Source organism: Lynx canadensis, chromosome B2, assembly GCF_007474595.2.
Source record: "Lynx canadensis isolate LIC74 chromosome B2, mLynCan4.pri.v2, whole genome shotgun sequence".
NCBI lineage: Eukaryota > Metazoa > Chordata > Mammalia > Carnivora > Felidae > Lynx > Lynx canadensis.
Window position 1 is genome coordinate 53,608,427 of NC_044307.1, and position 257,596 is coordinate 53,866,022.

The 257,596-nt window shown below is 36.6% G+C and overlaps 1 protein-coding gene across 1 annotated transcript; it reads right to left on the minus strand.

The window, feature by feature from the left end:
- Positions 1 to 68,994: 68,994 nt before the first annotated feature.
- On the minus strand, positions 68,995 to 243,294 carry COL21A1 (collagen type XXI alpha 1 chain). Its single transcript, XM_030315738.1, has 30 exons — positions 243,134 to 243,294; positions 194,169 to 194,294; positions 190,300 to 190,851; positions 174,081 to 174,249; positions 173,753 to 173,969; positions 171,032 to 171,205; positions 169,906 to 169,983; positions 168,095 to 168,103; positions 167,707 to 167,790; positions 159,814 to 159,876; positions 144,998 to 145,051; positions 144,854 to 144,907; positions 128,506 to 128,559; positions 127,343 to 127,396; positions 126,008 to 126,061; positions 125,837 to 125,890; positions 109,468 to 109,521; positions 90,146 to 90,190; positions 88,053 to 88,106; positions 86,792 to 86,845; positions 83,877 to 83,930; positions 82,205 to 82,276; positions 80,265 to 80,300; positions 77,357 to 77,401; positions 74,451 to 74,483; positions 73,727 to 73,873; positions 73,582 to 73,636; positions 72,887 to 73,087; positions 71,593 to 71,670; positions 68,995 to 70,272 (listed from the first exon to the last, which is right to left on the minus strand). Exons 2-30 carry the CDS (start codon positions 194,254 to 194,256, stop codon positions 70,085 to 70,087), a joined length of 2,874 nt encoding a protein of 957 aa, XP_030171598.1. The 5' UTR covers positions 194,257 to 194,294; positions 243,134 to 243,294; the 3' UTR covers positions 68,995 to 70,084.
- Positions 243,295 to 257,596: the final 14,302 nt, after the last annotated feature.

Below are 257,596 nucleotides of genomic sequence, written 5' to 3' on the forward strand. Positions count from 1 at the left end.
ATCCAAGTTGTATAAATTGCTGACCTAGTTACTACCTTGGACATAAGGCTGTGAAACATTACTTTAAAAATAGAAAGTAATTAAAATGGATAGCCTCCCTAAGTGGTTGATGCAAGTATTTATATTCAATAAAATTGTACAAATTATGGCTAAGCATATGTTATTAATAGCTTCTCGGTCTTAGATAGATGGGTTTGAATTTATCAGTATGTACATCGGCCTTTATTTTCAGTTTTCTGATGACATTTTTATTGATTAACTCTGTCCTGATTTAAATTATGGTATTTTAAACATTTCTTCTTCTAGAAGAGAAAGAACAAATTCCACTCTGATCGAGTGATAGTTAGCTCTTTAATAATGAAGTGGAAACATTAACTAGACCATTTGGTTTCTAGCTATGAAAATGACAGATGAGCCAAAGGCCTGGAGAAAGCTTTGCTAACCAAAAGACTGGTTCAATGAAGGCAGAGTAGAATGAGGGATAAGGGATAAAGTGGATAGCTTTATTCTTTATTTTTCTTGTAAAATAGTGTAATGGCAGGGGGCAAGCACATGAGGAAATACATTAAAATTAAAGTTTTATTCCTTTAGGACTCCCCATTGCTCACTTTTACCAGTATGTTAGTTTATCTGATTTAACCTTCAAAAAATAAATATTTTGATTGTGGTATGTCTTTGTTTTTATTTTAATCACTTTTTAAATTTCGTCTATTAGTTTTAGATATAGTAAAATTTGATTGCAGCTCTGGGGCAAATAGTAAGAATAACTTTTACATGATCCATGTTTTTCCTATCACTGTTGTGGTAGGAAGTGCTGTTTGTGATGGCAAGAAAGACTCACTTCATGTTATTGTGTCCTGTAAACACAATTTTCCACACACTAAACCAAAATCTGAGTTAAAACACACACAGAACTTGTATGGGGCTGCAGCAGAGTGAGAAATGACAGGAGGACCTAGAGAAAAAACCAGCTGGGAGCTGACACAGACCTGTGATCAAATCAAGCCTTGATTCTACCTGTTCTCCTGTTTTCCAATTGACTTTGGGCAAGATAGTTCATGTCCATGAACCTCACATTCCTGATCTCTAAGGTGGAATAATATCTATCCAACAGGGTCACTGTAGGGCTAAGCACTTAACCTGGTGCATACAAAAAGTTTCATAAGCATTAGAATACTCCTTGTTCAAGGGGTGCCTGCGTGGCTCAGTCAGTTCTGACCAGCTCAGGTCATGATATCAAGGTTCGTAGGTTCAAGCCCTGAGTCAGGCTCTGTGCTGACAGCTCAGAACCTGGAGACTGCTTTGGATTCTCTGTCTCCCTCTCTGCCCCTCCCCAGCTCGTGCTCTGTCTCTCCCTCTCTCTCAAAAATAAAAAAAAAAAAAGAATACTCCTTATTCCCTTTCCCTCCAAAATATTTGTTATTAACAAGGACACTTTCGGTAAACTATTGGCACCAGCAAAGACAAAAACGTAAGGTACAGAGGACTGCAAGCATTCTTTCTAGATAACTTATTTTAAAATAAGAAGCAAATGGCTATTATATACAAACCAAAGTCAGTTTTTGCCTGTTTTTTTTTCCCCATCTGAGAAAACATATCTCATAACACTTTACTTCATTAACCAACTTAACAGTATATCGCTTCCCTAATCCTCCTGTGCACTGTGATTATTAAAATTCTTGGCAGCTTGATGTGCTGGAGATGAGAAAACATTAACTCGATTATAACCAGTGAGGCATGCTTTATTAGAATACTACCTTGCCTCTTATTACTTGGGCTTAGCTTGTCAAAAGTAACAAATGAAAGACTTAACTTCCCATAACTTTTTCTTCCCACTCCATCTATTATATCTTTCAATATCCTCCAAAGTGCTTTTTATACTCCAAAGAAAACCAGATTTGGATATTCTTTGAATTTGAATGTTGAAATGTCCATAATATATTAACTTTGTCAAACAAGGTTTGAGCTAAATATTTAATTTTTTGTTAGCTTTCTATCAGAGGCAAGTTCTGCTCAACGATTTTTATTATTTTTATATATATATAAAGCTGTTCTATGAGCAACATTTGACTCTTTCCCACCAACTGAGGAGACACAAAGTCAAGTCTAGTGCCTAACCAACTGCCTTGGTGTTCCTTCTTAAAACTTCACATAATACAGAACTTCTTTGGATCTGGTATTTAGAATTCACTGATTTCTAAATTCCAATTTAATTCTAAAATTCTATGTAACTATGAGCAGTGTAAGCATTTACTAGGTATCCTCATGGTTTGCCCCATGAAGCACAAAATACATGCAAAATAAAATCTTATCTTAAAATCCAAGTGTCCCTTCAATCTTAGTCCTTAACTAGTAATATGTGGGTTCACTTGTTCAAAGAAATAAGGTAAGTGAATTCTCATTTGGGTTTTTAGTTTAATATGTATATTACGGACCAGCAACTGAGTTTGCAAGACAAACAGAATATGATGGTCTCTATTGTATCAGAATTTAAAGTCTAGAGTGGGTGTCTTATTCTGTTCAGGCAGGTAAAATAGTACACCACAGTCAGAATAGCTTATAAACAATAGAAATGTATTTCTCACAGGTATAGAAACCGTCGTGCCAGCATCGTCAGGTTCTAAGGAGGACCATCTTCTGAGTTGCCATTTTCTCATCATATACTCACTTGGTGAGGAGGAGGAGAGAGCTCACTGGGGTCTCTTTTATAAGAGCCCCAATCTCAACCATAAAGGCTCCATTCTCATTACCTAATCTCCTTCCAAAAATCCCAGCTCCTAATACTATCATATTGGGGGTTAGGATTTCATTTTATGAATTTTGGAGGGATACAAACATTTGTCCATAGTAGAGACAGGCAGATAATTAAAGACACCATATTGGCCTTGATGGCACAAGCCTATAGATATTTCTGGTTTCTGGCCTGAACAACTAAATGAATGCTAACTGTTGTCAATCCTTAGAGAGAGCACACTGTACTTCATGAGATTAGAAGAAGCAGCATTCATTTGGGTCCAAGGCTATAACGTAGATACTCAGCAGTGCTGAGAGAGCAAATTAAAGAACTTTTTTGATTAGGTTGGAAATAAGGGCTCTCAAAAAGAGAGTAAAAATAGACATTGCTGAACAAAATGAGCCCAAATTTCAGAGAAGGGATTTTGTTCATCATCTAAAATTCAAGTTGAATTAACACAGTAAAAGTTAAGGATATTGTATTTCATTGATTTTAAGTTCAAATTCCTTCATGATAAAATGGTAAATGATCTCTGAAATCAGTATTTTTATTAGTCATCTTAAAGTTGCTGTCATTCTTGTGGCACTAGCAATGTAACTTATGCCTAAGCGTGCACAGACTTTGAGGTACCTATTTGTTTCGGCATAATTTTAACAACTCTGTGCACTTTGAGTATGCATGTTGTGTTAAACTGCCACAAAACACCCTCAAAAAGATTGTGGTCTGACTCAGCACTGAATAAAAAGTTACCATATTCCCAAAAAAGCACGTAAATGGAGAAGTGTAATATAATATAAACACCTATATCTAATAATTACAAAAGACCCTTTTCAATAATTATAAAATAAATTATTTTGGGGTGAGAAACTTAAGTTCTACTTTCAGCAAATTTCAGTTATATAATATCATGTTATCAACTATAGTCACCATGTTATATACTAGAGCTGAACAAAAAAAAAAAAAGAAAGAAATGGATATAATTCTATTGGGGGGGGGGGACACCTTTCACAGTATACATATATCAAATTGTCACAATGTACTGTTTACATATCTTTCAATTTTATTTGTCAATTATACCTCAATAAAGCTGAAAACAATTCTAAATGATAAGAAAGCATTATAGTATTGTTTAATTGACAATATCTTTTCCTTCTTAGAGGTACAGAAAAGACTGGTGCCAGCTAAAATCAAAGGCATCTTATACTCAAAATGAAGTGAGCAAGGGGCATCTGCGTGGCTCAGCCAGTTATGCATTGGACTCTAGCTCAGGTCATGATCTTACAGTTGGCGAGTTCGAGCCCCATATCAGGCTTCACACTAGTGGTGAAGAGTCTGCTTAGGATCCTTGCTCTCTCTCTGCCATTCCCCCACTCGTGCTTTCTCTCTCTCTCTCAAAATACATAAAACTTAAAAAAAAATGCGGTGAGCAAATCCCAAAGTTGTTCATGGTCTTTTCAAATACCTTTTCAAATACCTTTGCATGTGTTTACTGTTATTTATGCTTAGTTGATAATTTTAGGTTATTTTGAAAACTAGAGTCTGGATCTCAAGGAAAACTGTTTTTTCTTTTTTTAAGGTATTGCATTTGTTAGTGCTACCTGATGGCAGGAAATTCTAATTATTGGAAAGGTATTTAAAAGGGAAAACAATATCTAAAGTGCTGAAACTTTACATTTGAAGGCAATACATTCTGGCAAATGTCCCAGACACTTTTATGGAGCCAGAAGAATAGTTGCACTGGACTGTATAAAGGAAGTGACATGGTAGATTTAGATTCTGATTAACTTTTCCCAGGGATTTCAGAGAAACATTCTCCAAGTCAAAGTTTTTCATTGAGAGGGGATGTTAATTTCAGCAGTTCGAGTTTCCTGGATTGGTAGCAGATCATTTATGCGTGCCATAAATGCTGAGCACCTGTTTGTACAAGAACTGCACAGGATTCTATGGCAAATGCAAGAATAAATAGGCAGAGCCCCTGTTATCAATAACCTTATAGTCTGCACAAGGAGCTAAAATGTATATATAAATAATTATAACTCAAAATGATAAAGAGCTTCCAAAGAGATGTGAGCTGAGGACCCCAGCAACAAAAGAATCTATTACTTCTATTTTGAGTGAAAATGGGAGGGGGTCTGGAGATCAATTAGAGTTGGGTGACATCAACTACTCTAATGAGCTACCCTTAAAAATGTAAAGTTGGATCTAATATTCTTCAAAGTCAACTTAAGTATCTGTTCACTTTAAAATGGTTGTTTTAAATTCTGGGGGAGTAAAAGGGAAAATAGAAAGTATTAACATTGCTTTTCTTTGTGATGCCACAGTACTGGATTTTAAAAATATATTTTAAATTTGTGTCATTTTTAATGAGATATATTTTCTTTTTACACAGTATTTTAAAATCCAAGTTGAGGTAGTTTACAATTTTATACTTTTTTATCAGTGACTTCAATGCCTGGTTTATAAGATTGTCTTTTTAGAAAGATCATGAGTATTTGAAGGCAGGGTCAATATCCTACTCACTTTCCCTCCTACATCACCTAGTAGAATGCCAGAAAATTAGAATAACTCAATAAATATATAATGAATGAGTGCATGCAGGAAATATGGCTATAACAATTAAAATAAATTTTAAAATATAAAAAAGCATATTAAAAATATTTTGGTTCTTATGCTATATATGTCACGTTTCAATTCCAGAGGACTATTTTAATTTATATCAAATATTTTTAATTTTGTAAAATACCATTACCTCTTCAAATGTAACAGTTTATCGTTACATAGAAAACCACTAAGCAGAGAGGATGGTATATGCATTACCGTCGACTTTTGAACAACATGAGTTTGAACTACTCAGGTTCACTTACACACAATTTTTTTTTCAATACAATACAGTACTGCAAATGTACTGTCTCTTCCTTATGATTTTCTTAATAACATTTTTTCTCGAACATACTTTATTATATTGTATGTTATTATAACATACAAAATTTGTGTTAGTGGACTGTTTATGTTATCAGTAAGGCTTCCTATTAACAATAGGGTATTGACAGTTAAGTCTTGGGGGAGTCAAAAGTTATATGAGGAATTTTGATTGAGCCAGAGTCAATGCCCCTAACCCCAAACATCCCTGTTGTTCAAGGGCTAACTGTATTTGCAATTACTCTGACTAAAGTGAACTCAGAACTACAAACTGTTAATTATTTTGCCAATGACCTACTGAAAAAGAGTTATGAATAACACCCAAGTACTCTTACTGCAAATTAAGCAAATAAAGTTCATTTGTTTCTCTTACCTCAGAACTCTTGCTGTTGCTATCAAAAACCAATTATTGGTTTGTTATACTGATAAATATTTACATAAATAACTATTAGATAAATAACTGATAATTCATCCTAAAGAATGGTGAGGCAGCTGGAATGTTAAAGGAATAGGAAATAGTGATAATAAAGGGATCTAGACGTAAATTCAGCATGCCACAGTTTTGTTTGGTATAACCACAGAAACATCCAAAAGACCATTGTAGTTCCACAATGTAGATCCACAAAAATGGATCTGAGGTTTATTTTATTTAACATCATAAGGAAAAATATTTTAAATTGCAATATGTAAAAAATATACCACTTTCCCTCTTGCCACCAAATAACATTAATGATCAGAAATACTGATTATTTTTAAAAAGGAACAGTGTTCAGATTATAAATATGTCTTTGTTTTTACAGTTATACACGAACTAGATGCAGGTCTTTAAAATCCTGTCCTATAATGTTTATCTCCAGGACCTCTTTTATTTGTCATTTAATTGACAAACGAATGAACAGATCTATTACTAACAAGAGCTGCAATCTTGATACATTACAGCAATTCATTATTTTGTTCTTTCTGTTTTTCTCTCTTTTTCTTTCTTCATTTGTAATGGATTCATTTCTATTTTTTAAGAAAAACACATTAAATCAATTTGTGTATTACAACCTATGTAAATGAATCAGAACTGAATAAAGTAGGATATGAATACTTGTTTCTCAACCTTTCTTCCTCCCTCCCCTGGGAAAAACCATTAACAGTTTACTGAATGTTTGTGACCCCATATTTTTCCATGCTTATTTAAATACATATACATATATTTAAGTAAAATAGATAGAGGTATTTAAGCACCTAGATATATATGTGCTGTTAAACAGAACTAGAATCTTATTATACATGTTTTTGTAACCACTTTACTGAGAGGAAATTTACATACCTTGACACAGTATGCGGTCTTCTGTGTCTGACTTCTTTCATTCAGAATAATGTTTTGGAAATGTATCCACATTGCTACATGTATCAATATGTGGACCCTTTTTGTTGACCAATAGTATTCCATTGTATGGATTTAACATATTTTGTTTATCCATTCATCAATGGATGCATATTTCGGTTGTTCCACTTTTTGTCTCTTATGAATAATATTACTCTGCGCATTCATGTACAAGTCTTTGGTAAACATGTTTTCATTTTTCCTGGGTAGATACCTAGAGGCAGAATTGCTGGACCCTGTGGTAATTCTATGTTTAACATTTTGATAAACTGCCCAAGTATTTGCCAAAGGGGCTGCCCCCTCTTACATTCCCACCAGAAATATACGAGAGTTCTAATTCCCTATTCTTATCTGTACTTGCTATTGCCTTTTTGACTGTAGACTTTATAGTACTCATGAAGTAGTATTTCATTGTGGTTTTGATGTACCTTTTCCCTAATGACTCATGTTGTTACACATACATCCCTGTGCATGTTAATCATTCTTCTATCATCTTTGGAGAAATTTCTATTCAAGTCCTTTGACAATTTTAATTGGGTTGTTTTCTTGTTGCAAGAATTCTTCATATATACAAGTCTCTTATTCAATATATGATTTGCAAATATTTTCTCCCCATCTGTAAGTTGTCTTTTCACTTCATAGAGGGTACTATTTGAAGCAAAAGTTTTTAATTCTGACATCCAACATTTGTTTTTCTTTTATGGCTTGTGCTTTTTTGGTTTTATCTAAGACATCATTGACCAACCCAAAATCATAACGATTTGTTCTTGTATTATCTTCTAAGATTTCATGTTTTAGCTCTTGCGCTTTGTTCATTCATCCATCTTGAGCTTAAATTTCACAAATGGAGTGAGAATAGGGCCCAAACTCATTCTTTTGAATGTGGGTATCTAGTTGTCCAGCACCATTTGCGGAAAAGAGTCTTTTCCCCCGTTGAATTGTGTTGGCACCTTGTTGAAAATCAATTGACTATGAAGGTAAGGGTTTATTCCTCAGCTCTCAATTATATTCTGTTGATCTAGATGTTTGTTTTACAATACTACACTGTCTTGATTGTTGCAGCTCTGTAGTAAGTTTTGAAATCAGAAAGTGTGAGTTCTCCAGCTTTATTCCTTTGTGAACATTTTTTGGCTAGCCTGGGTTCCTTATATTTCTGTATGAATTTTAGGTTCAGTTTGCCAATTTCTGCAAAGAAAAAAAAGGCATCAATGGGGATTTTGATAGGAATTTTATTGAATCTGTAGATCAGTTTGAGAAATACTGATATTTTATCAATATTAAGTCTTCCAATCTATGAACATGATGCTTTTCCACTTACTTAGATATTCTTTAACTTTTTTTTTTTTAATTTTTTTTTCAACGTTTTTATTTATTTTTGGGACAGAGAGAGACAGAGCATGAACGGGGGAGGGGCAGAGAGAGAGGGAGACACAGAATCGGAAACAGGCTCCAGGCTCTGAGCCATCAGCCCAGAGCCTGATGCGGGGCTCGAACTCACGGACCGCGAGATCGTGACCTGGCTGAAGTCGGACGCTTAACCGACTGCGCCACCCAGGCGCCCCGATATTCTTTAACTTTTTAAAGCTATATTGTGTAGTTTTTAGTGTAGTTCAAGTGTAGCCTTGTTTTTTTTTTTTTTTTTTTTTTGCTTTGTTTTGTTTTTGCTAAACTTATTCCCAAGTAGCTTTATTTTCTTGGATTCTATTGTAAGTTGAATTGCTTTCTTAATTTAATTCCCAGATTTTTCATCAATAACGTACAGAAATGCAATTGATTTTTATATACTGATCTTATATCCTGCGATCTTGCTGAACTCATTTATTAGGTTCTTATTTACAAGGTAAACCTTATTTACAAGGTTTTCAGTGGATACATATTTTTAAAATCTCCCTCTTCACTTCACAACCTATGAGTATGGATAGCTTTTCAGGTCAGTTAAAAATACCTCTTTAATTCCCATTGTAAGAGTACATGGTATTCCAATATAATAAAATTTATTTATTTATCCTCCTATCGATAGGCATTTATATTGATTTGTCTTTTTATTTTGCTATCACAAAAATACCAAAATGAAAATCCTTAATCATATGTCTAACTATTCCCACATGTTCATATTTTTACAGGTCAGAATCCTAAAAACAGAATGGACCAGTCATAACATATACTTATTTAAAATTTTAGCAAATATTGGAAAATTCTCCCTCAAAGGGAGTCCAAATTTTTCTGTCATTAAAAGAATAGTTAGATTTATTAAGGATGACTCTCAAAACAACTAACAGTTCCTGATAATAGTCCTTTCACTTGGCTAGAAAGAATTCCTCTCCAGTAAAGCAGCAAGATTCTTCCTGTGATAGTCAAATTTAACCAGAAATAACAGAGAGGAACTAAGAGGATTTACTGTGGTTCAATCGATCAATCATATATGCTGTGAAGCTTTCTGACATTTTTGCTTACCGATTCCCAGAGGATCATGTTTCACTAGGTCTCAGAATAGGAAGCACATGTTTGGAATGCAGATACATATGCAGACCTGGTATAGCTATATAGTCAGTCAGCCAGCACTTCTCCAAATCAATGATTGCTCAAGTTTGTATATACCTACACAGTGATACACTCACACACACACACACACACACACGCACACACACATACATTAGCATGAAATGTTTAATCAGGAACCCCCTTGCTGCTGCCTCAGGGGCATATTATAATAATCTTCCAAAGGAAGTGGGATGGTGGTTCTCCCTACCAAGAAATCTTTCTCAGGTTACATCCCAACTTCTAAAGAGAGTTTTTGTGGGGTTTTATGTTCATTTATCTTATTTGAGAGAGACAGAGAGAGAGAGACAGAGAGAGAGTTAGAGAATGAGCAGGGGAGGGGCAGAGAGAGAAGGGGACAGAGGATCTGAAGGGGGCCCTGCACTGACAACAGCAAGCCTGATGCAGGGCTTGAACTCACGAAGCATGAGATCATGACCTGAGCCGAAGTCAGATGCTCAGCCCTGAGCCACCCAGGCGCCTTAAAGGGTGTTTTAAAGTATTCCTCCATTGTCTCTAAGTGCAGGGCCCATTGACTATAAATGAAAAGGTAAAGACCATAGGCCAAATGCCCATACCTTGGAACACCACATATTCTCTTTACGTTGTAAAACTGTCATGGAGCATTCTGAACATAAAACAGAATGGAAGGAAAATCTTCAACAGAAGTGACTTAGCAAAAACGATTCTCTAAGTGAACATCAGCAAAGACTAAAATCTTTCTACCTGTTCTCAGAAGCAAGAAGTCCATTGAGTATGATGTGATCCCTGTGTAAGATGACCGACAGAACGTGCAAAACGAAAAAGGTGGGCTATCCGAGACCATAAATTATAAACTTGCCCACGAGATTAATGTTTACTAATGGTTTTTTACAGAGAAAGAATCCAGGGTATAGAATTTCTAGTTGATAGGTATGTGTTTGGAGCTAAGATAACACTTAGAGTAAAATCTGAATTATTATTTGTCACGATTCCTTTGTTCTTAAATCAAAAATTTTTTTTCAGTTTTGTCTCATCCCCAAAACACATATCTACTAAGAAATTCCTATGTGAAAACTCTGGGTAAAGTAGTGACAGTGATTAATGCCTTAAAGGAGAGAAATAGGCATCCATATACATAATCATAACACAAAATCCTATAAAGCCTACTGATAATGGTTTGCAGAGACTTTTCATGCTTTGTAACTTTAATAATGTCAATATTCTACAAACAACATAAAGATGTAATTAACCCTTTAAAGCTATTTCCAAAGTAAGTTTAAGTAATTATATTGCTTTTTTCTAATTTTTTTAAGTTTTATTTATTTAAGTAATGTGTGCTCCCAATGTGGGGCTTGAGCTCACAACACCAAGATTAAGAGTCGCATGCTGTACTGACTGAGACATCCGTGGTTCTCCTATTCTAATTTTTTAAAACATTTATTTACTTAGAGAGAGAGAGGGAGGGAGAGAGAGAGAGAGAGAAAGTAGGGGAAGGGAAGAGAGACAGGGAGAGAGAGAATCCCAAACAGGCTCTGTCCTCTCAAAGCAGAACATGGGTCTCAATCCCACAACAGTGAGATCATAACCTGAGCTAAAATCAAGAGTCAAAACACTTAACTGACTGAGCCATCCAGGCACCTCCCTATTGTAATTTTTAAAGTGATAAAGAAAAACCCTCCAAATGCAGAGGCTGTGTCTGTCTTGTGCATTGTATCCCTAGCATTTATCACAATTCTTGATAAATAGTAGACACTCAGTAAAGATTAGTTGAATTAATATAGGAATTCAGATTAATGCATAAAAACCTAAAAAAAAAAGAAAAGAAAAATATAATTTGGCCAATTTTATAAACACCACCAAAGTATATATTTTTGCTCAGTAATGTGACTGTCTTCTTAGAAAATTGCTATAATTAGAATTGTGTTTAAATTATGTTCATGTTTTACATTGTAATGTACAATGACTTACCATCTGCCACAAAGTTTACATTATTTTATACTTCATCACTGGGATATTGGTATGTGACAAATAAACTCCCAGTGCTATTTTTCATTTGTATTGTTTTAATTACAAAATAGAAAGGACATTTTTTGTTCATTGACCTTTAATTGTTCTTTATGAGTTGGCTTTGTTTCCTTCTCCAACGTTTTATGAAATTGGAAGGTCTTTACATAACACTGTTATATAGTACCTTTATCTACCATATATTGCCTTTTTTTTCCATCTTTATGTTTGTTTGTTAATGTCATCTACTCTAACCAAACCTACAAAAATTTCTCTTTAGATTTCTGACTTTGGTGTCACACCAGAGGCCGTTAGCGACCTAAGATCATGTAATTATCTGCCTGTACTTTTCCTAGTTGCATTTTCCCACTTTAATTTCAATACGTCAAGAAAGTATTTGCATCTAAACTGTGAGGTATAAATTTAAATTTGGTTTTCCAATGAGCTAATTGTTCTAATATCATTCGATATGTAGACCAATAGCTTTGAAATGCTACATTTGTAATACAAAAAAATTATTATGATTATCTCTCGATTTTTTTGGCTCTATATCATTTATGTATTTTAATGGTAGTACCACCTTCTTAGAAGTATACAGGTGTACAGTATACTTCTTTAAGGAGTATCGTTAAGTATCTTTAAGGAGATTAAAGTATCTCTTCAATACCTTTTGTATTATAATACTCTTTGTGTTTATATCTTATCAAGAAGTTCCCCTTTTTAGGTGGATTATTCCAGTTTCTGCACCATTCTTTAATGTTATTTTTTTTCTGATAAATTTTAAACTCCTTTAATCAGGCTTTTTTCCCAATATCTCATTGGAATCGGTTCTGGGATTCTCAGAGTATTGTTTGAAACTCTCCACAAGGTAGTTATTTTGTGTAATTTTAACACAGTTTCAAAAATAATAGAATCTTTTCAAGAAAACAGTAAGAAATGAAAAATACAGCTGATGGTTACCAGAATGGAAGTGGGTGGGGGGATGGGCTAAATAGGTGATGGGGATGAAGGAGGGCACTTGTGATGAACACTGCAAGTTGTATGGACGTATTGAATCACTATATTGTACACCTGAAACTGATATTACCTGGTATGTGAACTAACTGGAATTTAAATAACTTTAAATAAGCAAGTAGTAAATAAATAAGTCTTAATGAGAAAATTAAGAATGTCAAAAATCTCATGGTAAAGAAAAGACTCATGGGTCTTTCCAGGGAAACTCTGGTAAACTGAAAAATAAATAAATAAATAAATAAACTGTAGTTTAACCACCAGAGGGCAGTACAATCTAAATAATGGACTTCAGTGGTCTCCAAAGCCGTTTCACTTGAAGATCAAATTTATCTAAGAATAACAATAGAATAGGGGTGCCTGGGTAGTTCAGTTAGTTAAGTGGCCCACTTCAGCTTAGGTCATGATCATGCAATTAGTGAGTTCAAGCACCACATTGGTCTCTGTGCTGACAGCTCAGAGCCTGGAGCCTGCTTGAGGTTCTGTGTTTCCCTTGTTCTCTGCCCCTTGCCCATGTACTCTGTCTCTGTCAAAAAATGAATAAAAATTTTTAAAAAATTAAAAAAAGAGTAACAATAGACTATAAGTTTACTTTAACCTCTATAATTACAAAATTTTATTCTGATATTAGCAATATGGCATGTATTTAGAATATTTCTAGAAATAGTCACCACTAAATTATAAATATTAATTAATATGTAAGTTTCTGCCTACACAGCCCCACTGCAGAAGACCTACATGAAAATAGATGGTACCCTCTATGAATGAGAACTCCCTGAAGGCAGGAACCGCGTCTTGTTAACCAGTTGTTTCTTCAGTACATGTATAGGATCCAGTTAATAGTAACAATTCAAATATTTCATGAAGAAATTAAATGATCTGTAGTCTCAGCCTTGCCCAATTTCTGAATTAATTCACATGAAACCTGATACTACCCTAGGAACTAGTACTGCCCTTAAGCAAGAGGTTCCCCTGTCTCAGGACCTGCACTTTTGCAGGCTCCACTTGCCCTCCTCAAGCTGCACCCCCTCTCCACCAGGCTAGAATACCCTCTCTTCTTCCTTCAGTGGTCAACACAACATGGCCACCTAAAGTCTATGATCACCCTTTTGCATCATGCTTTGGATAACTCAGACACAGAATTAACTGGAATCCACATTCTGAGGCTGTGTGGTCTGCTTCTCTGAGCACATCTTACCTGAGCAGATTGTGCTGTGAGTGTGGATACCTTTAGACCCAAAGGCTAGCTGATGGGAAGCTATTTCTTTAGAATGTAGACAGAGTTTCATTATGCAAGCTCAGATTTATGGATAAGAGAAATGGAAGGGGAATTTTATCTTTCTACTCCTTATACTTCCAAGTTGCATCATTTTGAATAATAATTATGTATTAATTATAGAATTTTTAAAATACAGAGGAAAAGATACAGGAAGTAGAATCAATGTGATTTGGTGACAGATTAGATGTAGAAGGTGAAAGGGAATGAATGTTCTGTCTCTACCTTGTTGGCTTAGGGACTAGTTGAATAATAGTATCAGCAAATGAAATTAGAAATTTAAGAAGGGGAATAATTTGAGGATGTGGTATAAGGATGATAAATTCTATGAAGAATGAGTTGTGTTGAGGACCTATGTAGCATTCATATGTAAATATCTCAAAAGCAGTCAGAAATTCCAGTGGAGCTCTCAAGAGGCAGGTTCAGACTAGATCATGCATTTAGAGGCATCTATGGATAGCTGAGAATTTAAGCAAAGAGGCCAAGAACGGTATATAGAGTACAAAGAGAATAAGGCCAAAGTCAGCACCTTGAGAAACAACAACATTTTAGCCTAAGAGGAAAGAAGGTGACTGAGAAAGACTGATCACACAGGCAGGAGAAGAATACAGAATGCAGGGCCCAAGTCAGGAGAACCTCTCTCTACAGAGATGGTGTCTACATGTTCACACTTCATGGAGAAGATAAGGAGAAAAAGAGTGCAGTTACTTTGGGGCTGGATGGGACAGGTTAATTCTAAGAAAAGCTATAGCTTCATAAGAGAAATCTGAAAATATATCCTCTGGAAGACTAACCTCATTGAAACCCCAAACGTGACCTCTACCTCTGGTCTTTTCCTGTTTCTTCTTGACTCCCAACTAGCAAGATCCATCTTTGAATGGTGCCAATTAGAAGCCAAACACTACACAAATGGACAATTTCCTGCCCATTGGTGCAGGTTCTCTTCTACAAAGATTAATGTTAAAGTACTGCTTTTACTCATCAGTGTTGATCATTTTCCTGGAATGTATATTCCAGGAAATGAAGTCTCAATTTAGACAACTTCATGTTCTAAGTAGTAAGTAGTACGTTGATATGTAAATTCGGTAATGCATAGTTGAAAGCCAATGTAAGAATCCTTATAGAAGTCAAAAAAAGAATATAGGCTGCCCAAAGTTTCTTAATTTCATTTGGCATGTTCATCTTGGCTTTCATTTCTATTCTTATGTAAAATGATAAAGGACGAAAGTTTAGTACTGATTTATGCCAATTTGGACTTTAACAGATTCATTATTATTTAATGCAAACATCATTCCCACCTCTTTGCAGAGTTACCTTCCATGGGCACCTACTGCAAACTCCCTTGCCCTGCTCCTCATTGCTCTCTTCTTTCCCACACCCACCTCCAGCCATGAGCCATTGTCAGTTGAGCGGCTCACAGCCTGCCACACTCCAAAGTCCCCTAAGTAAGCACTGCTATCTTCTTGTGGGTTCCAGAGAAAACAATGCAAACTACATTCACTTTTAAATTCTCCCCTGGCCCAAGGGGAGAACTCTAAAAAATTAGGCCCTACCCTCTGTCTCCTTTTTTGTGCACTCTCCAAAATAACTCTTGGCTCCCCTATGACTCTCTCCATTCCCCCATGAGACTCTCCATTCTATTTTTAGAAACACTCAATTTCCTATTCACAATATCCAACCACCTTCCCTACCCATTCTCAACCTACCAGCACAGTACCATAAACCGGATTCATTCTATCTGTATAATATTCAAGGAAGGGGAGGGGGCTTCGGCTTCAGCAACATAGTTGATGAGAAGCACAGCCCTCCTTTCCTAAACATGGCTCTTGTGTGAGTTGAGGACAAAAGCCAGCTGGTGGCCCAAGTCCCATAGGGCCCTTATGACCCAGGCAGACTGGTGGACAAAGGACACTTCTCTCCAGGGCAAAGACAAATTATCAGACTTTTGTCAGATAGCTTGAATTCATAAAGTAGCACAAAAGTTTCCCAACTGCCTCCTGGCTGCTTTGTAATTTGGGTGGTACCTCTGCCTCCTCTGATATAGTGAGTCACATCATTAAATAGAGCAGCAACTGTACTTCTCAAGGGTGGATCCCTTCAAAAAAAAAAAAAAAAAAGGAGTTTGGAGATAATTATCCAAGTCCACAATAAACTTTGCCAAATACCCTTGTTCTCAATTTCCATCTGGGGGGAGAGGAAGAGGGTGGTTTACTCTCCAGCTTATTTCATTTTGGAAGAAGACTAAAAGCCATTGTAATACCAACTCCAGGATATCAATTGATCCATTCGATAACCTCACAGAGCTATTGATTTTTATAACCAAAATTGCCTCATCACAGCATCTCAAGATGAACAAGAGATGTTTTTTTAGAAGTTATTCCTGGGTATTTCTGTAGCATTGTGATTCAAGGTAGCCTAAAAGAATTAGCAGCTTTTATTCAGGGGTTCATTCAGCAAACTCTTCTAGAATGTCTTGAGTTAGGTGAAAGCATCGTGATGGACATTGAGTATAGAAACATAAATATGAACCCCTGTGCTGAAGGAGCTTACAGACAGTAAGTTATTAGCCCCAGGGTAATGTGATGAGTGATGTAATCCATGAGGCGCAAGTTGCTATGAGGGAATAGGGAGCCCACTCCAGTCTGAGGAAATCACAGATGGCCTCCCAGAGAAAGCAACACAAAAGCTGAACCTTGAAGGATGAGTAGGAGTTACTGTGGCCCAGAAAAGACAGAAATATGTTCTGGTAGAGGGAAGAACTGAGGAGAATAAATGTCTGAGATAGCCCGACTTGAGAGAACTGAAAATGGCTTACCATGAGTAGAACACAAAATTTAAAGTAAGAAATTTTAGTTGAGTTAATCAAGATGTGTAGCAAAGATGTTAGTTTGTTCACATCTTCACATTAATATAAATACATTTGTTATAATTAATGAACCAGTACTGATACATTATTATGAACTAAAGTCTATACTTTATTCACATTTCCTTAGTTTGTACCTAACGTTCTTTTTCTGTTCCAGAATCCCACCAGGATACCATTTGACATTTATTTGTTATATCCCCTCAGACTCCTCCTGGCTCTGTCAGTTTCTCAGACTTCCCTTGTTTTCGATGACACGTGATGGGCACAGTTGTGATGGGTCACAGTTATGAATAATACTTGTTAGTTATTTTTAGCATGTACTCAATTTGGGTTTGTCTGATGTTTTTTTTATCATGATTAGACCCCGTGTATGAAAGTTTTAATAGAATATCTAATGGACATCAGGGCAAGGCTGACCTCAAATAAAATTCCCTACTATATCCACACACATGTCCACCCCATGTCCCCAGGCCCAGCACTCAGTGATGTCTCTCATCCATTTCTCTGAGCCTCTCAGGTTCTTATTGACAGGAAGCTTCCTCTTCCTTTCTCTCTTGAACCTATCTGCTCACTTTGCAATCCTAGTTCGTGCCTCCATCACTCCTCAAAGCTACTGCACATATCAGTCTCGGCCTGGAAATTTCTCCACACCTCCCACAGCCCTTGATGCCCACCTTACCCCATTCCACACCCCATCTACTCAGTACCTCCCATCTGCACTTATGGGTCTCAGACAAATGTCAACTTCCTCAGCAAGTACATCTGCTACCATTGGCCAGCCCCTGCCTCTCAGAACAAAGAGCAGCTTGAACTGTTCCTTCACAGCATATGTCCTCCACTGTGGTTGGATATTCATGTGCTCCTGTGAGAAATGCCTACTTCCTCCTATTATCTATAAGCTACATGAGAGCAGAAAATACTTCTATTTTTTCTCACCCAATATTGTCAGTGCATGGCACAAGACCTGATAGCCAGTGGATACAGAAGAAGTCTCCAGGCCAACATCCTCTCGAAAATCAAACACTGTTAATTACCTACCAGTGTTCATGGAAACCAAAATAGATTAAATATATTAAAGATGCCTATACACATGTATTGGGGGTAGGGTACAGGGGTATTTTTGAGGAAGACAATAGCTGCAGGAACCAGCATGAAAGCCTCTTTTAAAATCTAAAAGGATATAAGTTGGGGCGCCTAGGTGGCTCAGTTGGTTAAGTGTCCGACTTCGGCTCAGGTCATGATCTCATGGTTCATGGGTTCGAGCCCCGCGTCCAGCTCTGTGCTCACGGCTCGGAGCCTGGAGCCTGCTTCTGATTCTGTGTCTCCCTCTCTCTCTGCCCCTCCCTTGCTCACACTCTGACTCTATGTCTCAAAAAATCAATAAATGTTAAAAAAATTAAAATCTAAAAGTATATAAGTAAACAATTAAATAGTAGGGATTAGAATTCAGTTTTAATATTAAAATGTTAACAATCCATAGAACATAAACAAGATTTCCCAGAAAGGAATAGCATCCAAATGAAAAGTATATTTTAGCTGAAACACTACAATCACATATTCCATTATGGCTGCTATCAAGAACACGTGCTAATGAAAGGACCACATCATTCTGTTTATATTTTTATATTTTTGGAACAAAATGCCTGAGCTGACCACCAAATCCACAGCCTCAAAAGCACACACTTTTTCCTTACATGTGCAAACCCCCTAATTGCTGATTGACAAAGAGTGTTTCCTGGAACTGAATCACTTAGCAATTCCTTGTTTGTTCACAACTGATACAAATTTGGAAAATGTGAGTGTTTTCCAAGAAGGGAAGCTCATTAATTAGCCATAAGGTACCAATTTAGGTCATTCCAGATATGTCATGAAAAAAAATCTAGTAGGCAAGAGTCTCCGTTAAATACATGTTTTAAAGTCGTATTTTCTCTCCCTTTTCTCCTCCCAACTTCAGCGGAATGTTAAACTGGCATCATTTTATCCTTCATTTTTCAGTCAGCAAACATTTGTTGAGAGCTTGTTAGGTCCCCCTCACTATACTAGCACCAAAGAGTAAAATACAGACACGTTTCCTGCTCTCAGGGAGCTTACACTTTAAAGGCATAAGATGGACAAAGAGAAAATAAATGTAAAAATATACACCACAAAAATTTCAAACAGGAAGGACCTCTTTAAGCTGGAAGTGATCTTCAGTAATAATAAGAAGAAAAAAATCCAGCCTTGAAATAGTCTAAGGGGAACATATTCCAGGGGAGAAAATAGCAAGGACAAGAGGCCCTAAGGTTGCACAAAGCGAAGCTTGTTCAAGAAACAAACCAAAAGCCAGTGCAGCTTCCCTCCTGAGTGAAGGGAAGAATAATGGGAGATTATTAGGAGGAAGTCAGGACTCAGCTCTTACAGCGATTTTCAGACAGCAAAAAGGAAATCAGATTTTATTCTAAGGGAGGTGAGAAGCCATTGGAAATTTTTAAGTAAAATAATTTTTAAGTAAAAAATTTTAAGTTAAAAAATCAAGCTGTGATTTACATTTTTTTAAATAGTACCTGAGTACAATGTGGTGAATGGATTATAAGAGTAAAATTAGAATCAGAAAGGACAATGAGGAAGCTGTTGCAGTAATCCAAATAAGAGGTGAAAATCACGTGAACTGGGATGTTAATAGTGGAAGCAAAGAAATTGATAAATTTGAGGTCTCTTGGGAAAGTCAGCTGTGGGTGGGGGGTGGACAAGGTGACGGGCCACATGCGGAGGATGAGGAAGACAGGAATGAGTGCATGACACCTACAGGGCTTCCAGAGGATTGAAGGTGATACTGTTCTCTAAGAGGCAACAGCTGGGAGCACAAGGAAGAGGAGGGAGAAGGAATCGAATATTCCTAGTTCAGCATGTTACGTTTGGAATGCCTAATCCAGTGAGAGTTTACACACAAGGAACCCAAAGTCGATATTTAAGTAAGTTGCCCACAATCATACACAGCGGGTACATGTTCTAGTATTTGAAATTCAGCCCTTCTTATTCCAAAGCAAATGCAAATTTGGAGGGGACCTCCGAAATAATGGTACTCATCTTGTACCCACAACTTAGAATCAGCCTATTTATTAGCCAAATACGAGTCAGTCTTCTCTGTATCATTTGAGATACTCGCTGACTGTTATTACAGACAAGACAATAAAAACAAAAATAATGAATGTATTATCATAGGAAGTTCTTTCTCAAATTAGCTTAATGTTAAAAATCACTTAGCACTTTGTATGTTTACGATGGACTTAGGCAAATGAAATTCTATTGCAAGAATTTGAAGACCTTCAGAGAGAAATTCACTAACAAGGATAAATGTTCTAAATATAACTTTGATTGGATCGTGGAACAGAAAAACAACATTAATGGAAAAAACTGTTGAAACCCAAAAAGAGTCTGTAATTTAGTTAATAGTACTGTACCAATGTTTATTTCTTAGTTCTGACAAATGCAGCATGATTTTGTGAGATGTTGATGTCAGGGAAAGAAGACTGAAGAGCATATGGGAACCCTCTGCAGTATCTTTGCAATTTTTGTGCAAATCTAAAATTATTCCAAAATAAAGGATTAAAATAAACAAAAGGATATTGATGTATCTCATGGAACCTAAGTGTTTGGAATGCCTTACAAGGAATTAGAACCATACAAGAATTAAATAGTGCTAATGATCATAAGCAAAATATTCGACTTCACTAGCAGTTGTATAAAACACAAAACATTGTGAAATATAATGTGCTTCCTATGAAATCAGCCAATATATAATGACAACCAATACTGAGTAGATTTGGGGAAAATTATCTCTTTTTATGCTGTGAGGAATTATCATTGTATCAGGATATTTATATTATAGCAAATAGCAAACTTACCTCATAGTGAGAAAAGAGGAAATTTTTCAGTTCAGGTACTAAAAATTTCCAAGTTAGGTCAAGCTTCAAGTGAGAACTAGCCCCAGTGCACAAAAATCCAGATGCTTTCTGCCATGTCTTTGCTTCAGTAGTGTTTACCCTAAAGTTAACCCCAATACACAATAATTCTCATAGCTGTATTCTTTCTCCTTTCCACAAAGGAGCCAAGAAATTATTTTCCCAATAGTCAATATTTCTCACCTCAACAGCTGGAATTAAATTATGTATCCATTCCTGAGTCATGGCCCATTCACTGTGGCCCAGAGAATGGCTTCAGAGATGGGGCCAATCCCTCTAATACCTTCTGGATGAGAATATCAGAGGGAGGGTCCATCAAAGGAAATAGAAAATACTATTTCCATGAAGGAGGCGTAGGAGTCAATTTTTTATAGAAGCTTTTTTAACATGGAGAATTTCAAATAATTCTAGTTCTTTAAATTTGTTTCAAATAATCAAAGTTGTACAGAAAAAGGAATCATGAACAAAAGGTGTCCTGGAATTTTATGCATCAAAAATTGGAAAAAAATCTAAATTCCCAGCAGTAGTATGTTTACTATTTAAGCTATAATGCACTGCCATACAGCCATTAAGTATAATATATTCAAAAAATACTTACTGATACACGAATGAAAGTCATACTGTACCAGTGAGTTCAATAAATAATTGTTGATGGTTACTATGTATCAGGCACTAGGATACATCAGTGAATAAAGCAAAGACAGCTTATCTCCTGGAATTAAATGAAAAAATAATATTACAAAAAGAGTATGAATCAATTTTTTAAATAGCAACACTCTCAAAAGCATGCATACACAAATATCTGCAAAGTACCAATGTTTTCATATGCTTATACACACAAATGTCTATAAAGTGATACATCACTATGTTAATAGTAGTTTCCTCTAACTGGTAGTTTAAATGGGATATTTTTGTTCTTTCTTGGTTTTTTAGTTGTCTGCCATATGATAAATATATTCTTCCTGTTAAACCAGAAAATAAGTAACAAATTTGCTATTTTTTAAAAGAGTGAATACTGGCTTCTGTTGATGTTTGGCATTTGCAAAACACCTGTTAAAGGTTTAATTCATTTCTTTTAACTCTGACATAGTTGAGGGTTGGGTAGTGAAAAAGAAATAAAAAGGAAAATATTGAACTTATTTTTCTACACTGACATCTAATTCCACCTAACTTGCTTCAATTGAACCCTTCTTGTATCACATCTCATTCGTTTTATTTATTTATTTTATATTTTATTTATATTTGAGAGAAAGAGAGAGAGAGAGCATGAGCAGGGCAGGGACAGAGAGAGAGGGAGTCACAGAATCTGAAGCAGGCTCCAGGCTCTGAGCTGTCAGCACAGAGCCCAATGCGGGGCTCAAACCCAAAAACCATGAGATCTTGACCTCAGCTGAAGTTGGATGCTTACCCGACTGAGCCATCCAGGTGCCCCAAATCTCATTCATTTTAGTAAATGTTGATGCTGAATTTCTATTTTCCAAGAGAGAATTGCTATTTTTAGATTTGTGAAAAATCAAGATTGGATACAAGGAGTGGACATTACCTATTTTTATTATCTAAGATATGATTGCAGACAGAATTATTATTTCACATTTCAGAATTCTCACAGCATGACTTCTGTCATGTGTTTAAAATAATTATAATACTGGGGTGCCTGGGTGGCTCAGTTGGTTGAGTGTCTGACTTCGGCTCAGGTCATGATCTTGCGGTTTGTGGGTTCGAGCCCCGCATTGGGCTCTGTGCCGACAGCTGGGAGCCTGGAACCTGCTTTGGATTTGGTTTCTCCTCTCTCTGTCTCTCCCCTGCTCATGCTCTGTCTCTCTCTGTCTCTCAATAATAAATAAATGTTAAAAAATTTAAAAACAAATAACTCTAATACTGTCCAAGACATTCTGTATTAACCTTGGTGTGTGAATTCCAAAACCATTCCCAGAGCAGAGATATTTTTAAAGAAGTTTCCCATGAGAAAACATAGCATCTGACTTTTGGTGATATGAACAAAATAAAATGTCCAGTCAACCAACTTTTCTATTTTAACTACCTACGACCATATCAACAGTGGTAACAACATCCTTGGCATGTATGGGCTAAAGGTAAGTACTTTGAGGAAGTCTGTTCTGTAGAACTAATTCCTATATACAGGAAAGTTTTAAAGGAAAGGAAAGTTGTAAAGAGGTCTCATGCATGTGAGTTATTCTCTGAATGCTCACATCCTGGTCTGAAGAAGAAACGATTCCTTCCTAACTCCCAATGAGTCTCTGCAAAACTGATCTAAGATTTATCCCAGAAAGAAACAAGAACAATTTGTTCATTATATCTTGGACACTTGTCCTTTCATTATTTTTTGAACACCATTTAAAGAATCTTGATTCATCAGAAATACTGTATCAGGTATGTCAATTATTTTCATGAATAGGACCCCCAGTGAAGATATACAAGTATCAGATACTTCTCATTTTTAAATATCTTTGTAGATCTTTGGTAAAAATAGATTTTTGATATATAAAATATCTTTAATCACTTAGTATGGATGACTGCTCAAAATACATGCACTGAACCCATCACTTTCCAGAAAATTTATTCATTTATAACAAATCAAGGAAGTCTGATTTTTCTATAAGAGAATTAACTTCTTTTGGAGCAAGGAATTATTAAGTGACAGAAGCCAATGACCGGCCAATATCTGTTCAACAGCTGATATTGTCTGGAAAGAAAAAGAGAAAGAAGGAGGGAGGGAGGAGAAGGAAGGAAGAAGGGGAGGGGAGGGGAGGGGAGGGGAGGGGAGGGAAGGGAAGGGAAGGGAAGGGAGGCAAACAGAAAGAGAGAATGGGAGGGGGGAAGGAAGAAATTAGAAATAATATCAGGCATTAACAGATTAAAATTATTCCTAGCCACATTAATAGTTTATAAATCTTATTAATATATTTTATGACTTTCTCAAAGATTTTAAACTTTTAATAAGCTATAATCTCAAATGAGATCTGGAGAACAAATTTAAACATTCTTGAGCACTTTCCAAAATCAAAGTCCATAGAACAATAGCACTAGAAGTCTTTTTTTATTTGAAAAAAATTTTAACATTTATTCATTTTTGAGAGACAGAGTGCAAGTGGGGTGGGGCAGAAAGAGAGGGAGATACAGAATTCGAAGCATGATCCAGGCTCTGAGCTGTCAGCACAGAGCCCAACGTGGGGGTCCAACTGAGGAGCCATGAGATCATGACCTGAGTGAATTTGGATGCTCAACCGACTGAGCCACCCAGGTGGCCCAGCAGTATAAGTCTTAAATGTAGTTTTTAAATTATTCTGCAGAATATCCTAACAATACTGCTCAACTGTTTATCTACAGGTAAACATAGAAATACATGGTTGACATTTATGGCTCAGTACTAAGTAATTCATTCAGCCGAAAACCATGAAGAGCTTCTAATGCCTATACAAATCACAGTGCACGAATAAGCATTAAAAGTGGAAAAAAACATGGGGTGCCTGGATGGCTCAGTCTGTTAAGCATCTGACTTCGGTTCAGGTCATGATCTTGCGGTTTGTGGGTTCAAGCCCTGCATTGGGCTCTGTGCTGACAGCTCAGAGCCTGGAGGCTGCTTTGGATTCTGTGTCTCCCTCTCTCTTCCCCTTCCCCACTCATGCCTCATGCTCTGTCTCTCTCTGTCTCTCAAAAAATAAATAAAAACATTGATAAATTTTTTTTAACTGGAAAAAAACAGTCTACTCTGGTAGTCAAAAATTCTCCTTTTCCTGCTGTAACAGAGTATGCTACTTGACAGCAAAATGTACAACTGTTTGGCTTCAAGATCAAGAAATCGAATAAATTAATTAAATTAATACTCTTTGGTAAGTAATTGCTAAGTATCCACCAGAACGAGCATTGTTCCTGTCACTGTGAAGAGCCGATTAAACCGTCCTGGCCTTGATCTTCAGGAAATCACACTGTGGGGCAGTTCAAGTTAATCTGGATTTTGCACTGACTGGGAATTATCAAATTCTGCTGTCTATGAAGTCTCCTAACCCAAAAGTATATTTACTCAAACACTAGTAAAACTTGAAGTTCAGGATCTTTCATGTGCATGGGCCTCTTTCAAGGCCCCTGAAGGGGACTCTAGTAATAAATTTACAGGGTATTTGTTTTTGATAATCTAACTGCAACCAGATAAGATCCCTGTTTCATTTCACAGACTCCTTTCCATCATATTTCTCCTCACACCAGGCAGTATAGGAGTGGCCATCGGCATTTTGACCATCTGGCTAGGATTTGCCCTAAGGGATTCCTTTAGTTTTGGCTTGGTGGGCTACGTTCATTTAGTTCGCAGGTACTCTCATGTAGAGGTGAATACTTACTAACCATCTCAGTGTACAAATGATGTGTCCAGGAACTACCTTCCTCCTCCAATTTACCCAACATCAAGGCACAAAGATACGAGACCAAAAGTAATGATACAAAATGTTCTATGGCATCTGGAACTGGAAATATATGAGTTAATGAAGGAGAAACAGAATTATTCCGTTTATCTGTGATCTGATAAGTGGATTTCAGATAAATTCTTGCATATCATCTAATCTAATAAAAATGTCATGTGGTTTTAAATTATTCCTGCAAAAACAATCTTCAAAATATATAATCCTAATAGTGCAAACACAAGAGAATAGGAAAGTTTATGGTTCTGTTCCTAGTATGAACTTCTATTCAGCCACATTAAAAGGTAAAGTAATGATGATCTAACGGTATGTCCCAAGAAGCTATTGTAAGTTGTTTTTACTATACAAGAGGATATTGAAATCTGTGTTTATTAATTCATCTTTAAGGGTATCTTATGCCTTCAGATATTAAATACACTAGTAAGGAGACATTCTCCATAACAAGCAAAACTTTTAAAAGCAAACATGCAGAATAAGAAGATAAAACTCTTTCTAAGAGCATGAATGTTTTATGATATCAGCAAATTTACAAATATTTTAGATTGTCTTGATATCTTATATTACATATTTATAAAACACATAGTATGTTAATATTGGTAGCTAGCATTTACATTATACCAGGCACTGTTCTAAGCACTTTACATATAAAAATAAATTCTCAAAGAAAACCATGGAGTAGTAGTATTATTATCTCATTTTACAGAAGAGGAACCTGAGTAATTTGCCTTGCCCAACATCACCTAGCTTGTACAATATGGACTTGATTTGGAAACAACTCTTTTTCTAACTGGTATTCACCTTCCCCTTCCCTTTCCACCCCTCCTTCCCCATTGCACTCTCACTTTCCAGAATAAGAAATGAAAGTAATAAAGATAAGTCATGAAATCAGTAGAAAGTATTCTGACAATGAAAAGGATAGACATTTTTTAATGAGTCAAACATATTTTATTTCTCAATGCCAATAATAATATAGTCATAGAGATTTAATGTAAAAAACATTTCAATTCATCTTTTTATGAATTTTGTTTTTTATTGAAGAATAATTGATATGTAGTATTGCAAAAAGATAGTTTAAATTAAAAAAAAATAGATCACCCATGGTCTACACTGATATAGACAAACTTCTTTGTCATCTTTCTTCCCCAGTGGATAGATTTCTTCTAGCTTTGACAGGAACTTGGCTTATATTGAGATTTTAGTTTCAGCTCCATACTTGACATGGCCATGATCTCCTATCCCCACACAGATATAATGACTCAAGTTAGGGAATGCCAGAATGGCTAATAGGGAACATAAATTTGAGGAGAGAATACTGGAACACCATTGATTTTAAAATGTTAAAATTGCATTCTTTGTGTTAGAGACTGACTAGATGTTCTCTGATCTGTTACTTCTTCCTAGGCAGTCAGGAAAATGACATTTCCCAGCCATCCTCTGCATCAGGCTGAGACCCTGTGAGTAGCTTCCAGTGAATCAGATGTGGAAAGGGGAGAAGTACACCCCCAGGCCTGGCCCTGAAATCGCCATGGGCCTTTTTTATGTACTCCCTCTCCTCTTCCTCAGAGGCTGGTGGCACTCAATGGAAGAAGGTTGGACTCCTGAATTACTGCCTGAAGGAAACCAACGAAAGTGCTAGTTGACTCTCATGATATTGGATGTCAGCAGGGAATTAACTTTTATTGTGTTACGCTACCAAGTTTTGAGGGTTGCTGGCATTAATTATCCAGACAAATATATTCCCTTTATAGCTATTTGAAACATAAGAGTTTTAAGGGACATGCTCAAATATACAGTAAATCAAAAAAATGACCTTACTAGAGTAAAAATATGTTCATGATTAAGCTGAAAAATCATTTGTAGAGTCTTATTTGTAAGCTTATGTATCAATTTTTAATTACTGATCGTTTACTCTAAGACATCAAAATATTGATTATAATGATTCTGGAAACTGTACATTTATTTGTGCAGTAGCCACCCCCAAAATGTTCACTGATGAAAAATAATGGCTTTTTTGAATCTAAAGTAAATGTGTCAATACTTGAGTCAATACCAGAGAAAGCAGTGAAGTTGAATCCCCACCCATTTCCAAATGGATTTTACACTGGCCAAGGTATGTGGAAATGTGGGCACCTCTCTTTATATTCTTTAGAGAAGAATTAATACAAATGCTGTCAAATGCATACTATTATCTGGTTAAGATTTCTAACTAATGTTTACCATTTGGGAATATACGTATATGTGTGTGTTTCTAACAAAAACAAAATATTTACAACTGAATTCATCCTTCATTAGCATTTTTATACATTATAATATCTAGAATTTATTAGCTCAGGAAATTATTTATTTATTTATTCATTTATTATGTAAATTTATTTAAATTTGAATTCAAAATGAAAACTACAAATTTCTCATTTTGTTTTTCTCACATAACACTATGACAGGGTAATTGTTTGAGAACTGTGAAACATTTTGACATTGTTGGCAGTTATGTTTTATTCTTTGGCATGACTTTCTTAGGTTGTTTCATAATGTTATAGACTTTCCTAATTGGGAGAGGATTAAAAAATTATCATTTTAAGAATGCAGAAACAAAGGCATAGCTAGATTAGTTGCCTTGCTGCAAGCCTTAGAGACACCCGGTGACAAATCTGGGAAGAGAATCCAGTGTCTAGCTTCCCCCCTTTTCTCTCCTCGTTGAAGTATCCTTATAGATAGCTGCTTATTCCAAAAAGAATTTCAAAAAATTTTAAATAATTTTGTATTTGTTTTGAAACTTATATGTAATTGTCATTTTTGAAAGCAACTTTACACATTCAAAGTCTTGCATATTTTCTTCTTTGGGGGATTTTTCTAAATAAAAATGCCCACTAATAATTCCCTTAAGTGTATACTTAAAGCATATAAAGTATAATTTAAGTGTATAAAGCTAGGAGTATCATTTCCTAATAGAATCCCAGAGTCATGAAGTCTTTAATTTCAATGAAAGAGCTCCTAATTGTTCTTGCCCTCTGCACCACAAAAGCGTCATGATTTAATACTGGGATGAAACCTGAGTTTGCAAATGCAACGCTCATTGTAACAAGAAACAACCTGAATTTTGTAAGCCAACTCATGTGGAAGCTCTTTTCCAAGAGTTTCAGGTTAGAATCCTCGAAGATCACTCATACTCAGAAGCTGTTTAATTGTCATCTGAATGTAATTTTTTTCTACAGTTCAACACTCATTTTTTTGGCTGCAGAATGAATGACTTCAGCTATTTTATCATTAAATCAACATATGCTTAAACCACTTTTTAGTTTTTGTTGATGAGGTTACCCAAGGAATGAAAATATCTTCAATATTAAAGAAACAAAGTTAGGGGTTTAAATTTATTATTTCATGGGCTAAACTAACTTGTAACTTTAAATAATAGTAGTTTAATAAACCAGTGGGAGGATTTTTGTCAGGTAAGATGCACCTCATCTGTTTCCTATCTCTTGGGATCACTGTCTTTTGTTGAGTGTTATCTAGGATCTTGAAAAGCTTTGTTTCATAGATTTTGTCTGTATCTGTCTTATTGCTTCAATAAGGTCCCTATTCAGTATGGTCTCTATTACTTTTTCTACACTGGAAGCAAAGTGTGTGAACTGATTTTAACAAGAAAGGATTCGTTAAAAGTTTTTGGAAGAGAGAAAGCGCTGCTGAGGCTATTGTAAATGATGACATACCAGCCATTGTGGAATGGCGTGGAAAATAATAAATGAATATTTCATTGATTTACTTATTTAACCCAAGCACAGGAAAATTAATTTAGTCTACTTAAGAAATTATGTGGTTGGGGCGCCTGGGTGGCGCAGTCGGTTAAGCGTCCGACTTCAGCCAGGTCACGATCTCGCGGTCCGTGAGTTCGAGCCCCGCGTCGGGCTCTGGGCTGAAGGCTCAGAGCCTGGAGCCTGTTTCCGATTCTGTGTCTCCCTCTCTTTCTGCCCCTCCCCCGTTCATGCTCTGTCTCTCTCTGTCCCAAAAACAAATAAACGTTGAAAAAAAAAATTAAAAAAAAAAAAAAGAAATTATGTGGAAATTGACCTCTTATTTTGAGTCAGAATAGGGTGATTTTTCCTGCAGAAACAAAGATACCCCCAAAATTTTATGTACTGCTCCATCAGAGGACCCAGGCTGATGTAACAGCCAGTATCTGGGGTCTCTAGTTTGATAGTCAAGGTTAACCCAAAAAGTGCCAAAACTTCAAAATGTTTTATTTCTTCTTCTCAGATACGGTGCACATCACATTCACCCATATTCTATTGACAAAAACTAGTCACGTGCCTATTATCTGGATATAGGACCCTATAAGCAGGGGCCCTATAATGTAAGTCTCCTGAATGTTTTCAACAATAGAAAAATCGATCATGCTCAATAAAAATTATAAATTAGTGGATGCTCAATAAAAATTAAAAATCAGTGGTTCTTAATCTTTTGAATTCTTAAGAAGTTCTTACAGAAAAGTACAAATATGCAACAAATATGGATATTTTTCATACAGTAATATCCTAGGCATTGTGAACCCCTATGGTTTACCCAAGGACCAAAGGCCATAGACTCTAGATTAAAAACCTCTGATTATATAGCTTTGATGTTCTACATCTTTGGGGCCAGGAGAAATCTCAGGTTATTTTAAATTTTACAGAGTGGAGAGGTCATATTTTGAGAAAAACAGAATGTACTCCAATTTGATTGATTAAAATTCTAATCTGTTTATAAACATATCAACATATCCCATGGAATAAATATAAATATATTCAATATTTGTAATACATGTGAATTAAAAAGTCATTTAATATACCAGGACTTATGCTTTATTTTCAGAAGTATTGGTTGAACCATCTTAACAAAAAAAATTCTTTAAGCTGAAAAAAGTTTGCTAAACTACATTTGAATTTTTAACTCACTCATTTGATTGGACCTGTGAGAATAACAAAACACCTGTTGGTCAAAGAGTGTTACTTCTGTTTCTTTTAAGAAATCTTGCCAGATTTGTCAGACTGTGAGGCTACACATGCTCCATTAAAAGCCAGAGAATACCGTAACAATCCTGAAATAAGAAATGAAAGAAGTATTGTTTCATTTCTGTTTTGAAGAATGGAAAAGAAACTAAATCAAGAATGAGAAATACCAAAAAAACCAAAGAGTAAAATATTTCTGTTTAGGGCACAATTTTATCCATCTTATTTTGTATGTGAGATCTTTATGTTTATACTGTTATCATTATGAAGTTTGAAAATAGGTGAGAATATATTTATTGATCTAAGAAAAGAATATTATTTTTAAATTTATTATATTTACTTAGATTTGGATTCTTTGAAAATTATAATTTTGTATCTAAAAACAGTAAACATGTACCACAAACTGCCTTGGGGTTTTTTAGAACAAAGTCAGGAAGCAAATTAATAAAGAAACCACAGTAGGATGACATGAACACTGTAATAATCAGAGTTCCAATAGTCAAAATAGAAAAATACTAGGCACATTTATTGACGAAGGAACTATTTTCAAAAGCACAGGCAGAGGGTCAGATAAACCACAGTAACGCTGAAGCACTTAGAGTTAGTAACACTAAAGCCTGTTACGCAGAAGCTCAGAAGACAGAGGTGACAGCAGGTGGTGGAACCGACAATCAGAGTCTTGCAGAGAAGTGTGCCTAGAGAAGAGCAATGACTTTTGGTAGAAGGGTGCCACCATCCCAAGATGATCACCCAGGAAGGAAGGAATCAGTGCCAGGGTCTTAGTGACCTTACTTTCCTGCCTCCTTCTGATCTGCTGGGGTTTCCCTTTGGTAAAACCCAGCTGGAAAAGCCAGAAATCAAGGAAATGGATCTTGAAGAGCAACTGGAAGGACTCTGGCCCAAATATTTAGGTAAATAATTGGAGGATTTTATTTTATTATTTTATTTTATTTTATTTTATTTTATTTTTAAATGTTTATTTATTTTTGAGAGAGAGAGAGCACAAGTGGGGTAAGGGCAGAGGGGGGGTGGACAGAGGATCTGAAGCAGGCTCTGCGCTGACAGCAGCAAGCCCAATGTAGGGCTCGAACTCACAAACCATGAGATCATGACCTGAGCCGGTGCCGTATGCTCAACTGACTAGCCACCCAGGCGCCCCAAGAACTGGAGAATTTTGAAAATATGAAATAATATGATCATGAGTGGATTATACTCCAGATCTATGTTTTAACTGCAAAGTAGCATTATATCTTGCCTCATCATTATTTTCCTCTACTCCTCCCATAGGGAAGAAGGAGGGATGAAGAAGCAGAACAAGTCTCCTCAGAGACTTCTAGTCTCAACATCTATAAATTCCTCTCAGCAGGATGCCACACTTATAAATCTTTTTATCCTAAATGCCTAGCATGTATTTAGCACACAATAAATATTTATTGAATTAAGGTAATGAATAAGTGAACGAATCATGTTTAAATGGGAAGGAACTGATGTAAATAAATCCCAACAGTAAAAATGGAAATCTATATAACACAGATTGTTAATCCTAAATGTAACTCCAACTGTGATTTCTCATAAATGTATGTGAAACCCAGATACTTTAATTCTCTAACACCCTGGCCTATGTTTCAAAATTATTCCTTTAGGTAATCTCATGCAAGTCTCTGTATATCTAAACACACAACAGGCCCTATGTTTTCAATTTATTTTATGGTACGATGGTTCTTGAAATATATCATTACTAATTCCTCCAGTTTTCTTTGGGTGTTATATTGTAACATATTAATCTCTAAATGAAAACAGGATGATTTGTTGGAATGAATCGGTACTCACTTAGGCCACCCCAGAGAAATAAATCTCAACACTTTCAGGAGAAGCAGGGGAGACTTGTTCTTTTGGCCTCAGCTTGGCTCACCCAGAGAGTGATCATCTTTAAATAGCATAAAGATCAGAGTCCCTTAGAGACCCAAAACGTGTAGCTAAATCTACTTCCAAGTCAGTTTTCACTTGACTGAAAACACTGCCCCTATGTAATTTACACCCAGAAAGCCTATATCCTCCAGCTAATTATGAAGTCATCCTACTCTGTCCTTGACTTTTCCTTCTCTTTTCTTCTTCTATACCAGGTATAAAACATTCTCAAGTGACATCAACAATTATATGGAAAAAGAAGGAGGGCCAAAGTATATGCATAATCTGCCAATTTCTTTATAGGCTTTATGATAGAAACCAACAGGTTTTTTGTTCAAATTCTATGCATTCTACCTTGAACATGGATATGACAAAAATGTCTCCTGTGTAATAGATGGTGAAGGAAAAATTAAAGGAAAAGGGAAAAGGAAGCAAAGGAGAAAGAAAGAGAGAGAAAGATCATTTTCTTCTGCTTACCCATTTGTAATTCCTGAATCAGATGTTTCAGATCAAAGTAAGTAACAAGGGAAAAAATGGGGGAAAAATGTGTAAGAGAAACAATACATGTCACCTCAAGTCTTCCAGAACCTTAAATAGATCATGGGGTCAGTTTGATGGACGATGCAGAAAGATCTTACTGACTCAGGTGAACTTTAAGACAAAGACAAAGGAATTAGGGGAGAAGATGTAAATTCCATGTAAAGAAAGACCATGAGCTTTTGAGTCAGAATAGGTGGGTTTCAGTGTGGCTATAACTTCAAATGTGTCTTTTGACCAAGAAAAAAAGGATCCTGGTCAGTAAGTGGCCATAAGATGAGCTAAAAACAATTGCTAAGAAGTTTCTCTTAGAGCCAAGAGAACTTCTGCAGTTGCTTGGTAAGAAGGCATTTTTTGATGCAGGAAACAAAAACAGTGAACAATAAATAAATAAGATTGGTGTACATAACCTATAGGGATCCTTCCAACTCTTGCACACTGTCCCAAGGACTCTGAGGTCTAGTTAAGTTACTTCTTTGGATCAAAACATTCATCTATGGAAAGCTGCGTTCAGCAATCAACCAGCGTACAACTAACAGTCCCATAAAGCAAATCAGGGCAGTTCATTATCAAAGGGTACATTTTGACAACTAGTTTATCTTAGTGGTCACAATATGAAATTATATTGTTTAAAGCCAAACATTCTTTGTATGATTGAGGTTTTAATGGTGGGAATTTAATGACATAATTTTTTTTTAGTTTTTTTTTAAATGTTTTCAAAGATACACATGTCCTAGGATTTGTCAGATGCTTAGATGGGTAGAATATAGTGGAAAAGGGGAAGAAACACAAGGTGAAAATGTCAGAGTAGTTGAGGACTAGATAATACAGGCCATGCTGAGGTTTGATAAGAAATTGTATTTTCGTCTCAGAGCAACATGAACCAATTAAAAAGGTTTAAGAAGAGGAATATACAGTCTGAACTATTATTTCTATATAGTTTTGAGTCTATTGAATAATGTGGTGGGCTAGAAATTTTATAAGGGCAATAGCAAGAATCTTGTCCTTTTTTTAAATATAATGCCTTCTGTTAGATATATGTAGATATATGGTACTTGCTGAACTAACTAAAATGTCTTTTTGGTGAATAATAGTGCTTATAGTAGTCATCACCCTTCAGTGGTCCCTCCTAATATAATTCTCTCCTTTGACTGTAGACAGAACCTGTGACTTGTATCTAACCAACAAAATATGCCAAATGTGATGGAATATCATTTCCACGACTAAATTAGATAAGATTATAACTTCCATCTTACTAGCAGCCCGTGTTGCCTTCTGGACTTGTACACTGGGATGAAGCAAATCAATTCTGTCAGTTTTTAAATCTGGATGTAAATCCTCATTCAGTCATACTTTCAGATGAGACTTCAGCCCTGGCTGACATTTTGACTTCACACTCATGAGAGACCCTACGTCAGAGAAGCCAGAGAAGCCATGCCCAGACTCTGACACCACAGAAGTTGTACAATAATAAATATGTTAAGCCACTACTTTTGTAGCAATTTATTACATAGCAATAGATAAATAGTATTATGAAGAGGTACTCAATTCACACTCATTCTTTTCTGAGAATGATTTTTGCATACAAGTGTAGGTGTTTGGGCTAAGAAACCAGGCACTCTGGCCACACTATTAGTTAATTCATGGGTAGTTTTCAGACCTGAACTAGGCCATTTGGAATCTGTCTCCCAAGAATTTAACATTTAGAAAAGAGAGATAATGGAGTGGAGGTAAGTCACATTACTAGTGCTACTCTAGAAAAAAGGTTGAAGAACTCCTAACATTGAGGGTATAATTCGAAAAACCATATTTATGCCAATGGCAGTGGCAAAGTAGGTGGATTTCAAAAACAACTCCTACATATTTAGATTACAAAACTTGAATTTATCCATACAACCTTTAAAATAATAATATAGGTGTGAGAAAATAAGTTCAGAAATTTATAGTCCTATAGCCCTAGCCTTTCATTTTATATTAGGGGAAGAGTTGAGTTAAATTTGTGGCCAACAATTTTTTGTCAACTGTTTTCATCGTGGATCATGAAATTTGGGAATACAGGATATACATACATGTACTAATCATGGCACTTGGTTAAAAAAAGTGATCAGTGAAGGATGCATAGTGACACAGTCAAGTGTTCAACTCTTGATTTCAGCTCAGGTTGTGATCTCACTGTTCATGAGATCCAGCCCCACTTTGAGTGCTGCCCTGACAGCCTAGAATTGAATTAGAATTCTCTCTCTCTCTCTCTCTCTCTTTCTCAAAATAAATAAATAAACGTTAAAAAAGCAATGAATGATAATAATTTGAGCTGTAAGTGGAGAATGATTAAAATTATAATTTTGAGAGGATAATACCCAAAATGCAGAGGCACTTTTTTTTTCTTTCAGAATATGAGAAATAAGGAAAGGATAAGATGTGATAAAAATTCATCTGTATATTTGTAAAATAAATACACTAGACAGAATGTATCCTAACCTCCTTTAAAGTTATAAATTTTATGACCGTACAAAGAACTTATTATGGGGGGGGGGGGGGTAAGGTGAGAAAATTCCATTTACACTACTGCCATTCCAACTACTTCCAGAAGAGGGCAGCACAAAGGAAGAGAAGGAAGACGCAATGCCTTAAGCCTTTTCTTAGTTCTTAGAAACCCAGTTACATTAAATATCACAAATAAACCAAGTTAAAAGAAAGAGATGCTTTGATGCAAGAAAAACTCAGATAAGACATTTATAAATCTGGAGGGGGATTGGTATACACAAAGGTATAAGTTTGAGTTGTTATTTACTATGATTGATAATTAATCCTACATCATCCATCATCACAATTACTAATACACAAAAATCACCAACAATCTAATGGAGACTTAATATCAGGTTCCTTTATAAAAGAAGCGCTATTCTGGGTTCATATTTAGGCATAAAATGATAACTCAAAATGTCAACGTCAATTCAAGGCACCAGGAGGCAACAGTCACTCTGAATCTAGAAATTGTAATCTAATTAGCATGGCATTCCTCATTGGGTGGTGAGTGCATGGAAATTTGAATAGCTACTTTCCTTGTCTTTAAATGTGTATGCATGATCACAAGAGATGGAGAAACTGACTTGTAAAGTTTGAACAAGATGCAAGATTGTTTTTCTGTGTGGTCTCTCTTCTTGAAGTCTAATTTAAACTATTTACAAAATCTACCAAAACATAGCAAGGAACAATGGTGGAACTCTGAATTATTCCAAACCCCTTCTTTTTTCACCACTCAAGCTGTACACAGACATAACCACCAAGAACTAAATTGTGCCCTTTACTGCAGACAGGATGCCTTAGAGAAAGTCTCATGTGTGGATTTATGATAGAATTTGGCCCAATATCCTGTGTTAGGCAGATCCAGTCTTGTTTGTCACATTTATCTGGTTCAATAGCCATTATCTTAACTGTCATTTGTTATTGTGTCTATTAGAATACTCTGAAAAAGACTAAAGTTACACAAAACATTTTGAAAAGAGGAGATATTAAGAATTTATTCAGTTTGGGGATTTTTTTCTATTGGGCATGAGTGTATACGTATTTTAGTCATCAGTATCTCATGTTATGCAAATATATTTTACCTGTAGGTAACTGTTTTACGACATCCACGCATTTAAGGGATCCATTGCTAAAATGACCCAAGAAGAGGAAAAATAATTGAACAAAAGAATGCAACTATAATATAATTCAAATGTAAAAATTGTGAGGCAGAATTCTGAACTTTATGACTACTATTTTATGACTACTACTTATCAATGAAATAACTGTGCCTTGGAAAAATGTGCATGACTGGCTATATGGATATAACAAAAGTAGTTTGATTTATATAAAAAGTTCATTTGGTGGCATCCGGGTGACTCAGTCGGCTAAGCATGCAACTCCTGATTTTGGCTCGGGTCATGATCTCATGGTTTGTGAGTCTGAGTCCCACGGCAGGCTCTGCACTGACAGTGTGAGGCCTGCTTAGGACTCTCTCTCTCTCTCTCTCTCTCTCTCTCTCTCTCTCTCTCTCTCTTTCCCTCCCCAATTCATGCTCTCTCTCTCTCTCTCTTTCTCTTTCAAAATTAATAAACATTTTTTAAAAAGTTCATTTAGTCTGCTCTAAAATAAAATAGCTAAACCATCTGTATAACAGCAAAAATTGCAGAGTGGTAAATATAAAGATACTGGACTAGAATTCAAGAGACAAAGAGTTAGACTAGGGCTGGCAAATACTTTCAACTCGAGTACCAATTCCAAATTATATAGCACCTACTTAAAACACTTTGATGAGAATGAGTTATGGACTACAGCTGGATTCAGCAGGAAACATACTGATTAGCAATTTTTATCCTAGGTAGGTATAGAGGGAAATGTGTTTGGGGATGGAGGTAAGGGTCAAGTGTGGAATCCCTGTCCTCAGCAATATTGCTGAAATAAGGACTCCAATTTAAGCCCTACCCTATTTGTAGAATGCGGATGAAGGGAGGGGTGTGCCTCTATTTTTTATCTCTATTTCTTCCTAGTTCTTTTATCTCTAGTTCTTTTATTTCTGAAAAGAGTATGTGGAAATAACCACATTTTTCAATTTAAAGACTGTTTTATTCAAAAAGGGTTTAAATATTCAGAGGGAGGACCACAAATATTGAAAGAGAAAAATCTGTGCTGCCCAAACCACGCTCAAACTAATTTGTAAACCAGCTGGAATTCTGCTTCGGCAAACCATTGCTTTTATTTAAGCATGGACAGGAACCAGGATTAGTTAGTTGGAGAGAATAGTAATTGAGACGCACTGTTGATGAGTAACCTTTCTCTACTTTGGAGAAGATCTTCACACGTTCTAACAAATACAAAGGAAACAATTTTCTCTCCACTCTCTGTTATGAGAAGACAAGTGAGAACATGTAATTGAAAGGTGAATTCAAGACCAAGCCAAACAAATAACAAAACCCAACAAAAGCAAGCCAAACAGCAGAGAAAGCACTCTGCACAGCAGACACTCAAGTTTACTTGTGGAGAGCTTTGGTCAATAATGGCAGGAGATCCAATGAAGAGATTCATGAAAGCTCTAATCTGTTTCCTTTTTTTTTTTTTTAATCCTTTAATGCTTATTTATTCTTGAGAGAGACAGAGCATTAGCAGGGGAAGGGCAGAGACACACACACACACACACACACAGAATCCGAAGCAGGCTCCAGGCTCTGAGCTGTCAGCACAGAGCTTGATGAAAGGCTTGAACTCACGAACTGTGAGATCATGACCTGAGCCAAAGTTGGACATCAACCAAATGAGCCACCCAGGCGCCCTCTAATCCTTTTCCTTTTAAGTAGATTGTTACTCACACAAAGTCCTTAAACCCACAAAGAGCAAAACAAGGCATATTCTCTGGAGTTGTTCTGGCTCAGATGCAGAATTTTACCTCTAAGGTAAGATTAAGTGGTGACCAATAATATTGGTAGACTTGTGACAGGGAAGAAAATTACACTTAGGTATTTGTGTCTTATTAAAATATTATTTTTTGTACACAGTTTTCCTAAAGTTCCTTTGGAGAAGGCTGCTACTTTTCATCAAAATGCATCCCTCCTTTCTTTCACAGCAAGAAAATTGAAGCTGGGCATATCCTCTGGCTGAAAAGGTACCTCCCAGCCAGGCCTATGGTCTGACCATAGACATCAGTTCTCTGTACCATGAAGATAGCAGAGGTGATGTGAGCCACTTCCTGCTCCTGGCCTTGTTTTAACCTTGGACATTTGTGATCTTCTCTCCCTTCCTATGAGCTGGCATGCACACACACACACCTGTGACCCAGATTTTACCATGAAAATGAGGTTAATGTTCTGGGGGAGGACAGAGCAGTAAGAGAGGAAGGGATTTGAGTCTCTGACAACGTGAAACAGAGATACCCCCAAAACCTGGATTGTTTCCTAAAGATTATTATGTGAGAGAGGAGTAAATGAATGTTTTTCCTTAAGCCATGGTTTTTGGGAAGCTCTATTGTAGCAGGTTAAGTGAGAACTAAAAGATTTTCTCCAGATATTTTTACATTTATTTACATTTACATTTTACATTTACATATTTTATATTATATTTACATTTATGATATTGCATATAGCATTGTAATATCATATATATATACATACACACGTATATGTATGCACACACACTTATAATAAGACGGCGACCATCCCTGTACCCTTCTCTCATGATAAATAAAACATTGCCAATATGATTATGGTCCTGTGTGCTTTTTACCAATCAAGATTCTGTCTTTCCTCAACCTCTGAAGTATATATCAAGTAATTTTGAAGTTGATGCTTAATATTCCTTGTCATGTTTTTATATTTTACTAAGTATGTATGTTTTCTCAAACAATATCTGAATGTTTTATAACATTATAAAAATTTTATCTTTAGCAGCTGAAAATCTTACCTGCAAATACAAAAGAATCTGCTTTGGTTAGTTTAAACAGAAAAGGATTTTATTATAGAATATTAAATAATTCATAGAATCTCCAGGATTCTCAAAAGGCAGTCTAAAACTGCACAGTTTAACCACATCACAAAAGTTTCTCTAATGAAAACATCAAGGCTTCTAATCAGTAACTGTGAAGCTGTGGGATGTAAAGAAAATAACTTTGTGTCTGGGCACTCTGGATGAATTTTGCTGAAAACTTAGGATCCTGGGAGAGTAGTAGATTTCCAGAGATATTTACCTAATTCTGGAGGTATGTGTGTATATTTCAAAAGAAAATAAGGCCCAGGACCTTGGAGACATTTGTAGGTCACAAAAAACTAGAGAGATACATGAGGCTTCTATGACTCCTGGAGACATGTATGTATATTCCAAAAGGCTCAAGTGAGAACCCAGAATCCCTTCCATCCCATCTCCACAGAGCAAAGGTTTTTCTTCTTCCTTCCAGGAGAGGAGAGGGAAGGCAGCTCTCCTGCATAAAAGGAGGGAATCCATTTTCCCTGTGCCTCACCAATGGAATGTCCAGCTACATATGTAGAGAGTTTTTCTATCTGGCTTTCATCACATCACCTCAGGGGTAAGAATTCAGGTGAGGAGGAATCACACACCTATTAATTATAAAGTAATAAATATGAAATCTCCCTGATCAGATCACTTTATGTACACATTCAGAATAAGATTAATAAAGATGAATATTAAACCCCAACAAGTCCCTGGGAGTAGGTACTAGAAAATCCAACACACCACTCCCCCCCCCCAAAACACAGTACATCACCACTGTACTAATCAGATGCCTTGGTCAGGGTATTGGGGGAAAAGGCTCTGAGGCAGAGACTTCTGTGGGGTATATTTATTGGGGATACTCTCAGGAACAGAACCTCTAAGAAAGTGAGGGAAGTAACTTAGAGGGAGAAATTGAACTGTAATAAAATGGTAACAGAGGCCTCAGTCAATGCCTTAGAGAGCTGTGGACATTTAGAATTGTCCTAAATTTAGACTAAGAGTTTATACCCCTAGAACTGACCAGTCATTGTTTACAAGCTGTCTCTGGGGAAGAGCTGCCCTCCAAGAGCAATTCCTGGAGAAAGACTCAGCTGACATCTATCGTTAGCAACATTCTGGCAACTTCAAGATGGCTCCTTAAACTTCAAGGGAAGATCTGAGCAGTGTGCTTCTGCACCTAGCACCAGATCACTTCTTCCAAATGTAGCCATCTCTTCAACTTGCTCATTTCTGAATCCAAGACCTGCATGAATACATCTGATGGGAGGAAACTTTAAGACCTCTGGTGCACAGGAAAGACTTACCTACATCCAAGTGTGTGTTCCATTAAGGACAAAGTGCTTTCCTGTTCGTGACAGAAGGTGTCCATGCCACTCAACTCAACATCAGTTGGCTGCTAGTCCCCTATGGTATGCAACTGCATTCTCACAGGGCAGAGGTGGGGAGCCAGTAAGGGGTGGTGGCAGTTATGTCGGGGTCGGGCGCTGCTGCTAGAAATCTAACATTTAGCAGTAGCCTGGTCACCTTTCATGAAGGGACATCCATGTTGAGCTATGAAACCACCATAATAGCAAATAGTCATTTCGGACATAAACAGACACAAACATGACATAGGTATGTAAAATAAAATTTACTTTTCTAAGTAATGTTTACTTATCTTAGTATAGAAAGAAGTCAGTGCCATCAGAATACTGCAAATTAGAATGTAGCAATCAGAACTGCAACAATCAGCAGCATTATCCATTAATAAATTTTCATATGACTTATGTTCTCCAGAAAAGGGAAAAATTGCAGGTGAAAAATCTTATTGAAAGTTATGTCAATTCTCTGAAAGCTCAAATGCTCTCCTTCTACCCCAATGTCATATACTAAAACCTGAAAAGGTTCTTCAAACAGGCTCATATGGCTATATGCCAAAGGCAATATCATATAAGGTGGGCAGATTTCATCAATCTAGGTGCTATAAAATATAATAATATAGTTCAATCAGAGGATCCATTATTAAGGGTTCATTTATCACCCTTGGCCTCCCTGGTTTAAGTGCTCTTCTCAAATGAGAGCTAAGAAACTGGAGCAATGATTATATCTGGGACTCACGCTAACAGATCCTATTCTTGTTGACCCTGAAGGTGTACTGCCATCTCCACATGGTAAAAGCCAACTCTTTAAGGTACAGTTACTGAAGTGAGAGGGAGAGGGATGTATTTTCCAGATCAATAGCACCACATCAAGTACCAGTGAATTTGCTCTAGTGAAAAACTACATCCTCAATGGAGTCATCACTTTATTAAGCTGACATTCATAACCCTTATTTCCCAAAGCCCAAGTACAACATGTAAGGTAAATGAACCTGTAATAAAGATAATCACACCTGCATCTTTCAAGTTTTGGATAAAGGTAATCTGTATGATTTCTTAGGGATACAGTACTTCTTTGACTTACATTTTGGTAGGGAACTGGTATTCCATGATCTACCACTTGACTCTTCTTCCTTGACAATCTTCATACTATTTTTGAAATTGCTGAGAATGCCTAATTCAATCATATACTTAGGAAATAGAACAAATAATGGGAGGGCTGTGTTTTCCCATCTCATAGGCCCACTATGACATGGTCTTATATCAAAACTCCATGTATCACCTGACCTCAACTCTCCTCAAGCCCATCATGACTAGTAAACCACAAGAATGTTCTGGGTGGTGCTATCAGTTTTCTCTTGGAGATGTGACAAAATACACATATTTAGAAGTTTAAAACAATACCAGTCATTATCTCACAACCAGTAGGTTAGAATTCTAAGGGTCTCACCAGGCTAAAATCAAGATGCTGCTTCAAGGATCAATCCAATGGCTGGCAGAATTTAGTTCCATGTACTTGTTGGACTGAGGTCCCCATTTCTTCACTGGCTTTCATCCAGGGGTTATTTTTGGCTTGTAGATGCCACCTGCATACTCTGGCTCATGACCTCCTTCACCTTCAAAGCCAGCAATGGCTGATGAATTCCTTATGCTTTGAATCACTCTGACCCAACCCCTTTCTGAAATATCTCTCTGTTTTCCTTTTGTGCTGGCATTGCAGTGTTCTTTCTCAAGGATTCCTGATCTTTTTTCATTCAAGATGCTCTGGATTTGTAAACAATGGATTAAGAAATGGTAAGATGACTTCTGTGGCCAAAAAGGAGTTAGACTGTTAGAAAGTGGCTTCACATAAACTTGGATAAAACAAATCTCTAATCCTAATGAAGTTTTCAAATACCAGTTTATTGTAATAAAGTAACATCTCAAATAATATTTATAATTTGAAGTAATTTAATTGCACACTTCAATTGTCTCAAATAGGTATTGTATGGTATTAGAGATAAGACTATAGTCTATATTTTGATGCATATGCGTGTGATAACTCTATGATATGTGTGCGTGAGAAAATATAGAAATAACAAGGTATAGATATGATAGTGGACACAGAAAATGTGTGTGATGTCATATGCAAACTAAATAAAATAATGACCTATATTTAAAATATGCACATGTATTATTGTACTTCATATTAAAAATATTATAATACTAATTTTCTCTTAGTATAATTAGTACATGAATACAAATAATTTTATTTATTTATAATTACTTATAATTTATTTATATTACTTATAATTATTTATTTATAATTACTATTATTTGTATATTATACAAATAATTTGTATATATATACAAATACTTTAGTAGTTTATTTGGTGTTTATTAGATAGAATCTATTTCTAGCTAAGATAGAATCTAGCTCAACTGAGCTAGAAATTTCTCTGTCTCATAACCTAGAAAGAATTTGTTCCACCAAGTCATCTTATCTGATGCCCAGAGCATATTGTCTTTCTCTACATGGTCTGAGGACTTGCTACCATGTCCACTTTCCAAGAGGCAGGATAGAGGAAGGAGACCAGAGAAGACAGTTTCCCTCCTTTTACAGTACAACCCATAAATAGCCCACCTCACTTCTGACTACATCCCTTGGGAAGAACTTAGTCACATGGCCACACAGAGCTGCAAGGCAGATAGAAAATATAATCAACACTGAGATAGATGGCATATATTAAGCACCTACTTAGTTACTATACTAAGCCTTCAATGTTGAAGTTTATTTTCATTTAATATTCAAAACTAACAGCAGGCCTATATTACAATTGACTTGTCTGAAGTCACAAATTTGGAAAATTAGGACCAGAACTCAAGTTTTGCAATGCGTAGCTCTTTTCCCTTTCACTCTATCGTGCATTAGTGACAGACTCATGACTGCATGCTAGGGCAGAAGGGGTTTATGCATGTAATGTGATGTACCCAGAAAGCCAACAAGAAATTGTCTTTTCCATCAAGTGCTTTATGCAAAACACCATGTTAGATGTTTTTAGACTCTTCCTTGGAGAAGAAGAATAAAAATGAAAGGCCTCTCGATGGGAGGCCATCTATAAATTATGCTCAGCCTAAAAATTTTTGCAACTAAATTCCACCCAGAAGAATGAGCATCTCTAAATTTCAAGACCCAATATAGACATGATGTCAACTGCAATTGTGCCTGTTCAGTCTCCAGTGCTTCCTGTCCAGCACAAATCCCTGTGGTCCAACAGGTATCATTTACCCTGACGATTTCCCTCCTCAGTACAAAACAAGCATCCACTTAAATCAGCTCCATTTCAATGGCTTCCTAGTGAGACATTTCAAAACAACAACAAAATGCAAGTATATCATCATACAGAAAGATACATAATTTATGGGAAGAATAGTGTAGCTCAGGAGTTGAAACAGAGATGACAGTTTATAAAAATGATCACAGATTTTAAATACCTAAACCAATACCAAAAAACAAACAAAAAACCCATCCCACCCTTGAAAAAAGAGAAGACAGAAAGGAATAGGAAACAGCTATGCAAGCTGGGACAAATTATACCCATATTATGTCCCACTTTGGTGGCCCTTAACTCTCATGGCAGACAGGAACTTAACTCAAAGCAAAGACCAAATCTCTCCAGCAGTAGTTATTCATAACTCCACTTCATAGGAGCAATTCCTACTTTTACAACACCTTACCCTCAAGTAGTAATTATCAAAAGTGGTGAACGGGGTTAAAAATTCATACCAGCCCCACAAAGGGCTTGATCTGAGCACAAAATCTTTCTGGAATGAAATGGAAGACGGAATATTTCATGCCCCTGGCTTCTCAGAGTTTATTGGCTTTTGTGTAAGAAGGAGAAATCGATTGAAGGGATTTTGTGGTCTCTAACACAAGGTCCAGAAGTATTTTTAAGAGAGAAAGAAAAAATGGATGATTTTGTCATGAGCAGAGCATGCTAGAAATCTTTAATTTTTTTTTCAACGTTTATTTATTTTTGGGACAGAGAGAGACAGAGCATGAACGGGGGAGGGGCAGAGAGAGAGGGAGACACAGAATCGGAAACAGGCTCCAGGCTCTGAGCCATTAGCCCAGAGCCTGACGCGGGGCTCGAACTCACGGACCACGAGATCGTGACCTGGCTGAAGTCAGACGCTTAACCGACTGCGCCACCCAGGCGCCCCTAGAAATCTTTAAATATGCAAATGGATAGTCAAAGCCTTGTATATTATAGTTTTACATTTTGAAGATGAAAATTCATCTTCAGAGGACTGACATAATCTTCATCCCATACAGACTTCCATGCCAAAGGCTCTTTATTGGAGAGCAGCTGTGTGGGCAAATGTTAAAGTGGTAGAAACCAAGATGTTGTGACATTAGCATTACCTTATCTCTATTCCTCCTTTCTTCTGAGGAAATAGGAAACTCGTTTGTCTCCATGAACCATTTCCCCTCTAGGACAAACAGAAGAAAAGGAGATAGGGGTGGGGGGAAAGGGCAGTAGGGTAGTGCCCCAGGGCAAACACACCAATCTAGTCTCTGCAATTTTTCCTAGGTTGGGGTAAAGTGGCCAGTGGGCAGCTAGGGCCAGCCAGCTCCACCTCTTGCCTTGAGGATTCTCCTTACAACCTTTTAAAGCTTAATTTCTTGGTTATTTTGGAGACAATGCTTATGAAGGCTGTAAGGGTACCAATACTCACTTAAAATGAACCATGGTGAGAGACCTCTATAGTGGTTTGCACACCTCTGTCTTCCACTGCTGGAGGTCCTCTTGGCCCTGCCAGCTACACATGCACAGATGAACCTGTTTCTGTTTCAGTTCACACAAGACAATCTCCTGCATCATCATCTCCTTGCATGTAGGAGCTGGTGATCTCCATATTCTATGTAAAGTGTAATGAGCAGGGCTAGCCTCTGGAAATCCATCCATGCATCCATGCATCCACCCATCCATGCTTCCACCTCTCCTAACTTCTATCCTTCCTTCCTCCCCAGCTTCCTTTCATTACTGTCATGGCTGCCCACTACATGAGGTTGGAGCATCTCCAATTAATCTGTGCTTTCAGGGGCACCTGGTTGTCTCGGTCAGTAGAGCATGTGACTCTTGATCTCAAGGTGGTGAGTTTGAGCTCCACATTTGGTGGAGATTACTTAAAAATAAAATCTTTTTTAAAAAGTTACCTTAAAAACAATCATCATCATCATCATCATCATCATCATCATCTGTGTTTTCAAGTTCTTTCTGGCAAACCTGAAATACATATATCTGCATTTAAACTCAAAGCTGTGGTTGTTGAAGAAGCTCCCAATGGCTCCTTGCTGGCCATGGTTGTTGCCAGAGAGAGAGGCTTGGGTCACCCACAGGGCAAATTCTGGTGGTCATGCATCTGTCCCAGATGCCAAGAATGAACAAATTTCCACCTGTCCCATGCGGAAGTTGCTTCCATATGGGCCTCTATCACTGCTGCTGATAATGGGGGTGGAAGAGGAGGCTATAGGGCCACTCTAAGGACTGCAGCACCTCACGGTTTTTGTGTGCCAGTCACAGCCTAGAGGCTTGGCTGGGCCAGTCAGGCTAACTTGGATTCCTGGTGCAGGTGGGCTGGGCCTGGGGGACTGTAGGAGAAACAGAGGCCATAGAGACCTCAGACCCTGGCACAGTCAGGCTCTCTTGCTGAGACTGAGAATGAGAAATTTCTTGAGGTTTTAAGACTCTATGGACGTGTAAAATAGAATACATGCAGTCCTGGCTCATGCAGCTTCTCACAATTCTGTTCAGCAAAATGCAGGGAACTGTTAATCAGTGTATATATGATAACTCCCAAGCAACACATATTTACCAGGGGTACATCCTACTTTTGACTCTGGAAGAGCTCTGGGGAAGCATAGGAGGGTTGCCATGGAAGGTGTTCAGCTTGTTGCCAAAGGTGAATATTTTGCTGAACATAAAGTCTGCAATCTTGATGTTCATGGCAGCATCCAAGAAAAGGTTCTCTGCAGTTAAGTCTCTATGAACAATAAGCTTCTGGTGACAGAACTGTACAGTAGATGTTAGTTCATGGCATTTGGTTCAGATGTCTTTCTTGGCTACTGCCTGCAGCACCAGGGACTCAAATACCTCTCCTCCACTAGTATCCTCTATGGGAAGATAGAGTATTTCTCAGTCTCTATCCCTTCAAATAATTTCACTACATTGGGGTGATTCAATGCCTTCATGAATCTACTTCATGGAATCATTTCTGGAGGCTGAGTTCTGTTGAGTTTTATCAATGATCTTCACATCTATCTCTTTCCCAGTCAAAAGGTGCTGGGTCAGTTTCACCTTGGTGAAGTTATGCTTGGTGAGGTTACCATTGACAATGTTCTTGAAAGACCAGCAGTTGCCAACCTGGGCCTCCTGCTCATCAGACGGGACTAGCTGAGAGGCACTGCAGTGTGTTGGACTTACTGATGGGGTTGGAGTCAAGGTGTCCCAAAGGCAGCTTAAGATTTGGAAAAGCTGGTTTTAGAAACTTGGTCCAAATCACCTTAGAAGAAAAACATTTCCCAAGCATGCCTGATGAGCTGATCTTTATTTATTTTTTTTTTATTTTATTTTTTTTTTTAATTTTTTTTTTCAACGTTTATTTATTTTTGGGACAGAGAGAGACAGAGCATGAATGGGGGAGGGGCAGAGAGAGAGGGAGACACAGAACCGAAAACAGGCTCCAGGCTCTGAGCCATCAGCCCAGAGCCCGACGCGGGGCTCGAACTCACGGACCGCGAGATCGTGACCTGGCTGAAGTCGGACGCTTAACCGACTGCGCCACCCAGGCGCCCCGAGCTGATCTTTATAAAAGAATCAAAACCTAATTGCCAGACAAAAACAAACAAAAAAACAAAAGACCTAGCAAGCTAAATTTTAAAAATAAGAAAATATTTTTATTGTCCATTTCCTTTCTGTAAAGTGTTCAAGTCCTTTGCACATTTTTTCTCTTGGGTTGTCTGCCTTTTTTTCTTTTTGGCTTAAAGGTATTCTAAAAGTAAAGGAAAATTGAGAAAAAGGATAAAGAAAAAAATGAGACACAAATTCAGGAGTAAAAAATATAATAACAACAAACAAAATAGACAAGATACCCACAATGCCAAAGAGCAAACTATCTTTAATCAAAATCCCGTAGGTTACTGAAAATCAACTTCCTAAGCTGGAAGGACCACAAACCTAGGCCCAACCAAGGATTTAAAAGCAGGCTTGGAATTCCATGACAATGAACTAACAATGAGCAAAGAATGGGGATTATCCATAGTGGTTTTCTCATGTTTTTCTGAAGGACCCTTTATTCTGTTAAAAAATTGTTGAAGACCCCATGGAGCACCTGATTGGCTCAGTGGTTAGAGCATGTGACTCTTGATCTCAGAGTTGTGAGTTCAAGCCCCATGTTGGGCCTAGAGCTTACATTAAAAATCAACTTTATCGAAAACCCCAAAGAGCTTTTTGTTTATGTGGGTTACAGCTGTCAATATTTACTTGAGAATCAAAAATTTTAAAATGCTTCTGTGGCATTTTGATGTCTAGTTTAAGAAACTGTAATAATTTTTGATTTTCAAAGAACTCATAACATCTACACTTACATATTCAATTTTTTTTGTAAACTCTTAGTGATTGGACTTAAATGATGCCAAAAGTTGGGGTGCCTGGGTGGCTCAGTGGGTTAAGCATCTGACTTCGGTTCAGGTCATGATCTCACAGTTCATGGGTTCGAGTCCCGTGCCAGGCTCTATGCTGCCAGCTAGGAGCCTGGACCCTGCTTCTGATTCTGTGTCTCCCTTTTTCTCTACCCCTCCCCTGCTCATGCTCTTTTTGTCTCTCTCAAAAATGAATAAATGTAAAAAAAATTTTTTTTAAATGATGCCAAAAGTTAACTGGCATCATGATGCTATACAAAATGTTCTGTTGCATAACACATAGTAAGATATATTATCATTCAAAAAGTTGACACGAATATACCTCTCATCATATTTTCATTTCTTATTTACAGTTTTTCCCAGTTGCTTTGGAACAGATATCTCCTTTCCAAGAGCCAAAGAACTCACTATGTATATATGGTTTATTATCTTTGACTACAGGGGTTACAGCTGCAAGTTGAAAAAGCAAGACTTCCCCTCCTTTTTTTTTTAAACCAACAATCCATCATGTCCCATGTCCTTCTTATTCAGCATGGACAGTGATGCCCACATGCTGGACATGATAAGCTACTCCTACATGATTAAACTATTAATGATATATTATCTAGATACAGAAATGTGCACAAATCATCAGTATACAGCTTGGTGACTGTTCACAAACTAAACTCCCTATTAAACTAACATCCAGACCAAGAAACAGAACATTACCAGCTCCCCACCATCTGCCATCTTCCCTTCTAAGCACTTCCTCCTGAAGAGTAGACACTGCTCTAACAATATAGATTACTGTTGCTTGTTTGTGAACTTCATATAAATAGAATTACAAAGTATTAAGTACTGTGTGTCTGCATCTTGTGTTTAATACATTTGTGAGATTTATCTATACTGTTTACTTTGTTTTTCTAAATGTTGTATAGAATACATTTTGTGACTATAAGACAGTTTGTTGATCTACTTAACTGTTGATGGACATATGGGTAGTTCTGTTTTGGGATGTTAAGAACAGTGCTGCTCTAATCATTCAGTTCTTTCAGTGAACACATATATGCTTTTTTTTGCTGGAGATACACCTAGAAAGAGAATTGATATCTTAGAAGGTATGCATAATTTTCATTTTCAATAGATACTGCAGTTTGTACCATTTTAAACACCAGCATATGAGAGCTCTGTTTCCTCTCAACTACCTGTATTCCCTAGCTTTTACATTTTAACCTTTCTGTGGGTATGTATTGCTGTAGTGTTGTGGTTTTAATTTGTATTTCCCTGATGCCTAATGAAGTAGAGCACCTTTTCATATTCTTATTGTCCATTTCCTTTCTGTAAAGTGTCTGTTCAAGTCTTTTGCCCGCTTTTTATATTAGGTTGTCTGCCTTTTTTTTCTTATTGGCCTAAAGGTATTCTTCATGTATTTTGCGTATTTGCATTTAGGAATTTTCTCTCCTCCCACCCATCCTGTTAACTCTCTGACACCACCTCCTACTATTTATCTATTACTCATTCTTATTTAGCCATTGGATTTCTTGTTCCTTGGATATGACAGATGCACTTCCATCTCAGGATTCTGCACTAGCTCCTACTTCTGCCTGGAACATTCCCAGAGATCCACATACCTTTCCCATTCAAATCTTTACCCTAATGTCTCCTTCTTAGTAAGGCCTCCCCTGATCTCCCTATTTCTCCTGAAACACGTCTTACATATCCACTCTATCGCCTTCATTGTTTTCTATTTTTTAAAAAAGATTTGTAGGGGCGCCTGGGTGGCGCAGTCGGTTAAGCGTCCGACTTCAGCCAGGTCACGATCTCGCGGTCCGTGAGTTCGAGCCCCGCGTCCGGCTCTGGGCTGATGGCTCGGAGCCTGGAGCCTGTTTCCGATTCTGTGTCTCCCTCTCTCTCTGCCCCTCCCCCGTTCATGCTCTGTCTCTCTCTGTCCCAAAATAAATAAAAAAACGTTGAAAAAAAAATTAAAAAAAAAAAAAAAGATTTGTATTATGGAAATTTTAAACACACAAAATTAGAATAGTCTTAAGACTCTCCCTCACATATCTATATCTACCATGAATACTCATCAGTGTTGTTATAATCCATTGTATTTTATCCATAAGTATTTCAGTCTGCATCTTTAAAATACTTTTTTAATGTTTATTTATTTTTTAAATTTTTTTTAACATTTATTCATTTTTGAGAGACAGACGGAGTGCAAGCGCAGGAGGGGCAGAGAGAGAGGGAGACACAGAATCTGAAACAGGCTCCAGGCTCTGAGCTGACAGCACAGAGCCTGACTTGGGGCTCAACTCACAGACTGCGAGATCATGACCTGAGCCAAAGTCTGACGCTTAACCGACTGAGCCACCCAGGTGCCTCAGTCTGCATCTTTAAATAAGTACTTTCTTAAAAACACAGATGCCATACCATCATCAAAATTAACAGTATTATATAATACCAATCCATATTCAAATTTCCCAGTTGCCTCAAAGATATTTTGTTTCAATTGATATGCCTGAACAAAGGGTCCAAACAAGGTTTGAAAAAGTAATAGATTATTATTGTTTTACCTTTTATTCTAGCCTTCAAGCTCTATTCATAGTATCTTTTAATTTTATTTAAAAATCCTATGAATTATAAGAATTTCAGAGGAACTATGAATACATGTGCTATGAAAGCAAAAGCTGGACTAAAATTAGTTCCAAATATGATCTTCTTTCAGTATCGTGATTATTCAGACTATTTACTGGAATGCAGAACTACAGATAATGTGCCAAGATTCTCATATCTTGAAATTCCAAGTAAAAAATATTTGTAATCCTCAGAGTGGAGAACTTCACAGTTCATACAAATGTGCTTCATTATCAAAAATATATCAATAAAAAATAATCAAATATGCTCTAATCCTCATATTATAAAAGAAGGATATAATGAAACTCACAGTTGAGAAACATGATTATTTTAAGAAACCAACTTGCATACCGATCTATTAAAATAAATGATTAAATTCTTATTGTTCAAATCCAGTGTCTACAATATGTACTGCAACCATTCACCGGCTATTAAAAGTAACCTGTTTATTGATATTACTTTGGATTTCAACATCACATGGATTTAATTTAAGCAAGATTTGTTAGTATTTTGCATGGGCACAGAGCCAGGCAGCACAGTTGAGAAGAAAACATACTGCCTTGGGAATTAAGAGATGAAAGTCCTGGTATACTTTGTGTTTTTAACTAGATACTTCATTTTAGGGAAGTCAATAATTATTTGCCTCCATATCTTTCTTTAAAATGAGATGAGGGGCGCCTGGGTGGCGCAGTCGGTTAAGCGTCCGACTTCAGCCAGGTCACGATCTCACGGTCCGTGAGTTCGAGCCCCGCGTCGGGCTCTGGGCTGATGGCTCGGAGCCTGGAGCCTGTTTCCAATTCTGTGTCTCCCTCTCTCTCTGCCCCTCCCCCGTTCATGCTCTGTCTCTCTCTGTCCCAAAAATAAATAAACGTTAAAAAAAAAAAAAAAAAAAAAAAAAATTTAAAAAAAAAATAAAATGAGATGAAAATACTCACTCCACTTAGCTCAGAGGGTTGTGTGAGCTTTCTTTGTGAAGTGAGACTTCTCTAAAGATACCAATAATATTTCCCAAACATACCATCCGTTTGACAGGCTGTTTTAAACAAACGTAATTGTTTTACAACTTACTCTTCTCCTTTCTTTTGCAAAAATTATAGGCATACACATTTCGTTTTGAATTTAAATAAAGTGATTGTATTCTAAAGCTCATATGGTCAAGTTTTCAATACATCATGAGTTTGGTGGCTATAAACATTGAGGGAACCATGGCCTTCTACAATGGACTAAGGTCATTCTTTCCAGTCACAACCACATCCAAGTGGATTTCACCACTCTCTCCACACACTGATTGAAATACAGTGGTACAGTGCTTGCTGCTAATTTAGAGACACCCACTGTCCTCATTCCAAAGTTCAGCCAACTTCTCTGCTCCTTACTGAAGTCCACAAATAGGATGGTACTTAACTTGACTTTTGAAAGTACTTTCACGTAAAGTACTGTTATTCTCTTCCCTTTTTCTTTCACAATCAACTTTATCTTCTTTTCTCTTCTCTTCTCTCTACCCCCTCCATTTTTTCTCAAAATAGCCATAAAAAACCAAACAGCTGGCCCTTCTATAGCTCTCTTAGAAGAGGTCCTGAAGGACATTGTAGGATGAGAAGATAGTATCTGACAATTCCAGTGTCCCTTTACAAATCAATCTTTCTTTGAAATTTTGTTTTAATGATCATCTGGGATAATAACTTTTGTAAATTTATAACCTGCTAAGTAATGTGGCATTGCATTTGCCTTTATTCAGCTCAAAACCACCTCTTTTCAACATAAGATGAGATTTGCTGGAAGTAAACACAGAGGCTATCAGAATGTAGTCAGGCTTTAATTGGGGGAAGCTGAACCAGATGCTGGGCTAGAATAGGATGCAGATTCAGTGGAAGGAAGGCAATTAAAAATTTAGCTTCCACAGCTGTCAAATTTGGTGTGGGACTATAACCTGTCATACAACAAATGCAGGGGTCATTTCAAAAGAAAATCTGAGAGCTTTCTTTCACGTTGTTGAAAAAGTCAGACTCGGTTGAGTCTCTCTGCTAGCTCCTTTTTATTCCTGACTTCCATTTTACAAACATGATCACCAAGGAGTCTTACTGGGTTTGGTTTCATATTTTTCATTTTGATACATATAGGTAAAGTTTTCATGATCCTCATGAAATCTCTTATCTAAGAGAATCTCCTTCCTCTTTCTTTAATTTAGGATTGCAACAGACTTATGCTTTATGGGCTTCTCTAGCTCATGTTAATATAATCTGTTAGTCATTTCAACATTTTTTCATAGCTTTTTCTTTGTTGCTTTGCTATGTATAAGATTTTGAGATCAACTGTGTTTGCTAAATATTCAATAACATATTTTCAAATGGTCAATTAGCTTACTGTAGGTTTTTTTTTTTCAAATATCTACTTTTTAAGTGTGCTGAAATCAAATAACTATAAAATGAATTTGGCCTTTTTTCTTACTTTATTTTTTTAATGTTTTTATTTATTTTTGAGAGAGAGAGACAGAGACAGAGACAGAGCGTGAGTGGGGGAGGGGTAAGAGAGAAGGAGACACAGAATCTGAAGCAGGCTCCAGGCTATGAGCTGTCAGCAAAGAGGCTGACACGGGGCTTGAATTCACAAACTGCAAGATCATGACCTGAGACAAAGTCGGACGCTTAACTGACTGAGGCACTCAGGTGCCCCTTTTCTTACTTTAAATAAGCCAAGAATATCAATTTTTTAAAAGAGGTAATGCATATACAGAACAAATACATTCCTTATGAAGTAAAGATGATATAGAACCTAGGCTTTTCTTTGGCTTAACAAGAGAACTAGAGATAAGCGCGTGTTGTAAACCCTAGAGGTACTACTACAATAATAAAGTATTTAATAAGTATAGCCAGTAACTCAATAATGAAGATACTATGAAACACCAAAATATATTAAATCCATTAGAAGATGAGAATAAAGAAAAATATAATAAAGAATAGATGGAACAGACTGAAAACAAATAGAAAATGGTAGCTATACACCCAACCAGATTAATAATTACTTTAAATTTAAATGGTCGAAATCAGCGGTTAACAAACTAGGACTCGTGTCAAATCCAGCCTGCCATCTATTTTTGTAAACAAAGCTTTATTGCAACACAGCCAGCCTCATGTGTTTATGCATTGTCTATATATTCTTTTGTACTGCCATGAGAAAGCTGAGTAGATGAAAGGAGAGACCCGCAAAGCTTAAAATATTTACTATCTGGTTCCTTATAAAGAAAGTTTGCTGACCTCTGATTTAAACCTTTAGCTGAAAATAGTCAGACTAGATACAAAGCAAGATTCAACTATATACTGCCTACAAGAAATCTTTACACTTGTGATGTAAAGATGTAGATGAGATAAAAATCAAATGAAAAAGGTATTATTATGCAAATTATTTTCCAAAGAATGCTGAGTGTCTATATTAACATCAAAATGTATTTCATAATGAGGACTATTACCATGGATAAAACAGAGAATTTATAAGCAAAAAAGAATCAATTCATCAAGAAAACATAACATCCCTAAATGTGTGTGCACTATGTAAGAGAGCTTTAAAATACATAAAGCAAAAACTGACAGAATTACAAGGAAAGGAAACTCCAAAATTGTTGTTGGAAGTTACCATACTCCTCTTTTAGCACTGAGAGGACAAGCAGACAGAAAATCATGAAGAATAGAGAAAACTTGAAAAATACTATTAACTGATATGGTTTATGCAATACTCCATCTGAGGACAGCAGAATACATGTTCTTTTCAGTATAGATGGTGTATTTCCAGAATAAACCGTATGCTGCTCCATAAAATAAGTCTCATTACATTTAAAAGAATTGATAGAGTTTTTTTTTTTCTGCCAACAAAATTGAATTAGAATTCAGTAACAGAAAGAAATCTGAAAAATACCTGAATACTGGAAATTAAATAATACCATTTTAAATAATCCATCTATCAAAAAAGGAATCACAAGAGGAATTAGAAAATACTTTGAACTTAATGAAAATGAAAAGCAGCATATAAAAATTTTAGGATATGGGTAAGGCAATGCTTAGAGGGAAATTGGTAGCTTTAAATGCTTATATCAGAAAACAAGAAAGGTCTAAAATCAATTAAACAGTATCTACCTTAAGAAACTAGAAAACATAGAGCAAAATGAGTCCAAAATAAGTCAGGGAAAGACACAATAAAGAGCAGAAATTAACGAAGCATAAAATGGAAGAAAATACAGAAAATTTATGTAACCTACCTCTTTTTTTGCAATTCTTACAAATCTACACAAAAGCTATTTGAACTGATAATAAAATGTACATTTAGTAAGGTCCCAGAATAAAAGGTCAATGTACAAAAAAAAAACACAAAAAAAAAAAAACAGTATTTACCTAAACTATATTAGCAAGGAACAAAGAAAATTGAAGTTTAAAATAATGCATTTACAATAGCGTCCCAAAACATAAATTACTTAAGGATAAATTTTTCTAAATAATTTGTACAAGTCCTATATAATGAAAACTATAAAATATCTCTGAGAGAAATAAAATAGAGAGATAAATAAATGGAGCTGAGATGCTCAGGGATGGGAAGATGAAATATTTTTTTAAATGTCAATTTTCCCCCAAATAGTTAATAGATTCATTGCAATCCCCATCAAAAATCCAGTAGGCTGTTTTTGTAAAAATTAACAAATTGTTTCTAAAATATTATGGAAACTGCAAAGGACTTAAAATAGCCCAAATGACTTTGGAAAAGAAGAATGAAGTTGGAAGACTCATACTACCTGATCTCAATCTCAGAGTAATCAAGGTAGTGTGGTATTGGCATAAGGAGAAAAATATACATCAGTGGAACAGAAACATACCATATATTTATAATCAAATGATTTTTGACAAAAGTGCCAAAGTAATTCAATGGGAAAATGACAGTCTTTTCAATAAAGTGCTTTTAGTCCTTTTGGGGGAAAATGTATCTTGAGACTTACTTCCCACTTTATACAAAATTTAACCCAAAAGAGATTGTAGGCCTGCCTAAACACAAAAGCTAAAACCATAAAAATTTCTAGACCTGTGTTGCCCAGTATAATAAGTCACTAGATACATGCGGCTATTTAAATTTAAATAAATTCAAATTAAATTAAAAATTCAGCTCTTCAGCTGTGCTAGTCACATTTCAAATGCCCAATAGCCTTGTGTGGCTAGTGGTGCAGTACAGATATACAAGTTTTCCATCATTGCAGAAATTTTTATCAGACAGAACTATTCTAGCAGAAAACAAAGGAAAAATATCTTCATGATCTCAGGATACACAAAGATTTTTTAGATGAAGCACAAAGAGTACAAGGTATAAAAGCAATAAAAATTGTACATCATAAAAATTTTAAAGGTCTACTCTTAAGAGGATTGTATTAAGAAAATAAAAATGCAAGCCATAGACTTGGAGAAAATATGTGCATTATAGAACAAAGGATTTGTATCCAGAAAATACAGTTGCTTACAAAGTTAAGAGTATACTTACAATACAATTCAGTAACACTATTCCTAACACCCAGGAGAAATGAAAATGTATCTCCGTATAGACTTGTAAATGGGTGTCCATTGAAGCATTACAACTTTCCCACACCAGAAATAACCCAACTTTCCGTAAACATATAAATGAGTAACCAAAATGAAATACAGTCAAATAAAGGAATACTATGCAGCAACAAAAAGGACTAAACTATTGATAGACATAAGAGCATAGATGAATCTCAAAAATATTATGCGGAATTAAAGAAGCCCCACACCAAGCCTTATATCATGTATGATTCCATTTATTCAGAACTCTAGAAAAGAAAATTCTAATCTGAAAGCAGATCAGGAGTTGCCTAGAACTGGAAGAGGGATAAATTATCTGGGGAAAGACACAAGAAAACTTTTCAGGGATAATAGAAATGTTCTATATCTTAACTGTAATGATAGTTTCATGGGCACATACAATTGTTGAAACCTATCAAAATATACACTTAAAAATGGACGCATTAGGGGCGCCTGGGTGGCGCAGTCGGTTAAGCGTCCGACTTCAGCCAGGTCACGATCTCGCGGTCCGGGAGTTCGAGCCCCGCGTCAGGCTCTGGGCTGATGGCTCAGAGCCTGGAGCCTGTTTCCGATTCTGTGTCTCCCTCTCTCTCTGCCCCTCCCCCGTTCATGCTCTGTCTCTCTCTGTCCCAAAAATAAATAAATGTTGAAAAAAAATTTAAAAAAAAAATGGACGCATTATATTGTATGTAATTCACACTTCCATAAAGTGCTCTTTCAGGCTAGCCTTATATTTATTAAACATACACACTAAAGACAAAAATTTAGATTACATTTTGGTCTTTATATCAGCAAAAAGGCAGAAAAGGAGAGAAAATAGAAAAGCAGAACAGGAAAAACAGAATACAGATCAATTTCAGGCAATTTCAAAATTCTGAAATGAGGTGGGGAGTGGTTATTTGATTTGTTTATTTATTTTTATTTGAACTATCTTTTGTGTAATCAGCAATACAAAACCACTGCAATTATTTTTGACCTCAGAATATTCTTTCCCCTGAGTAACATTAGGTACAAATTTCATTTCATAGGCATTTATACAGATTTTCATGTAAATAACATTATTGGGAAAGAATGCTTTCTTGCCAATTTCCAATACAGAAATTAGATAATTCTAGGCATAAAAAGTTATGTGGTGGAACACTTTTCTTTCATTTCCATGCCAAAAGACCAGAATCTCTAATACTCAACAAGCTCTTCTAATTTCATCGGCAGTTAGCCTTATGGAATGCAGAATTTGGCACCCGAAAACCACATTAGTCCACTGACAATTGGACAATGTGGTCATGTCCTTAGAAAGCACCAATATTAAATTGGTGGAAAATCAGAAAAAAAATGAAACTGTGAATTATGATTTTCCTTAGCAACATATGTATTTTTTCCTATTGTCTATTCCCCCATTTTCCCCTCAAACTGAGTGCCTTTTCTATCTAGTGTTCAATATTTTCAAGGCATTAGGTTAGACTTAATGCTTAAAATTCTCGTTAAGCATTCGTTAAAATGCTTAAAAGCCTCGTTTTCCTATTGCTAAAAAACAATATGGGATTTGGGGATGTTAAAAAAGACAACACAGTACATGTTTTCCACATATTTTAAAATGGAAAAAATGTGTCTGAGTACATTACTTGCTATTTAGATACAGTAAATTCCATTCAAATAATACGAATTAGTTTTGCCAGAATCACAGAAGAAAGTAAATACTTACATTTACTTCCAAGGAGTTATTTCATGATTGAATTTAATGAGTGAATAGTGAAACAGGAGCAAACATTTACAAAGTACATCGAAAATCTCCTGAAAATTCACAATTAGTTGCAATTCTCAGCAACAGTGAGGCCTGATTCCACAGTATCTTAGTCAAGTCAGCTGGATTTATTCAGGAAAAAATGTCATCACATATTTCAGGAAGCAGAGGAACTTTGTGACACGGCCTGATGGCACTGTCAATAGCCACCAGAGGGGCCACAATCTGGACTGCAGACTGCCTGTTTCGTTACTGTAAATAGAGGCAGTTCTCTAGCTGAGCTAGGGGACTGGCATTACTGAAGGCATTAAACCAGCGAGGGTGGAAAAATGAATTCTGTTTTACATATTCACAGTTAAGTGATGGTACGATATTCCACTGAAGAGGCTTCACTAATTTTGTTATATAGAAGATCAGAGAAAGAGTCTTGATCAAAGTTCGAGGTAAGATCTGGTAACTGTCTGCATGGGCTAAATTTGTCCTAATACTTGAGTGATTACACACAAGACAAGGTGGTAGCCAGCCTGAGGAAACCAGCCCCACTGGTAATCACAGAAACAGCTCGCCTCGAAGGGGTGCCTACTACATGTCAGACACTGCTCTGCATTTTTAAATTAATTACCACATTTAAAAATAAAACTCTGATGGGGCCCTTGGGTGGTTCAGTTGAGTGTCCGATTCTTGATTTTGGCTCAGGTCATGATCCTAGGGTCATGGGATCGAGCCTCCAAGTTGAGCTCCACACTGAGCATGGGACCTACTTAAGATTTTTCTCCCTCTCTCTCTCTCCCTTTGCCCTCTCTCCCCTTTGCCCTTGCCCGGTTCATGTGTGTGCACACTCTCTCTCTCAGAAAACCAAAACAGAACAAAACTCCTGGAAAAGGGCAATTCTGTCCAAAACCTGTGCTGCTAAAGAACTCCCTGGTTCCCTTGCATTTTTCTTGTCGTCAGTGCAGAAGTTTACAAGAATAATCATCAGATGGCTAGTAGTTATTAAGCACTAACTGTGTCACAGATACTCTTCTAAGAATATTACTCAACTCACCAATATCCTAGGTTTCTGGCACCACCATTACCCCCCCTTATGTGATCTTCATACTAACAAATATGGTTCAAAAACAATTTCAAATCAAGCCTTGGCAAGAGATGTACTTGAAAACATATTTTGAAACAGTGCAGGAAGCTTGCCTTTAACAAGCTCACAGACTCATGGGGGAGGCTAACAAAGAAAAGTAGCAAAACAGGGTTAAAAACAAAAATGCCATCCCAGGGAAATGCACAGAATATTAGTGGGACACTTGGAAGAGGTCCCAAAATTGACCCAGGAGAGTCACTCTGAAAGAAACCTGCAAATAACATTCCAAAGGACAGGACAAAAACAGTGCAACATCCTCCAACTAAACTGGATAAATTTTAAGGCAGTGAAAAACTGTGCCAGACACAGTCGTAGAATGATTGGATGGCCTCCAGTTGCCAACTAAATATTGTATTGCAACATGGACTATATAGAGAACACATTTTAGTGATACTCAGACTGAAAACATGAGCGTTGGAGCCTCGCAGATCTGGATCGAATCTTGGATTCATCACCGTCTAGTCATGTGAAGCTCAGTGTTTTCATTTATAAAATGAAAATCTTATTACCTAGTCCTAAGGAAGCTATAAATACTAAAGAAGGGACGTTTGAAGTCAATGAATCAATAATAGCTGTTGTTATTAATGTCTTTCTTCTGGCTTCCTAATTTAACCGTCCTTGACAGAACCCAAGAACTCAGTAGATCCCTGTTTCTTCCCCTTTTGGCTTTCAGGACTCTAAAACCTGCCTTGGGGCCATTAACATTTCATGGAGACAGACAACAGCATTCATCTCTTACTCTCTGGGTGTTATTGGAGACAGTGATCATTTCTTACGTGAGCTAATGCCTCTAAAATTTTAACTAGTTTGCCTTAAAATGAACAATGGAATCAGGGTATGATGTGGCATAAAACTAATCAGAGCCAACTGTCCTCCCACCTCCCACCTTTTTTCTATGTGGGTGCCACTTATTCCTGTGAAGGCTTAAAAAGATGTTCTCGGTAAGGTGTGAAGGAGTGTTTGTCAGTTAAAATGAAAGCCAGCCAGGACCCCTGCTGACACTTATTTAGGGAAGCTAAAAAGGAAAAGTTTTCTTAAGTGGGGTTAAATACATTATTATGAAAGAGATCCCTGGGCAGGTAGATTAAAGAATCTTAGGTGTTTCTGAAATTTTAAAGAAAATAAATAAAGAAAATGTCTGCTTGGTGCTTAACATTCTTTCCTTTTATCCTCACCAATACCATCTTTAATCATAGACTTTCTTTTTCTTCAGCATTACTCATTTGCATAAACAAAATGCTAATTAACATTAACATTTTGCATCTAAAAATGGTAGGTTAACTCACACGAACTGTGATCAAAGCAATCCTCCAACATTATATTCTGTTCCTTACTCTTCTCTATTCTCTCAATCTTTTTTTAACCAGACCTTTTGTTTCCTTGGGCCCATACAGAAACACAACATGGGGGAATATTAGCTATATTTCAATCTTCTCACTTAATGTGGAAGAAGGGGGTTCATCCTTTGAATACATGTGCGTCCACTGCTATGATGAAAGCCTATTCTCCATGGCAAGACCATCCCAGCCCCAATCACTAACATTCTGTGTCATCACTGTTCCTTTCTGAATAATATTTGAAGTGTACATTTCCCAACTATGATTGATCTTTGCCCAAAGTTACCCTTGGGATTGTGCTCTTTCTACTGAGCCACTTTCCACACTTTCCATATTGCCTCTCACTTGTAAAAGGAACAATCCTATTTTTCCAAAGCACTAAGCAATTCTCAAAGGCTCAACTGTCCAATAAATTCTTTCTAGTACAAAAGTTTAATGAGACTTGAGAAAAAGAAATATGTTCCTGACAGTATTTTTGAATTACATCTAACATTCCTGATTTTCTTAGTTTCTCTCACTTCTTCATTTGTCATTGAGAATGAGTTACTGAATACATTTCTTAATCTCTGGATCTGGAAATATTTGTTTGATTAAATCACCAGAGAAAGAAATTTCCATTAAGAGCCTTACAAGGTAACTACTGTTAAATTAATTAAACAAAGAGACCATTAGACTGAGAAGGCTCTAATGTCTTTGTAGCCTGCACAAGCAAACCAAAACCAAAGACTGAAGTGCCTCAAGATTAAGAAATTGAAACCTAGGGACAAATAGCCAACTAGCCTTTCCCAAATAAGGCACCTGCATAAGCTATCTCCAATCAAATATTCTTCTCGCTTTGCTTCCACCTCTTGTCTATAAGTCTTTCCCCAGCTCCTGTCCAGTGGAATACCAGTAACCACTTCCAGTTTGGTGCTGCCTAATTACAATCGATTTTTTGCTCAAATCTTAAAATTTGTACTATGTTTCAGTTTACCTTTTAACACACCAGTAACTGACATGTGAATTAGACACTGTTGCCTGAGCTGCTCACCTTTTTAATAATTCTTAAGGAAATTTGGAGCTTATTTTTATTTTAAAGATTTCTGTTGGGGCACCTGCGTGGCTCAGTTGGTTAAGCATCCCACCTTTGATTTCGGCTCAGGTCGTCTCAGTTTGTAAGATGGAGCCCTGGGTCCGGCTCTACGCTGACAGCTCTGAGCCTGTTTGGGATCCTCTCTCTCCCTCTCCCTCTGCCCCAAACACACTCACGTGCTTACATGCTCTCTCCCTCTCACAGTAAATAAATAAAAACATTTTTAAAAAGATTTCTGTTATCACTAAATTCATCAGGAGGGGAAATCAGTTAAAATAAACAGGGGAGTAAAACACTTAAAACAACTTATTTAGCTTTTAATTCTCATAGGAGTTAAGACGGAGCATGGCCTCGTCTTTGAAAACAGGATTTAGGTTTCAATCCCTCCTGTTCCCCTAAGTCGTCTATAGCCTTGAAAAATCTGCACCTGAGTTTAGTATGTAAAATGTATAAAATTCATAGTTCATACAGTTAATTCTTAAATTAATAATAGGTATTATTCAAGTTTACAGAATTTAAGTTTATTTCTGGAAAATCCCTAGGAGAGGTCAGAAATGGAAACACACACACACACACACACAGTTTCAAATTGATTTCCCTCTAAATCCAACCCACATGCTCAGATACTCCTCTCTGTCTACCCCCCAATTCCCTTAACCTCACCACTTCAGCCAAAGGCAAGGAAAATCACATCTAAATTAGATTTTGCTTTCCTCCAGGCAATTATTAACAATTGCTGGGATTTGGCTCTAAAAACCTCCATTTCCCATTTCTGGCTTAAGGACTTTTTCCTCTGGAAGGTGTTTCCTCCTAGAATTTAGGCTGACTACGGACGCCTTGGGGAGATGGGAGCACATCCTTTTATCAAATCAGCCAACTTGATTTATTGACCATTTCCAGACAGGATGACACCCATAGACTTTCCGCTCCACAGCAAACAGTCTGTGTTACCTTAGGGTCCACCTGTTTCACTCTGGGGTGGCAAATTCATGCTCAGAGACCAAGTCTGTCTTTGCCAGCAATTTATTTAACACAGGTTCCCTGCAGGAATTTCACAACCCGTAGCATAGAGGATAACGTCACTTCAAAAGCCAATGAAGAAATCACCTACTTTATTGTGATTAACCAACGATAGGGTAGTCACACTATTGTTGCAGGCAAGGGACGAGGAAAAGATTAAAGCCCACATTTAGTTGAGGTGAACCTTTTTACGAGTCGGTGCTTGAGTGAGAAGGCTTGGCCGATTCCGGAATACTTATCTCTGACAACAGATGAGATGAGATGAGGCATCCTGACACTGCTTAATTCACTCTCACATGAAAACTTTCTTCCTAAAAACAACTTCACTTTGCTGGTCTTTGTCCTAAACAAGTGGACTTGAAATCATATCAAACCAATACATACCACGTCATAAAAATAAAAAAGCTTACCCATCACTCTTTACACTCCCGCGGATGACCGGTGCCACAGCACTTACAGCATCGGCTGTTCCGAATGGGTCCCAGCAGGAGTGAAATCGTATTCTCTTGCATCCTGAGGCATCAGAGACAAAAGGAAAACAGATACAATTTACTGTTGTTATCGGCAAAAGACTGGTGTGAATAAGACCTAGGTGTGGAGACTTTGTCACAGTCAGAGCCAGCATCAGAAACCAGCTGGCATGTTTTGCCCCAGTGGAAGCCTGAAATGAATACCTTTCCATGCAATTCCAAACCATGGTTCTCACGCTGACCCTGCCAACATTTTCAGGAGAGGCCCCTAGAAGATGCAGTCCTGAGCCCCGCAAAGCAGCTCTTCCTAGGTCGACATCCAGGTGGAAGCCCAAAATGTTTGGTTCATTTCCTATCTCGTGCTACACCAGCAAGCCCTCACCTTCCTGGTGTCACTGGGGTACATTCTGAAAGTTATCTGTGATTTTAGTAGAATAAATTGATGGCCTTTTATTTTCCCCTCTGCCTCTGTCTTTTCCTCTTTTATCTACACTTCTGTCCTCAGTGCCACTGTAATGAAGTTATTTTAACTATTTTTTTAATTTTTTTTTTTTTAATTTTCAGAGAGAGAGAGAGCGAGCGAGCAGGGAAGGTGCAGGAAGAGAGGAAGAAAGAGAAAATCCTAAGGAGGCTCTGCTCTGACAGCCTAGATGCAGGGCTCGAACTGTGAGATCATGACCCGAGCCCAAATCAAGGGTCAGATGCTTAACTGACAGCCACGTAGGCACCCCTGTAATGAAATTTAATTAGCTTCTCCACTTCCAACTTGCCTGTTTTCATCCACTCACACTGTAGTCAGAGTGATGTATCTGTGAGGCAAATCTCAAAATCCTGGAAGATTTTTTAGTATCTTCTCCTTCCCTTTTTATCCCTTTTTCCTACTCCCACTATTTCCACCCTTATCTTTTGCCACCTCTAGCAGCAGCTTTCTAAAACCTAAAAATAGAGAATTACTTCCACTTCCATTGAGCTGTGTTCTCTGGCCCAAGGCCTTTGTAATAGCTATTGCCTCTGCATGGAAGGCAAATCCATTACACCAGAATCTCGGTAGAGCCGAAACAAGGGAATTTTTTTTAAGCGCTAGGTGATTGTAATGTAACAGCCCAGGTTGAAAAATCACAGTAACTTAAACCTTTTGTTTCAGAGATAAGAAAACAAATTCAGAAAAGTTATCCGAGTCATCCAATATTACATGTCTCAGGGCTCTCTTTACCTTTTTGTTGTTGTTGTCAAAATGATTGATTACTTTTTTTAATGTTTATATTAGAGAGAGAGAGAGACAAAGCATGAGCAGGAGAGGGGCAGAGAGAAAGGGAGACAGAGAATCCGAAGCAGGCTCCAGGCTCTGAGATGTCAGCACAGAGCCTGATGCGGGGCTTGAACTCACAAATAATGAGATCATGACCTGAGCTGAAGTCAGATGCTTAACCGACTGAGCCACCCAGGCTCCCCAAAATGATTTAAGATTTCACTTTGAATGTCATTCTGTAAGAGCTATACACCTCTCAAATTTGATTTCATTTTTATTTTTTGAGACAGTGCATGCAAGTGTATTGCACGCAAGTGGGGGAGGGCAGAGGGAGAGGGAGGGAGAGAATCTTAAGCAAGCTCTACTCTCAGCACAGAGCTGGACTTGGGGCTCAAACTCACAACCGTGAGATCATGACCTGAGCCGAAATCAAGAGTTGAATGCCTAACCAACTGAGCCACCCAGACACCCCTCAAATTTGATCTTTTAATACTATTTTGAAATAGCAACTGAATTGGGGACATGATGGAAAAACTGTCACTGTGTCTCAGTTCTCCCTTATGCAGAATGATACTCCAGTCAGCTATTTCAAATGCTCATTTTCATCTAGTATATCAATATGGGACTTTTAAAATCTATCTATCATGGGGGCCTGGGTGGCTCAGTAAATTAAGTGTCTGACTTGGGCTCAGGTCATGATCTCATGGTTCATGAGTTTGAGCCCGGCATCAGGCTCTATGTTGACAGCTCGGAGCCTGGAGCCTACTTTGGATACTGTGTCTTGCTCTCTATCTGCCCCTCTGCTGCTCATACTCTATCTCTCTCTCCCTCAAAATAAATAGATGTTAAAAATTCACAGATGTTTCCTCTCTGAAAACCTACTTTTGAAAATGCAGAACCCAGAAATAATTTAGTGAGTAGAGACAGCAATGTTCCTTATTTCAAATGTGTTATTTGGAGCAAGATAAAATTTTTCTACGTACCTTTTAAACTAAAGTTTTGTTAAGACATTCCAGAGAAAACTTTACAGCTCAATTTAACTAACTTATGGGCTTATTTCTGGTCTTTTCCCTTAAAATTGCAGAGACTTTTAATCTGAGTTTCCCTCTGTGTCCCCCATCACGCCCCACCCTCCTCAGAGATTAAGCTCTCAAGGCTTTAGTCACAGAGCTGCTAATAATCTCTTGTGCTGGCATTTTATACAATCTATTGTACCAGGACGATAGGATGTCTGGTTTACTCACTTATAAACTCTAGATAGTGATAAGGGCACCTTTCTGCCTGCCACGGGCATAACAAAGCTAAAATACCAGTCAACTGGCCAGATTCGTAACTGAGGAAGAGCAGGAGTGAGTTTCAAATCTCTCCTTTGACAACACAGTTATCAGTTTGAAGATACAATCAAAGCTCCTAGCCATAGCACTTTAACCAGATGAACTGAATCCTACAAAGATAAAGCAGTCAGGCAAGACATCAAAATATAAACAAACCTCATTAACTGTGGCTTAGGTGTGCAACTTACAAAAACCTCGTGAGGTTTTTTTTGTTTTTGTTTTTGTTTTTTTTTTACCTTTGGGATAATAAAGTTTTGAGGATACAAATCTAACCATGCTTGAAAAACTGAGAAAATGTACACATTAAGTATATATACAGTGATAGTTGATATAATTAATAAATACAATGAGAAAAAGATCATCACAGCTTGGTTCCGGATATGAGTGGATATGTGTATTCTGCTGCCCTCTACTGGGCATCAAAGAATGATTTTCGGTTCCATCTCCGTTAAAAATCTTTTCACAATGGAAATTAATTACTTGGTGAAGTTCTAAGAACCAAACATAAAATACAGTTCATAAAAAAAAAATAGTTAACAAAATACAGATAAAATACCACAGACAATAAACCCCAAGGGTTTGATGGGTTTTTTTCCCCTAAATTGTTCCCACTTTACATTTTAGACCAAGATGATCAAAAATCTGGCTGAGCTTTTACTGAGAATTATTTTTATCCTTTTAAAATTTTTTTTAATGTTTATTTTTGAGAGAGAGAGAGAGAGAGAGAATGAGCGCATGAGCAGGGGAGGGGCAGAGAGAGAAGGAGACACAGAATCTGAAGCAGACTTGAGGCTCCGAGCTGTCAGCACAGATTCTGATGTGGGATTCAGACCTATGAACTGCAAGATCATGCCCTGAGCTGAAGTTGGACGCTTAACCAACTTAGCCACCCAGGCACCCCAGAATTATTTTTATCCTAAAGACTGAGAGTTTCATTCTGAATTGAAACAAATCGGATTAATCAGTTTTATCAGTATTAGTTACACAGATATAAAATGTTTTGAATAGTTAAAATTTCATCTCAAGATTTGCTAATGTCACACTGTATGTTTCTGGTAAATTATCTAACTTTATTCCATGAAATAATTTTTTTTGTTTCACCTAATCCTAATACTAATCTTGCTTTTAGGTAAGTACTATTAGTATTTCCTATTCAACATATACAGAAATCTAGGCAAAAAGAAATAAATTTTCTGAAGACTCATAGCAGAAAAACCAAGTGGCGATTTGAACTCAGACAAATTCATTACAGAAGTCATGCTCTTGTGACTATGTTAAAGGGTATACATGTAAAATGGTGATGATGGACATTACAATGCAAAATGTCCTTGCAGGAAAAATTCACTCACCTATTCATTTGTGAAAGTCAGTACACCATGGTTAATTTCAAATTTGTCAAAGGCAGAAATATGTTAGGACATAACATGTACCATGATAAATCACAGAAGTATTTCATCTTGAGATATCAATTTTAAAAGTAGGGATACTAAAAGTAAATATGGTTTATATTCCACAGGTGATGTTCTCAGAATTCTCCCTGCTTTTCTAACTCCCCAGCTTTTGCTCATTTCCATTATCTTGACATGACTTGGTTAGGTTAATGCCTCCTCGCCTTTCAAATGTGTTTATAATCTTTGCTGCAGGGAAGTTTTCACTACTTTCACATCTGTTTTATGAGCTTGTGCAGAAAATAACAAAATAATATTTTATATGGCAGTATTAAGACTGGCTGGCTTAAACAATAGAAATTAATTTTCTCACAACTACAGGCTGGAAATTCAAGATCAAGATGGGCTACCTTCCTGGCTTGTTGACAGTGGCCTTATCAGTACGTGTTCACGGGACCTTTCCTGCATGCCTGTAGAGAGAAAGAGAGAGATTGTCCTCTTTCTTTTCTCATAAGGCCACCAGTCCCATAGGATTCATTACCACCTATAAGCCCTGTCTCCAAATACTGCCACATTGGGGTTGGAGCTTCCACATATGAACTTGGGAGGGACATAGCATCATCCTATACATTTCTATAGCACTTCTCCTTTCTTAGGATGAATGTATTGGAATCACCTGTTTACTTACCTACATCTCATTACACACAAGTAACTGCAGGCTAGACAATGCAACTATTCTGCCACTATATCCTTGGCCACACGGTGAGTGGTGGCTAAATGAATTAATAGGTAACACTAACTACCTGTTCTGCTCCTTTAGCATGTCTTAGAAAATGCCATAATCACCTAGGAGTTAAGCCTAAACAGATACCTAGGGCTTTGATGGAGATTGAATATCCAAATAAGCCTCATGCTATGGCTAGAATAAAAAAGTCAAGAAATAAAAGGTGTTGGCAAAATGTGGAGAAAAAAAGTACCCTACCTGTGGTAGGAATGTATATTGGTGCAACCATTGTACAAACTAGTATGGAGATTCCTAAAAAAATTAAAAATAGAAATACCATATGACCCAGCAATTCCACTATTGGGTATTCACCCAAAGAATAAAACACTAATTCAAAAAGATGTACACACCCCTATGCTTACTGCAGCATTATTTATAGTAGCCAAATTATGCAAGGAGCCCAAATGTCCACAGATAGATGAATGGATAAAGAAAATGTGGTACACATATATACAATGGAATATTACCCAGCCATAAAAAACAATGAAATCTTGCCATTTGCAACAATATGGACAGACCTAGACGATATTACACTGAGTAAAATAAGTCTGAGAAAGACAAATAATACCATATAATTTCACTTATAAGAGGAATCTAAAAAACAAAATGAACAAACAGAAAGCAGAAACACCCCCATAAATATAAAGAACAAACTGATAGTTGCCAGAGAGGAGATGAATGGGAAGACAGGAAAAATAGGTGAAGGGGAGTGGGAGATACAGGCTTCCAGTTATGGAATGACTAAGTCACAGGGATCAATGGCACAGCACAAGGAATACAGTCAATGGCACTGTAATAGCGTCGTATGGTGACAGATGGGAGCTACACGTGTGCTGAGCACAGCATAACGTATACACTTGTTGAATCACTACGTCGCACACCTGAAACTAATGTAGCAGTGGGTCAACTATAGTTCAATTTAAAAAAAAACCAAAAATGACAAAAAATTCTTGTGCGCTAACTCTGCTACTGAATGTTATGACTTGAGTCTCCCCCAACGTCCTCATCAAAGTGGCAGGATGACATGTCAGTTAAACTAAACGCTGATCAACAGTCACTCCAGGAAGCAGGTGCTGCACCCATTTGTGTGCGTAGTATACCAAATGAATTTCTAAGTTCTTATTTCAGATGATTGAGCTTTTCAAGAATAGGGTAAATAATTCAATCAAGTATAACCATTGAAAACAATGACCATGTGATACGGATACTACACTCAACAAAATTATGTATTTTAAAAAAATAAAACACTGCAATCAGGCCTGTACAACACTTTATTGAACTTTGAATAACAAGCATGTAACAAAATTTAGAGCATGATTAGGATAAAATATCTCAAATATGTTCCTTACAAAGGCAGTAAGTACAGTACACAAAGACTGTAATGTTTTAAAGTCTGCTAAAAATATCAAGACATACTAGAATCTGTGGAGTTACCTTTCCTCTCAACTAGAGCATTTATTCCCATTAGCTTTGCTACAATGAAAGTTAACATATAGGACCATACACATGTAATAAATGAAATGGAAAATGAAGGCATCCAACAAACATTCCAATTGCTAAGCAAGTATGAAGAATAAAGTCTTTTATTTCTGAACCATCATTTCCTTTGACAACACCAGGTACAATGAAACTGTTTTCCAAAATGTTTTTAATGTTATATAATTTGGACCATTCCCATTGGAACCAATAGTCTTTCTTAGCATATTCATTAATCAAATTTGAGAATTTGCAAATGTACTTAAGAAACACGTTACTCTCATACAGAGGTGACATTCAAAACACTGAACAACCAGCAGCCCGTTGTCCCTACCCACCAAGCACAGATGCTGGAGTAAATGACTGGCATGGCAATACAGTCTGTCCTAGCTGAATATCAGCCCTGATGTTATTTCCAATGACCAGACACATGTTTTGGCTAATGTACAAGCATGTGCTATGAGATATGAAACATGAAATTCACACAGACATGAAACTGAACTCAAATACTCTGCTGCATGGAGGCTGAATGTGAAATATTTCACAGTGACTGAAATTGACTGGCTAACAGGCAATGGTGTTGTTTTTTTTTTTATATATATAATTCAACTTTGATTAAAATAAATGGACTTATAAGACACCCTTGAGATTTAGTTAATGCTACTAATCCAAAGGCTCTGAATTACTGAGGAGCCTTTAAAATCAGTATATGTGACCTTTCATATATTTTTCCTTAAGAAAAAGTAATAATAAAAACACCGAGGTACTTTAGTTTCTTTTCAAGGGATTATGTTATTATCTTCCTGAGATGCAAAAGACCATAAAAGAAAAGCACCACGCCTAGGTTGCTGAATGAGGCATCAGACACTAATAGTTTGGTCCTTTTCTAAATGGATCTCTTCCAACAATTACACTAAAACATAGCGATGGATCGCAGATTCCAGGGGGGCCTGGTTGTCCTTGGTTTCCAGGTTTTCCATGATCTCCATCTTTGCCTGGGAGACCTGGGTCTCCTGGAGGACCTTCTTTGCTTATTCCAGGAGGACCCTCTGGACCTAAGAAGGGACATGATCAATATATGAACAGAGGAGTTTTGGTTTTTGATGATGATATAGGTGATTCTGTAAGAAATGGAAATGGGAAAAAAAACAAACCCTAAAAGTTTTACATATTTGCACTAATGTGAAAAGAGAAGTACTCTCTTGCTAATTCTATATACCTTCCATTTAGAAGACTATGGAGAAATGATCAGTAATTTTTATAAAACCAGGCTAAGCTATATCAATATAGCAATCACCCTGCTGATTAAGACACTGAGCTAACATTCTAATATTTTAATTGGTGGGTTGTCCAAACTTATTTCTTCCTTCCAGCATATCTTCTGCCAATTATTATAAATTAGCAAGTGAGAGATGAGTAAGCTAAAACTCTACAACTCTAATGAAGTCACTTTTGTGCCATTTTTGCAGTAAAATGATTTTTCATTACACACGTTTTTAGGTTTCCATATTTAAATACAGTGCTATTACCATGGCGTAATTGTGATCATTATACACACAAAGGTGTTACAGCACTAATTTGAGAACCACAGCCTAATTAGCTCAATTAGCATGCTCAAAGGAAGGAGAGTTAACAGGATATTATGTGAAAGGTGATGACTCAAAGTAACAAAAAACATTCAGGGTGTGAAATGGAGCAGCATAGGTTGAGGCACTCTCTACTACTAATAATTCCTGCCGCTACCACTAAGAGACATTTAGTCAGCATTTAACTACAACTGTAGATACTGTTCCAAGCATTTTACATGAAGACTTTTGAATCCTTTCATCCCCGCAAAAGCCTCACGATGTTCTAACATCTAAAATAACAGTAATAGCACCCATTTACTGAAAACACGATTGTTACACACTGTTCCAAAAGCACATATATTAATTCACATCATTTTACAATAATGTCATGATGCAGGCAACATCTCATCACCATTTAACCAATGAGGAAATGGAGGCCCGACGAAGTTAAAATAACACAGCTAGCCAAGGCTGCCCTACGAGTCCACCACTGCAGGTGTTCTGCTTCCCTGAGAATCATAAAGAGTGAACACTGATATACACTAGATAAGCTTGGGTGACTAAAACCATTCCAGAACTATTCTAAGGACTAGTCTTCTAAGGCATCCAAATGATAAACAAGAGAAAATCCGGATGACTGATCAATAAGCTGGAGGAAGAAAATTCTAGTAGAGCTCAATATGTTCAATGTGAATCATTCAAAAAAGGAAACAAATGTCTTGATTTCAAATTTTTTGACATAGATTTATGCAGATTTTCTTAAAGCCAAATGTGCAGCAACACTTAGGAGCATGTACCAGTTCTTACCTGGGGGACCAGGAGGACCTTGTTCTCCAGGGTACCCAAACCCTTGGTTCCCCTTTGCCCCGTTTCTTCCTGGTAGTCCTGCAGAGTGTCAAAGATGGGAATAAGCTTACTTTTCCTATAAAATCACATCCTGCTAGATTGCTTCTTTCAAAGCTGTTAATATACACATTGGAAGAAAAATAAATTTGGGGGCGCCTGAGTAGCTCAGTTGAGCGTCCGACTCCTGATTTCAGCACAGGTTAAGATCTCAAGGTTTATGGGTTCAAGCCCCACATCTGGCTCTGCACTGATGCGTGGAGACTTCTTGGGATTCTCTCTCTCAAAATAAATACAAACTTAATTTTTTTTAACAAAAAAAGAAAAATCTTTTTAAAAAAAGCTTGCCACTTATTTATTATTACTAATGGGAAACAGAATTTTTGAAGCAAAAATTTCTAAGATTATCAGTGATCTAGAAGGATCTAATATTGAAATATTGAAAAGGAAAATGGTTTGGGATTATTAACCCTTGTGTTATTCATAGTTGTTTATTACTTTGATTGAACATCTCAATTGTTCACATAATACTAAATAAAAAGGAAAGAATTATCAACTGACATTTCACATAAACATTCAAAGACAATGATAAGTAAGTTGTGGGCTATTGAGAAGTTTGGTGGCAAAATATAATTTTTCCTATAATAGAAAAATTCTTAAGGTAACAGAAGTTACTGGAGTCAAAATAAAGGAAAGTGTGATTTTCTATTTAAAGACCTTATCAAAGACTCAGGCAAAATCTCTAAGTGCACTATCAATAATTTCTAATTTGTAACTTCACAAGCTTCAAACTTTAATTTTTCTCTACTTAGAATATTGCTTTAAGAAAACAGAATTGCTTTTTAACTAGTTGAAAAATTATTTTATTTTTTTATTTTTTAGAGATAGAGAACAAGCAGGGGAGAGGGGCAGAGGGAGGGGAAGGGAGAGAAAAAGAGATGGAGAGAAAAAGAGACAGAGAGAGAGAGAGAGAGAGAGAGAGAGAGAGAGAAAGAAAGAGGGGGGAGAGAATCTTAAGCAAGACCCATGCTCAGCATGGAGCCTGATGTGGGGCTCAATCCCACAACCCTGGGATCATGACATGAGACAAAAATCAAGAGTCAGACACTCAACTGACTGAGCCACCCAGGCACCCTGACAAATTATTTAAAGACTCAGGGATACAAAAAGATTTTTGGCATCATAAAACCAAAGATAAACCCTTGCCTATTAAATCAATTTTGAAAGTGAATACAAAATATGTACACAAGTTCAGCACCTTTCAATCCTTTGGCACCTGGACGTCCAGGAGCACCCACTAATCCAGGAACACCATCTCTTCCTGGCAAACCAGGAAATCCTCGAGGACCTTCTGGGCCTATGGGACCCGGTGGCCCAGGAATACCAGGAGAACCATGTTGAGACTGGCAATGATCACAACTTTGAATTCTTCCACTCTGAAGTAAGACTGGTAGCTGAGCTTAAAAACAAAGAAGCCCCACCCCTTAAGTTTAAATAGGCATTGGTAAAATCACTAACCATTTTTTTCACAATTTATAGATGCCCATCTCTTGACCAATAACTTCACTTCTAGGAATTTAACTGTGGAAATACTCTGTTCTATGCAATCATTTTATTATTACAATCACTTAAAATGGGGGGGAGTGAAAACACCCCCCAAAAAATAAATTGTGTAAATTATAGACATCCATATTTATGAATTACATTATCAGAATTATGTCAGAAAATTTAATTCATGGTGAAATAATGATAAATTGTTTTATTAAAATGATTACAAAAGAGTACACATTATTTTCATTTTTAAAAAATTACTCATCTAGGGAAAATAACAGGAGTTTATAAATTTCCTTTATTTTCTTCTAATCTTACTTATATATTTTATAATTTCTACCAATAATTAGTATTATTTTACCAATTTTAAAAAAGTTATTAAAATCTCTGTTTGAGACTTACCTCTTAATACATCGGTGCAAACTTGTCGAATAAACTGTTCTGAAAATTCTCTTCCCTGCATCAAATTATTAGTGGGTTATAACATGTACATACCAAGTAAAAAGCAATGAAAACATGAGAAATTGGAAAGAAGCAGAATACATACAGGCTTTCCATCCAATCCTGGAGGTCCTTGAGGACCTGTTTCGCCCGGCTGCCCCTGGGGACCCATAGGCCCCATCAGGCCGTCCACCCCAGACTCTCCTTTTGGTCCAGTGGCACCTCTGATGCCAGGCTCTCCCTTTTCACCTCTCTAAAATCAGAAGAAATCTTCAAAAGTTCTGTTTCAATATTTCAGAAGGTATAACTGCATCATAAAAGTCCTTAAGGATATGAACATATACATACATATATATAAAGTACATTATGTAGAGAACAGCTGTGAAATGCTGTTATTGATCAGAGGGGAATTTTCATATCATATTAAACTGCCATTTATCCATCCATCCACCCATCCATCCAACCCCACAAATCTCCTCAATTTATTCAACATATTGTATAGGCGATACATGTAGCACTAGAGAAACAACAAACGTGCCAGTCTTGTTTCAAAGAGATTACATTCTAGAGAGACAAATACAGAAACACAATATTCTTTGTTAAATTTTTGCACAAAAAAACTTAGCTCCTAATACAGATGAAGAACCAATAATATTCACAAATATGCAACATTTCCCACCTAATTCAACAAATCTACATATTCTGAAAATCACTATTAAAGAACTACTGAAGAATGTGAAAGGCATTTTCTGCCAAAGCTAGATTTATTCAGCACTGAAAACTGAAGCAGTATGGACTGAAGAGAGAGCATAATACATGAAGAAACATACCTCGCCTTTTGCACCATGATGACCTTGAATTCCCTTTGAAAATTAATAGGAGAAAAAAAAACATAATAAATCTGCAAGGTACAGTACTATTAGCATGGTGTGCACCTGTTACCACACATTTAATCAAACTTTACTTTTCAATCTGAAAAGTACTGATACAATTAGTGAAAGAATTACACATGATGCTCTCTCTGCCTTTTTAAAGGAGGCTAATGACTAGGTGATATGCTAACTGGATAATATAAAATTGTTAATTTATGTCATTGTTTCATTCTTAGATATGAATATTTTTATATGCTGCAGGTCAAATATGTAGGTTAGAATGGGATTCTATGTGAATTCTATTTCAGTTCTATTCTGGATTTTAAATATGTTGCTATTTTAATGTAAATTAAACTCAATCAGGTAATATAAGGTATGTTTATTCCTTTATTTGGTGATTAAGATAAGTATTCCATTTTCCCAAGTTTATGTTCTTAAAATTAAATTTCAATTGAGTACTATTTATGAAAGATTGAATAAAGCAAAGATGCCATTAAAGGCGATTAACAGGGAAGAAAATACCCATTTGTCCTATGCCTAAACCACTCACTGCTGGCAATTCAGAGATTAGAAAAGCAGTGTGATGTATAATATGGTATTCTTCCCAAGTGATATTATACACACTGGGGAGCTCACGCATGAAACTCATTCACCGTTAGAATCACTGAATACATCTGGATGGTTCTATTAAATGATTTCCCACTCATCTCTCACATATTCATTACAATGGCAAATTATAGATGATAAGAGTTTTCAGGAAAGGCATGAAAATTTCCCATTTTTCAAATTCATTGTACACTTGGGCTCCAAAATCACCTGATATCAGTTCTGGGAAAGGGTAGAGCTTGCACACACACAGGTAGGATTTCATTATTCAAGTTTCAAATTAAAAGTCAGAGTTCTGCAATTCAATATAAAATTTAGCATATGACATTTCACACAATGAAACTTGAATTTGCATATTTATTTTGCTTTATTTCTAGGTCCCTTAAACATGGATACCCAGATTGGACAAAAGGGAAGACAAATGGGGTAAAATCAGAGTATGGCACAGAAAGAGGCATACTCTCAAATTAAAACAAGAGCATAAAAACACTAAGTTTTCATGTAAAAATATATTAGTGAGTAAAACACTTCAAGATTGTTCTTTAAATATTGAAGTTTCTGCAGAAATGCTGAGGTGTTCCCTCCCAGACATAACCCTACAACTGGAGCTTGTGTAAGAGGAAACACAGAATAGGAAGTTCTCAGGACTAGAACTGAGTTAGAGCTGCGACTGAAAACACCGGTTATCTGAGAATCCACTGGGATGGTTTCATGAGAGGAACCCAACATGAAGGCCAAGAAATCGCACACTTGCAGCCCTTTGTAGGATGACAGGTAACTAATAATGTTTACTTAAACAACTTGGGACAGCTATTCAGCTGCTGAGAAGCAACACTTGCTTTGACCCCCAGGTACTCCATTAGGGCTCAGTTACCGGTGGTGAGAACACCAGCATCCAACAAATCTTGGGCAGAAGTTTTCTAGGAAGCCCAAACCCTGCCCTAGGGTGGCCAACCACTATTTCCCTTGAGAAGTGAGGGGGAAAAAACCAAACATGTTTAGGGAAGTGTGAAGAGAGTGTTATCTGTAAGCCAGTGAGCTAGCTAAGTTGTGAGCTCAGATTCCACAGGAAATAGCCTTCTTCTCAGAAAGTTCCTGTAAGAATTTTTGGTGAAGGGCCTGGGTTGTGGAGATTGAATGGACGAGGAAGTTAAGGTTGTCCTATGAGAAGAGCGGTTTATAGATACTGTGTGATTGACTTAGAGAAACCTAGGGGGTCAGTCTGTGCTGCCAGGGAAGAGAATGGGGTCAATGCTGGTCATGTCATCAAGTGGATCTAAGTGGAGGAGCAATAAAATTAAAAGACACATTTTACTGAGCATAGACGTAGACAGACAAACTTCGTCTTTCTCCTCTTTTGCTCTTGCTGTTGGCTTCTAAATTCTCAACTCTTTTGAATATCTAGCACTCACCTTCCATCCTATCTTACAGACAACCCTGGACCACATGCTTTTACACCTCTCTCCAATGGTCTCCGATATCTCCAGGCGAGGGACATAGAGACCCCTGTCCTTGAAGACATCACTCACAGTTTTATCCGCCTATCTCCAGAACCAGTGTAATTACTGAATCTGTCTTGAATGTCACATTCGAAAGAGGTCTATCCCATGAGGGGATCATATGTACAGTCTGTCCTTTCAGTGTGGACCAAGTTGGATCTGAGCTTAACTACTGGCAGTGCAGCAGCAAACAAGCTACCATTACATACAAATCACTTTTATGCCACTTTTGGTCCAATTTGGCTGTGACTGTACTTACATGCCACATGGCAATCTCACTGAAGATAACATTTGAAAAAGTCTCTAGTGTAGGAAATTGTATCTCTGAACACACAAGAGGGAAACAAGAATATTCTTCCACTACTTATAGGCTTCAACTACTCCCATTTCAAGAAAAAAATAAAGAGTGAATAGTAAATATGGAGATACTATCATTGTATGGCTACCTTTGGCCAATAACTATTGCAGGAAGTAAGTGGAATTGTCTACCTTTAGCCATTTGCTTGAAGAGAAAAAAGCATGGAGAAGCAAGTTTCATAGTCACCAATCAGTATAGGAAAATGAAAACATAAAACATATGATTAAAGCAAACCATTATCACCACCACCATCTGGCATTTTCTTCCTCAGATGCTTAGAATGAGCACTACCATCTATCTACCCTTCTCCCCACTCGTTTCCATTTGCAAATAATCCTCTCCCAACACCATCCAGTTATGTGGTTCATTATTCCATTGTCCATTAAAGAAAACAAAAATACCTGTGACCCTGGAATCCCTTGTCTTCCATTTTCTCCCTTTTGACCCTTTAAAATTTAATAAACATCATTGATTAGCTTGCACACATATAATGCAATCTCATATAAGGCACAAACTATGTATAACACTGGTGTCAAGAAGAAAGGTCACAAAAAGCAGTGATGCAAATATGCAAAATGATGTAAGAGATAAAGAAGTTAGTCTCTTGGAGGAAGAAAAAAAGAGAGTCAACCCTAATATTAACAACGTGAAAAATAATTTAAAAACCCAATGGTTATGGATATGTTATTAATTTCAATGACATAATTATGTTTAGTCTTGATTATGTACATGCAAAGACAAGAAGACATCTTTAAAGGAGTTTTTAAAGATGAAAAATATATTACAAACGTGGAATACTACTCATACACAAAAAATAAAAGGAATCTTGCCTTTTGTAACAACATGGATGGGACTTGAGGGCATTAAGCTAAGTGAAGTGAGTCGGATAGAGAAAGACAAATACCGTATGATTTCACTTACATGCGGAGTGTGACAAAACAAAAACAACCAAACAAGACAAAACAAAAAACTCGAGCTCACAGATACGCAGAACAGAATAATGTTTGCCAGGAGGGAGGGGAGGGTGAGATAGGTGAAAGAGGTCAAAAGATACAAACTTCCTGCTATAAAACAAAGAAGTCATGGGGATGAGTATACAGCATGGTTACTGTAGTTGATAATACCATAATGTGTATGTGAAAGTTGCTAAGATTAATTCTTAAAAATTCTCATCAAAAGAAGAAAAAACGTTGTCACTATGTATGGTGATAGGTGGTAACTAGACACATGATGGTGATCATTTCACAGTGTATACAAATTTGAATCATTATGTTGTACACCTGCAATACAGCTGACCCTTGAACGATGGTAGGGTGACGGGCACCACCTCCCTCAAAGTCAAAAATCTGTGGATAACTTTGACTCCCCCCAAATTTAACTACTAATAGCCCACTGTCGACCAGAAGCCTTACCAATCATATAAATTAACATATATTTTGTATATGTATTATATTCTATATTCTTACAAGTTAGAGAAAAGGGAATGTTAAAATCATAAGGAAGAGAAATACATTTACAATACTGTATTTATCAAAAAAAATCTGCATGTAAGTGGAACTGAGGAGCTCAAACCTGCATTGTTCAAGGGTCAACTATATACTGTTATATGTCAATTATACTTCAATTTAAAAAATACTGCAAAAATATTTTGAATGAAGATCTTTAAATCAGGACAAATAAGAAGAGAGGAAAATTAACAAAGGTATAAACACATTTGTCCATTTAAAACATACTTGTGGATATCCATCATATATAATGCGTGGTACTAACCCCGAAAGTACTACCTCATCCCCATGTGGGACGAGATAATTAGCAGTTTCTGGGAAAACATATACCCAGATAATAAAACAGTGACTTATCTAGTTACCTAAATTTTAAATCACTCTAGCACTGTTGATTTATTCATTTATTTACTTAAATGAATTCCCAATATTTATTGAATGATACCTATTTGCTGGTTCGTAGGGGTACTGAAACAAAAACTGGCATCATCAAGTTGCTTACTGTGTGGTGGTAAAGTTAAGTCATTAAATCAAGAATGATGAAAATGCATAATTAAGCCTCTGGGCTGGGTACTATGGGGACAGAGGAGGGGGCATCTGAGAGAGGTGCGTCCTACAGGGTGGGGAAAACTACTCAACCTTAAGTGTAGGCTTTAGGGATAAGTAAAAGAGAGCCAAAATAGTCAAGTCAGGAAGCACTTCATGGAACAGACTTTATCTTGAAATGTGTGGGGCACCACAGATGGATTTCTAAGCGGATGTGTAGCTTAGTTATTGCACGCTGGTAGGAGCATGAGAGGAAGCGGGGAGGACACTGGTAATCTGAGACCCATGACAAGAAATGATTAGGACAGTGCAGACAGGGAGAAGGGGCCAAGTTCAAGAGAGATTTAGATGTGAAACTACCTGTGAAGAGAGAAGAGACTGAGTTTTAGGATGGCTTTCAAGCCTTTTTCCCTGAGATCATTTCATGGGTCTACCAATTACCATGACCAAGAATAGAGTAGGAGCTGGTTTATGGGGAAAGGTGATAAGCTCTGTTTTGGACCTTTTGATGTGTGCACATGACACATTCAAACTCAGTACCAAGAGGGAAACCGGAATATGTGGGTCTAGAGTTCACAGACACTTGCTTAAAATCTACCTCACTCCTAATTTCCAAATTACAGAAATCATAATAATACTTGAGTATCTTTAGTAAAAGGTACTGAATCAACAGCTAAAAAACAATTGTTGACACTGAGACCTCAGCAGATGTTCACTCTACTATTACTTCAATTTGTAATCTCCTTTTATGCCTCCAGAAATCCTAGGACACTTTGCCCTTGTGGTAACACACCCAAATGAAATATCCTTTCTAAATCACCCTAGATTTCCTCAACCTGATTTAATTTTTTAGTATAATTCTGCTTCCAATGATTAGTTTGAACATGTTTTATATTTGGTGTTAAATATAAAATCTTATCACATTTATTTGTGCCATAAGCCATTCAAATCATTTCTGGAAACATACATAATATAGATATGTAATATTTCAAATAAACATACTAGAAGTATGTAATACAATCTACATATGTTTGGTTGAATCACTTGATTTCCAAGTTTCTACAACAGTGAAATAGAGAATAATCTTAAAAGGAGATCTGATGTTGTCCGAAAAGTTTAGAAGAAGAGAAGAAAGCTGAGACTTAACAATTGGATACTGATGGTGAAGCAGGAAGGAGCCGGAAAAACCACGCTACAACTAAAAAGAACAAAGCCCTGATTTTATTGCCAAGCAAAAATTTTAAAAAAGCCAGCAACATACCTGAATGCCTTTTTCACCTTGACTTCCTTTGTCACCCTGCAAAAAGGCAGTTTAATGTCTATCATAATCTAGGATATTCTGTATCCTTTCAAGTAAACATATTTTTCTGCAGGAAAGAAATATATATGGTCTCCTACAAATTCCACAAGTGCCTTATATGCAGAAGCAGACTCCAAAAGGAGAAAAATCATATTATGTCAAAATGTTCTAAGTGAATACTTTCTTGTGCTCTTACATTTCAAAGGAAAAATTATTATAATTTCTAGTTTACCAGAAATAAGAAAACTTGTCTATATTGATCACAATCTGAGGTTTAGCAAACAAACATGAGAAAACTCATTTCGGCAACTGTTTTACAAAATCAAACTGAAAAATCTTCCATTGAGCTAGTAGTAGCCACAAATTTATAGGAAACAATGAAGCAGAATATAATACTGAAATGGTATTTTTGAAAACATACACTTCAAAAATGAATTTTGGGGGTAAAACCCATATTCCATAATATAAATATTCCTGGCACTTTTCAGCTAGAGTAAACCTTCCAGACCAACTAAGTTCAATGTCCTTGTTCTTAGATCATGAATCTGCAAATTAGGAAAGATAAGCACTTGCCCTCAGATGAACTTGGACACTGTTTCCAAATTTCTTTCCTCCCTCACCATGCTCTCTAAACATTAAGAGTTTTGTGTTACAGCCAACAAAATACAGGTGTTCTTTTAAAGGGCAAGTTTTGAACAAGAAATTTCTCAAAACCTCAACATATAGTCCCAGTAGGTTTATGTAATATTCACCAAGGTTCTGACACTTCATTGCTGCCCTGAGGGTCATCCCTGTCTCAGCAAGTGTTACCTACTGCTCACTGGAACAAAATGGTCAATGATCATACTGGTTATAATAACCTAGGGGCCAAGTGCATGATACATGAGAAACAGAAAAATGAAATGGTAGCAAAACCAAAACAGCAAGGGATATAAAGGTGAAGATGTATCTTTTCCAGAATCAAAGTCAACATATTTACTTTTAGACTGAAATGTATATATTTGCAGTGGCATGAACTTCTTTGGCAAACGGGCTGTCAGTTGTTGCTTAATACCACCAAACAAATACTATTTATACAGATACAGCTTCACGGTTCCTTTTTGAGGAGAGAGAGAGAGAACATGAATCTAAAATGTTGCTCTCTTACCTCACCAAAACATTTTATATCAGAATACATGATGTGTATTTTAAACTCCTTAATTTCAAATGAAATTCTATGCAATATAATCTTTCATAAATAGGAACTGCATGGTCAAGTGTTCTGGGTGTAGTTTTTACTATTTTAGACCTTTGTCCCAGTTTTGATAAGAGTAATATTCACATTTTAGTAAGAGTGCCAGACATTGAATACTTTTCCTAAAATAGTCTTGACTCACTTGGACCGACTGCAAAACAATCTGAATTTACAGGCTTTACTTAATAGAATGTTTATATTTTCTGAGCTGCATGCCTCATCCAAGGCCTTCATCTAGGAGACAATACCCATGCAGGAATGTGAAAGATGAGACACAGCTATGGGCATGCGGTTGATCATATTACACATATACCAAATATAAAGGTCATTAAAAGTACAGTCAGTCCAAATTGTGCTACTTTCACAAAAGGAAGACTTACGTGCTAATAGCTGATTAAAAGTTAATTTTATCCTGGGGCACCTAGGTGGCTCAGTCGGTTAAGCAACCCACTCTTTGTTTCCTCTCGGGTCATGATCTTGAAATTTCATGGGTTCAAGCCCCTTATCGGGCTCTATGCTGACAACACGAAGCCTGCTTGGGATTCTCTCCCTCTTTCTCTCTTCCCCTACCCGACTTGTGCTGTCTCTGTCTCTCTATATAAATAAATAAATAAACTTAAAAAAAAAAAAAGAAAAAAGTTAATTATATCACCTAAACAATGCATACCTTTTTTCCTTGAACTCCCGGCAAACCCAGGTATCCCGGTTCTCCTGGGGGACCTACTGCTCCTTGTTCTCCCTAAGTAACATAGAAATTACATAAAGATTGCAGACCTATTGCTTATGAAAGACACCACTGTTTTTATCTCTACATAAATCCCAAATGTATAACTGATGGTTACAAAGTTTGTTGACCTTTAGTTATTATTGCAGAAATAGTAAAGAATGAAAAGTTTATGGGAGTCCCAACAAAACTTCTTGTACCTTTTCCTATCTTTGTAAGTTAAAATAATTCTGATAGCATAGATTTTAAAATTTTATACATATTTTTCATCTTTATTTTATAGCTTCAACAATAAATAGTAAAGCAGTGATGATAAACATAGGTATCTCGTTTTGTTTGCTAACACTTTCTCTTCCTCCTTGAGACTGCTTATTCTCATGCTGCTACTTTAAAGAACCTATTTTATTGTTAAAAAACTGGTGAGGAAACAGTACTAAAATTGCTGAAAATCTCATTATTCATTGTTTTTATTTTGTTGTATATTTTCTCACAAACACACAATACACAATTTAGTTACTAAGTTTTCTCACTACATAAGGCCTAATTTATATCTTTCACCAAGACATATGAATATTGTGATGTTCTTTATATGCCATTATGTTTTTAAAACATAATTTTAAATTACAGAATAGTACTTAACTGTAGTGATTTATCATCTTTAATAAAATGCCTATTGTTACAATTAGTTTTCACAATGTTTATTTTTATAAACAATATGGGGGTGAATGTCTTTGTAGTTAAATCATATGCACACTTATGTTGGTTCTTCATACACAGGGAAAAGTATTTTCTTAGAAGTAAATTCTTGAGTTGTTTTCAGTACAGGGAATATTCCACGACTTATCCCAATTTTTCTACTCTGCATCATCCCACAGGGATTATTTCCTTCATGGAATAAAGATTCCTTAAAAGTCTTAAGTAAGAACATTTTCTGAAAGTATATAGTGACGAATTATCAATGACATTTAGGTAATGTCTGTAAGACAGGGGACGCAAACCTGAATTTGCCTCATGGTTTTTGGTTTGAGTTTTACCATTAGTCCCAAACTCTATCACATTAACTAAAGCCTACTCTCTTTTGTGGAAACAGTTTTGCCCTCTTTACTTACTAGGCCCACTCCTGAGTATTGATTACTACTCTAGATTGCTAAAGGCTTGAAAAGAATTAAAAATCCTATTGAAATAAACATCAATTATTTGGTTTGGAGGAAACTGGTATTAGCAGCTCTGAGTCCCCACACTGAAGTCCCATCAAGCAGTAAACAAAGGAATAGCATCACTTTTGAAAGTCATACACACTTCCTTTCAGTTACAGAAGACAGGGATATTCTCTGAACCAAAGAGTAGGTTCATATAAGCATAGGGCTTTTACCATTTCTAGGAAAATCAAGCCAAAATATATTTTGTCTTTTTTACCTAAACTGTGAGAAAGTGTCCCCAAAACAAATGAAACCCCCCATTGGCCATTTTCTTTCCTGAATGAGAACTCTGTGATAGAGGTAATCCTTAATTTCATGTAACTTTTCTTGAGGGATACACGTGGTAATCTCATCAAATAATAAAGGGGACTTATAATATTTTGAAAGTATTTCCAAATGTATCAAATGATAATTACCTTTAGCCCAGAAGCCCCAGGCATCCCTTGAAGTCCAGGTTCACCTTTATTTCCCTGTCAATGCATCAAACCATTTGAGTTAAAAAAAAAAGTCATAATATATCTGATATAGACACTTAAAGGAACATCTTTTAAATAATTTTTATATTTCCAACTTTCCACCTGTTTGAAACACAGACTCTGTAGGTTAAGCCTATTTATTAAGAAAAAACTCTTGTAAACAAGGAATGGGTCTGCACATTTATAAAGCTTTCCAAAACTGTGTTTTAAATCTAGAAGCTCCAAGTAAGGGAAGAAATTCAAATCCTCAGGCACCAGTGCTAATTAGCTGGGTCTCCATACCGCACAGGCCAGAGCCATGTATTTTGACAACATCCTATACATTGAGAATCTTCCTCTTTCCCTGTGTCACTTTCTCAGGATGACTCACCTTCGGTGTGCAATTGAAGGAAAGAAAATTAGATTCAAACATACAGTGGCTTTAAAATATATATATATATATACATATATATATATATATATATATATATATATATGTATATATATATATGTGTGTGTGTGTGTGTATGTATTACATATATATGTATAAATGTATGAATTGTGTATACACACACACACACACATGCATGCATATATGAAAAGAAAACTTTGTGTTGTCAGGATTTAAGTGAAGTCCTTTCCAACAAAAGTTTGAAGGACAAGACCAACTTGACAAAGAATACAAAATTATAAAAAGGGTGGGATATACAGAGAGAATATGTCTGCTGGTTAATAAGAGAGACTGTCAAAGGTAGTGTTGGTTTTCATACACATTCTGATGCCTAAAATCCCAACCTGGTTCTGGCAAAAGCCAGAACCAAACTGGGTACACTAATAATTAAGGTAACCAACTGCATTTTCAGCTTTTGAAAAGTTTTCTAGGTAGCTCATGTTGAGAAACATATGAACACAATATGTGGAGTTCATTAAGCATTGAGCACATAACAACGTTATTAAGCCGTGGAGCATTGGTTCCTTAAAATATCTAATTTTACAAGTGATTAGTATGGTTCAGTAGCTATTTTTTAAAAAGGTATTATAAACCAAATTAGAAGTTTTCTAAAGATCTACCACAAAGTTTCAGCCTCATCTTTGCCCTGTTTAATACAGCTTTGTTTTTTTGGTCCCATTCTAGAATTCATAGCAACTGATAAGGCATAGTTCACAAACATATTAGTTGACAAAATAGGCAGGGATAAAGTAACACATAGGTAAGTAACCTACAGTTGATGGGCTGACTCCAGCCTAATGCAGGCTTTTGTAAATAAAGTTTTGCCAGAAACAGGCACATCCCTGTTTGTCCACTGGTGCTTTTGTATTACAACAGCAGAGTTGAGTATTTGCAACAGCAACTATATGGCCCTCAAAGATTCAAATATTTACTATCTGGCCATTTGCAGAACACCTGAGCTAACATACTACATGAGGAGAATTTGAAGTGTTTCACTGAAGAGATTATATTTAAAAGGTAGTATTTTAACACTTCAAATCTATTTTTAACAAAATAATTGCACAAGTACAAGATGAGAGGAAATGAACTTCTTAGTAATTCATGTCAAAATAAACAAAGTGATTCTGGAAACAGCCACTTGCCTTCCCAGCCATATCAGCAGAATCTACTCAAATGGCAGATAACACAAAGTATTGTTATAAAACATTTGACGGAAGTTCCAGTAGATTTAATTGACCTCCTGCTCAGTGTGAGCTAACAATGTGAAGTGGCTGATGAAATCTTAGGTTGAATTCTTAAGAATTAGAGCATCCAGAACACCCTGGGGGATCCATCGTATCCCAGTTACTTAAGAAATATACAACTACTCAGCATCTTCTTAGAAAATGACTTTGAGAAATTATGGAGAATCTCCACTTGGCAGGCCCAGTCACTCAAGGGTTTTATACCAACTCTGTGCACACTTACTACTACCAGGACTCCACACTCCAAAGATTCACGACGGTCTACCATTGGTGAAAGGGCAGATACTTTCCCCATGATGTTTTATCCTATTTCTTTCTCTAAGTAATTTAGAAATTAAAAGTAGAATAGATTAGGCTGTCTACTCATCTACTCATTCTGCATGCCAGGGTCTATTTCCGTGCAACATTGTCTAGTTAGAGGGTCAATGCTTCTAAAACAGCAATTCCATCATTTCCTTTGGAAGGTTGTCCTACATTCTCTAATCATTAAATAGTTGAGAATAGTTTGAGTCTAGCCAGAATGTACTTGATTTGACCCTTCTAGTAAACCAAGAAAAAAAAAAATAGTTCTCTTAGCACAGGATTCTATACACCTAGAAAATGGTCAAACCATGGTATTTGGAGTTGCAATTCTATCTTGAAAATAACCTAACCTGACATCCTGAATACGTATGACAGGTTTGCCTGACATTTTTTAAAGATGAAAGTAAAGATAATACACTATTTTACCCACAGTCCTGAAGGAGAGAATGCCTAATAAAACCCACTAAAAGGCATTTCACAATAAAAACTCCATATACATTCCACTAAATAAAAATATCAAGAAGAGGACTCAGAAATTGGCAAAAGTCATCCTCAATCAAAACCACTAATCCTCTATATTGGTGGGGTTTGACATGAAACTCCACAGAACTCCACATAATCCTCAGTGCCCGTGAGATGACAATAAAGGAGAAGAGGGTCAAGTAGTGAGAGATTCTGGACTTTTTCCAGCTTAAACAAGACCTGCATTACATTAGCCTACTTTATACAATTCATTTTGTCTAAGGTTTCATTCTTACAAATGACTGTTCATAGAATTAAAACCACACTTAAAATCAGTATAATTTAAAGTTTTGCTGAGGCACACAAATGGTAATTTTGCACAAAGTGTTCTGTCTTATTAATTTCATTTTATTTACCTTAGATCCTGGTGTTCCAGGCTGACCTGGTGAGCCATCACGTCCCATCATACCCTATATTTTTAAGTGGAAGTTTCAAGAGTTTTATTTCCTTCAATAAAGTATAATAAAAAATCTAACTATGCAAGATAGCCTGAAGGCCAGCAAAGACCTCTTAACGTGGTTAATCAAATAACCTACAAATAGCAAAAATTGCTGGAGAGCTAGTAAAAGACAAATGTAAAGGAAAGTTCATTTTTTTCTACATTCTTACTTTCTTCCTTATGTCATGATGACTAAGAATTAGGTTTCTTGGGGTGCCTGGGTGGCTCATTTGGTTAAGTATTCAACTTCGGCTCAGGTCATCATCTCAGGGTTCCTGGGTTGGAGCCCCGCATTGAGCTCTGTGCTGACAGCTCAGAACCTGGAGCCTGCTTCAGATTCTGTGTCCCTCTCTCTCTCTGCTCCTCCCCCACTCATGTTGTTTCTCTCTCAAAAATAAATAAATTTAAAAGTAATTAAGAATTACGTTTCTTTATAGATGTTATCCTGGTCAACTTTACTTCCAATTTCTATTTTCTTAAATGATATTCTGAAAGAGTGACAATCTAATAAATTCTCTGAATATAACAATCTCTCTTCAAGTTACAAAATAGTCATATTTTTAACTAGCCATATGACTCAAAACAAAACAACAATAACTAGCAACAAGGAACTGATTTAATTTGGAGTCTACTTTATTTTTTAAGTGTTTATTTAGAGAGAGGAAAACACAAGTAATGAAGGGGGGGAGAGAAAGAGAGAGAGAGAGAGAGAGAGAGAGGGAGGGAGGGAGGGAGGGAGGGAGGGAGAGAGAGAGAGAATGAATCCCAAGCAGGCTCCATGCTTAGTGTGGAGCCTGACACAGAGCTCGATCTCACAACCATGAGACGATGACCTGAGCCAAAATCAAGAGTTGGGATGCTTAACCAGCTGAGCCACCCAGGCACCTCTGGATTCTACCTTAAATACCAAAACATTAAAAAACATTGCTTTCTCTTAAATATAGCCAAGGAAATGTGATGAGCAAAAAATATTCAATTAATATCATCAGGAAACATAATCTCAGTATGGTCATATTGAAAATACCATGTCATCACTATTATGCTTTGCTATCAATTTAGTATATTATTTCACCTGTAAAATGTAAAATACACTAATTCATAGCATAGGGTGCAAAATATTAGAAATGGCACATAATAACTATATTTCATATATCCTGATAATAATGACATTAACCTACAGGAATCCCTGGAGCTCCTTTTTTTCCTAGTGGTCCTTGAGGCCCAATTTCTCCCTAAAAATCAAATACAGATAAAATTTAAAATTGTAAATTATCAGTTCATTTCAATGAATTTCCTACCAAAGCATTATAGAATAAAAATTCAATACCAATCAGCCCAACTGCTTCCCCTTTCTCTACTGTAGAACAGAAGCAACAGAGTGTAAAAAACATGGTACATGGTATCTTAAAGATCTGAGCCAAGGGTCTATGGAATCACTAAGTCAAATATTTTTATTAGAAAATCATGAGTGATACTGTCATTGTTTGAAAGGAAGATCTGGAAGTTCACACAGAGTTGGTGAGGAAAGACAAGAGGGGGTAAAAATCACATGAAAAAATTTCTTATTTATCATAGATTAAGAAGTATGACAGTTAACATAAATTAATAAAAAAATAGGATAGAGAATAATAGCATTTTTACTTCAATTTCTCAGATTTCTATACCCTACAAGCTAACTAGGTACTCCAAGGGAGTCTGAATCTTGAACATAAAAAAACAACAAACAAACAAACAACAACAAAAAACAACAACCAACTCTGGAAAGAACATCTTCTGTGAGGGAGTTCTGGTCTTTAAAGAAGTGGGTGAAGTCTTCAAAGATCCCTTATTTTAATTAAATACACTCTGGGTTGGGGCTATGATTAAGAGGATTAGGAACAATGCAGAAATCTTGCCAGAGGTCAAGATGCAGAAGCCAAGAAAAGGCCAGAGGCATCTAGAATGTATGTTCAGCTCTTGGGAAACTGAATGGTGGGCTAACAGTGGGAAGAGGGCAGGAATCTTTAATACCTATGATGACCCAGGACTCTTAAAGGGGGCTGACATGGTACCCACGGCAACCAACAGGAGGCAGCTCCCCATGCCCCAATTAGGCTGACAGAACCCATGCCAATTAACATGAAGCAATGAGCTCATATTCAACAAGAAAGAGGAAGCAGCAAGCCACAAGACTGAGAGTTAACAGAAATAACAAAGGGCATTTGGTGGAATTGTTAAAACAGAATTAAGAACAATACATGAGATCTTTACTAATTAAATAATGGAATCATGAAAGACTATTAGGACTGCAAATGAAACAAGAGGCTATCAAGAATAAAAAGATGTTATTAAAAATTTAAACTTTTAGAAAAGTATTTTTTTTAATCAACTGCTTAAATAACAGATTAGACACAGTGAAGGAAGAATAATTGGGCAATATATCAAAAAAATTTAACCAGAATGTAAGAATTAAAGATATAAAAATAAGATACTCTTTAGAAACATGGAGGGCAATATGAGAAGGAATAAAATTTCTCTAACTGTAATTCCAGAAGGAAGGAATAAAATTGGAAGAATTGTAATTTGGAGAAAATGGATGATGTTTTCCAGAGTTAATTGAAACAATACCACACAGCCAGGATCAAACTGAATTCTCCCCAGGACGACTAAAGAGGCTGTGTATCTAGATATACTGTAATGAGTTTTAGACCAAAAAAACAAAAAAACAAATAAAATACCTTAAAAGAATCCCAAAGAAAGGGACAGATCACTTACAAAAGAACAATACTTAGAATGAGATCAGATGTTTCATAGTTAATAATGGCAGTTCAGGAGACAATGGAAGAAAATCCTCAACACGTTAAGTGAAGATAATCATCAACTCTGAGTTGTATACCCTACAAAATTATCTCTCAAAAGCAAGAGTAAAATAAACATATTTAGAATTAGATAAATCTGAAAGTTTGTTACCAAGATATCTGTACTCAAAGAAATGCTAAAGAAATAGTTCAGAAAACAGGAAAATTATCCCAAAAGGCTGGTCTAAGAGCACAAGATAGAAAAGTAACCAAGTAAAACAGAAAGCATATGTATAAATCCAAATTAATATTATGCATATAGAACAAAACAAAAACTAATTATAAGGACAATACTTTCTGAAATTATATCATATTTAAACAATTAACTATTGCCACTAATGTGGTAAAAATGCATTCTATGTGAAGATATCAACACTTTGCACTTTTAATAAACAGATCTAGGCCCAAATCTTTCAACTTTCATTAATACTCACCTTTTGTCCCATTAATCCTTGATTTCCAGGAAATCCTGGTAGTCCCTAAAAAGTAATAAAGTAGAATCTTAATTAAAAAACAAAACTACATATATAGAGAGAGAAAGAGAGATTGACTGAGAGAGAGACTGTATCATTAAAGAAGAATAAGTCTTAATCAGATTTTTAACTGGTAAATAATGCATAATTTCAAACCTGTATCACCCACTTACACTATAACACTGCTACTGATAATAATCCAATTTTGGAAAAGAGAATATTTATGAAATTCATTATTATATGAACATCCACTGATATTTAAAGTTTTAAATAAAGGCTTTCAGAAAGAGAAGCTTATGAGGGTATTAATTAACTTGATTTTTCTTTGAGACCAACATAAGTGATAAAATAAGAAGGAGATTTCATTTGAACATATTCCTATATTATTTAAAATGAATAATGCAAGAAAAACTATCACATCATAGGAGTTCAGATTCAGTACAACAGTTCCAAAGGCGCCCATTGTCTCACAACCATAATTAAAAACTAACAAGACTAACCAATATCCTCCAAATTGAGCCCTGAAACACCCAGGAACCTAATTTCTTGTATGAAATACGTCAATCTTTGTCCTAATGATTTCCTTACTGACACAATCATGAAGAATATGCAGATCACATTTGAGAAAGAAATACAGAGAGCTCTTTCACATGTACAATCCACATGTACAAGTTCTAGCAAGTTTCAGAGATTAATGCTCATTGTATACATTTGAAAATAACAGCACATTCGTTAACCGGAAAGCAATTCTACAGTCAATGAATTTACCAAAATAATCTTTCACCACCCAAAGCAAACAGTGATGGTACTAATCAATTTTCATTTTTATTCATTTCTCTTAGCTCCTTTCTTGATTACACTGCAGTTGAAATAAGCAACATTTGTATGTATATATCTATGTAGACAGACTCGGGCAGGAAAAGGAACTTGAAAGACCAGGAAATTGGGCCCCATCCGTATTTCTTTGAAAGCCCTCTGCATCATCAGGGCTTTCGAAGAACAGCAGTACTCCTCAGAAAAGCCAGGCAGGTGGTGGAGAGGCCACTGTCAATGAGATCAAATTATCTTCTATTCCAGGGAGAATCGGCCATTTACTTGATTTTCACATCTTGATTTTATTAGCACAATACTGGTCAATGTGTCAGCCACAATTATAGTGCAAGACACATGCATACAGTTCTAGTTTTAAAATCTGAACTTGAATCATAAATTGGAATTCAATTTGATTCTATTTGGCTCCATTTATTTTGCCACATCACCATACCCTTTGCAGAGAAAAGATGTATCTGAGCAATGACCATCAGCCAAGGGCTTGTAGTCTAGTTGAAAACACAAACCTTTAAAAACATATTAACTAGAAAATGACATAAAACCGCATACATTTTAAAGTGACGTTATAAAATGTGAGCATGGTGTACCCTAAAACATAAAGTAAAATTAAAATATTTGACTTGTATGTATAAAGAACATAAAATGATATGAATTATATCCTTCCAAGGTGGGAAATACATATTCTTAATGTAATCAGTTAAGACTAATATTGTTTCAAATAAAGGCCTCCATTTCAATAGACCATAATTTGGCATGAAACCATCTGTAATCAGCTCCCATTCAAATACACATATACACAAACCCACTATAGGTTTAGACTAATTTCTGAATTTAAATAAAATCTGTAAACTCTTATCAGATACAAGATGGCCATACATTGTTCTATAATGAAAGAGGTGCAGCTGTGGCCATTCAGTGTCCTTTAGCCCCACGAATCCCTAAAGGGGTTGTGCAATTGCTCATGATAATGTCAGACCTGAGGAACTGAATATCTTGCTGCATGGTGCCCTTTATTGTTTAGTTTCATCACTATTCAAGTCTCTATGCCCTCACACAATCAACATCAGTATGAATCAGTTACAGATATCCTACCCCTACTCCTGTTTCTGAAGCCAATTTCAGGGTCAGAAAGGCTACATCCTCACTGTGGAGGAAAATCGGAGTTACACCCAGGAACCCTGGCCTCCACCTCCCAGAAGCCTTGAGAGCCCCCACAATTCATTTTCTGGATCCGATTTGACATCTTATTATCTAAATAATTATAATACTAAACTTGGTCTATATTTGAATAGAGCCTCAAATGTTATTTCAGCATATCAGATATTGAGGGTATTCTGGGGGGATTCCAGATCTGAAAAAAACAATTCTTTTTCTTATTGTCTACTTAATATGTTAGTAAAACATTAAAATATATTTCAGAGATATGAAGTCATGTATTTTATGCCCAACTATGCCAAGAACTCTTATTTTACAAATATCAACCAAAAATATGTAAAACTACATAATATTAAAAAAGAAAATGTAAACCTGATTTATGAAAGCAATTCTTGGCAAAACTAACATAATACCATGAGCATGCCTAGAATAAAGACTGTTGACAGACTAACCAGAACTGAAACCAATCAGAGCTATATTAGTTAATAAAATTCTCCTATATTTTATTTTCCTGGGCTTCCACTTATTGAAATTCACTAAATTTTGCCAATTTTACACTAGCAGAAATATTATTCAAAACCACTTGAAATTTAAGAGTTTGCTGATCCAAAGTATTTAGTAACAATTACTTCATACAATAAATGTTGTCCAAGCAAACTATTTTATGTTTCACTTTTGGCCTGTGTGGTTCTGGATTCAGGCAACTGTGATAATGTGTAAATAAAGACAGAAACAAGCATTTTATTTGGTAAGAGTAAAGGGGCATATTTCCCCCCCCTTCTATGATTTCAGTTTGGGTTTGAGCAAGAGCAGAAAGTCAACTGGAAAATCCTGCATAATGTTGTGGTGAAAAAAAGTAGACATTAAAAAAATGTTCTAAAAGCTTCTCTGTAACCGTTAAACCATTGATGTATAACAAAAAAGTAATTAAGAGTTGAAATACATATTTTAGAATAAAAAGTTAGGCCCTTATTTCCTAAAGACTACTTTACAAAGAAGAAATGTGTCCATGATACATTACTTGGAAAAGATAAAACATCACTTGATACTTTCTCACGTCCCATGAATGCATTTACCTTACCCCTGAAATCAGAGCATCTTGGATCCAACCTGCCTGTAAGTAATGCAATATTTTCAGTGTAGTAAAAACAAATCTAACCTGTTAATGGTGTTTTTCAGAAGTTTTTATTTATTTAGAGAGTGTGCATGCATGCACACATGAGCAGGAGAGGGGCAGACAAAGAGGCAGACAGAGAATCCCAAGAAGGCTCGGAGCTGTCAGCACAGTGTCCAGTGCAGGGCTGGAACTCACAAACTGTGAGATCATGACCTGAGCTGAAATCAAGAGTCAGACGCCTAATTGACTGAGCCATCCAGGCACCCCCATTAATGGTATTTTTCAAAACTTGTACAGTGGTAGAGATATTTAATATACAATTATCAATATATTAGAAGCATGTTATGTTTTCTATTATATCAAGAAGTGATGTGTTTGTTCCTAAAGATTCATGAAGAAAAAGCACCTATGTTGAAAGTATTGTTCTTATTAGCTACAAAAAATCACAATGATTATTAGGATTATTAGTAAAAAGCATAGTGGAAGCAGTTACAAGTTTTGACAATGAAGTCAGCCAGCCCATTATCCGGTAGCTGATGGACTCCAGGCCTGTTATTTAAACTGTGGAATCTTAGTATCCCCATTTTTTATATGATGAAAGTAAAGGGATCTGCATCACAGAGTTGGTACATTATATTAACTCTCACAAGTGCTCAGCTCAATGCTGCACATTAATGAATACATCTTCATGACTGTCTTTTCACAGCTCCTCCCTGACCTTTGAAAGTTGTGAAATAGATGAAGTCAATTCTCTCCCATGTCTCAAACTTTGTCCTCCTTCTCCAATGCAGGATGTTTTGTTTGTTTGTTTGTTGTGTTGTTGGGTTTTTGTTTTGTTTTGTTTTTTTGTCTTTCCACCTTTCTCTACCTTTGTTTCCAAAATCTCCCAGTATACCCATGATTGATTCCAGCAATCTAAGGCTTCCCCTTGGGGGTGCCAAGATGGTATTGCCCCTCATCCATTAACTGTGCCTTTTCCTGTTTGGCTAACTTTAGGACTTTTGCTTTTCAAACATTTATATGTAGTTCATCACAATTGTTTCAGAAAAAAATATAACCAAAAGTTTCAAATATATTTTCAGCTGATCCTCATGGTTTTCAATCCTTTTATAAAATTCCACACTAACTGACAGACCACTATGAATGATGTACGAAAGATTATTCTGTGGTAAGAGAAGTCTAAAGACAAGTAACTCACAAACATAGCTGCCAAACCTAAAAGAAACCAATATATAAATACTTGCAATAAACCCATAATAAGGAAATCACCAGCTTTACTATGTCCCTGAATACTTTAACACAGTTTTACAACTGCCTTTAATCATCAAGGGGAAAAAAGTAATCTGAGTAACATTGGATGAATTTATTCTTCCCTAGTCTACAGATCAGGACCCACATGGGACTGGACCCAAAGTATCCAAAGATAAGTCATTTCAACAGAAAAATGCTTTGGTAAATATTTCTGAGATACTCATGCTTATATACAACAGAAAATGTCACCAGTTTGACATAAAAAGTTAACAGGGGTATTATCAGAAGGAAAAAGTGATCTGGGAGCCCCGTACAAAGTTGCTTAATGTTACAGGCATTTTTCTTTGACATCTAAAAGCATTTCTATGTTTTTTTAAACAGTATATTCATTTTGAGACGCAGAGAGAGAGAGAGAGAGAGAGAGAGAGAGAGAGAGAGAGAGAGAGCGAGCACGCGCGCACACTCAAGCAAGCAGAGAATGAGAAGAGGAAGAGAGGAAAGAATCCTAAGCAGGTTCCATGCTGAGTATAGAGCCTAACTTAGGGCTCGATCCCATTACCGGGAGATCATGACCTGAGCCGATGGACGCTCAACTGACTGAGCCATCTGGGCACCCCTCTACATTTTTTTTTTAAAGGCCAAAAAGATATTCTAAACAACTTTGTTATTGTGCAAGTATCATTTTGAGGGACAACACAAAAAAGAGACAAATGTTTAACAAATTAACATACCTAAAAAGAAGAGAAGGGGGACAGGTTTCAGAGACTCAGGGACGGTCTCTGCACTACCCACATCATGGGAAGGTTACATAACCACCCTGAACCCAGGAATCCAGAAAAATAACCTGTCCCTTCACATTATTAGCAAGTGATATCATGCACGTGAAATATATTAGTGAGTTAAAATGAATGTATACATATAGACACATTCAATTCCATTTGAAAGTAGTTCCAAAACTTTTTTCTGCTTTAGAATTTATGATCCTCTGAGAACGTAAAAAATATAGACCATATTTTTTGGTACATGGAGCTTCACCGTACAACTCAAAGTGTGATGAATTTCTCAGTAAGGAAAAAAAGAAAATGAATTTTTCAAAGACCTTTACAGTCAACTCATTTGCTTAAAATTTATACACTTTTTAGAGAAACTGAATTACTCTTTAAAATTTTTCATATGATAGAAGTCACCAAAAAAAATTTTAACATCAAAGGTGAAACTAGTTTGATGAGGAAAACAAATGAATTTTTAACCTTAATAAAATAAAAACCAATTATATGAAAATTACATCTAATTAGTTGTCCATGTATCTTTTACTTATAACCTATTTTTTAAACATGCATATATTGTTACACCAAATCATATTTATTGTGCAACTCAGCCCACTGTGAATTTTGCTCTGCTTATAAAATGCATGTCCCTATTTTCCTATTGAAAAAGGAGATAGTACACTAAAAAGCATTCACTAAAAGGAAAAAACTTAAAGGAAATTATGTTTTCTATTGACTCATGACAAATTACACACATTTAGTGGCTTAAAAGAACATCAACATATTCTCTTAAGGTTCTGTAGGCCATAAGTAATGCATGGGTCTCACTGGGCTAAATTCAAGGATTTGTCAAGGCTGCACTCCTTTCTGGAATCTGTAGTAAAAAAAATCATTTCCTACTCATTCAGGTTACTGGCACAATTCAATTCCCTGTAGTTCAGGGGGATGGGGGAAACAAACAAATTGTTCTGTTTTCTTGCTAACTATAAACTAAAGACCATTCCCAGCTTCTAGAAGTTACCACAATCCTTGGATCATGGTCCCCTTCCTCCATCTTCAACAGCAGCAACTGGCTGGTCAAGTCCTTCTGGAGTTGAATCTTTTTGACCCGTTTCTCAACCATCTTCTTCCACTTCTAATTATTTGGGATTAGACTGAGCCTACTCAGATAATCCAGGATGATATCTCCATCTCAAGGTCAATGAACTTAAATCACAACTGCAAAGTCCCTTTACAATGTGAGGTAAATGTCCTGGAAACTAGGATGCAGATATCTCTCAGGGGGAGGAAGAGAGTCATTATTTTGCCTACCACAGAAATATTACCTAAAATCCAAGGACCAGATAGTTTCTAATTTATTTAAATGTCTCCAGGGTACTGAAGATGGAGATCATTGAAGTTCAAATTATGAGGCCACCATACCCTAATAACAAATCCAGTCAAGAATAATACCTAAAAAAGAAACCTCCAAGCTCATCTAATTTAATACAAATGCAAATGGATTTACTATAATGTTAGTAAATCAAATATAGCAGTGCATTAGAAAAGCAGAGAATTAACAGGGCTTGTTTCAGGATGGAATGAATGTTCAACATTAAGAACTATACCCATATGATACATTCACGTAAGTTATTAATAGTTTAAAGGAAGAACAATACAAAAATCATCTAAAAAGTACTGAAAGTAAATTTTACACAATTTATCACACATTACTAAAAATTCTTAAGAACCTAAGACTAGAACTTGGTAAACCTAAATCTCAATCCATTGGAAACTGATTGCAAACATCATACTTGGTGAAACACTAGACATTTCTGCTTAAAATCAGTAATAAAGGCATAAGCTATATTTAGAAGTAGGGATTCCACTTACAGGAATGCATCCTTCCCCAAAATATTGCATAGTATATGGGAATATATATAACATCAATAGGAGAAGTTAGATGAAATACATCATCCATGCTATAAACAAGATAGACTTTATATTCTCTAATATCCAGATATGGCAAAACATTTATAATACTGTGAAGTGAAATAAAATTTCAACAGACATGACTTTTTATCTTAAAAATGTGTATGTGTTCTGTTTGTGCATTTGTATACACAAGTTTGGAAAGAATCTTAATAAATGAATAACGATCATTATCTCTGGACATGGGGATGGGATTTGGGTAAATGAAGGCAGATTTTGAAATTTACAACACAACTTCTATATTGTTTTGCCTATTTCAGAGAAGTTAAAGTATATAAAAATGAATAATACATAAATATAAATAAAATAAAATGTACAATAAATAGAGGCATCTAGGTGGCTCAGTCAGTTAAGCATCCAACTCTTGATTTCAGCTCAGGTCATGATCTCATGGTTAGTGAGATTGAGCCCCACATTGGACTCTGCACAGACAGCTCAGAGCCTGCTTGGGATTCTTGCTCTCCTCTCTCTGCCCCTCCTCCTGCTCATACTCTGTAACATTTTTTTAAATGTACAATAAGTAATAAAAGTTTGCCCACAGTTTTACATTTCAAAACTTTCTCAGAAAAAAAAAATATTTCCCCTCACATTTAAGTCGTTCAATAAACGACTGCTAAATATTTATTTTTCAAAATAAAAAAGTAAAGATTCTAATGGTTGTGGCTATTGGGCTAAACACACACACACACACACACACACACACACACACACACACACCCATAGGGGTGCCTGGGTGGTTGAGTCATTTGGGTATCTGACTCTTGATTTCAGCTTAGGACCCAGCCCCACATTGGGCTCTGTCTTGACAGCATGGAGCCTTCTTGAGGTTCTTTCTCCTCTCTCTCTCTCTACCCCTACCCCATGTACTCTGTCTCTCTCCCTCTCAATATAAATAATTAAAAAAAAAAACTAAAATAACAAGAAGTACAGTGCAACCTCAGAGATTGACTCACTGCTGTGACCTGAGAGGGTAACATGTTAGCTTAGTTTTCACACCTTGGTAGGTTATTCGCACAGATAACTTTTCACACATTGCTAAAGACATACTGTTAGACAAAGGCCTCAGTCTTCCCATCTAGGGAAGAATAATAAATACTGTGTTTAAGAAGCAATTTCCTTGAAAAAAATACAGGAATTTGGCATTTCTTCCTCACCATTTCTTCCATTTCTCTGTAACAGAAGTAACAGAACTTTTCTAAATAAAAACGGTAACACATCAGGTCTAAAAATTGTTTTTTTTAAGACTATAAACATCTTCAAAGCAAATATCTAGGATAACTAATAACCCAAAAGTTTCATTCAAGTTATAACAAAATAAATTTAAGTGACCAAATTCCTATCTTTGTGAGGATTTATCTATCTTCATATAAATAACTTTAGTCTTATTCAGTTGCATGTAGATTTATCTCTATTTTCCAAGACAGATTTGCTTCTGAAGTTTTGTCAAAAAGTTATAAATGATTTTAAATACACCAAGAATACTGAATCCATTTGGAAATATAATTTCATATTATTATTCATGGCAATATTGAAATTTATTTAGTCAGAGAAAGATATTAAAGCACATATAACCTTAAAAAATAATGAGGTAGATAATAAGATAATAATTTCATTTTCATTTACTAATGTCACTAAAATTAATTTTTCTCCTGGAATAGGTAACTTTGTCTTTCTACTACCTTCATATTTCTCTATTTTGATTAACCTGTATCATAGTCTTTAATATCACTAGTTTTTTGGTTTTTTTTTTTTTTTTTTTTTTTTTTTTTTATCAGACACACATAAGATAGCCATTAAAAATGCAGTTTCCTTGGTTTCAGTTCCTAATTCTGATACATTAGGACTGGAATGGGCCAAGAAATGGAATTTTAATAACCATCTCTGGAGATTCTGGTTAAGGTACTCTGGATCAGAGCTGGAGAAACACTGCTCTATGTGTACTGGAAAAAAAAAAAAAGACTCTTGAACGTTATTTGCATTGGGGTGTTAAGCTAGAATAGTCATCAAAGAGTTTTTTATTTATGATTATCTACCAATTAAATTATCTACCAATAAATTATGATTATCTACCAATTATAATCCATGTTATGTCTCTCTGGTCAAAAACAACTATAGATCATTTCCCCACCAATTTTTAACCCTTCATCAAAATTCTTAATACTCAGCCTTTCATGATTAACTTCATTTGCCTTTAATGGCATTTAAGACTCTTAACCTACCACAGGCTTTTCATATAAACCTTTGTACAATATGTTTATTGAGTAAATTTTCTATTTCTCCTAACTGGAGAACAATTGTTCCATCTAAAGCCACCGGATACAGTATTGTACATTCTGTGATTGCTAGCAAATATTAACACCTGACTCCACATCTCAATAAGAATATGCAACAATTCAGGGCAACTAGGTGGCTCAGTTGGTTAAGTGTCTGACTCTGGCTCAGGTCATGATATCACGGCTCATGAGTTTGAGCCCCACCATCAGGTTCTGTGCTGACAGCTCAGAGCCTGAAGCCTGCTTAAGATTCTCTCTTATTCTCTCTCTGCCCCTCCCCCACTTGTGCTCTGTCTCTCTCTCTCTCTCTCTCTCTCTCTCTCTCTCTCTCAAAAATAAACACTAAAAATTAAAAAAAAAAAAAGAATCTGCAACAATTCTAAAGTTCTCTAATGGTGTGTGATTAGTCATTTCATTCTTAAAATCCATTGTTCAGAAGTTCTCCATATTCCACCTAAATCCATCAGTTAAGTGCACTCTTTTTATGTAGCCAGCAGAAAGAAAATTCTATCACAACAAAGAAATTATTCATTGTTTTTAAAACTGATAGATCATAAAACTCTTTAGCCCTGATTTTAGTATTAGTTTATCAAATCAGTCTTTATACTTCACCCGCAAGAGATCTTCACTGAAAAATCCTAGTCCCTATGTTCTAATAAAACTATTAAAAGAAATTAATATTCCAATATTATTTGATAATTTACATTGGATTGAACCTTTAGGGTAGTACATGACTTCTAGAATATATTCATAAATACTAGTCTACTCATGATTAATACACTCTTTTGTTAAAACATACCTTGGGTTTTTCCCCTACAACCCCTGAATTATCTATCTATGCCAAAAGCATTTCAAAGCCACACATTTTTAAGGAACCAAAATTAAAACAGCAAAGCAGCTATGACTTAACTAAGCATACATTTCAAACAATAGAACACCTCAGTATTCAAAATTATAGAAATCATTTTTATAAACCATCTAAGTACCTAGAACTATTGGCAATCAATTACTTATTAGGAGCTTACCTCATCATCAAAAATAAAAATGCACATTGGTATAAACAAGTATTTTTAAGTGTTCTTTCCCAGATATTCCCCATATGTATTTTACACACCCTAACATACTGAGAATATAAATGATTTTCTGATGTTCTCAGGGACATCAAACATTTGTCTAGTGCTCAGTGTGGTAACCACACTCAAGCATTTTGAAAATATTTCTTAAAATATAAAAACAAGAGCTGTTTAGAATGAAATAATCTAGTTACCAAAGTGTGCACTCCACATCACATCAACAATGTATTAGTTTCCACACTTGTGAAAATAGAACGAATGGAAAACATTCTCATTTCGTCTGCTTTTAAAATAGCCGCTAATATGGATCATGAATCCAGTATTAAAATAAATATGCCTTGTCTTAAACAACACTGTTAATTCTGTAGTTTCATGCTTTGAAAATGGAGAAAGTATTTGGACTAATTCAAAAGTATCGTATGATACCTTATAACAAGATTAAAAGTATACAAAACAACCCCAGCCCCTGTATGACTAAAGAACATAATTTTAAAGTCAAAGTCTTGAAAGCTTTGAAACCTAGACTAAATATTCTGTACATATGGTGATGTAAGCTTCCTGTCACCCATTCTCCAGAGGTGGATGTAATCAATCCCCATGTCAGTGAGAAGTGAGACTATGTAAGCAACATGAAGATTCTATTTACCCATATTATATGTTAACCATTCTAAGAACTAATCACACGTCATTTCCTAGGTTCAATTACATTCAACGCTCTTGTCATTTCAGAAATCGATAAAGCCTTTTTGAATTATAAGGAAACAAATAAACAAGAGAAAGACTGAAATAAATCCATTTTAATGCTGATCAATAATTTTACAATGAACATATTTAAAAGATTTCTTCAGAACAACAGAAAAATGATCAGTACCATAAACACAGAGCCCCCAAATTTAAAATCCATAAAGTCACTTTATTAAAGTTGTTTGATGGTGGTCTGGTTTACTCTGCCAGTGGAATCATTTATAATGGAAAGAATTAAGTGAATCCTTTGTTAAATCTAGTGGGATTTTATTAACTAATTTATACAGATAATGGGCCATTTGTTTTTTATGTTTAAAGAAACAGATACAATATTTTCATAGTCACTACAAAGCCAAAGGCCTTATTTTGGGAAACCAAAAAATTGCAGATATCACCGAACAAACTCAATCACTCCTGCAGATAAATCAGACTTATACATTATTTAATTTAGATAAAACCAACTTCAAAATTCATTCTAAGGGTTTGCTCTCAATCAGGTTTTAAAACATAACCCACCCTGGAATCAGGAGGGGATTATTACATTAATAAATACAATTCAATTTTTCGAATATTCTAAGTTGTTAAATGCCAGCTGCCTTGATACTAAGAAATGCCATGTGAAATTCTCAGGAAACATCGGGTTAAGCTTGTTTCACTCAACACATAACAAGGATGTGTCCTTCCTGGTGCCTGAAAGAAGAGTGGGAAAAAGATGTTACAAATCTCTACAGAATATTTTAAAAAGCTTGTTACTCAAATGCCAATCAAATAGGAACAAAAACAAAACTTGGGTTTTTCTCTTCCTAATAATTTCTTCCTTCTCAATATAAATTAAAAAATACAGTCAAGTAGGTAAATAAGGATACCTCCACATTGCTAATATAATAAAGTGAATTATTCCACATGGGAAACCACCATAGCCTTTTGACATTAACTTTCTCCCAAGAAGTTTATGGACGTCTTTGGCTTATAAGCAGAAAAATGACAAGTCAAATCACCACACCAGAGAAAAGGCAATTAAACAAAACACCTACTCGTCTCTTAAGTACATGATGACTTGGACCAGTTCAGCAGCTAACATTACACCATACACACAAGCACAACATGGGGGTTTATAAATTTTCTAAAGACATGAGGAAAGGAAACAGAAACCTCTATGAGCCAATGTCCTCGAATATATAGTACAGGGAACACCACATCTTCATTCCTAGAAAAATGATACAGCGAACATTTCCAGAATAAAAAAGGCTTAACACATCCTTATTTTAGAAACGTGTGCTCACCTCCATAGCTCCAGAAAAAGTGCCATCCTTTCTCTCATCCTCATGGAGCTCCAGGGATCTTGGCTCAAAGAGTGGAGTCCAGGCCCTGCTTACACATCTTCGCCATGAGCCACAAGGGGCTGGCTGATCAGGAGAGAAGTAGCGAGCAAACGCCTCAGACCGTCTGAGGAACAATGTTACCCTAAATACAGCATGTCATCAGGATGGAGCAGCAGGACAAGAACAGCTATGACAAAGAAGCAGTGGAAATGTTGACACCACAGATAATTTGGCCAGCAACAATGGGCCATGGGAAAGTAGCTGGTCAACATGATGATTTGCCCTAAAAGTTCATTCGGTCAAATATGGATGTTTCCAGTTTTTGTTTCTCAACTAATTGAATTTGGTGTGTCGGTGCCCTGTCATCCCATCCACTTAACTGCCCAAGATAAAATCGGAGTGATTTGTGAAAACACATGAGGATTCCTTGAAGCAATCTGATTGTTCTCTATTCCTCGGCACAAAAATGAAAATGTCATCTGACAAGCTTAACATATTTAAAAACAGAACAGAAAGGAAACACTGTAAGCCACTCACAATCCAGACCTCAATTTTTTTTATAATGTATTACAAAAACAATGGCATGCTCAGGGGAGAAAATAAAATACAGGTAAATAAATGGAACATAACAGACATCAAAAACCAACCTGGGGAAAAAATAAGCCAAGTAACCAAAACAGGATTAAACTGTATGTTTACCGTGCAGATTATTTTTTATACATACACATTCATATAGTATCAATTTTTTTAAACTATGTTTAAATCCATATACATTTTACAGTTTATATATATAACACATTAAGTATCAGACATTTAAACTGTTCCAACCGTGCAAGACCTATGGGCCAAAAGTTACCAAATCGAATGACACAAAAATAGAAAAATGAGAAGTTGATGCATTAAGGTTTTAAAAACACTTGACAGTTTAGCAAGATTTCTAAATCAGAAGATACCTGTGGCTGGGGAGCCTTGCTTTTAACCAAACTGTCACTGAAACTTGTTTACCTATGTGCTTTAATCCCAAATGGTTTTAATCGATACATGTGCTACTACTAAGTGTGTGATAGGTATCAGTATGTGCTCACATGCCTTTTGATACGGGTCCATTCCACAAATGATTTGATAACAAGCCCCCGTGTACTACTTCCCTGTGGCTGCTGTAAAAAAAAGTCACCACAAACTTGGTCATTTGAAACAAAAGAATTTTATTCTCTCATACTTCTGGAGGCCAGAAGTCTGAAGTCCAGAGCTTAACAGGGTTGTGTTCCCCCCAGAAGCTCTAGGGGAGAATCCATTCTTCATCTCTTCCAACTTCTGGTAGCTGTCAGCATTCGTGACTTGTAGCTGTATCACTCCCACCTCAGCCACCACGTTCTCACCTCTGCCTCTGACTTTAATTCTGCTCTCAGCACCTTTGAACTTGTATCAGCTACCCCTCAGACAATCCAGGATTGTTTCTCCATCACCATATCCTAGTTTAATCACATCTGCAAAGGCCCTTCATTCAATTAAGATAACATTTACCGGTTTCAGGCATTAGAGGGTCTGATTATCTTGGGGGGGGGGGGCATTTTCAACCTAGTACACCCTAGTTATTCACAAAATCCGCCTATAATTTCCTTGAATCTGACCCACTATCTCTTATTGGAATTGTATTAGCCTCCATTTGTACATGTCTATTCTTTTCTCATTACCCAAAGCACAGGACACCTATGTAAATGTCTTTGTGATTATCCAGCAAGTCCCATGTGAAAATATCGTACGATCATCTCCCCCAGTACAAACTACTCTCCCTGCTCTCTTTCCTATTTATTGCTTGGTCTCCCTGTGCTATCAGCCATGCAGAACTTTGAGAGTCATCCTTTTTCATCATTAAGTAACACATGCAATTGATCCTCGAACCCTGCTGGTCCACCTTTCAGTTCATTTCAAACCAGTCCCACCCCACTCCCTCCCACTCTCAATGTTCATGCCCTAGTTGTACTGGGGCACAGCCCAGCTAGACAGCTGCAAGGCTCTGTCCTCTACCTCAGCTCACCTTTATCTATTCTCTTTTCTGCTGTCAGAATCACCTCTCTAAAACTTTCTGAATTTGGGGCACCTGGCTGGCTCAGCTGGTTCAGCGTCTGACTTTGGCTCAGGTTGTGATCTCACAGTTCTCGAGTTCAAGCCCTGCAAAGGGCTCTGTGCTGACAGCTCAGAGCCTGGAGCCTGCCTCAGATTCTGTGTCTACCTCTCTCTCACTCACACTCTCTCTCTCTTTCTCAAAAATAAACATTAAAAAATTTTTAAACTTTCTAACTCTGATCAACTCACTTGCCTACTCAAAACCTTTGAAAAGGTCCCACTGCTGTCAGATTTAAGGGCGAACAGCAGAGACATTTGGGGCCCTTTTGGATTTGGCTGCTACCTACCTCCACAACCTCATCTTCTATTTCTATCCCATCCTTTTCATGTATCCTAAGCAGCCTGAACTAGTGTCAGCTTTTCGTAAAGTATCATGATTTCTTTTGCTTTGACACTGTGGAATATGCTACAGGTTCCTGCCTTGCCAGGCCAAACAACAAGACAACTCCTATTTATCTTCCAGGATTTGGCCAAGAGACTAGCTTGTTTAGGAATGTATCTCTATGTGCTTTAAACAAGTGAATTGTACAGTATGTGAATTATATCTCAATAATGCTATTATTAAAAAGAAAAGAAGAATGAATTGGGCCAAGTGATGATCCCAAACTCATGTAGTGTTATACACATCTTCTTCAACTTTGCAAGACCCCATGTGCCTACCTCCTTAACATTTCTACTAAACTATCTACTGGCTCGTGTGACTGTTTGAGGGCAGGGCCCTCACAAATTAATCTTCACGTTCTCCTGGAATAGTATAATGTCTGGCACAATGAATGATCAGACTATAATCCTTAAACGGAGCATTCCGTGGTTGAAACCACTTATAATATGTCCACCAAGTGTTAGAACTGAGTATCTGGTCACCTGGGTTGAAGTTAAGTACGTATAATTTGGCACTTAGAAAGTAAATCACCTTTGGGACTGGACTATATCACCATTAGAATTGGCCTATACTAGACTTTAAAATTCAAAGTACGGGCATTTGAATGTAATTATACTTTAGACAATATAATCTTTTCCCAATGAAATATAGCCTTTGTCCTCAATTTGAATTCCAGGATTTAGGGTTCATATTTATCAATCTGCTTACAGGGATGAACCATGATCTGGCTGCTACAAGCTGTGTTTAATTAGCTTTAAAGCATTTTTCTAAGAGCTTCTGCCCTTCCAATTTAAGCTCCATTAATTTTTGGCTGCCACATTATAAAACAAAGTGAACATGTCCTTTTTAGCGGGGCTAAATCATTCATCATAAATACAACCCACATCCACATGCAATGGAAGAATATTCATTTGTTTGCATTACCAAATATAAAAACTTTCATTTTCTCCTGTTTTCAAAGCTTTTCCACAAATGGTAAAGATCAATCTTCCCAGGATGTTACTTCTAACAACCACGTTTTCATTAAGGGCCAAAGGAAGTGAATAATTTGTAATTACATTCTTTATTGTAAAATAATACACATCACAAGAATTCTATCCAGATAACGTGGGCCAATTTTAGATGCTTAATCTATTAATTGCTTTCCTACAAGAATATGTCTTCTGGCCTGGGAATCCTGGCTTCTTCTCCAGAGGTTTGCAGGAAAGAGAAAGAGAGGGAGAGGAGGGGTAGGGACCGTTCTTGCCTTCCCTGATCTGGTGGGACAGAACTGGAGAGAGTCCAAAGAGTTACACTTGGTAACTCCCAGTCTTCTATGTCGCTGGTTTAGAAGAGATTACATTCCAGATACTTCCACCGTCCCACTACCATGATTCCCTGCCCCAGCACCTTGATTGCCTTGGAACTTTGTAATTAGCTTTTGTTTCTTTATCCCTTTACTGTCTACCTCCCCTGCTAGTCTGTACGGCTCCATGGACAGTCCTGGTGTTTCTCTCACTAAAACCAATGCCGTATACATTCTGGGAACGCAGTGAAAACAGGAAGGGAGCAAAGAAAGAAAAGGTTTAAATCCGAAGGGCCATGTTGCATGGGATGGAATTTTATCCTAGTGCAAAAGTTCTAGATGAAGGTAAATCTTGAACAAAGTGGGAGCAGGCAGGGCACAAGAAAACACAGATGGGCATCTGCTTCTGGCTGCTGTAAGGAACAGGCATCCTTGGGAGAGGAAAAGAGCCCCTGAGGGCCCCTAATTTCCTATTTATCCTATCTGGTTTAATTAACAGGATCCCAACAGTATTATTTTTAAAGTAAATATATGCTGCTCACACTGCACAATTGCTCACATTTACACTTGGTCAGTCTACCCTTTCTAACATTGTTTCTGTGGGAAGAGTCACAATTCCAAATAACTGACTCAAAGACTTAAAACACACTCGACTCCAATTATAACCTGTTTTTCATTTCAGTTGTCTCTTATTTCCCTCTCCTCTTCCATTTGAACTTTCTCTCTCTCACCTGTCTGTCTTCCCTTAGCCTGCCCGTGTTCATGTACATGCATGCACATGTGCTCACACACGTGCATACATACACACACACACACTTTATATTGTTTGAAATAAGAACAAATAAACATACCCACTCTCATATCCAGTTACCAAGTCCTAGAATTCTTCCTTAATAATAAAAATTATGAGTCAGACATCCGGTGCTCACATTCCATTCCAATTCACACCCTGAGGCCTTATTTTGCCCATGCCCAGTCTGTCAAAATAGTTAGCAAATTGACGTCTTGATTCCAGTCTCTTCTCTTTTCAATCCATCCTGAATCTATCAGGAGCTCATAGTTGCCTCTAAAGCACTATTTTATATCACATTACTCTTGTTTTCTCATGTCACTTCCATGGCAAGTGAAAAAAGTTTACTTCCCGAATTACTTCTCTCCCAAATTGGAGTTGAGGATCTCCATATTATGATTCTATCCAACTTCCCAACTTCACTTCCTACCGCCCAGTAAGGACCTATCAGTGCAGCCTCAGGACCTCATTAAGATCAATTCATCATGGGGCACTGGGTGGCTCAGTCGGCTAAACATCCACTCTTGGTTTCCACTCAGGTCACTATCTCATGGTTCCTGAGATTGAGCCCTGCATCAGGCTCTGCGCTAACATTGTGGAGCCTGCTGGGGATTCTCTTTCTCTCTCTTCTTTTCTCTCAATAAACAGTAAAAAAAAAAAAAAAATCATTTCATCATTTCTTGGGCACACACTTAAACCATCCCAGCCTGTGTGCCTTTACTAATATTCTTTCTCCCTCTTGTCTTCCTTTCTTTCCCAGTCACCCTTTCAAGATAAAATCTAGCCCCAAATCCTTGGTAAATATTTCTCATGATACAAGATTCCCTTTCCATACTGCTTCTGCACTTGAGATAACTCCATGCATTTGTGCAATGTTCTCACATTTTTTTTCATGTTTCCTATGTAAGCCTCCCAACAACACAGCAAAGTAGGTATGGTTAAGTATGCACACTTCACAGATAAGGAGAAAAGTTTTCAAAGAGGCAAACTGATTTAGCCAAGCTTGCACAGCTGGAGTGTGGCAGAAACTATCTTTAAACCCTGGCCTTCAGATTCCATGTTAAATCCCTACTTGGCATTTACTAAAAATTGCCACAGGTTGGCAAGGATTTGCATTTTTTTTTTTTTACTAGATTATAAATTCCTTGAAGGCAGTAGCTGTGTAGAGAACTTGCGCTAATACATTATAATACACAAGATGAGAAGTTAATCAATATCTGATTGCGGCATCCTAAGAGGAGTTCAGTCTGTCCATGTAAGAGACTTTAATGATTCCTCTCTCCCTCTTCTGTCCAGTATTTAGACTCTGAGGGCTCACGTGAACATGCTGTGATAAACTGCAATATATCTTGGCGATTTTTTTAATTTCTTAATCTAGTTATCCCCAAAACAAACTGCAAATTCCCTAACAATAAGTAACTTTGACGAATAAAATGAGACCTGCTGATCTTTAAATGTTGGCCAATGTCGGCCAGGAGTTGTAGGAATAAAAGGCGGGGGAGACTGTAAGTGAAATCGAGTCCCCTGGCGCACTTGCTAACGACACATATATTGAGGATTCAGAATCGGTACGTTCTCCATCATGTTTCTTACCCCAATTCTTTTTTTTTTTATTTTTTTTTAATGTCTATTTATTTTTGAGACAGACAGAGACAGAGCATGAATGGAGGAGGGGCAGAGAGAGAGGGAGACACAGAATCGGAAGCAGGCTCCAGGCTCTGAGCCATCAGCCCAGAGCCGGATGCGGGGCTCGAACTCACGAACCGTGAGATCGTGACCTGAGCTGAAGTTGGACGCCCAACCGACTGAGCCACCCAGGCGCCCCTCTTACCCTAATTCTTATTGAACGCATGATCCCAGAAAGCAGACTACAAAACAGCGAACCAGTGACAAGGTGACGCTGACTAAAGGGTCAGCAACAGACCCTGTTGTTCGTATTAGCCATTTGTTTGCACAGGCGCGAGTCCTTGTGATCATAATTCATACTGCACGGGAACTGTCTGCTGGCAACATTCTTCCTGTTTTGCAAAAAGGACTAAATAGTTCACTCTTTTACAGTGTTCCATAAAGAGACGTTACGACATCTCAGACTGAAAGTTACTGAACAAGAACAGGGCATCTGACAGGAGCACTTAGAGGATTTCACGACAGGAAACGAACCTCATCTTTTGGAACACAATTAAGAAGATACTCACAGGCTCTCCCCGTGATCCATCCTGACCTGGAGCACCCGGAGGTCCCACTTCTCCCTTTTAAAGATAAAAAAAGAAAATAGAGAATTCTATTTGCAGGCATGCTTATAAAACAAATACATACAAGTGAGTATTAAAGCACGTTAGATACAAACATAAAAATTACTTCCAGATTATTAATAACGCTGCATGGTGACAGACAGCAACTGTACTTACAGTGAGTACAGCATAATATACAGAATTGTTGAATCATTATGTTGTATACCTGAAACTGTCTATAACACTGTGTGTCAGCTGTACTTCAAATAAAAAATAAGTTAAATAAAATAGCAAACAAAACTTTGACTAAGAAAAATTCTAACAAGAATACAAGATTTTTTATGTATAATTATAGATCTCTATTAACAAATTAGGTAAAAAGCCTAAATAAAAGGAGATACATATCCTCCTTATGGATAGAAAATCTCTTTCATAGTTTTGAAGCTATAAAGTCTTCATAGCATAAGGATGTCAGATGTCTCCAAATTAATCAAAATTTAGTACAATTTCAATAGAAATTCCAAGGAGATTTTTGTTGTAATTTGGCAAAACAATGATAGGATTTCAATAGAAGAACAAATTACCAAAATATAGACAATCTAGAAAAAGACCAAGAGGGTGAAATGAATCTTTTCATATTTTTATCTTCCTTTTTACTTTAAAAATGATCATTCTGTTGTACTGGACCCAATGAATTGGAACATTCTTTTGGATCTATAAGAATTGATCATTCTAATTTGACCTTGCAAGCAACAGTTGCATTTTAAAAACAAATAAAGCTTTCATTAAATGGATTTATAGGCTATTACTTGAAATTATTTGGCACTTTCATTTAGTATCTACCTATTTAAAAAAAAAAAACTTGTTTAATGTTTGTTTATCTTTGAGAGACACAGAGCATGAGTGGCAGACGGGCAGAGACAGAGGGAGACACAGAATCTGAAGCAGGCTCCAGGCTCTGAGCTGTCAGCACAGAGCCAGACGCGGGGCTCAAACCCACAAACTATGAGATCATGACCTGGGCTGAAGTCAGACACTTAACCAACTGAGCCACCCAGGCGCCCCATAGTATCTACTTATTTAAAATAAACATTTTATATGTTTAAAATGCTTATTTTTAGGTAGCTATAAAAACTATCCTAGTTTTCAGTTTTATGCCTTTAAATTACTATGTTCAAATTATTTAAGCATCTTATTTTACATCCACCTTTTAGCATCCTCAAACTTTTTCCCAAAATGCCAGTGTATAGAAAAGTATCTGACACTCTGCTTATAAATATTAGCTGAATTTATTCATAAAATATGTAACATTTACAGATCAATACAGCTATTAAACTGCCAAGACACAAATAAGGGGTAGTGGGGGAGAAGCCTCCTAAAATACACAGACAGACACACCCTCAAACATTTAGGCTTTCTGAAACCTAACAGTCATTAGGAGCCATATTTTGTTTTCTGTTCAGCCAAATGTTGCATCATAACAAGCAAAGTTCTCTGCAATTATGCCACACTTTCCTTCATACCAGAAAAAAACATTTCATTCTACATGAGAGCAAGAAAGTAAAACAAAAGCATTTTTCTTGTAAATGCTTCAAATGCCTGAGTGGAAACAGATCTAAGGGTAAAGAGTCTCAGAATACACGTACCGATGCATATGCCAGCATTGTTTTCCAGAGTTTCAGATTCTAATGAATTTCCCAAAACTGTAAAAAATGAACCACAAAACGAAGAACCTGGCTAACATAATCAGCACTTAGAAAAAAAACTCAACCGTCTCACTTTATGTAACCAGTGTTCTCCCACTTTTATGAATTCTTGCATTTCATAGGCCCAGTGAAATACCAGCGAAAGCCAAATATTTCATCTGTTCCAATTTTATTTACAAACACCAGCTGACAAGTGATGACAGAGGGAGCAAAGAATGATGTTTCCTGTAAATTAACCACATTGGGAGGGGGAGTGCTGCTGGCCTGATGGTTCTACAGAAAAGCTAATGAAAATATCAGAGAAACAAGGATATATGTAGGATCCACTAAGTTTAAAAGCTATAGGTTACCAAGTCTGAAGAATTAAAGAAAAGGGATTTGTCAGGACTTAATAAAACAGAGAAATCCTACAATGACTACATCTAAACTCAACATTAACAGGACGATTCATTCCCCCACATCAGCCAGCTCAGCCTCACTTCGTGTGGGAACTTCAAAACACAACATTTCAGACCTAACAAATCAGCAGCTCTGGATGGTGGAGCCCAGCAGTCGGTTTTAACACACCCAGCTGACTCTGATGATGTGAGGGACATGGTGTATCTTAGGCCACTTACCTTCCCATACCTCCAGGTACTGTCATATGTGACTTGCTAAGCAAATCTGTAGTTTAGATCTTCTGTATATAAAGGGAGGAGGGCAGTTGTCAAATAGGAGAAACAAGTAATCTGGAATTACATGACTACTTTAGCTGACAAAAAAACTGTCTCCTTTTACTACTCTGAAGATTTCATCTTATTTTTTTATTCTAATTAGCAGAGGGTTTTTTAAAAGCTTACTAATCATCATCAAGGATTATCAATAATTAAGTCCCCAAATTATTTGAGGATTTATTTTCTTTCTATTCCTACTTCTTAAACATAATGATACATCATCATATGAACAAAATATCACTATTTTATTATCTATCACTAGATAATAAATAGTAATAAAATATCACTATTTTATTATCTACAGCGGTGATTTTCATACTAGCTGCAACAGAATCTCCTGGAGAATTTGTTAGACTGAAAATTGTGGACTTCACCCCAGAGTTTCTGATCCAATAGGTGTGGGGTAGATGTCAGGAATTGGCATTTCCAACAAGTTCCCAGAAAGTGCTGGACGGTGGCCACTGGGACCACTGCTCTAGCCCACATCTCAAGAGACTTATACATCCTTGGTTTCGCTTACCAACACCTCTCTGTGTGAACTATAATGACACTGTACAGTTTTACACTTGGCACTGAGTTTTATGATGGCTATGCTGTTCAACAGGTATCTTGTTTATGGAAGTGTTGTTTTCCTGAGTTGTACATTCTTTGAAGGCAAGGAACATATCTACATGAGTGTTTTATCACCTACAATATTTAGAATTGTGCTGAATGAAACGCATGACTACATGTAAAGCTTTATGTCCCCTTCTTTAGAAACAACTAAAGAGCATATGAAGGAAGGAGGACTTGGCTATTTATTCTTACATACTTGATTCCAAGAGGATAAAGGAAATGGGGAGAAACATTTATGCACAGCACTATAGCACTCGCTGTTGTGAAATTACGGAGTTTGGTTATCATAAGACAATGACAAATAATCTTTACCTAGAAGTATGCTCTTGATTCTCTGAATAATGTTTCATTGGGAGATGAAGGATGATTTCTTTGGAGACATTCTCCATAAAATAATTAAATGCAGTACACAACTAACCTGTGAAGTGCAGTATTGTGACGTAACCTGATCATCTGATTGCTTTCATGACCTGGAGAACCTGACACATGCTAATTTGTTTAGCTGGTGGAAAGCAAATGCCCCTAGCTCTAATCTATCATTTTGCATTCTATTATTAGCTTCTTATTTGATATAAAATAACTGAAAAGATGCTATGCTAAACATTATCCCTAAATCCAATTTCTACAGCTAATGTCAACGACGATTTATTCCACAAAAAGCAGCTATTTTTAAGAAGGAAATTTAACCAAAAACAGATACGTAAAACTTGCATTGTTGTGTATTTCCTTTCATGCTGTGGTCACTGGTACTTACCCACAAAAAAAAATTAAAATAATGGAGAATAATTTAGTTTGTGGTCATAGCAACCCTCAAAATCAGGTGTGTGACCACTAAAATATAATTTAATTTTGAGGAAGTTCCTTACTTTGTTACTAAATACTTTGACTTTGATCTTAATTAATGGTTTATTCTCAGTTTGTAAACAAATCTCTACTATACCAAAGGATATACTGAAGATATAAGACTAGGGAAGCTTCTCCCAGGTTACCAAATAAATAGACAAGAAGTTTGGGACCCATCATGCATAGAGGGGAATCACACAAACTAGGCTTGGAATTCTAGCCCTGCCATGTAAATGACCGCACTTCTGGATAAATTAATTAATCTGTATTAATCTGACCATAATGGCTAAGTGGCATTAATACTCCCAACTCCCAAGATTCTTTTATTAAGAAAACAAATTAAGAGGCTTTGTGAAAGTACCTTGCACATCTCAAGACACAGAAGGGAAGATTCATGAAAGTTTGCTACTTTATTGTCATCAAAAAGTTGGGGTTTCAACAATCCTTTACCTTATGATTTGTTTTAGGCTTCACTTTTTTCAAATAATATGGTATTTTCATATTTGTACTGCTATGGCTTAGTATTATCATTTAGAAAACATGAGTATTTTTAAAAAGATGGTCAATATTTTAATCTAGCTAAAATACCACAAAAATAGTAGAGGTCATAGTTCCATCATCATTTCCTATATTGGAGAAAGATTATTTGGCTATAACATGATTTTTCAACAATTTGGTGAAAGACATTTTCAGTGGTTATTAAATTATGGCTACATGATCTAGGACACATTATTAATCTCCTCATTCTTTAGTTGCCTCATCTCTAAGAGGATAATTTCTTTTTTCCACTTGTAGTTCAATGACTTTTGAGTTTAATGGGAGAATGCATATACAATGCTGGGAAAAGAGCCAGGCATGTAGGAAGTATCCATAAATTGTGTCTGTTATCATGTGTCCTGTCCTGTGTTCACTTCTCTCCAGACCCAGTTTCAACGCCATTTTTCAGTATTTCAATTGCTAACTGAGATTCTTATCCCTTTGCCTCACTGTTCAAGCACAGCACTTGCTTATGCAAACCTCAATATTGAGTTAATCAAACAGAAAGCCTCCTCAGACCTACTCTTGGGCTTCTAAGTATAGCAATGGGAGGGGAAATATAGTACCACTGTTGACCAGATGATAACTTCCAGCTTCAACTACACTTCAAAGCAGCTTCTATATTTTCTTAATCTCTTCTGTACCACATTCTCCACAGAGCTAAAAGTTCTTTAATCAACAGAAATTCCCTTTTCCCTGCCTCTCAACAGGTGATAATTTACACTTCCTTAGAGGAAAGAGAAGTTAGACATCTTGCCACCAAACCAACAAACTGTCCTGAATTTACATCCACACATTCTTTTTTTCTTCTTCTTCTTTTCTTCCTCCCCCTCCTTCTTCCATCCTTCATTTCTTCCTTCTTTCCCTCCTTCTTTTTTTTTTTTTTTTTTTTTTTTACAGTGAAAGGGTCTCTTTCCCACAACCTAAGATAGTCCCTTCCAATTCCGTTCACTCTCCCATTCCTTCCCCTCTGCAAATGAGACAGTTATCAGTATTTAACTACTTGCTGGACATGTACTCTTAAATGTGCTACATTATAATTAAATGCACACATTATACTTCTCATTTCTCCACCTTCCCAACCGAAGGCATACTTAACCTATCCCAATAATTAATTCCATTGATTAAATAAACATCGAGGGGCACCTAGGTGGCTCAGTCTCTTGAGCATCCAACTTTGGCTCAGGTCATGATGTCATGGTTTATGAGTTCGAGCCCCACATCAGGCTTGCTGCTGACAGTGCAAAGCCTGCTTCAGATCCTCTGTTCCCCTCTCTCTCTGCCCCTCACTCACGCTCTCTCTCAAAATAAACAACCATTAAAAAAGATTCTCTCTCTCCCTCTGCCCCTGTCCTCCACTCTAACAATTAAGAATAATTAAATAAAAAGTTAACTTCACTATACATAAAAAGGAGATGCTCTAGAATTAAGAAGCCTAGTAAGCTGCTCAAACTTTTACACCCCTATTACTGTAGGTCCAAATACACATAAAACATTTCAAATTGAGAAGAATCTGCAGACAATATTCAAACAAAACTACTAAATGAAAAACAGAAAATAAGAACCCAAACATTTCAGTCAATTTCCCTCATACAAAAATAAACATGAAGCAGAAAAAAAAACTGCAACAAATGCTATAACCTGGATTAATGTTACACAAGCATTTTCAGATGTAAGGAAAAAAAATGACAACACAAAATAATCTCAGATATTACGATTAAATTACCTGAAAACAAGGGAGAATAGATTTAATATTTTTAAAGGTACTGAGGGGGAAAAAAACTAAACGTACCCAATAAAAATGAGTTTTTTAAAAAGATAATAAGGGTCAGAAGGAGAGAACAGAGTCAAAGAAGTCGCAACACATCCAAAATTAGAGTCCTTAAGATATAAATCAAAATAATGTAATAGAACTTCTATTTAAAACTATAATCCAAGAGGCACGCTGGGGTGGCTCAGTCAGTTAAGCGGCCGATTTCGGCTCAGGTCATGATCTCGCGGTTTGTGAGTTTGAGCCCCATGTCAGGCTCTGTGCTGACAGCTCAGAGCCTGGAGCCTGCTTCAGATTCTGTGTCTCCCTCTCTCTGCCCCTCCCCCACTTGTGTTGTGTCTCTTTCTGTCTGAAAAAATGAATAAACATTTTAAAAAATTTAAAAACTACAATCCAAGAGAATACTCCAAAATTAAAAGAAATCCTGGATCTACTTTATTATAAGGATTCTGGGGCAATAAATTCTTAATTCTGGGATAAGCTATGCTATCAGACTTTACACATAAAGGTGTTTTGTTGTTGTTGTTGTTGTTTTGGGTTTTTTTAACCCTCTGGGTTACCATACAAAAAAAACACCTGAAGCCACTTACAAAAGAAATATAATTAGGTTGCTACCAGCAACATACATGACAGCAGTGGAGGAACATCTCAAAGATACTCAAAGAAAAACAGTGAGACAAGAGCTTATAATGTCAGTGCCAAGACAGTGACAGCTAAATTGTCATTCAACTAACAAGAATATAGAAAACATGTTAAGACATAAGAATTCAGGGAACACTGTGTTCACAAGCATTTCCTAAGAAATACACTATAGAAGCAGCTTCTATAAACCACAATGATGACTATAACTGATAAATATACCTGGGGATGAACCCTGAATATATTTAATTGCAGATTTGAAACAAAGGTGGGCAAAGAGTGGAAAATAGCTTATAAATATTAGAGCAGGGGAGGGGCAGAGAGAGAGGAAGAGAATCCCAAGGAGGCTCTATGCTCAGCACAGAGCCTGACACGGGGTTTGATCTGATGACACTGAGATTATGACCTGAGTTGAAATCAAGACCTAAGTGACTCACCCGCCCAGGTGCCCCTCTAAAAGTAGCATTAATGAGAAAACACTGCACATTAATATCAAGGGAATACAATTGAAGCAATAATCAAAAAGAATACGTATAATTTAAATACTGGAAGCAAAAAATAGGAAAAGAATGAAAATAAATGAATTCAATTCCCAATTGTAAAACCTAGAAAAATATAAGAAAAAAGAAAGAAGTTAGGAAGTAGTAAAAATGTAATAACAAAACAAAAAACAAAACAAAAAAAACAAAAACAAAAAACACACAAAAAACCAGAAATGGAAAAATCAGTGAAGTTAATAATTAAATTACAATGTTGGTTCTGTGAAAAAAAAAACACAAATAGAAAAACCACAATCTCATATAATCAAGCAAAAACAAAAAAACAACAAAACAAAAAAAAAAACAGTAGAAAATGAAAGCACAAATATTCAAACAAGTAACAAAGAGAGACAAATTACTGAAACCAAGAACTTTTTAAAAACTATAGAGGAATTTGCACAATTTTATACAAGTCCTTTGAAAAATCTAGATGGAATGGCTCATTTCCTACAAGAATGAAGTTTACTATTATTGACCCTATGAGAGATACAGTGCTCAACTTAACCAGCTTCCATGTAAGAAATAAGAGAAAGTTATCACGAAACGATTCAACACAAAAAGCATCAGGCCAAGATGACAAAGGAGAAAATGAGGAAAAACCCTGTGGTGCATGAATTCAACTGTAACTGTGTTAAGTTATTACAAAATATCAGGAATGAGAGCACATTAAAAAATCCTACATTAAAAGGACAAGAATATGACACCAAAATAGGCACATAGATCAAGGGAACAGAAAACCCAAAAGAAGCCCACATTTACATGGTCAATTGATTTTTGACAAAACAGCAAAGAATACACAATGGGAAAAAGTCTCTTCAGCAACTGATGTTGAGAGAATTGGACAGCAACATGTAAAAGAATGGAACTGGACTGCTGGCTTACACCAAAAACAAAGATGACATCAAAATGGTGGAGTGCCTGGATGACTCAGTTGGTTAAGGGTCTGAATTTGGCTCTGGTCATGATCTCACAGTTCATGGGTTCAAGCCCCACATATTGCTCTAAACTGATTGTGTGAACCCTGCTTCAGATTCTCTCTCTCTCCCTCTTACCTCACTTCCCCTCGCCCACTTTCTCCCATACACATGCGGGTGCACTCACTCTCCCTCTCTCTCAAAAAAATAAACTTTAAAAAAATTCAAAATGGATTTAGTACCTAAAGTTAGATCTGAAATTATAAATATCCTTAAAGAGAACAGAGGCAGTAATTTCTCTGATATCAACCATAGCTACTTTTTTTCTAGATATGTCCTCTGAGGCAAGGGAAACAAAAGCAAAAATAAACTACTGAGAGTACATCAAAATAAAAAGCTTCTCAGGGCACCTGGGTGGCTCAGTTGTTTAAGCATCCGACTTCAGCACAAATCAAAACTACAATAAAATATTACCTCACACCTATCAGAAAGGTTAAAATAGAAAATAAAAGAAACGAGTGTTGGAGAGGATGTAGAGAACAAGAAACGCTTGGGGTGCCAGGGTGGCTCAGTAGGTTGGGCATCTGACTTTGGATCAGGTCATGATCTCATGTATCGTTGAGTTCAAGCCCCACATCAGGCTCTGTGCTGACAGCTCAGAGCCTGGAGCTTGCTTCAAATTCTAGATCTCCCCTCTTTCTGCCCCTCCCCCACTCATGCTCTTTCTTTCTCTAAAAAATAAACAAACATTAAAAAAAATTTTTTTAAAGAAAAAGGAACCCTCATGCAATTTTGGTAGGAGTGTCAACTGATAACACCACTATGGAAAAGAGTGAGGAGGTTCATCAAAAAGTTAAAAATGGAACTACCCTATGATACATAATTGCAATACGCAATAGGATATTTATCTAAAAAGTACAAAAACACTAATTCAAAGGTACACATGCACCCCTAGGTTTACTGCAGCATTATTTACCATAGCCAAATTTTGAACATACCAAGTGTCCATCTATAGATGAATGGATAAAGAAGAGATGGCATATACATACAACAGACTATTATTCAGCCACAAAAAAGAATGAAATCTGCCATTTGCAACAACACGGGTGAAGCCAGAGAGTATAACGCTAAACAAAATGTCAGAGAAAAACAAATACCATATCATTTCACTCATATGTGGAATTTAAGAAACAAATGAGCAAAGGAAAAAAAGAGAGAAACAAACCGAGAAACATCTTTTATTTTAAAGATTTGTGGGATGTCTGGGGAGCATCCAACTCCTGATTTTGGCTCAGGTCACGATCCCACGGTTCCAGGGTTGTGGGATCAACCCCTCTGTTGGGCTCCAAGTTGAGCATGGAGCTTGGTTAAGATTCTCCCTACCAGCCCGCCCTGCCCCTCTCCTATTCTCTCTCTAAAAATAAAGTATTTATTTATTAAAAATTGCTTGCTTGTTATTTATTTATTTATTTATTTATTTATTTATTTATTTTGGAGGGGGAGAGAGAAAGAAAGAGAGAGAGAGAGAGAGAGAGGAGAGTGAATCTTAAGCAAGCTCCATGCTCAGCACGGAGCCTGATAGAGGGGTTGATCGCACAACCCTGGGATCATGACCCGAGCCAAAATTAAGAGTCGGACATTCAAATGACATAGCCACTCAGGCACCCCAAGACTTGTAACTTTTGAGAACTGATGTATTACCCTAGGGGAGGTAGGTGTGGGACTGGATGAAACAGGTAATGGGGATTAAAAAGTATACTTTTCATGATGAGCATTGAGTAATGCATAGATGTGTTGAGTCACTATCTTGTATACCTGAAACTAATGTAACACTGTATGTTAACTATACTGGAATTAAAATTTCAAACTTCATAAAATTAGTTAATTAAACAGACAAGAATAATGCAATATTATAAATAAAATATGCCAACAAATTGAAAATGAAATGAACAAATTCCTTCAAAGACACAAATTAGCAAAACTTACCCAAGAAGGAAGAAAAACACTAAGTATCCCAATATTTAGTAAAAGAATTTAATTAGTAATTAAAATCTTCCTCAAACTTAAAAAGGGTATATAATCAACATACCAACCATCGTATTTTCATGTTAGCAAGAGAAAATTTTTAAAAATCTATTCACAAGAGCATTTAACAAAATAAAATTTTTGCATATGAATTTAACAGAATCACATACAAGATCTGCATGCTGAAAACTACAAAACATTTCTGAGATATATTAAAGAAAGACCATCTAGGTGGAATGATATACCATGTTCATGGACTGGAAGAACTCAATATTGTTACAACCAGAACTCTCCTCTAATAAATGTAAAGATATGTACATACTCTCCCCTCTGTGAGTTGAAATTTTAATCTCAGCCCCTCTGTCCTATCATAAGTAGGAACTGGACATAGTAACTCAATTCCGTAAAGCATGTAAAAGGAAAAAAGCAGTAACTTCACAGTGAAGAAACCTGACAAACACTACCATAACCAAATGATCAAAGTTAATATAATCAATGATTAGTCAAGTGGATAGCATATATACTCTCTGATGAGTAGGACACTTCACCTTTGTGTTATTCTTCCCTTCCCACCAAAACCATAAATAAAAAATAAAAAATAAAATACTTACAGTTACAGCCTAATCATGAAGAAACTATCAGAAAAACCCACATTGAGTGATATTCTACAAAATATGTAATCAAAGCTCTTCAAAATTGTCCAAGTCATGAAAAACGAGAAAAGGCTGATAAATTATCATTGATTAGAAGAGACTAAGGAGACATAACAAAACAATGCAATGTGGAATATCCTCAATTAGATCATGGAATAGAAAAAATACATATGAATAAAATCCAAATAAAGTATGGAGTTTAACTTATAGCAATGTGTCAATACTGATGTCTTACTTTTGACAAATGTACCATAGCAATATGTTAACATCAGGAGAAAATGGACAGAGTGTGTAAGGGAACTCTGTATACTGTTACTTGCAACTTTTGTATAAATCTAGAATTATTCCAAACTAAAAAGTATACTGAAGCTTAGTAGTTTGGTAGTTTCTTAATAAGTTAAACCCAAATATTCATCAACCAATGAGTGAATAAATAGGAAATATCATCAATAAAAATGAATAAAGTACTGTATAGGCCAAAACACAGAAAGAACTTGAAAATGTCTGTTAAGTGTAAGAAGTTAGCCACAAAAGGCCACATACTGCCAAATTCTCTAGCAAATATTCATAACAGGGAAATCCATAGAGACAGAAAGTACATTAGAGGTTGCACAGGGCTGAAAGTAGAGGGGTAGTGGCTGGGAGGAAATTGGAAGAAACCACTAATGAGTATAGGGTTTCTTTTTGAGGTGATTAAAATGTTCTAAAATTAGATTGAAGTGACAATTTAATAACTCTAAGTATACTAAAAACCAATGAATTGTGTGTACAATAAGTTAAATAGGTAAACTATATAATGTGTGGTTTATTTATAAATAAAGCTGTTAAAAACTGAACTATAGTTTACACTTGTGGGTATATGCATGCAATCATGCTACCCAGATGAATATCAAAAAGGGGAATAAACTCAAAAAAAAAAAAAAAAAGAAGCCCAAAGTTAGCTGGAGGAAGGAAATGATTAACATTTGAACAAAAATAAATAAAATATAGAATACAAAAAATAGAAAAAATAGACAAAGCCAGAGTTGATTTTTTAAAAAGATATAAAATATGGACAAATCCTTAGTTATCTAGACAAAGAAAAAAGAGAGAAGACTCAAATAAAGTCAGAAACAAAAGAGGAGACATTACAATTGATGCCACAGAAATGAAAAAGATCACGAGGGACTATTATGAATAATTGTATGCAAAAAAAAATTGGACATACTAAAAGAAATGGATAAATTCCTAGAAACACAAAACCTGCCAAAAGTGATATAAGAAGAAAGAGAAAGACTGAAAAGACCAAAAACAAATGAGGAGACTGAATGAGTAATCAAAAATCTTGCAATAAATAAAGTCCCAGGACCATAGACTTCACAGGTAAATTCTACTAAACATTTAAATATGAATCCTTCTTAAAATGTTCCAAGAAATAGAAGAGAGAACACTTCCAAATCATTTTATGAGGTCCATATTAGCCTGCTACTAAAGCCAGACAAAACACCACAAGGAAAGAAAACCACAATATCCTTGATGAAGGTGCATGCAAAAGTCCCCAACAAATAGTAGCAAACTGAATTCAACAGCACATTGAAAGGATCATACATCATCACTAAGTGAGATTTATCCCTGGGATACAAAGATGGCAGTATATGCAAATCAGTGTGATACACCACATTACCAGAATAAAGATAAAAATCACATGATCAAGAAATGCAGAAAAAACATTTGATAAAATTCAACATCATTTCATCATCAAAACTCTCAACAAACTAGGTACAGAAGGAACTTAATAAAGATCGCATATATGAAAAACCCACAGTGAACATCGTATTTAATGATGAAAAACTGAAAGCTTTTCCTTTATGATCAGGAACAACACAAAGATGCACACTCTTACCACTTCTTTTCAACATAGTACTAGAAGTACTAGTTAGGGAAATTAGGCAAGAAAAAGAAAGAAAAAACATCGAAATTGGAAAAAGAAGTAAAACTGTCTCTGTTTATAGATGACATAATCCTATATAGGAAAACCTAAAGACTCCACAAAAAAACTGTTCAAACTAATAAATTCAATAAGGTTGCAGGATACAAAATCAACATATAAAACTCAATTGCATTTTTATACACTAACAGCAAACTATACAAAAAGAAAATTAAGAAAACATCATATTTGTAACAGCATAAAAATAATAAAATACTTTGAAATAAACTAAACCAAAAAGGAGAAAGACTTATACACTAAAAACTATAAAACATTAATGAAAGAAATTAAGGAATAAACAAATAAATGAAAGTCATCTCTAGTTCATGGACTGGAATATTTTTTATTGTTAAAACATCCATTACCACAAATGATCTACAGATTCAGTTCAATCCCTATCAAAATCCCAATGGAAATTTTTATATAAATAGAAAAAAGAATCCTAAAATGTGTATGTTCGATCCAGGAACCAAAAGCATAGGCAACAAAAGCAAAATTAGTCAAGTGGGATTACATCAAACCAAAAAGCTTCTGCACAAACAAGAAAGTCATCAACAAAATGAAAAGGCAACCCAAAGAATGGGAGTAAACATTTGCAAACCATATATCTGATAAAGGATTAATGTCCAAAATACAGAAGGAACTCCTACAACTCAACAGCGGTAATAACACCCCTATTTAAACATGGGCAAAGGAACTGAAAGGTCATTTCTGTAAAACAACATACAAATGACCAAGTATATGTAAAAGTGCTCAACATCACTAATCAACAGGGAAATGCAAATCAAAACCACAATGAAATATCACTTCAAATCCATTAGGGGCTATTACTAAAAACAACCAAAAAAATTAAAGTAACAAGTCTTAGGAAGGATGTGGAGAAACTGGAAGCCTTGTATACTGTTAGTGGAAATGTAAATTGATGCAGCCACTATGGAAAAAAAAGTATAGAAGTTCCTCAAAAAAGTAAAACGATAACTATCATTTAATATGACAATCTCACTTCTGGGTATATATCCAAAGGAATGGAAATAAGGGTATTGAAGACATATCTATAATGCCATGTCCATTGCAGCATTATTCACAACAATCAAGACATTAAGTAACTTAAATATGCACTAGTTGAATGAATAAAAAACTGTGATATCTAGATAGATACAGATAAGGTATACAGACACAGACATAGAAATATGGTTCATCCTCAAAAAAAGAAGGAACTCTTGTCATTTGTTACAACATGGATGAACCCAGAAGACAATGCTAAGCAAAAGCCAGACACATAGTGACAAATACTATATGATCCCACTTATATGGAGAATCCCAAACAAACTCATAGAAGCAGAAAATAGAATGGTGGTTTCCCAGGGGGAAGAGGAAGAGAGAAGAGGAAGAGAGAGAGAGAAGACTGGTCAAAGGGTACAGAGTTTCAATTACACAAAATGAGTAAGTCCTAGATATCTACTGTACAGCTTAATGCCCAGAGTTAACAATGCTGTATTGTAAACTTTGAAATGAGCTAACAAGGTAGACCTTATATTAAGTGTTGTCATCACAAAAATAATAATAATAATAAATAGGGAGGAAATTTTTGGAGGTGACATATGTTTATGGCATTGACTGTGGTGATGGTTTCATGAGTATATACTTATCTACAAACTCACCAAGTTGTATATATGAAATATGTACAGTTTTTGCATCTCAATCATACCTCAATAAAGTTTTTTTTTTTTTTAGGCTCCAAAAGGGATCTTCATGCAAAGCTCCAATCAAAAAATGTACAAAGAAACTAATTCCTTATTGAATACATTCTCTGACAGGTACTATGCTGGGTGCTCTATCTTTCTCAGTCCCTACACCATACCAACCTATGTAAGTAATATTTATCCCATATTTTAAATGGAGAAAACTGAAGGTCAAAAAATTTGCCAAAAGACATACAGTTGATTAGAAAACGTCACTGAGGGGTAGAAATCCCATTCAGTTCTATTCTCCAGACTTAACTACCCCAGAAAACCATAATCTCATTTCTTGTGGCACATGGGCTTTTGATAACAGAAGACAAAGGAAAATTAAATTAGATGAATGCAAAATTTGAAGTTAAAGAGAAAAATCTGTGTTCTTTAATAGAGACTAGATTATACACTCCACAAAAATAAGGGCTGATATAGTTATGTTCCCTTCTGTACATATAGCACCTAATAAACATCAATAAATATCTGTTTAATTAACAAATGGGAAATAAAATACAGAATCACTGAAATATAATTAACAACACATGACTGAGCCCTTAAAACTAAGCCCCAGGAGCATCTGGGTGGCTCAGTTGATTAAGTGTCTGACTTCACCTCAGGTCATGATCTCATTATTTGTGAGTCTGAGACTCCTGTCGGGCTCTGTGCTGACAGCTCAGAGCTTGGAGCTGCTTCAGATTCTGTGTCTCCCTCTCTTTCTGTCCCTCCCATGCTCATGCTCGGTCTCTGTCTTTCAAAAATAAATAAATGTTAAAAAAATAAATTAAAAAAATGAGCCCCAATATTTTACATTCAGGAAGCACTATTTATAATCTTTAAGAATCATGGATATTTGGGTAACTTACATAATACTTAGGCAAATAAATGAACAGTTTGTCCAAAGGAAAAGAAAACAATGGTGGACAAAGAAAATATGTACTGGATTTCTGAGCAAGTTTGGCCTCATGATTAGGAAACCTGATGACATCTCTAAATCCAATGCTTGACCAAGCAGCCTCATTGGTTGATGGATTACACAAATCCTCTCCTTAAATACTCAAGAAACTTATAGCAGAACAATGATGTGGGCTGTTAGCATATTCCAGATACATGGACTTAAATATACACACATGACTGATATCTTTTCATTTAACAAGCTATAGCACAGAAAGCCCATTCCTATTTGATAATTAACCAATCAACCATTTATGTAAGAGTAAGATGGTGCTAACCCACCATGGTGTTTTTCAGAGCCATTGACTTTTTCAGGGTTGGTGAAGGACTGACTTCCCAGTACTTCTTGCTTTATTTCTCCCATACTGACACCACAGAATTGATAAAGAAGTTGTTAAGGTTAAGGATGAAGTCTTCCTACCTCCCACCCAAAACTTCAATCCTTTGGGAGCTAAGAGCTATGTACCTCTGCCTCTCACCCACCAAACAAATTCAGTTTCAATGGCTTATCAAAGAAGTTCAGCTTTCAAATATCCAAGGATTTTATTTCTAAGACATAAGAATTCACAACAGACTCCCAAGAAACTTACTTCATTTTTCAATTACAGTAAAACAACTTTTAGCTCATTACTTTATACCAATGTCATAATGTAAAAAGTTAAATGTCAGTACATTTTTCAAATGTTCACTCACAAGTTACAGAATGTTTTTTTTTTTAATGTAAATACCTTGTAACCAGGACTACCCATTAGTCCATCCTTTCCATGTCTTCCTGGTTCTCCCTAAAAAATAAATACATGTATTTTAATATATTTTTGCACTAATTTTTATTTCTAAAGAAAGAGAGTATAAGATAATTTTTAAGTAAAATACTCAAGAACTTTTTCTGTCAAACTCACAGCACGTCCAGGAAGGCCAGGAAAACCAGCATTTCCCTTTTCACCTTTTGCACCCTGTATTAAAAATAAATACTTAAAAAAAAAAAAAAAAACAATCCATGCAAAACTTTTATTTTTATTTTTTTGTTCTTATTGCTCAGAAAAGCTTCATTTTGTTTGTTTCTTTAGCTTTCTGACTCTGTGCTTGTGCCTTCAACACTTCCTCAAAGATTTTCTGCTCCTCAATAAAGAAAGCAGGCTTGACTTTGGCATGGGCACATTTAGCACACATGGAACCACCATGGGCCCTTCTAACATGTTTTTTCATTTGAGGCAAGTTCATAAGAACTTTAGGTCTCACAGCACAAACTCTGACGTTTGCCTGGGCACACACACGCAGATATTGGTGCTTTCCCAACTTTGGTGGTAGTAAGGTAAACAATCCTATTACCAGGCATTCTGGACAGCCTCATTTTGCTAGAGGCTGTATTGTAGAATAGCCTATGACGGCAGTTGGACCGCTGTGAATGTCTCTAGACACCACCCTCAGAGGAGGTACAACAATGATTTTTAAATTGCAACTCAAACTTAAGTTAAAAAGTGAGTAAGTGAAACTCTTTATGTAATGACAGAATTCATGGAACTATAGGTTGTGTTGGCTCTATGACTTTTGGCAAAGCATTATTTTACTGGGCCAATGGACACAACATGAAGACATCAAAATTACGGTGAATGCAGGATTATTATAAGCATCTAAATACAGAAACCACATCTCACAAAATTAAAAAGCAGTGTATTTTAAACACAATATGAAGAGAATATAATCTTCCTTCAATGTGAAGAAATCAGAAGGCCCATAACATTGATTCTCCAGGGACATGCTGTTACTACTTCTCCCAAGGAATCGTTCTCCATAAATACTTTAAAAATTCAGAATAATCGGGGCGCCTGGGTGGCGAAGTCGGTTAAGCATCCGACTTCAGCCAGGTCACGATCTCGCGGTCCGGGAGTTCGAGCCCCGCGTCAGGCTCTGGGCTGATGGCTCAGAGCCTGGAGCCTGTTTCCGATTCTGTGTCTCCCTCTCTCTCTGCCCCTCCCCCGTTCATGCTCTGTCTCTCTCTGTCCCAAAAATAAATAAACGTTGAAAAAAAAATTAAAAAAAAAATTCAGAATAATCATTAACACAGTGTACACCTAAACCAGTTATTTTTAGGGCTTTTCATTATTCTAAATAAATCTCCTGAGAAAGATGAACAAAACTAATTGCTGAAATGGTGGCTGGGAAAGATTCAAGTTTTGCATTTCCATGACATTCAAAGTTCCATACAGATATTTTGTTTTACAATCCATACTTCCCTTTTTGCCATAAAATCCAGTTGATCCTTTATCCCCTTTGGGGCCCATTTCACCCTAAAAGGCAAAATATAAATATTGGGTTTTGGTTTTTATTAAATTTTTAATTTTAATTCCAGTATTTGTTATGTCCCTTTTTATGTGATTTAACCAAGTGATTCTTCTGTGGGTACTTGAAGAAAATGTATATTCTATTTTTCTTGGATGGAAAGTGGTTTTATATATATCTTTTCAAACCATGTAATTTGAAGTATGCTTCTAGTAAAAAATGTTCTTGTTGGAAGAAAAATAACTTTAACTGAGGGTCCTCATTTAAAATAAAGTATATCAGACGCCAAGTTGGCCAGAGGCGGGGGCGGATGAGCGAAACAAGTAAAGGGGATTAAGAGTACACTTATTATGATGAACACTGAGTAGTATATTGCATTGCTGAATCACTATATCATACACCTTATACTAATATAACACGGTATGTTAACTAACTGGAATTAAAATAGTGAATTTTTTAAAAGTATGAAAACGTCCCTTACAGATTAAAGAAAAAAAGCAACACCAATTATAAACAAGGTTTAATATGTCAACATAATATAAAATAATTTAAAGTTTACAAAAGCCCTATGTTTAAGGCTTTATTAAAAAAAACAAGGAAAAACAAGGACAGATGGTACCAAAATAGGACCTACAGTTCAGGGCTTATAATTAAAAGAATTTCCATAGAGGGGTGCTGGGGTGGCTCAGTGGGTTAAGCTTCCACCTCTTGGTTTTGGCTCAAGTCATGATCTCACGGTTCAGTTCATGGGTTCGAGCCCCACATCCGGCTCTGCACAGACCCTGCTTGGAGTTCTCTTGCTCTCTACCCCTCCACCCCCCACACCCGTCTCGCACACATGCTCTCTCTCTCCCTGTCTCAAAAATAAATAAACAAACTTAAAAAAAATTCCATATGGTAAACTTTACTCATCAATGTTTAAATACCATAAAATTTGTGTCTGGAAATTGTAAAGAAAATTTGTAAAAGCTTTCTGTACACTATGATAGTAACCCATTTATTTTAATATACTTTCATTTACACATGAGGATTTATTTATAACACATTTGTAGCATAAGTAACTTTAAATTCAAAATAAAATATGATGTGGTGAATATTAAGACTAGATTTTTTCAACCTTTAATCCTGGCATTCCATGAAGCCCAGGAAAACCAGGAAGTCCACGGTCACCCTGAAAATAAAAGTAAAATTAATGAAAGAAAATACATCAGCCTAAAAAATGTCATCATCCATTCTTTAACTTCACCCTGGTCAAAGTCTACTGGAAGAAAAATCTTCCATACGCATACATACGTTAAAACCATATGTCTATGAAAGATCAATCCTCATTTATCAAAGTTTCCTTTATGATCAAATAAGGAAAGTATTTTGAGACTAGGTGAACTTGCTCCGTTCTGTGGGAAATGCTGTTGGTATTTTGATAGGGATTGCACTGAATCTGTTGATTGTTTCGGGTAGTGTGGGAATCTGAACATTAATTCTTCTAATCCTTGAGTATAAAATATCTTTCCATTTGTGTCATTTTCAATTTCTTTCATCAAATGTTTCATAGTTTTCAGAGTAAAGGTCTTTCACCTCCTTGGTTAAATCAAAAAGCATGGAGACAAATGAAAATGTAAACATGATGTTCCAAAATTTGGGGGAAACAGCCAAAATCTATTAGAAGTAATACATGAATTCACTAAAGTTGCAGGATACAAAACTAATACCCAGAAATCAGTAGCATTTCTACACACTAATAATGAAACAGCAGGAAGAGAAATTAGGAATCTCATTCTCAATTGCACCCAAAAAACTGAAATACCTAGGTATAAATGTAACCAAGGAAGTAAAAAACCTATACTCTGAAAACTATAATTCAATTTAATCCCTATCAAAATACCATCAGAACTTTTTATAGAACTAGAAAAAAATAATGCTAAAATTTGCATGGAACCACAAAAGATCCCAAATAGTCAAAGAAATCTTGACAAAGAACAAAGCTGGAGGTATCATAATTCCAAATTTAAAGATCCCCTGCAAAGCTGCAGTAATCAAAACAGTATGGTACTGGCACAAAAACAAACACATAGATCAATACAACAGAATAGAGAGTCCAGAAATAAACCCACACTTGCATGGTCAATTAATCTGTAACAAAGGAAGTAAGACTATACAACAGGGAAAAGACAGTTTGTTCAACTGATGGTGAAAACTGGTCAGTTACATGCAAAAGGATGAAAGTGGAACACTTTCTAACACCATACACAAAAATCAACTCAAAGGGACTTAAGACCTAAATGTGAGACCCAAAACCATAAAAATCCTAGAAGACAACAGGGCAGTATTTTCTCTGATATTGGCCATCACAACATTTTTCTGGATATGTCTGCTAAAGCAAAGGAAATGAAAGCAAAAATTAACTTTTGGGACTACATCAAAATAAACAGCTTTTGCACAGCAAAGGAGATTATCAATAGAACAAGAAGACAACCTACCGAATGGGAGAAGACATTTGTAAATGATATATCCAATAAGGGTTTAATATTTTTAAAATGTAAAGAATTTGGGGCAGCTGGGTGGCTCAGTCAGTTAAGCATCCGACTTCGGCTCAGGTCATGATCTCACGGGTTTGTGAGTTTGAGCCCTGAGTCAGGCTCTGAGCTGTCAGCACAGAGCCTGGAGCCTGTTTGGGATTCTGTGTCTCCCTCTCTCTCTGCTCCTCCCCTGCTTGCACTCCGCCTCTCTCTCTCCCTCTCTCTCTCTCTCTCTCAAAAATAAATAAACATTAAAAAAAAAAAAAAAGATCACTCCATTGAATAAACCCTCGACACGTTGTGTACGGTGTTAGAAAGTGTTCCAGTTTCATCCTTTTGCATGTAACTGACCAGTTTTCACCATCAATTGAACAAACTGTCTTTTCCCTGTTGTATAGCCTTACTTCCTTTGTTATAGATTAATTGACCATGTAAGTGTGGGTTTATTTCTGGACTATTTTGTTGTATTGATCTGTGTGTTTGTTTTTGTGCCAGTACCATACCTGCTTTGGATTCTGTCTCCCTTGCTCTCTGCCCCTCTCCCACTCATGCTTTGTCTGTCTCTCCCAAAAATAAATTAACATTAAAAAATATTTAAAAATAAAATATAAAGAACTTCTACAACCCAACACCAAAAAAACAATCTGATTTTAAAATGGGCAGAGGACCTGAACAGACATTTTTCAAAAGAAGACATACAAAGGGCCAACAGACACATAAAAAGGCACTCAATGTCAGTCATCACCCAAAAAATGCAAATCAAAACCACAATGAAGTATCACCTCACACCTGTCAAAATGGCTAAAATCAAAAAGAAGTAACAAGTATTGACAAAGATGTAGTGAAAAAGAAAACTGGTGCACCCACTGTGGAAAACGGTATGGAGTTTCCTCAAAAATTAAAAATAGAAATACTATATAATCCAAATGCCACTACTAGGTATTTTCACAAAAAATTCCAAAGCACTAATTCAAAGATATATGGCTTCCTACATTTACTGCAGCATTATTTACAATAGCTAAGATATGGAAGCAGCCCAAGTGTCCACTGATAAATGAATAAAGAAATGTGATATGTATATATACTTGCATATATAATGGAATATTATGTAGATGTAAGAAAAATGCTATTTGGACCTTTCAGTAATATGGATGGACCTAGAGGGTGTTATGCTAAGTGAAATAAGTCAAACTGAGAAAGACAAATATCATATGTGGAATCTAAATCCAAAACCAATGAATAAACAAACAAAAAGCAGAATGAGATCTATAAATACAGAGAACAAACTGATAGTTGCCAGAAGGAACAGCAGTGGAGGGAGGGTCAAAATAGGTAAAGGGGAGTAGGACATACAGGTTTCCAGTTATATAATGAATAAGTCAAGCAAATAAAAAGCACTGTACGGGGAATAGAGTCGATAAATTTTGTAATATTGAACTCCAACATTGTAGTATGGCAGATGGTAGCCACCTTTGTGGGGAGTGCAATATAACATAAAGAGACACTGAATCACTATACTGTACGCCTGAAACTAATGCAATGTTGTGTGTCAGCTGCACTTAAATAAAAAAAAAAACACATTTTTGAAACTTAAATCTTAATTTTTAAGAAAATTATTTATTCACATATTTTAAAGAGTAAATTTTAAAGAGTTATTAGAGTGTTTTAAAACCCTCCCAAGGCCGCTCTTTTTTTATTCTAAGCTTCCGTATCTCTATGAGCTCAAATCACGTGGTCACACTGCTACCACAGTTTCAGTTTCCAGGCTTATCTACTGACCTTCCTCTGTGAAAGAAGAGAATCAACCTCTCATACCATCCAACATCCTCTCCCCATCTCCACTTGTAAGAAGCAGAGATCCCCTTAACTTTCTATTAAAGCTTTGGTTAAATCAATAGTCAGTGTTTCTTATATTAAGATTCACAACTAAGCCATCAATATGTTGACTGCTTGCCTTTTCCTGACCAAATGTTTGTTTTACCTACAGTTAACAATAACCTGTTTTGGTAACCTAGTTTCCTATAAACTTTTTGTAATATTGAACTCCAATCTATCTCCAATTGTCAAGTTCACTTCAAAACAGAATCACATACATTGCAAATTTGATATTCTTTGTCCTTCCTCCAGCCTTCTCACTTGTTTCAATATACATTTGCTGTTCTATCTGTATTTATTCCCTTGTTAGGAGAATACATCATCCAACAGCTTCCTCAAAAGGAATTTATGGGAGACAATCTTTTGAAACCTTAAATTTCTGAAAATAACTTTATCATATTCACTTAAGTAATTAATTAATTCACATATAAAAGTATGGTTTAGATTTTTCTTTCAGACGTCTGAAGGCCCTGCTCCATTCGCTTTTTGACATCAGTGTCACCAGTGAGATGTTTGAAGCCATTCTGATTCTGATCATTTGTATATGGCATGTTTTTGGGGGGTGGTTGTAGTGTTTTCCCTCTTGGAATGCTTGTAGGATCTTCCTTTTGGTTAGGGTGTGTTACAATGTAAAACTGTATAATATTAAGCATGGATGTGGTCTATAATCATCCATTATGCTAAGCACTATGGAAGACTTTTCATCCATAATGACCCCATGCTTACACATGTGGACTCAGACCACACACCCAACTCCATCCACATTTCACATATACAACCTTCCCTCGGCCACCTCTAAGCATACTGTGTTAGAAGGCCCTCAGCAAGACAGAGACAAGAAAGAGGCCTGCAGACCGTGGGAATGGGCCTGGGGTGGTCTGTACAAGGAGTGCCAGGACCAAGGATCTGGAATGTGGTGTACAAGTGGATCATGTGCTACAGGACTGTCTCTGTGTTGGCCCTGAAGATGCAGTGTGTCCTATCAAGGAGCTAAGCTGAAGCAGGATCTATCAGGAGTTCTGCATCTCTGAGGGCATTAATGACCATTTTTCCAAGTCTTCTTCACACATCTTTTGTCAGTTTCTTTTTAGACTTTTTGGTGTCTTTAATTTTCCTAAGATATTTTCTGGTTCCTCGTGGTCAGTTCACCTGGAAGCTGATGATAAGCTCTCACTGAGTACTGTTCATTGAGATTCTCTATACATGGTGTGGTTGGGTCATTTCACTAAACAGCTCTGGATATCAGCAGATTCCCCATAGAAAGATCTTCTTTGCCTATAGTTTTGTACATCTCCACCTTTTCTTTCCAGTCTAGAAACCCTCAGTCTTATCCTCCCCAGATAGTAAACTTTCAAGTCCCACTACGGTAGAAGGGAAATTCACTTAACTACACAGAGGTGAGGAAGGGATAGCAGGATCTCACTGTTCTTAAAGGAATATTCAACCATGTTTTCATTTTTAGCTCTACCTTCAATCCACCTCTATTTTCAAGAATACTTTGTATTCCCATTTCCTAAGCTTTTGGGGTACCTGCGTGCATATGTGCACATGTATGTGTGTGCACACACACAAACAGGATTCTCTCTCAAATGAATCGTATCTCTTTCTATTTTAAGATTGAGCTTCCTTGGGTCTTCATGGGAGTTTAAGAAATAGAGAAAATGTGTATGTTCTACCCTTCATCTTCATCAAGAAGCCCTAGTGACTTATTGATACTTCAATAGTAATATCCAGAGCACCTTGCCCTGTAGGAGATAGGTTCACAACAGTCCACTGTTACAGGAGACAGCAGGACAGACACAAAAGAAGGAAGATACAAGTTGAAAAAGTATGTACATGGTATCATTTCCAATTATTCCCATTATTCCCATTCCAATTATTCCCATGGACACTTTCCACCAGGAGGCTTTAAACCTCCTGGACAGGGTTGCTATGACCTCTTGTGTAGGGCCCCAATATTCATTCAGACTTACCCTGTTTTATTCTGAACCAATTTCATTCCTTATCCACTCTGGTTAATTGCAGGAAAATCTGGGAATGTACTTATCTGTCTAGACTAATACAATATTGGCCTTAATTAAAAAAAAAGCAGCCTTAATTTTAACAACAGATCTATTTCCACAGAAATATTCCTTTATTTTCCATTAGTGAAAGAATGAGAGCCATTATAAAATAAATTTTTACAGAGAAGGAGCCAGGGCTGAAAGTCCAGGAATTCCCTTATCGTCTCCCATAATAATTGATGGAAAATAAAAAACAAAAGTTACATTATATTTCAGATCCATCTGTATTACATTTGGATCCTTTACTTTATAAGTGTATCTGATACAAAAAGTATCCTAGCTAATGGTTATATCCAAAAATCTATTCGCCTTAAACTACCAAGAGAAGATTTTTATCTGGGCACATAGCTTCCTAACTAGTGACTATATTTCCCAGTCTTCTTTGCAGTTAGGAATGGCCACATAACTAAGTTCTTGCTAGCAGAATGTGTGGGGGACTATGACATGCAACTTCCACATAATTGATTAAAAATAAAGTTATTGTTATGACTTCTCTTTCTCCCTTCCCATCAGATTACAATGCAGGTAAGACAGTGACCAGTGATACAGCGTTGACTGTGTAGAAGAGAACAACATTCTCAAGGAGACTAGACCAATAAGAAGGAAAAACTGAGTCCTTGAATAAGTACATAAACTGACTACATGAGAAAAATAAACTTCTTTCTCATTTACATCACTGGATTTCAGGGTCTGTTTCTGGTCTAAACAGGAATACTTTTTTTTTGGCTTGTAAAGAAAGTTTTCTCATGGGTAATAGCTTTCCCTTGACTACTTAAATTTCCAGTAAAGATTAAAAACAATCTGAGTGTGTGTGAGAGACAGAGACAGAGTGAGAGAGAGAGAGAGAGACAGAGAGAGAAGATCCACTAAAAGTCCACACATTCCAGAGCTTATTAGTCCTAAAATCCAACAATTTAACCAAGGAATAAAAGAAAAAAATAAATTTAGGGGGAAACCAAGAGAAACAACAAGAAAACTGGGTATTTGGGTATTTCTTTCCCCTACCATATATATGTAGACTCCTAATTCAAGAACCAAAACTACCTTTTGGAAAATTTTTTTTTTTTTTCCTTTATGCTTGGGGCAGGTAGGAGTAGTAACCGTTTCTATAGAGAGAAAAGATTAAAGACTACCTGAGCTAGCTCTTGACTGAGCTGAGACAACTCCTTGATGGTCAGGATAGACTAAGTTACACTCTTGATAAAATGGAATTTAGGGGGATAATAAATACTTGATAAAAATACAGAAGAAAGGGGGAAAATTAGGATTCCCTATTAAGACTGGACAAAGTCCCAACTAAGACTTCCATTCTCTGGTTACAGGTTATAGAAGACATATTCTTCAAACTTTAATTTACCAGAGATAACAAACAAATCTCAGATGAAATGAAAAGACCAGCAGCATGCACCGACATTTGGATGGAAAAATTGAAAATCTGGACAAAGCTACCCTCACATGTACAAGCAAGAGTTTTTAAGTAAAATAAAAAGGCAAAGCATACATGTTAACACATAGCAGTTAAGAGGGGAGAGGAGAGAGAGGAGAGAAATGTAGTGAGGAAATGGTTGAGGAATATTGACACAATCTACAAAATACTGAACACAAAGTGTTACCCATCCACACTGCAGTTAACCTCTGAACAATGCAGAGGCTGGGGGACCAACTCCCATGCGGTTGAAAATCCACACAAAAGTTCTGACTCTGAAAATTTAACTACTAATAGCCTACTGTTAACCAGGAGCCTTACAAATAACATAAACAATCGATTAATGCATATTTTGTATGCGTATTATACACTGAATTCTTAAAATGAAGTAAACTAGAAAAAAGAAACCATGAAGAAAATAAGAGGAAATATGTTTATAATATTATACAATATTTACTGAAAAAGAAATCCATGTTTAAGTGCATACATGCAGTTCAAACCCATATTGTTCACCTAAGTTATACCCATGGTTTAATATAAGTGGTTGCAAAGAAGTGGTAAAGTTAAGCCAAAATATCCACAATGGGCACGTAATGCAAAAGACAAATAAATGCTCTTGTTTGGTCATCTGCTACTGTAATCTAAGCTAATTAATACAAAACTTGGTAGAGTAGGAAAAGGAGTCTGCCAAAACAATATTAAATAATATATATGGCATTGGCTTTGAGTAATGAAAAAAATTAGTTTATGTTTAGAAAATGGCAATTCGTTTAATATAATGGTAAATATTTGATAAAAATGTTGCAATACTTGCAAAGGTAAATAATACATCAAATTAACTTAGAGCTAGAGGCAAAGAATTAAGAAAACAGAATGTTAGTATCATGAAGTGACTGGTATTGGCTATACTTGAAAGACCCTGTAAAAGAAAGAAGCTCAGAAAAGAATCAGCCAATTTGCAAGTAGTAATGAAAAGCAATAGACCAAGTCCAAAAACATGGAGACTGTAAGATACAACTTTGTTCTCATCGCTAATAGGTAAAAATTGAAACTGGAGAGGACCTTTAAAAGAAGTTCAATTAAAATAGCCTCTGTGAAGAATCAAATCAAGGGGGTGGCCATAAACACTACTCTTAAATGCTCTGAATCAGTGAAAGTGGGTCCAATAAATTCCTTCAGGCTGGACAGAATGGCTCAAGAGGAAAAAAAAAAAAAAAAGCCTAAGAGTGTAATGGATGTCTGATAAATTCAACTCATCTATCATTAATTATCAGTAGTTAATTAATTAATGCAGAGAGGGCCATGACTAAAGCAAGGACTGTGGATGCTGCTATTGGCTGGAATCAAAAGCCAAAGATAGAAAATTAGAAATATTCATCTGCTGTTGAGAGAGTTGTACTGCCAAAGAAGCCCTAAACCATAAAAGAAAGACTCCACAACTGTTTGAAACTTTAAGAAAAACAGTCACCCAGCATCACCATTTTTAATATTTTTCTAGCCAGTTGTGACTAGCCACTGAATTTAGACAAAATACAGAACAAAGCGAGATTAAAAACTAGAAGAAAACAAATCATCGTTAGGTATGATTATACATCTAATACACCAATATACCTGATACCCTAAATCACTAATTCAGTTAATTGCTGCTTTAAAAAGGTAATATATAAAAAGGTTTTTATATATAAATACTAACCAAAATGAAAGTATATTAAAGAAAAGGCTCCATTTATAATAGAAACAAAGGACATAACAATTCTAAGATATAAACCTGAATAATGTTTAGGACCACTATAGAAAAACTCTAATATTTTATTAAGTTTCAAGATTGAAAATAAAAAATTAAATAAGTCATAATCTTAAATAGGAAAACTCAATATTGAAATTATGTCAATGATTCTGTAATTAATCTATAAATTCAAAGGAATCCTAATTAAAACATGAATAGGAATTTCTAAAATACTGAAGGAAAGATATTGAGCTTTTCTGGAAAAAATAAGCATGCAAGTATAGCCAGGAAAATTTTGATGAAGAAGAATAATGAGGAAGTACTAGGACTGCCAATATTAAATCATATTATGAAGTGACAACAATTAAGAACAATTTGGTGTTGGAGAGGATGTAGACAGATAAATGGAACAGAATGGAAAGCCAAAAACACCAGACCCAAATGAAAATGGAAATTTAGTAATAATGATGAGTTTTCAAATAAATGGAGAAAAAAGTGATATTCCATAAATGTTGTGGCCATTGGATATCCATTTAGGAAAAGAGAGGGAAAAATATGACTGCTCATCTACCTTTACTCAAAACAACAAAATTTTAAGGACTAAAATATAAATTAACAAGGTCTAAATATATATTCAAAATGTTATAATGTGGAATCCTTCTATATAGACACAAACATAAGGAGAGAAAAAAATACCTCTACCTACATAAATATTTAAATTTTATGTGTGGCTGAGATTCCAAAAGCCAAGTCAAAATACATAATATAAACCAGGAAAAAATATTTTCATACAATTTATGAACTGTAATAACAATCAGCTTTTAAAAAAATCAACAGCCCAGTAGAAAGCAAAAAAAAAAAAAAAAAAAGATATGACTAAAAAGTATATTACAAAGAAGTAACAAAATGTCTATGACAAAGTACTCTACCTTAATTACTAATACAAAAATGCAAATCAGACCAATACCATTTATAACTTGTACTGATGACAATTAACCTTAATGAAATTCAGTTTGAATTTGAAGAGTATGAAGAAAAATGGGGCACCTGGGTGGCTCAGTTCATTAAGTGTCTGACTCTTGATTTCATCCAGATCATGATCTCTCAGCTCCTATACATGTGAGATCCAGCCCCTATACATAAGGCTCTGCACTGACAGCACAGAGCCTGCATGGGATTCTCTCTGTCCCTCTCTCCCATGCATGCGTTTTCTCTAAATAAATAAATTGTGAAAAAGAGTGTGAGGAAACATATTTTCACACACTTGCCTGGAGGTACAAACTTACTACAAGTTAAACAGGCAATTTGTATCAAAGTTTAATTATGCATTTAATCCTTTGATCCTGTAATAAATTCCAGTTCCAGGATGTTTTCCTATGGATATTCTCAGAAAAAAAATACTGAGAAATGAGAAATATATACAAAGATGTTCATTCCAGTAGTGTTAATACATACATACACACACACACACACAAACACACACAGCAACATATTAAGAACCAGAACGTCCCTAATTTAGAGATTTCTTACAGTGGATAAGTACAGCCCGTAAAATATATAGCTGTGATTAACCTTCTGCCTATAGTTTCTTTCATGAATTGTTAACTCCCCTGTAACTTATAGAGATTTTGAGTATGAAACTTTTTTCTTCTTTTTGAGAGAGAAAGAACAAGCACCAGCGGGGGGAAGGGCAGAGGAAAAGGGAGGGAGAGAATCCTAAGTAGGGTTCATGCTGTCAGATCAGAGCTCTACTACTGTATCCTAAGCTGATGCCGTGCTTCTAATTAATGATAATTTGCTGAATATGCAAAATATTTTCATTTTCTAAAATATGGTAAATACTTTTGAGTCTTCCAAAAATATTCTAATAAAATAATTATTTTGAGGAGTCACAGTCCTGATTGCACCCAAGCTTACAAGAGAGTAGATTCTAAGAGTATACCAAGATTTACAGTAAGATGGTTCCAATTCCACAGGTTGCTTCCAAAACTCTCATGATTCATGAACATGGCTTTGATGAGCTTGTCCATCCCATAATCTGATCTAGAATCATATCGTTTTCAAAGTCAAGATTATTTATGTGCATTGTTAAGAGAATATGAAAACTATTATTTTAAAAACCTCATTCTTCAAAAACTTCTCAGTGTATGCATGTGTTTTTAATGCATATAATGCTTTGTTCAGTAGCATAGGTATATAGTTCATAGATGTACATGGAACTACATGCCCAAAAGTCTTTTACTGCAAAGAGCTCACAACTTAAAAGTCTGATAATCTATGATCTAGAGTGAACAATCTCCCTTCACTTGAGAGAGATGGAGAAACAGGAGTCGTCTCTCATGGCACAATCGGTATGATCTAATCTCTTTCATCCAGTTCCCCCGTCCACCTATCTGCATGGCTACTGACAGGCATTCAGGAATTCTCTTCACAGTGCAGGCAACAGGGTGAAAAATGAACAAGTCACATGGTTCAAAACTATTCTGGCCAATGCAAAAAACAAACAATAACAACAAAAAAAAAAAAAACAGACTAAAATCAAGACATTTTATTTCAACCCCCTGATTCTTAAGTAACTTTAGACAAATGATTTAAGTTCTTCATTCTTCAGTCATCCCAGCTGTTAAGTAGGAATCACCTACTTCACAATTAATATAAAATCGGCATAGTACGGCTTACTCTAGTAACTTCATAGGGCTTTTTGGGAGGACTTCATGTGATAAGAAATGCATATGGATAATATCGATACAAAACAGGTCTAAAAATAAAACAGAAAAAGTGTAAACACAACAATGAACACCTTCAAGCACTCAATACATCAGAAGCCTTACATATCTCAGGTTGTTCTTTGTTCTCTCCCATAAAAACAAATGGGAGGCTCAGGCACTAATGATTTACTGGAAATTGTTTAAATCTGCTAAAATGTTTCCTCTCTTTAATACAGCAATGGGCAATCCCCTTGGGTTTGGAGATCATGACTGAACTGGTCAGGCCTAGAAAAAAGGTAGGTTCGTAAGCTCCTACTACAGAGGCACTGCCATAGCTTCTTAGTGACCACAGAGTACACCCAAAGAGAAGATGAGAAATGGCATTTAGAACCAACAAAATATGAAGCACTCTGTAAAAATTAAATGTAAGTTTCAAGTTTCTCAAGGGATGCCAGTAGAGAAAAACAAAATGGGACAGAAAAAGGCATTGCAGCCAACAAATGAGGCGGGACCTGGAATTAATGATTCTTTTTAATAAACTGAGATGCTGAATCCATTACAAAGGCTTAAAAGAAAAGAAGCTGCAAGACCAGAAAACAATCAAGACGTTGTATAAGTATCCACAGAAGTAATAAACACCTGGGCACACACAGGTCAGCACCCTATGTACACAAGAGGCACTTAACAAAACCTGACTTCAGAGCATATTTAAGGAAGGCACAATTAGTGCTGCTTTTTTGGAAGAAAAGCCTCTAAGAAAAGGATGTAGAAGGAAAATGTGGTACCACACCATCCATAAAAAATACAAGTTTTTTCCGAAAATCCCTGGTTTTAACAATTCCAGTTTCTTCATATTCAGATGAAGTAAAGTATTTTATTAGAAAACAGAATGTGTGGGGCACCTGGGTGGCTCAGTCAGTTGAGCATCCATCTTCAGTTCAGGTCATGATCTCACAGTTTGTGAGTTCAAGCCCTATGTCGGGCTCTGTGCTGAAGCCTGGAGCCTATTTCGGATCCTGTGTCTCCCTCTCTCTCTTCCCCTCCCCACTCATGCTCTCTCTCAAAAATAAATAAACATTAAAATTTTTTAAATAAAGAAAAAAAAGAAAACATCATGCGTATGCATGTATATCTAATATTTTTACTTTATTAACTATAACACTGATCACATAAATATATTGCTACTGATATACTTATCACAAATATGTTTATATAGTTAACAAATAAATTTATATTCATTAAGGTTTATATTTAATAATATTACAGTAAATGGACTCATTAAGGAAGGAGAGGAAGGGCATAGGACTGAACTCAGTCGGCAACACTCCAACATTTAGTGAATGAATATAGAAGACAAGTCAACAGTGAAAAGGTAACCAATGAAGGCAAGAGAAAATCTAGGGAAATGTGCTATCTTAGAAGCCAAGAGAACAAATTGTTCCCAGAAGAAGGGAAAAGTCTGTTGTGTCAAATGCTGCTGGGACATATAGCAAGATAAGCAGAGATCATTGGAAAACAATGACCACTGGATTTCAAAGATGGTAGATACTAATCTAAATACACAGCAGAAGTGTGGGGTGGAAATCCTACTAGAGTGAATTAAAGGGAGAAAGGGAAGTAAGAAAGTGCAGAGAGAATAAAGGCAAACTTTTCTAGGGTGTTTCTACTATAATGGAAAGGAGAAATGGGGTGGTAACTAAAGGAGACTATATGGTAGAGGAGGGGGTTCAGTTTGGTTGGTTTTAGATGGGTCAGCCTTTAGGCTATTGGTAAAAAATTAACTAAGAAAGAAAAAACCGTGACATAGCAGAGAAGGGCTAACTAATAACACAAAGTAATGGAGAAAGATAGGATCCAGAACATAAGAGGAGGACTGGACATTATGGACAGTTCATCCATATTAACAGGAAAGAGGGCAAAATTTAGACACATACACAAGTAAGAGGGTAGACAGTCATCGACATCATCTTTATCATCACTAATTTATAGGTGTTTAATTTTGGCCAAGTACATGCATAGCCTATTTAACCTTCACAACAAAACTATGAAGAAATACAATAGCACTCACTTTCCAGATTTTGAAATCCAGGTTTAAATAGATTAAGAAGCATGGCTAGGGAGTTAAGCAGTCTTAATTCAGAGCCCAGTCTATAAACCCATAACTGCTTTAAGCCTCCCACCCTCACCCCCCCTCCAACCTTGGCCATGAGCACACCAGTATTTGGGCCTTGGGTGGTGGTGTTATCAGAAAGCTACACAGTTTGATTACCCTCCTTTTCTGAGAAAGAAGAAAAAAGTGGCAACTTCACTAAGCCAATTCTATTTCTCCCTCTCCTGTCACTCTTGGCTTTGTTTTAATTTTTTAAACATTTTTTTTTTTTTGTCTTCAGACATTGTAAGAAGTAAAACCACTAATATATACTAAGTTGGTCCTTTATTCTGTTCTCTCCACATGTATATAGGCACTCCCTAATTATAATTAACCATATAAATCACTGTAATACCACTTAATCTTTTGACTTTGGAAGTGCAGTCGTGAAAGTAAGGGATTGATTTGAAATAAGGAAATCTTATTCATCACATTATACTCTTGTATGGACACTAAGGACAATGGGAAAGTAAAGTCTTGAAGGGACAATTTCAATGTTAAATGATCTAAAGAGGAAATTAAGCAAAATGTGTAATTCACTCCATAATGAGACCTTAGATATAATTAACTTATTTCTTAAATCCAGAAAAATGAAGTGATGAGTTTGTACCAAGTTTAGATAGGTTAAAAAAAATAAATTACTATCTCCCATGTGTTGAGAATTGAATTTTCCATAGAAAGTTTCATACTCAACTCAAAAACCCATAAATATGTATCATCCCATCAACACAACTTAATATAAGTTTTAACAAAATATATTTCTCCCTATGATTTAAATACATGGGTCTCCTTAAAGTTGAGGAAGTTTTGAAGTACTTTTTCTTAAATTCCAAAGAATAGCTTCAAAACATATTGTAAAATGAGTTACCAATTGAAGACCATTTGGTGAATTAGTGCTCCTTTTTAACTTTATAAATCGGTGGGGGGGGGGAGGGGGGCCTGCAAAATCTATACACACTCCACTGTCTGATATGTGAGCAACCAATGCTAAAGCCAGCAAGAAAGTGCATGTAGTTTTAATTATCTTAAGTGGAAACTCCTACTATGGGAGTTCTCAGAAGAAATCCACAAAATGGAAATGATTCTGGGAAAATATCCTAATGGAGAACAGTGTTGTGTGGAACAATCTCTCAGAGGATGCTAAGTGATCCCTGGAAAAAATGTCCTGTACCACCACAAGTCAAAGTCATCTCAGGGTCTATTTTTCAACCTTCCTATTTCTGAAAATTAAGGAACTATATTCTAGAGGAAGAACCAAGGAAAAGTCTTTAACTTATTCATTTACTGCAACTCTAGATAAAGAACACTCTGAAGCCACAAGGAATGTGAGGAGGAAATTTAGATGGCACAGCACACGGTGATCTCAGGCCCACAGGGACTGTGTCAGATCAGACTTTATACCCAAACAACAAATTTCAGAAAACAAGCAACTCTTGAGTAGAATTATTACTGGACTGAAAACAGAGACCTTCACATCATCTTCATTCATCTTATTTTATTCAAGAGAATGTATGACTTTGTAAAACTCATGCCCATCTATGTTGAAGACAGTACCATGACCCCATCCAACAGAGCAGTTAAAGATGTGACTAATCAAATTATTGCTATTCTTCTACCTTCAAACAGGCACTTTATTTCAATTCTTTTAAGATGAATAAAAAACACCCTCCTTTTTATATCTGGTTTCTAAAACCCAAGGGAAAAATAGACAAATTTATGCATTCATCCATAGATATATTCATTCATATACTCACACTTTCATTACCTCCCTGCCATCCCCAAATCAGACTAATTGTGACAATGTTAAAAAACAGCAGTGATCCTGTAAACCAGAATATAAGTGAGGTGTCTGCCACATGGACTCCTCAGAACAGGTATCTTCATGATCTCAGTGGAATCCCCCATTCACCTGGCAGAGGTCAGGCTATCCCTCTCAACATTGCCACAGCATGAAAGTATAAGACATGCTCCCTATCACCTCTTAATATATACCTCCATTGTTTAAGATAGGCAGAGATTTCTCAGTGGCTAAAAAGATTCATAGAGGCCACATAGAAGACAGGAGGATTTTACACTTCTTCTTCAGGAATTTTATTGACTGCTACTGTTGCGCTCTGTCCTTTAACTCTCCCCAGATTATAAAGCTGCCCTGACCTATTCCATCTTTTCTGGCCACTAAACCTCCTATTTGCCCTTGGGATTGTTTCAACCCATGTTATGCCCATGACATATGCCAACTACCCCATGCTACATCCCATCTGCAACCATGCTACTTGGATGAACAAAACAGAACAGTACAAAAACAACTGTTTATTTAAGCAAGACCCTGTACCAGAGCACCTGGGTGGCTCAGTTGGGTAAGTGTCTGACTCTTGATTTCGTCTCAGGTCATGAGATCAGGTCGTGAGATCGAGCCCCACGTCAGGCTCCTTGGTGAGTGTGAAGCCTACTGAGGATTCTATCTCTCCCTCTCCCCCACTTGTGCAGAGAGAGAGAGAGAGAGAGAGAAAGAGAGAAAGAGAGAAAGGCAGGCAGGCCCTGCACCAGGAAACATACTGAATATTTTTCACACATTATATTGTCTCATTTGATCCTCAATAAACCTATGAAAGAAGCACCAGATAGGTATCTATTAAGGAGAGGGACATACTAGAATTGGGCTATCTGTGGCTAACAGGAACATATTCCATTCACATAGTTCTCTCCCTTCTAAGAAGGTAATCCCCCCCTCAGAGTTTAACCACAAGGAGAGAACATGGAATCAGGGCAATGCCAATGCCTGTTCCATCTGACAGTAGTCATCTAGTTACAACCAATTTCATCTAGTGACAAAAACCTGCTGTGAGCTTTATTAGCCAATGACCACTGACAAATTTCTGAGCCCACATATCTTGCAATTCACCAAGGTGAACACTACTGAATGGGAGTCGTCATAGGTAACATCCTTTGTCTTCCTTGAATGACCAAAGTGACTGGACACATTTTTGTTTGTGTGCATTTACCTTTTCACCATCTCTCCCTGGTTCTCCTTTGTAACCTGGTAGTCCTTGAACTCCCTAAATCAAGCACAAAATAAAATCCGGTTAGTTATGTTTTGGGTTCACTAGAAACGATAATTCTACAATGTGTATCTATGAATCACATACTTGTATGCCAGGGGATCCTGGGACACCTGGTGATCCTGCAATTCCTTGATATCCCTAAAGAAAAGTAAACACAAAATAATTAATATTTCATCATACTCACTAAGAACAGGAATCCAGGATTCACTCTTGTCTGGAATGTCTTACACTTAAGACTTCACTTGGTGACTGTTTAAGAAACAAAAATAACAAAGTTTCAAATGCTGAATAAGGAATTAATATCCTCCAGTCTTTAGGGAAAAGGTCTCAAATATCTCTAGATTAATAAAAATAAACAAAAATGCTTCAGTTAAAAGGAAGCTTTGGATTTGCAAAAACAGAGCCAATGTTCACAGCTCCCCCCCAAAAAAATGTTTTGCACACAGAAACGTATTTAACATATTCGAGAGAAAAACACTTAAGATTGGAGGATTATACAAATGGACTACATTTTGAAACCACCTGATTAATGGTCATTTGAGTTAATCCTTGGAATTAAGACTTGATAAATGTTATTCCTCAGAGTAAGTTTTTAACAGCCTTTGGACTGCTCATTTTAGAAAGCTGCTGATGTTATCCATGAGCATGGCTGTGACATGTCTCCCCCACCTCCCAAGGCTGGGCTGTCTGTTGAGGCAAGGGTCACTTTGGTCTCCACTGCTTCTTACATATCCCTCCAGAAACCGGGCCTTTGGCAAAACAGCACAACTGTTTCAACAAGGCAAACTATTCATTCTTCACTCAGCACATGGCAATTAAACTCCAGAACAAACTTGCAGGCCCTCAACATTTGTCTAGGTTTCCCTAGGTCAATGTCACGTTGACTTAGACCACCTGGCACCTGCAAACACAGTTCACGTTCTTATTCAGATCCCATCTCTCTCGGGTCTTACTGTTTGGATATAGCTTTCTGTTGTCAACAATATTAAAACAGATGTCATTAGTGTTTCCAATTACATCTTCATTGTTAAATCCAAAAGCTTCACTTCCATGTGGCTATTTAAGGCTGCTTTTTGTATTCACCCACTCACTTGTCAGCACATTTTTAGCTATGATTTTAGAGATAGCAAAATTCCCTGCTTTACCACTCCCATTTTCAAATATTCCTTTTACTATTCTTTGCTAGGTCTAACAATACTAATAACAATAATAGTTGTCTCAGCAACATCAGTCTTATTGGTTTTCTCCCTTTACATTCACTCACATTTTTTATTCTGTAAAATGCTCTCACTCTCCAAATGATAGACTATATAATTCCTACCACCAAGCATGATCCTTTCCTTCATACTCTTTCAGTTCTTCAGAGTTTATCAGAGTGTATCATCATGCTTCCTCGAAGATTTCTCAACAAATTCTTCTCTTGAATCCCTGTGCCCAATCCTTAAACATTTTGCTTCACCAGTGAGTGAGTCACTCGTCATTTTGCTTCACCAGTGAGTCTCATAACAAACCTTTCCACGCTCCATATTAAACAACCTGCAGCTTTCAAGCCCAACATATGCTCTCTGGGTGGCCACTGTCTCAAGTGTCATGGGATTATGTGCCCCCTTGATATGGGAAACCCAGTCCAATTCATTTCTTTATTTGCAGCATTGAACAGAGCATTTGGCATTTTGGGTTAATCAAACTTTGGAAGAATTTACCTTCATGTAATCCACACTGCATAAAGTCTGAAAAATCCCTTTCCCGAAGGAACGAGGTTATGTTTGGGCCACTACCGGTAGCAAATTCAAGTTTTAGTCATGCCATGTGGTTCGTGTTCCCAAGAATGGCAGGAAGAAAGAACAAAGTCAATTCACACCGTTTGCTCAGCCTCTTATCTCTACCACTCTAGTGACCACTGAATCTCTTTCCTTCAACCACTTTGCAATCAGATAGGTCTGGAATTAAATTTCAACTCTGTCACTGGTAGCACATGCCCAAGAGAGTTAGGTTACTTATAACTGCTGCCACTTAGGATGCCTCCAGATCCTTCAAAACCCTGTATGCACTTCTCTGGACAGTCTGATAGGATTTACAACAGGCTGCCGTAATCGGGAGAAACAATAATAGCAATGATTTATACAGAATTCACCAGAGTCCAGATTAAGTACTTCACTTAATTCATGTAACCCTCACAATCACCCTTTAATTAATGTAGGTGCTGTATTATCCTTATTTTCAGATGAGGAATCTGAGGCACATAAGATTAAATAACTGGCCGAAAGTTATTCGTTAGTTGACAGAGTCAGTGGGAACACTCTCTTATCAGAAAAAGCTTCATGGTAGATCTGATCTTATGATTCTAGGATAATTAATCAGATTCAAAAAAGCATATTTGCCAGGCTGCTTTTAAATTGTTTAGAATTCTGAGTGCCCAAAGAATATGAATGTTCATAAAATTCCTCAAAAGAAAGTTACCATGGAGATTGGCTATTTATCAAAATGGCCGGTCATCTGCAAAGTTCACTGTAATGAATTATTTTTTTCACATTTTTTCAAAAGTTAAGCCAAATGTCGTATCTGCTTTATTACTTTTTTTACAAAACGAATCTTTTGTAGAAGATCAAAAGCTGTTCTCTTCTTCGAAGAAGTAAATTAATATGATCCATTTGTTAGAGAAGACACATCACATTTTAATGGATTAAAGCAATGTGGAGATGCCCCAGACTGTGTTCCCAGCTCACCTCTGACTCATAATGTGACCTCAGGCCGAGTGATCATATCCCCAAATCCTGGGAGGCAACTCAATAAAGTGGAAAGACAATGAATCTTGAAATTGGAAGACCTTGGGCTGAATTTTTGCTCCTCCCTTTACTTTCTACAGGATTTTGACTAACTTTGCCTAGCTAAGTGTCAGTTTCTTACCACAAACCAGGATAACAGTGCCCAATTCACTTCTGAAAAGAAACAAACGGAGTCACAGGTGAAAATGCCTGGCAGATGCTAAAAACTCAAATGTGAGTTTTTCTTTTTCTGTTCTTCAGATTCAATGGCTATTGTACAAAACCATGAGAACACTTCTGCAAAATGTGTGGCACCACAAGCACATGAGGAATGGCAGATCCAGTCATCATCATGATTTAACCCTTTTGCAACATTCATATAGATCTAATGGTGAACATGTGAACAAGGCTTCAGTGTATTTTATAATGGCCCTGTTTGTTTTGTCTTTTGAAGAATTGCAATACAAAAAATAACAAATGCTTCCCACAATATGAGAACCAAGTTGATGTGGGATTTTTTTTAACTTACGGTGAGAGGCATTCTAGAAAACTTAGTTATATAAAGAAATTCAAAGATTATTTTAAAAGCTAGAGGAAGCATGATTAGTAACAAAATTAAGAAAAATCAAAACCACATCCAAGCTGGGGGATCCCAGGGTAAACCACCAGAAGAAATTGGATGAAATTCAGAAAAATGAAATTTGGACTAAAAATCAGGAAAATAAAGGTTAACAGGGAGGAATATTACAACACACAACAATTTCCAAGAGGAGCAAGAACTAAACACTGGTTGACTCATAGCAGGGTACACTTGAACAAGGAAAATGCCCTGAAACAGAAAAAATGATAAGCTTTCCATATAGCTCGCTGAGTTTTTATTGTTCTGAACACACAGGCTTCTGTGTTTTCAGGTGGGCATGCAAATTTCACATGATCTTTGATCAATACTCTTCGACACTAATTTTGCCATTTTGCAATTATTAGCAGGTCCAAATATCCACCCTACAGCCATGTGCAAGATTTCTGACAGTAAAGTCTTTTCCACGTTCACAGAAAGTCTTTTTGTAAATGAGTCATTTTTTAGGAAAAAAATATTCTCACTGCCAAATTGTAGGGTTGAAGAATACAGAATCAATTTAATTTCCTTCCATGATTCATAGTTATAATGCTCCAGGAAAAATGTATAGCATTGAAATGGAAATTAAGGAAATAAAATCAGCAAATGTGCAAGGGTCACAATCTCTTCTGAGCCCAATTCTGATCAGGCCATAAAATATTCTGCCAATCTAAACATACAGATCTTCTCAAGTAGTGAGGAGGATAGAGTAATCAATTTTCTTTCAGTGCTCTAAACTCTAAAAATGAGAATAAAATACAGAGAAATCATTTTGGATGTCACTCTTCTTTCTGAAATGTAAGAATGTGATTCAAAGTTTATTCTATTACATTAATTTTCTTCAAAGTTTTCCAAAATTCCCACAGATACTCTTAAGTGTACAGCCATGGTAACTAAGTAACCTAAATCAAGTGTATATTTTTAATATCCACTGTGGATTCTTCTTGCCACCAGCACACTTTATAGCTCAACACAACTAAATTCAAAAAATATTCATAAATCTGTCTTTTCATGTGTAGCTAATGTAGAAACTCAACTCATTTGCCACCTAATTGAACTACCAGTCCAGTAGTTTATATGCTTTAACTGACTGCTCAAATTACTTGACCAATACATCTCATTAATATATATAAAATTAAACCCGAGCTAAGATCTAAGAAAGAACTGGAATGCTATGGGAGGTGAAGAGTAGATAGTCAGGGAAGCTTTCTGAAGAGACAAGCTCAAAGGAACACTAAAGGAAGCGCAGTGCAGAAGAGGAAGCCCTTCAAAATGTGCCATGAAGCATGACAAGATGAGACATATCCATGGAGACAAAAGAGACAGCACATGGGGAAGCACGCTGCAAACAAGACTGGACCAGTAGACTGCAGCTTTCATGCACAGCCTGTGGGTCTTATGAAGGATTTTTTTAAATATTTATTTTTGAGAGAGAGAGAGTGTGTGAGCAGGGAAGGGGCAGAAAGAGAGAGAGACACAGAATCCAAAGCAGGCTCCAGCCTCTGAACTGTCAGCACACAGCCCAATGTGGGGCTTGAACCCACGAACCGTGAGATCATGACCTAATCCAAAGTCGGACACTTAACCAACTGAGCCACCCAGGTGCTCCATGAAGGTTTTTGGTCTTTAACCAATCCACTATACCAGAAGGTCAGACTGGAGCTCTGAGAAGCTTGCTTGCTACACTATGGAGATAACAATTCTAAGCGGCAGGGGGAAGCAGAAAGACCAAGTGGGAGGTTCCTGCAGGAGAGAGATAATGGTAGGTAGAACCTGAGTCCATTCAAGGTGTATTTAATTCAACCTGATGATGAGCTACAGGATGTCAGGAATCTGAAGTTATAGTATGATGCTCAGGTTTCTGATTTGTGCAGTGGATGGCAGATAATGTATCACTAACTGGGGGAATCTGGAGTAAAATACTATTATTTGGTTGCCAAATAATAGCACATTTTTTTAATGTATTTTTGTGGACTAACATAAAAAATTTACATTTGACAATGGGAAGCTATAGACTTTTGTTGGGGGACAAAATTTCTACTCAAAGCAGACTACATTTACTATAAATGAAATTTATACCTAATTCTCCCACCCTTAAGTAAGAGTGGATGAGTGATAAATATGGAACACATCACCTGCTTTCCTATGATAGTTTGCCTTGAGCTAAGCACATAAAAGAAAAACACTGCCTACCTTTGACAACCTCTATAGATGCAGCTTGGTTCTCAGATTCACAAAACTTAATTAAGCTTAGGTAAATTGCCTCATTCCCTGAGTATGACTGCACTTGAAGTTATACTAAGCTTATTTCAAAAGGAAAATGTACAGTGTTGCTGGATGGCTCAGTCGGTTGAGGTCTGACTCTTAACTTTGGCTCAGATCATGATTTCACAGTTCATGAGTTCAAGCCCTGAATCGAGCTTGGTGCTGACTGTGGAGTCTGCTTGGGATTCGGTCTCTCCCTCTCTCTCTGCCACTCCCCTGCTCACTCGTGCTCTTGCTCTCTCTCAAAATAAGTAAACATTTAAAAAAACAAAAGGAGAATATGCAACTTTTTAAGGTAACCAATAGCATCTTTAATAGTTCTTAACTTCCTAACCTAAATTTCTAATAGTAACATTTTCTATTCAAAGAGAAGTGACCAATAACTAGCCTCATTCTCTTTCTGTTCTGCTATATTTTTTCCATTGTAATTACCAAAATCTGATATCACTTATTATTATTATTATTATTATTATTATTGTATATTCATTATTGTTGTCCCTCCCTAGCAGAATGTGAGCTTCAAAATGGCGGGTTTTGTCTTTTTTGTTCATTGCATATCTCCTCAAACTATAACAGTGCCAAGAGCAAAGTAAATACCCAATCAATATCAGGTATATGAATGGATGAATGAAAGAATGAATAAGAAAACAAACATATAAATGTTTATGGTGCCCAACCAGTCACTACTACTGATGGCTCTAAAATAATGGCAGAAACAGCCCTGCATTCATACAGATTACAATCAAAACAATACAAAATATAAGCACAAATTTATCTTTAAAATCACACATGCTAGTTGTGTTATCAATCAATTCCTTCAAGAATTTAAACAGACAAGTAATGGGGCGCCTGGGTGGCTCAGTCGGTTAAGCGTCCGACTTCGGCTCAGGTCGTGATTTTGCGGTCCGTGAGTTTGAGCCCCGCGTCAGGCTCTGTGCTGACAGCTCAGAGCCTGGAGCTTCAAATTCTGTGTCTCCCTCTCTCTGACCCTCCCCCGTTCATGCTCTGTCTCTCTGTCTCATAAATAAACATTAAAAAAAAAAATTAAAAAAAACAGACAAGTAACATTTCTATATAATATCTACACACACATCATTATTGTATATACTATCCATAATATAAAAAAAAAAATAAGTAATGTACTTAAGAGGCCCATGAGGAAAACATAGAGAGATCCATACAGGAGATTTACATAAGGGGTGTGTTCGAGAAAAATGAATTAGCTAGTGGACCAAGCTTTGTCTAGGAAAGCTTTACAGAAAAATTTTAAATCACATTTTATTTTACAAAAGGGAGATAAACTGCCCAAGTGGAAGATAGTTCATTTGAGGCAAGTGGTCCAAATTTTAGTTTACCAGTAAGACTCTCACGAGGGGTTTGATCATGCGTGTGCGTGTATTTTATAGTACGGGGAGACAGTGAGACAATAAACCTTTTTGCTAAAGGAATCCAAACTGAGGTGAAGTAAGAGCTCAGGTAGAAATAGTTTTCTCTAGATGTGTATTGTATACACATTTCAGTAAGCCTCTTCTTACAATTCTCTTTTCTAAGCTAAGTAACAGCCATTCCTTTGGCTTGTAACCTCATGTACCCCATTTTCCAGGCCTTAATCTTCATGGCACTCAGCCCCAAATTGCCCACAGCTCTTAAACTGTTGAGTCCACAACTGGCACCATGTTAAGAGTCTGAGGAAAACATAAAAACTTGTCTCATGGGTCTTATTGTTCTACTACTAATTATTCACCTCCTGTCACGCTTACTCTGCAAGCGTAACTGCCAGATTTCTTCCCTTTCCTTCCATTCTCTACCATCATTCTCGACTAATTTTAAAACAGCACCTCTTGTTTGGATTACACCTGAGGTACAGTCAATTCTCCCTGACAGACATTCTTCTGAGTTTTCACTCTCTCCCCATCTCTCTCTTGTAAGTCAAATCCAAATTCTACTATTCCCCATAGTATCCTAAACCAAATCTAACACTTCAAAAGCAGGACTGTCATCTTTCTTAATATAGACATTATATATTTACTAACAATGCCAAGTATTGCATCAGCCTTTCAGGCAACCCCATTACAAATCCCTCTTCACCATGGTTAAATTTAAATAACACATCCCAGACAAGTAAGAGCCATACGTTTATTTGGGTTGAATTTCACTACATTAGAACAGCCATTCTCCAAGTTCGCTAAATCTTTTTGGATCTCCATGTCACCCCAAATGCCAAAATAAATTCCAAAAGTGAAATCAAGAATTAAAAATTCTCAAAAATCATAATACAGTAAATGAATACAGTAATGTTCAAAAAAAAAACACTGGAAAAAATAACAGAACATTTAATTGTGAGAAAATTTTACATTACTAAAAATTAAAACAAAACTATAAACCAAATAAATAATTAAAAGCAACATTTACAACATAGATGCCAAAGAATTGATTCTCTTAGTGTATAGGAAGCTCTTACTAATCAACATGAAACATACTATCACTCCTATAGAAAAGGACAAGAGGAAAATCACTCTGTCAGACTTCTATATTCAACTACCACTTAAAATTTGTACTTGAACAGGGGCAGCTGGCTGGATCAATCAGTTAAGCATGCGACTCTTGACCTTAGGGTTGTGGATTCAAGCCCCAAGCTGGATGTAGAGATTACTTTAAAAAAAATTTTTTTAATCATTTTTTTCCTTCAGGTAGGCTTCACAGCCAGCGCAGAGCCCAACATAGCGCTTGAATGCATGACCCTGAGATCAAGACCTGAGATCAAGAGTTGGATGCTTAATGACTGAGCCAGCCAGGCACCCCAAAAATAATCTTTAAAAAAATTCTACTTGACCATCTGATAAAATTTAATATAACCTAAACCAAACTCTTAATTTCCGTTGCCCTAGTTTCCGTATCCATCCTTCCACATCTCACTGGAGTCTCCTTTGACTTCTCTCCCTCAAACTCAGGCAGGGTACATCATCAAATTCCATCAGCTCTAACTTCAAAATACCCCCAGAAAGTCAGCAGTTCTCTTTGCCTCACTACTTACTATCCTGATGCTAGCTGCCATCATCTTACTCCTGGGTTATTTTAAGAGCCTCCTAACTGATCCTGCTTGTGTCCTCATCTCCCTAAAATCTATTCTCAACTCAGAAGTTAGAGTACTTTTGTTTGTAAGTAAGTTACATCACATCAGTCCTTTACTTAAATCCTCCAGTGGTTCCTCAGTTCACTTCAACTGAAAGCCAAAGTCATCACAATGGCCTGAAGAACCCTATTTGATCTCCCCTCCTTTCTCCCTCCTATGTACACAAATTCATCTCCTACTAACCTGCCCCATCCCTCGTATTTGTAGTTTGATCAAGTCAGGTAACTTTGAAATTCCCCATGTGTGTTGACTACTTCTGTAAAGTTGAACCCTCCATAGACAGCTAGCCACTTTCTGGAACCTCTAGATGACACAGGGGTACAATGAAGGGGTGGCGGTGGGGACAAAGAGGGGTGCTGCATCATGGAGTGTGGCTCATTGACCAATCTATTCTTCTGTCTATTGGTAGCACTGTGCTATCAATATTCCTGAATCACTTAAGCCAATAATACAGAAAACCAACTCCAGATTTTGACAGTTTATTCTAGCTTACCTTTCTCTCTCAGTAAATGTGATGGCCTTCATGGAATCTTAGAAAATCAACACTGGACAGAACATGGGCCTCATCTGGCACCATCTTCTCATTTCCCAGATGAAGAAACTGAGGCCCATGAAACCAAAGCAATTTTTAAAAGCAAAACAGAGGGCAAAACAGCCTCAGATCTATCCAACAGCCAGCAAGGGCTTTGGTTTCATAAAGTACTTTAGTTCATGAAGAGTACTTAATAATGACAGAAAACAGAAACAAACACTACTACAAAATCATAAAACAGTCCTATATATTTTCATAGTAGGCCTTCTTTCAAAAAAAATCAATGTCATAACAGTATAATGTCTTTACTAATAGCACTACTCTGAACTACCTAGCAGGATATAGAAATATTTCCCCTGCTTCTCTCTATATAATGATAGAATAGCAAAATAGTAATATGCTCAGACACTGCTGATAGAAATCGAGAAAGGAGGGGAAGAATTTGAAAATCGCTCTTTCATTTTGTTTGAAGGCATTTTCCTTATGAAAATCAGTATTTCTCCAGAATGGAATAATTCCTATTTAAAGCTTTAGTTGACTTGGCCTGGTTATGTGAAAGAGATTCAAGCTGCTTATTGAAGGGGATTGCACAGAACCAAATCCAAACAAAGCAGAATTCCCTTCGAATTGTTCCATCCAACTCTCCTTGGTCCAGATGGCTTCAATCGCCAGCCAGAGACTCCACCCACACCTTCCCACTCCCGCTGTGCACTGGCCCTGGACACATACTAATGACCTTCAGCTGTTCTGGCTCCCAGACTCACTTTCTCTTCCTGCCCCAACTCCTATCTCCTACAGATTTCCTACAGGGAAAAGGAGAGATTTAGGAAAAGCTGTACCTTTGGGTAAACAGATTAACATTAGAGAAACTGTTTCTTATTGCTGCTGTAACGAATTACCCCAAACATAATGGCTTAAACGAACACACACTTGTAGTTCTGTAGGTCAGAAGCCCAACATGGCTTTAGGGAGCTAAACTCATCATGTCAGCGGGCCTGCATTCCCTCTAAAGGTTCTAGGGGAAAAAGTGTTCTTTCCCTTTACCAGCTTCTGGATGCTACCAACATTCCTTGGACATGGACACCTCACCCTGATCTCTGCTTCTGTCATGACATCTCCTCCCCTGACTCTGACACCCCTACCCCCCTCCTATACAGATCACTGTGATTATACCGGCCACTCAGATAAATTTCCACAGGATATGGGGCGCCTGGGTGGCGCAGTCGGTTAAGCGTCCGACTTCAGCCAGGTCACGATCTCGCGGTCCGTGGGTTCGAGCCCCGCGTCGGGCTCTGGGCTGATGGCTCAGAGCCTGGAGCCTGTTTCCGATTCTGTGTCTCCCTCTCTCTCTGCCCCTCCCCCGTTCATGCTCTGTCTCTCTCTGTCCCAAAAATAAATAAACGTTGAAAAAAAATTTTTTTTAAAAATTTCCACAAGATAATCTTTGCATCTCAAGATCCTTGATTTAATCATGTGTGTGGAGTTCCTAATCAATACATTTACAGGTCTTAGAGATTAGGATGTGGACATTATTCTGTCTTTTCTCTAACATCAGATAGTCTCTAATACCATCTAACCTCTAATATCAGGTACTATGTACCTATCCCTATAATTATACATAAAGTCATATACACATACAAACACATACACATGTACTCAATGAGATGACATAATAAATCCATTATAGCTTAGATAAAAGTCATAAAGCAATATCCATGATTATTATATCAGGCTTATTGCAACTAGTTTCCAGTACTTCATTCTTGACAAAATATTTAATAAGAAAAAAAAAAAGCAAACTAGAGCTGATAGCCTGTGAAAGCTTGCTCAGCACTCACCTCGATATATTGAATAACTTATACTAAATTATTATTATACAATTAATTAATATTAATTCTATAACTAATTTAATATAATTTAATACACTTATATATAGTTATAATTTATATATATTATCTATATTATTGAATTTATATTAACATATATTAATTATATAGTAATATATTAATTATTACAATATATTAACACACATTAATATGTATCCATGTATATTAATATATTACATATACTAACATTACTAATATATTAATATAAGTACTTATATAACTAATATTTATAATTATATAACTAATTAATATTATTATAATTAATTGTTATACTAAATTATTATTACTGAATAATTTAGTAGTGCTCTCAGAGGAGCTCTGTGTCATTACGAGGTGCCAGCAGATGATATTTCAGCATGTCAAGTGTATCTGCTTCGGAGGGGGAAAGCACCACAGCTACCAGTACCCAGACAGAGTAGGGCCCAGGAAAGGGTCTCCAGGGCATCCCACCACCCAGTGTGATTAGGAAAGAGTTCACACAGGGGCTCAGGCAGCACCATTACTGGGACTCAGGAGTCACAGTGAGGAATGCCACCAAGTCACATGACACTTTAAGTTATGAAGTGAGAACAGCTGGGATATAAGAAACTCCAAGGAAAATTTGCCATGTTACAGGAGTTGAGGCTAAAGGCAAAAAGGAGATGTTAGATTAAGAACCTATTTGTTTCATTCAATTCAAATGTCTGATGATACATTTTTCACCTTCTTTCCCACAAATCGCTACCAAGCTACTTCTGTACTTACCAGCTTGGCCTACAACGGCACAGAAAGATTCAAATGCCCATGCTGTATACCAATGTCCTCCCACCTACCTAAGGGTTTTCTTCCTGAAAACATCCATTATCGCCCAAATCACGGATATTTTCCCCCTCTGCCTCATTTTCATCATCATAAAAACATGTTACAACATGTCCCATCTCTTAGTTTTTTTTATTTTGAGAGAGAGACACAGAGACAGAGAACACTCAGGTGCATAAGTTGGGGGAGGGGCATAGAGAGAGGGAGGGAGGGAGAATCCCACAAACTGTGACATTATGACCTGAGGAGAAACCAAGAGTCGCAGGCCTAACTAAGCCACCCAGGCATCTCTCTCCCATCTTTTAAAAAAACCCTCCTTTTATCCCACATCCTAACCATGCAACTGCTCCATTCATCTGTTCCTCATTCTACCCCTCAGAAAAAGCACCTATATTCAGTCATCATTTTACTTCACACTTTCTCTTGAACCCATTTCAATCCAGCTTTTATACCCACCTTCCCTAAACCCCATTTATCAAGGGCCCCAATACCTCCATCTAGCAAATTCAATGGACTACGCATAGAGCTCATTTTTCTTTTTTTTTTTTTTTTTTTTTTTTAATTTTCTTTTTCAACGCTTTTTATTTTTATTTTTGGGACAGAGAGAGACAGAGCATGAACGGGGGAGGGGCAGAGAGAGAGGGAGACACAGAATCGGAAACAGGCTCCAGGCTCTGAGCCATCAGCCCAGAGCCTGACGCGGGGCTCGAACCCACGGACCGCGAGATCGTGACCTGGCTGAAGTCGGATGCTCAACCGACTGCGCCACCCAGGCGCCCCTAGAGCTCATTTTTCAAAACTTCTTAGTAACAATGACCCAACTGAGCACTCCCTTCTCAAAATGTTTTTTTCCCCTGGCTTCTGGGGATGCCACCCCCTGCTGATTCTCCTCCTACTTCATTGGCCTTTCTTTCCCAGTTTCCATGGCTGCATCTTCCTCCCCTTTTTCCTCTAAAGACAGCCCAAGGCTCAGTCCTCTGCCTTCTTCTCTTCTCTAATCTGTGATTACTCTCTAAATGATCGCATCCACTCTGGTGGCTTGATATAGATAAATCTACAAATGAAGGAGTCCCAACTGTGTATTTTCATTCCCTGAACTCACATCCCTGAACTCAAGATTCCTCTAATATCCTAGCAAGCACCATGGGCATCCTAGGAGAAACAAGGCATTCTCTCCCAGGGCTGTCCAGCTCAGTAAGCTGTTCACAAAAGATCCTCGGAGTCTTCCTCGACTCTTTCTCTCATGCCTCACACCTAATTTGACAGCAATTCTGGTCAGCTTTACATTAAAAAAAAATCCAGAATATGACCACTTATCTTCCCTTTCACCACATCAACCCGTCCAAGCCAGTCTTACTTCTCCCTTAGAATCTTGAAATAACCTCCGACACATCTCCTGTTTCCACTCTTGCCCTATATAATCTACTCTCCACATAATATTCATATTTATCTTTCTAAAACATAAGCCAGGTCAAGTTACTTCCTATCTCAAAATTCCCAAATGCATTGTCATCACACTTAGAATGCATCCCAGTGTGTCAGTTGAGCAGCACCACCCCAGCCACCCGGCAGCTCCTCAGCTCTCTACAGCTTTTTGTGACCATTTTGTGACCTCTTCCAACTCCCTTCTCCAACAATCTCTCTCCAGAAAGGCTCACCTGTGTACCATTTTCCCACACAAAACTGGCGTATGAGACCCCAGCACATCACTACTTCTTCAAAAGTTGGCTATATTTTTGTATTGAATTTGTCAGCAAACCTCTCTCAGGAACTAACAAGCTCCTCTATCCTGATGGTTGGGATAGTGATAGTCTAACATCAGGCTGTGGTTCCTTCATTCCTTAAATATTACTGACTCACAATACACACCTTCCCATCTTTCATGCAATAAGTTAATGTTTCATGATAAAGAGATATTTTGGATGACAATTATCTAACATTTAAAAGCAAATTCCTCATGTTTATTTGCTGTTATAAACATGTTGACAGCTGAGCTATCTGAAAATATTTGCCTAGAATGCTTTAAAGTGGATTTGCTTTATGTTTCCTTAATTCAAAAGTCTCCCTACAGTTCTCTTGAAACTTACAAGACACTATTTTTTTAGTCAATATATTCCAGTGCACGTATGTTCTTAGGAAAATATCACTTTTAAAAAGATCTTCAACTTGAAAACTGCCATAGACATGAAGGAAAAAGACAAAAAGATTTCTGAACCTAGCTATGCATCGATACTCACTAGACAACTTTTTAAATGTAACAAAGATGCATGCAATTTGGGGATAATGCACCTAAAAAGTGACTGGAAAGCTGATCCTATTGACCCAACCAGGCTTAATGTTCCCCTCAGCTTAACTAAACTTCAGACAGCCTTCTTCCTGACCCTAGGCTCCTGATCTCCCTCTTCTTAGAGCATTTATACTCTAGAAAATTTGTCACTTTCTCTGACCCTCTGAGTGGCAAACCTTTTCAAAATTTCTTGTCAGTTTTGCAACTAGCAACGAACGTCTTTCTCAAGGACCTAGGAGCCATCCCTTTGAAATACACTCATCAAGAAAGGGAAGTACCCGGATCTTCCAGTCTCTGAGGGAGGGTAGGACCCTAACTTTGAGAAGTGCCAATTACCAAAGACAGTTGCCCTAATCACACAGGAAAACATCTGCCAAACTCAGGATAACTCAATTCCTGCCACCCCATTGATCACCCACCTAAAGTTCTCCAGTACTTTTTCACTAGCTCAGGCCAGCACGCAAGAACCCTTCCTTTGTTTCACTGAATAGAGGTCAATCTCTCTCCCTATTACAACAGTCTTGAATAAAGTCTTCCTTGCCTGTTTAACTTTACCCAGTGCAGTTTTTACTTTGACATAATCCCAGTACTGGAGATGACTAAGCTTTCAGTACTCACAGGCTTACCATCTTGACCAGATTGTCCAGGGTAGCCGGGGTTCCCAGGCTGTCCAGGTTCACCCTAGAAAGGAAAAAAAATCCTCAGTACAAAATGACCAACCATAATGATGCAATCAGACGCCTTCAAGGTTCAAACCAATTCCATTATTTGTACCTCTCTGTATGTTAAAAAACAAAACAAAACAAAAAAAAACATAAGTCCCAAAATAGGGTTAGAAAAATGCCATATTTTAAACACCCACTTTACCAAATAAAGGCTTTTTATTATGCAAAATTTTCAAGGATTTATTTCTGTGAGTATATCAAGTATAACAAGTGAGATACTTTTCACTAATGTAAAATGTCAGTATTTATGGCAGGACATTTTTAGAATTCTAAACAAATTAAGTGTCACAGCTAATATGGTTTCAATAATAGCCATCTTTCATTTGTAAGTCTACAGTCTTTATTCTAAATGTTACACTACAGATATCAATGACCTATAATGTCATAATTCAATTCACAATTTTTTTTTAAGTCCACAGGCTCTATGATCTTACGCATGGGACTCAAGTTTAAAGCTGTATGACACTCATTTCTTTTATTCCAGTCAATGCGTCTCTTTAATAATGTTAAAATTTTTAAATCTGAATATTTACATGAAAGCATGGCCAAGCCAAATAAATCTGCCCAACCCCCACAGTCTTTAACACATTTAATACCTAGAAATGAAGAAATGACCTTTGCCCTCACAATCCAAGGATGTCCCAAGAACACTATTCCCTACAATATGACAATTCACCCAGGCACATTTTATGGAACTCTAGTATGTTGTCCAATGGCATTCAGATGGTCACCACCCATAAAAAAGGGAACGTTTTTTGTGAGATAAGGGAGTTGTATAATTTAATTCTAAGAAATACTTCAAAATTAATGTATTAATCTATTACTGAGTCCATGAGATCCACATGGGGCATCTTGCTTAAAAACATATACTATCAGTAAACTCCTGCCTAGAGGTCAGACAACTGATTTCAGTTCAATAATTAATTATTTAAGAAATCATTCACACAGGACCCCAATAATTGTAAGTTAACTAAACACCAGTACTAAGGGTACTTTCACAGAGCCAGATCTGCTAGTCTGAAATACTACTTCAGGCTACTGGTTAGGGAGATTTGTTCCTGAAAAATGGAACAGGAAAAATGGAAAGAACTATGTGAACTCTATTAAGTGGCCAATGAAGGAGGGATGGGCTTTTCACTTAGGAGCTGCCCACGAGGCATAGCACAAGGAAAGGCTAAGAAAAATGGAAATGTCATTTTTAAAAGAGAGGAAGAGTAGCTATAAATCCAGGGAGAAAAATAATGCTGAAACATGTAATGTCTTTCTGAAGAGACAGAATTTATAATTCTAACCCAAGGACTTCCATTAAGGAGTAACACTCTGGTTCTCTAGGTAGTTAGCGTTTTCTCTTTTTTATTTTTATTTTTTAATTTTAGAGAGAGAGAAAGAGAATGAGTAGGGGAGAGAGGCAGAGGGAGAGAGACAAATAATCTTAAACAGTCTCCATGTTCAGCATGGAGCCCTACATGGGGATAAATCCCATGACCACGAGATCATGCCCTGAGCAGAAAGCAAGAATGCGACTCTTAACTGACTGAGCCACCCAGCCGCCCTGAGTTTTACTGTTCTTATTATGAGAGGATCCACCTTCACCTCTGGCCTCCCTGCCATCTTTTATCCATGTTCAGATTGGACCTGAGGTCTTTCAACACATTCCATTTTTTTTTTCTCTTGGCAAGAAGTTTTCCTTCCTTATCCACTTAAGAATCAATTATTCCTCCCCTGTTCTCTCACTCTCTCTCTCTCCCGAAAATAAACACTAAAAAAAAATTATTTTTAAGGGGCGCCTGGGTGGTTCAGTCGGTTAAGCGTCCAGCTTTGGCTCAGGTCATGATCTCACAGTTCCCAAGTTCAAGTCCCACATCAGGCTCTGTGCTGACAGCTCAGATCCTGGAGCCTGCTTCGGATTCTGTGTCTCCCTCTCTCTCCCTCTGCCTGTCCCTTGCTCTCCTCTCTCTCTTGAAAACATTTTAAAAAAAAAGAATCAATTATTCCTTTTTACTTGATGTCTTTTTCTTTTGAAATGCGATAGCAGCTCTTAACTGTTTCCTTATTCTTAAGTAGATTTCTTTCAGTTTTTCCTTGATTAGTCTGCATTTATCATTTGAACTGAAACTGTGCAAACTCGTCCTTTTTTGGCAGAAGAGGCAGGGGTTGAAAATGCTATTAGGTAGAGATTCAAGAACTATTTGCCAGTTGATTTATTTTAAACTTTTTTTAAGTTTATTTATTTTTGAGAGAGAGAGCACAAACAAGGGAGAGGCAGAAAGAGAAGGAGAGAGAGAGAATCCCAAGCAGGCTCCGCAATGTCAGCTCAGAGCAAGAGGAGGGGCTCAAAACCATGAACTATGTGATCATGACCTGAGCCTAAATCAGACACTTAACCAACTGAGCCACCAACGTGACCCTACCAATTGACTTAAGTCAAATTTCCTGTTAATGACCCTCTTTATTTGCAGCATATTAATCATCAGCAAAATCTAGGATATTAAAAGGATCTTAGAGGGGCGCCTGGGTGGCGCAGTCGGTTACGCGTCCGACTTCAGCCAGGTCACGATCTCGCGGTCTGTGAGTTCGAGCCCCGCGTCGGGCTCTGGGCTGATGGCTCAGAGCCTGGAGCCTGTTTCCGATTCTGTGTCTCCCTCTCTCTCTGCCCCTCCCCCGTTCATGCTCTGTCTCTCTCTGTCCCAAAAATAAATAAAAAACGTTGAAAAAAAAATTAAAAAAAAAAAAGGATCTTAGAGGGTTTATTTTTTATGACAAAGCTGAAATACAGGTTTGGGATAAGAAGAAACGAGATTTGTGGTTTAATGCTGCATAAAAGTACAAAACATACTTAACATTTTAAATAAATAAAAACTAGGTTTCAAGACAAAAAAAAAAATCACTCACAAGATAAATCCAATGTGACTTTGTAAGGACCATAACACTGGTGAACGGGCCCCAAGAGGGAAAATAATCTCTTTTTCAGGTTCTATTATTTCTGGTAGGTTTTACTGGTTATTTTGACTATTGCCCTACTATTTATTTGCAAAAACTCAGGAAGGGTTGGTGTTGTTTCCATAAAATTGGGAGAATAAAGTAAAACACTAATTTTGGAGAGACGAACAATCAGAATAAAAATTCAATTGTATTACTATAATAAAAGCTGATGCTCAACCTTTGTTAATTATATGCTACACACTGCTGTAAGAGATTTACATATGTTAAATTACTTAATCCTTTTAATAATCCCATGACACAAGTAATTTCATTATTCCCATTTTCTGTATAGGACAACTGAGGCCCTGAGGGTTAGGTCACTTGCTTAAGGTCACACAGCAGTAGTGAAGATGTCACTTGAACTCAGCCAATGCAGGCCCAGAGTCCATGCTCCTAAACACCACTGTCCCTGCCCACATTAAAACGCATACACTGATTAGAACCAGACCTGGGGACTGCTAAGAAACTTAACATGGAAAACAATTTCCAAATATATTACTTGAGACGTAGGGCCTATTGTACAACTGTGACTAAATTCCCAATCCAGTTTCTTCTAATTTAGTTGAAACATTTGCACATTTTGAATTTTAGAAACTATGTGTTCAGCTGAAAAGCAATACTTACTTATGTTGAACTGAACTCGTGCCACAGGATTTTTGAGTTGTTGACAGGAGTGGAAATGTCATGGACTAAGCTAAAACATCTCTGCATCTGGCCTCTCAAGTCATGTAAATATGAATAATTAAAGTAAGAAACAGTTGTGCTTGCAGAAGCAAGCTAATAGTTTAAGTTGCTCATCTGAAACAAAGGTCTTTGGAGCCCTTCACCTAGGCCCACATCCCAGGTATTCAAGCCCTTTTCTCAAAAATCCTTGTGCCTTCATGCTCCCCTGAAGACTTGCAGGAGTCCTGACCTACGACCTATTCCCTCTTCCCAAACCAACCTCTTCCCTCCCTCAAAACTCAAACACCCACTCACAGGCTAGAAGGAATCCACTTAGTCTGGGGAAATCTACATAAAAATGTGAATGCCCGGTGGCCCCTGAAATTTTCCAAAGGCTTTTGTATTTTAAACAGAGGATACTTTGATAGCTCAAAGAAATCCCTAATCAGTGGACTGATGAGGGTGAAACAAAGGAAGTCAATAGAGACAGATACAGCTGGAGAGGGGGAGGCAGCAATTTCAGAGGAAAGGATTAGTAAGAAATTGCTCCTTCCTAAAAAGAGGACAAAACGCCTTCTTTCCACTTCTGAACTAATAGCTCTAATATCAAGGTTAGATCAAATGTGGGAGTCTGCCCCCACAAACGTTCCTATGACTATTCAAGTGGAGAGAGAACCTGCCAATCACAAAGGTCTTTTGAAAGGGGGTGTTTGGGGGCGCCTGGGTGGCGCAGTCGGTTAAGCGTCCGACTTCAGCCAGGTCACGATCTCGCGGTCCGTGAGTTCGAGCCCCGCGTCAGGCTCTGGGCTGATAGCTCGGAGCCTGGAGCCTGTTTCCGATTCTGTGTCTCCCTCTCTCTCTGCCCCTCCCCCGTTCATGCTCTGTCTCTCTCTGTCCCAAAATAAATAAAAAACGTTGAAAAAAAAAATTTAAAAAAAAAAAAGAAAGGGGGTGTTTGTAAATTGGGGATTGCCTGGATCTTCCACAGCACAACAAAGGCATTCCATCCCACACAAGTCAACTGGGAAGAGGGGTGAATCTTATTTGTTCAATGATTTCATAATTCATTAAATTAAAAAACTACCATCATTAAGCACTGTTAGACACTGGAATTTCAAAGGAGAATTTAGTTTTTATTAAATGTAAAGTGCTTGCGTAGAAAAATTATTCAAACAGGTTTATTGGATCCTCCCTATATTTGACATTAAGAATGCAAAATGAATTAGCTTTTCTTTAAGGAACTCGCAATCCAGTAACAGACATATATTTCTATGCTTTTTATAGAGTTATAATGCCATGGTAAGTCTAAGTACAGGCTACCACAGTCAATTCGACCTAGTTTTCCAATAGGGTTGTCCTATCTTTTGGAAACTCAGAGAATTCTAAACAGATGACTTTCTTTATCCTAGAATAAGCATTTACCCACCTACCCACACAAGAATTTCACCTCAGTTTCAGTCTCAGGACTCAACTATCAGCTCCCAGAAATCTATTTCTGGTTAGCAGGAATACTAGATCTGTTTTTCACAGGTAACTCTATTTGATGGTTATCTACAAAACTTTCCAGAGAGCATCTAACAAAAATGCCCATTAAGTTTCAGTTCAATCTATAAGTAAAAACACTTCATCTGTTTTAGTTCCAGTTGTGCTGATCTAATTAAAACCCTATTAATTCCCCAAGCCAGAAATTCTCTAAAGGAAATACAACTCAGAGTGTTGCTAGGAATTCTGTTTTTCACATGCAGGTCCCTGATGTGGGCTAGGAACCACCTCCAGGGGAAAGAGCCCTAAAAGGATGGAAGAGCATGTGTGTGTTCCTGTTCTCCTGCCAGATTTTCTGAAGAAAATGGAAAGCAGATCGAGAAGGCACGCCAACTTGAAGATTGGTGGAAAACTGCAATTTCACTTAAAGTAGTAGGTGGCAATAGTGTGAGATTATGACTAAGAAAATGAACATGAGGAACACATGGAACTTGGAAACACTGGATGTCAGAGGCTTTACCAGATAAGACAAAGGGTACTCTGGAACTTTTCTGTAGAAACACATGTGAATAAAAACTGATGTCACTTCAAGACACCTAACAGATCACTAATAAAGATTCAGAAAGCATCAGAGGCATCTGATGTCTCCCCAAAAGAAGACAAACCTTAAGATACCCTAGTGGTGGCCAGAACCTCCCTGGGAGTCAGGAAAGCACTCTGGGCTTTGAGAGGTCAGACATAATGGGACTCTCATTTCCATATTATATATCTTACAGATCAAATAATTCTTATGTATAATATTTCAAATTGAATTTATATATATATGTATGTGTATATGTATACATATATGTATGCATGTATGTATTGTATGTATATGTATGTATATATGTATACATATGTGTATATATGTATGTATATACATATACATATATGTATGTATATACATGTGCATATATGTATGTGTATACATATACATATACATATAAGCCCTGTGTGGGGCTCTGCACCGACAGCACAAAGCCAGCTTGGGATTCTCTCTCTCTGCCCTTCCCCACTCATTCACCCCCCCCAAAATAAATAAATAAACTTTAAAAGGAAGAACACTTAGATTAACTTACCTAAATGCCATTTAAAAATACTTTATAATAATAAATTGATTATGATATACTGAAGTCAAATTCCAAACCAAATAGATTTTCTTTAAATAAAATAATGAATGTGTACTTTTATTTGTTAAATTATATTTGTTTCTTGATTTTAATGCTAGACCTGGAGTGTGTCATGAGCTATCACATAAAAATGGACAGGAGAAACATGCATAAAAGATAGGAAGAATTAAATCAGATGAGCAATTTAAAATCTAAAATTTTCAGTGATGGTGACTAAAACACTTAAGGAAATTCCATCAAAATGAACATCATAATTCATATTTATTGCTTGGTCACCTCAGGCAATAAATGATCAATACACAAAACACTCTTTTTGGCTAGGGAGTCATACCTGCTTCCAAGTTAGACATCATTTTTATTTAAGTGATACTGTAAAATACTATTAAATGAATAAGATTCACATAGAGTAGACAAACCACTTAACGTCTCAGTATCAGGCTGGGTCTAAGTGATGCCACAGTAAGTATTCACTTACACTTAATCATTCATATTTAATAGCATAGAAACATATTCAAAATATTTAGTTATATAAAAAGTAACTAGTTGAGAAATAGTATGCACATCATAGCTCCAATCACATAAAAATGTATAATACACAAATATGTAAATGTTTATATACACATACACACAATTAACATATATACACACAAATCAATATATGCAACTGGAAGATGTGCATATATGAGTATCACTAATAGACCTACTCCCCCAAAGTGATTATCACATAATTAAGTAAAATTAATAAATCTCTATATGCCTGTTTTTTAGAATTAGACATCAAACATAATGTTGAAGTCAATTTTAATATTTCTACTTCATTTTTCTATCTGAAAGTCATTTCTGTTTATTTTTTAAAAAAAGTTTTCTAATGTTTATTTTTGAGAGACACAGAGAGAAAACGTGTGAGTGGGGGAGGGGCAGAAAGAAAGAGAAAGAAAAAGAGAGAGAGAGAGAGAGAGAGAGAGAGAGAGAAAATCTGAAGCAAGCTCCAGGCTCTGAGCTGTCAGCACAGAGCCTGACGTGGGGCTTGAACTCACAAACCGTGAGATCTTGACCTGAGCTGAGGTTGGACATTTAACCAACTGAGCCACTCAGGCACCCCCTATCTGAAAATCATTTTGACAAACTGAGAATTTGGAACACATCTCAACAAATGCCCTTTCTTCATTTTTTATTAGATTGCAACGAGGTATGGTTCTTGGAATCTGGCAGCAGTCTTTAAGGGTGGTGGGAGGGAACCAGATAAACCAGCAAACTAATAAAGTTCCCTCACTTTACTGTGGGCCAGGGGAATCAGTTCTAGGTTCAAAGGCATTTATAGATTAGAATATGCTTTTTTAAAAAAATCACTATAAGTCAGGTTTTAAACTGTTCTAAGACACTAGGTAGAAATTTCAAAAAAGGGTCAGCGGTGCCTAGGAATTTTGCGCATTTGCTCAGCTCTTTTGTTTGTGGGTTTTAACAAGAAAAGCATGTTAGGCAGTACTCACTTTGGGGCCTTGCAGTCCTGGTTTTCCCGGAGGACAAACACAGGGAGCTGGAGTAGAGCCTACATCACTGGGACCGTTGAGGCACTACAAAGACAGAAATGGAAAAAAACAACAAATGTGGGAAGACACATACATATGCATGTGTACACAGGTATGTGTATGCACCTGCATGCGAAATGGTAAAGGTATCTCACACTGACTTTCCAATTTTATTCAGACCAATCCAATACAAAATTCTGAATCACAAAAAGCTATGAAAACGAAATACACTCCAATGACATAAAAAATGAGTTCTATTTGTCTAATATACTCACAGTTGATGGAAGCAAGCTAAACAGTCCCACAGTACAAATACTACCTTAAGGAGAATAATAGTTTCCAGGCCTACCTCACCATTCTGAAAGAAAAGGAAGAACAAATGGGTTTTAAAAGATGCTTTTAATTTTTTCTAAATTTTCTTCCTAATTTACAGATATTTCATCGTCCAGGTTCCAGATACATGAAGTATTGGAACCGGCAAGAGTTAAAACATTTGCTTGCAACTATCCTTAAAAAAAGTACCTATTTATACATGTCATGACAACATTTACAGTAGGATAAAGTAAGGAAACGAACAACAATGACGAGTGAAAGGAGTAAACGAAAATGCCAAAGCAGCTTGGTATAATGGCCACTCAGGAGCAAAAGTACCTCGGTGAGATTTATATGCCCCCTCGAAATTTCTGGAAGTCATTTAAGAACCAGAGGAAAAAGCCAAAACACATCTGAGAGAGTCACAAATTCCACGCATTAAATTTTATGCCTTTTACTTTAGGAGAACTTCTCACTCAACAATCTGTTTCTCAGTGAATAACACATGATTTTAAATAGGTTAATAATCTTTCCAAACAATAATAAATTCAATCAGAAGATAAGAAAGTGGGAATAAGATGCAAAAGGCAAACAAGCTTCATGAACTCACACCTCAGAGGAAGGGAAGAGACATAAAAACACAAAACAGTGGCTGTGAGGACTGAGAATCCACCATTTAATCCTGGGCTTTCATGATGTGGGAGGGTAATGGTAATGGCCATCACATCGATGAAGAAATATCAACAAGTAAGTATATAAGATGGACTCTCAAATGCAATCACTTATTAGTACTTTTAGGAGAGATTAGAGATTCATATTCTAAGCTATAAATATCTAAAATAAAAGTTACAGAAACAACTACCTATCTAAAAGACCAAGAATGAATTATTTCTAAAAGGTTCTATGTTGGATTTTATTATAGATCCTTCATAGCACTGCTCCACATCCTCAAGTTTTCAGAACATGTGGATTTGCAGATTATTCAGTTTGATAGGAAAAAAGGAGATTATGACAGTATGACTTTACAAACTAAAAGAACTATAGCATGAGCTCAAATGTCACTGGAAACTTTTACAATATTCTGCCTTATTTGCATTACAAATACATATATATATGTATATGTATATATATACATATACATATATACATATATACATATATATATATACATACACACACACACACACACACACACACACACACACACACACACACATAGGTCCAAGGAGAGAGGGATTGATTACACACACACATACTAGGAGCAGACATATATAATAAGACTAATATTTTAGCTTATAATTATTTCCTCCTAACACATTAATGAATATAGCTACATAAATAGAAAGTGGCTTATAACCTAGAAACAAGAAAATCTTACTTAGGTAACAACAACAAAAAGAAACCTATATATTCCTTATGGTTTGAGAAAATGTGCTGATGAACAGGAAAATCAATCACTTCCTATTCTTCAGAATTTTGCTGTGTGGGGTATTCTGTCCACACATTTAATGAAATATAGAAATGTATTTACACTCTAGATATTCAGACAAAGAATCCTATGTTTTTCTAGAGCAGGCCCAGTCCTGCTTCACTTGAGTACTGGAAATATCACATGCTGAGATGTGTAAAAAATACTTCCTTGTGCTCTTCCATTCCTATGTGTACAGAGATACATTATAATTTTATTTCAATTATGAAATATGTTTTAATCAATGTAACTTTATTTGCACTGACAATTAACAAACAAATTAACGCTGTATATTTAATTAAGGCTCACACATTATCATTTGTTTATTGCTCTGAAAGTACTGAAGCAACACTCGGGGGAAAACAATCCATCCTACTCACAAATCCAGGAATCTCGCATGCCGTCTCTCTGCTGTTCTGTTCTGGGTCACAGTAGATTCGCAACTTCTGGACATCAAACTAGGAACAAAACCCACTCAAGTTAAAATTGAGGCACAAGCTAATAGCTTAATAAAAGCAACCCAAATACATTAGCTGTTATGTAAGGTTTAGCACTCAGCTAAAACATAAAAACACTAAATCTGAATACCTAAGATACAGTTTAAAGATGTGATGCAACATAATTCATAACGAAAACTCTAGCACTAAAAACAAATCTCTGATGTCCTTCAGGAACCCAGTGGAGCTTTTATTATTATCTCTGTATTAAGAGCTAGTCTAGAGAGCATTTCCTAGGACACTTAAAAGCTTTCCCAGGCTTTCTGTGTTTATCCTAAATCTCTGCAACATTTCTGATTACAATAGAGTCGGCTTAAGAAGTCATCTTTCCATTCAGACACTTAGTTGATGGCATGGAGTGTTATGTGATGAGTAGGCCAAACACCTGTTTCTATTTAAACACTTACTACAATTTGACACGTAACATTAATACAGAGAGACCATGTGCATAATTTGGATGTGACAGTCTTCCCTTAATAGAAACACAGTGGGAAAGACACACCTTTTCAAACAAAGCATTTTTCAAGAAATGGCTATCTTTTTATACACACACTTCTCAAACCAGATAGATACTCCAGCTTCAAAAATATTTCAAAAATATCAAAAATTAGTTTTAAGAAGAAAGAACACCAAGATGCATTCATCTTATTGTATCCTCACAGCTGCAAACAAATTTTATAGCCCCTACTCACAGCTCCAATCTTACATTTTCTTTTCCAAATTCGTTATCTCCTGGGAAATATGAAATTAATGTTTCCTAAGAATGTAGAATTCTACCCTTAACCCAGGGGAACATTTTTCTAAGAATTCCTATAAAATCTATTAAGTCTAACTTTGCATTTTAATACACACTCAAATACAAAATCCCACCAATAAACTGAATACATTTTAAGTGTCTTAAAGGAATTAATAATTAAGTCAAATGCAGTTAAATGTCATAAATACTACCACAAAGGACAGCAAGAGCTCCACTTTATACAATGCAAAAAGCAAATCATTGTTCATCTACCTGAACGGTTTCTTCTTTCCCAGAATACTTTCCAATTTGAGTTTGCCCGCTGATGAAGATCCCTAAAACTGGATGTAAGGGCTTGTTTTCAATCTGTTGATCATCGATATACAGAGTTACATCTTGTTCTGTTACTAAGAGACGAATTTGATGCCAGCCTTCATCAAATAATGTCTATAGGAAGAAAGTATGGAACATTCATGAACAAAATGCTAACCATCTTTCATTTTCTTTGTTCCCATTCCTTCGCTGCCAACCATAAATCCATACCACATAGACGGTCTGTACCATATACTAATTCACCTTGACCCAAGCGGGACCTTAAACGCTACTAATTAATTAATCCCCATTTTCCATTACATATTCATTACATATTAGTAGATGTATCAATTTCCTGAAGCAATTCCTTCCAGGTCACAAAAAAAGTTCCTTATGTCTGAATCCAAATGGCTTCTCCCATTCTTCATCCTATTTACTTCATTGCAACTTTGCACCCTTAACGAGTACATCTTCCTTGATATCCTCATTCAACTTCCATGATTCAAACCATCTTGATCATCTTCGTTTCTTTTTCTCCCTTTGCTTATTCTGTTTCTTCAAAGGCTCCTCTTCCTCACCTGCCCTTTGATGAGGTCATTCTCCACAGGTTTGTCATTGACCTTTTTCATTCTCCCCTTTGATTATCTTACCCACTTCTACAGGACAATTATTACTTCGATGGAATAACTCCCATATCTACATCAACAGCCTGGACCTCATTCCTACATATGGGACCTACAATTCTAATACTGGCTAGTATAATTTTACCAGGATATTTCACAATCAGACTGAGAGAATGTGTAAGCAAAATGAACTTGAACTATCCCCAAAATTTTCTTCCTTTCAGTTTCCCTCAGATAATAATATCTTCAGTTTCTAAACTGCAACAAGTGTCTTTACCTCTTGCTCTCCCCTCAGTTCTAATAATAACCAGACGCAAAGTTCTACCAAATATGTCTTTTGACTCAAATTCACTTCTCCCTTTCCATTCTCATTACCATTGTTTAGGTTCATGGATATCTTGCTTTATCTAAATAATTTTCAAACACATCTCTAATCCTGCTCTCTCTAAGCCATTGTTCATACCTCTACTACCATTAATCTCTCTCACTAGAATTTCATCAAGAGAAGATACCACATCTTATTCATTTCTGGATTCCCAGGACCTATGCCAATTCCAGGAAAGAAATGCAAGTATTCTTTGTGAAAGCAAAAGGAGGAGAGCGAGCTGCTTTGACTAGGGCACACCTATTAAAGACTTTTAGATGGAATCCTGTCATCCACTGAATGAAGTCTAAAACCCTGTGTATGGTTTCCAGGTCCCCATAAATTGAGTTCACACCTTGTTAGCTCTTTCTTTCATGTATCTTATACTCCAAACACAGGGGGCACCACTTTCTACCCTTTAAATAAAAACCCTGCGTTTTATTATACATGATTACTCAATACTGAACCACTGACTTACATATCCTTAGCTCTCTTCATCAAAATCCTATTCGTTCTTCAAAGTCCCATCCAAAAAGCAGCTCATTAATAAGTCTTGTCCACATTTTGTGTTAGAATCTACCTTTCCCTCTACACTCCACTAATACTTAGTACTCCTATTAGATATCAGAGACCTTCAATCTTCCATTATATATAAGTTCCTTCGAGGTATGAAATATGCCTTATTCATTTGTGATTTCTTATAGAACCTAGCAATTTGCCTTTAACAAAAATAAAGTTTTTAAAAATTTCATCTGCTTGCCATATGAAATTGCATAGATGCATAATTTCATATACAACCTTGTACACTTCCTAAATTATACAATGTAGTGTTAGACTACCATAATTATAATAATGACCAAAACATAACTGTTTTTATCACTACATCTGTATTCCGAACATATTTGACTTGAAAATAAACTTTTATTTTTAGTTTATCAATTTTATTAAATACAGCTTCCTTCTGGAGAAACAAAATGTCCTCCCAATAATTGTGAATTCTTTACCCATTATCTACCTGTATTTGATGTTCTAACAAATGTCTTGATCTCAGCATTTTGTAGGACATGGTAATGTAAGAACAACCAACCAGACTTTGAAACTGACAAGACTTAACTTCAATTCCTGATGTCACCACTTACTAGCTGTGTTATTTTGAGGTAGGATTTAATATCCCTGCATTTTTTTTTCTGTCTGTACAATGAGAACAATACCTTCTTCCTTGGGTGGATATTATAATTACGCGTTCAGGGCATCTAGTAGTAGGCACTCAAAAAATGTGAATTAGCCCCACCCCTTAATCCCATTTAAGAAATAATTTTCCTTCAGGGCACCTGGGTGGCTCAGTAGGTTGAGAGTCCAACCTCGGCTCAAGTCATGATCTCACTCCTCATGAGTTCCAGTCCTGATGTCTCACAGCTCAGAGCCCTAGAGCCTGCTTCAGATTCTGTCTCCATCTCTCTGCCCCTTCCCTGCTCACACTCTGTCTCTCTCTCTAATACAAATAAATATTGAAAAATTAAAAAAAAAAAGAAACAAATTTCCTTCATCTGTTGCTTTTATTCAGTAAAGCAACATTAAATTATGAAGTCAGTATCTTTTCAGCCGTGTTAAAATTATGGCTCCCTTCCTCCAAACACACACAAACCTGCTAATACCACCATGAATACCACCATACTCATACCCAGGCATATTTACCTTAACTTGGGAGTCAGCAAAGGTGACCACCTGTGAGCCATTAATTATGCTGGTTGTTGTAAACAGTAATGTTTTATCCACACCATTTAAGGTAACTGCTATTTGTGGCCTTCCGTCAATGGTTAAAATTCTCCATAAATCCCACATTTTCTTGACCTTAAATCTCTGAGTGGAGACAAATACATATGATGGAGGAAGACCTTCTGGGAAAACATTGCTAGAAAAAGAAGAATATGCATAAGCTTAAAGAATTCTCAACATATCTACAGACATACCAAAAAAAAAAAAAAAAAGAAGTCAGATCAACACATAATGTCATAATGTTTACCTTGTGAATTCTGATAAGTCAACTTTAGATGTTACTTCATATCCTTTTATCTTTGTTGGTGAAAGCGGGATTCTTTTCTTAACCTTTTTCTTTACTCCCAAGCCTAAAAGAATATCAAACCCTTTCTCATCGCGAGCTGCCACTGGAATTCGTGTTGGACAAACAGATTCTACAAATCCAAAGCAAAGGCAGTAAACGTTAATTAGTCACAAATTACTTCGACAAAGAAAAAATGTCAAAGGAGAAATATTAGAGAAAATAATAAAATCTGCATATGCACACAAATGGATGTAAATGCATTGTCTGAAAAAATATGCAGGAGTGATTTTGGCATTCGAAGTCTCAAAAGTCTTTTTCCCCCTAAAAAGGGATAAAAGTAAAACAGAAATATAAAAGAAACACTTGCTAATGTACTGTTTTAAGAACACCATGTTGATGTTTTTACTTCACTATTTTGAACACGAAGCAACCTGATACCGGTGGGGTAGGAGAAGACTGGAATGGCATTCACGATTCTCATCCAGTATTTGGTGTTAATTTGTCACATGACCTTGCAGAATTCTAAATTTCTTGGATCTAGGAGATGAACTCTAAGATTCCATTCTTGCATTCACAGCATTTGAGGGGTAAAAAAAAGTAGGTGTCATTCTTGATATTCTTTCCAGTTTAAGCAGTTAATAATTCCACAGTTCAAAGCACATTGTTTCTATTACTCTGGAAAAAACTGTGGGTCTTTTCTGTTCATCAAAGTACTCAAAATGAGGCTATTATCTCATCTATTATTAACTATATTATTACATTAATCATATTTATAAATAAAGACTATTTCCTTAAGAAAAATCATTAATATTTCTATTATACAATTGTCTATATGTTATAAAAATATGGCATGCTTTTTGCTGAGAAACTAGCACCTAAAATTACGTGGAAAATTTTACATGGTTGAATGCAATTAAGCTGTTCTGTAGATATGTTGCAGTATTTTCAGATTCTTCCAAAGTCCTCATATAACATACATATTGAGCATGACTGCTTACATTTTATAGAGCAGCTAACAAAATAAAACAAGAACTCCACTAAACATACTTTAAAACAATCATTCTTACACAACATTAAGAAGAGGGAAAAGTATCATATTTACAATACAATAAAAAGTAATGAGATGGATTTTATGAGCCTAACACATACAGTCATAACTTACACCATAGAATACTGGAAATAAAATAAAGGTTTGATAGAAATAAAATAAAAAGTATTCCTGGAAAAGAAGGGACATTTTTCTCTTCGGGTCTTAAGTTTTGAAGTGACCCAATGAATTACAACCGTCTTTCTCTGGTAAGCTTGGAGCTGACTTATGGGGAGATACAGGAATGAGGCAAACACGTTGATCCAGTGAGCTTCATGAGACTGCACACCATGATTAACCCCCACACCATCCCAGCAACGCAGGGCTCACTTATTCCCTCTCCCACCTCAGAAGCAGGGTCTGCCCATTAAGCTCATACATGGTCTAGAGAGGAAGCCAGAATACACTAGCTCCCCAGGCTCACTGACTCAAGGAGAAGAAAACCGAAGGCACGCTGCCAACCATGACCAGTGACGTTTAACAAACTCACTAATCTGAAAACCCATTTTCTCATTCACCGGTAAGGAGCTAGAAAGGGATGAGAGAGGTCAGAAGAGTCAGTCTAGTTGAAGTTACTCCCAATGAAAACATGAACAGCAGGGAATGTGTTCCTAATAACACTATATTCTAGAGTTTAAATCATAAATCAATCAAATTAAATAATTCCTGTCATGATGCAGGGGTTCTTTTTTGGCAGGCGGTGGGGGGAGGTATGCAGAACAATATATGAAGCCTCATTTCAGACGCATTTGATTTAAAACTACAAAAGAAAGAAGGTCAGCTGGAAAGAAAATGTGTGAAACATTACATCATAAGAATATTTAGATCTGAATTACTCCTTTGATTTGCTTTACAAATGAGAAATTCTAAGATGTTAGATAAAGATCTCAGACTTCAAACAAGAACCTTAGCTTTAGACTTAAGCCTCGCTCTTAACCTCTCCTGAACCTCTGGATTATCATCTGTGAAGTGGGAACAATGATCTCCTTCACAGGGATTGTCTGAGGATCGAATGTGATGTATGTGAAAGTGCTTTGTGACTCCAAAATGGCCCATAAGTGCAGGGGATAAAGCAATTACTGTGTTCATTCTTTTGCTATAACAAAGTCCTTTACACTGTATTGTAATCCCCACAATTTCATGGGGGAACAGTGTAGCATGGCTTGTGAAATCAAGAATGTACCATACAGCCATGTTTTCATTTCTACCTAGCACATCTTATTAGGAAAAATGTATTTAACCAACTATATTTTCTTGAAGGTAATTTTTCTTCCCAATTTGTTCACCTGTAAGGAGAACAGTAAGATATGTTAATACATGGGAACTGAAAAAAAAGGTAGTTGAGATGCTCCGATACCAGTATTATGTTTGTATATACCTAGTTATAGGAAACTGGTAAAAGAAGCTTCCATACATAAAATGCTACGTTTTATAGATGGAACAATTATTTTATGTATGGAACAACCAACAGTTCTTCACAAACTTCAGCGGAAACCTAGGGAAATAATTTCCCCCATTGTGTAGAAAAAAGGAATATATGCATAAGTATATAAACCACATCTAGAGAGAAGTATGGAAACTGGAAATAAGAACTGAAACGTGGAACTTATCATTCTAAATACGAGGCAAGTCAAATGCTAAGAGAGACTCAGTTGGGAGCCTGTTATAACACCCACAATAAGTAATTAGAACAATCTAGACATACCAAGTTATTTTAAAGGAATGCATTCAGGAACAAGGATAAACAAAACAGAAGACCTAACTTCACAAATGATTTCCTATACCAACTACACAGTTTCGATTTCATTTTACACTTATATGTTCAGAGTATTCAGAATAGGAATGCTTTCTGGGATGAGCAAAGATTACTCTATTTATTTTAAACACTAGGGTCCAGCAATGTCTGCTTTTCAGTTTGGATGGCTTATTTTTGCTTTTCTTTCTCTTGTCTTTGGGGATAATTATCTAGAAAAATGTTGCTAGAGCTGATATCAGAGATATCACTGACTATATTCTCTTCTGGCAATTTTGTGGCTTCAAGTCTCACATTTAGAACTTTAATCCACTTTACTTTAGAATGGGAGAAGATATTTGCAAATGATATATACAATAAAAGGGGTTAATATTCAAAATTTACACAGAACTTATAAAACTCAATACCAAAAAACAAACCAATTAAAAAACGGACAAAGGACATGAATGGACATTTTTTTCTAAAGAAGACATACAAAGACATGAAAAGATCACTGATCATCAGGGAAAGACAAATCAAAAGCACAATGAGATATCAACTTACACCTGTCAGAATGGCTAAAATCAAAAAGACAAGAAATAACAAGTGTTGGTAAGGAACAGTGTAGAGGACAAGGTAAACTGGTACAGCCACTATGTCAAACAGTACGGAGGTGACTCAAAAAATTAAAAATCAAAATGCCATATGATCCAATAATTCTGCTACTGGGTAGTTACCCCCCCAAAAAAACAAAAATATGAATTCAAAAAGATTAGATGCATCCCTACGATTGTTGTAGCATTGTTTACAATAGCCAAGATATCAAAGCAACCTAAATGTCCGCTGATAGATGAATGGATAAGGAAAATGTGACACACACACACACACGCACACACACACACACACACACGTGAATATTACAGAGCCATAAGAAAGGATGAGATCATGACATTTGCAACAACATAGATGGACCTAAAGAGTAGTATGCTAAGGGAATTAGGTCAAAGAAAGACAAATGCCATATGATTTCACTTACATGTGGAATCTAAAAAAATTAAGTAAAATAAAATGAAGAAATAGACAAAAGACAGAATCATACCTGTAATTACAGAGGACAAATCGATGATTGCCAGAGTAGAGGGAGGTAGGGAGATGGTCAATACAGGTAAAGGGGAGTGGGAGACATAGCTGATCATGTTTGAATAGTGTCATATAATGGCAGATGGTAGATACACTTGTGGTGAGCATAACATAATGTATAAACTTTTCCAACACTATGTTGTACACCTGGCCTTAAAATTATATTAGAATCAAAAAATTTTTAAATGATCCATAGAACACAGAAAAAAAATTTGCTTTTCTATTAAATCTCAGGGCTTAGTAATATAATACAGTCTTACCAAGGTCATAAAAACACGTTTTATTTAAAATTCTGCCACAGACAAGGACACAAAACCTATGTCTTGAATCTAACTAGAACAAATTCCAGCTATACTTTTCCACCTATAAGTTAACATCATAGGAACACTAATGAAGACATTATTCCAAAATATATCTGGCCTACTTTCTAAGTGCCTATTTAATCTAATTCCACATTGCCACATTATTTATATGTTGCCCCTCTCCAGAAGTCAAATATTTTATTCAGAACAAAGGAATTCTATCAAGATCTGTGGTCAGAAACCAAAAGTAATATTACTGATCCACACCTGATAGTCCAATAAAATAGAGTTGCCTTTGGGGCCTCTGGTGCAGATCTGTGCAAGCCAACTTCTTAAGACTTCCCGGATTGAACTTGGCTTTCATGATAAGGCAAACATGAGTATATGTCCAATTGATACACACCCCTCAATGGTATTCAGAGGCAATTTAATACATTTGCCTTTCTGAATGTCTATTATATCATGTACTTTAATATCATGTACAGGTTCATTAAAAGAAAGTACAGTCACCATTGTTTCAATTTAGTACCAAGGTACTAAATCACATCATATTAAAAATATAATAATATATTTAATATATTAATTATATTATTAATAATTAATTAATATAACATAGTAATATAATAGCAAATAATAATAAATATAAAATCGCAAAATCAAAATAAATTATGGAAGCACAGAGCCTCTTACAAAGATTAGTTAAATAAGAAAGAAGGTAGCCCCATCATCACACAATTTCTTTTCTCATTACAGATTGAATAGTTTCATTCTCCTTCACCATCAAGTAATCCCACTGCCTTGAAATCTAGGTTAATTAGAGTCAACAGTTCTCATCTAAGGAAGATGTCTGCCGGATGCATGGCTGACAGGCAATGCGACACAGTAAGTACAGATTTCAGCGGTAAATCAATGAGAACAAGAGACTCTTATTACTCTTTAGTATAACTTGTGCACCAACCAGACAAGTCAGAATCTTTTGCACCATTCAGTAGCCTCACTGATCATAGAATATATTATTTTTAACAATAAGAAAAATACAAAAAGTAAAAATCATTTTTGGCTTAATAAATAGTTAAGAAAGTACAATTTTAAAGTTTTACAAAATTATACAAATAACTCATCTGGTTTTGCCATTTTTCATTGTAAAAGCACTGATTATGTAATGTAATGAATTTTCTTGGTTATTCCTGCTTGAATACTATAGATGGAGAAAGGGTAATGTGTTTTGCCTTTACACACCCAGACAATAGTATGTGTATAATTCCTTTACCTCATTCTTTACTCCTTGTTTCATTTTTAATTTGGCAGAGCTTTTGTAAGATATTGCAGTTATGTATCATTTTAACATACACACCATTGCTTTTTTTTCCTTAACCATCTTAACATGTCCCTAATGTTCCTCCTATACATGGATATTAATGTTCATAAAACATGACCTTTATCACCAAAGTTAGAGTCGTTACTTAACTCAAGATCACACTTCAAGAAAGTGATGTTGACAAAGTTAGGAATCAAACCTAGACCTGAGTTTGACTCCAGAGACTGGGCTGGAGCACCATATAATCATACAGCCTCAGGTCTATAGAAAAAAAATCAGCAGACAGTGCTTTACTTTAACAGACATTGTATGGAGTTTTTAAAAATGTTTTTATTAAGGTACAATCTACATTCAATAAAATGCCCTAATTTCAACTGCACATCAACCGGCACATATTTACATGCTTATATAACTAGTACCCAGACAAGACAAAGAACACATCTAACACCATCGAAAGTTACCTCAAGTTCCTTCACAGACAATAACCACCACGACCGGAGGCCACCACTGTTAGGATTTCTATCATTGATTAGTTTTGTCCATTCTTGAACTTAATATAAATAAACCATAGAGTATACTCTTTTACTTGGCTTTGCTTGCTCAACAAACATCTGTGGGATTATCCATGTTGTTGCACCTAATGGTGACTTGTTCTTTTTTTGTTGCTGTGTAGTATGCCACTGTATGAATTATAGTGTATTATGATGTATCGATCCACTTTTATGTGGGCGATCATTTGAGTTGTTTACAGTTTTTGACTATTTTTAATAAAGTTGTTATGGACATTCTTGCAGATGCTTTTTGGTAAATATATGAACTTATTTCTCATCGTCATATATCTGGGAGTAGAACTGTTGTTTCATAGGGGATCTACATGCTTTACTCTAGCAGACGATGCCACAAGCTTTTCCCAAGTTGTTGTACCAATTTTTTATCTCTACCAGCATGTCTGCTGCTACTTTAAAAGGAAGGAGGTGTTATGAAAATGAAATACATAATTAGGGGACAGAGATTATACATGATATTTCAAAGAGAGAAAAGAGGGGGAGAATGGGCTATCCATACAAGCTTTAAACACTCCTAATGAAAATTATTCTGAATATTTTGCCTTTCATTCCTTTCCTAGTCAAAATTAACTCATACAACTGCATCTAGATCTAATCATAAACACTAACAACAAGATCTGTATGCCATAATTTGTCAATTTTCTAAATCATGCCATAATCATTCTACTTTTCCAATGAATAATCAAATATCACTTCTCAAGTAAACTATAAGCTTACTGTGTTTCTTTATTTGTAGCAAACATAGCTCTTGCCTCTCCAATTAAATGGAAAATTCTTATTTTGGGATATACCCTAAGTCCCTCACAATGTAAGTTCCCTTCAACTCAGATTAGATTCAAATCCTTTCCATCTACAGATAGAATACAAAGTGATTCCCCTGATGTTTGTTGAGATTTTATGGAATATTATACTCAATCCTTTCCTATCCGTGAAACTTTATCCCACCTCCCCATCCCCCATTTCTTCCTGCCCAACTTGAGTGGTCAGAAATTCATACTATATGTATACCAATAGTAAAGAGGAAGAATGTAAGTCAGTCAGTTTTATAAGAGAGCAGAGAAGTTAATCACATACATGTTATAAAATCGTGAAAGCTAAAATACTGGCCACCTCCAAAATATCTCAGTTGTCCTGGCCATGATTGTTGATATGTGTATCCTTACCCTTTGTGACTTCTAATGAAATACAGGTAGAATTATACAAGTAGGATAAGGCAATGCACTAGGCCACTATTGCAAAGTGCTGTAAGGCTTGAATTAGATCCAACAATCTCTAAGCAAAGAGCAGTTATACAAAGTATGAGCAGCTTTTGATGGGAGGAAAAGAAATTCAGAAGTCCTAAACATCATTCCAAGTTAAACTGCATTATGGTAGAAAGCACTGGCAGGAAAAGAGCCTCTAAGTTTTATCGCATGTAAGATACCAAAGTTCCACTCAAGCAGGCACTCACCCTCTCTTTCTGTCTATCTGTCTCTCTTTCTCACTGACTCACTCAAAGAAGATAAGGCTGAAGATGCATAGTTAATTATCTTCTGACATCTGGCCTTTGGCCCCCATTTGAGCAAGTCAACATAATATACTCTCTTAAAAAATAAATTTCCTGCATCATCCAAAAGACAAGATGGCAGGAAACAGAACAGTAAGAATACACAAGTAGTTTTTGAGAGACTATTCTTTACCTGAACCTGTGCATAGTCAAGCTCAACATACCTAAATTAAAACATGGGTCCTAAAACCAAGTAATTCAACCCACAGGCTGCTGGATGCTCTTAAAGACACATAAGGAACCTGATTTACTCAAAGAAACAGAAGAGTGATGTCAGCAAGATGGAGGAATAGGAAGTCCCAGTCCACATTCCCCCAATGACACACTGATTTAACAATAATATACAGACAAAAATACCTTTATGAAAACTCCATATTTGGGTTGCGAAGTTGAAATATCCCAAGTGAACACAAAGCTAAGAACAGCCTCATTGAAACAAGTAATATGAGTAATTAACTGTACCCACAACATTCCCTCCCCCAAGCCTGTACAAGTAAGTGCCAGGAGAGAAAGCCCTAGCTTATATTGTCCTTGGGTGGAAAAAAGAAGAGTGAAGCATGCTTCCAGGGGGCTTCCCAAGAGACAGGTTTTAGTCTCACCTCATTTAGAGCACTGACGGAAACAGAATCAATTAGATGCCTGGAAACTGCTGAAAACAAAGAAGAGTCAGTTGCAGGTTGGAGGAGGGAGCTTTTTGTGGCTAGCATGGCTCAGCATGATCAAGAGAAACATACAACTGGAATCTTCTCCCTCCGGAGAAAGAGAAAATAGTGGAGCATGTATCCAGCACTCTAGCTTTTCCAAGGGCTACCTGAGGAAATGATACTGCTCTTGCCTAAGCATGATGACAGGGAACCAAAACACTTTGGATGCCTAATGCCCACTGGGAACAAGGTGGGGAAGCTTTTGGTTACAGAACTAGAAAACTTAAAGAGGTACAAACAAATACTAAAGGGAGTGAGAGATTATGAGCTCCTGGGGAAAAAATAACAAGCCTCTCTAATTAAGAAATTGCTCACTGAATCCCAAAGAAATGGCATCCCTCCATAAAAAGGCTTCAGAGATTCCCTCAAACCTCTAGACAAACTAACTGATGAGGGACTTCCCCTGTACAAAGTCAACTGGTAAAGATTGACAGGGATGACTATTTTTTTAAATGTGTGGATCCCAAAACAAAGCTGTAAGATACACAAAGAAACAGGGAAACATGATCCTATCAAAGGAATAGAATAACTCTCCAGAAGCAACCCTAAAGAAACGGAGGTGTATTATCTGACAAAGAATTCAAAACAATCATCATAAAGATGCCCTATGAGCTCAACAAAAATGATGGCATAAACAAAATGAGAATACCAACAGAGATAAAATATAAAGGAGAACCAAAAAGAAATCTTAAAGCTGAAGAATGCAGTAATTGAACAGGGAAAAAAAAAAAAAAAAGAACTGGAGAGGCTCCAAATCAGACTTGACCAAGCAGACAAAAAGAATCGGAAAACTTAAGGATGGGTCATTTGAAACTATTGGGGCAGAGGAACAAAAATTTAAAAGATTGAGAAAGATTGAAGAAAGCCTAAATGACTTCTGGGACACCATTAAATATACCAAATACATGTTATGGGAGTTTCAGGAGAGAAAGAGATAGGATTTAGTTAAAGTAATAACCAAAAACTTCTCAAATATAGGAAATGAAATGTACATCCAAATTTAAGAACTCAAAGAAATCCACATCAAGACATATTATAATCAAATTGTCAAAAGAGAGAGAGAGAGAATTTAGAAAGCAGCATGAGAAGCAACTTGTTATATACAAGGGTAGCCCCCCCACCCCATGACTATTGGCAGATTTGTCAGTAGAAAACTTTCCGGCCACAAAGGAATGGGATGATATACTCAAAGTGTTTGCTTAAAGAAAAATACTGCCAAATGCAAATACTATATCTGGCCAAAATGTTCTTCAAAAACACAAGAGAAATAAACAACTTCCCAGATTAAAAAAAAGCCTGAGGGAGTTCATCACCACCAGATCGACATTATAAGAAATATTAAGAAAGTCCTTTAAGTTGAAATTTAAAAACATTAAACAACACAAAAGCATTGCAAAATATAAAACTCACTGGTTAAAGTAAATATATAGACAAATTCAGAATACCATAATACTGTAACAGTGGTATGTAAGCCTCTTTGAAATAGAAGTTTAAGAAAAGTATAAACAATAACCATAAATGTAAAAATATGCTAATACAGTATACACACACACACACACACACACACACACATCAATATAAGATGTTGTAATTTATAACACCAATGACAAAGTGTGAGGGGGGCAAGGAGAAGCAAAAATGTAGAGTATATGTGAATGAAATTAAGTTAATAAGTTATCAGCTTAAAATAGATTGCTGTAACTACATATTTTACATAAGCCCCATGGTAACCACAAAGGAAATACCTATACAAGATACATTAAAAAAATAAGAAAAACATCAAAACATGTCACTACCAAAAAAAAAAAAAGTCAACGAAAGACAAAGACAGAAAGAAAGAAAAGAAGGTACCAAAAAACATATGACTGAAAACAATTAACAAAATGGTGATATTAAATCTTTCCCTCTTGCTATTTCAGATGTAAATGGATTAAATTCCGAAATAAATTGCTGAATGGAAAAAAACAAGATCCAATTATGTAATGTCTATAAGACATATACTTTAGGACTGTGGAGACACACAAGCTAAAAGTATAGGGATGGAAAAAGATACTCTGTGCAAATAGTAACCAAAATACAGCAAAGGTGGCAATACTTAGACAAAACAGACTTTAAGTCAAAAATTCAAATGACACAAAGAAGGACATGATATAATGATAAAGGAGTCAATTCACCAACAAGACATAACAATTACAAATATATAGGCACCCAGTATCATGCCACCCAAGTATCTAAAGCAAACGCTGGCAGAACTGAAGAGAAAAATAATAGACACAGAAAACACAGTCATAAGGATTTCAATAGGCCACTTCCAATAATAAACACAACATCCAGACAGAAGATTGAAAAGGGAACACAGGACTTGAACAATACTATAGACCAAAAGGAGCTAACAGACATATACAGAACATTCCACCACATATCAGCAGAATATACATTCTTCTCAAGTGCAAATGAAACATTCTCCAAAACAGATCACATGTTAGGTCAAAAAATGTCTTAACAAATTTAAGAAGACCGAAATCATACCAAGTACATCCTCCAATCACAACAATAAAAACTAGAAATTAATGATAGGAGGAAAAATGGAAAATTCACATATACGTGGAAATTAAACAACATGCTGAGTCAAAAAACAAATCAAAAAAGAAATTAGAAAATATCTTGAGACAAACAATAACTAAAATACAACATACCAAAACTTTTGAGATGTGGCAACATCAGTACTAAGAAGGAAATTTATAGTGATAAAAATATACATTAGAAAGGAATAAAGATCTCAAATAAACAACCTAACTTTATTCATCAAAAAACTAGAAGAACTAAGCCCAAAATTAAGAGGAGGAAGGAAATAATCTATTTTAATAATCTTTAAGATAATTAAGATTAGAGCAGAAAAAGACTTGTAACTAGTCAGGATATTGAATTAGTAATCAAAAATCTCCCAACAAAGAAAAGCCCAGGACCAGCTGTCTTCATTGGTGAATTCAAACAAACACTTAAGGAATTAATGCCAATCCCTCTCAAACTCTTAAAAAAACTGAAGAGGAGGAAATACTTCTAAACTTTTTTTTTTTTTTTAATGAGGCCAGCATTGCCCTGATACAAAAGCCAGATAAAGACACTACAAGAAAACTAAAGGTCCATATTCCTCATGAATACAGATGCAAAAATCCTACACAAAATACTAACAAAATGAATTCAACAGCATCCTTGAGATGCAAAAATGATTTAACCTAAGAAATTAATGTGATACACCGCCTTAATAAAGCATAAAAGTTACGTGATCATCTCAATATATGCAGAAAAAACATCTGACAAAATTCACCCTTCTTTCGTGACAAAAACGCTCATCAAATTAAGAAGCAATTTACCGGGGCGCCTGGGTGGCTCAGTCAGTTATGCATCTGACTCTTAGTTTCTGGTCAGGTCATGATCTCACAGTTTGGTGAGATGGAGCCCTGCATCAGGTTCTGTGCTGACAGAGCAGAGTCTGCTTGGGATTCTCTCTCTCTCCCTCTCTCTCTGTCCCTCCCGTGCTCACGCTGTCTCTCTCTCTCTCAAAAATAAAATACAAAATAAAAAAAGAAGGAATTTACCTCAACATAATAAAGGTCATATATGAAAAGCCCACCGTTAACATCATAATCAATGGTGAAAAACTAAAAGTTCTTCCCTTAAGATCAGGAACAAGACAAAAGAGGTTAGAGTGGGCGAGAGCTAAAGCATAAGAGACTCTTAAAAACTGAGAACAAACTAAGGGTTGATGGGGGGTGGGAGGGAGGGGACGGTGGGTGATGGGTATTGAGGAGGGCACCTTTTGGGATGAGCACTGGTGTTGTATGGAAACCAATTGGACAATAAATTTCATATATTGAAAAAAAATAAAATAAATTTCAAATGGAAAAAAAAAATCAGGAACAAGACAAGGATGCCCACTCTTGCCACTTCTATTCAACTTAATATTGAAAGTACTAGCAGAGAAGCAAAAGTAATCAAATACTAATGAATAAACTTAACTAAGGAGGTGAAAGACTTGAATGCTGAAAATGACAAAACACTGCTACAAGAAATTGAAGAAATCACCAACAATAGAAACATCTCACGTTCACAGATTGGAAAACTTAATATTGTAAAAATTTCCCTATCACCCAAAGTGATGCATCTCTATCAAAATCCCAAAAGCCAGACACAGAAGAACAAACACGGAATAATTCCACCTTTATGAAATATCTAAAGGAGTCAAACTCCTTACAACAGAAAGTATAATGGTGGGCTGCCAGAGTGGGAGGAAGAAGGAAATGGGGAGTGGCTGTTCAATGGGCACAAAGTTTCAGTCACGAAATATGAAAAAGTTCTAGACATCTACAGTATGACACTGTGCTTGTAGTTAACAATACTGTAGTATACACTTAAAATGTTAAGAGATTAGATCTTATTGGTTTTTTACAACAATAAAAAAAGAATAGGAAAAAAAGAAAAAAATTAGACTCTCAGACAAAGAAATCATTGCCCATTATAAAAAGATCATCCTGAAATAAGAAATGTATTGCAGAATGCACCTTCAGGGAAATGGTAGTCTATGAAGATGAAATAATCCATGTGAGAACAAAGAGGTGAATAATATTTTGCTCAATGTGGATCAAATCATAGCAAGAGTATAAAGGTGAACAATATTAGGAAATGGTAATCCTATATGATAAGCACCTCAACGTAAAATTTAACCATTTGTCAAAAAAAAGGAAACTGTCAAATGATTCAAATACAAATTACATGATTACAGCAATGCATTAATCATACTTTAATACAGTTATTAAAAAGTCAAGTTCAAAGAAGCTCATATACTGCTCTAAGTACAATTTCAAAAAACCACATTTTCAAAGATGGCTATTGTACAGCATGTTTGTGAACTGAATAGACACAGACATTACTTACATTCTTTCTTTGAGTGTGCATGAAGAGATTTTTGGCAAGATTTCCAATTTAATTTTTTTTTTTTTTACAGACTGGACATTTCCAGTCTGTAAAAAGAATTTTTTACCCCTTTTAAGCACAGCTACTCTTTCATGTGTAATTAGAATTTTTTAAATAGAATACATTTACCAAAATACCTATCTACAAAAAATCTCTGAAGTAGTACAAATACATATTTAATCAAATTTTATTTTAGGATACAAAATAGTAAAATATCACCATGAAAAGTCTATTTTAATAACAATATATACCTAGCTTCAAAACCACAGAATTCTAATTCTAATATGACAAAGCATTTAAACATCTATGTATGTCAAATTATTTCTCAATACAACTGGGAAACAAATCTACACCCCTCTGTTCTGTTCAAGATGACAAAAGTCAACACAGTCTGTTAGAGACATTAAAAAAAAAAACTGTGATGACCTTTTCTACTTGATACAGTACCTTTTTAAAAGTTTGATTAAATAAAATGCTTAATTTCTATACCTTCTTAAATAATATAAAAGAAATGATTAAATGTTTTTCTGTACTATATACCCAAAACAAATTTGAAGAAAAAAGAGAAATGAAACTTTTTCTAAGCCACAATCATTTAGAAATATTTCTAAAATTTTGTTTTAACGTTTATTTATTTTTGAGACAGAGAGAGACAGAGCATGAACGGCGGAGGGTCAGAGAGAGGGAGACACAGAATCTGAAACAGGCTCCAGGCTCTGAGCTGTCAGCACAGAGCCCGACGCGGGGCTCGAACTCACAGACCATGAGATCATGACCTGAGCTGAAGTCAGACGCTTAACCGACCAAGCCACCCAGGCGCCCCTAGAAATATTTCTATGAAATGTTAACCAACCTATTTTTGAAGATTTTGTAGGTAAACTGGGGGCAAAAAAGCCTTTCCATGTTACACAAATATTATTTTTAGGTATATTGTATATTAAATGACTATAATATTAAAAATAAAAGATACAAGAGAGATACAATAAAAGATACTTAGGGAGTAATATGAACAGAAGCATGTGTATATCCTAATAACATTAATGTTTACTAAAAATACAAACTTTTCCATTTCCACGGAGTTATCATAAACACAAAGTTAGATTTCATGGAATGATATAAAAATAACTGACTGATAAGTACTATATTTTCAAATGTTCTCTCACTAACCATAGAAATTTAAGTCTCTCTCAAGTGCAATTTTTAACATTTTTCCAGAGCTTTAATAATATTAGTAATTTGACCTTTGTTTTTGGAAGAAATGAGAGATTCTCATTCAGAATTCTGTACAAGAATATTCACTGTTATTTATAGTAGAAAAACTTAGAAATGAACTAAACACCATCAACTGATGAGTGGATAAAGAAGATGTATCTTCTTTATCCATACACACAGACATATACACATACATACATACAATGGAACATTACTCAGCCATCAGAAAAGAATGAAATCTTGCCATTTGCAACAACACGGATGGAGCTAGAGTATATATGCTAAGTGAAATAAGTCAGAGAAAGACAAATACCATACAATTCCACTCATATGTGGAATTTAACGAAACAGATGAATACAGGAGGAACAGGGAGGCAAACCAAGAAACAGACTCTTAACTGTAGAGAATAAACTGATGGTTACTGGAGGGAGGTGGGTGGGGAGATGAGCTAAATGGGTGATGGGTATTAAGGAGGGCACTTGTTGTGATAAGCACTAGGTATTGTACGTAAGTGGTGAATCACTAAATTGTACACCTGGAACTAATATTACACTGTATGTTAGCTAACTAGAATTTAAATAAAAACTTAAAAAAAAAAACTAAACATGCAAAAATAGAAAAATTATTCAATAAATTATCTTAGGAGACTGAGATTGTCTGCTTTCACATTAATAGAGGATGAAAATTATACACACAGTAATAGAATATAAAATAATAAGAAAATAGAGTATGAAATAATATATACAATATTATTCTCATTTAGGCACATGAATAAATTCTCAGACACGCTGAAATAAAAGAGAAAGACTGGAATGAAAAAGACAAAAACTCATTAACAGGAGTAATAATGATCATGTGTAATTTATACATATTCTTGATCTTTTTTTTTTTTTTTTAGGTTCATTTATTTACTTTGAGAGAGAGAGCTGGGGAGAAGCAGAGAGAGAAAGGGAGAGAATCCCAAGCAGGCTCTGCAGTGTCAGCACACAGCCAGATGCAGATTCCATCTCATGAACCATGAGATCATGACCTGAGCTAAAATCAAGAGTCGGACACTTAACCAACTGAGCCACCCAGGCACCCCACATGGATTCCTATTTTTTTTAGTTTATTTTGAGAGAGAGAGAGAGAGAGAGAGAGAGAGCGAGCGTGAACTGGGGGAGGGGCAGAGAGAGAAGGAGAGAGCGAGAATCCCAGGTAGGCTCCACACTGTCAGTGCAGAGCCTCATGTGGGGCTTGCACCCACAAATCGTGAGATCATGACCTGAGCCTGAGTTGGATGTTTAACAACTGAGCTACCCAGGCACCCCTCTTCATATTGTTTATGTGTCTTTATTTCTACCATCTCTACAACACACATATTGTGATCAAAAAGAAAAAGCAACAAATATAACAAAGTATGACATTTTCCAACTGTAGATTTTTTTCAAGTAATTTTATCCAGAATAAATGAAACACAAAACTAAGTGTTCATTTCAGTTCTAACATCATAGATAATTTGACATTAAATATAACTACACTGGTATAATAAGTACAGGTTACACCAAAATGTTAGAAAATGCAATTATTAATTGTTTCCAGATTCTATTAAGGCTTACCTTCACAAAGTTTCTGCTTCATCACTTCCCTTATTTTGGATATTGCAATATAGTCTTCCACATAAAACACGTAAGTAGATGAAGGCTTATTGGCGATAGCTCTAAGTTCTGCATCCTCTGTTTCTGAGCCAACACCAATAGCAAATAAAGTGATTTTACTGTCTCTTGCTGCTTCTGCTGCATCCTTAACTTCATCTTGAGATTTACCATCCGTAAGTACCACTGCTATCTTAGTCAGAAACCGTGAGGACTTGGCAAAAAGGTAATCAAGAGCAAACTGGATGGCCTTTCCGGTCCTTGTGTTTCCACCCAGGTAGTGTATGGAGTCCATTGCGGCAATCAAGTTCTCTCCTGAATTGTGGCTTCCAAGGGGAATTTCCAATACAGGATAGTCACTATACTGGACCACTCCAACCTGAATAAACTTTGGTCCTATGTCAAAATTTTTTGTGATATTGACAAGCCATTTTTTCACTATTTCAAAGTTTTCTGGACCAACACTGTAAGAGCCATCTAAGATGAAAACTAAATCTGTTGGAGCCGTACGACAACCTAAGTGAAAAAGAAAACCATCAGAGCACATTTGCTGTATAAAAAGAAAAGCATAGGCAGTTTTTACTGCATGATTTTTAAGTAACCAACTGGGGGAGGGAGATCCTTTCACAACATACATGTGTATCAAATCACCATGAGGTACACTTCAAATATCTTACTATTTCCTACGTCCATTATACCTCAATAAAGCTTATTTTTTTTTAAAAGTAACCAGTTCACTGGAGCTATGTGGGATTAAATAAGATATACCACCTAGTTCATGAAAATTCTTTCTGAGGGCTATTATTTTTGTTGACATTTTTAATTCTTTTATCTTAATTTAAGGATTAATGACTGAGCTTTAAAAGTAGGGAATAAAAAAGACATGCTGTATATGACATGATATCTAGATATCTCTTTGTAGGGGCAGGTATTACCATAAAGCACCATTTTATTCTATTTCCCCACCCAATAAATGAAAACACAAAAATAAGCAAATAAATTATTTTCAGCTATACACTAGTAGCATTAAGTTATCAATGAAATATGGTTCGTTTACTGATAACCTGAAGTATTTACAATAATAAAATAAACCAACGAATAAGGGAAAGAAATTTAAAAAGAAACTTTCTGCCAACTTCAGGATTCAACTAGTCAAAAAAGATCCATATTCTTTAATATAGTTAATAAAAGCTTAATGAACTGAGATCACCAATGCAGGTCCAATATCTCATTGTCAGCCAATAATATACTTGTGCTAAGCGAATCTATGTTCAAAAGTATAAAGCTATTTATTTCTCCAGAGCGATAAGGATTCTCGTTTCAAGATGCCAGGAAACACATGTGATCAGCACACCTTACATTTCTATTAAGGAAAATAAAAAACTACCGTTGGTATAAGTTACACTTAGACAAGTTCTAAGCAGTTGTGGGGGAAAAAATCTTACTGGTCTTTTCCACACTGCACAACATGCCTCCAACCCTATTTCATTCTTTCAGTCTATATATATTAAATACCTACTCTGTGCTTGATATCCTGCTAGGTACCAGCTTCAAAGATACATAAGATATCTCAAATAGATATCAAAGTCTAGTAAGACAGACAACTGGCTGCTTAGAGAAAGTACAAAGTATTCTGAGAACATTTAGGAGGGGGTAGCAACCTAACTGTGGAAAACCAGGGTAGATTTTGTGGGAAAGCTGACTGGGAGTCTGAGGTCTGAAAGGAGAGCTGTAGCCAGGTGAAGAGGAGGACCTCCTAGTAAGAGGGGACAGCAAGTGCCAAGGCCCAGAGATAAGAGTCAAACACTGCCCAAAAGACAAACTGGTTCATTTGAGTAATTCCAATAGTTTGAAATGGAAACAGAGCATGCTGAACAGCCATACTTGCTTTCTCTTTCTCTCACTTCTGCAAAGCAACAAAAATACTACTGTTTATGGCCCATATGATAAAGGTCACATATCCCTGGAGATGGTAAGTTGGAAGAGAATGAGATGAGTCAAGGTAATATGACAACAAATTTTGTTGCAAGTCTTGTGTTTTTACTCAAATCAGTGGTCTCCCTTAAGTAGTGATCAGATGCCCAATTTAAAGTTATAATGGTTTATTTTCCATAGACACTGCAAATGAGATATCACAATTGCAAAGGACAGTCGTGAAAGAAAAAGCAATGTTTACTGACAATTAGTATTTGCATTTTCATATCTCCTTAGGAGTAAAGTCAATCAATCAATCAATCAATCTCTCTCTGCTTTCCTTTCCATTCTTTTCCTCATCTTTGTCTACTTCCATATCTAGGATGATGACAGGGCTCACAGGAAGATGCCTCAATTTTAAAATTAACTCACCCAACACAGTAACCAGCAAAAAGAAACACTATTGTCAGGTGAACATGCAGTCAAGAAATTACTTCCCCCCTCCCAAAAACTTTTTTCAATGCCAAAACATAGATTTATCTCAAAACTGTAACCATGATTATGATGCCACTCTTAAGGTGGTGGGGAAGTCCAAAAAAGCCTGAGGGACTCTATTCCAACATCCTCTGCCATGGTGACCACAGCCAGGGTTCAGGTTAGGGACAGCAGAAATGGAATTCTGCCCCAGAGGCGAATTTTCTAACCCAAGGGAATGCAATTCTTCTGGGTTTTTTTGGAAGCTGGACTGGGATTACAGACATCTGCTTTCATTCGAGACACAAAAGGACAGGCAAGTTATGTTTACAGAGTTCTTTAGCGTTGTCCTTCCTCAATGCTATGAGACTCATTGTCTAGACCTGCTAGTGTTTGTGTGCCACTTGATTCAGTGTTTATAAACTCTAACCAGGTTGTTCTTGGCCCTTCATACCCCTTTCCAGAGCCACGGAGCATATATTTCACAACTGCCAGGTGAGCCAAGAACATGGGTACAAAAGCAAGTATTGCCATTTATAAAAGCTAGGCAAAATACCACTCCAAGAGACTTCTTCCTTAGAGAGATGAATTACCAGTGTCACCGGGGGAAAAAAATGGACTAAAGAGCAAAGGCATAGTTCTAATACTAGTTATGGCACTAATCAGCTGTGTGACATTAGGTAAGCCCCTTAAATTTTGCTGAATCTCTTTTCCCACCCAAAAAACCAAAGCATATCTACCTTCTATAGTGCTTGGGTTGATTAACCTATAAAAGTGTTATATAAACATTAAATTTATTATTGTTTTAATAAATTTTTAGCAAGTTGTCAAACCATATGATTTAAGTGTTAGAGAAACCATAATTAATTTACAGTAGGGTGTGTACGAGTTTTCAAATATGATTATAAGTAAAGTTTTTTTTTTAAAAAGCATGATATCTACAAATAATGGCCTGGGTAGCAGAACAGCGATTAATATAACCCTCCTTCTCTAATGCAAGCTCTCCTACAGGCAATCAGAATAATAATCACCATTTACTCAGATGTCACTGTGCTAAGCCATTAAAATGCATTATCCTGTTTATGTGGATTATCTCATTATCTCTATAAGGTAACTTCATAGGATGGTCCTGATAATCATCCTATGAGGTAGATACTTCATCTTCACATCACTAACCTCATAAATGGCTGAGCATGAACTCAATATGAGACCATTTATTCCAAAGCCTGATGGGTAAAATAAACAATTACCACAGAATTTTCTCAAAATTACCTCTGATAGAAGTTTTTCCTCTCAGTTAATACATAACACAGCAATTCATTTTATTTTAGGGCATTACAACATTAAAGACAATAAGAATAAGGTCCTTAAAAGAATTGCTTGAGCTCCACTAATTTGATTTCTACAATCGATTTGTTGATAACAAAAATGCTGATAGTTCTTACTTGATCTTATTTCCCCATCTTCAGCTAATACAGAATTCTGAAGAAGCAGGACCGAAACTATCCAAAGAAACATATTATGGTGAGCCATGTTTCTTCTTTCGTTCTAATATTTTGGTTTTAGGATTCCTAAAAAGAGAGAGAGAGAGAAAAAAGGAAAGTTAACTATATTAGAAAAATAAAGACAAATAGCTAGTCATTATTATAAGTCTAGATTTTTTCATTGTAATATCCAGCTGGAGTACAGTTTTTAGTAGCCTTAGAATAATTTACATGTCCAAAATAGCCATATTTTTTAATGTTTATTTATTTTTTAGAGAGAGAACGTGAGCAGGGAAGGGGCAGAGAGAGAGAGAGGGAGACACAGAATCCGAAGCAGACTCCAGGTTCCAAACTTGCAACACAGAATCTGACGTGGGGCTTGAACTCGTGAAATGCTAGATCATGACCCGAGCTGAAGTCTGACGTTTAACTCACTGAGCCACCCAGGCGCCCCAGAAATAACCATATTCTAAATATGTTATGCAAGAGGACAATGAATAGGAGCTGAGGAAAACTGTAAGTCTTTTAATTCATAACTATCTTGAAAAGATATAAACTTTTCTAAAACTTTGGGCTTTGCTCAAAATATTTACTAGAATTCCTCCTTCCAGCATAGCCTGTAGAGCCTTATCACATTCTTTGTATTATCTCACTGGGAGCAAACATTTTTCTTTTAAAAATGGATTTGCATTTACGAAACACTTAAAGGGCATCTGGTAAAAATATTTACATAATAAAGCGAGCGGATTTTAATTTTTTTGAGCATTAAGAGCTATTTTATTTGATTCATAAACACTCAGTTATATGACCTTAATACGTCTTCTAAGTTAGTCCAAGGACTTCACTTCTGGTTAGAATGTGGAAAGTTGCAAGACACTATCATTCCCACCAACGCCAGATAAACTACACAACTATAGTCTTTTACACCCACTGGGAAAGACAGGATTTAAAGAAACTTAAACGAGTAAAATTTCAAAAGTTAGCAATCCTTTATACGATAGAAGAGATTCTGGGCTGATTTCATCCCTAGCAGAAAGGGAATCCTCTTCAGGAGGGTCCCAGACACAGAAAGAGTATGCCCCTAGTCAGCAATACTTGCCCATGAGTCTTAACAGAGTACATGGAACAGACAAGTACTACAGAGAAAGTTGAGAACAACACGGAACAACAAGAGAGATCTACCTTCCTCTCCCTGTTCAGGTATCCAGGGAATTCCTCAAATGCAAATCTTTGGCATGCTGAAGTGGGGGGGGGGGGTGGGGAGAAGCAACAGAACTCAACAGAAATCCCTTGGAGACATGCCAGTTCTTAACTACAGTGGAGAAAGAAAGAGAATTCAAAAAGCAGAAAGCTGGGGCACCTGGGTGACTCAGTCAGTTAAGTATCTGACTGAGGCTCAGGTCATGATCTCACAGTTCATGGGTTCCAGCCCCACATGGAGTTGTGTGCTGACAGTGCGGAGTCTGCTTGGGATTCTCTTGCTCTCCTGCGCTCTCGCTCTCTCTCTCTCTCTCTCTCTCTCTCTCTCTCTCAAAATAAATAAGCTTAAAAAAAAAAGCAGAAAGCCAAAGAAAGGACAAGAGAGAAAAACAGAACTTTTAAATACAAAAGGCTGGAAATCATACTGACAAGCTGAAAGAAATTTCCCAAGGGTCTCCCAAGATGTGAGAAGAAGCAAGAAAAATCTGATTTTTGATCAGGATTAAAATAGTATAAGCACATCCAGAGATGATGTAAAATGGCTATCATAAATATGTTAAAGGATCTAATGAGTAAGACAAACAACAATGGGCAAAAATATGGGAAATTTCAGAAGAGAGATGGAAACGTTAAAAAAAGATACAAACTGAAATGCTTGCCATGAAAAATATGTCAAAAAATAATTCAGGGGCGCCTGGGTGGCTCAGTCAGTTAAGCGGCCAACTTCGGCTCAGGTCATGATCTTGCAGTCCATGAATTCAAGCCCTGTGTCGGGCTCTGTGTTGACAGCTCAGAGACTGGAACCTGCTTCAGATTCTGTGTCTCCCTCTCTCTCTCTGTCCCTCCCCTGTTCACTCTCATTCTCTCTCAAAAAAAAAATAAACATTAAAAAATTTTTTTAATTCAAATAAAAATGTGACATTTTAATGCTCACATTTCAGTAATCATTGAATTAGACAAAAAAATTAATGATTGTACAGGTTTCAAAAATATCAACCAACTTCACCTCACTGACATTTACAGAACACCTAACAGCAGCATAATATACATTCTTCTCACTTCTTTTCAAAATGTGAATACACTTCTATTCAAAACCGTACAGGAAGTCCTAGCCACTGTCATACTCAAAATGAAAATAAAAGATATAAAGCCTATAAAGAAATAAAACTGTATTTATAGATATGATTTTTCCATAGAAAACTTTTTGAAATCTACCAAGACATTAGTTGACTATGTCAATTTGGCAAGGCCACAAGAAACAAGGGTAGTAGGGTTTTTTTAAGTTTATATACTAGCAATAAAATTGGGGGGAAAGGGGAAATGTAATACTCTATTTAATAGTATCAGAAGCATCCTAAACCTAATGAAAAATGTGAAAGACCTCTACCCTAAAAAATATAATACATTGTTGAAAGCAATTTAAAAAAGCAAATAAAGAATCTATATTCATCAATTAAAAGACTCAGTCTTGGTTACATGTCCATCCTTCCTAAACTGACCTATAAATTCAACACAATCCCAATTAAAATTCCAGCATATTTTTAAAAGAAAGTGATGAACTTATTCTAAAATTATATAAAATTCAAATGATTTTGAATTAGAAAAACCATCTTAAATGAAGAACAATTTTCAACAAAGAACCATCTTGATTAAGAAGAACAAAATTAAGAGAATTTATACTACTTGATTCTGACTTACGATAAAGCTCCAATAATCAAGAAAGTGTGCTCTTGGTATAAGGATAACCATACAGAATGGAACCCAGTAGAGTTCAAAAACAGACCCACACGTCTCAGTTGGTTAAGCGTCTGACTTCAGCTCAGGTCATCTCACAGTTCATGGGTTCAAGCCCCATGTCAGGCTTTGTGCTGACAGTTCAGAGCCTGGATCCTGCTTCTGATTCTGTGTACCCCTCTCTCTCTCTCTCTCTCTCCCGCTCATACTCTGTCTCTCTCAAAAATAAATAAACATTAAAAAAATTACTTAAAAAAAAACAGATCCACACTTACGTGGTCAATTGATTTTCAATAAAAGTGTCAAGGTAAGTGAATAAGAGTCTCTTCACTAAATGGTGCTGGATCAACTGGACAAACACAATAAAATGAACCATCTCATCCTGCATACAAAAATTAGATAAAGCATAGACCTAAATGTAAAAGCTAAAACTATAAAGCTTCTAAAAGAAAACTTAAGAGAATATTTTCATGACCTCAGGATTAGGCAAATTTTCTTAGGACACAAAAACCACTAGCAACTTTAAACATGGATACATTCGATTTCGCCAAAATAAACACTTCTGTTCCTCAAAAAACACCCTTAAGACAATAATCACAATACTCAAGAAAAGTGACCCATATCCAGAATACATATATTTTTTTAAACTTCTACAGTATTACTCAGCCATAAAAAAATAAAATAAAACTTGCCATCTGTGATGACTTGGATGGACCTACAGGGTATTATGCTAGGTGAAATGAGTCAGTCAGAACAAGATAAATACCATATTATTTCCTTCATATGTGGAATATAAGAAACAAAACAAATAAACAAAGAAAACAGAAATAGACTGAGAGACATAGGAAGCAAACTGCTCACAGCCATACAGGGGTGGGGTTGAAGGGCTGGGGTAACAGGAGAAGAGGATTAAGAGGTACAAACTTCCAGTTACAAAATGAGTAAGTCATGAGGATATAACAATACAGGAAATATAGTCAGTAGTACAGTAATAACCATGTCTGGTGACAGATGGTAGCTACACTTATTGTGAGGATCATTTTGTAATGCATAATATTGAATCACTGTGATACACCTAAAATTAACAAGATATTTGTGTCAATCATAGTTCAACAAATAAAAATAAAAATATATTTTAAAAATAAAATAATTTACTGGCAAAAAAAAACCTAAAAATCAACAATAAAAGGGAAAATAATCTGGGGTGCCTGGGTGGCTCAGTCAGTTAAGCATCTGACTGCAGTTCAGGTCATGATCTCACAGTTCTGAGTTCAAGCCCCACATCGATCATCTGTCTCCCTCACTCCCTCACTTTCTGCCCCTCCCCTGCATATTCTCTGTCTCTCTCTCTCTCTCTCTCTCTCTCTCAAAAATAAACATTTTTAAAAAAAGGAAAACAGGGGCGCCTGGGTGGCGCAGTCGGTTGAGCGTCCGACTTCAGCCAGGTCACGATCTCGCGGTCCGGGAGTTCGAGCCCCGCGTCAGGCTCTGGGCTGATGGCTCAGAGCTTGGAGCCTGTTTCTGATTCTGTGTCTCCCTCTCTCTCTCTGCCCCTCCCCCGTTCATGCTCTGTCTCTCTCTGTCCCAAAAATAAATAAAAAACGTTGAAAAAAAAATTAAAAAAAAAAAAAAAGGAAAACAATCCATTTTTTTTAATAACGGGTAAAATTCTTGAACAGATACATTACATAGATACAGAAATGGCCAATAAACCTATTAAATAGAACTCATCATTAGTCATCAGGGAAATAAATGTTAAAAACAATAAAGTAACATTTCACACCCACTAAAATAGCTAAAATTTAAAATTGACAGTATCAAATGTTTTTTTGAGACTATGTGGAAAAATTGGAACTCATACATTGTTGGTGAGAGTGGAAAATGAAATAACCACTTTAGAGAACTGTTAGGTTCAGTCTCTTAGAAAAGTTAAACTATGACCAACAATTCCTCTGCTAGGTATAAAACCTAAAGAAATGAAAACATGTGCCTACAAAAAAACTTTAAGGATGTTTATAGTAGTTTTATTCATAACTGTCCCAAACTAAAAGTAACTCAAGTGCTATCAACATGAGAACAAACAAACAAGTTGTGTGGTATATTCACATAAGGAAATAACACACAGCAATGACAATAAAGTGAACTATTGTTATAACCAACACATGAACAAATTTTAGATTTGTTCTGTGTAATGAAAAAAGTCAAACACAAAAGAATACATAAAGCATGATTCCAGTTATGCGAAGTCCTAAATCACAAAACCTACCCATGGTTCTAGAAATCAGGAAACATTTGACTTAGATGAAAGAATTCAACTGGAGGGGCACCTGGTTGGCTCAGTCGGGTAAGTGTATGACTCTTGATTTTGGCTCAGGTCATGATCTCACGGTTCATGAGATCAAGACCCACACTGGGCTCTGAGTGGTCTTGGAATTCTCTTTGTTCCTTCTCTCTTGAACTCTTTCTCTCTCTCTCTCTCTCAAAAATAAATTCATAAAAACACTTAAAAAAAAGAATTCAATTGGAAAATGGCATAAGTAAACTGACTGGGTCATAGAAACATCTACACTTGCAGTGACGTTATTCTGGTGTATAAATTTATCTAAGCCCATTAAACTTATGGCTTGATAATTATATAATTTGTTGTATATAAATTATACCTCGGTGAGAAACAATCAACATCATCGCTGTCATTTTTCAAATTAGGCTGGCCCCTCTGGACAAAGAGCTATAAAGATCGAAAAATGTCAATGAGAAGCACTTTTGGTGAGTCATCACCAGGATGTACTATTTTATGGTAATAAGTTATGCTAATAAATATTGACTGGCTTCCACCCCAAAAGCATCAAAGTTAAGTTATTCTGCTCCTCTACCAAAATCATCCTTACTATTTTTATGTAGTATCTAATTCCTTCAGAATTCCTGGGCTAAAGTTAATTGTCTAATTTTATTCAATTCTAGATAGACAGCTATTAAATAGCTATCAATTCTAAATAGACAGCTATTAAAGTAGATGATATAAAAAGGGCATTAAATACATGTTACAGTCATATTATTTAGCCTTTGAAACATAACAAACATAACTGGGATGTTTCATAAATATGTTTTATAACTATTTCATTGTACATATGCTTAAGTGCAATGCATATAAACTGAGACATATCCCTGTTAGCATTTATGTCAATCACCTGGGGAGTTTGTTAAACATATGGATGCCCTAGCCCTACCCACTAGCTTCAGACTATAGAGCAAGGGAACAAACATTAAAAATAAAAAGTTTCCCATATCCATACGCTACTGTATACCAATGTTCTAGAAATTCTGATGTAAGGTAATACAAAAAATGATAAATAAGTAACAAAATTTTAAACTCCTACAGTTCCTATTCCCCTGGTAGAGAAGCTAGCAACCCCAAAGTGGAAAGCATTACTCAGAGAATCTCTTCAAGCAAAAATGTCTCAAAATTTGCTACTCAAAGAGTGGTCATATGCCACCCTTAAACATGGAAAATCCTGGAAACAATGTCTTGGAATGTCTTGGAATGTCTTGGAAACATTTAACCTTTTAATGCTATAGGAATAATTCTTGATCCAGCAGAATATAGGAATTAAACTGAGTTCACCTGTTAATGTGGATATGCATTAGGCTAAATGCACACCATGTAATCCAGGGTATAGATTTAACACTGCCACTAACTTTACCTTAATATCTTTCCCATAATGTTCAAAAAAAAAAAAAGGAAATTGATGATCCATAATCTTCCTTTCAACTACAGAAATAATGATCCATATTCTCTGACCTCACATTCTTGTGATAATGAAAATGTGTAGTTTACAATGGTTGAGGCTACAGCACTTCATTTAATCTTGGCAAGTGTTGAAGAAAATAAGGTTTGCTTAGGTACCATGGCTTGCCTGTCACATGAGCTCTAATCAACAACAGACCCAACACTTAAACTCAGGTTCTCTCACCTAGAATTCTTGACTATTTTCATTCAACAATAAACAGTTAATAAGTGCCTATTATGTGACAGATAGGTCTGGGAATTCAGCAGCAACCAAACTAGATAAGGGATCTGTTTTCATGCAGTTCCTGTTCCAGAGGCTAAAGAAGTAACTTAGTGAGATAATTTCACATAACAGTAAATGCTATGAAGAAATACAAATAGTAACATGTAACTTGGGGCCAGGAGAGGAAGGGCTCTTGTAGATTTAGAAATCCAAACAGGCCTCTAGAAAGATGCCATTTGAGCTGACAGCTGAGTAATGTTAAGGAGCCATCCTTGCCCAGAACTGAGGATAAACCTTCCCTTTTGCAGATGGAGAAGTTTGGTTTGTTCTATGAACAGAACAAAGGTCAGTGAAGCATGGAGTGTAAGAGCAAGAGAAAAAATGGCAGGACTAAAATGACGTACCAAGGCCTACATGCAGTATGTTAAATTTAGGACTGTCTTCCCTAAATGCCAAGTGAATCCAATGGAGGGTTTTAAGGATAGGTGCATCATGATCAAGTTTTTGTCACATTTAGTATATCGTCCCACTTCCCAAATCAAAGAGCTTTAAAGCTTATTTATTGAGAAAGCACATGCAGGTGTGTGCACACAAGTGGGAAGAGGGGCAGAGAGAGAATCTCAAACAGGATCCACACTGTCAGCACAGAGCCCAACACAGGGTTTGAACTCGCGAACCTTGAGAGCATGACCTGAGACAAAAATCAAGAGTTGGATGCTTAACCGACTGAGCCACCCAGGCACCCCAAGAGCTCTATAAATTTTAACACTTGATTCTCAGAGAAAGACAAAGATCAACTGATCAATTATTATCCTTTTTTACTTTTCACTTCTCTTCCATTTCTTTACCCTCTGTGTTGTATCACATTTCACTGTCACAGTCCCTAACATTTTATTAAAATCAAAGTAACTACTTGTGAGTAAATTTGTGAGAACAGTGGATACAAATGAAAGCAAATTCTGTGTCTCTTGTCTCCTTGCAGTTAATGTTTCTTGCAGTGGGTCAGTGGTAAAGGCATGGGAATCAGCAGGAGGAGCCATCAGGAATGTAATACAAGCTTTCAAAATAAGGGACTGTCAGGAAAGATGCCATCTCAAAATCTGGTTGCTGTGCTCGGCTATAAAACCTTCACATAAAACTGAAGACTAAAAATAGTCCCCTCCTGGGACACTAACACTCAGGCTTATTTATAGGCTCTGCCTTTAAACTACGTTGTAAAACAGGAAAAGGTGGAGAAACAAATGGCAGTCCTCACACTTTCATGCACACATACACACACACATCTATTGTGTTCTAGATTTCTGACATTATTATAGAAAGAAGCATTAAGTGGGACAGATAGACTTTAAAAGGGCAAAATGCTGGCAAAGCAGAAAACAAATTAAGAAATAATTCACCTATATACATACGGATGTATGTAGAGTTTGGTCTAGAGTCTGAGTTATCATTAAAACAACAGAACTATGGTTATAACATTTGCCATTTCACAGATCCAAGCAAGCCCCCCCAAAATAAATAACTAATCAATGCTACCTTGATTGTGTGTAACAATTTGTGGATATCTAAAAAATGACATTGGTTATATTTCTCTAAACAACAATCTAGTGTGGTAGGGCAGATGGGTAATTATAAATCCCCATTTCACAGATAGACTAACAAATTCAAAGATATTATGTTATACCTTGCAGAGTTTACCTTCCTGCTGCAGAGTGGGTGACTACTTTCACAATTCATTTGTACATTACACAGCATCCATTAAACCCACACAAGACAAAGTGAAGTGCAGTAACTCGGTTGTCTGTGGTTTGGTGGAGTGGTTTAAAACTCCATCTGGCCACAGGAGCTTCTGAATACTCAAGCAACAAAATACACACATCTGTGCAGGCATTCAAATTGAGGCCAGTAAAAGACAGCCAAGGAACATCGAGCAAGTATATTTTATTTGCCTATGCCAGCAAATCCACTGAAATCAGGCCATAGGATTCTGTCGGTAATTTAAGCTATGCTTAAAATGTAGCCCTTTTTTCTATCCCTAAATTCCTCTTATATTAACATATATTAGCCTAATTTTAATTCTTTTAATTCACCTCTAGTTTTTAAAACAAATTATTATAAAGGTAAAGACATCAATTTCCAAAGAGATAACTAAGAAAATTTTTCAACATCTAACTCAGGTCAAATTATTCTCCAGCAACTTAATCTTCCAATTCATCCATGTTACACCAAAAAGAATGCTCGATAACAAGTCATGAGGTGTGAGTTCTAGTCATGCATGTCCCCTGTCTGCCTACTTAGAAAATAAAACATAACCATATGCAAAGTTAAATAGCAATATGGGATAATAAATACAAAATATATGGTATAAACAAAAGAGGAGCCAGGGTAAAGGAAATAGGTGGAAATGAACATTTTATGTTCATCCCAATTATGGTTTCTAAATACCATTTTCCATTAAAAGGAACCAGGGCTCTTTGGGAAAACAGCAGATTCCAGATCTATAACGACAGCAATCTTGTCATTACAACAAGGAAGTCTCAAAAACTACTGGGATTAGATCAAAAGGACCAGAAAACTAAATTGAGGGGCTCCTACTGGGTAGCAATGAAAGCATCTGATCGTTAAAAATAATAATACAGTGGAATGAAGCATAACAATTTGATAAACCTATGAGTTCATAATGAGAAATACAAAAAACACCATGGGTCACCTTTGGAGGTTGCTAGTATACAAGTAAAGAAAGACAAGAATTTTCTTTTCCTACATCTGTGATACTTCAGGGTAATAAAACAGTTGATGAAGCAACAGTTAATAAATGCCAGGAGAATAACAGAATTAGAAAATCACATTTTGCAAGGCACCTGGATGGCTCTGTCAGTTGAGCGACCCACTCTTAATTTTGGCTCAAGTTGTGATCCCAGGGGTGTGGGATCAACCCCCACGCGAGGCTCTGCACTGAGCATGGAGCCTGCTTGAGATTCTCTTTCCCTTTCCCTCTCCCTCTCTGTCTCCCCCACCCCGACCCCTCTCCCTAACTTGTGCATTCTCGTTCTCTCTCTCAAAATAAAAAATAAAAAAAAGAAAATCACATTTTGCAATCTCTCATGAAATAATGGATCTAGGCAAGGATCACTAATGCTGCTAAAGGTCAGACAGGAAATTAGGACACATGTATTAGACCTAACAAGAGAAAACCTGGGTAAAAAGTAAAATTTAGAATCATTGACAAAGAAACAAAATATCGCCAAGAAAAAGGTACCAAAAAACAGGCAAAGGATAGATACAAAGCATCATTATCATCTAATTTAATAATATACTTAAAGTTCTCAGTGATCTTTAAGAATATTTTGTACAGGATGTGAAATGCATGGTTTCCACAGAAAGATGTTTCTGTAATAGCTTAGCGAAGCAGGAGAAAATTATATTCTCAAAAATTATTAGAACTATTTTTATCCATTAATGACGTGTATCTATCTGCTAAAAATCAAGGAATGCAAGCATTATGTGGCTTAGAAAATATTAGACTGGGTTTTGCAAGATTGTATTAGGCCTGATTCTGCTATATCATATGAATTTAAGCAAGAGAGAAAGGAAGAAATCAGCTGGACTGCTTCCTGGGACTTGGTTTTCTTTTCCATGAAAAGAAAAAGGTTGACCAGTCAGTCTGTGATAATCAGCAAAATCAATTTACATGAAGTCTTGATGTTTTGTTTTGTTTTTAACAAAAGTATAATTACACCATTGTGTAACCTGCTTTAAAAAAAAATCATAGGGGCACCTGGTTGGCTTAGTTGGTTAAGCATCTGACTCTTGGTTTCAGCTCAGGTCATGATCTCACAGTTTCTGGGTTCAAGTCCCACATGAGGCTCCACGCTGACAGCACTGGAACCTGTTTGGGATTCTCTCTCTCCCCTCTCCCATCACTCTCTCTGTCTCTCTCTCAAAATAAGTAAACTTAAGGGGCGCCTGGGTGGCTCAGTCGGTTGAGCATCCGACTTCAGCTCAGGTCATGATCTCCCGGTCCGTGAGTTCAAGCCCCGCATCGGGCTCTGTGCTGACAGCTCAGAGCCTGGGGCCTGTTTCAGATTCTGTGTCTCCCTCTCTCTCTCTGACCCTTCCCCGTTCATGCTCTGTCTCTCTCTGTCTCAAAAATAAATAAATGTTAAAAAAAATTATTAAAAAATAATAATAAATAAACTTAAGAAAAATGATTAAAAAAACCAAATCACAGACATTTAAGAAACAAGTTTAAGAGCCAAGACATTTTATTTCACTGGATAAGAAACAAACACATAGTGTTGGTGAGATTTACAGAAGTTCATCATGTAGTACAGAGCGCTTTCATTTATATTATTGATTGTTCTCATCCACATAACTCTTCCTTGTCTAAACTCCTCACAACCAATCACATCAACTACTTCACTAATGGATTTATGTATAGAAGAATGGTCTCCCCAGCAAGTAAGTGTACTTGTCCATGCAAGACAAGGATTCAAACCATGGTCACTAATCGCTGGCAAAGTTCTCAACTCTTGCTGAGCCATAGTTTTTTCATCTGAAAAATGAGTATGATACCACAGCCCTTCTAGGACTCTTATAAAGATTAAACGATATAGCAAAGGTCTGGCTTGTGTGAGGTTAAATAGCAGCAAGGACTTACATTTCATCCTTTACCCTCACTAGATGCCCAGTCACAAACAGGAAAGTATCTTATATATGTCTTTTGAATTCCACAGAGCCCTTAATAATTTTAAGCCCACAGAAGGCAACGAAATATTTGTGGCATCATGGACTCAATACATACTTATTGAGAACCAGTTTGTGTCAGGCTTTGGGGTAGGCATGGAGAGAAAATAAAAATGAAGAAGAATGTCACAGCTCTTTCGCTGAAGATTTTTAAATCAGCTACACACTCAGTAACAAGAATATTAGAAGTATGAAGTAATTTTAACATAACTTGGAATAATTGTGACTGGAGGTTGGCCAAAGTATTTAAAAATAAAAAACAAATATAACAAAAACACATAGTCATTGTCATAACTAAATAGGAAAGATTGTAGTCTGTGACCATTGTTTATCTCCCTAAATGAAAATGTCCCTTGGGGTTAAACTTTAATGGGCAAATGTGAATATTTGTCTAATTGGAAACCTGTTTTCTTTTTCTTGGAGCAGGAAATCACAGGAAAAACATTGTAGAGATTCAAGTTCCATGATAAAGAAGAAAAAACAAAATGGGTTTTCATAGATGGGATGAAATCATGTTTCCATGGAAACCCTGAATTGGTTTGTTGCAGCCCAACTTAAGTTGGCAATTTTGGCTAATTTCAACTATAAAAATAAATTTGGCAACTTGAAAAATTTATCCATACCATCATAAAGTAATTTTCAAATGATAGCTAAATACACGGAAAGGATCTCATTAGATTAAACACATATTTTTAATTTCTTTAATTGTTGCCAACTTCACCTGGCAAAGATATCATTTAAATTGGAAACAAATCCAATGAACTAAGTTGTGCCAGAATAAACAGAATCTAGAATATGGTTGTCTTTTGATTCTAATGTTGGAGCAAGAACAGGGACAAGAACTTCCTCTATTACAGACTAGCAGAGTCTGTGGGTTTAATAGCATTTACTGAATCATGATAACCAAAATAGACCCAACATCCGATTCCAAACAGGCAAGGCTACGTTTGTTTTTGGGGTTTTTTTTAGATTATTTTTTTCCAAACTAAAGATCCAGCTGATTATTGGCATATGGCTGTTAAGCCAAATAAGGCATCAAAGTATTTATGTTTTATAGTAATATCTTTAAAATATTTTTAAACATTTTACATTTAAACATTTAAATTATGTTTTACACTTACTAAAGGTTTTACCCTTCTTTAAGGACCTCACTGTTATACAAGGATTAGCTCTAGCCTTTGAATTTGTTTCATATGGATTTCTTTTGCATGATCTCAAGCCCTTTAGACACAACAAGAGCCAAAAGGCAAGCAAACATATACCTGATCAACTCTGAATTCAAACTGTCCAGTCATACAACCTTGATCAGCTTTTCCCAACATCCAGTAACTATCCCACAATCACATTCAACTAAAGCTTAACCTCCTATGCGTCATTCATATGACAATTCCGCAACTGGGAAACTTACAACTAGTTCTTAACAGATTATGCTTCCCTTGATTCTTTTACTTGCATGTTCCTTTCTCTCCCTGCCTTCATTGCCAAGCTTCATGAGAGAGAGAGGTCTTCATTTTTTTTCCCTCCAATCCCTCACTTCCTGCTAAAGCGTGATCCCACTACAATCCAGTGTCTGACTCAAGCACTCCTGTTTAAGGCACCAGTGATTTCCTAAGGGCCAAATTAAGTCAACTCTTTCTAACCATCTCTCTTAACCTCCCCTGCATTTGGCTTATATAGATGGCTTTTTCTTTTTATTGAAATTTTCTCCTAACTCTTCCTTGACACCACGTTCCCTAGGAGTGACTTATTCTCAGACTTCTCTTAGAGTCCCTCCTATATTAACCTTTATGTGATTAGGTTCCTGGGGTTTAGCCAGAGCCTCTGCTTTTCTAATTCTTCAAACTCTCATTGAAGAACTTCATCCTCCCCTACAGCTTTAGCTTCCACTTTGATATCACCACATCACAAATGTTTATCTCCAGGGCATACTTAACTCTTGCATTCAAGAGTCCATTTCTATTTTTTTTATTTATTTATTTTTGAGAGCGTGGGGGCAGACAAAGAAGTAGACAGAGGATCCAAAGCAGGCTCTGTGCTGACAGCAGAGAGCCCGATGCGGGGCTAGAACCCACAAACCACGAGATCATAAGCTGAGCAGAAGGCAGATGCTTAACCGACTGAGCCACCCAGGTGCCCCAAAAGTCGACTTTTAAATAATTATATTCAAAACTCTGCAGAACATCAACTTTTAAACAACCAACATACATCTCCGTTTCAACAAATCTTAAAGTGAGCTCAAAATCTACTCGTAAAAAATGGCTATTCTCTATTCCCTATTCAAGAAATGACCCTACCATTTACCCAGCTATCCTAAATCAGCATCATGTGTGTCTTGCAAAAGCTGTTTTCCGTCCATCCCCTCTCACAACTAATAACAAAATCCCCAAGGTTCTATCTATTTGCTCTAAACCCACCACCATATTCAGAGGCTGGGGCTTTATGATTCCATACCCATCCAAACTAGTGAAATAGATTCAGAAGAAATATTTGATAATTTCAACACACACTCATTACCTTGAAATACACAATACTATTTACTATATGAAAGTAAAAAGTTTTTTAGTATGATAAAACCAAAAATCTTTGTAAACATAATAATTAATGGTGAAATGTTAGAAGAATTCTCCTTGAATAAAGCCAGAAATAATACAAGGATGCTGCAATCACCACTTTTATTTAGCTCTGTAATAAACACTATCTAAGAAGATGACAAAAATAAGGTATAAGATTGAGAAACGAATAAAATTACCAATATTCTTAGGGAAAATATCTAAATTTAAAAATCTACATTAAAATAATTAACAATAACATATTTTAAGAAAGATGCTGCATATAAAACTACACTTTTAAAAATCAAATACCATTCCATTTACTCTAGCAGCAAAAAATTTCAAAAATTACATTCTGAGATCATTCACAATGGCAGTAAAAATAATGGCATGTCTAGGGAGACTAGAACAAAACTATAATTGAAGGACAAAAAGTTTTAAATATAGGGAAAATAAATGTGTTCATGACAGGACTTAATATCAAAAAGGTAACAGATTTTCCCTCAAATTAATCTAAACATTTAATGTAATTATCATCAAAACCCTGGTGTTTTGTGTTTGATTGTGGGTGTACAAGTTGAAAAGTTGATTAAAAAAATCAAATGGGGGGAAACAGGCCAAAAGTAGCCAATTTGAGAAAGAAAAATACGGAGGAATAGATTTATACTACCAGATATCAAATTTTATTTTAAAACTACAATATTTATAAAGACTCAGTATTGACAAAAGTTTAGTCCAAAACAGTGGGTATCAATAAATTATGGCCCTAGAAACAAATCCACCTACATATAAGAAATTGTTACAAAAGAGAAGTAGCATTACAAATGAGTTCTGAAGAGATGGACTATTGAATAAATGTTCTATGATAACTAGCAATCATATGGGGGAGGGGAATTATAGATAAAATTGTACCCCTAGTGACACCATATACCAAAGCCAAGTACAGATGGATTAAAGACCTAAATGTATAAAGCAAAACTTCAAAACGCTTAGAAGAATATATAGGATACCCTCTTAACAACAGATGAGGAAATTTATATTTTCATAACAAACGACATCATAAAGTTAAAAGACAAACCTAACCTGCAATAAAATATCTGCCAGGTGCACTTCCAACCAAATATTGATGCCTTGGATATTGATGCCTACATTCAGAAGAAAAAATAGAAATAATCCAATAAGACAATAGGTAAAGATTGTGAATGAGACACTCAAGAGGAATCCTAGATGTCTATAATGAAAATATGAGCAATCTTCATAATTGAAAAATACAAAATAGAACAAAATACTATTCACACCCATAAAAATATGTTAACAAAAATTAAAGAGATATAGGAAAATAGCAATTCATACTCCTAAAAATGAGAATACACTAGTACAGCTATTTTGAAGAGCAATTTACCATGCTTAGTAAAGTTGAAAACAGCATATGCTATAATCTCATGATTTTATTTCAAGGAGTACCCTGTGAAAAATATAACTATGTACAAAAGTAGACTTATCAAGGAGACATATATATCACTGCAGCATTATGTGTAACCAAAAAAAAATGGAAACAGCCTAATTGTCCATCAATAAGAGGGTGAACACTTATTTCAAGACAGTAAAAATGGATGTTCTAGGGCTATGTGTGCCAATATAAGTAAAAACAGTAAGTTCCCAGAGGAAATAAACAGTATGATGCCATCTACATAAATGTTAAACTTTACACAATAATAATATATGTTGTTTGGGGGTACATAAGTATAGAGTAAGTACAAATATATACCTGGGAATAACACAGCAACCTTCAAATAGCAATCATTTCTGGGCTTGAAGAAATGAAAGGCATGAAGATAGATCTCTAGCTGTTTATCTGAAAATTTATTACTTAAAAAAATACAGGACTGGGGCACCTGGGTGGCTCAGGTCATGATCTCGCGGTTCATGGGTTCAAGCCATGTCAAGGTCTGTGCTGACAGCTTAGAACCTGGAGCCTGCTTCAGATTCTGTGTCTCCCTCTCTCTCTACCCCTCGCCCATTTGCACTCTGTCCTATCTCAAAAATAAACAAACATTTAAAAAAAATTTTAGGGGCGCCTGGGTGGCGCAGTCGGTTGGGCGTCCGACTTCAGCCAGGTCACGATCTCGCGGTCCGTGGGTTCGAGCCCCGCGTCGGGCTCTGGGCTGATGGCTCGGAGCCTGGAGCCTGTTTCCGATTCTGTGTCCCCCTCTCTCTCTGCCCCTCGCCCGTTCATGCTCTGTCTCTCTCTGTCCCAAAAATAAAATAAACGTAAAAAAAAAAAAAAAAAAAAAAAAATTTTAATACAGAAATATCTGAAACAAATAAACATGAGTGATGGGTTCATTGGTGTTTATATTATCTATGTTTAAAATATTCTCTAATTTTTTAATATTTAATTAAATGTTTAAATTTAACAATATTAAAATCCCTTAATGGCTTCCTATTGCCTTCAGGACTCAGCTCTAACCCTCCTCAAACAAGCCCTTTCATGATTCAGTCCCCACCTAACATTCAAGAATTATCCACTCCTGCTAAACATCACAATCTGTGTGCTACCTTCCATAATGACATCTTTCCCACTCTCAGAGGGATGTAGGATTCTGCCTCACACCAGAACTTCAGAGAACCTTTGATGTAACAACTGCTTATACACATGTCCATCTTCCTCCACCAAAATGTGTTTCAGAGTGCGATCATATATTAGAAACTCATTAAATGGGGGATAGATACCTATATACAGACATCCATTGCTGAATGTCAGCCTTGTTTCCTACCACCTTTCAGTTCACAGAGACATGTTCTTTGCCAGTAAAGAACTGGGCATAAACACTTGTATGACATTAAGTGATTCTAGGAGTTTGGGTGGCCACTATCCCTCCTCCTACATGTTCACTTAACCCAGATTTCTAGTTTTCAAAGAGTGGTGCTGCTACTTAAACTACACCTGTACTCTCTTGGGGCCCCCCATTCCTGTTCCACAACCTCAATGTGCACAAGTGTCCACCATCCTGACCTGGCAGTGCAATTACCTATAGATCAAGATGGAAACATTTCTGAAGATTTGTCCATATCTAGGCATTTCTGTAATTTCCTGCACAGACTGCTAAAAGATCATAGGCTTTTACTTAAACAGATTTAAATCCTTCATCTACCACTTACTTACTTACACTTACTGTGTGACTTAAAACAAGTTTCTTCATCTCTCAGAATCTTACTGTCCTCTTCTTTTAAAGTGAGAAGTCTACCCTATGTACCTTGAAGGGTTATTGTGAATGCTAAATGAAATGGCATAAAAGCACCTTATAAAGTCTCTCACGCATTATAAGAAGTCAAAACTCAGTAATTTTTTTCACTCCTCCTTAAATTTATTTAAAAAAACTATATATAATACATATATATAAAATACATACATATATAATATGTATAATATATATAATATATATATATATATAAAATACAACGCATACATGAGTGGAAAAACAACTGATTGCTCTAGTTGAAAAGAATTCCCCATTCTGTCCTAAATACTATAGATTACATGCAAATTTTAAGCAGGCATCCATCACTTTCCTGTAAGGTAATATACATTCACGTGCAAATGTGTATCTGTTAGTTGCCTGACTAGCCAGTTCCCAGACACAGAGTTTAAAACCACCAATTCCCCCAAGCCACACTATGCTTTACATATTATAGGCAATCAGTTAATTACATTGATGGCTCACCCACCACTGTAAGGTATTTTTTTTTCACAATGATAGAGTGATGCTAATTCATCTGCATTTTCTGAGATGACTTCCTTTGGGGTCACACAACAGTGGAACGATTGGCTAGGACGAAGTGTACAGAATGCCATTGTGGAACACTAAAAGTCAACTGGCACACAGGACCTACTGCTACCCTAGTAGCTATGTTCCAACCAACCAACTAACCAAACCAGTCCAGAGACCATCCAACCCCACACAGAAGACCAACAATATTGTTTTTGGAGAAGAGCTTATTTTTAGAAAATTCATATTTTAGCTTTGAAATTGTGAACCGAGTAGAGCCAAAAGGTGATAGAACCAAAAGGAAAAACAACAAAAAGATATCCATCCCCTATTCGCACACACATAAATTTCTTTTTGGCCAAGGATGTCATTCAAAGCCCAATCCACACTAGGATGACTCAAAGAAATGCTGAGAATCCCGTCCTCTCCCCTGCTCTATTCTGTTATCCAAGTAATACCCATTGGAATCATCAACAGACCTCTTGATTACAGTCAGCCTCACACAGATGTGAGAGCCTCAATAGTTATATACAGCCAATACTATGTCAGCATTATTCAATGCCTCTGACCATGGCAAGATTCCAGTTCAATTCCTGTCCCTAACCACCTGTAGAGTCTTAGAGCTATACTTTTCTTAACATGTGTCTTTTTACTCAGGGCAAAACTTAACACATGAGGAATAAGCTGCATTTTTCTACACATTTATATTTTTTAAAGAAACAATGAAAAAATTCGAGGACCTCTGACTCAACATTCTTCATATTTAAATAACAAGATGAATTAGTCATTTCTTTCTGAAAATCAAGTACATGAGAAAATAAATTTGTATATTTATAAGGTAAGTCCTAATTACATTTTCCAAAGCAACTTCAGTGATATGCATATTCTTCAAATGTGTGAATTCTTATAAAAAAATATGTGGCAAGTCCATATTTTTAAGAAACTTTTTAAGTGTAGAGTTTAGTGGTAATTATAAAATATATCAAGTTTCAAAATAAGAAGAAATATATCAAGTTTCAAAATATTCTCAAATGTGATAGAAGTATGATGTTAGCTTTTTAATTAAAATAAGATTTCTACGAAAGGACATGTTACGAGTTTTGCTGAATGGTATCCTCTGTCTGAATAATTTGGCCAGTAAACAGAAGACATAATTTGGTAGAGTCCCACTATTTGGGCATCTGAAGCCAAACTACCAATTAAGTGAAGCTTTTATCTCAGTTAACTCAATCACCAGATTAGAACAGAAATCCAGCCCAACTGTGGGCTCCATAGCAGTGACAACTAAGGATTGACTTTTCTCTGAGACTCAGTATAGCATGCATTAAACGCCATCAACAAATAAGACAGTTCCTACTAAAAGAAAAATAAAGGGAATGGCCCTTAAGAAAAATGGACTTATTGACTGAAAGGTACCAGAAAGTCCTTCCAACCCTGTTTCACTGTCTGTTCTTACCAACAGATAAGAAGCTGGAGCTCAGTGGGGTACCTGGGTGGCTCAGTCGGTGTTAAGTGTCCAATTTCGGCTTGGGTCATGATCTCATGGCTCGTGATTTCAAGCCCTGCATCGGGCTCTGTGCTGACAGCTCAGAGTCTGGGGCTTGCTTCAGATTCTGTGTCTCCTTCTCTCTTTCTGCCCCTCCCACATTGATGCTCTGTCTCTCTCTCTCTCTCCCTCTTTCAAAAATGAATGAACATTAAAAAATTTTTAAAAATTAAAAAAAAAAAGCTGGAGCTCAGTGAGCTTAAATATTCTAACGAATTTCAAATGCAATGACAGAGCCAATATCAGCACCAAGGTCCAGTGGTTCCCAAAACAATGTTCTCCCCAATCTAACATACTGCCTCCCTTACCTGGGAGAAGGTTTAATGTTATTGCTCTAGAAGCAACCTACAGTTGTCAGCCCATGGCTTAAGCACAAAGAAGGCTTCTATCCACAGATAGAAGATATCCCAGGAACCTCAAAACAGCTCCACCCACTCTTTAACACGTAGTAAGACACAATCCCACTCCAGCCCCAGCTCTGCAAAGCTGCAGATGCACAATTCTCCTCATCACTGGGCCCCTCTGACAGCTGCAGGCCACAACATGTGTACAGAGATCGGAAGCCCACTCTATTAAATATCAATGTCATGAGGACTACATGTGATCATGGAGGCTCAAGCATTTCACATACTGTGACACGTGAAACATGCTATTAAAAATTCTACGTCCCCAACTGAGAAGATAACCCATTCCTTGATCTGTACGATAAAACTATCTGAACACAACTTACTACCTTTTTCTTCAAAGAGGAACGCATTAAAACACTTAACACAACACTAGCTTGATATAAAATATCAGGAAGGTCCTCAAACTTTTCTAAAGTACTTTGCTTTCAAAGTAGAGAAAACATACTTGATGAATATGAACATTCAGGGGTCTTCTACTCCTAACTGGTCTCTAACATTACTCCAAGGCATAAAAGTAGTTCACTTTGTAAAAATAAAGTGTAAGAAAACCATCATGAGTAACTTCATGGAAGTTGTTAACCATATCATTATTTTGTTCTTAATACACTTCCCAACACTTCTTAAAGTCATGGGCTTTTCCTTAACTGCATAATGAGACCACTACGTGGGTTGTCACTGCAGTACATCTACAAGGAACAGCTCCCACTTAGATGGAAATAAAACACGTCCCTCATTCATTTCCATTGCAGAGAAAATACCCAATATACAGTAAGTACTCTGTAGTTCCATCACATGAGCACCACTTTAAAATAGTACCTGTTTACCTTGTGTGAAATGAGGGCCTATTGCATAAATTCTTGAAATGCCTTTTAATTCTTGGAGTAGGTTTTATGTCTCCTCTCTTTGTGTTGAATATATTATAATATATTGAACACATCTGTCTGGGATTTCTCAACTGGTATTTACTACTTCACACTTTTTAAATCTTGGATTCATTTTATATTCGGAAGTAAAACTAAAGGGTGCTGTCTTTATCTCAGACACAATCTTAGTATTTCTCTCTGCCCACAGAAAGCAGGAAGGAAAAAAAGTTTCAACTGATTAGTACGTACGTTAAGTACTCTGAATGACGAAATCGGTGATTAGGTTCACGGAGAAAAATTATTCTAGAGGAAGGAGGCTGTCCCCATTATAATTCTGCACTGAAAATTTGCAAAATTTTCACCAATTTATGTGGGGTGAGTAATGGTAAAACCAAAGTGGTGAAACTTCTTACAAATTCAGATGATTTAAAATTTAAAAACCTGATTTGGTTTACAGAAATGTAATTAGCAAAAATGACATCTACTGTATCTATTGCTTTAGTGAACCGTATCTATCCTTTGTGGTATCATCAAGATAAATTCCATTTAGTTACACAGTTAAAATAGTATTTTGTCAAACAGCTGACTTCTGTTGCGATGAATATTTTGTTTCTCTATTCACTGAATGTGATCCACTGAAATAGTGATTTTTAAGCATTTACTAAGTACCTGATTTATTGAGTGCCTGATAAGCACTGAGGTATTATGAAGATGTAGTCATCAAAGCACTTAACTATGTAGAAGAAGTTTATGATAAATGCATCTTGCTTCTTCAAAAAACTAAGAGCTTTTATGGGGTAGACACTTTTTTTATTTTTAATAACAGTATTACTGCATAATACATAGTAGAAGCTCAAATAATATTGTTTTTTATGGTTAATTATATGTTCATTCATTCACTGATTATTTATTACATGCCTTTCAAATGATATAATACATGCCTAGCACATTGCATGGCACCTGGCATACAGGAGGTGCTTAATAAATGTCATGTTAGATGGAGAGATAAATAGCAAGCCAGCTACGGCTTCTATCAGGAAAAGGGCACACAATATACGTACAAAGAATTTTGATGCTACAGAAACACAGAAAATAGCCTGAATCCAAGCAATTAACTAATACTGGTTAACAGAGGGAACTAAGGGAACATTATGAAAGAAAAGTTAGAGTCAATGCCTCAGTATCAAAACACAAAGCAAATTTAATATCACTGAATGATATCAGTGCTACCTATGCCTATCTGATGTCAACCTTATCTATTTCTTACTCAAGACTCAAGGAAGACCATCAGTCATTTTATGTTTTATTTAGGAATGGTTTTTATAACCAAGAAAGAGAATAACATTTGAACACTTATTATAGAGTCAGATGAAACCCAAAATGTTGTCCACACTCTGCTTGAACTCATCCAAAAACAGAAAATTTGCTATCTCTTAAATGCTACAAGGTTCTTCCTGATAGTATCCTGAATAACAGCTAACTTTTATTGAGATCCTATACGAACCAGGCAATAGATTCAACAATTACATAATTTCATTTAATCCTGTAAGCCCTTGAAGTAGCAACCATACCATTAGCTCTGCTTGACAATAGGGCAGTGAGGCTTAGAGAGATTTAAAGGAAAGTAGTCACATAAAGGCAGAGCAGGAAGTCTTAAGGAAATCCCTCTGAGGTCATATGACCTCTGCTTCCTATTACAATTCAGTGCTAGTCTTGAGGCAAAAACCTCTCTTGTTAAGTGATATTCTGTAGGTCCAGTTCTTCTTTTTGCATTAAATGCACTACTGTGTACTTAGCTCAGGTCTTCTCAACTTACGTTGACATTTCGGACCAGATGACTATCATGGGGTCTATCCTGTGCATTTTAGGATGTTTGCAGAATCCCAGAGCTCCACCCCACAAGATGACAGTAGTACCCTCTTCCAGTTGTAACAATCAAAAATGTTCCCAGACATGACCAGAGAATAAAATCAATGCCATTGAAAATCACAAATTTAGTCAAAAGAGGCTTGCCTCAATGATTGGCAGTTAGAAGACTTAATAAAACTGCTTTTGAACTTGGTTAAGTCTTAGATTTCATAGTAGAAATCAACCACCTTATTTATAGTCCTTCACCCAAAGAATAAGGCATTAAGATAAAAATAAAAGCATCAGTTTACAATATTAAAAAGATTTAAGCTTATTGGATAGCCCTTCAGTTTCAGATGTGACATAAAGTCTATTCTTTTACCATCAGTGTTTCCGTGATTTTGCTTCTAGTTCAGAATCAAGTGTTCTTATAATAGAAGATATTTCTGCCCCCCCCCCAAAAATGATCAGGCAAATAAAGAAACTCACCACACACAATTCATGGCTTGCTTATATTTGCTTTTAACTTTTTTAAATAACCTCTACCCTCAACATGGGGCTCAAACTCACAACCCCAAGATCGAGACTCTCATGCTCTATCAACTGAGCCAGGCACCCCTGCTTTTTACTCTTTGGTCATGAACAAAATTCTTTTAAAATTGGAAGCATTCTCCTACTATTTTATTCTGTGTTCACAGAAAACTAATTGTAAAAGACTATAATGTTCTCTATGAGGATTTTTATTATATTCCACTCACTCACATGATAATGGTGGTTATATTTTTCATGTTTCTCAATCCATACCTCTGCAAAGCTCTAAAATCTCATACCTATAATGAAATTGTTACATAATCTTGAGTCTTTAGTGCATTCAAAGATAAAGAAGTACCGCTTCTCTGGGGAGTAAAGTTTAAGGCATGTAATCCATCTCTATGATGAAATGCAGATTTCCTACTAGAAGACAAATCATTCATTTAAATCAGTTGAGTAGCACAGTACAAAAAGAAAATTCATCTGGTTACATTTAAGGCCCAGAAAAAATCATGTACAAAAAGATTCTTTGGCTTTCAGCCTAGAGGATTTTCATGTGATTGTCAATTGGATATATTTTCATTCAGTTTAAGCTCATATTCTTCAAAACCAGGGGCTCCCCAGGAGGTGTTAAGAGAATTTCAAAGTGGATCACACAGATCAGAACACCCAGATCCCAAAAAACTAAACCTCCTTGATGACTTTGGCAATGGTAGCCAAGTGGATTAATTCTGTGTCCCTTACATTTCTGCTCTCACACCAAAGAGATCACATGTGAATGGTTCATATATTTATGTTCTGTTAAATGCTGAAAAGGTACATATTGGGAAGAGGGAAGAGATATCCTTGGTCTATTCAGAATAAAAAACTTTTGCAGTCCCTGGACAAACTACACGAGGCCACTCACTTCTGAGATATGCAGTAGTCCTACCAATATCACTTTCTATGATTATCAGTCCATGTATTAGCTGTGTTCATCTGAAGAACGGCTGCTAGTGACTGACAATAATATCAATAGAATGGAGGACAGTACCATATTTTTTCCTGTATTCTTTGATTCTTTATTGTCTAGATCATATCTTTTCCTTTCCACTGAAGAGTAAAAGTGTCCTCCATGAAGACAATATGAAGGAAAAGGTCTGTACTCTCTTATCTCACATTTCTATTCACGCTTTATTTTGATGCCTAAGCAATATTCTTCACTCTATACCATGCTTTGCAGAAATACTGAGTTGTTTGCTTTTCCAGGTAAGTAAATCATTACATTTTAAAAATTAAAAATATACGGAATTCTTCTAAAAATGTAGGTATTAGATTTACGTCATTTTCTATATATGGTGGCCAATAAAGTACATTAAAATTTCCTGGAGGCCAGCAGTAAATGGTTTCTGGTGATAAGGAAAGTTATTACATTGGTCTCACACCAGTGAAGGAGTAATTCTAAGTTCAAAAATTATATAAAAATTTTAAACAGTGTAAAACTGTATTTGCACAATGCACTCATGGTAAACTACCCTTAAATCAAAGATGCTCGGGAATGTAATGCCGTTAGCTATTGCCAGAGTAACAAAGTGCACCACACCTCCTCTTGATTAGCTGATATGTAAATAAATATAAAATTTTGCATTTTAATTGATTTTTCTATTGTAAAGCGTTACAAGACAATTCTACATGGTATTTCTGCACCCTCTTGAATCAGCTGTTGTTCTAGACTATTTCCAAAGATTGCAGGAGAAATCCCAAACAGCCTTGGGAGATGGATAGCGTCTCCCTCCTGAGAGGAGGCCAGACTTGTTTCCTGACTGAGTAAAGATGATTTCTCCCTCCAGCACAAATGTTGGACAAGTCTACTAGCACCCTTTTAATAACAGGGATTTCTTAAGTTCAAAATTCCTCAGCTGTGACCTAAACCACTGCGTATTCCAGTATCCACCTGGGTCCCTCCACACTGCTCTCATGGGACTTTCATGGGCAAGAAGAACCCATGTAGACATGAAGCTCGTGCTGTCTGCTGTGTTGTGAGTAATAAAGTCCTTTATCTCTGACCCAAGAGTCTCCACTCTGCCTAAAACTGTGTCAGACTAACTTGTTAGATATCAAGTAGGCTAAAATCTCAGAACCTTCACAGTTCTTTTTATTAAAACGTTTTTTTTTGTTTTTTTGTTTTTTTTTTATTTATTTTTGGGACAGAGCGAGACAGAGCATGAACGGGGGAGGGGCAAAGAGAGAGGGAGACACAGAATCGGAAACAGGCTCCAGGCTCTGGGCCATCAGCCCAGAGCCCGACGCGGGGCTCGAACCCACAGACCGTGAGATCGTGACCTGGCTGAAGTCGGACGCTTAACCGACTGCGCCACCCAGGCGCCCCAACCTTCACAGTTCTTGAAACAAACAAACACAGAAGAGGAACAGGAATTGTAAACGTTAAATGAAGAGGCCAAATCACCATGTATAACTGAACTCCATGATTTATCATGTAGATTTACAATTTTCCTTAGCAAAAGTATATGTTATAGTCTATACTTCATGTTAGACACAAAACAAAAAATACTGATTATTTTAATATTTTCTATTCTGACACCTACCTTCTTCATTTCAATAGGTGACTACTGAAGTCCCAATCTTGGGGTGTCTAGGTGGCTCAGTTGGTTAAGTGTCCAAATCTTGATCTCAGCTCAGGTCATGATCTTAGTTTGTGAGGTAGAGCCCTGCATAGAGCTCTGCATTGACAACACAGAGCCTGCGTGGGATATTCTCTCTCTCTCTCTCTGTCTCTCTCTCTCTCTCTCAAAATAAGTAAATAAACTTAAAAAAAAGGAAAACAGTGACACTATGAGGCTTTTGTTTTCCTGACATTGCTCTATTTTACCCTTACTGCAAAAAAAAAAAAAAATCAATATGAGCCATTTGATGAAAATAATGGTATTAGATTTCACTTGGACAACCATGCTGAAATATTACAGTTGGATAGTATCCGATTCTGTGTAACTGCATTATTTAAACGCAGTTAACAAAAAGTACTGCTTTAACTATCACAGCCAGTGAACCAAATCCCACCAACCACTTTTCCTAGCTTTTTCAATACTGATGATGATGGAGAACAGCGAGCCTCTTGAGTAAGATACCATGCAATATAAATTGTAACATAAAAAAAAAAAACCACTTAAGACAAACAATAAACAGGAAAAGAAAGACAAAATCCCCAAACCTCCAGGAAAAAAAAAATCAGGAAGAGATTTCCCTTTTCTCAAAATTCTAAAAATAAAATCACTCTAACCACTAAATTAATCTAAACACCACTGACTCCTTCGAAGCCACAATTTAAATTTTCTTCCCACAAAACCCTTAAAGTGTTCCATTTTCCTTTCACATTATGCAAGTTACAATAAGGCTTCCATTAAAGCAAACAATTTCCTCTGCATGAAATGGCCATTTCTTTAAGTCATTTTGAGACCCTGAGCTATCAAGAAACAAAGCACTAGACCAACTGATCATCCCTGATTCAGAACACCTGCTGCTGAGTGAGGCAATGACTCAACACTTCTGAGACTCTTTTGTTTCGCTTTTAGTGGTTGCCACTGGTTCATAATAAGTAAACTTGAAAATTTTAAGCAGCTAAGTTCTCTGCTCAAGTACAGAGGGAACCTACATTAATTGGTGGAATGACGGCAACCAACACCTACTCTGACAGCAGTGACCTGGCATTTGACTGCATAAAGGATGCCACTTGAGTAAATTTTCAGCTTCTTCCTGGACAAAGGAGGGACTCAATGAAAATAACCTACATCATAAAAGAATTAGGTCAGGATATTGGCACAAAAATATCATTTTAAAGAAAAGGACTTCAACTGGCAAGGATGTGTCACTGATATGACTCACAGGCAAAATTTTGAAATTTTTAAATATATTATGGCCTTTACATTCTTTTTTTTATTCTCAAGTTAGTTAATGTACAGTGTAGTCTTGGCTTTAGGAGTAGAACCCAGGGATTCATCTCTTACATATGACACCCAGTGCTCATCCCCCAAAAATGCCCTCCTTAATGCCCATCATCCATTTAACCCACCTCTCCATCCACCTACCCCTCCATCAACCCTCAGTTTGTTCTCCATATTTAAGAGTCTTGTATGGTTCTTCTTTCCCTTCCCCTATGTTCATCTGTTGAGTTTCTCAAATTCCACATATGAGTGAAATTATAGATCTGTCCTTCTCTTACTTAATTTCACTTAGCATAATACCCTCCAGTTCCATCCATGTTGTTGGAAATGGCAAGATTTCATCTTTTTCATTAATGAGTAGTATTCCTTTGTATATATATATAACCACATCTTCTTAATCCTTCATCACTTACTGGACTTTTGGACTCTTTCCATAATCTGGCTATTGTTAATAAACATTGGGATGTATGTGCCCCTTTGAATCATCAATTTTGTATCCTTTGGATAAATTCCTGGTAGTGCAATTGGTGGGTTGTAGGGAAGTTCTATTTTTAATTTTTTGAGGAACTTCCATGCTGTTTTCCAAAGTGGCTGCACTCAGGTTGCATTCCCACCAACAGTGCAACAGGGTTCCCCTTTCTCCACAACCTCACCAACATCTGTTGTTTCCTGAGTTGTTCATTTTAGCCATTCTGACAGGTGTAAAGTGGGATCTCATTGCGGTTTTGATTTGTATTTCCCTGATGATAATCGATGTTGAGCATCTTTCCATGTGTCTGTTTATGGCCTTTACTTTTTAAATATATTAATCATTAAGAGAGCATCTTGCCTTTTTTAATCTTAAATCTCTAAAACGTATTTATAGAAGTTACAATGCGATTTTGTGATTTCGTCAGCTTATTTCAAATACTATTCCCAAGAATCAACAAAGTACAAATACTAAATAGAATTTGTTTATAGAGTACAAACACCCAACAAAATTGTTCAAAGAATCCATAGGTCTTGAATTTTACATTTTTAAACCCTACATTAGAAACATTACCAGTGGTTAATGCATTCATGAAACTCTTAGCGATAGTGGATTCCCTAACCTGGTAGCTTTTACAATCAAGAATATATACCAAGGTAAGTCACTTTAATTTCCTCACCTAGAATAACAGGAATGTAATTTATCTTTCTAGGAATTAGAGAAAGGTAATTTCTTACCAAATGCCCCCTATCATTTAATTTACACAGATCAATTAAATGATTCCACTTTTTGAGAGATAAGCCTTTGCCCATCTCGTTCATGATAGTGGAGGGAAATGAAACCACCATCTAATGTTTTTTAAATGCTTTCTGAATTAAAACTATATAAAATGAACTAGTTCTTCAATTATATTAATGTTACCTGGATTTTCAGGACAGAATTCACTGGGGATGTTGACCATATAAATACACCAAAATGTCAGACTTCCAGTCTCACTAGCAAACCTGCTAACTAGCTGATCTGGTTTTAGTCACACTGTATTCAGGAAACCCCATTTTCCTAACTTAGTTTAACTTGAATTGTTTTTGTGATGGTGTTCTTTGGTTTGCTTTGCTTTTATGGGACGATGTACTGCTTAGTAACTCCAGTACTGCAGTTTATATGAAAATCAGATGCTCCTCACTTCCACAAAGAACCAAACAAGGTGACAAAACTAAATTAGGCAAGATTTAAATTAGTTTGAGAATGAAACTTTTGATGAGACTTACCAGACATGAAAATGGGCCATTGAGAAAATACTGTGGAGATTTTTTTTTTTTTTTAAGTAAGGGGAGGCCACCAACAGTTGAATGGACTTGGAATCACCCAAGTGCTTTTTCAAGCCTATAATGGTGACATGGAGGCTCTTCAAAGAAATTAAGAGAACAACTTTTTCTCAAGAACTAAATGCAGAATGCAGTTCCAGACCACCAAAACTCTGTGATGCTGGTTTGTGACCCTGACTCAGAGTCAGTGGGATGCGCTAGGAAACCACAATTCTTGGCAGATGCACATCTTATGTGCAAAGGCTTACCAGATGTGAAGTTCATATGATCCATGCTAAGCAATAGAAACAAAAATGAATTTGCTGTGTAATCTGACATGCCAGTTCATTCTATGAGCCAGCAGGGAATAGGCCTGGTCTAAAGCAAAGCTATGAAGTTTGAACTTGAGCAGAGAAAACTTCTTCAACTCCGCTCCACCTCCAATTAAAACCAATCTCATATGCTTGTTAAACCCGAAATTCCACCAAAATTTATTTCTTTAAATTAAGAATTCCTGAGGTGCCTCAGTGGCTCAGTTTGTTAAGCGTCCTACTCTTGATATCAGCTCAGGTCATGATCTCACAGTTGGTGAAATCGAGCCCAATGTTGGGTTTCTTACTGCCCATGTGGAAACTGCTTGGCCTTCTCTCTTTCTCCCTCTCGCTCTGCCCCTCCCCTGCTCATGTGTGCTTGCTCTCTCTCAATCTTTCTCTCTCTCTCTCAAAATAAATAAATAAACTTTAAAAAAAATTACAAATAAGAAAAAATAATTCCATCCCTGTTAAAATGGAAATTCTCTTGGGAGACATAAACTGTTATCAGTTATTTATACTTCAGTGTAAATGAATTTCGAAGCCTGTCTTGACAGCTGGTTTTGATAAAAAGAATACATGAAGCTTGGTTGTTTAGATTGTAAGAGAGAGAAAAAAATCTTCAAGAGATACAAGTTAATAAATGAATAATTACCACTGTTATCTGTCTATTCACTCAACAATATTTATGAGCACCTACTATTCTTCAGGCAATATGCTAAGTACTGAGGATACAAAGATGAAAAAGCATACATAAAGGCCTCAAAAAGCATAGGGTTTGGTGGAAAGACATCAAACATGCAGTTACCACAGAGAAGCAAAGATGTTAATGAAGGTGCGGGCAAGGTGCAAGAGGAGCTCAGAGAAATCAATACCTAAATCCGCCTGGCAGAGAGGAGACAGGAAAGTTTTCCAAGATGAGGTAGAGTTTGACTTGTACCGTAAGCAGAATCAGGGATTTTATCTTCTTGGGAAGATAAGAAGACAGTACCTGGTTATGCCTGGAAACATCAAAGAGCGAGATGTGCTCAGCAAAACAATATTTCTTAAGTAAAGGTGCCTGGAGTGAAGTACCTGTGGGGTCTGTATGTGAGGCAGTATCTTAGTCAGCTTGGGCTGCCATAACAAAATACCATAGCCCAGGTGGGTTAAACAACAGGCATTCATTCTCTCACAGTTTTGGATATTGGAATCTGGGATCAGAATGCCAGTATATTTGGATTCTGGTGAGACCTCACTATAGGTGGGTGCCATCTTGCTGGCTATGTCTTCACTAGACCTCACCTGTGGGGAGCAGGGGTGGAGGGGAGAGGGAGGAGGGTGAGTTCTCCGGTGTCTCTTCTTATAAGAACACTATTCCTATCATATCAGAGCCCCACCCTTAAGACACATTCAGTTCATAGCAGGTGGTGAGGGAAATGAATGACAAGGATGGGGTGGGTACTTAGGAAACAAATCATGAAGAGCCTTTCGTATCAAGTAAAGAAGGATCCATTTCGTCTGTAAAGCTCATTCTAGGATTCCAGAGGGATTTTGACGCAGGGAGTGACATATTCTGTCTCACATTTTAGAAAGCTCACTGTGGCTTCAAAAGGGAGAATGACGCATGGGAAATCAGATGGGCCACAGAGAGGCAGTGAGGGCCTGATGCACAACAGAGGGAATAAGAATAGAGGTGAGAGATATTCAGGAGCAAAAACAGGCCAAGTTTGACTGATTATATCAGTGTGGAGAGGAGAAATGAGAATGACCCCAGCTCTGGCTTATGCATCTAAAAGATTGCAATGTTCTTTCCTGAAAGAAAGAACTCAAGAAGGAAAACCCAATTTGTTTGCTGGGGGATATAGGAGAGAAAATTAAAACCTTATCAGTTTTCAGGAAAATTAAGTATAAGTTTCATATGTGGTATGTACATATGGAATTGTTTACTTGGCAGCGGAGTATACGAACTCACCATGTCCCAGGAGTAGAGTAATGGGAGATAAAACTGATGCTAAGCAGAGTGAATGGATATGGATCCTACTCTGGCTTACTATCTGCTTTTGAATGCCAAAGGCTGAGATTTTCATCCATTAAAATTCTTTGTATTGAACTAAACTTAAACATGTAACAGTACAAGATTAACTAAATAAATGCTGGTTCATTTATATGATGGAGCATTACAGAGGCATGATATTCATGCATTCCAAGAATAGTTAAGGACATTAAAAAAAAAGAGAGAAAAAGCAAAATACAAAACTATATAGTAAGCTAATTATAAAAATATTTTTCACATAGAACTGTCAAAAATTGTTACCTCCAGGCAGGGGCATTACAAATATGTAATTTTTGCATTGTTTTCTCATGTTTTCCAAATTTTTTATAAAGAACATATTGTTTTAAAACCAGAAATAAACTTGTTTTTAAACTGGTATATGTTTTTAGGCAAAGTTAGTATTTTTTTAAAAAGGCTCTCTCCCACCACTAGCAGAAACATAATTATTCCCTAACAATCAGGAGATGTTAGGCCATGCTAAATAGCAAAGATTTCCAAAACTTGTAGTGCCTTGTAACAACAAAAGTTTACTTTTTGCTCCTATGATATGTCCACCCTGGTCTGGCTAGGGGCTCTGTTCCACATTCCTCATTTTAAGACCCAATCTGAAGCATATGGTCACTTGCCATGGCAGAAGTAAAGAGCTCTAACATGTCTCAAACTGGCAATTATATGTGCCAGTCCAGAAACACTAGTCAATTTCCATCAAACTCACTGGCCAGAATGAACATAGGGCTAGGAGATGTAAACCTACCATGAACCTGAAATCTATTTATTAACAGAGCTAATAATGATCATATACAACTAGAAATTCATCAGCCCCCAAAAAAAACCTATGGATTTTTTTTTGAGAAAGAGAGAGAGAGAGAGAGAGAGAGAGAGAGAGAGAGAGAGAGAATGAATGCATTGCCAGATATGTCACAATGTAAAATATATTCCTGTGGGTCACGTGAAAACATTTTCAAAGTCATCATTCTGTGGGTAGACAGAAACATAACGTAGATAGAAACATAGCCACGTAGACAGAAACATAACAATTTCCATACCAGGCTCTTCTAATCCTATATTCTTGGACTACCATGAATGATTGGGAAAACTTGTTCTTCCTCCATGGTATCCATCTCAAAGAACTAAGTCCAATTTTTACCTTTACTTTGGTATAACGCTCTCTCAGTAATAAATTAAGACAGCATGAAGTAACTTATGTTGTTAGCACCTTCTGAGAGTATTAGTTTCATTACTTTTAATTTCTCCTAAAATAAAGAATTTCAAGTTTCAAAACATTTCCCTTAATTATACAGATCCTCACTTTATTGGTTTGTTAGGAATATACACAATCTTATATTAATTTAAATGGCATTCTTGACCAAGAGAATGGTAATAAAACTTTTTTACTTTGTATGGGTATTAACTTCTAAAACATTATCATGAATGATTATCAGGCTTACTTATGTTTTGATGTTTAAGGGGAGAATCCACATTTCAAAATGGTAAAATACCTATTGTACGCAACTCTGGTCACAGAATTAATATTCCCAATTTTCAATATTCCACTTTTTATCTTCAACTAAGGAGATACAAGTTTGAAATATGCATACTCCATATGTTTGTTTTTGGGGAAAGTACAATGTTTGTCAATTTAATTTCAAATTTCTCATTTCCAAAATGAATCCTTCTATTACTCTTTATTCCATCCATGGGAAATGTTTATTAATGCTTATGTAAATGCATGAGCTTCAACCAGTCATTATTTTCAACCCTTCCCCCCAAATACCCTGCCATACTTTTTCCTACCTCCCCTTCACAGCACTACCAGTTCCAAAGCCATCCTTTTGTTTCTACAGAGAAAATACTGGTTAAACCGCCAAGAATAACGAAATGCCTCATGTAGTACAAGCTTCTTTTACCTCCCAAATGGCTCCACTGCCACTTAATTAGATATGCCAGAGAGGCTTCCTGAGGGAAAAAAAGAGTCAACGGGAGCTAATACAATCTACCGTCCTGACATTCAAGAGAACCAAATAAAACATGACTCAGTGCATTTAAAAGAATGGAAAATGAAAAGACCATCCTCAAAAATAAACTAGTGTGCAATTTTTTACCATATAAAAGGAAGCTCTGGTATGGAAAAATGATGAACATCCTGCATTTGTTAATTGAGGAAGCATTATATTCAGTTTAGTAACAGTAACTTGTTTAAAAATGATGAATCATAATACTCTGTTCCTTCCTGGCCTTATGCAGCTAGGTGTGGGGAAAAGAGGATTGTACTGGCAGCTGGACCCTCCACATCCCAGCAAGGCCTCTAAGACACTACAAGAATCTGAGCAAGAAAGCAAGCTCAGCAGGATGTCAGTAGCTCCTCTTTAAGACCAGGAGGTGAGGACACGAGTGAGGATCTCTTCCACTTTAAATTTTCTGCAGTCCTACTCTCTTAAATAACTTACCTAATTATTTATTCCATTAAATACAAGATTAATAATTAGCTTCTTTAAACCAAAAAAAAAAAAAAAAAAACAAACAAAAAAAAAACAAAAGGTCATCTCTTGCCATTATTCCAAACTGGATCTACTATTATGAATTTTCTATAAATTAACATCTTGTAATCAAAATTACCATACCCATAGCATTTCTTTTACATTCAGAGAGCTCCAAAGACAAGCACAGTATCATTCTGATCATTCTCTTTTTGTGATAGTTACTCTTTTTATGGTTATCAGACAAAAAGCAGCTCCTTGGAAATCCTCCTCCTTTTAAACAAATGAAAAGCACTATACAAATCCAACTAAATGCTTATAGTTTGGTTTTGAACCCTAAATGTATAATTTCTTAAACTATTTTACATTGTTCTCCCCCAACACACACACAACGACAGCAAATACATACTAGTCAAATTTGGATCAAATCTGGATTATCTGACAACTGGGTGGCAAGAAACAAGTAGTACAGATCTTCTTAAATGGTCGAGAGTTTGGGAAAATATACAGTTGGGCATTGGAATGTGTTTTATTCTTCTATTTGAATAAAACAATTCCTGGCACTCTAGAAATTGGCAATAATGTACTTCAAACTGAGTGAATAATGAAACTATCCTAGGAAAAAACCAACCCAAGAGAACTAGAAAACAGTTTAGTTTGTAAATATTTTGGTTCACATCTTGGAATTGAGAAGAGTATGCTTTGTTTAAAACAGTATTTTTAAATCCCTGCTATATAAGACTAGTGTGTTAAAGAGAATGAATTATAGGAGGTGACACTGTCATTAAATATTTATAAAAATTCTTGCAGAAAGGAGCCCTAACAGGGATCACAACACACAAACTCAAGATCGTATTATTACTATATAATTTCCCCCTACAATGCAAGATACTCATGACTTGGGAAACTCTCATAACTCACTGCTCACTCTGAACTTGGTTGGTTCCATTCTCTTATAGAGATTTTCAAATTCAATCGTCTAAAGCAGAAACAGCTGCACTGGACTTTGTTCATGCTGGAAAACTGACATTTCTCTAGCAAGCGCCAAGTGCAGTCTCAGAATTACAGTATGTCAGACTTTATCCAAAAGGAGATGCTCTTATTTTCGTACATCATCCAAATGTTGTTCAGAAGAAACTGCAAACAAGATCCCTGAAGTCATATTAACCAGTGTCCCAAAGGAACAATTATGGCTGTCCACATATTGTTCGGTCCAAAATATTCATTTCATAGCAGAAGTAGTAAAGCAGGTACCAAAATGAGTTCTTCTCCTTTCAACAATTACAGGTGTTTTAGAATATTGTCGGATTAGCACTGAACATGATGTCTTCACAACTCCATGCCCTATACTGCTGCGAAGGTCAGAGGAAACATATTACTCAGAGCTAAAAGAAAAAGTATTCTCAGAGCAAGAGGAGGAAAAGTTCCCAGAAAGAGATAGAGTAGGAAGTGATTTGCACGAATGAGGAAGAACAAATGGCCTGTTGGACATTATTCAACTCTTTTCCATTTGTATCCACAGGAAGCCCTGAGTATGGGCTCTTAGACTGAATTGGCAAAGCAATTTCAGGTAAATTCCCCACTAGCAAAACCAGAGAGAAACAGGAAAAAGCCATGTCCAGAAGAGATTAGAATGCCCAACTCCACAATCATTAGGGGCAAGCTATGGGAAACGGGACAAAAAATCCATATGGTAGTAAATACAAAATCACAAACACAAAGATATGAACAAATATTCAATAAAAACTATCATCATCATAGAGGAAGACACAAAAATAGAAAATATAGTAACTAACACCCATAGAAAGAGTTAATACAGTCAAAAGACAACTGGCTTAAATGTACTTAATATATTCAAAAGTATATGTGAGAATATTTGACTATGGACATTAATATATTGAGAGATACCTGAGATAACTGAAGAGGAAAGGAGTGAAACAGAAAGTCAAGTGAAAGAATTCTACCAAGTTACAATGCAAAAGGACATTAATTTTATAAAATATTAAAAAAGAATTTTCAGAAGGAAAAAAATTAAAAGACATATGAAGAAATAATGGAAGAAAAGCTTTCAGAGCTAAATAAAGACCTGAATCTTCAGACTTAAAGTGTCTCACAAGTTACAAATTGCTTGAATGTGGGGGGAAAAAGACCTCTTTTAGACACATACTGGTGAAATATCATAATTCAAAGGATAAAGAAAAAAATCTTAAGTGTTTTTATGGGGTGGGGGAGAGATGAAATAGAGAGGATACTTATTTGCTCCCTCCAAAAAAAATTACTAGGGGATAAACAAAATTAAGAGCTAGTTGTAAGATGTAATTTTTTTTTCACTTAAAAGGATTTGCCCCCTACCCCTAACATTCCTCCAAGTTAAACTTCTGTCTAAAATTATTACTGAAAAAAAATTAATAATGTGCTAGAAATACAAGCTCTCAAACTGGTAGCTGGTGGGGAGTGGGAGATGGAGGGTGGTCAAGATGATAGAAATCATGTACATAAGATAAGTTATCTGAGGGAGGGGAACAGATACTAACTAGCTATTAGTAGGAAAATATGCTTTAATTTATATAAAGAAATAGAATGATAACTATTATTATATAAACAGGAATATAATTTCCAGAGATAACTGGTAAGGGAAGAAAAGGAAACAAATTTAATTCCAAACAAAGACAGAAAAAATAACAGTAATAATTATAATCAAGAACAAGAAAGCATGATAAAAACAGAAAACAAAGGAAAATGCAAAGAAAGAGAGTCCAAACATTTTAGCAATCATAAAACGTTTAATGGGTTAAATTTAGTATTTAGCATTTAGAGGTTTCAAATTGTAGGTGTTTTTTTTTTTAAGGTCCTCCTGCATGCTGCTTACAAGAAACCCACCTACAACATGTGTTAAGTTCCAAGAACACTTCAAATCAAACTCACCTGTACTTCTTTGATGGGAGTACTAAGGTGACATCAGAAGAATACTGTGCTCAAGAGATTACAAAAATGAAAACAAATTAAATCTAAGCTTAATATAAAACAAAATGGCTCCCCAACAGAGAGTAACACCTAATGCCAACATGGTAGAAGGTTTCTAGTGATGGTGTTTAGAATTCTGCCACTTCCAGTTAATTGGTTACTGTAATTTGGGTAAGAGCACTGATGACCTGCAAATGAAAATTCCAAACAAAGCAGAGCTAAGAAAGACCTCTGGATGAATGAATAAAAGACTTTGGATTTTAAAAGATCACACCTAGATAAATAATGGACCAACTGCCACAAGACAAAATTCAAAAGAAACACAAAAAAATCCTGGGCTCCAAAATCTGGAGTGTAGAAGGCTCAGTAGGAATCTGTTGGCCTCACAGCTGGAGGTCCAAATAGACTAAAAGGTCTTAGCTAATGGTAAACTGAAGTCATTATTGTAAACTGGCTGCCAACAATTAGTTTGCTCTTGGGCTACACCCTTTCTATTCAGCAACCAATGGTCAGACAGAATCAAGCTTCAAATGTGTCTAGAGAAGGCTGAGGAGACTGGAGATGTAACTGCAAACAACTACAAAAAAGAAGCAGTGTCAGAAATCTGATGTTTCACTTTGTTAGAAATAAGCCCGTCAACCCAATCAAAGGAGGGACACAGAGACTTGGAGCACAGCCAAGCCAGGCTTTTATCACCATTGTTGCAAGAGTGGATGTCTGAGGGACAGGCACACTCTGGGCAGTTACAGCAGACAACTTATCTCCCAGCATGCAAGTCCCTCCCCTGATTCCTCATTGACTGAGTACTACAGAGGTCACAGCCTTACCCAGACATGGCCTGTGCCCATATAAGGCAAAAAGTAGTCTGATTGGAACAAGTCTACATTCCCTGAGGTGACACAGACACTTCAGTTCTTTGGCACATGCTCATTGCAAAGCCCATGAAAATAAGCCCGCAAAAGGGAGAGGGGAAGAAGAACCAGAAGCGCAGTATCCAGGGGTTTGGGACGCCAAGGGGTGGGGGGCAATTCATACATATTTCCAATAGGTTGTAAATCTACTGTTAACTAGACGGCTCAGCTTTTATTTGTATTTCTGAAAATGAATCATCTCCCTTACTTCTCATAAGTTGTCTTCAAATACTGGCAAGGCTGCCACGTGGAAAAGAAATTAAGATTCTCCCTGTCACTCCCAGAGTACGGAATTAGGACCAGTGCCTGGAAACTCCAGGAAGGAAGTTTTCAGTTTAATTTTAAAAAGTTTTTAATAGAAAAAAAAATTAAAAAAAAAAAAAAAAAAAAAAAGGGGCGCCTGGGTGGCGCAGTCGGTTAAGCGTCCGACTTCAGCCAGGTCACGATCTCGCGGTCCGTGAGTTCGAGCCCCGCGTCAGGCTCTGGGCTGATGGCTCGGAGCCTGGAGCCTGTTTCCGATTCTGTGTCTCCCTCTCTCTCTGCCCCTCCCCCATTCATGCTCTGTCTCTCTCTGTCCCAAAATAAATAAAAAACGTTGAAAAAAAAAATTTAAAAAAAAAAAAGTTTTTAATAAATGGAGATGTCCCTCAAACTGAAAATTTCCCATCACTAGACGTGTCTGGAATTGGACAATACTCAGTAGGTACGCTACAGGGATAAGCATTACTGGTATCAACAGCATTTATACTGTAAACAATTATTTTTAAGATAATTTCCAAACCTATGATTTATGTTGACTGGGGTGTGTATCTAAACTGAATCATTTATCCAAACTGCACCATGCTTCTAGAAGCAGGTTCTATGAAGCACATCATGACAAAAACAGACCACACCGTCCACGGTGCCTACCACCAGTATTAGACCATTTAGAGCTCCATTACAGTTTTATTTTGCCTCCTAAAAATTATACTTGAAATAGTCCATCTCCAAATGGTATCATAAGCAACCTGGGGTCATGATCAACGTCAATCTATTAGGTGCCCTGGTAGCCACTGAAATTAAACTTGCTGACTCATCACTTCTCTTGTTTTGGGTTGTTGTTGGGTTTTTTTCCTCTTCATATAGCACATAGTCAATGTTTTTATAATCAGCAACATGTCCTTGTTGTGAAAATAATGAAATACACAGGAATGGTTTCCTTGGGAGTTTCTATATCTCCCCTCCCCCTTGATATATCAAAATTGCTGCATTTTTCCATTTAAAACTTCCCAACTCCCTAGTGAGAATCACGGATACAGAAACTGAAACCCATTCTTGTGGATTTTGCAGGTAATAAAATACACCTTGTTCCTTTCTCCTTTTACCTTAGAACATACCGATAGATGGCTCTGAGGAAACAGAAATCCCAGAAGATTTTTAAGAGAGAAAAATCAAAACATATAGTTCTTTAGAGTCTAGAGTAATAAAGATTAGCAAAGTCTTGCACTCAAGAGAAGCAAGGCTACATGTCCTCATCACTAAGGTCTGGAAACAGTACAGTATATAAGTGGATCCCTTAGGATACTGGCTAGACCAGCCTTTCTAAGAATTCGAAGTACAAAAACAATGAAACAGTAAAAACTTTCTCCTACAGTTCACTTGATGATAAATGCTCATCTTTGAAGATAAACTGGAAGACAGGATGAAGTAGAAAGTGTACACACATTTATTTTTTAAGTCATTAGTACTTAAATAATTTTGAAAATGTAAAATTATCTTTGTTTCTCTAGTCTTACTTAGGCTGCTTTAGGCTCAAAGTTCAGAAACATGGCAGGTTACTAGAAGGGAAATTTCAGATTCAGCTTGGCAGCCATATCCAAAATGTTTAAATGCACAAACTGATTGCATTACTCAAACTTAGTATTTAACAATGTAATACGTCTGGCCAAAAATTGTCCAATGTGAAATTACACTACCCAGCTAAAAATTAAAAATATTTAGAGGTATAGTTAAGGAAACACAGATGCACAAAATGGCTTTAACTATTCTATATCGGTAACTGGCCATTCATTTAATTGATTTAAAATGAATTAAAGATCAAAAATATTCACATTTTCAAAAAAAAAAGAGGTTAGAGTGGAAGAGAGCCAAAGCATAAGAGACTCTTCAAAACTGAGAACAAACTGAGGATTGACGGGGGGTGGGAGGGAGGGGTGGGTGGGTGATGGGTATTGAGGAGGGCACCTGTTGGGATGAGCACTGGGTGTTGTATGGAAACAAATTTGACAATAAACTTCATATATTGAAAAAAAAAGATCAAAAATATTCACATTTTCTTCCAGGGTTCTGACATGTATAGCCTAAAAATAATTGATTCTGATCTCCCAGTGCCTCCCTAACTTTCCTCTGTCAGGCCTCAGTCAGTTGAATTCAATTAATCATGGGTTTTTTTTTGTTTTGTTTTCTGGGCTTTTTTTTTTTTTTTGGTTTGGTTTTTCATCTAATAGACTATTAAGTCCAAATACTTTGTAGAAACCTATGTATATCATATATGTAGAACTCACCACGGTTCTGAGAACATAGATCCAACTACAGATGCTAATAGTAAACATTCAGACTAACAGGTCTAGTGGGGGCAATTAATACATGAATGCAAATAAAACAACCTTCTTAAAGGACCCTACTGTAAGCAGCAATAAAACAGGGTGAGGGGCTTTGTGATGTGATGTCCAAAGCATCCATGGGGAAATTTGCTAAGAGAATACAAGTCTTTGAGGACAGGGATCGTGTCTCATTTATTGCTACATCAATAAGATCTAGTTTAAACTACAGAAAGAAGTAAAAAATATATTTCCCGTGTGGATGGATTAATGCATTTCCTATACAAATGCACTGAAATCCAGGCTGCAACAGTACAAAGGCACCTGGCTGACAAAGCAAATGGATACTCAAATCCAGGGCTACACCTGCCCATTGAAATGGCTGTCTTCTAATTTTCACAAAGCTGTGATAATGGGCTATCTATGGCCCTGACCAAAGAGATCTCTGTAATTGCTAAATCCAGGAGCTCGTCACAAACCACCTCTAACTGCAAACAAGACTTGAGGATACCCTCAATCCCATGAAACCACCATAGTGACCTTCTGGGACTGTGCCATCTAGCAAAGGACAGTCTTGCAGACTCTAGATCAATACTCACAGTCAAAAGGTGTTGCTCTCAAAGGCCTCTGTTACTGCTGCTAGTGCACTGCCAACTTCAGGAGACTCCATCCCCTGCGTCCACACTTTCCTCTCCCCCATCCCAACATGGACAATGGCAAAAATCTACATGTGCCTCTTCATGACCCAAGTTGTACAGAGGATATTTTCATCCAAATTAGTAACATGTTTTCCAAAGGATAGATATCCAAGTCCCAAGTGTGATAAAGCTGAGAAGCAGGGAGAATACTATACTTAGTATAACAAATTTGAGCTAACTTGAGTACTTTTTATCTGCCAGGCACTATGCTGAGGTGTTTATTTGAATTATTCCATTTAACCCTCCTGACCACACTAGGAAGTAGGTTCTATGCTCCTGACTTGACAGAAGGGCAAATTAAGCTTTACAAAGTTAAATACCAAGCACAAGGTCACACAGGTGCTAGGTGTCAGGGACACGACTACACAACACCCATGATCTCAGCTATTATCTTACATGCCCTCAACATCTTAGAACACAGAATATTCTTTGGTCCTTCACAAGGAGTAATAAACTGATATTCTGCTGTTACAAAAACATTCTTTGTCATTTTAGCCATGATTTACCATCTGTAATTCGTAGTAAAGCCATGCTTTACTGTCTGTGTCTTGTTTTTAAAAGCATATGTGGCACAATATGTACTTTATGAATTACAAGAACATAAACTAATCACACTGTAATATCATCTCTCATTTGTGTGAGAATTCCAAATTACAATTTCAAGTGTTTCCATCTATAAGTCATTAGGCATTCATTTTTGCATTATAAAAGTAACACACGTATATTAAAAAATAGACAAAACACAGAAAAGCAGAAAGAAAATACCATTCTACCAACCAAACGCAACTGTTAATGTTTTGAGAAACAGGCAATTCAGAGCTCAAAAATATAATTTCATTACTCATATAAACCTGATTTCCCCCACAAACCCATAATTCAGAATCAGGAAAAAAAATGTTTTCAAGTGTTGACAAGACCAATTTCTTTAAATATAATCCCCACAAGGAGGCCGAAGAAAATTTTGTTTAGCCATCATGAAAAGGCATTTACAATTTTCTTGAAATAAAAAGATCTGTTATCTCATTATTCCTCGTCCACTGTTGTCCATCTTCAGTGAACACTGAAAAAGCATGTTCATAAAAATTTTAGAAATGCATTCTACATTTCCCAGTAGACTAATTTCCTAAAGGATTCTATCCCACGTTAACTTAAACTCTATATATAGATGTCCTACGCTGAAATTCTTTACATGCCCCATGATGGCCTCAAACGGTGTTTCGGTATGTAAAAACATACAAAGAGCGAAATGAAAGACTTTACAATCACACCTGCCCAGCTGTCCCTTACTGTAGGCTCTTCCAAGCTACTAGCTTTCAGGGAGTTGGTGGCAGGCTGGGATGAGAGTCCAGGTTTCCCGTTTCCTAGTCTAGGGCCTTCCTGGGAATAGTAAGAGCATTTATTGATTTAGTATTTGACATGTAAGTATTACTATTACTGTTTAAATGGCAGTATAGAAATGACACATAACTTAGACAGTAGGTACCTACTTGGCCCACTACACACTACTCACCTGCTTGCTTCCATTAAATAGACAGACTTTGCATTAGGTTCCAGGTGCCTCTAATTCCCTGCAAGAATATGAACCCTGCCTCTTCTTTTCACCCCTGCTCCCTCCTCATTCCAAAGAAACCCTAGTAGGAACTCTACCTATACCATTCTAGTGAAGACAGTGACCGTGTCATCCCTGCTTCCCCCAGTTTTTATTTCACTCTTTCTCATTTCAAACCTTAGTCCAAAGGTGCTAGCTCACAAGTGTTTTGAACAGCAGAACTGTCAAAGGAGCTATAAAACGGAGAAAAGGCAGACTGCCCAAGGCAAAGGGAAATTTCTCCAGAAAGTGGTGAAGTGCATACATTCTCAGGACCCTAGGTGTTAATCTTCTCCACAGTGCCTCTCTCTAGAATCAACTCTCTCTTCTTGCCAAGAAACCCTTCAAATCATATTCAACCCTTTCTAAAGATTGATACATGGTAGCATGTCAAGTGTCAGTCAAAAATGGTTGAAGAAACTAAGTGACACATCAGGCAGTGACTGATAATTCTAAATTTAAATCAGAACTATTTTTGTATTATGCATTTTTTTCACTTATAGAAATTTACAAAATGTTATTTTTATATAATAAATTGAAGGGAGTTTCCCATGAAAGAAAGAAAGAAAGAAAGAAAGAAAGAAAGAAAGAAAGAAAGAAAGAAAGAAAGAAAGAAAGAGAAAGAAAGAAAACTGCCAATTGGCTATTTATAGATTTACTAAACTGAACTTAGCAACTTCTAAGAATCCCCCTAGGATAGCCAAGCACAGGGTGAGCGCTTGATCATTATTTGATGACTGGCTGAACACTTACAAAGAATGTTCCTGTCTTAATATTCTATTTAATTCTGGATACTACTGGAAAACACAGGCCTAGACATATCCCACAAAGTGGAATCAAATTCTCTTCCTAATAAAGTAGCAAAATACATATATAATAGGATTTTGTATTTTTGAAAGTATTTCAAAAGTTGTTTCAATCATTGAATCATCTATGGATTTGAAAGTTATAACAATATGACACCTACATTCTGGTGTTTATATTTGCCCCAACAGTGTAATAAAACATTTAAAAACTAAATTTCCAAAGAATATTTTTAGAACAACTTTCTAAAAGCTCAAACTTCACTAGAACTTCCTTTTACTTTGGATTTAAAAAAAAATTGTTGGTCCTTTATCTTTTCTTCTTGCCACCGATAACTCTAAAAACAGTTAACAAATAGCATAACTTTGCAATCATGGCTGAATTGACCTAGATCAAAACAACACACACAAATCAAAACAAAAACTAAACACTGAATCAAACACAAGCAACTGGCAGGATTCCCAGAAGGTCACTAAACTTGGACTTGAGAAAATTGTCAACGTTTCCTGAAATTTTCAAAGATATCTCTGAGTTTTTTCATTAGAAAAACCAAAATGCCAAAGAAACAACAAAGAGAAAAAACTAAATTGAATCATTAGAAAAGACAAACCTAGTAGGAAAAAAATCCTTTCCCCAACTGACAGCTATAAATTTATTAGCTTGGCATTGTGGACATATTGTTTTCTGTGGTTTTCATTAAGAAAATCTTTTGAATAAATAACTCTGAACGCAAACTGGTTAAGTGGGATGGGTAGATCTGTAGCATTCCAAAAGCATTCTCGATCTTGGATTATGTGCCTTTGACACATCATCTGACTTTTCAGAAGGCAAAGTAGTTGAATGAAAAATGTACTGAGTAGAACACAGGAAATCTGATTTGTTATCCAGTGCTATACATGAGCCTTTCACCAAGAATGATGCCTCCAAGCCTCCGTTTCCTCTTTATATTACAAAAATTATAATACCCTTTAGCTTCTAAAAATTCTGAGTACCTGGGAATCCCACGGATATTAATATGTGATGTTACAGAACATGTTAAGAACATGATTACTCCTTTTCACAGTACATTAACCCAACTGATTATTTTTTAAATCAGCTTGGGCACCAAAATTCTAAAAAAATCTCCTCAGGTGATACCAACGTGCAGTCAAGCCTGGGAACCAGTGGGTTAAAGCAAGGATTCTCAAAGTGTGGTCTTTGGCCAGCAGCAAAAGCATCTGGGAACTTTTAGAAATGGTATTCAAAATGTTGTATTATTTTCTGAGAAACTTGAAGTACTTCACTTATTATGAAACAAATTCCCCCACTATTTAATACAGAAAAGCCATCACATGAACATAACCTATACTATTTTTTTCTTAGGATCCAATTTTCAGAGGTAAAAACAGAAAAGAGAGCTGCCACTTAAACCATTCATTAATGCCAAGATAAAATAACGGTAAATTCTTATTAAGCATTTACTAAGAGTCAGGTTTATACATGCTAGCTCATTTACTCCATACAACCCTGCTGAGGGAGGTAGTGTTTCCCCAATTTTACTAATGAGGAAACAGATGCAAAAAATAAAGGTATATAACTTACCCAAGTTCAAACAACTAATAAGTGGCTAGGCAGCATGGCCGAACAGTGTCCTCAACCATAAGATGGAGAAGAAAGTTAGGGAACTCGGCCTCCATGTCTGATTCTCTGAGTGAGACCGGATCACGTGCCAGGAATAAACATTCCTCCTTTGTTTCTCACAAAAATGATAATGAATCTAGCTAAAGAATTACTACTGCATGCTAAGAAATATAATCCAAAGATAATAAATACAAAGTAAAACATAGATCCATTCCAGTGATGTGTTTTACTCACAAGACTTTCAAGATTGGCCTTCATAGTAAAACCAACCACTTTGGAACAAAATAGGCCCCTGAAACCAAGTAAATGAATGCCAGGTAACTCTCATCAAAACCCTTCTCTAAGTGAGCCAGGTTATGTAAATCAAATGCAATTAAGCTAGCCTCTCAAAGAGGATCTCTGCTCCAGTCCTTATGCCTAAAAGTTGAGAATCCTAAAATCACCGTGGGGGCATTGCAGCATTGATCATTCCTAATTGGCCACTTACCACAAGCAGTGCTGCCACATCCTGTCACTGCAAATTGCGACATCACAGGCTCTCTTGGTTCTTCAGATAAATTATCCAGAACACATAATTTGATTACTGGAAGTTTGAATTTTCTTCCACATGCCCTTCATTTTCCCCATCAAGAGATGTGCTTCTGATCTCTCCTCCCACCCCCACAGCTACTTCTCATCTCATAATGAGTGAAACAGAACACTGTACTTCTATGAAATTGTAATGACATTTACCAACATTAAGTTCTAATTATATTCAATTTGATAACATTCAATTGTAATTTCAAAAGTATCCTAATAAAGACCTGATTTCGCAAATGAAGGAGTTACTAAGATGCTTATGTGCTGGAACCTCCATTAGAGTTTAGTCTTCCAGAAGAAACGTAAGATTCGTAATAGGCAGGTATTGTTAGTTAGGTGTGAGGGTGGAGTAATAAAGCAGACGCTGGCCACACCCTCAGAGCCACCCCAAGGGTTATCATCCACACCTTCAGAGCCACTTCTAAGGGCTAAAAGAACAGGAAAGGCCTAGCCACAGAGCTGACTCAAAAGTCACAAGGGGACTTCTAAGAGCTGAGAATGAGCGCAAAAGGTGCAACTTGCCCATAAGTACCTTTAAGGTCACAAAGAAAGCTCATTAGACACAGTAATAGTATAACCTCTTGCATTCAAAGATGCAAGATAAAGGCACTTTAAGTTCAAAATCTAATATTCGCTTTATCCCTGAAATCAAAGGATAATCAAGATTAATTTCCAGGTACAGAATAATCTGGCATCCTTTTTGGAATTGATACCCTATTTTTTCATGAGAACTTTTTGGTCCAGATCAGTTCCAATCAAATACCCAGCAAAGAATTGCTTTTTGTGTATGTGGTTTGAAGCATTCTGAAGTTATTGCAGTTCAGGAGGAAAAGGATTCTTAAATTACCTCACCTACCCTTTTTGCCAGTTTAGGCCTGTCCTTGCTGTGTCCTCATTTTGCTTTCCCTGATATTGTCTTGAACAAACCTTGATGTAACTGGATAAGGTTTCATTCTATTCTCACTCACAAGTACTTAAACACCAGGGGCGCCTGGGTGGCTCAGTCAGTTGAGAGTCCAACTTCGGCTCAGGTCACGATCTCACAGTTCATGGAGTTCAAGCCCCGTGTTGGGCTCTGTGCTGACAGCTCAGAGTCTGGAGTCTGCTTCAGATTCGGTCTTCCTTTCTCTCTGCCCCTCCCCCACTCACGCTCTATCTCAAAAATAAACATTAAAAAAAAGTTTTTTAAATACTTAAGAAACACCAGATGGTACTTCTCAACTGGTTCTCTTGAATGCCACAGCATGCCACTTTTAGATGCTCTTTTACCATCTGAATTTTCTTTTGTAAGGAATGATACTGTGGAGGGCCAGAGTTCAAGACTATTTAAATGTGAATGTTAATAGATTATAAAATCCACCAGATGTTGAGATACTTCACCACAGATAGTGAATAAAGACTAGTTGATTTGAAGCTAATCAAGTAAAAAAAAAAAAAAATTCTAGAAAGTTCCATGAAAAACATGCAATAATATTACAAAAATAATTTGAAAATATCCCTGTGTTCACATTCTGGTAAAAAGCAAATACTGTAAATTCTAAGGGTTAGGTTGACATGTGAATACAACATCTAATTACATTATCAACATATTTTTCATTTCAAAAAGTATTTGGGGATTAGGTTTTTTCTTAGTTTGAGTGTCGTGTGTGTATTTCAAGCTAACAAATATTTACTATTTTAAACACTTCAGTATTATTTCATTTAACTTTGACAACAATGTGAGAATTAAAAGTATGCATTATTGTACTACCACAGTCCCCATTTTACAGATGAGGAAAGTGAGGCTCAGAAAAGTTATGCAACCCTCCCAGAGCACAGGGAAGCAGAAGAGCACATTTTGAACCTGAGACTTGAGCCTCAAAGCCTCCTGTTCGTAACCACTACCTGTATTTTCCCCAGTTCTCTAAACACAAGCTCGGTACCTGTCCCTTAGCAAGCCTATATACTACAGTCACAAACTCGCACAGCAAATACCAGCTTGGAAAATAAACGTTCTCTGTACAGGATGTCTTGCTACAGTTAGCACTGTGTTCACCACACCACACATGTGCTGGGGCTGGAGTCATGCCTATTCTAGCTTTTTATTCCAATGTCAGATTTTCTAATCCATTTAAGCTTATTTGCAAAGTCATTCTATTTCTGTACTAATGACTTAGAAACAGCTGGAATCTTTTCAGCCAAAATTTTGAAATCTCAGATCTCTACTAAAAGAAAAAAGGAACCACTTCAGATAATCCAGAGACCTGCAATGCTGAATTCCCTTTCACTCTGGAGAACTGGCATAAATTCCTTAAACCTCCAACTGCTTTAAAAAAAAAAAAAAAAAGTCCTGTAATGTACACTGATGACAGGGATGATCTGGAATCTTGTCGCTGGGAGCCAAAGATTCATGTTATTACAACTAGAAAACTCCTATGTACATTTCTTCTTTGGCTTCATTTCAACTCTAAGAATATAAAATTCCTATTCTCCCCTAAAGTATGCAAATTCCACTATGTCAAAATTGCTCAAGATGATAGCTAAGTCTCTATACCCTTTATAGGATCCTCCAAAGTTCCCAGTATGATTTTTTTTTTTCAATATGGGTAAAACCCTACCAATGCATACCTCGGATTTTCCGAAAAGTATGGTTTCCTTCTCCTTCTGTGGAGGGGAATCTGCAGGTGTTTGCCCTTAACTGAGATCCAACCCAATAGTTTTCAAAAGCAAGCAAATGCTAGCATCACCTGGAGGAACTCAAATAACACAGAGAGCTAGGCCCTACTTTGAGAGTTTCAGTCTGTGCCCTAAAGTGTCCCTTCAAGTTCCCAGGTGAGGCTCCTGCTGCTGGCCAGAGATTACACTTTGAGAACCACTGCTTTAACTCACTGGTTTCCAAACTATTCCACGTGGAAATCACCTGAAAAGAGTTGGGGTTTTTTTTGTTTGTTTTGCTTTGTTTTTTGTTTTTTGTTTTTTGTTTTTTTAATGTGGACGCCCCAAGCCCCACTCCTAGACAGTCTGATTTAATTGGCCTGGGGTCTTGCTCAAGCACCAAGTTTGTGAAGCTCCCCCACGCGCGCGTACAGCGCAGGAATCTTCAAGAGCCTCTGGGCAGCGTCCTGCGCGTTCACCCACGCTCCCGGCGCGCCACGTGTGGACGCCACCGCCTCTTCCAAGGGGGACGTTGGGCTTAGGGGGTACCTCACCGCACAGCATTCGTTCTCGGGGCCAAACACCTCGAGGCAGAAATCAGCACCCAGCGAACCTCCCGTGATCCGTTAGCACTCAGTAACTTTGCAAGACAAACCCTGACATCCCAGCCTCCAGCCTGGGTGCGGGACTTACCTCTCAGTTCACCAAACGTTTCAGCGCAGGGAGAAACTGTACCCTCAGGCCAACCAAAACGTCAGGCTGCAGCCCCCCTGGAGGGCCAGCAGGGAGAGGGGAGAAGGCAGTGTCACCTTACCTGGCGCAGCGTCCAGGGTCGGGGTGGCGTCGCAACCAGCTGCGTGTTGCACCAAGGGTTCGGGGGCGTCCCAGGGAGTGACCTGCCCCAACCGGGGCAGAATCTGGGCCGAAGCGGGCTTGCTGCCCTCCGCCCCGAGCCCCGTCTCCCCGCAGCGACCAGTGCCGAGCGCCGCGGCTGTGAAGCCTGCTCTCAGCCCCCTGGAGGCGGAGCCCGGGAGATAAGGTTCGCGCTTCCCACCCGCCCCCTTTCCGGTGGGCAAGGCCAGAGGGTGGGTTTTGGATCGCGATCTCCAAACTAGTGGAACCCTGGTAGAAACACGCTCAGTTAAAATCCTGCCAGGACCAGAAAGTAGACGACTGGAGGGGCGGACTGAGGGACTCCCCGGGAAGCGGGAAGGTTAAAGGCGACTTTCAGAGGGTGAGAGGGCAAAAGCACCAAGGGAGCGAGGACCTGGGGAGCGTCGCCTGCACTCATCAGAGGTGGCCTGCCTCTCTTGGCCCTTGAGAACGGCCCCCAGGGGTCGCCAGGGTTAGTCACCCTGCTCCGCCCTCCAGCTGACTGTGGTACCTGTCTTTGACCTAAGGTAACAGCTACCAGAACACTTGAGGGGAGTTCACTTTCACATAGGTAGGCGGTTGCCTTTGCGGACCTAAAAGTTACAGGAAGTCCTGGAACAAGGTGACTGCCTTTGTGACAATAAAGGAATACTCATTTGTTCTGTCCATTACTCACAGAGCGCAAGAAAGTTCTTTCACTGTCCTGTGTTTAGAATTCCATTGTGCCCTGGCTCCCTTTACCCCCCTCACCTGTCACTCTCCCCACTTCTCACACTGCTTCCCCACCCCCATGTGGCCTGCTTGCCACCAGTGTGTTTTTCAGTTCCTGCTTCTCTTCATTCAGGTATCACATGCCTCTTCCAGACAGTCCTTCCTGAACACTATAGCCAAATGAAATTCACACAACCATTCACATTCCCCAACCCCACTTTATTTTCAACAGATTACTCACCACTCTTTGAAATTGTATTATTTGTTCTTTTGTTTTGCATCCATCTCAAGGTAAGCTCTATGAGCGAGAATTGGTTTTGTGCCTCACTTTCTGCATCTACAACAATACTTGGAACATAGTAGGTACTCAGTAAATATCAGCTGAATGAATGTGTGAACTAATTTATCTCCAGGGGAGAATGTTCACAAAGAAATGCCTTCCTTCAATAACTGAATCCTAAATTCAGGTCAGATACAAACATCTTGGGAGAATTGTCATTTTCTGCATTTCTTGACTCATTCATTTATACATTCATGTTATAGTCCATTGGTATGCAAATATGTTTCTTCCTAGGTCATATCAATGAAAACATAACAATTTCCCAATAAGGAGACATAGATAGCAGCTATATATATATATATATATATATATATATGTATGTGTGTGTGTGTATACATATATATATAGCTGTAATTATCTGGGGACATATTCAATGACTTCTTAGATTTTCAAAACATGACCCTCTGCTTTTCATGTATTAAATGGTTAAAAGCTTTCCATGTATTCCCATGTCTACATCTCCAACCCACTCTCTTTCTCCAACTTTTAGCTGGACATCTTTATTTGTATGAATGACAAGCACTTCAAATAAAATGTGGTCAAGCCTGAGTTTATTATCTTTGTTTTCTTCTTTAGAAACCTGCTCCTCCTCTCTGCCTTCTTGCCTTTCTCAAAGTCACCACCAGTCATCCAATTGCTCAAGCTAGGACTTTGCCTCAGTCTTCACTCTAAAGTAAATATGACCCTCTCCTGATGAAAACACTAACATGGTTTTCCTTTGCTCTTAAGCTCTGAATTCCTTAACGTGTCTCCACGACTTTTCTCCACACTTAGGACTTGCCGCTTCCTCTCCACCTTCTCAACCCCTTATCCTTGAAACACTAGCCATACTTAACTTCCGCTGCCTCGAACCCTCCGTGGCCAGACTTCTGACTTTCAGAAACTCTGAAATAATGCATTTGTGTCATTTTAAGCTGCTAAGTTTTGGAGAATTTGTTATGTGACAATAGAAAACGAATACGGTGACCATAAACCCAGATATTCTAGCAAAGTCTGAATTCCCTGGGCTATTTTCTCGAATAATATTAATTAGATATTAAAAATAAATTATTGTATTCCTCAATAAATACCTTATTTATTGGGGCCCCTGGGTGGCTCAGTCAGTTAAGCATCCGACTTCAGCTCAGATCATGATCTTGCAGTTCGTGAGTTCGAGCCTGGCATGCTGACAGCACAGAGCCTGCTTCGGATCCTCAGACTCCCTCTCTTTCTGCCCCTCCCCAGCTCGTTCTCTCTCTCTCTCACTCTCTGTCAATAAATAAGTAAACTTAAAAAAATATTTATTATTTAATTTTTATTTGTTTAATAAACATATTTATTATCTATTAAACACTTTAAGACTTGTCCATAAACATGTAAATTTAAAATTTAGAAAACAGAACATGCTTGCCAAATAAAATTTCCCAATTTTTGTTTTAGGACATTATTGTATCAAATCTATAATATAGCCTCTTCCTCCTCAGTAACAGAGAGCTTAGTCATAGATCCCAAAACCAGAACAGAAGAGACCAAAAAAATCCTTCATTTCCTTTACAGTCCCCTTTATCTCATCTTGGCCCCATCCAAACCCAGAATATGGATATAGAAGGAACTGTGTTACAAAAAGATTGCCTATAATTGATATATTGCTCTCTTAGAAATGCCTTCTGCCCTGACTATTCAGGGCTTAATCCTGCTCAAGCCAATAATTTTTCCTGTTCTCCAGAAGAATAAGCCTATATTATTGCATTTTAAATCTCAAATTTGCAACAGCTAAAACATATTTAACCAATCTACCACAGCTGAGCCACACAGCGACAACTAAAAGTCAGTACCATTGAGAAGCAAGTGTCATATCTGTATTGCTCACCATTATATTCCCATGTGAACAATAAACAAATATTTATTGAATGAACAAATTGGCTAATGTGACAAGACCAAGGGAGAATAACATGAGTGTATATACACTGAATGCACTGATGTTGTTCCAAGCATCAGGCTAGTCTTTTGGGATAGAGCTGCGAACCAAACAAGCCCCTGTCTTCCTTCAGAAGTAGCTAAAATCACCCTCAGTTAATGCACCATTCACAAAGGCAGCAGTTCTCCAATACTCTCTCTTGGATTGCAGGCAGGATCATCCCAAGCCAGTCTTACCCTTTAAATCAAAGGCAGGCATGAAGGGAGTGAGAAGTACGATAGGCAGCTTGAAAAGGAAAAGGTGAATTACCTGACAGTCTTGGCAATGCACATCACAGAAAGCAACTCTGGATGAGTTCAACAGCAAAGGAATGTATTAGAAAGATAGTGGCCACAGAAATGATAGGAAGCCTGGAGAATCAGGCTCAGACAAAGACAGACTGGTCGGGCCAAGATTTGTGCAGCGATTACTGCCCAACAGTCCGGTAAAGGCAACACAGCATGAGAAAACAAACTGTGTCTATTCTTCCTGCTCATGCAGCACTCTGCCTAAGACCCAAAGTCCAGAGAGAGAGTCCAGTTAGCCTGGCTTGGGTTCTAAGCCCACTCCCTCATCTGGGGATCTGACAGACCCGAAGCCAGTGGTGGAGAAACATCTGATCCCAGTACACCAGCGGACAACCAGAAACTAAGCATTGTCTGATCAACCTGACCGTAAAATCAGCTGTACCCAGTAGCACTCCTTCAAATGCAGTGTGGACTTAAGTAGTTCCCAAAGTCATGAGGAAATTGCTTGACCAGGTGGCCAACCTTGAGGCAGTTCCCATGTGAGGACTATCCAGGGTGCTAAATGAAGAGGCTTAGGTCACATGCTCCATCCTAGGAGTCAGGAGCGGAGCCGACCCAGGGCCCACAGACTGGAAGAGGGAGATAGCGTTTCTTCAGATAGAATCAGGGCTCTGTTAACTAAAAAAGAGGAAATAAACCTGAGAGAAGGGGATATTAAAAAGCAACAAATGTTCACCACATTTACACCTTTTGCTGTTCAGGCTCCAAATAAAGTTTTTTCCCAAGTGAAGAGAACCCAAAACCTCATCAGACATGCAGCTCCAAATCCAAGATGTGCATTTTTCTTGGTCAGGTTTACATGGTCCAACAACCATGACTAAATGATAAAATTAACCAATATCAATATTAGAGAGAGAACAAGTAACTTCAATAAAGACCCCCGATTTGGTTAAAAAAAAAAAAGAGAGACAGAGAGAGAATAAAATATATACCACCACTACTGTCAATATATCCTGCTAAGCAGGAACAGCCAAGACTGTTCCATGGAAGAGAAGTAGGTGTCCTGGTCAGCACACTAGTAGCTGCTAATTCTCTCCCAGGAGCATCTCCTTTGATCACTGATCAAAGGACATTGTTGCCAAGGTTGAGGTCTATCTGAGAAGACAACTTCCTTTAAACTCTAGGAGGCTTCTTTCAATTCCCGAGGCTAGAAACTAAAGGTCATTAACTTATCGAGTCATGTCCTTGAATCTAAACATCTACTGAGGATTCCAGTTTCCGGAAAGTAGTTTCAGTGTTCTGACCATCTCCTAGCCTCCATTTAAGCAATTATCAACAGGAATGTGGGGTGGAGAGTCTTGTCCAGTCTGACCTTTGACTCCAAACAAGAGCCAACTACATTTTTGCAATAAATGTCATTATCCCCTCTGACAATCAGACACTTCATAACAAGAGGTACATGCAAGGGTCCTGGAGAGTAGGCTTCTTATTTCCTTCTGTGGTTCCTACCTTCCTACTGTTGATCCTACAAGCTTTATCATTGGCCAGAGAACTTGGCTTTTCCAACTATCCAAGTCCCCAGAGCACCAGGCTTTATGCCATTTCATTTTATAGGCTGCATTCAGTGACTATAAGAAGGCTTTCTTTCACCCAACTTTTCCTGTTTTTGAAATGAGTTTTAGCTCACGTGTCAATTTCTTCTAGTGTCCTACTAAAATATATCCCCAAAACATCAATACCTTCACATTTACCTTCTGTGTTTCTGAAAGACTCAAATGGTCTGAATCCCAGTTTACTACAGGCTACAGCTTAACAACCTTTCCTCCTATTGCATAATAATGGTGGCCAACTTCCTAGCCCTGGATAGCACCTTTTCCACCCTCCATCCTCCCTTGCCTAGATAATTTTACATTTTAAGCATTGTGACTTGTATCACCCTACTTCTGGCCCCAATTTCTGTATCAATTAGGGCTTTCTGGTTACAAGCACAGAAACTATTTCCAATCTACACAGAAAATGAATCATTTTGAAATATATGAGTAGGTCACAGAAGGTCTGGAAAACTACATTAGGAAAAGAAGAACCAGATGAAATCACAGATAACAGAACTATTTAGCATGTTTAAAAGGATACCACTGGTGGTAGAAATGAGCTACTTTTCCCATTCATATATTAATCTACTCAATGTATAAAGATAGTGAATTTTATTGGCCTAGGTTGGGTCATTAGTCAACCCCTTAGATTAGGAAAGAACAAGACATCTAATTGTACTGGCCTACTAAAACTGCCTACCATGGGGAAGAAGAAATCCACAAAGGAAATCAGGATGCCTGGTACCATAAAAAGAAGGAATGAGTGCTGTGTGTGCAAGACAAAATAATACAGCTACTATGGAGAAAGGAAGGCTATGCTATTTCCTTAGGACTTTTTCAGAACCAACTATAGAGACTACTTTCTATTCCTTTCAACACCTACATTCTTGTATCATACACACACTTTGATGGTTAAATCCAAAGGGTTAATATACACTGATTGTATTCTAAGTAGGTATGGCATATAATAGCCCTACTGTGGAAATAACTGGAAAATACTTCACATCCCAAAGGTCCATGATTTTTCAGTAGTGATTCTAATGGTCCCTAGTTTTGGCCCCCATGATAACATTACTGGAGCACTCAATCCACGGAAGAAATCATCCACACAGACTGGTTTGGGGATGGACAAATGACCCAAATTAGGCCAGGCAGAGATCTCTCTGGAATTGTGGAAGGGAGGGAAAGAGGAGTTTTTGTTGTTGTTTTTCTTGGATTTTGAACCTTAGGGACCATGTAAGTCTGAATCTTCCTGGAAGACTATAACTGAGAATGGAAACAACACAGACATCAACAGAAACACAGGAAGAAAGTACAATCAACAGATATCAGTTGAATATCTACATCCAGCCATTACTGAAGCTAGGCCTACTTCTAGATTTTTTCCCTTAAGTCAATAAATCCCTCTTTTGTTTAAACCAATTTGAATTGGGTTTCTGTTACTCTCAGTGAGAAGAGTCCTAAACTGAACACTCAAAGCTGAAAGAGCCTTAAGAAAACAGAATGTCAATATAAAATCATTTAGTGTCTATTACTAGGTATTTATCCAAAGAATACAAAAATGCTGACTAGAAGAGGCACATGCACCCCACTGTTCATAGCAGCACTATCAACAATAGTGAAATTAAGCAAAGAACCCAAAAGTCCATCGGCTGATGAATGGATAAAGTAGATGTGTGTGTGTGTGTGTGTGTGTGTGTGTGTGTGTGTGTATACACACATACACAATGGAATATTACTAGGCAATCTAAAAGAATGAAATCTTGCCATTGGCAACAATGTAGATGGAACTAGAGTGTATTAGGCTAAGTGAAATAAGCTAGTCAGAGAAAGACAAATATATGATTTCATTCACATGTGGAATTTAAGAAACAACAGATGAACATGGGGGAAGGGAAGGAAAAATAAGATAAAAATAGAGAGGGAAGCAAAGCATAAGAGACCCTTAAATACAGAGAACAAAATGAGGGTTGCTGGAGGCAAGGTAGGTGAGGGGATAGACTAAATGGGTGATGAGCATAAAAGGGATCGCTTGTTGGGATGAGCTCCGGATGTTGTATGTAAGTGAGGAATCACTATATTCTACTTCTGAAACCAGTACTTACTATATGTTAACTAAATTGAATTATTTAAATAAAAATATAAATTAGTTAATAAATACCATGTTTTGTTATACATGAAAAAAATCATTTTGTATCTTAAATCCTTCTTAAATTTATAGCTTGAGATGCTAAATATCATTGCTTAATATTAGAGCTTGACATCAAAAATGAATATTTTTATTCCCTTTAAAATTCCAAGATCCCAGGGCACCTGGCTCAGCAGTTAAGTGTCCAACTCTTGATTTCTGCTCAGGTCAAGATCTAGGATTGGTGAGATTGCTACACTGGGCTCTGAGCTGACAGCATGGAGTCTACCTGGGATTCTCTGTCTCCCTCTCTCTCTCTGCCCCTCTCCCACTCTTTCTCTCTCTCAAAATAAATAAATAAACATGTTTTCAAAGTAACAAATGTACATAAAAGCCCAAAAGCTCAAGATAATTTGACTCATATTCTAATTTTGTTGGGTGACCTACAGTTATTATTTCCTACAGGTTCTCAGATCGAAATGTGAGACACCTAAATCATCAGGAAAAGTTGCAAAAAAGTACAAATACACCAAAAGTGCAGTCAGAAAGAGTTAATTATTCCATTTCATAGCTTCTCTTTTTTTCATTCAGAATCCCAAGTTCTTCTAGCCAAGAGAACACTGAATGAATTCACATTCCCCAAAGTTTGGGTCACATTTCTTACATTTTTATTTTAGGGCTAAAAGGCAAATTCAACTTCCCTAGATTTAAACCATAACAGAAATGAGTAACTACCCTATTTCCAGCCAGCTGTGGCAATGATTTCTTGTTAGACCCCTTTCCACAGAAACTCTTCAAAAGATGCTTCATTATGGTTGTTATTGTCAAGATGGAAGAGGCGATTGGCTTTTGTGGTGAAGTCATTTATATACAGGCATCATCAAAAGTAAAAGGAAGATAAATTCTTTGTTGGTTAATTTACTTATGATGGAAATTTTGTATCTAAAGTGAAAGTACATATTCAGTACTGGTGTTCCTTTGAGTTACAGTTAAAAGTTGGAAATAGAGGGGTGCCTGGGTGGCTCAGCCAATTAAGCATCTGACTTTGGCTCAGGTCACGATCTCATGGTTCATGAGTTGGAGTCCTGCACACGGAGTCTGCTTTGGATTCTCTGTCTCCCTCTCTCTCTGACCCTCTCCCACTGTGCTCTCTCTCTCTCTCTCTCTTTCTTTCTCTCTCAAAAATAAATAAACTTTTTTTAAAAATTGGAAATAGAGGCCTGTCCACAAGGATTCCACAAATCCCTGAATTCCTTATAGACATGGTTAGTAATGGGCTGGGATAGATTAAAAGAGAGAGAGAGAGAGAGAGAGAGAGAGCTCACTTCCCATTAACTTTGAAGTCGGCAGTGATATGTATCAAATTAGTGTTTCAAGTTCCAATGGATGTGTGAGTGTGCATGTGTATGTGTGGGGAGGGGGGGTAGAATGAGAAATATTTGAAGATACTGAAGTTATTTAATGTATTTTTCTAAAAATTTTGTATTTTCTAGAAATACTGGTTCTTTAACTTTTCTTAAAGGTCATATTTTATTCCCCTGAGGGTTTGCTTAGCATCACTCTGAGATTGCTTCAAGGGTTGCATAGGACTCTGAATAATAAATAGTTCATACAGGGAATTATCAGTGATAACCACTTGGAGAAGACATCCTACAGTGTTCTGCTTGCTTTAAAAAGAAAAGACAATCCAGGGCACCTGGGTGTCTCAGCCCAGTCATTTAAGCATCTCTGACTCTTGATTGTAGCTCAGGTTATGATCTCACGGTTCATGAGTTGAAGCCTCACGGCAGGCTCTGTGCTGACAGTGTGGGGCCCACTTGGGATTCTCTCTCTCTCCCTCTCTTTCTGCCCACGCCCCCTACTTGTGTTCTCCTCCTATTTTAAAATAAATAAATACATAAATAAATAAAAAAGAGAGATAACCCTATACTGTTTAATTCCCAAATCATGTTAATAATCCTAGATTTTTTTCTGTCATAATAAGTCATTTATTATCCAACTTACATTTTCCCCCAGGTAAATGGCTCACACTCATTCCCTTACATTTCAGTTCTGTTTAATTCCCAATACTTTGTTTTTATATAAGTCACTTTGACCAGATTTAAGAGAGATTTCATCATATGCCTTATGAAAAATTAGGATGTTGATGAAATGATACCTATGGTCCCTTCCCAGATCTAAAGTGCTTGAACCTCTGTGGGACAGGCAAGCCATAGTCCTAATCAGACATTATAACCTGCATTTTGTTTTCCTACTTCTCATGTTCTCTAAATCAGAGCTAATTGAACAAACTGTATTCTAGATTCATTACTCTCTTTTTCAATTCTGGGTATAATATCTTTCTTTTCTAACCTTCTAGACTTATTGTTGTTCTTAAAAGGGAGAATGTATGTGTACTTAGTGTCTATATAGATTTTGCCCCAGTCTAACTGCACAGAGCCCTGTAAAACTAATCTTTTCTTAAAGACATACATGACTCTTTTCATTAGATGCAATCTCTAGAACTTGCCATCATAAATTAGGCCACCTGCCTGCCTGACATCTTGTTGTAAAGGAACAGGGAGAGAAATATCTCCCTCTCGCTCTGCCAAGGTTTTTCCCTGGCCAAAAGCATACTCAGGAAGCCTCAGTGAAGCAGCAAAGGGCGGGGATGAATGCCTTGGCTTGGCTGTCTGCCTACCTTGCAGAAATGCCAAGTTATTCAAAAGAGCAGTCCCTTTTCTGTAGCAGATTCATCTGCTAGAATCTGTGTACAGGAGAGATGTGGCTTTCCCCTCAGGCATTTCAGGAGCTCAACTTTGATAAAGCCTTTGAGCCTGAATTTGAAAAAGCCACAATGTACCTGATTTAAAAAAAAAAAAAAAAAAAAAGGAAAACAACAAAGGTTTAAAGAGAATCCCAGCCCATTTCTCACCATAGCTGGGCTCTGAGAGATGTGATACACAGGGTAATCACAATCGCTATATACTTTCCGCAAACGTGAACCGTGACAATTCTGAGAGGTCTGCTTGGCTCAGCTAAAAGATCCTCACCCAAGGTTCTCATCTAGTGACTGATGAATTATAAGGGCATTAGGATTATAGAGTCTCCCTATAAGTTTTTCTGATTATTTTTCGTAAGGACAAGTTACAAGACTCTGGAGTATTTTTAGGAGGCACTTTAACCCATTAAATAGTTGCTGAATAAACATGAAGCTCTCTCGATGCCAAGCAGCCTAAGACCAGGCTAAAATTAAAGCTAATTCAATGGTCTCATATCTCTTTTCCACCCTAGTTACATTCGCCCTGCTCTTCTTTAAGGATCTGGAAAGCTTAGTCTGAGGATGACTTCCAGGGCTTCTGATCTACCCCCTTTATCTCTGGTGGATATAGGAATGTGGACAGAGATGGAAAATATTCATTTCATAGGCATCCATTGTGTTTTCTCTTCAAATACTAGCAGAATGAATCTTACTTCCTGCACTTTCATGTCTAGTGTCCCCTAAAAGTTTCTTACTTAAAAGGAATATATTTTCCCTATGAATAGAAAAAAATGAAAATTTTAGTGTCAAATTAGATCCTTGAAAACGTAACAAGTAAATAGTCAGAATCAGAATCAAGACATCACTTTTATGTAGTGCCAGAAGTAAAGCTTCAAAGAAAAAGAGATTCAAAACTATATCCTCCTTGGTATAATTAGTTTCATACTAAGGATGAGCAAAATCTAGACTTAAGATTTGAACCCTAAATATCTATTTTCTCACTCCACCAACCAAATAACATTAAATGAGGGTTTTATGGCCCTTTTCAAGGGCAAAGGTATATGCTTTTAGTCTCACATGAGAGTGAAACTAATAGTGCTTCCTCATCTGGAGGTAAATATATTGATCAATTGATGGAGAAATAAGTGTGGGCAGGTTCAGTTAGAATTTTAATGTTAAAAATGCTATAAATGACGTTCATAATAAAATGGAGGTGGCCACAGCGTGGTTTGAAGAGGCGAGGAGAGAACAGGTGAATTAGAAGATAAATTATGGAAAAATAGGAAGCTGAGAAAAAGAGAGATAAAAAATCCAGGAGTACGAGGGGAAATTAGAGAACTAAGTGATACAATCAAACAGAACGATATCCGTATCATAGGAATTCCAGAAGAGGAAGAGAGAGAAGGGCTGAAGGTATATTTGAACAAATCATAGCTGAGAACTTCCCTGATCTGGAGAAGGAAACAGGCATGAAATCCAAGAGGCACAGAGAACTTCCTTCAGACGTAACTTGAATTGATCTTCTGCATGACATATCATAGTGAAACTGGCAAAATACAAGGATACAGAGAAAATTCTGAAAGCAGCTAGGGATAAACAGGCCTTAACGTACAAAGGTAGACACAAAAGGGTAGTAGCAGACCTAGCTACTGAAACTTGGCAGGCCAGAAATGAATGGCAGGAAATCTTCAATGTGATGAACAGAAAAAATATGCAGCCGAGAATCCTTTATCCAGCAAGTCTGTCATTCAGAATAGAAGGAGAGATAAAGGTTTTCCCAAACAAACAAAACCTGAAGGAATTCATCACCACTAAACCAGCCCTATAACAGATCCTAAGGGGGACTCTGTGAGTGAAATGTTGCAAGGACCACAAAGTACCAGAGACACCACTACAAGCATGAAACCTACAGATATCACAATGCCTCTAAACCCATATCTTTCAATAATAACACTGAATGTAAATGGACTAAATGCTCCAACCAAAAGACACAGAAGGGTATCAGAAATGGATAAAAAAACAAGACCCATCTATTTGCTGTCTACAAGAGACTCATTTAGACGTGTGGACACCTTCAGATTGAAAGTGAGGGGGATGGAGAACTATCTATCATGCTACTGGAAGCCAAAAGAAAGCTGGAGTAGCCATACTTATATCAGACAAACTAGACTTTAAATTAAAGGCCGTAACAAGGATGAAGAAGGGCATTATATAATTACAGGGTCTATCCATCAGGAAGAGCTAACAATTATAAATGTCTATGCACCAAATTTGGAGGACCCCAAACATATAAAACAATCACAAACATAAGCAACCTTATTGATAAGAATGTGGTAATTGCAGGAGACTTTAGTACTCCACTTATAGCAATGGATAGAACATCTAGACAGAGAATCAATAAATAAACAAGGGCCCTGAATGATACATTGGATCAGATGGACTTGACAGATATATTTAGAACTCTGCAACGCAAAGCAACAGAATATACTTTCTTCTCGAGTGCACATGGAACATTCTCCAAGATAGATCACATACTGGGTCACAAAACAGCCCTTCATAAGTATAAAAGATTGAGGTCATACCATGCACACTTTCAGACCACAATGCTATGAAACTTGAAATCAACCACAGGAAAAAGTCTGGAAAACCTCCAAAAAACATGGAGGTTAAATAACATCTTACTAAGAATGAATGGGTCAACCAGGCAATTAGAGAAGAAATCAAAAATACATGGAAACGAATGAAAATTGGAAACACAACAATCCAAACGCTTTGGGATGCAGCGAAGGCAGTCCTGAGAGGAAAATACATTGCAATCTAGGCCTATCTCAAGAAACAAGAAAAATCCCAAATACAAAATCCAACAGCACACTCAAAGGAAATATAAGCAGAACAGCAAAGACAACCCTAAACCCCACCGAAGAAGAGAAATATAAAGATCAGAGCAGAAATAACAATATACAATAAAAAAAAACAGTAGAGCAGATCAATGAAACCAAGAGTTGGTTTTTGAAAAAATACACAATTTGATAAACCTTTAGCCAGGCTTCTCAAAAAGGAAAGGGAGAGGGCCCAATAGATAAAATAATGATGAAAATGGAATTATTACAACCAATACCTCAGAAATACAAGCAATTGTCAGGGAATACTATGAAAACTTATAAGCCAACAAAATGGACAACCTGGAAGAAATGGACAAATTCCTAAGCACCCACACACTTCCAAAACTCAAATAGGAAGAAATAGAAAAGTTGAACACACCCATAACCAGAGAAGAAATTGAATCAGTTATCAAAAATCTCCCAACAAATAACAGTCCAGGACCAGATGGCTTCCCTGGGGATTCTACCAGACATTTAAAGCAGAGATAATAGCTATCCTTCCCAAGCTGTTCCAAAAAATGGAAATGAAAGGAAAACTTCCAGACGCATTTTATGAAGCCAGCATTACGGTGATTCCCAAACCAGACAGAGACACAGAAAAAAAGGAGAATTACAGGCCAATATCCCTGATGAATACGGGTGCAAAAATTCTCAACAAGATACTAGCAAATCACATTCAATAGCATATAGAAAGTATTATTCAACACGATCAAGTGGGATTCATTCCTGGCCTGTAGGGCTAGTGCCATATTCACAAATCAATCATTGTGCTACATCACATTAATAAAAGAAAAGATAAGAACCATATGATCCTGTCAATCAATGCAGAAAAAGCATTTGACAAAATTCAGCATTCTTTCTAAATAAAAACCCTCGAGAAAGTCAGGATAGAAGGAACATACTTAAACATCATAAAACCATTTATGAAAAGCCCACAGCTAATATCATCCTCAATGGAGAAACTGAGAGCTTTCCCCTTGAGATCAGGAACATGACAGGGATGTTCACTCTCACCGCTGTTGTTTAACATAGTGTTGGAAGTGCTACCATCAGCAATCAGACAACAAAAGGAATCAAAGGCATCAAAATTGGCAAAGATGAGTCAAGCTTTCATTTTTGCAGATGACATGATATTATACATGGAAACCCGACAGACTCCACCAAAAGTCTGCTAGAACTGATACATGAATTCAGCAAAGTCGCGACAGAAAATTAATGTACAGAAATCAGTTGCATTCTTATCCACTATTAATGAAGCAACAGAAAAACAAATAAAGAAACTGATCCCATCACAATTGCACCAAGAATCATAAAATACCTAGGAATAAACCTAACCAAAGATATAAAAGATCTCTATGCGGAAAACTATAGAAAGCTTATGAAGGAAATTGAAAGAAGATTCAAAGAAATGGAAAAACATTCCGTGCTCATGGACTGAAATAAATACTGTTAAAATGTGTCAATACTACCCAAAGCTATCTACACATTCAAGGCAATCCCAATCAAAACTGCACCAGCATTCTTTCCGAAGCTAGAACAAGCAATCCTAAAATTTGTATGGAACCACAAAAGACCCCGAATAGCCAAGTAATATTGAAGAAGAAAACCAAAGCGGAAGGCATCACAATCCCAGATTTTAGCCTCTACTACAAAGCTGTAATCATCAAGACAGCATGGTATTGGCACAAAAACAGACACATAGGCCAATGGAATAGAGACCCCAGAATTGGGGACCCACAAAAGTATGGCCACTAATCTTTGACAAAGCAGGAAAGAATAGCCATGGAAAAAAGACAGTCTCTTTAACAAATGGTGCTGGGAGAACTG

Coding starts and splice junctions, on each gene's coding strand:
- COL21A1 (XM_030315738.1), bottom strand. CDS start 194,256: ATGGCTCACCATAATATGTTTCTTTGGATAGTTTCGGTCCTGCTTCTT. Junction 174,250..190,299: donor GAAGCAGAAACTTTGTGAAG/GTAAGCCTTAAT, acceptor TTGGATTTGTAG/AATCTGTTTGTCCAACACGA. Junction 145,052..159,813: donor CTGGTCAAGATGGTAAGCCT/GTGAGTACTGAA, acceptor ACTTTTCTTTAG/GGATATCAAGGAATTGCAGG.